Source organism: Phoca vitulina, unplaced genomic scaffold (genome assembly GCF_004348235.1).
Source record: "Phoca vitulina isolate PV1807 unplaced genomic scaffold, GSC_HSeal_1.0 scaffold20, whole genome shotgun sequence".
In the NCBI taxonomy this organism is placed as follows: domain Eukaryota; kingdom Metazoa; phylum Chordata; class Mammalia; order Carnivora; family Phocidae; genus Phoca; species Phoca vitulina.
Window position 1 is genome coordinate 39,796,488 of NW_022589723.1, and position 221,424 is coordinate 40,017,911.

General features: G+C 49.5%; 6 protein-coding genes across 10 annotated transcripts; 2 read left to right on the forward strand and 4 right to left on the reverse strand.

The window, feature by feature from the left end:
• Nucleotides 1–8,286: 8,286 nt before the first annotated feature.
• Nucleotides 8,287–84,136, reverse strand: PTPN9 (protein tyrosine phosphatase non-receptor type 9). Of its 2 annotated transcripts, XM_032418094.1 has the most exons (14): nucleotides 84,012–84,136; nucleotides 47,601–47,744; nucleotides 44,885–44,974; nucleotides 44,052–44,176; nucleotides 38,999–39,104; nucleotides 31,194–31,304; nucleotides 29,191–29,257; nucleotides 28,929–29,076; nucleotides 22,407–22,500; nucleotides 17,253–17,319; nucleotides 12,772–12,850; nucleotides 11,615–11,765; nucleotides 10,989–11,196; nucleotides 8,287–10,177 (listed from the first exon to the last, which is right to left on the reverse strand). In XM_032418094.1, exons 1-14 carry the CDS (start codon nucleotides 84,072–84,074, stop codon nucleotides 9,963–9,965), a joined length of 1,668 nt encoding a protein of 555 aa, XP_032273985.1. In that variant the 5' UTR covers nucleotides 84,075–84,136; the 3' UTR covers nucleotides 8,287–9,962. The 2 variants fall into 2 exon arrangements, with proteins under 2 accessions (XP_032273985.1, XP_032273984.1); XM_032418093.1 differs by having other exon boundaries at nucleotides 28,929–29,257; nucleotides 84,012–84,135.
• Nucleotides 84,137–89,915: 5,779 nt separating this feature from the next.
• SNUPN (snurportin 1) lies at nucleotides 89,916–119,008 on the reverse strand. 2 transcript variants are annotated; one of them, XR_004301021.1, is made up of 11 exons: nucleotides 118,831–119,008; nucleotides 117,360–117,413; nucleotides 115,635–115,797; nucleotides 112,097–112,244; nucleotides 106,112–106,216; nucleotides 105,042–105,138; nucleotides 103,309–103,406; nucleotides 100,903–100,980; nucleotides 99,327–99,407; nucleotides 94,818–97,413; nucleotides 89,916–90,966 (listed from the first exon to the last, which is right to left on the reverse strand). XR_004301021.1 is itself a non-coding variant. In XM_032417384.1 (10 exons), the coding sequence occupies exons 3-10, from the start codon at nucleotides 115,790–115,792 to the stop codon at nucleotides 97,093–97,095; spliced, it is 1,086 nt and encodes a 361-aa protein (XP_032273275.1). In that variant the 5' UTR covers nucleotides 115,793–115,797; nucleotides 117,360–117,413; nucleotides 118,831–119,008; the 3' UTR covers nucleotides 94,361–97,092. The 2 variants fall into 2 exon arrangements, 1 of the variants encoding a protein (XP_032273275.1); XM_032417384.1 differs by lacking the exon at nucleotides 89,916–90,966 and having other exon boundaries at nucleotides 94,361–97,413.
• Nucleotides 119,009–128,391: 9,383 nt separating this feature from the next.
• On the reverse strand, nucleotides 128,392–129,586 carry IMP3 (IMP U3 small nucleolar ribonucleoprotein 3). Its single transcript, XM_032417373.1, has one exon. It carries the CDS (start codon nucleotides 129,473–129,475, stop codon nucleotides 128,921–128,923), a length of 555 nt encoding a protein of 184 aa, XP_032273264.1. The 5' UTR covers nucleotides 129,476–129,586; the 3' UTR covers nucleotides 128,392–128,920.
• Nucleotides 129,587–136,081: 6,495 nt separating this feature from the next.
• Nucleotides 136,082–198,451, forward strand: SNX33 (sorting nexin 33). Of its 3 annotated transcripts, none has more exons than XM_032417200.1 (3): nucleotides 136,082–138,215; nucleotides 166,826–166,904; nucleotides 197,921–198,451. In XM_032417200.1, exons 1-3 carry the CDS (start codon nucleotides 136,757–136,759, stop codon nucleotides 197,970–197,972), a joined length of 1,590 nt encoding a protein of 529 aa, XP_032273091.1. In that variant the 5' UTR covers nucleotides 136,082–136,756; the 3' UTR covers nucleotides 197,973–198,451. The 3 variants fall into 3 exon arrangements, with proteins under 3 accessions (XP_032273091.1, XP_032273089.1, XP_032273090.1); XM_032417198.1 differs by lacking the exons at nucleotides 166,826–166,904; nucleotides 197,921–198,451 and adding exons at nucleotides 144,101–144,306; nucleotides 145,223–149,348; XM_032417199.1 differs by lacking the exons at nucleotides 166,826–166,904; nucleotides 197,921–198,451 and adding an exon at nucleotides 144,101–149,347.
• Nucleotides 157,261–195,979, reverse strand: CSPG4 (chondroitin sulfate proteoglycan 4). Its single transcript, XM_032417197.1, has 10 exons — nucleotides 195,797–195,979; nucleotides 177,263–177,426; nucleotides 172,290–175,829; nucleotides 170,491–170,973; nucleotides 169,935–170,111; nucleotides 168,086–168,284; nucleotides 167,871–168,005; nucleotides 167,575–167,741; nucleotides 163,576–163,759; nucleotides 157,261–163,265 (listed from the first exon to the last, which is right to left on the reverse strand). Exons 1-10 carry the CDS (start codon nucleotides 195,882–195,884, stop codon nucleotides 161,431–161,433), a joined length of 6,972 nt encoding a protein of 2,323 aa, XP_032273088.1. The 5' UTR covers nucleotides 195,885–195,979; the 3' UTR covers nucleotides 157,261–161,430.
• An 8,845-nt stretch (nucleotides 198,452–207,296) lies between the features above and the next one.
• Nucleotides 207,297–210,494, forward strand: ODF3L1 (outer dense fiber of sperm tails 3 like 1). Its single transcript, XM_032418011.1, has 4 exons — nucleotides 207,297–207,417; nucleotides 208,237–208,347; nucleotides 209,280–209,393; nucleotides 210,013–210,494. Exons 1-4 carry the CDS (start codon nucleotides 207,297–207,299, stop codon nucleotides 210,492–210,494), a joined length of 828 nt encoding a protein of 275 aa, XP_032273902.1.
• The last annotated feature ends 10,930 nt before the right edge of the window (nucleotides 210,495–221,424 follow it).

A 221,424-nucleotide genomic window follows, 5' to 3' on the forward strand; every position in this document is an offset into this window, starting at 1 on the left:
GTGGCTATAGTAATGAAAATCAGGGTTGGAAAGATGGAACCAAATAGCAGAAGACTTTGATACCTGGTTAAAATTCTTAGACTCGCACAACATAATGTGCTAGCAGCATAGTCACAGGCTACAGGCTCAGAATTATGGTTTAAGATGCTCAATATCCCAGTAGCTGGGTTGGTTCTGAGAGTGGTTAAGTGAGGGGTGCCTATAGGCAGCAAGGTGAGGCACAAAGGCTATTGTAATACTGGGTTTGGAGACAACAGAGATACATCTTCTGGTGGGAGGGGTACATGGTGGAGCCAAGGGAAAATTTATTTTCTCTCTCCCAGCCACCCAATCCAGAAAGTCTTCAGTAGCCCTCAAGTCAAAAACTCTGACTCAGATCCTTCCCTGAATCATTTGCTGTTTGTCCTAACTTTCAACCAGAAGTTGAAAGAGGCTACCCTACCTGTGTTCAACAGAACTGAGCCTAGGGCCAGAACACACGGAGTGAGCAAGAAAGACCTGTTGATTGAGGCATCCAGGAAAGGAAGTTCATGTGGCGGATGTGGGGTGTGCAGAATGTGAAGGGCCTTAGAGTCCTGTAAGCAGAGTGGGGCCTGATGCTAGTTAGGCTGTCCCAACAATTCAGGTGAGATGTAATGAGGACTTGACTAGAGCAATGGCAATGGGAAGCAAAAAGAACTAAAAAGGAGAGGGGCGCCTGGGTGGCTTAGATGGTTAAGCGTCTGCCTTCGGCTCAGGTGATGATCCCAGGATCCTGGGATCAAGCCCCGCATCGGGCTCCCTGCTTGGTGGTGAACCTGCTTCTCCCTCTCCCTCTACTGTTCCCCCTGCTTGTGCTCTCTCGCTCTGTCAAATAAATAAAATCTTTAAAAAAAAATTAAAAAGGAGAGATGTGTTTGAGAAAGACTCAAGGGGCCTGGGTGATTAATTCAGTTTGGGTGATGGAGGGAAAGAAGTCTGTGGCCTGGTATGTGAAGAGGTAGTGGAGTTCGAGGCTAAAGGTTGGGTAATCTGGGTTCTAGACTTAACCTGGCCAGTGACTGGTGATATATTTTTAGGCAAGTACTTCTTCCCCTGGGCCTGTTTCCCTCATGTGAAACGGGGGTGGGAATTGGAGTAGAAAGACAGGCTCTAAGGACCCTTCCCTCACTCAGGATCCATAGGAAAGGGGGTTTTCTAATAGGGAGGGAAGCTTGCCATTAAGGAGAGAGGACAGGTGGGAAGAAATACTGATTTGGGAAGGGCAGTGGGTCATCCCATGTGAAGTGGGGACTAGAATTTGGGAGGTAGCTTGGTTGATGGAATCATTGAAGGAGAGGGTGTGGAGTGGGAAAGGCCAGGAGATGGGGACTGTGTATTCAGTGGGAGGCCCACCACCTAGCAGGGCCATGGAGGTTGAGGTTCATATTCAGACTGGGGGGGGTCCCTAGGGTGAGAACCGAGTTTTTCTAATTCAGAACAGAGATCCTCTGATGTCTGGAGCCCCATCTCAGATTTCTACTCTATTTCCAAGAGGTTCTGCCCTAGATGAAGGCATAACAGATACTGTGTGAATATGAGATGAGGCATAGTAGTAGACCAGAAAACATTAGTCTGGAAGTTGAATCCTATGTTCTCACTTAGTCTCTTCTTATTGTCTATGGATCAGCATCCTGTCCTATACAAGAGTGTAACAGCAATCCTTGCCCTGTTTTGAAGATCAAATGTGATGATTAAATGTACTTTAATACACCTAGTAAAGTTCTGAGCTTCTGTGGAGGCCAAAGGCCCAAGCATTTGACTGTCCTAAACAGCAAGTGGTATACTGTGGATGAAATTATGGAACATTTGCAACCAGAGTAGTTATTCCCATTCAGAGAACCAGATTTTGCTGACACTCCCTACCCTCCAAAGTGCATCAGCCTGGTGGCAATACCCTCCTGAACAGAGCTCCTTGAGGATAGCCACTCTAATTCACTCTGAGCACCCAGTGCCCATAGCAATCAGGCACGGGAGCCCCTTGGAAGGGGTCCAGGGATTATTGTTTCTGACTCAGTACAGTGATGCCTACATAGGAGAACCAGTCCCGGACTCTTTGGGAAAGTGAGTATTTGTTTTGGTGACACTGACCCTCCAGCTGTATGGGTTACGTCCACCCTCCCCCTCCCCTACTCTATCAGGACAAAACAGTGAATGGGTACTGATGAGGGCCTTCCTTTGAGAAGTCACAATGGGAAGCCAGGTTCTGATTCCCAGGAGGCCTCTTTTGTATGAGTTAGGGATTATTATCCTAATTATAGTTGAGTAACCTGAGCAGTAGAATGACTTGCCCAAGTCAAGTCTGTCTGGACCCAAAGCCTGAGCTTTGTCCACTCCCCCCTGTGCTGTCTCTATACACACTAGGGCCCATGATCCTGTTGGGACTTGTGGAGAAAAACGGCCTCCCTCCTGCCCCACCCCGCTTACCTCCCTAATTCCAAGAGCAGTTTGTCCCCAGATAGTTCTAAATGGTTTCTGGCCCTTTCCAAAAAAATTATCTTCAAAGAAGCAAGATATTTCTCCCAACCACATACATACATACATCCTTACCTCACAACACCACTCAAAACTGTCACACCCACTGACACCCTGTCTCACAAGCATCATGCATGTGCATGCATGCACACACCGTCATTCACAAAAAGGACTCATTTAGTTCTTTAGGGTGTGTATGGTAGGTGGTGACTGAGACATTTAGGGCCTGCACTTTAGTGACTCTGCCAAAAAAGTGTCAGTGCCAGTACCCCGCTGACAGAACCTCTGCCAGCTATAGAAGACCATTGCCAGTTTAGGAATATGCAGGTGAGGGGCATCTGAGGCTTGTTCACTCCCAATCCAAACCGCCCTATAGGTTCAGGGGGGAAAAGCTCAAACTATTGGTCAGAATCCCAATTTAGTAACCTCCTAGCTGGAGGTCTTCTGCAAGTTATTTATCTTCTCAATTTCCTTTATCTATAAACTAAGAATAAGAATACCCACTTCAGAGGCACCTGGGTGGCTCAGTCCTTAAGCGTCTGCCTTTGGCTCAGGTCATGCTCCCAGGGTCCTGGGATCGAGACCCGCATCAGGCTCCCTGCTCAGCAGGAAGCCTGCTTCTCCCTCTCCCACTCCCCCTGCTTGTGTTCCCTCTCTAGCTGTCTCTCTGTCAAATAAATAAATAAAATCTTTAAAAAAAAAAAAAAGACGGGTGCCTGGGTGGCTCAGTTGGTTAAGCAACTGCCTTTGGCTCAGGTCATGATCCTGGAGTCCCGGGATCGAGTCCCACATCGGGCTCCCTGCTGAGCAGGGAGTCTGCTTCTCCCTCTGACCCTCTTCCCTCTCGTGCTCTCTATCTCTCATTTTCTCTCTCTCACAAATAAATAAATAAAATTAAAAAAATAAAAAATAAAAATAAATAAAAAATAAATAAAAAAAGAATACCCACTTCAGTGGGCTGTTGTGAAATTAAAAATAAAGTATGCCTGGGGTGTTTGGCTAGCTCAGTCTGTGGAGCATATGACTCTTGATCTTGGGGTTGTGAGATCGAGCCCTACACTGGGCATAGAGATTACTTAAAAAAAAAAAAGTATGCCTAGCATTTAGTCAGGGCTTCACAGACTTTTTTCTCCCTTAACTCCTCACCATTCCCTCTCTGCCTGGCCTTTCACATGCAAAGTCCCTGGTGTTGCAGTCTGAGAGAAGAGCCCAGGACTGGCCTAAAAGACCCAACAATCCCACTATATGAAGAAACCATTTCTCTGGCAACCAACTGGCTTAGGTTGTACATATTCCATATTCCTAATTTCTGGGTAGTTTGGAGGCTTGGAATTTTTTAGTGGGTTTTAAGATTGCTACTCACTGCCATGAAATGTCTTCCCTTCACTGAGCATTAATAAAAAATAAGTATAACAATATGTTCCCCAGTTTACCTGGCTTTACATTTTCAAAATGTTTTCTTCTGTATGTCAGTTATTTGGTGACTTTTTTTTTCAAAGCATCAGGTTACTTTGTCCTATTGCAATCTTACTCAGAGCCCTAATGTGGAAGAGATAAATGTGGGCCTTGCTGTGCTTGGAGACAGCCCAAGCACTGCAGTCTCTACTCTTTCACCTGCCATTCACACCACCTCCCTGTCAGCCCCTGCCCTGAGACCACCAGTAAACCTACATTTCCGAATCCTGTTCATTCATCCTAACTGCTCCCTTCCACTGACCAGGCTGGGAGAATACAGCCTGGCCACGTCCTCTGTTACTTCAGTCTATTAATCAGAATTGTTCACAGGCTTTTTATCCTCTCCCTAACGTTGGTAACTCCAAATCTCTCCTCTCTTCTTGCTCTCCTCCTTCTGTTCTCACCCACTTCCAAGGCCTCCAGTTTTTATCTAAACTAAGTTGACACCTCCAACCTAATATCTGTCCTCAACATCAGACTCCATATATCCACTGGCTGCTGGCCATAGAATAAGGTATTCATTCAAGGTCAAGGAAGCAAAGGAGACCCCACAGGATGAAATGGCTGACCTAGGCTCAGCTGAGCATCTGGCCAGTTTTGAGGCTTTAGACAACTACATTAGCATAGAGAAGTAGCCAGGTTCTGATGGGGGGGTGGGGGTGGTGGTAGAAGGAAGTGAGCCTGGAGTTGGGAGGGGCAATGTGCCTTTTTTGACTCCCTTCTATTTACATCTGTCTTGCTTTCCTACTTTCATCTCCATCTGAGTCCTAACCACCATCAGGAGCATATAACCCTGAACAGTTGAAAAGGGATCACTGCTCCCAATCTCCATCCAACACTCCTAGCTAGGATTCTGGTGTGGCTAGCTATGTCCATCTTGGCCTTAGCTGGAAAAAATATGGGTATTTAAGACTGCAGACTGCCAGCATAACTTACAGAGAAGTTGAATCACTGTTGTACACCTGAAACTAATGCAACATCATGTGTCTGCTACGCTCAAAAAAAAAAAAAAGAAAGAAAAAAAAAAGACTGCAGCACGCCAGATTTAGCTTAAATAGATTTTTATAAAAGTGATGGTAAGTGGTGGAGGGAGATTAAACACTTCAACAGGTTTCTGAGAGTGCTATCCTTCTTTTGTAGTGAAGACCCAGTCTTCTCTGTGGTCAGTTAAGAGTAGCAATCCACAACACTTAATATTCACAACTGTTGTGATGGTAACTATAGGGCAGATACCCCCCAAGAGAATATATGTTTCCCTCCCTAGTGGGAGCTTTAGCTCCTGCTCTTGGTAAGAGAATGGTGGTCTGTGGGTAGTGACCAAGCCCTGAGAGAAATCTAAGAACCTCAGCAGGGAACTCTGGGACCTTGGTTGGTTCATTCCTTGACTCTGACTCACCCTGTCAGCTCCACATGGAGTAGCACAGAAGCTTTAAAGGCCTAGGCCTTGGCCTGGGGATTACAGAGGAAACTTGACCTGCTTTCCAAGTTGTGGGCCAAGTGGGAAGGGACCTAAGACAATATAGGGAAGTGGCAGCAGCTTGAAAGAAGAGACTTTGAAAACAAGCTTAAAACTAGGGACTGGGAGTGGGAGCTGACCCAACCAGAGAAGGGCCTGATGGTTCCTCTACAAGAACTAGCCCCTTACGAGTTGGAAGGCCTGTGGTCGTATCATCTAATATAGCCCCTTCTTTCACAAAAGGAAGCTAGGAGTTGGCTTGAGTTGAGTGGTGAGACCTCAAAACTACCAAAGAGCTCAGTCACTCTAGGAAGGCTTTCTTCCTGGCCCACTTCCCCCCAGGTCTCTGATTTGTGAGTTTCCATATGCGTGTCTGCTTGTCCCTAGAGTTGGGAAGCTTTTAAGAGGAGTCTCATCTCCCTCAATCTACAATACTAAATAGTCCAGTCTCCCAAGAACTGGTCCCAATCTGTCATTTACCTGCACGTGGTGACATGGAGATTGGCAATGGTAGGCCTCCTAAGCTGAGGGTGTCAGGACACACTTTACCTCAGGAGTCCCATCCCAGCTGACAGGGACAGTCAGGATGAAGGACCAATGCTAGAGGCAGTAAGTTAGGTGAAAAAATAGCACTCAAATAGGAAGAAGCCTGAGTTGGCCCACAATGCTATCCCCCCACCCCGAACACTTTGTCTTATGTTCTCGACTGTACAGTCCAGCATTTGATAGTGGATTCTCTTGCTTCGTTCACCAACCTCCTGTGTAAGAGCCTTGACTTCCTGAACAGATCTAGGCTCCTTCTGTCTTCCCCTTTCTTTCCCTCTTTAAACACCTAGCACAGGGGCGCCTGGGTGGCTCAGTCATTAAGCGTCTGCCTTCGGCTCAGGTCATGGTCCCAGGGTCCTGGGATCGAGCCCCACATCGGGCTCCCTGCTCGGCGGGGTGCCTGCTTCTCCCTCTCCCACTCCCTCTGCTTGTGTTCCCTCTCTTGCTGTCTCTCTCTGTGAAACAAATAAATTAAATCTTTAAGAAAACAAAACAAATACCTAGCACAGGTAGGCTCACATTTTGGGAAGTCACTCTCTTCACAACGTAAAAGCTACAAGTAAACTATGGCAGTAGGGGAAAGCTATTGATCCCCTGCTCTCAGATTTAGTAAACATCAATTTGCTAAACTTCCTCAGAGTCAGGGACACAGATTAAGACAGTGCTTCTGACCTGCCTCATCCTGTCACTCACTTAACCACCTACCAGGCAGGACCCAGGAATCTGCACTTTTATGGAGCTCTTACAAGTCATAACCTCACCGAATCCTCAGATGTGCAACTCATGTATAACTTCTGAATTTGCAGAGCACTTTGGTTATAGCCTCTTCAAACAAAAGATAGTTTAAGGCTACCTCCTCCAGATCTCTTATCATTAATCCTGTTTCCTCCACATTTCACCAAACCCCTCTGATTTCCCAGATTTCCCTGTTCACCTCTTATGCTCGCTTGCCCCCAACAGAACACAGGCTCATTCAGGGAAAGGGTTGGCTTAAACTTTTGTTCTACACTTCAGCTCTTGATTGAAGTAAGAAACTCAAAACATCTGTTGGCAGATCAGGAGATGGATCCTTAGAGGAAGTCTAGTATAAGAGTTAACAACAGGTGGTTTCAAGTCAGATGATCTAGGTTCTTGATTGGCTAATTAAATTTTCCTGTGCCTCAGGTTTCTTTTTTATCAATACCTACCTCAAAAGACTGTTTTTTTTTTTGTTTTTTTAAAGATTTTATTTATTTGACAGAGAGAGAGACAGCAAGAGAGGGAACACAAGCAGGAGGAGTGGGAGAGGGAGAAGCAGGCTTCCCGCCGAGCAGGGAGCCCGATGCGGGGCTCGATCCCAGGACCCTGGGATCATGACCTGAGCGGAAGGCAGACGCTTAACGACTGAGCCACCCAGGCGCCCCTCAAAAGACTGTTTTTAGGGTGGTGAATAATATCTAGAAAGCACTTTGAACAGTTTGTGGAACAGAATTAAGGACCCAGTAGATGTTAGCTATCACTTTTATTAAAAAACACCCCAATATTTGCACACTCTCCAGGCCAGAACTGCCCCAACTGGGCAGGCTGTCACTGGTCAACAGGGAGTAGCTACATGGCATGGGGCATGGTGCTACACGGACAAAGCTTCTGGTTCCATTCTAAGAGAGAGATGCAAATGAACGACTCAAGATCTTCCCACAAAAACCAGTGTACCCCTATGTATGGTGTTTCCTAGGAGAATGATCCCTTTGGTACTCTGCAGACCTCAGGACCCTACACCAGGAGGTCCTACCTGGGAGCACCGGTCACCAACTCTGTCACCCTACATGCAGCATGGGCTCAGGATCAACTACCTGGAATCTAGAAACTGTTCATACTCTGAAAGGAGAGCTAAAAAATATTCCCTCTGGTTTCCAAGGACAAAACACTACCTTGATCTTTGAAAGAGAGCAACACAGTGAAGAGGCCAATGGCTTTGTGAGCAAACCAACCTGAGCTCCAGTTCTAGAGCAAATCACTATAATCTTCTGGACCTTACCTTCCTCATCTATATAGAAATAGAAGGGAGTGAGCATAATAACCTCACTGGATTATTGTTAGGTTTGAATGAGGTAATGGGGGAGGAAAGCAACCAAGCACAGAGATTGGCACCCAGCAAGCACTCGACTGGTGGTTCCCTTTGCCTGCCCACAGCTAGGGCTATGGCCTATGGATAAAGTAGATGGCTCTGAGAACTGAAAGTCTCAGATACCCAGGCCTTGGGTCCCACCCTGCCTCCCCATCCCTCCCAGACCAGCTCTTGGACCCCTTTCTCACCTTCCCAAGCCCAGACTGCTACTAAATTGATGAAGCTAAAAGGGTTTGATCATGTCGGTATATTTATATGTAAATACAAAACTGTATCGCTATAAGATATTGAATATGAACATTTACAATTATTTTCTGAATCTGACTCAGTCCATTGATGTTAAATACAAAATGAAAAGATTGTAAAAATAAGAATATATACATTCAAAGAGCTTATTACAGTATAAAAGTATTGAGGTCTGATCAGCTGCCAACCTCATCTGGGATGGGAGGTTTACGGGTTCCTAGGATTTTCTTGCGAATGTGGAGTGCTGGGGACTCTTTGATTCCATCCCTGGCACATCAGGCTGGGCAGGCTGGGAGCAGACAGGGACAGGATGGGTGAATAGGGGTAAACAGTGATTGCAGGCAACTGCCCTACCCAGCCAGGGGTTAAGCTTTTTATTGACACAGAGCCCACCCAGCCTGAGCTCCAGGGTCTGGCAGGCTGCTAGGAAGGAAGAGATGGGCATTTAAGTGGACAGGGCCAAGTTGCATAAGGAAAGGAACTTTCTAGCAAAAGAAAAAGGGGCCCCAGTTCATTCTCCCAAGGAGGGATTCTCATAGTAGTTTCCTTTCTCTCTCACACCTGGGCTCCCTCTCTTTTCTTCTAAGACTTCGTACCAATTGTTCTTGGCTCTGACTGCTCATCTTTACTCCCAGACCCCAAGCCCCAAGGGACAGAGAGAGGAAAGAGGGGTCTGGAATCACAGTGGAGGTCTATTCCCCAAATTGGCAAAGTAAACAGAGTAAAATCATTAGATAAGGGCAATTCATGCTAAGTTAAACCAGTGTCACCACAAATCAGAATTCTTGGCTCCAGTATTCTGGAAAGAGGTAAGTCCTTATGTAAGAATGAGGGCCTGTGGCAGGAGCATGAGGAGCGGATGTGTGTGTGTGTCCTCTTCCACCACTCTGCAGTCTGATAACAAGGGATGTGATCCCCAGCCCCAGCTAGTCCAGGATAAACAGTTGGGTCCAAGAAGCAAAGAGTCCTGAACTGCAACACGGAGCCCCAGGAAAGTCTACAAAGGAGTATCTCTGTGTATATGTATTTATAGAATACGACCATATTATCACATACAATATATATTATATACACACGTACATATGGACCCATACATGTAAGTGCGCGCGCACATGCGCGCATGCACACACACACACACACACACACACACAGAATGACAGAAAAGACTGGAATACACGCCCTAGGTATAAACGTGCTTGGCACTCGGGACGTTCTCTAGAGTATGTAACTTGGTCAAGCTCTCTGGGAAGGAAGGTGGATGCTCACCAAACCTCCCCATCAAATCCTAGCAAAGGGAAGGAATGGAAAAGAGACCTCAAGAAGGAGAATGGCATTGGGAAAGGGGGGAGGGAGTTTCCTTCCCCACTTACCTCGGGGCCCCTGGCAAAAACCGATAGCCACAATTTGGTTTTAATAAGGCACAGTTCGATAGCAGGTGCTAGGAATTAAGAACACATTGCTGCTGGCCCTTTCTAGTGGCAATTTCACCACATCTATCTAGCCAAAGGGAAAGGCTGCCTTGCGTGCACGAGTGCGCCAGGAGACATGAGGAAGAGGTTGGTCCATTGCTTCAGCATAACTGATGGCAACCTATAGGCTCAGCGGTGTCCAGGGTAGTTTAAGGAAGGCTGGCCAGCATGTGGGAGGATCGTGGGACAGTTACTGACCCTCCATGGCCAGGAGATTGTGACTGGAGGGCACCATGCCCTCCCTCTCTGCGAACTCCAGGATTGCCTTGTAGCAAAAATAGTACTGCTCAGGGGTCTGGATGCTGAAGGCCCTCTGGGTCCTCATGCGGGACACCGTCTGGAACACATTAAGGGTGCCAAGCTCCTCCAGCTGTGCCAGGCAGATGTCCAGTGAGCAGAAGGTACCTGAAGGAAGGAAAGAAGTAGTCATACCTGCTCTATCTCTCCTCTGTCCCTCCCTCTACCAAATGACCCAGGCAGGTTGGATGAATGAATTCAAAGGCAAGGTGCCTTATGGTAGGTGGCCAGGTGGCCTTAGGCCTGAAAGGATTCAAGGAGGAGGTCAATTTGGAGTGTTGGGAGTCCAGAGAAATGAGAAGGCCTCTTGTCTCCTAAGACAGTACTGGAGGTAACAGGAAGAGAAGGTGGGAAGGTGACATAGAAGAACTGCCTGTCTTAGACAAGACAGAATGACAGCATTCCCACACCTGGGCCCTAATTTTCAGAGACTCCACAATTCTTCCACAGAGACCTAACAGAAACTTATTCTTCCTGACTTTCTCCCAAAGGGAACTCTGAACTAAAAAGACCAGCAGTCCCTGCAATGCACATCCCTTAAGGTAAAAGCTGCTAACTAGCTCCAGAATGAGAGCACAGCTCAGGGTGGGGATCTCCTTAGGGAGGGGGATGAGAAGGAAGCAACAGCCCAGCTGAGCTCTCCGGAACATCCAGGTGACAGTGATGGGGTCAGAAGATAATCATGCTGATGGGATGTATAAAGCATCAACCCCCAGGGGCCCTGGCCCCTGAAGTGTATATTTTGGCCAGCGCAGCTGACGCTAGGGATACCAAAGGACATTAAAGAGGAATTTTTCATGGCAATTTGCTACCAATGAATCAAACTCTCCCAAACTGTCAACTAAGAGCTTTGTTATTTCTCCCCCATCCTTATTGTCTCTGGATGCTCTGAGGGCTGCTGCACCATCAGGTACATTACCTGTCCTGCCAATGCCCGCACTGCAGTGGACGACAATGGGTGGCTCAGGGCACTGCCCTTTGGAGCGCGCTCCCATACTGCTGACAGCCAGCCTCTGCTGGTTCCTGACCACTCTCAAGAAGTCGATGAGAGAAGCTGCCGAGGAAGGGACACCATAATCTGGCCAGCTCAGGAACTGAAAGTGGGTCACCTGGCGTTTCTGCCGCTCCTTGGATGAGAAAAGAAGCAAAAGTTAATGAGGTCATTTCTGCTTGCCCCTGACTACATTTGGCTTTTCTAGATTCTCAATCCCCTGGTATCCTCACCAAGGTTCCTGCCTACCACCCTCAACTTTCTCCACAGTTGCTTCTCTACAAACCCAAAGGACAGGTTAAATGTCTGGAGAGGATAGAATTCCCTACACAGGACCCAGATTTCTTGTAAGTTTTATTCCTAAGTAATATCACTGTTGCATTGAGACAATATGGCTATATTGGCTCTGAGCTGAATATCCACATCCTGTTCCCAGAAAAATGAAAGTAACTTATAAGCTACCTGGATTCCTGCCTATTCCATTTGGAGATTTTCTTTACAGTGAAAGTTCTCCCCCAGCTTAAAAACAGTGAGAAAATAAAATCAGGATTTACCTCTATGTTGTGAATTTCTAGCGTTGTTTTCTTATAATGGTTCATGTTCTCCACGCCTAGATTGGTCACCGTGAGGAAGCCAAATCTGATCCGAGAGTCTCTTTCTAATGGCCAGTACTGGCCACACTTTCTCCTGCCGCCTTCCTCAAAGCTGAAGACAGCAGAGAGCAAGGTAAGCCTTCCATCCTTCCTCTCCATAGTAGTAAGCTATGATCTGCTGTACCCCTAGCAGCAATGTCATCTCTTGCATTGCTTCTAACTTATACCTTTGTTTCTTGGCAGAAAAGGTGGGAAACCTTCATTCTAAACAGATGTAACAACAGCTAAAGTTTCTGCATGTACTCATTTAGCAGACATTTATTGGGTGCCTGTTACACCATTTGGCACCTATCCTGATACCTCTTGCTACTCCTCACATATCCAGGATAAACACTTGGTGAACAAAAAAAGACAGCAGAGAAACTATGGTGGGCCAGACTGAACTCTCTGCCCTATATCTCAGCCACTGTTCATTCTCTTCCCCAGTAAGGGCCCTCGGCTGAGAGGAGTGGGAAAGCCACACGTTTTTCTCCTCATCTGAAATAGGTTCTAATTATCATAATGATAACGATGATACTAATGAATTTGTAATTCCTCAAGTTTTGGCAGATATGTAGACCAAAATTTCAAAAGGACTCCTTTCATCCAGAGCTTCCTGCCTGACCAACTATGTTTCATCTCTCTTTTTGTAGTTCTCTTATAGGTGGAAATATGAATGAGCAGAAAAACTGTCCAAAGCGGTAGGGAAGGGGAGCTGGTAATTCAGAAGCCAAGAAGACAGCTGCCCTTTGGAAGTAGGGAGCAGATTAAAAGTGAATTGCCCCGCGTTCCCCACACTTCCTTAGTGGATAAGGCCAGGACCTCGGAGTAGCCTGTAACTGGCACAGGGTCACCAGAGCCAAGGATTAAAACTTTGACAAGTTAGATCTATCAATCTCCACCATATCCTGGCTATGTTAATTCTGGGTCAACTAAGAAAAAGCTAAAACATCTCAAACTCTTTGCCATGGCTTTCCTAATCCTCATTGTTCTATGACCTAAACTCCCATCTTGAATCCCCCCATGCTTGGGAACAGGGTGGGGGCAGAGTGCAGAGGGAGGAAAGGGGAAGAACTCACCGGGTAGTCATGACAATCACCAGGACTTTTTGCTCCCATACCATGAGCCAGAAATCACGGTAAGTATTCTCCAAAGGGCCTGGAATGGAAGGATAAGACAAGGAACATTACCCTGGGAAGCCCTTCTTTCCTCCTCAGGCATTTCTGGTTTTGTCCCCAGCTAATAACTCCAAAGCACAGATGCTGGCTCCCTGCTCTTCTCACTGCATCCCTGCTATTCAGGGTGGTCCTTGAACCACCAGCTCTAGCATTGTATGAGAGAGTATTAGAAATGTGCAATCTGCATTTTAAGAAGATCCCAGGTGAAGTTGTAGATAAGTTACCAGTTTGAGAAATACTGTTACGTACCTTCTCAAGAGCCTTACCATCAGGGCTTGAGCTGGCACATCCAGACAGTGTCAACTGTGTACACGCCTCTAGCTGTTTTCATCTCCCTAAAGCCTTATAATCATCAGTAGCCTACTAAACCACTCCCCTTCCATGTCCCATCATGGGTCTCCTCAGACCCAACATGCTTGCCATTCAATCTCTTCCTTCAAAATTAGCCTTCTCTCTCTACTTTCCCATCTCTGTTCAAAAAAGTATTGGCATTCTTAAAAAGTTGGAGTCAACTCTGACTTATCCATTTCCTTTATCTTCCAGAAGCAATCACCAAGTCCTAGAAATTTTTTTGCCTTTGGATTGTTTTTGGTTTTTATCATGCCCTCCCGACCCAACTTCACTGCCACAAGGACCACATCATCTTTTGTCTGAGTTACTGTAATACCATTTTGGTTTATTTTTCTGAATAGGACTCCTTCCCTTCCAGTCTATTCTGGACACCCCTGCCAGCTGAATCTTTCTAGAAACTTGCTTCATCACAGGGGCACCTGGGTGGCTCAGATGGTTAAGCATCGACTCTTGATTTTGGCTCAGGTCATGATCTCAGGGTTGTGAGATCAAGCCCTATTGGGCTCCACACTCATTGGGCTCCACACTGAGTGTGGAGCCGCTTAAGAGTCTCTCTTTCCCTCTCCTTCTGCCCCTCCCCTGCTCGCACTTTCTCCGTCTCTCTCTAAAAAAATAAATTAAATTAAATTAAAAAATAAAAACTTGCTTCATCACAATATAGACAGCTCTTGATGGCATAGCTGGATCAAAACAGCTTAACCATTTAATGTATGTGGTCTTACATCAGTCACTTTACTTTGTGAGAATGAATCATGTCTCAACAAACATGGTGCTGAGGGTAAGAGCCACATTGTCAAGTTCTCCTTTTAGAGTTAGAACCTTCACAGGGCTGGGCACTCAGGGGAAACTTTGAAGACACCTGTGGGCCACCAACTCCCTTTTAAGCAAGGAAGTAACAACTTGGGATAATTCCATGTACTTTCCCAGTCCTTTTTCCTCTGCTTTTAGGGAAGAAGGGCAGTATCAAGGGTTGATTTTGTCCTGGAAGTCTGCTGGTTTTACTACCGTTTTTGCTAAAGCCTTTTAGCAGCATTAATGTTTTATGATACCAGAATTCCCTCTTGGCAGAAGTGGACACTGCCAAAAGCATGTGAGGTCTTGGAAGCAAGCTAAATGTCTATCAAGAGAGAGTTGTTAAATTATGGCATATCCCCGATTTAAGTATTCCATAAAGGTGATGTTGTAAGATCTGTTATTTTTGCTCTGGAAAGGTATTCACGAGATACCATCAAATGAACAAAGGAGTAACATATAGAAAGAACCCATCTTGTTAGATATTTTATATGTCTGTATCTATTTGTTTGCACGGAAAACAGTTTGGAAGGAAATGCTACAGAATGTTAACATTATCTCTGGGTCTTAGGGTTATGAGTGAATTTCATTTCCATCTTCTAAATCTCCTACAATGCACTTACATTACCATAGTATGTATGTGAAGAAGATAGTAAGAACTCCCGTTCCCCATCTCTGACCCCAGCCTTGTCCACATCCTACGACCCTGCACCACAGCAGCAATCATATGCTTTATTTTCCACACTCAAATCACTGGCAAAAATGGTTTTCCCAATCAGAGCACCTGACCACCCAGGTACCACTCAGACTCAGGCTTCGCAAAGAGGGGTCATAATATCTTCCAAGGCATAAGAGAGATTTAGAAGGGAAAGCTGCACCTCCCAGATTACTCTTTAACAGTGAACTTTTCTGAAGAACTCAAGTCAGTGGTTTATGCTGACATGGGTGAAACAATCCTCTGACTTGGCTTGTGAGGACTTTTGAATCAAACAGACATACTTTCAAATCCTGGCTCTGCCACTTACTGTGTGATCCAACATCGCCTAACCTCTTCAGTTTGTTCATGGGTTAATAAACCTTCCTTGCAGAGTCTCTGTAATAATTAGATGAAGATTATATACCTGATATATAATAGATATTCTCAATAGATAACAGATATTATTAGTAGAAATAGTATTATTAATAAGAATCAAAATACTGAATATAGCCAAGAAAGTTAGCCAGGCAAATCAAATCAGCCTTCTCCACATCACAGAACCCCCATCTTCCAGTCCTAAGAGAGTACTGATGCTGTCTAAAGGTGATCTGTGCTTGACTCAAAATATCTCTTTCATACTCTTAGGGGAGTTTCTTCTGGATAGGGCCTTCAAAGCCACCCTAAAGAATCAAATTCCCGCAACTCTGAGTAGTAGCTTTGCCTTCTAAACCTGGAGAAGGAAGCATTCTGGGGTACCCTCGAGCCAATCCTTACCCTCCATAAGCCCAATCTGCCAACGCCATCCTCCTCAACAAAGCCCCTACTCTCAGGCAGATCATGTCATATTGTATATGCCAAAAATTTTTCCTGATAACTCTCATTTCTTCTTAGGGTCTTAAAAGGACTCTTCTAGGAGGGAGTGGTCCCTCCTAGGAGAAAAATATAAACCTGTGACCATCAGACCAATTAACAATATATCAACAATCCACTTTTTTCTCCTTCATTTTATTTTGAAAAATTTGAAACCAACGAAAAGTTGGAAGACTACTACTACATACTCATAAATTCTTTAGCTTGAAAGCTATCATTTTTAGCTATTATTTCAACATTTATTTCTATCTATAAATACACACACTTTTTATTTTGTAACTATTTAAAAGTTAGTTCCAGAAATTATGACATTTCGGGGCTCCTGGGTGGCTCAGTTGGTTAAGTGTCTGCCTTCAGCTCAGGTCATGATCTCAGGGTCCTGGGATCGAGCCCCACATCGGGCTCTCAGCTCAGCGGGGAGCCTGCTTTCCCCTCTCTCTCTGCCTACCTCTATGCCTACTTGTGATCTCTGTCAAATAAATAAATAAATAAATAAAATCTTAAAAAAAAAAAGAAAGAAATTATGACATCTATTCCTAAATACTTGGGCACATATTTAGAAGAACAAGGACTTTCTCCTACAGAACAATACCATTATCGCACTGAAACAATTAAACACTGATACAATAATATTATCTAATATACAGTCCCCAATTATCCCAAGTTTGTCATTAACAGTTTTCTTCTCTAAACTGAAGTTCCAATAATGGGCACATGCCTTTGGTTACCATGTCTCTTTAGTCTCCTTTAATCTGCAATAGTTCCCTGCTTTTGTTTTTCTTGGCATTAACTTTGAAGAGTCTAAGCCAGTTTTCTAATAGTATGTCCCACCATCTGGATTTGTCTGGTTTACTTTTCATGATTAGATTCAGACTTAAAAACTGGCAACAAACAATAAAGGTTATGTTATATAGTTCTCACTATATCACAACAGAGGCATGATATCTGTCTATTATTGGTGATACTAAGTTTGATCACTTGCTAAAGAGGTATTTGCCAGATCTCTTGCTGGCCATGCTCTGCAATGGTCAAAGGGCCTAAAGCCCATAGGGTGCCCTCTTATGTCCTCCTGTGTTCTGATCTCTCCCCACCCTCTTTGAAGGCAACTTGGTATTCTCCTTGAGATGGCCGAGGCCAGATCAGGAGGACTACTGGAACCCACAGGAACATTCGTAGAAACTCTTATCTGAAATCTTCACTGTCAGACCTAGTATAGACTATCCATATCAGAAGACTGCTGGGTACTCTCTGATGGTACAGGAACCAGCAAAAGTCCCTTAGGACAGCAACACCCTTTCATAGACTGGACTCAGTCTCTGAGAAGCTCCACTGCCACTTCTGGCCTCCTACTGGACATAAAGAGCATCTCACTGGCCAATGAGTTCTGATGTCCCATTCCCCTGGGTTGGCAATGCATAGTCCAAAAACTTGTAGTAGTGTTGTATGTTCAAATCTCCAGTTTATCTCCACGCAGCAAGTTTCCACGCATATCTGGTACAGAAACTCTATACCTCTCCTTTGCCTTCTCAATAACACCCAAGCTTTATGAAACGCCAGGATTTAGTGGCCACAACATCACCTCAAGTTACCTTCAAAAACTATGCAATCATCTGGTGCAAGAGATCATAGGTAGATGACATAAAACCAACTTGTAAGGAGCACCCTAACTTACCTTGTGTACCAATGTAAGCATTCTTCTGCTTGTAGCCATCCATGAAACTGGCATTGATGTAATCTGTCTAATGATAAAAAGGAAATATCATTGCAGCTGTGTGGAATACACCATTTGGGTGGGAAAATTATGTACTAGGTAAATAAAACCCAAGGTGTAGATATTCTTTTCCTGTCAGACAGACAGTGAGGAGCAAAAGCATCAGTTCAAAGCTTTGTTTCTACAAATGTTACTGGAACAACTGGATATCCACATGCAGGAAAAAAAAAATCAAGCTGGCCTGTTCTTCACACTAAACACAAAAACTGACTCAAAATGGATCAGAGACCTAATGTTAAGAATTAAAATTATAAAACTCCTAGAAGAAAATGTAGGATTAAATCTTTGTGACCTTGGGTTAGGTAAAGCCTTTTTAGATATGACACCAAAAGTACAAGCAGTAAAAGAAAAAACAGGTTCGTTGAACTACATTAAAATGAAAAACTTCTGTGCTTCAAAGGACACCATCAAGAAAGTAAAACCACCTACAGAATGCACATATTTGATAAGGGACTTATATCTAGAATATATAAAGAACTCTCACAATTCAACAGTAAAAAGAAAACCCAATTTTAAAATGGGCAAAGGGGGTCGCCTGGGTGGCTCTGTCATTTACTCGCCTGACTCTTGATCTCAGCTCAGGTCATGATCTCAGGGTCATGAGTTCAAGCCGTACGTTGAGCTCCATGCTGGGCATGAAGCCTACTTAAAAAATAATAATAATAACTAAAAATAAAACGGGCAAAGGATCAGAATAGACATTTCTCCAAAGAAGATATACAAATGGCCAATAAACTCATGAAAACACGCTCAACATCATTAGCCACCAGGGAATGCAAATTAAAACCATAATGAGGGGCGCCTGGGTCGAGCGTCTGACTCTTGTTCTTGGCTCAGGTCTTGCTCTCACTGTTGTGAGTTCGAGCCCCATGTTGAGCTCTGCTCTGGTCATGGAGCCTACTTAAAAAAAAAAAAAGTGAAAAGTCAAAACCATGATGAGATACAACTTCATACCCATTAGGATAGCTACAGGTACAAGATGGATAATAACAAATGTTGGCAAAGATGTGAAAAAACTGGAACCCTCATATACCCCTAGTGGGAATGTAAAATGGTGCACTCATGTTGGAAAACAGTCTGGCAGTTCTTCAAAAGGTTAAACACAAAGTTACCATATGACCCAGCAATTCCACTCCTGAGGGAAACGAAAACATATGTCCATAGAAAAACTTACACACAAATATTCATAACAGCATTTTTTATAATAGCCAAAAATGGATACAACTCAAATGGTATTCACCTGCTGAATGGGTAAGTAAAGGTGGCATATCCATACAATGGAATATTATTTAGCAATAAAATGGAGTGAAGTACTGACACATGCTACAACATGGATGAACCTTGCAAACATGCTAAGTGAAAGAAGCCAGACACAAAAGCTATATATTGTATGATTCCATTTATATGAAATGTCCAAAATAGGCAAATCCATAGAGACAGAAAGTACACAGACTGGGAGAAAATGGGGTGTGACTGCCAAGTGTATGGAGTTTCTTTTTCAGGTGATAAAAATGTTCTAAAGTTGATTGTAGTGGTGGTTGCCCAACTCTGTGAATATATTAAAAAACACTGAATTAGGGGCACTTGGGTGGCTCAGTCAGTTAAGCGTCCAACTCTTGCTTTCAGCTCAGGTCATGATCTCATAGGTCAAGAGATGAGCCCCACTTTGGGCTCCATGCTCAGGAAGGAATCTGTGGGAGAGTCTCTCCCTCTGCCCCTCCTCCCACTTGCAAGCGCCTGTGCTCTCTCTCAAAATCAATCAATCTTTTAAAAAAAGGACAAAAACCAGACCACTGAATTATATGCTTTATTTTTTTAAGATTTTATTTATTTATTAGAGAGAGAGAGAGAAAATGTGCATGTGAATGGGGGGAAAGGCAGAGGGAGAAGGAGAGACAGAATCTCAAGCAGAACCACCTCCTCCCCCCACCAAGTGCAAACCCAGATATGGGGCTCAATCCAAGGACCCTGAGATCATGACCTGAGCCGAAATCAAGAGTCAGACACTCAACCAACTAAGCCACCCAAGGCACCCCTATATACTTTAAATGGATAAATTGTATGATATGTGAATTACATCTCGATAAAGCTGTTATTTACCGAAAAAGGAGCCCATTAAGAGTTGCAGCACTGGTTCAAAACCAAATGGGAGGCAAGCCAAGCACCCTGAGCAGGAACATCCTGTCCATGCTGCCACACACAAAAGGCAAAGTGTGACTGGAGAAGGAAGAAAGCTATACCTCATATCTAGCACCATCAACAGCATGGGCCAAACACGCAGGCTCCTTTACTACCTGAATTAACACAAAGCAACAGCCAGACAAATTCAGAAAGGTCTCAATGAACAGCTCCTGACTCATTCTCTTCTGGGGTCCTTCTCTCATCTCCTCGTGTCCTCAGTCTTTTTTCAACATCATTAGCTATCAGGGAAATTAAACAGGATTTTAATTTTATTATTTTTATTATACCTTCTCACAAGATCTCTGCCAACATCCTTGCTGATAATCCAAGCTGGTAAGAGAGAAACACAGATGCAGCTACAGTGTCAAGTCATAGTATAACTAGCTGAGAGTACCTAGCAGGTACTATGAACAGCAGAGGGTGTGGAGGGGAATAGAAGGACAAAAGACAAAAAGTTTCCATGTCAGACTAGAGAAAACTCATACTTGACTCCACTCTAGGGAGGTCAGAGTGACTCAAACCTGCAGGACCCAGGCAAGAAGGCATAGAAAAATATAAAGGATTTACCTGGTACATGCCAGTCGACACTATTCTGTAAGTAATGTACAAGCTGTTACTCTTGGAACTACCTTCATGCTTTGAAAAGAAATACACTTCTTTAATGGAGACATACTATTTCTTTATAAATAAGGATACCAGCTTTCAGTATCCTTGTCTCTGAGAGCACTGGGAATTAAAATCAGCAATTTCAGAAGAATCATCAGAAATTAAAACTGAAAATGACCTCAGAGATAAAGTATAGATTTGGGGGCAAACTGAAATAGCAGAGAGAATCAAACCAAGTACACTATGTTATGGGCCATATTCAATAGAAACTGTGACTAATAGCTTTATAATTCCAGGAGCAAATCTGGTGAACAATTCACTAATAAACCTGAATCCACCATTTATTGTGGAAATAAAGCTTCTGCCAGTGTTTGCAGTAATGAAAGGAATTTAATTCAAGTGATGATCTTTAATTATAGGATGACTAGAATAGTCTGCTGGTACACTGGGATTCACTCATTCCTTCACAAATAATTTACTGAAGGTGTGATATGTACTGTTCTAGGTACTGGAGACACAGCAGTCAAGAAGACAGATAAATACAGCTGACTCCAGAGCCCCAACTTAACCATTATACACCACTCCTTAAGAGCGTATACTTGATGATCTCAGTAATAGTGATCAACTTACCTTAAGTCAGCCAGACTCTGAGCTAATGGTCCTGCAGGAACACCCTTTTTTTTTTTTTTTTTAAAGATTTTATTTATTTATTTGACAGAGAGAGAGAGACAGTGAGAGAGGGAACACAAACAGGAGGAGTGGGAGAGGCAGAAGCAGGCTCCCCGCTGAGCAGGCAGCCCTGGATCATGACCTGAGCCGAAGGCAGAAGCTTAACAACTGAGCCACCCAGATGCCCCAGGAAGACCCTTTTGTAAGGGTCCTGGACAGGGCTATAAATGCAGTTTACACATGATCTTAGCCAAAAGGCCGAGGGTCGATTGAATTCAGTTTATGTACTTGAAAAGGTAGGGTCAAAAGAGATTAAAACCATGATCCTAGGGTCCCGATCCACGTATCATATATACCCAAATACAAGGCAACAATTTTCTCAAAAATTATCCCCCAGAAAAAAGAGAGGGGATGTAACAAGTCCCTATAATGTGTGTCATGTTAAAGGGGCACTATTTAAATTCCTTTACTTTGAACAACAGCCTCAATCAATACTGTTTTTTTTTTAAGATTTTATTTATTTATTTGACAAAGAAAGCGAGAGAGCACAAGCAGGGGGCGGGGCAGAGGGAGAGAGAGAAAAGCAGACTTCCCACTGAGCAGGGAGCCCAATGCGGGGCTTGATCCCAGGACCCTGGGATCAAGACCTGAGCTGAAGGCAGATGCTCAACCGACTGAGCCACCCATGTGCCCCAATGCTATTTTTTTGATGCATATGGAGGGCACCAGACAAAACTGGTATATCCAAAGGAAAAAGAAGAAATGTAACACATACTTAGTTGTTGACCTCAAAATTCTAAGTGTTGGATGGTAAAGAGGACTTTAAAAAAGAATAAGTGAATGATTATGCTACAGAAAATGCATGAGATACAGGATGAAAGGAAAGAATAAGCTGTGTTAATGTTATGCTAATAGCTCTTTCTGGTTTAGGATAAACTTTTCAGTGACAATACCATATACTTAAAAAGAAGTAAAAATTGTGTGCTCTGGAAAACTGTTAGATTGACTCAGGAAGTGGCTCAAATGAGGGCAAAGACACTGATGTTAAAGGTGCATGTGAAGAGTTTCACTATAGTGTATATATATGTGATTTTTTAACATGAAGATATGATCAAATTAATACATTAAATAATATAATCATTTGAACATTTTAACTCTATCCCTAGATATTTATGTGTACACTAGTTGTCCAAAGGTATTTTAAGATCTTCTAGATGAAAAAAATCATAGGTCACTTATAATTAGAGTTGCCTTATATTGATACATATACACTCATTAATATGGTAGACAATAGGACTATAATTTTACAACCAAGGAGTAAATGGAGAAATAATTGACATTTATCAAGCACCTATGATATACCAGACCTTGCACTATCAGCATTTACATAAATTTTTCCATTTAATTTCCACTTCATACTGTGAGATGGGCTTAGAGGGACTTGCTTATGGTAACAGACTAACTCGTATATAGCAAAGTTAAAACTCCAATCTGATCTCTCTGGCTTAGAGTCCATGTTCTTTCTACTATGATATTAGTAAGCTTCACTTTGGAAAATTTCCCTCAGTGCTCCTGAAAATATAGCATTTATCTGTGTACCTGAGTGTGGCCACTTCGTTTGGTCAACTTCACTCTAGTTTGGTCCAGGCAGGGTACATCCCCATAGCGGTTCTTCTCTAGGTTTCCTGGAGACCTGAAGAAAATGAAACAGACAAACTAAAACAAAGACAAAGAAAAGGTGGAAGCAGCGTGTATGTGTACACACAAAGTCCAGCGGTGCAAAGGTGGGTATCCATTACTGTTGGTGTTGGAGACATGGAACAATGGTCTAGTCTATCCATATTCCGTATCATTTAACATTTTTAATATGTATGTATTCCTGTGAAAAGAAAGATTATTTCCATTCAAAAGAGAAAATGAGAGGGAAATAGGGATATTGCACCAAAAAAATCTGGCTGCTAAGAAACCTAAGTTCCAGTTGAACATGGTAGGTTGACAACATATGTTTGACTCCATTCTATCTTTTTTTTTTTTTTAAAGATTTTATTTATTTGACAGAGAGACACAGCGAGAGAGGGAACACAAGCAGGGGGAGGAGAGGGAAAGCAGGCTTCCCGCGGAGCAGGGAGCCCGATGCGGGGCTCGATCCCAGGACACTGGGATCATGACCTGAGCCGAAGGCAGACGCTTAACGACTGAGCCACCCAGGCCCCCTGACTCCACTCTATCTTGTAGCCTCAGTATAAAGGCACTAATCAGTACAAACCCCAAAAGTGATGGCAGAGACTTCAGCAGATAAAGAATGAAATCCATTTTGGCAGAGAGAAAACAGATGGAGGAATTTTGGCTGACTTGGCCAAATGCAGAAAACTAGGACCCACAGAGGTATCTACAGAGAGACACAATGACTCACTCTCCCCACTCCCACACCCTGGAAAGCAAGGCGAGTCACAGGGTTAAAAACAGGAATAAGTGAAAATCTGAATGACAGACAGTGAGAATTCCCAGCCCTCTTCTCCCTATTCTCTCCTATCCTATACTTACATCAAGCTTGGACCCTCCCAAGCAAAAGAGTGGAGAATTCCTCTATGGAGAAAGTGAATAGCCCTACATTAAAGAATTCTGTCACCTAGAGTACACCAACAACAAGCTAGCTGATCATTTAAATTTGAACATCACTCACACAAACAGCATTTCCAAGCAGCTTTTAAGGACCTCCCCCTCAACAGTGTAAACTAACAGCCAAAGATCTCCAGATAATTACAGAAGGCTCCAACACAAAAAAGAGACCAATCAAACACATGGCAGGGAAAAAGCACAAAAGAGTGTCAGTAAGAAAAAATAAGTTCTAAAAGGCTATAATTAATACCCTCAGAGAGAAAAAGGTACTGTATCTATGAAACAAAAATAGGATGCTATGAGAAAGGAACAGAGAAGAAAAGCTCTTGGAAAATAAATAGGATATCCAAAGTAAAAACTTTAATAGAAGAGATGAAAAAGAAAGTTGAAGAAATTTTCCAGAATAAAACAAAAAGTCAAAGTGATGAAAAATATAAGAAAAATTTAAGAAAACAAGACAATCATTCCAGAGTAGGAGTCAGCAACTATGGCATGGCCAACGTGTTTTTGTAAATAAGAATTTTATTGGAACACAACCAAGCCTGTCAGTTTAGTACTGTCTATGACTTTTTTCACACTATAATGGCAGAGTTGATTACACTTGCAATAGAGATTGTAAAGGCCCACAAGCCTAAAATATTTACTATTTTGCCCTTCAAGAGAAAGTTTGTCAATCTCTGATCTAGGAGATCCAACCAGACTGAGAGAAATAGTCCAGAAAGAGAGCACTGACATAATACAAGGAAAGAGAGAATGAAAAACAGCTAATGTAAAAAAAAAAAAAGTTCTAGAACTAAAAACACAAGCCTTCAGAGTGCAAGAACCTATCAAGAACCCAACAAAATGAATGAAAGAAAAAGGACCCACACCAAGCAAGAAATATCACTGTGAAATTTTTAAATGGAAAGACAGAGATTATCTAAAAATGTCCAAAATGTCTTGAGAAGGAATAAGAATAACATCAGACTGTTTAGTTGCATTGCTACTAATTAGAAAGGGATTGTTTTAAAAGTTCTGTGGTACAATTATTTCCAACCTAGAATTCTATACTCTAACAAAACTAAGTAAAGAAAGAAGATGGGGGAACCAGGAAACAAGAGCCAATAAAGGAAAGTGGGGGCGGAAATCAGGAAAAAGTCCAGACAACACCAACCTCAGTTTAGACTGGAGCAAAACCCCAAAAACTTCTGGAAGTGAGGTCTCCAAGGGAAAAAAAAAAAAACAATCAATTCATCATCTGATATATTTGACCACTTGGAAAATACTAATAATAGTGTAAAATAAATTTGATTAAGCATAGGGAAAAAAATAAAGATAGGAACATGGAAAACTAAAAACAGATGAAAAAATTAGGTAACTGGGGCGCCTGAGTGGCTCAGTCAGTTAAGTGTCTGCCTTCAGCTCAGATCATGATCTCAGGGTCTTGGGATTGAGCCCCGCATTGGGCTCCCGGCTTGGTGGGGAGTGCTTCTCCTCTCCCTCTGTACTTCCTCTCTCTCTAAAATAAATAAGTAAAATCTTAAAAAAAATTTTTTTTAAATTAGGTAATTAACTCCAGAAGAAACAAGAAATTGAATTGATAAAACTTAATATATTTGATTTCATAGAAGCCCATCTCTGCGTTAGAAAAATTTACATAACCATAATAATTTAAACAATGACTATTGATTTAATAAAAAAATATGACATAATTATATTGGAAAAACAGTGAAAAGTGAACTGGAGACAGGGTGTTAAGAACCAAATGCTTACCTACCATAAAAATCAATGAAGAGTATTTTAAGTATTTTATTTAGAATCATAGAAGAAATACCAGAAGAAAGAGCTATTAAGAGTTGAAAATGGGGGTGCCTGGGTGGCTCAGTCTTTAAGCGTCTGCCTTCAGCTCGGGTCATGATCCCAGGGTCCTGAGATCGAGCCCCCCATTGGGCTCCCTGCTCAGCGGGAAGCCTGCTTCTCCCTCTCCCACTCCCCCTGCTGTGTTCCCTCGCTCGCTGTGTCTCTCTGTCAAGTAAATAAATAAAATCTTAAAAAAAAAAAAAAAGAGTTGAAAATGGATACCTAGAGGAACCAAGGGTAAGGCAGGGGATTGCTATTAATTTTTTTTTTTAAAGATTTAATTTATTTATTTGACAGAGAGATAGCGAGAGAGGAAACACAAGCAGGGGGAGTGGGAGAGAGAGAAGCAGGCTTCCCGCTGAGCAGGGAGCCCGATGCCGGCTCGATCCCAGAACCCTGGGATCATGACCCGAGCCAAAGGCAGACGCTAAACGACTGAGCCACCCAGGCACCCAGGGATTGCCATTAATTTTAGCATTCCTATTCTTCGGTACTATTTTGTTTTTTAAAAAAAGTTGTACATATAATTGATCAAGAAGCAAAAAAAATTACTAAAATATAAATATTACTCTAATATAAAATAATATTCTATTGTTCATAGTTACCAACAAATATGTAATGGAATAAGCAAAATAGTCTGGAAGGAAATGTACCATATTCATACTAGTTGCTGCTTCTGGGGAAGAGGGGAGAACTGAGGGTGAGGATTAGAAGGGATTTACAATGAATTCTTTCTTTTATTTTTTATTTTTTATTTTTTTTAAGATTTTATTTATTTGACAGAGAGAGCACAAGCAGAGGGAGAGAGAGGGAGAAGCAGGCTCCCTGCTGAGCGAGGAGCCCGATGTGGGACTCGATCCCAGGGCCCTGGGACCATGACCCCGGCTGAAGGCAGCCGCTTAACCGACTGAGCCACCCAGGCGTCCCTGAATTCTTTCTTTTAATAACAAAAAAAGATGGAGCAAATATGACAAAATATTAAAAATTGTCAGTATTAATTCTGGTGACAGGAACATAGTTGTTTATCATGTTATATTCTGTACTTTTCCATATTTTAAAAAATTCCCTCTTCCCACACAAGTAAGTCCAGCTGATATTTTACAAAATCCCAAGAACAATTCAATGGAGGAAGGATTTTTCAGCAAATGGTGCTGGAGCAACTGGATATCCACAGACGCACGCAAATGTGTGTACACATACACACACTCAACATCAACCTAAACCTTACCTCTTAAACAAAAATTAATTCAAATGGATCACAGACTTAAATAAATGTGAAACATAACACTATAAAATGTTTAGAAAAAAAGGAGAAAATCTTTGGAATCTAGGGTTACATGTTCTTAGATTTGACATCAAGAGTGTGATCCATACAAGGGAAACTTGATTAAAGGACTTTATCAGAATAAAAACTTGTGCTTCACCAGGGACCATGTTAAGAGGATGAAAAGATAAGCTACAGACTAGAAGAAGATATCCGCAAACCATGTATCCAACTAAGAACATACATCTAGAATATATTAAAAAAACCTCAAATCTCAATAGTTTAAAAAAAAAGTCCAAATGGAAAATGGGAAAAAGGTATGACATTTTACAAAGAGGATATATAGATGGTAAATAAGCACATGAAAAGATGTTCAATATCATTAACTACTAGGGAAATGTAAATTACACTGACAATGGGACCTCATTGCACACCTATTAGGACAACTAAAACAGAAAATGGTGGTGGCAACAGCAACTGCTGGTGAGGATGCCAAGAAACTGGATCATTCAGACATTGCTGGGGGTACGTCAAATGGTACAGCCGCTCTGGAAAACAGCTGGGCAGTTTCTCATCAAACTGAGTATCTAATTACCACATGACCTAGCCATCACACTCTTGGACATTTATCCGAGAGCAATGCAAACTTGTGTTCATACAAAACCTAGACACAAACATTCATAGCAGCTTTACTTTAAATGCCAGAAACTCTAAATAACCTAGGTGAACAGTTAAACCATTCATACCATGGAATAGTACTTAGCAATAAAAAGGAATGAACTATCGATACATGTAACAACTTGGGTGAATCTCCAAGGAATTATACTGAGGGAAAAAAGCCAATCCCAAAAGGTTACTTATGGTATGATTCCATTTATATAAGAACATTCTTGAAATGAAAAACTACAGTAACAGAGACCAGATTAGTGGTCTAATCTAATCAGAATCTAGTCAGAACAAAGTTAGGAATCCCCAAGTCAAGTATGCATCCTCTTAGAGCAGCCCAGCACTCCTCTCTGTTCCATAATACTTCCTTGATTCAAAAGTACAGGGGGAGGGGCGTCTGGGTGGCTCAGTCATTAAGCGTCTGCCTTTGGCTCAGGTCATGATCTCGGGAGTTCTGGGATCGAGCCCCGCATCGGGCTCCCTGCTCCTCGGGAAGCCTGCTTCTCCCTCTCCCACTCCCCCTGCTTGTGTTCCCTCTCTTGCTGTCTCTCTCTCTCTCAAAAAATAAATAAAATCTAAAAAAAAAAAAAAGTACAGGGGAAAAACTGGTTGGGAGAAAGACTGGATGCATATAGAGGTTGTGAACTGGTAAGAAAGAAACAGCTGTGTGGGAGAAAAGGACACTCTCTCCACTTTGATACATGCTCTGCTTTTTTTTTTTCCCCTCTTTGCTTTGCATTCTTGCTCTGCCTATTGACTTTCTTCTCAAGTGTTTCTTCTCTCTTACCGGTTTCCTAACTCATTCTTTTCCCCCTTTCCTTTTGCTAAGTCTCTCTCTGCATCTTCTTTACAGTACACTGACTAAGCTGGACAGGAATTACAAGGGGGAAGACGTATTCACAGAATCATGGATACCTAAAACATTTAAGCTACACAAGCAGGTGGATATCAGAGTCTAACATCATATATTACACACAGGAAAACTGGGGTGCAGGCAAGGGAAATAACCTGCATAAATCACAGAGGGGATTTGGGGCTATGCTGGAACTTGAGCCTGGGACAGTTTCTCTAGTTTTCAACAGAGAGACAGAAATTTCTACTGCAGCCAATGAAAACAGGGTAAAACGAGAGCAGTAAGAAAAATGATCTATGCCCTATGGCCAACAATAGTTACAAAGTAATTATGAACCAGTTATAAACTAGCCAGGTAGTTCTGTAGTAAGATTTGGATAGAAAGAAAATCCTACAAGGCCAAATTCCTAAGAGTTAACTCTTTTCTCTTACTGACTGGATTATTTTAAATGCACCAACACCCCTCTTAAGAAAGTAATGTTATCCTATAAATGCTCTAGGGAGAAACTGCCCAAATGAAAGGTCCAGAGATCACACTGAAGACAGGAATAGAGAGCCTACATTTTTGAACCTACATTTTGAACCTATTTTCTTCCCCAAAACATTTGCATTCAGGAAAATCTTTTATGCGTCCATTATTACATGGTTCCCCTGTTGGTACTAAAGACCTTCAGAAATTCAGAATATAGGATATTGGCAATAGGCACCAAAGCAGGAGGTGCCTCTTTCTGGATGAGAGAACCATCATCTGAGTGAGACTGATGCTCCTTAACACAAGGAAGAGTCTCTGTTAAGGAAATGAGATGTGGATGGAGCTGTTGCCAGCATGCACCAGAAGCATGTTGGTAAACCCACTGTCGGCCCAAACTTTTCCTACTTACATAGAACAGTGGAAAGTGCCAACAGGGTTCTCACGGCGGATGTCTTCATACTCCTCATATATCCCCCGCTTTTGCCTGGTGCTAACATAGTCCATCAATTCTTGGATGGTCATGGCGTGGGGGCCTGGAACATGTACTGAGTCCCAGTCTAAGGCAGGAGGGAGGGAGAACAGGATGATCTCATCGAAGGGGTCTGGGTGGCCATTCATCTGGGGTAGGAACTGGAAATTCCAAGTCGCGAGGTCAATTTTGACGTACCCACCCAGGTTTTCTGGAAGGCACTCCCTGGGCAGGTGCTGGGTGACCTCAGATGTCTTTAATATCTGAATCTGGAAAGCCAGAAAGAACCATGTGAGTATGGACAGGAAAAAAAGACAGTGAAGATAAAGAACAAATGTGTTTATATTAGGTTTGAAGAATGGGATGAGATTTGCTTGAAATACTTGGTATACTTGTAAAAGGAGTAGACTGCATTTCATCTGCCTGGGATTAAAGTCCTATAATTTCCCCAAAGGTCTGACTTCCTAGAATGTATATCAAATTCACTCCCAGAATTTGCCCCTGCCTTTTTAAAGATTTTATTTTTAAGTAATCTCTACACCCAACATGGGGCTCAAACTCACGACCCTAAGATCAAGAGTCATGCACTCTACTGACTGAGCCAGTTAGTGCCCCGGGAGTCTCGTTATATACCTCAAAAGGAAGGTACAGTTAACAAAGCCTTTATACTATTAACAACGCTTCCCAGTGACATCTCATGCAGGTATTTGCCATTTTGATTATTAAGAATGCACAGGCAGTGATTTTTTTGGTCAACTCCATACTAAGGTAACCAACTCTAAGCCTGGTGCTTTACTCACAGCTCAGTATGGATGTTCTCAAAGGTAGCTTTCTAGGAAAATAACACTAGACCAGTCACCCAATACAGGGTAGCCCAGGAAAACTGCCCAAAAAGTAATCCTAATTCTGCTCTCTGCTTAGACACAGCCTTACTGGACAAAATTGGCCTAGTTAGTTTTTCATGAAATCTGTGTGAAATGGGAATGTTTGTCACTCTTGCTGTTGTCCCTTCTTGGAATGCCCTCTTTTCCTCCTCGGCCTCTTCATGGACAAGCTTATAAAGCTCACCTCTTCTGTGAAGCCCTCCCTGACTGCTCGATACAATATTCTCCTTTGTGCTCCTGTAGGGCCACAGTTCTCTGTACATGTCTACCTCTGTGTTCCCTATCAGGAACACGAGCTCTGTAAGGGTAAGGAAAATCTCACTCCATTTTTAATTCCCAGGGCCCAGAGCCTGGACTGTAAAGGTGCTCATATATTTTGAGTTTATACACACATTAATACTTCTATATAACAAGTGCAAGAATTTGCCTAAGGAGTCCTATCAAAGAGTACCTTGGAAAAGATTTCTCCTACTCTCAGTCACTAGATCCCTAAGTACTTCCACAGAGCCAAATGTCTTCAGTTTCCCCTCTCCAACACAAGTCTGCCCAGCTATAGAGATCTGCATTGTTGTTGATATAACCTCGTAATTCTATACTACAAAAATCTCTAATAATATTTCACAACAACTATAATTAGATTGTGTCAATGTTTCACGTGCCCTTTCTTTCAAGGGTGAGAAATGAAAGAATGAATAAAACCATAATCTTTCAGTCTTAGAATACTCAGGGGTAATAACAGAATTACGGTAACTTTAGACAACACTTTTGAAGTTAGGAAGCAGCAGGGTGTTTTAAGAGAAAATGCCAGTAATGGAAGTAGACATATAAAGAAATATAGTGAGAGATTCTCCTCCACCATGTTGGTGGTCAAAGGATAGATTAATATTTATACTTGAACAAATTCAAACACCAGTTCAACTAATGCAAGTCTATTAGAGATTGTTAAATATGCATGAAGAGCACTAGGCTAATTTTTGGAAGGAGTAGCTATCCCTAAGTTATCCATGGGACACACTCCTTCAGTGCTATCTCTATGTAAGGTGCTATGGAGGGAGAGTGCCAGACAAACTATGTCTAGCTCCTAACTTCAAAGAACTTGTAGTACAGTGAGAGAGGAAGCCTGTACTGACCTGAGTAAAGAATAAAGCAGAGAATATAAGTGGATACACTAACAGAAGCAGAAAGCACTTTAGGAGACAGGCCGGAAGAATTTTACTGAAGGTAAAAAATTAATTGGCAGGTGTCAACAGTAGAAATGGGAAGTTCACCACCTTCTTCAAATAACCACCTCCACCTACAAATAAAATAAAGCATGCCTTACCCTCTCCCGGACTTTGTCCTTCAGGAGGAGGCTGATGATGGAATAGGGCACTCGGAACCATATTGGTGCTCCCACAATCAGTACTTTTTTCAAACGAGCAGGAAATGCTCCCTGTGGAGAACACACATGAAAATTTAAAGATATCAATTAAGGCACTGGAATCTGTGACTGTTCAAACCCAGAGTGTAGGTTTTCTGCTCTTTTCCCCATCCTTACCCAGCAGGGGGAGTCTAAAGCCTAATTCAGGTTTCATTTCAGTAATTACAGAAGTGGTTAAAAATTTTTAAATTATACACCTGAAACTAATATAAAACTGTATGTTAACTATATTGGAATTAAAATTAAAAGCTCAATAAAAAAATTAAAAGGTGATTTACTTTTTAAAAAAAATTTGACAGAGAGAAAGAGAAAGAACACAAGCAGGGGGAGCAGCAGGCTGAGGGAGAAGGAATCAGAGGGAGAAGCAGACTCCCCGCTGAGCAGAGCCTGACACGGGGCTGGAACCCAGGACACTGGGATCATGACCTGAGCAAAAGGTAGATGCTTAACCAACTGAGCCACCCAGGCAACTTTTAAAAGTTCCAATGTTATGTTCTTGTCAACATAAGCTTTATGGATCAAAAATTGATACTGACTTTTGTCAGCATATTTTGTCAGCAGTGCGTCTTTAAGTTCTGCTTATTAAAACTTTAAGAAAGGGGCGCCTGGCTTGTCAGTCCACGGAGCATTGCAAACTCTTGATCTGGAGTTGGTGAGTTCAAGCTCCATGTTGGGTGTAGAGATTACTTAAAAGTAAAATAAAATCTTGGGGCACCTCTGTGGTGCAGCTGGTGAAGTGTCCAACTCTTGGTTTTGGCTCATGTTGGGATCTCAGGGTTGTGAGATCTAGCCTGGTGTCAGGCTCTGCTCTCAGAGCAGAGTCTGCTTAAGACCCTCTCTCCCTCTCCCAGGCGCTACCCTATGCACTCTCTCTCTCTCTCAAATAAATAAATAAACCTTTAAAACAATAAAATAAAATCTTTTAGAAACTTTAGGAAAAATTAGATCATGAATAAACAGAACATGAAAGAAACATCTCTCATAACCTTTTATTCTGACATCTGTGTGTTTATAATTCTTTTTTACCCATCTCTTCATCTAGTTATGTATTCATTTATTCAGTCAATAAATATAATCTAGTGGGCACAAGGGCAAATAAAATCTAAAGGGAAGGAGACACCCTGATCTGCACAAAGCATAAAAATAAAAAATTATTCATTCCTAATTCACAGCTCTAGGTTTCATTTAGTTTAATATCCCAGCCCTTCTCACAGGCAGGGATACCAAGTAACTGGGAAGAAATTATTCCCAAGGAATCAAAAAACAAAAAAAAAACAACAAAAAAGAGGAAATTGTAGTTAAGTATCTTCTACCACTTTCTCCCTATTCTTTTTCAAAAGACTGATTCTCAATTTGACATGTCACTCTCTGGCTACTCTTCCACTGATTTGGGGGGTCCACAAACATTCCCAATAGAGAATATAGAGTATCTAAAACAAAATGCTCCATATTCCTCTTCACTAAAGTCTGAGATACAACAATTTAAGGGAACCTGGATGGCTCAGTTGGTTAAGCATCTCTTGATTTGAGCTCAGGTCATGATCTCAGGGTCGTGAGATAGAGCCCCGCATTGGACTCTGTGCTCCATGCAGAGTCATGCAGAGTCAGCTTGAGATCCTCTCTCTACCTCTCTCTGCCCCCCCCCCGCTTGCACGCATGTGCTCACATGCACTCTCTCTCTCTAAAATAAATAAATAAATAAACTCTTCAAACAGCAACAATTTATTTCAGAATCTAAATAGCCAAGGCCCCTGCCAAGTCAAAAAGCAGTCTGGAAAAATACCTATATTTCCACAAAATGATAACTAAAAAGCAGAAGCCATTATATCTACTTTTTCAGAGCAAAGAACTACACACTCAGGCCTGTTCCATTTAAATGACTGTATAGCATCCACATACACTGTTGATGGGACAGTAAATAGTTACATCTTCTAGAAGGCATCTAGCATTGTATATCCTTAAAAACGTGCATATTTGGGGCACCTGGGTGGCTCAATCGTTAAGTCGCTGCCTTCGGCTCAGGTCATGATCCCAGGGTCCTAGGATCGAGCCCCGCATCAGGCTCCCTGCTCAGCGGGAAGCCTGCTTCTCCCTCTCTCACTCCCCCTGCTTGTGTTCCCTCTCTCGCTGTCTCTCTGTCAAATAAATGAATGAAATCTTTAAAAAAAAAATGTGCATATCCTCTGATCAAGTAATTCCATTTCTGAGACTCTATCCTAAGGAAATAACCAGAAACACAAAGATTTATGAACAGAAATGTTTACTGCATCTTTATTTTTGATAGTTAAAAATAGTACTTTAAAACTGGAAAGAATATATATGTCTGAAAATGGGTAGGGGTTAACAAAAATGGTATTATCCTATAATAAGATTATATAACCTTTAAAATGAAGATTTCAAAGATTTTTTTGCCACTATGGAAAATGCTCACAATATAATCTTAATTAAACTAAAGAGGATCAAAACTATAAGCTTAATTTTGTTTTAAAAATGACACACACATTTATACTTTCACAGAGAAAAAAGATTTTATCTTTTATCTCTGAAAAGATTATGAGTTGTTTTAATTTTATTCTTTTATTGTATTTTCTATAATACTTTGTATTACTTTTATTTTTTACAACCTTATATAAAATGTTAATATCCTGGGGCACCTGGGTGGCTCAGTTGATTAAGCGTCGCCTTCTGCTCAGGTCATGATCCCAGGGTCCTGGGATCAAGCCCCATGTCGGGCTCCCTGCTCAGGGGGAGCCTGCTTCTCTCTCTCTCCGCTGCTTGTGCTCTCTCTCTCGCTATCTCTCTCTCTCTCTCTCAAATAAGTAAATAAAATCTTAAAAAAAAAAGATATGAATATAAAAGTGTTTGTTGAAAAAACTTTATTAAAAAAATGGGAAAAAATATCCAACAACATAGAAATGGTTAAATAAATTATAGTAAATACAGGATAGACTATTATTCAGCAATTACAAATATTCATAAAATAAACTTTTTGGAGCTTATTGTATATTGAAATTGTATGAACATAATTAAGATCATATTGAAAAACATCTAGAAGAAAGTGCCATACACCAAAATGTCAACAGTGTTTATTTCTGCATAATATAAATCTTAATGTCTGAGTTGTCCAAATTTTTCTACAATGAAAATTTTTTTCTGATTATAACAGTATTTTAAGTATAAAAGATAAATTATGAAAAAAATTAGCCACCCTATAAATAATAATCAGCATAAAATTATAATGGTAAAAACATCTGATTTATAATAATTCTTAGGCACACATACGCTATTTCTATCCCTCTCTTTTTCTCCCTGTAAGTTACTGGTCTTACAAAAAAGATAATTTATCCTTGGTGTCTGCTGTGTTTTTAAATACATGAATATATTTTTTTAGCCTAGGAATAAACTACATAAGACACATGTAACATAGATAAAGTAATTTTAAAACTTTGTTGAAAGACCTAACAAGGAGCACCTGGGTGGCTTTAGTAGGTTGAGGGTCAGACTCTTGGTTTTAGCTCAGGTCATGATCTCAGGGCCATAGGCTCTAAGCTCAGCAGGAAGTCTGCCAGGGATTCTCTCTCTCCCTCTCCCTCTGCCCCTTCCCACCCCCCCCAAAAATTTTTTTAAAATCTTAAAAAAAAAAGACATAACAAAAGACTTTTTAAAAAGTATAGCATTGTTTTTTAAAATTAATTAATTACTTGAGAGAGAGAACATGAGCTCGAGGGGCAGAGGGACCCGGAGAGACAATCTCAAGCAGGCTCAGCATTGAGCACGGAGCCCTAAGTGGGCCCCATCTCAAGACGTGAGCTGAAACCAAGAGTCTGACGCTTAACTGACTGTGCCACCCTCGCACCCCAAAAAGTATAGCTATTCTTGGATGGGAGATAATAAATTATAAAGATGTCAATTCTCCCTAAATTAATTTAATTCATTATAGCCAAATGAAATCCAGAGTCTTTCATTTCCCCAAACTTGACTGAATGACTCTAAAGTTCATCTAATCAAAAGATGATGATTTTTTAAAAAAATTTTCTCAGAGGCGCCTGGGTGGCTCAGTCATGAAGCATCGGCCTTCGGCTCAGGTCATGATCCCAGGATCCTGGGATCGAGCCGCTCAGCCCCTCCCCAGCTCGTTCTCCCTCTCTCTTAAATAAGTAAATCTTTAAAAAGAATTTTTTTTCTCATCAAATTTAGATCTAAAACTTGGAAAAAGTGGGTACCCTCTGTGCAATGGCACTGGGATGTCTGAGGGAGGGGGTCAGAGACATTTCCTTGAATTGCTTTTTAATTGCTTTTATAATAAAAAAAAGAACGAGGGGGTGTCTGGCTGGCTCAGTCAGTAGAGCATGCAGCTTTTTTTTTTTTTTTTTTAAGTAATCACTACACTCTACATGGGACTCAAACTCACAACCCTAAGATACGGAATCACACTCCCCACCTACTGAGCCAGCCAGGCACCCATGAGCATGTGACTCTTGATCTCAGGGTTGTGAGTTCAAGCCCCATGTTGGGTGTAGAGATTACTTAAAAGTAAAATAAGGGGAGCCCAGGTAGCTCAGTGGGCTAAGCGTCTGCCTTCAACTCAGGTTATGATCCCAGGGTCTTGGGATCCAGCCCCGCAAAGGGCTCCCTGTTCAGTGGGGAGTCTGCTTCTCTCTCTCCCTTTGCCTCTCACCCCACCTTGTGCTCTCTCTCTCTCGCTTGCTCTCTCTCAAATAAATAAAATCTTAAATTTAAATAAAAGCAAACAAAAGTACATGTAAAAAGAATAAATATGCAAAAAATATAGTCAAAACACCTTTTAGAAATAAGAGTGTGACAGGAAGCTTGACCTATGAGATATTAAACTTTATTTAAGACTATAATAAATAAAACAGTGCGTATGTTGGTCTAGATGGCTAGATCAATAGAAGAGAGTGTCAGAATAGACATGCCTACCATGGGAATTTAGTGTAATATAAAAGTATTATCTCAAATGAGTAGAAAAAAAATGTTTTAGTTAGTAAATGTTGCCTGGATAGCTATTTGAAAGCAAATTATTTTATCTATAATATTATGTATCATATATGATATATATTATTAAATAAAGTATATATAGTATACGAAAATTACAATGAAAAAATAAAGAAAACATGGCAGTATGAGAAAAGACACCATAAAATTGAGTAAGAAACTATAAAAAATGCTGGTAACACATACTTAGTGATATATTTTTTTTTACTTAATAGTATTTTTAGTAACAACTCTTATAAACTAATAAGAGATAAACACTTTTGTAAAAAATTGGGTAAAGTATATGAGGGGGGCCTGGGTGGCTCAGTAGGTTGAGCAACTGACTCTTGGTTTTGGCTCAGGTCATGATCTCAGGGTGGTGCCCCAGGCTCTGCGCTTAGCGGGGAGTCTGAGATTCTGTCTCTCCCTCTACCTCTGCCCTTCCCCCAACTTGTGTGTGCTCGCTCTTGTGCACCCTCTTCTCTCTCTAAAATAAATAAATATTTTTTAAAAATTGAGTAAAGTAGGGGCACCTGGGTGGCTCAGCTGGTTGAGCGACTGCCTTCGGCTCAGGTCATGATCCTGGAGTGCCGGGATCGAGTCCCGCATCGGGCTCCCTGATCAGCAGGGGGTCTGCTTCTCCCTCTGACCCTCCCCCTCTCATGCTCTCTCTCTCTCAAATAAATAAATAAAATCTTAAAAAAAAAAAAAATTGAGTAAAGTATATAAAAAGAAAAAATATTTAAATAGCTCTTGGCAATAAACATGAAAATACACTGAAGCTCATCAGTAATAAGAGAAACACCACAAAAACGTGAATATGATTAAAATCCAAATAACAAATCAATGTTGATAAAACTGGTGAAAAAGGATGTTGATGGGAGTGTAAATCTGAGCTAAGTTTTTAGAGGGCTATTTGGCAGTATTTATCAAAATTTAAATGTGTGAACTCTTTGACCCTACAAATCTGCTTATAGCAATTTATCCTGAGGAAATGATTGGTCAAACAGACAAATATGTATGTAAAACAATACTCACTGAAGCCTTTATAGTAACACACAAAAAATGGCATGAACTTCATTTTTTCTGCTTGATATATCCATAAAAAGAATACTCTGCTGCCATTAAAAAAAGTGAGGAAAGGGGTGCCTGACCCGCTTAGCTGCTAGAGCATGCAGCCCTTGATCTCAGGGTTGTGAATTCAAGCTCCACGCGGGGTGCAGAGCTTACTTTAAAAAAAAAAAAAAAGTGAGAGAGAAAAGAAATGAGTAATAGCTATATGTACTGACATAGAAGGATGACGAAGACACAACTGTTAAGTAAAAAATGGCAAGTTATAACCATTGGATATAGTATTACTCCATATTTGTAAAGAAAAAAAAATCATGTATCATCCTCATCAATAAAAAGAACTGGGGGCGCCTGGGTGGCTCAGTCGTTAAGCGTCTGCCTTCGGCTCAGGTCATGATCCCAGGGTCCTGGGATCGAGCCCCACATCGGGCTCTCTGCTCAGCGGGGAGCCTGCTTCTCCCTCTCCCACTCCCCCTGCTTGTGTTCCCTCTCTTGCTGTTTCTGTCAAATAAATAAATAAAATCTAAAAAAAAAAAAAAAAAAAAATTAAAAGAACTGAATCACAGCTAAATGCCATAATAGGGATTTTAGTAATATGATGATGAGTGACCAATGGAAGTACCAGAAAAAAACATGCAATAATAATACCCTCTTTATATACTCTGTTATAAAGCTGTAACAGCACTTCTAAAAAATCTACTTCCACAGTAATCCCAAGTTAGATCCTAGAACAAAGGCTGCATAGACTCCTAGATCAATGATTTTCAAACTGCAAGTTGTCACTCAATGGGTCCTCAAATTAATTTAGTAACTCACGACTAACTTTTTAAAAATATGAAATAGAATAATTAAAGTGACTGCACATAGTAAGGGGTAAAGCTTGTTTTGTGAAACTTTTTTGTTCTGTGTATAAATATGTACACAAAGATCTACACACCTTCCTCATCCTGGGACTCTGAAATCTAAACAGCTCTGAAAACCTCAAGTTTCTTTTGAAGTCTGGTGCAAGAATTCATGGAGCAACAAAATCTGACCTGAAATGCCACAGGCTATTTATAGCCTTTATTGTTCTCCACTCATTATGAATAATACATTTCACTGCAAAAATATTAATGTGTTTGATTATAAAGTGGCACATACACCATATTATCTTTTAAAGTTCGAAAGATTACAAAATACCTCTGGACTTACGAGTTTGGGATAAGAGAGTAAGAACTTATCTATATACAGAACTCCACACGTATGTGTATAGGTTAGTGTACATATACTTTTGTGTATGAAGTCAACATGTAAAACCTATTTCTGACTAGATGGAGACAAAAAGTCTGAAAATCATTGGCTATGTGACATTTTTCAGACACTGGACATACCTAGGCCTTCATTCTTATTCTACACAACTCCAGGAAAGGGGCAATGCTCCTTTATGACTCAGAATGTTCCTGTGCATTTTCTTTTTTAATTCCTCCTACTTCACTTTTAAGACCATTTTGTATTCTGAGGAAGCACATATTAGTCATCATTTACAGGTGACCTTTACACTGAACATAATGTCTGAAGTTTACATCATTCCCAAGTCTCCCAAAGAACAAAAAAAAGTATCCCAACCAGTGAAGAATTCAGGGGTCCTCTCATAGCCTTACCTTCAGCAGGTTTAGGACTTTCTTGCCAAGATCCAGCTCAAAGTTGGTATAATTAGAACCACACATGTCATAGATAAACACCAGTCCGTTCCTCTGAGTTTCAAAGCTGTAAACCAACCATTGAACAAAAACATTTATAAGTAATAAGATAGATGAGGGTTGAAAGCCTAGGGCAAAAAACTGAGTTATGGGACACATGTGGGACCAAAATATAACTGGTCTTACAAAAATATGATTTATCTTTGGTATCTGCTATACTTATGATATTATGATTTTATAATAAAAAATATATATTTGGTTGCTGGCACAGAGCTCCTTTAAAACTCTTGGAATTTTGTAAGTGAAGAGTTAAAGGTATCTTTTGTGATGTTAATGAGACAACTGGAATGCCCTTGGGTCACATAAGGATGGGGGTGGTTGCCAGGGGAACCAATCTTGTGATTACAGAGGGTTGGTACTTTCATCCCACACCCCCACCCCGCCCACCTCCAGGGAAGAGAAAGGGATGAGAGATTGAGTTCAATCTCAAATGGCCAATGATTTAATCAGTCATGCTCATGTAATGAAGCCTCCATAAAAACCTAAAAGGATTAGGGTTTGGAGCTTCCAGATGGAGGTACTGAAAAGAGTGGCCCTCTCAGAGAGGGCATGGAAGCTCTAAGCCCCTTTCACCATACCTTTCCCTATGCATGCATCCCTTCCATCTAGCTATTTTGAGTTATGTCCTTTTATAATAAATTGGTAACCTAGTAAGTAAAATGTTCCTCTGAGTTCTGTGAGCCACTCTAGTAAATTCACTGAACCCAAGAAGGGGGTTGTTGGAAACTTCAATCTATATAGCCTGTTGATAAAAAGCTTAGGTGACAACCTGAACTTGCCACTGGCATCTGTGTGTGGGAATTGGGGTTGGGGGACTAGTCTTATAGGATTGAAAACCTTTAACCTGTGGGATCTGATCTATCAGGCAGACTGTCAGAATTGAGTTGAATTGTAAAACACTGAGTTGGTGTCACAGAACTGCTTGGATGGCAGAAAACCCCCACATGTTGGAACTGGAATTATGCTTACTGATGTATATTTATCAAGTACCAAACTCCTAGGTTGAGAATGTCCCAGAACATCTAGGTTATCAAAATTTAAACTGTTTCCTCCCAGGTTTCTGAATCTGTCTATCCAAATTTCATAACATTCCATGTTCAACTCAAAAGCTTCCTCTTCGTGAAGACCTCCCTGATAACCGTGATCAAAATGCACTGCTGTCCTTCACCCCCTTGTAGCCCCATAAATCTTCCTGTAGGATTTTCTTGTGGTTCTTAAAGCATTTCAAGTTTGTTTTGTTTTTTGTTTTATTTATTTATTTATTTATTTATTTATTTATTTAAGATTTTATTTATTTATTTGACAGCGAGAGAGACAGCGAGAGAGGGAATACAAGCAGGGCGAGTGGGAGAGGGAGAAGCAGGCTTCCCATAGAGCAGGGAGCCCAACGTGGGACTCGATCCCAGGACCCTGGGATCATGACCTGAGCCGAAGGCAGACGCTTAATGACTGAGCCACCTAGGTGCCCCTGTTGTTGTTTTAAAGATTTTATTTATTTATTTGAGAAAGAGACAGAGAAAGCACAAGCAGAGGGAGGGGCAGAGGGAGAAGGAGAAGCGGACTCCACACTGAGCAGGAGCCCACGTCTGGGGGCTCGATCCCAGGATCCTGATTGAGCCAAGTCAGATGTTTAACCAATTGAGCCACCCAGGTGCCCCAAAGCACTTTAACTTTGTATAGCCATCTGATTCTCTCCTGGGAGCAAAAACATGTTTTGTTCACCTCATTACTCCCAACAGTCCCTAGCACAGTCCTTGCAAATAGGTACATGATAAATGGTCACTGAATTAGAATTCAGTGGAACTGGAAGCCTACTGCTAAGAAAATACTTCAGACCTGTGGGAAACTGTGAAACAAAACTCTAAGCTCAGTGATGGTAAATGTAACTCTTAGGACTTGGAGGAAGAAAACAAACCCATACATAGTCTTAGGAAAGCATCTTGAAAAGTAAGAGCTTATTACCACACTGAGGTTAAGAACATGTGAGGAGGGGCACCTAGGTGGCTCAGGGTCACGAGATTGAGCCTTGTGTTGAGCTCCCTGCTGGGTATGGAGCCTGCTTAAGATTCTCTCTCCCTCTCCCTCTGCCCCTCTCTGGCTGCATGCACTTGGGCTCTCTCTAAAAACAACAACAACAACAAAAAACAAAAAACATGTGAAGATATGAAAAGTGTTCTTCAGTTCAATCTCCTTACTGCCTAAAGACTTCTCAAAGTTGTATTCTTCCACTAAGCCAGATCCTTACCTATTTCAATTGGCATGCCTAAAAGATCATTAGGAATAAATTTTTTGTTTGATTACTCATAGATGATAGCATAGCAATAGCTTTCCTCCCTACTTAAAATTAAGAAAATTTTTGGGCACAAAAGAATCCTGAAATCAGAGATCTCAATGTTATTTTGTATCCTAAATTTTTGGCATGGTGGAAGTACCCACCCATGAAGTAGCATTTCAAAAATCTCAGTTCAAAAATCTCTAATTCTGAGGTACACCCAAGTACGCCCAAGTTTTACCAGCAGTTTCTGAGTTTTGAACGGTCTCGACAGGTTACAGTTAATACTAAATCTTGACTCCTTTTTTCATGATTCCAGAGAGACTATGATTCACCAAGATCAAAGATGGCGTTACAAGAGTAGCACAATTACTGAGTAGACTATCCAGGTCTAGAGACTTCCCATTTCTCCACAAGCTCATCAACGGCCAAATTCAAAGAACTATAGAGGTTTTCCCCTCACAGCACCAGCCTGTTGCAGAGGACTGAAACAAAGAGAAGTCAGTGCCAGGGGAAACAGAATTTAATAAAAAGAAGCTATGGTTCATAATGATGCAGGTTCTATATTCCTAAAAATTATTCATCCTATAAAGGCACATGAAATAAATATAAATGTGGTAGGATCTTTGTTTTTCTGTGTACAGAATATGAGGTTTACAACGATAGCTAATTCCTTACTAAGAATAAATGTTTTCCTACTGAGTTTGATTCCTGAGCTGGAAGCTACCTGAGAACACCAAGATGTTTAAAACACAGTCCCTGACATTTGTTTCAAAATAATTGAGGGTAGGGGGTGGGTGAGAGGCTATCAGTGAAATAAGATTGGTTATAGATCAGTCTGAAAACAGATGATGTGTGGAAGTTTATGATACCATTTCCATGCCACCCATAGAGATCTGAGGATTTTCTATTATATAATGTGAAAAAGAAGGTTCCCCGCCCTCACAGAGCTTACAGTCTAGTGGTAAATATAGAAAACAACAGTATAAGATAAATTACATCATAAGGCTGTGTAAAGTTCAATACAAAATAATTGGTATTATCAATAACTGCTGCTGGGGCACCTAGGTGGTTCAGTCAGTTAAGCATCTGCCTTTGGCTCAGGTCATGATCTCAGGGTCCTGAGATGGAGCCCTGTGTCGGGCTCCCTGCTCAGTGGGGAATTTGCTTCTCCCTCTCCCTCTCCTCCTCCCCACCCTACTCCTGCTCTCAGTGAAAGTTAACATAGGAAAACAAGAATTTCTACTCACTAGTGAGAATATTTTGCTTGGAGAAAAGGTTTCACATTTATTTATTTTATATGCACCTTCTGAATAATGAGGAGTCACTAAGCGTTTTTAAGAAAAGGGTAGACATCATGAACAGTTTTAAGTATGTTTACCTGTGTGGTCTTCTGTGGGATCCAATCAATACAAGAAAGCTTTGGCCACTGCCATGCCTATAGGAATGCTCTGACTATAAGCTGCCCACAATGGAAGGCCAGTGAATTTTCTGACAAAGGAGTCTTTCATTTATTTCTCCTGAGCTAAAGCATTTCAAAGGAACCTATATTCTGGAAATAATGCCTGAAGACCAATCACAGGAAAGAAGAACTGAGAAATTTCACACTTCTGATTGGGCAGTACAGGGGCCCTGAGACCACTGGTCCTCTCTCCTTACCTTAGTAAACTTCTCTTTTTCAGAATAATGCTATGTGTGGCTTGGATATATCTCCCTATTGAGCATCAAAAGCAGAAGATAAATACTATGGAAATAACATTAACAAGGCAGTAACAAGTGAATTAGACAGAGAGACCCACTTCAGACAATCATTTGGCTATCCACATCCTCTAAGTCCACGGTATGACTGAAGTTGTGCATAGATGTCGTTCACTATCTTAGGTTTTAGCCCTTGATACATCACTTCTAAGCCAGAGGATTAGCCAATGACATCCAGCACAATATTAAACTGTAAATTTTCACGAGGGAAAAATTCACCAGGGTTAAGGAAGTACGGCAAGAGGACAACATAATAGGGTACAAATAGCTCTGGCCAAGAGCAAAGAAACTAGGATCCTAGGCCTAACTGGACTGGTATGACTGTAAAAGAGTCACGTAACTTCTTGGGGCTTCAGTTTCTTTGCCTAAGATAGTCATAATACCATTTACCTTGGAAACAGAAGGAGAAATGACCTAAGCGGATTCTTTCTGCTCATGCACCTGTTTATAAAGATGATTTTGCCTAACTTTGTACTTTTGGACTCTTCTCTCCTGAATGTTGATTCTCAAAATCCTGAGCTAAATGGCATTATTCCTATTTTACAAAGAAAGTGAGGCCCCAGAGTGCTTTGAAAATCAATATTCAGGGCAAATGAGCAAAAGGTCAGCACAAGTCATTTCCCCTTCATAGTCTCTCAATAAGTGATTCTTAATACAATGAGGATAATTAGTTAATTGGCTTTCTCAGCTTCTGTGATCCTAAAATAGAGCCAAGCAGGTAAAGATACAAAGAATACCCTCTATCTTGATAGTACCTGGAAACCTGCCAAGCCCTTAAAGACATGGAATGTTTTCTATTCACAGCACTTCCCAGGGCACATTCTAGGAGCATGGTGAAGGCACTGCTGAGTTAATCAACTTAGTCAAGGACTATCACTTCCCCATCTGGATGTAGACCAACTAAAAGATAATCTTTATGCTCACCTATCCACAGCTCTGTCTAGCAAGTAAAACAGAGCCTGAAGTACCACATGTTGGACTGACTTGTGGGGGTGATGCAATCTGGCAGTGAAGAGGGCAATGGAGGCTCCTGTTGGGTCCCGAACATTCTAGAAGCAAATAAAACAAGAAATATTTAGAAACTAAATAGAAAATCACAACAATCACTTAGGCTTCTATATCCTAGACAAAAATTTCATATCAAGAGAAGAGATGCTGGCAATACTTTTCTGACTTGCATCAGTTACTCCAGGAAGAGAAGAATGTTTATTTCATCCCATGCCTGATTCTTAGCAGCCCCTGGATCATATTTGTGTGGTAGGGAAAAACTACATTCCCTTAACTTGTCAATGGCAGAGAGATTAAAGGATGGTCTACACTGGCTGCCTAGCTAATTTCCCAGATAGGATGGCAAAAGAAACACACATCAGGGGAAAACCACAGAATACAACCATGGTTTCCATGCTCTGCCTTAAAAGTACCATCGTACACTTATTCAAAAGGCTGTGATCTCTAGGTGGAGAGAGCTTGAATCCAGTAAGAATGGGCCTCTGAGCCATTGTATACCCACCCAAAGACCTTGACTAACCTTAATAGACCAATGAAGAACTCTGCTTGACCTATGGTATAACTGATTCTTAATAATTTCACTTGTTACTAGAATTATTTTGTGTAAACTACACAGCTGCTTCATGTCTGCTCCGCAATGTTGAGACTCTCTAGATTCAGGATAAGGTATCTAGGAACAAAATCCAAAGAGGACAACAGCTACAAAAGGAAGTAACGAGACACTACAAGAAGGGTTCATAAAGACTCACTAAGATGGTGAATTTCCCACTAAGGATCTCAGAACGGAGAGGTTCCTCATGAGGTTTCAGCTTCACAATGCCTTCCTTCCTTCGTGTTTCCTAAGAATAAAGCACAGCAAGATAAATTAATATGGAAATACTGTATAGCCAGGACAGCTTTATGTAACCAACAAATCTCAGAGATAAGGGACTTCAGAAGTCAATGAATTGAATCATGAATTCCTTTGTAACATCCTACAGGCCAAGTGAGTGTTATCTGAATTTTCGTCCAATGCCACCTTATCAGCCTCTTAGGTATGATACTTTCCTTTTAAATCAGTGAGAATCCTAACCCTGAAGATCAACTAATACGTATTGTTAGAGTGCAGGGTCAAAGTTCTTAAGCATACATCAGCAGTGATATTGCAACAAGATATTAAATATGCACCAAAAAAATGTCTGGAAGCAGACATCCTTACACATCCGAGGCTGAGGCCTCCCGCATCTTAAAAAGGAGCCATCCGTCCCCTCGATATGTTCTCCAACAAGACCTACCATGACCTCATTTTTCTTATCTCCACAGCAAGATTCTCTAAGCTCATCCTCAGTTCCCTCATACTCAGTCTACTGCATTCTCATTCCCCCCAATCTAACTACCGCCTGTAGCTCACCTGTCAGTGAACCCAGTAGGCATTTTCATCTCTCCTTTTATAGGACAAGGTTGACCACTCACCTTCCCTTTCCCCTGAGACATTCTCTATCAGAGAAAGAGAATACTCTCTCAGTTTTCTTATTTCTTCAACTACTGCTCCTAAGTCTCCTTTTTTTGGTGTTTTTTTTTTTTTTTTTTTTTTTTGAGAGAGAGAGTGAGGAGGGGAGGGGCAAAGTGAGAGGGAGAGTGACACGGGGCTAGATCTCACGACCCTGAGATCATGACCTGAGTTGGACACTTAACCCACTGAGCCACCTAGGTGGCCCTTGTGGGTTTTTTTTTTTGTTTATTTGCAATCATTTGCTCACTCAATTAATTCACTGGCTCATTCATTTATTCTGCAAATATTTGTAGAGCAATTATTATATGCCAGGCACTGAGCTAAGTGCTAGGAACACATTGGTGAATGAAACACACTAGGTCTTTGTTTATATTCTTGCCCAATTCATCCTTAAAATCAAATTCAAATGCCTTCAGAGGCAGGGCAGCAAGTGAAGACAGTATTTGTGCTAGGATTACAGGAGAGTGCATGCCCTACCTAAAGCATTCAAATTCAACTCTTAAGACATTACTGAACCAAAGATAGCAAAAAGTCTGAGGTGATATTCAGCCCTACATATCTTCTCATATTCTCCTGGAATGACCTCACTCTTTCTCATGGCTCTAATATTCAGCTCTACTTTGGTCACTTGAAATCTCTATTTCTGGTCCAGATTTCTTTCCTGAACCTCATTCCAACTTCTTAGAGAACATATCTATTTGGATATCCCAATGGCACTTCAGACTTAACACGACCAAACTGAACTCATGACCTATTTCAGTGTTTCCTAAAATTAGTGAATGCTACTACCATTTACCCTGCCACCCAAGTCAGACCTGGAACGCTTGACTCTTCTTTCCTTACACACCAGTTTAAGCAACACTGTTTTACCAATTTCACTTCTAGAATCTGCCCATTTTTTCTCTATCTCCCCTGACACTACACTTAATGACACCACAATCTTCTCTCTCTCTATAAGTACAATGGCCTTCTAATAGGTCTGTCTCCAGTAGAGCCCTTCTGATCCATTCTCTTTTTTTTTTTTTAAGATTTTATTTATTTATTTATTTGAGAGAGAGAATGAGAGAGAGAGAGCACATGAGAGGGGGGAGGGTCAGAGGGAGAAGCAGACTCCCCGCTGAGCAGGGAGCCCGATGCGGGACTCGATCCTGGGACTCCAGGATGATGACCTGAGCTGAAGGCAGTCGCCTAACCAACTGAGCCACCCAGGCGCCCCTGATCCATTCTCTAAAGCACAGTGAGATAATCGTTCCAGAATGCAAATCTGATCAAGTTATTCTGCTGTTTTTACCTTCAGTGAATTTCTCTGCCCTTGAGAAAAAAATAGATACTCTATGATCTGGCCTTGTTTACTTTTGCTGCTCACTCTCTTGACATGCTGCCACTCCCAATGAGCATTTCTGCTCAGCTCAATTTCTCTATTGTCACTAGGAATCTGAACTTGCTATTCTCTCTGCCATACTCCCCTATCTGTCCAATTCCTACTCCATTCTTCAGATCTTAATTTAGAAATCATTTCCTTCAAGAAGGCTTCCTTGACCCTTCTAAGTAAATGTGCTTCCGTAGAACCAAGTAGTGCCCTATCATAACTTTCTATAATTGTGTGTCTTTCTCTTTCTAAATAGTAATCTCTGCACCTGGAACATAGTACATATGCAATAAACATCTGTTGAAAAAATGAGTGAATATTGTTGGAGATGACCCACAAGATAGGCATAAGTGAGCTTTTTAGTCTTGCACTAAAGGCATGCCTTGTCCTCCTTTTTTAATTTAGAGAGATTCTACATGTCTTCAGAAGGATTTTCTGACTTCAAGGTAGGGCTCCTAGATACTGACCTGCTTTTTTTTAAATGAGAGTGGGGAGAACACTCAAAGAACCACTTCGTGTAGTGTGTGGCACAGAAAACAGCAACACAGAGAGCCCAACTGCCACAGATCTGCCCCGCCGCCCCCCCGCCCCGCAAGCTACATACTCTGTAGGAGTGGAACAACTCTATGGCACGGAGCACATCAAACTTCCGGGCCATGAGGAACTTGACAGCCACATTCCAAGAGAGGGGGGAAACATTGTACTGAACTGTCCACTTGTTAATCTCTTCAAGAAACTGCTTGGTGGCCTGTTTGACAAAGAAAATAAAGAAAATTTAGTTAGTAGAGAACATATTTATGGAAACAACAAACAAACAAGAAAAAAAGATCATCCTCTCCTCAAGCAAGTCTGAACCCAAAGTTTCCTACGGGGAGCAGGGAAAGACAAAAGCTGGAAAACAGGTCTGAAAGCAGAAATAGTTAAAATTCATACTACGCAATGAGGCCAGAAGCCAGAGCTAGGTTCAGAGAGCAGGGCTTAGCACAGGGATGCATGAAGAAAAACTGAGGGGGGAGACCAAGGCACCCAAATGGGATGCAAATTACTGGCCCCAAAGCAAAAAAACAGCAGTCTGGGGTTTTATTTTTTAAGATAAAAAAAGGGGTTATTGCATAATGTGCATCACGGTACAGCAGTCTCAGCTGCTGTTTTGGTCCCAACAAGCCAACTGGATATACAGCAAAACCATCAGAAAATGGTTTCGGCTTTGGAATTAGCAACACTATTTGAGAGCAGCAAAGCTATTAAGAAGAATTTAACAAATCAAAAGGCCAACTGTTCTTTGCCTGACTGACCCCACAGGACCTCTTCATGCTTCACATGGCATCCCAAAAACCAGACACTAGTGCCCAGAGTCATTAACAGCCCCTCTGGATAGTGGTTGCTGGGAGAGGGGTGGAAAGCCTCATATTGGGGGAGGAGGAGTAGGAAATTTTCATTTTCACTGTCTGATCCCAAGCGGGCAAGATGCCTGTTTCTAGAATTGTTCCTACCCCATGTCCTTCTATCCTCTCTCAACCTATTTCTCCTTACATTTATAACCCAGTTTCTGCTCTAGCCAAACTACTCTTCTGTTTCTTGAGTTTTTTAATACGATTTACATCAGGATATTTAAGACTTTATTTTTTTAAGTAATCTCTACACCCAATGTGGGGCTCGAACTCACAACCCCAAGACCAAGAATCACAAGCTCCACCAACTGAGCCAGCCAAGCACCCTACATTGGGATTTTTTGCATGCGTGTTCTCAATTGCTAAACACTTTCTGCATGGCTATCTGGTCCCTTCCACCCAGAAACTTTTCTCACATGTTGGTCCAAAATGTGACCAACTCGATGAGAATTCTGAAATTTAATTGATCATCCAATCAACCCACAGTTAAGATGCATTTATTTATTTAAAGATTTTATTTTTTTATTTGACAGAGAGAGAGCGCGAGCATAAGCAGGGGGAGTGGCAGGCTCCCCGCTAAGCAGGGAGCCCAATGTGATGCAGGGGCTTGATCCCAGGACCCCAGGATCATGACCTGAGCCTAAGGCAGATGTTTAACTGGGTGAGCCACCCAGGTGCCCCATTATGATGTATTGATTTTTTTTTAGGATTTTATTTACTTATTTGACAGAGAGAGAGAGAGACAACAAGCAGGGGGTGCGGCAAGCAGAGAGAGAGGGAGAAGCAGGCTCCTGCTGAGCAAGGAGCCCAATGCGGGGCTTGATCCCAGGACTCTGGGATCATGACCTGGGCCGAAGGCAGGCACTTAACTGGCTGAGCCACCCAGGTGCCCCAATTAAGATGTATTTATTAAACTATTACATATTTATTAACTACTTATTAATATCTGTGCTAAGAAATACAAGGAATGCAAAATAAAGTTTGCTTTAAAAGGTGTAATACTAACCTACTATGTGGCCATGGACAAGGTAATATTCTCTTCATCTCTAATTTTTCAATTGAAAAACAAGGGAAGGGGCACCTGGGTGGCTTACTTGGTTAAGCATCTGCCTTCAGCTCAGGTCATGATCTCAGGGTCCTGGGATCGAGCCCCAAATCACGCTCCCTGCTCAGGGGGAGTGTGCTTCTCCCTCTCCCTTTGCCACTCCCCCACCACTCATGCTCTCTCTCTCTCTCTCTCAAATGAATAAAAATCTTAAGAAAGAAAGAAAAAAGAAAGAAAGAAAGACAATGGGAGAAAGGGTAACAAGCAATTGACCTACTTCAGAATCTCGGCAGTAAGTGCTACCTTGCAAATACAATTTGAATTGCTACATAGTATTTTTTTTTAATTTTTAAAAAGATTTTATTTGTGGGCGCCTGGGTGGCTCAGTCCGTTAAGCGGCTGCCTTCGGCTCAGGTCATGATCCCAGGGTCCTGGGATTGAGTCCTGCATCGGGCTCCCTGCTCTGTGGGGAGCCTGCTTCTCCCTCTCCCTCTGCCTGCTTCTCTGCCTGCTTGTATTCTCTCTCTATCTCTCTGTCAAATAAATAAATAAAATCTTTAAAAAAAAAAAAAGATTTTGTTTATTTGACAGAGAGAGACAGCGAGAGAGGGAACACAGCAGGGGGAGTGTGAGAGGGAGAAGCAGGCTTCCCGCTGAGCAGGAAGCCCGATGCGGGAGGGGGGGGGGGTCGTCGCGCTCGGGGCTCGATCCCAGGACTCTGGGATCATGACCTGAGCCAAAGGCAGACGCTTTAACGACTGAGCCACTCAGGTGCCCCGCTACATAGTATTTAAACAACTAGCAAATTAGAGTCCCAGGAAAGTCAGCAATACCTCGTAAGAGAGCACCTGATTCATTGCCCAATTTCTAGGAAAGTAAAAAGACACTTTATAAATCAGAGTAAAATCTAAGAGGACAAAGGCTGCACCTGAGCTTTAGAACCTTTCAACGGAGGCAATATAACTTACACCACTGGAAAAGGAGAGAACCAGAAAAACTAATCAGGAAAAGTACATAAAAAGAGCCAAGAAATAAAGGCCACGAAGAAAAGCTTTCAGATGATCACTTTGGCCCAGAACCAGTTTAAGTGGGACCAGAGAAATGAGTCCCGGAGAAGACAACAGGACAAACTTAGAATGCTCCACCAGAAAACAGTTTGAGTTGCCTCTGTGGGGTGAGTGGCCAGCATCAGAATGAGGAAAGACGGAAGGGAAAAGAAGAGAAGTGGGCACAGAAAGATCCCAGAAACAAAACCTCAGCCAGCCCGGAAGGTCCCCAGGAGATTTTGTAAAGGGTTGTTTTTTAATTAACATATCATCTTTAAATCCAGCCCTCTCCTGGGCTTGGCTGAAGCTGCCTATAGAATAAAACACCAGAGTAATAATAAACAGACAAATCAATATGCAGGTAGGAGGGGGAAATATATAGCTAGGGGGTGATATGAACTCCTAACACATCCAATTACTAAGATGGTTTTTCATTTTTCATAAATAAGCCACGTCTCAGTAAGAGACATGCAGGTTTCACACACTTCCTTCTAAGTTCGTACATATTGTCTTCCTTCTTATTAAACTCAGTTCCTTCAAAGTTCTTAATGTCCTGTAGCTCCCAAGAGCTACTGCCTTGAGCTGACCTCTGTCCCCTGCTGGTCAGGATGTTATTCTTGGCTTTAAGCACGGGAACAATTCCTCCTGATTTGGCCTGACTAGGCCTTGCATGAACAGAGTCCAGTGTACTGTAAACAGTGATGTGATATTTACAGATACAAATACACATACACACACACCATCTGTTACGTTCAGCCTCAGATTCACCATCCTGCATCCCTATCCCTCTTGTGGAAGAGACAAACCTCTTAAAGAAGTCAGAAAAGATGGCCTCAGCTTCAACAGTTCTTCTCTAGAAAGTTAATAAGTTATCTTCCTCTGTTTACACATGAATTCAGCACAACCACTAAGTATAGACCAATTTGTGGTCCTATTGGTACCAGAGAAACAAGTCCCAGCAATTTTAATGAGCAACACACTCTTCATAAGGGATAATCAAAATTCCTGAAATTAATATTGTGTTATTTCCTGGTGAACAGAAGAATGAGCCAAAAGATGAGTCACGGCTTATAAAATACTTCAACTCAAGGTCAATGGTTTGAATCTATCTAGGTTTATGAGTTAACTGTAAGTTGTTAACACCTGGCAACTAAGGCATGGGTCACAGTTCAAACAGCTTTGGTCTTCCTTTGGGAAAAAGGTCTGAACTGAAGTACAGAAAAACTAACATTACCACTTATAACCTTCCTCAACCCACTTTTTAGGTAAGATTGGTTTCAGCACTGTCAAAAGCTTACTGTAATTATATACTATTCCCACAATCATGTTTAAATAGATAAAAACAAGTTTCTGGACTACAGCCATGAGGATAAAGATACTAGGGAACCTGCTATAAGATGGCTGAGATATCTGTCAATTAAATGGATTACACCCTAGACACTATCCACTGGTGTTAAATATGTTACTGGAGAGAATAAAATCAAAAGTCTTCATGTTACTTCAAATTCTCAAGAGCAGCTATGATTTTGAGATGAGCTCTAGGCAAAGGGCTAGCCAACCAAAAGATCAAGAAAAAAGGTGCTGGCATGCTCAGTTCCACAGTATCTTAAATCCTGTGTTCCAACACAAATGGGAGAGAATGAAGAGCCAGACCTATAACAAACGTCATTTGAAAGAAACAGAAAACTTCTGCCTCCTGGGATATCAGCCACTGAACCACCAAAGAACAAATCTACTAGTCTAGTGGGTTTGGGAGTCAGAAAGAACCTATCCTCTCACTCTCTGCTGTGTGGTATTTGGGCAAGTCATTTAACCTCTCTCAGCCTCAATGCCCTCTGTAAAGATAAGGCATGAATGAGACAACTGATAGAAAAGCACCACAATATCTGCCAAGTAGGAGGGAGTCTCTGAATGGATGTTCATTCTTTTTCTTTACTCCAGTCATTTCACATTAAAACTTATTTCAATAGAGTTCCTCAGAATCAAGTGATCTATTTCTCTTTAGCCTTTAGCAATTCAATCTCTCTAATCCACTTTACCCAAAAGCATAAATTTAAATTAGAAACCTCCAATATGTGTTCAACTGCAAGACAAAAGTCTCTAAAGGAGCAACTTCTCATTCAGGGCTCTGCACAATACAGAAGAAGCTGGGTTGGGAAGTATTTATACCACCCCACCCCCCATCTCTAAATCCTTTTGTCCCTACTTTCAGACTACACTGGCAGCTCTGGGGATTAACACTGCCATCCTGAGCATTAAACTGACTAGAGAATATTTCTCATTAAAATAAAGGAACAACTTTTTGCAGGACACACACCATGCAAAAAAATGCAGTTACTCTGCACTGAATACCTAAATAAGGAAAGTGATTCAATAGAAGTCTGCGACTGCCTGTTACCTCTAACATGTTTTTGATGTTACCTCTGTATTTTATCAAATATGCTTTTTCCTCATCAGTTTCAGTGACAGACGCATTAGTAAACTATCTTTCTCTTATGCCTGTTTTCCTATCTTTCCTTCATTGCAAATAGTTGTTTCTTCTTTAAAGATTTTATTTATTTATTTGACAGAGAGAGAGAGCACAAGCAGGGGGAGTGGCAGGCAGAGGTAGAGGGAGAAGCAGGCTCCCCACTGAGCAGGGAGCCTGATGTGGGGCTCAATTCCAGGACTCTGGATCATGACCCCAGCTAAAGGGCACATGCTTAACTGACTGAGCCATCCAGGCGCCCCACGAACTGTTGTATTGTTAAGCCTAAACTCTTCAATTCATATCAATCTGCAAGGAAACAGAATCTAAGCTAAGGCACACTAGCTTGCTACCATGCAGCGAGGTGCTATTTGTTCCATTTCTAAACTGAAAACTATCATCTTTCCATTAGCCCTTTGTTATTGTGCCAGATACGGAAATAAACCTAGTTCCTTTGAATTAATATTTACTCGTTTATCTCAAATATCTTCACTTTATCCGGAAAAATTTGCCTTTCTTTAAAATGTAATTTTGGGGCACCTAGTTGGCCCAGTTGGTTAAGTGTCTGCCTTCGGGGGTGCCTGGGTGGCTCAGCTGGTTAAGCATCTGCCTTTGGCTCAGGTCATGATCCTGGGGCCGCATCGGGCTCCTTGCTCGGCGGGGAGCCTGCTTCTCCCTCTTCCCCTGCTCGTGCTCTCTCTTTTGCTATCACTCTCTCTCTCTCTCTTTCAAATAAATAAATAAATAAATACATAAATAAAATCTTTAAAAAAAGGGGGGGGTCTGCTTTCGGCTTGGGTAGTGATCTCAGGGTCCTGGGATCCAGCCCCACATGGGGCTCCCGAGCAGGGAGCCCGCTTCTCCCTCTCCTCCCCATTTGTGTGGGGGAGAAAATTACATTTTCTTTTTTTTTTTTTTAAGATTTTATTTATTCATTTGAGAGAGAAACAAGCAGTGGGGAGGGACAGAGAGAAAGAGAAGCAGACTCCCCAATGAGCAGGAAGCCCAACGTGGGGTTGGATCCAAGGACCCAGAGATCATGACCCAAACTGAAGGCAAACACTCAACCAACGGAGCCATCCAGGCACCCCAAGAAAATGTAATTTTAAAAGAGCCAATGCTTTCTTTTTTCTAAATTTTAATTCCAGTATAGTTAACATAGTGTTATGTTAGTTTCAAGTGTACGGTAGAGTGATTCAACACTTCTATAATATTACTCAGTGCTCATCAAGATAAGTGTACTCTGAGCCAATGCTTTCTTTTAAAAATTATTTATTTATTTTAGAGAGAGCACGCCCAAGTTGGGGGAGGGGCAGAGGGAGAGAATCTTCAAGCGGACTCCCTGCTGAGCTCGGAGCCCACACCAACACAGGGTGCTAAATCTCACAACCCATGAGATCATGACCTGAGCCAAAACCAAGAGTCCAATGCTTAACCGACTGAGCCACCCAGGCACCCGGAGCCAATGCTTTCTTAAATAGGATTTTACTGCATCTGGGAAGGAAAAAGTTTTAAGAAAAATTTCTCATTTTATCATATTTTAAAACAAAGTAATAAAGGAAATCTGCAAAAAAGAAAATGTTATCCAGGATCCAATCATCCTATATAGTTGTTTTCATATTTTTAATAATTTAAAAATTAAAGTCAACGGAAAAATACCAATAAATATATAATTATCTAAATATACATCCCACAACCTCCCCCCCCACAACTCTTGTGGGGTGTGAAGAAGAAAGAGGGACTATTCAAGTGTATATTGTTCTAGTTGAGGGAATCCTGGCCTCTCTGGGAACCTGCCATAACTAGCAGCAGTAGTATTCCCTTCAAGGTGACCAAATAGTAGAGTTCTTTCAGGCAGGCGGTCATGTAGTCAGGCAAACATTCACAAGTATTTGCTGAGGGCCTACTCTGTGCTAAGCAGTATAGTAGCTGTACAGGAGACACAATTTAGAGAGATAAAGACTCTACTCTGAGCACTTTACAGTCATTTAAATATGGAGACAGAAATATAGTCATTATCATATAATTTTATACATTCTAGGACATATCTACACAGAGTGCTATGGAATTCAAACTATCTCTAGGACAATTTTTTTTTTAACCTTTTTAGAGGAATGCCTTGAAGGATGCGTAGGAAATTGCCAGGCAGACACAAGCATTCTAGATGGAGAAAACAAAATGTGTAGAGACAGAGTCGGGAAAGAACAGGAATTATTGGGGACACAGTATAGCTGGTGTGTCCAGTTTGTATCACAGAGAATGGAGGGAATGACCTGACTTGGAGATTAAGCCACAATTGGAAGGCCCTTGTATACTGTGCTCTAGATTCCAGGCATGATCCTATAGACATGAAGGAGTCAATAGAGATCTTTAAGCAAAGGGCTGAGATGATCACTTTGGTCCTCCTGTCCGCCCCCAAAATTATTAACAGTAGGGAAGCCAAACTGGAAAAGGAAAATTTAGCAGCAGGAAGGCAAGTTCTGTGAAGGCAGGGATCACTGTATTTTATTCACTAGTTCCTAGCACTATGCCTGGCACAAATAAAAATCTCTAATAGGGGCGCCTGGGTGGCTCAGTTGGTTAAGCGACTGCCTTCGGCTCAGGTCATGATCCTGGAGTCCCGGGATCGAGTCCCGCATCGGGCTCCCTGCTTGGCAGGGAGTCTGCTTCTCCCTCTGACCCTCCTCCCTCTCATGCTCTCTGTCTCTCATTCTCTCTCTCTCAAATAAATAAATAAAATCTTAAAAAAAAAAAAAAAAAAAAAAAAAATCTCTAATAATATCTCCTAACAAATATATATGACAAGTGAATGAACAATAGAACTCTGAAGAACATTAACATTTAGACAGAAGAAAGAGGAAGAGCCAAGAAACTTTTAAGATTTACTTTTAAAAATGCCAGTGATTACTTCTGAAACCAATATATTATATGTTAATTGAATTTAAATAAAAATTTTAAAAAATAAAAAATAAAAATACCAGTGACCACTGAGTATCAAAGAAATGTAAATTAAAAAACAAGAGTTGTCAAATATCCCTTATTTAAAAAAAAATACCAACAGACTCAGATTAATTTTATATAATGTTCTCTTAAACCTTCATGGGACAAATAGCTCTCATGTTACATAAATTGCAGTATAACAGAGGAAATACACATCATAACCAAAGAGGGCTTATCCCAGGAATGAAAAGGCAATTTAACATCAAGAGATCTATCAAAGCAATTTTTATATTAACAGATACTAAAGGAGAAAGAGTATATAACCTTCTCAATAGGTGATGAAAATGATGGGATAAAATTCAACACCTATTTATGATTTTTTTTTTTAATGTAGCAAACTAGGAATAGAGGGAATTACCTTAATTTGGTAAGGGTTATTTAACAGAAACCTAAGCAATAATCACATTAAATAATGAAACATTAGAAGTTTTTTTTTTTTTTTTTTTCTGTTAAAGATTGAATGGCCAGGAGGCCGTTTACTACCCCTCCTATGCAACATTATACTGCAACTAAGACAAAAAGAAACCTGGTGCATAAATAGAGGAACTTCAAAGAACAGAATAAAATCCAGACATAATCCTATGTATACAGGATTTTTGTATCCATTCCTTTGTATATGTATGATAAAGTGATATGCCAATTAATTGAAAAAGCATATTTTAAAAAAGCACATTATATGAATTTGTTCATTTATATGCATAAAATACTTATAGAAGGATACACAAAAACCAGAGAATATTGATCACCTCTGGAGAGAGGAACTGAATTGGGAAACAGGCTAGGAAAATATAAACTTTCATGTCTTTACAATTTTAAGTCATGTCCATGGCATAACCAAGTCAAAAGCTAAATAAAATGTATAGATTTAAAAAGATAAATGTTAAAAAGATGCCATTTGTCTGCCAATTAACAAAATTAAAAAGACTGAAACCATACAGGATAGGCAATAATATGGGAAATAGGTGCATACAATGTGGCAACTATATATAATTCATGCTACTTCTTTCTATCAATTTGACACTGACCAAGCACAGTTTTAAAAGTACAAACCCTATGACCCACACCACCCCTCCCAGGAATCTAGTGTACAGAAATATAAGCATGAAGGTACAAAGCAGACAAACATATATATATATATATATACACACACATATGGGCTCATGTTGTTTCTAGTATTTTGCCATTAGAAACAATATTGCAGTGAATACTGGATATGTGGATATTCACTGTAGAGTTCTTTTTTTTTTTTTTTTTAAAGATTTTTTTTATTTATTTGAGACAGAGAGAATGAGAGAGAGAGAGCACATGAGAAGGGGGAGGGTCAGAGGGAGAAGCAGGCTCCCTGCCGAGCAGGGAGCCCGATGCGGGACTCGATCAAGGGACTCCAGGATCATGACCTGAGCCGAAGGCAGTCGCTTAACCAACTGAGCCACCCAGGCGCCCTTTTTTTTTTTTTAAGATTTATTTATAAGAGAGCAAGAGAGCATGAGTGGAGGGGAAGGAGAGAGAGAGAATCCTCAAGCAGACCCTGATGAGCATGGAGCCTGATCTGAACAGAAATCAAGAGTCGGCCCCCTAGGGGTGCTGGGTGGCTCAGTTGTTAAGCGGCTGCCTTCAGCTCAGGTCATGATCCCAGGGTCCTGGGATCGAGCACCGCATCGGGCTCTCTGCTCCGTGGGAAGCCTGCTTCTCCCTCTCCCACTCCCCCTGCTTGTGTTCCCCTCTCTCACTGTGTCTCTCTGTCAAATAAATAAATAAAAATCTTAAAAAAAAAAAAAAAGCGTCGGCCACCCAATGGACTGAGCAACCCAGGTGCCTCTGTAGCATTGTTTCTAATGACAAAATGTTAGAAATAACCTAAATGTCCAACAATAAATAAGAAAATGTCCATATAATAGGCCACTATCCAGCCAAAACACGTTACATTTTTCTGTTAAAAACACTAAGACACCCCAAATATGGTATTAATCTGTAAAACACTGAATCAAAACCTTTTGTTTCCACATTTTTAAATTTTCTTCTAGAAGAAATAAAATGGAAAAATGTACATGAATTTCAAATTAAATCCAAATTAGCTCCATTTGCTTACTTAAATTACTATCAATATACTTAAATTAGGGGCGCCTGGGTGGCTCAGTCGGTTAAGCGTCTGCCTTCAGCTCAGGTCATGATCCCAGCATTCCTGGGATCGAGCCCCACATCGGGCTCTGTGCTCAGCAGGGAGTGTGCTTCTCCCTTTCCCTCTGCCTGCCTGCCTGCCTACTTGTGATCTCTCTTTCTCTCTGTCAAATAAATAAATAAAATAAAATAAATATATATATATACACTTAAATTATACTATAATTACTACTACCACTAAAAACTTTCTAAAAATGAAAAAAAAATCAAAACCTCCATGGACATTTGGACCTCCAAATTTCTAATAAAAAAAAGCTGGAAATTAAAACCAAATCTGTACAGCCATTTCTAACTGTAAATGGTCCTCATTTTAATGGCAATAACTTTTTCATTTATTTTCCTTTTTAAAAAAATTTAATTCCACTTAACATAGTTATATTAGTTTCAGGTGTATCATATAGTGATTTAACAATTCCATATCTTAGTTAGTGCTCATGATGATAAGTGTACTCTTAATCCCCATCACCTATTTCACCCATCCCCTCACCCACCACCCCCCTGGTAACCATCTATTTGTTCTCTACAGTTCTGAGTCTGTTTTTTGGCTTGTCTCTTTTTTTTTTTTTTTTTTTTTCCTTTGTTCATTTCTTTCTTAAATTCCAAATATGAGTGAAATCATATGGTATTTGTCTTTCTCTGACTGGCTTATTTCACTTAGCACAATACTCTCTAGATCCATTCATGTTGTTGCAAATGCCAAGATTTCATTCTTTTTTATGGCTGAATAATATTCCTCTATGTGTGTGTGTATGTGTGTATACACACACACATCTTTATCCATTCATCAACTGATGGACACTTTGGGCTGATTCCATATACTGGCTATTGTAAATAATGCTGCAATAAACATAGGGGTGGCATGTATGCCTTTGAATTAGTGTTTTTATATTCTCTGGGTAAATACCCAGTAGTGGAATTACTGGATCACTGGGTAATTCTATTTTATTTTTTTTTAAAGATTTTCTTGGGGCGCCTTGGTGGCTCAGTTGTTAAGCATCTGCCTTCAGCTCAGGTCATGATCCCAGGGTCCTGGGATCCAGCCCCGCATCGGGCTTCCTGCTCGGTGGGGTGCCTGCTTCTCCCTTTCCCACTCCCCCTGCTTAGGTTCCCTCTCTGGCTTTCTCTCTCTGTCAAATAAATAAATAAAATCTTAAAAAAAAAAAAGAAAAGATTTTCTTTATTTGAGTGAGCAAGCAAGCAAGCACAGCAGGGGGGCAGAGAACAGAAGAAGATGGAGAAGCAGGCTCCCTGCTGAGCAGGGAGCTCAACTCTGGGCTAGATCCCAGAGCTCTGGGATCATGACCTGAGCCAAAGGCAGATGCTTAACAGACTGAACCACCCAGGCGCCTGGGTAGCTCTATTTTTAGTTTTTTAAGGAGCCTCCAATAGTATTTTCCACAGTGGCTGCACCAGTTTGCATTCCCACCAACAGTGCAGGAGGGTTGCTAGTTCCCCACATCCTCGCCAACACTTGTTGTTTCTTGTGTTTTTCATATTAGCCACTCTGACAGGTGTGTTTTTCATTTATTTCTTAAAAAGAAAAAACAATTTTTTCATTAAAAAAATGAATATACCATAGATCAATTAACCAAGTAAAAAACTGTTAACCTTCCAGTGGTTTATCATGTGCATTTCTAGTCTACCTCCAGCTAGGGTCAGTTCCTGGATCATTCGTAGAGCTGCCAAAAAATATATACAGGAAGGCAGGTAGTGCTTTCAATCAGACCTGCTTCACATCACTTTTTTTAAAAAGTATTTATAGTGTGCTCAAGTTTAATCTATTCTACTCATGTAAAGGAGGGCAGGGGCGCAAGAACACCTTGCTCCAGGGGACCTAAACAGACCAGGTTCCGCCACTAGCCACTGACAGAATCCAGAGGCACAGAGACAAGCGGTAATGAAACAAGAAAGGAGGTTATTGCAGCGAGGCTGACCCCGGGAAGACCGTGGACTAGAGTCTCAAAGACTGTCTCCGAAGTGTCGAAAATACTTCAGGTTTACATCAGCGAAGTGTGGGACAAAGGTGGGTGGGTACACACAGGTAGGAAGTAAACGTCAAGTTGAAAATTGTCTTGAAGTCAATCACATTGTCTTGCTGCTCAGGGGAGTCCTTATTCCTTGAGGGAGTCCTTTCGGTTCCTAATACAGGATGCTTTGCCCCCAGGGTCTTTTGCCTGAGTTAAGAGATAAGCTGGAAAGAATTTAGTCAATTAAAAAGTTTGAGGTCAGGGGCGCCTGGGTGGCTCAGTTGGTTGGGCGACTGCCTTCGGCTCAGGTCATGATCCTGGAGTCCCGGGATCGAGTCCCACATCGGGCTCCCTGCTCGGCAGGGAGTCTGCTTCTCCCTCTGACCCTCCTCCCTCTCATGCTCTCTGTCTCTCATTCTCTCTCTTTCTCAAATAAATAAATAAAATCTTTAAAAAAAAAAATAAAATAAAAAGTTTGAGGTCAGAATGGAGGTAGCTGAAGTCCTCTTTCACTCACTTTTCCTTCATTGTCTCTATTTGACTGCTCTATTTCCAAGGACCAAACTTTTTTTTTTTTTTTTACATGGATAGAAGTTTTTTTTTTAGGTGGGGAGGGGCAGAGGGAGAGGGAGAGAAAGAATCTTAAGCAGGCTCCACACCCAGCATGGAGCCCGACTCAGGGCTCAAACTCGCAACGTGGAAAACATAACCCAAGCAGAAATCAAGAGTCTGACACTTAACCAACTGAGCCACCCAGATGCCTCCCATGGATAAAACTTTTTAAAAAATTATTTTCATCTTCATTTTCTTTTTTATTTTTTTAGAGATTTTATTTATTTGACAGAGAGAGACACAGCGAGAGAGGGAACACAAGCAGGGGGAGTGGGAGAGGGAGATGCAGGCTTCCTGCTGAGCAGGGAGCCAGATGTGGGGCTCAATCCCAGGACCCTGGAATCATGACCCGAGCCGAAGGCAGATGCTTAATGCCTGAGCCACCCAGGCGCCATTTTTTTAAAAAAATATTTTATGTGTGTGTGTTTGTGTGTGTGTGTGTGTGTGAGAGAGAGAGAGAGAGAGAGAGAGAGAGAGAGAGCATGCAAGCGAGCAGGGGGAGGGGCAGAGGGAGAGAATCCCAAGCAGACTCCCTGCTGGGTGAGGAGCCCACTGCAGGGCTTGATCCCACAACCCCAAGATCATGACCTGAGTCAAAATCAACAGTTGGATGCTCAACTGACTGAGCCACCCAGGAGCCCCTCTTTCTTTCTTTCTTTCTTTTTTTTTTTTTAAGATTTTATTTATTTGACAGAGAGACAGTGAGAGAGGGAACACAAGCAGGGGGAATGGGAGAGGGAGAAGCAGGTTTCCCGCTGAGCAGGGAGCTTGATGCGGGGCTTGATCCCAGGACGTTGGGATCATGACCTTAGCCGAAGGCAGATGCTTAACAACTGAGCGACCCACGCGCCCCTCCTCTTTCTTTTTTTAATGCTATCCTTCAAAAAGTTAGAGAAACTACAGGATATTTTAATGTTTCCAAAATTTTTTCTTCTTTGTGCAGGCCCTAGCTGTAATAAATTCTGTATCTCACACTTTCTAATAAATAAGACATGACATACAATTCCTAGGCCCATATATTATAATGGGTAAACATTTCTATCTTCCAGTGGTTCCCCAATTAGGTTCTCTTTACCAATATTTCAAATACCAAGTCCCTTCAGAAGATACAGTAAATGTATCTATTTATGAAAGATAAATCATTAGTAAGACTACTCCCAGCAATCTGGATAACTCAGAACCAGTGGCTTTGGGAACTAACAACCAGCGGCTTAAAATATCTAGCATAGAACACTACACGGTGGGTATTCAAAAATTCTCTTACTTTAAAAAATAACCCCACATTATCAAGTCTCTTTATTCTGGTATCCATGTGTTTTTTTTTTAAGATTTTATTTATTTATTTGACAAAGAGAGAGAGAGAGATCACAAGTAGGCAGAAAGGCAGGCAGAGGGAGAGGGAGAAGCAGACTCCCCGCTGAGCAGGGGCTTAATCTCAGGACCCCGGATCATGACCTGAGCCTAAGGCAGATGCTTAACCTTCTGAGCCACCCAGGTACCCCTCTGGTATCCATGTATTGCGAGATATAAAATCTCTTTTACACATGAAGAGACCAAGCGAACTTCAAACATAAAGCCCTACAAATCCCATCAAAAATACTAAGGCCAGGGATGCCTGGCTGGCTCAGTAGGTAGAGCATGTGACTCTGGATCTTAGGGTCGAGTTCAAGCTCCACGCTGGATGCAGAGATTACTTAAAAACAAACAAATAAATAAAATGAAATTACAGTTTACTTTAAAAAATGCTAAAGCAAGATAACCATGGAGAAAGACCTAACACCAACCTCCTGATGAAATAAAATGGGAATGGTACTAAACCCCAGACTCTTCCATCTATTACATCGAGCACTGTGTAAGAACCAAAAAGAAAAAAGAGCTAACTGCTATTAAAAGGGTTAACATCAGGGGCGCCTGGGTGGCTCAATTGTTAAGCATCTGCCTTCGGTGATCCTGGGGTCCTGGGATCCAGTCCCGCATTGGGCTCCCTGCTCCACGGGAAGCCTGCTTCTCCCTCTCCCACTCCCCCTGCTTGTGTTCCCTCTCTCTGTCAAATAAATAAATAAAATCTTCAAAAAAAAAAAAGGATTAACATCACACCAGGAACTGGACAGCAGGAAACTCAAAGTAGGGCTGACCAAGTTTGAAGCTTCCCACAAGAGTCCAAAGCTTCAGGCAATACAGAAGGGCCAGAGTTAATTGAGCTATTAAACGTGAAAATCTCCCCAGTGTTAAAAACTTCCTACCCAGTGGAGTGAAGAGCTAGGGTTTATCAAGCACTCCAACAGTCAAATGTGAAGGCCCCAGATCAGGAATAGCCAGTCTTCAATTGAGGAGCAAAAGACGTTCTATTCCTTTCACAACGCATAGTACTAACCACTGTATGATCACGGTGCGCCACCCTCTTGGCGGCCTATTCCTTTCAAAATGCTATTTCGGTCTCTGCTGGCTCATGATTCCCATCCATATGTAAGAGAGCATTTATCGCATATTACAGTAAAGAAAGCAATTTAAATCCATTCACTTCTTGCTTCTCCCAGTTCACATAGGCCAATGAGTATGGTGCAGCAAGAAATAGCAAAGGTACCACCCAGGTGTGAAGCATTTAACATGCACCAAAGAAGGATATGTACCACAACATACTCAAGAGCCTTGGCAAGCTAAGTATTATTAACCACATGAAGAAAGCACACAGAGCTTATTAATAAGCAAGTTGCCCAAAGTCACTCAACTAATAAATGACAGAGCTAAGGTTTTTAGGTTTGAATTTAAGTCTTTTCAAATCCTATAGTCTTTCCACTCCCTAAGTGGCCTTGAGAAATACAAGACACTTACCATTCATCTTGTCAGATAATATATATGTCATGTGTTTGCCTAAACACAAAATTACTCTGGAAGAATATATAAGAACTGGTAACATTGGTCGTCTCTGTCGGGAAAAAAAGACCTTACTCTGCCCTTCAAGGTCCTTCTAGATGGACTTAGTATCAAATTGACATCAGACAGATTAATAGGAGAAAATAAAATTTAATAGAGTATATATGGGGAATCCACACAGACAAGAAATTCCAAAGGCAATGAGACAACATGAAGTTTACAGGAGCTAAGGAGAGGGGTAGGTTTGAGGATACAAAGGGGAAGAAAGCCAACAGCAGGAAGGTGAAAAGAGATATTTTGAAAAACAAAGGTTGCCCTATTATGCAGATAAGTTTCTTAGGCAAAGGGGAGCCTGTGTTAATAGCTCTCTTCCTTGTATAGGCTCTCCTTTCCAATGTAAATTTAGGCAGCTGAGGACCCGGAAGATAGCTTCTCCTGCATCCGTTGGGTTTTGATTACTTTTAACCCAAAATAATGTTCTTGCCAAAGTGGCCTCTCTTGGGGCAGTCTACCTCTCAGAGAAGAGCTAGGTGGCTCACAGACATGGCAAGAGAAGGGAATATTTACCATTTTCTCTTCTGTACCTTTTTAAGTTTAAATCATGTGGCTACATTTACTCAAAAAAAATGTATTAATTTTATATAGCTTTCAACTAAAATATATATAATAGGGATATTTGAACATAATGCTTTATAAAGTATTTTAAACTATGCCACCAAATGATTGTTGACAGTCTTCATATCAGGGCAAAATGGAATGAGTTAGGGAGCTCTACAAAGGGACAAACGATTATAGCTGCTTTTAGGAACTCCTAGCCCTAGGGGCGCCTGGGTGGCTCAGCAGTTAAGCATCTGCCTTTGGCTCAGGTCATGATCTCAACATCCTGGGATCAAGCCCCGCATCGGGCTCCCTGCTTGGCGAGAAGCCTGCGTCTCCCACTCCCACTCCCACTCCCCCTGCTTGTGTTCCTGCTCTGGCTGTCTCTATCTCTGTCAAAAAAATAATTTGAAAAAAAAAAAAAAAAAAAAAGGAACTCCTAGCCCTAAACAGGGGATGCGCCAAGGCACTGCAGAAATTGTGCCACACTCACTTTCTTGCTGGAGGCATTTGTGAAAAACCTGTTTAGTAAACACAAGCTGGCATCTCTCCTCTCCGGCTTAAAAACCTGACTCTCCAGATAAAATTTATCAAAGAGGATGAAGAACACTCAGAGACCATGGAGGAAATGATTCAACAAGAAAGCAAGGAAGTAAACATTTCTAAATTGTTGTAAGAGAAAATTCATGTCAAGAGATGGGGGTAGGGGTGCCTGGGTGGCTCAGTTGTTAAGCGGCTGCCTTCAGCTCAGGTCATGATCCCAGGGTCCTAGGATCGAGTCCCACATTGGGTTCCCTGCTCGGTGGGAAGCCTGCTTCTCCCTCCCCCACTCTCCCTGCTTGTGTTCCCTCTCTCGCTGTGCCTTTCTCTGTCAAATAAATAATCTTAAAAAAAAAGAGAGAGAGAGAAATGGGGGTAGAAGACTATAATACAGAGGAGAAAAAGAAGAAAACAGAAATCTGGAGAATAAACAGAAAGCTCCTCACCATCAGCAAGAGCACAATCATCCAGGTTCCCAGATGGAGTCAAGGGGAATGGGGTGGGGGTGGGGGGGGGACAGGAGGGATAGTTGGTCACTCTCCATAAAGAAAAACCTGAAGGCATTTTCCCAGCTGCTACCCACTCCAGTTGGTAAATGAAGGGGTGAACTAAATAACCAGAAGAGGGGCGCCTGGTGGCTCAGTCTGCCTTCAGCTCAGGTCGTGATCTCAGGCTCCCTGCTCAGTGGGGAGCCTGCTTCTCCCACTCCCCCGCCCCTCCCATGTGCCCATGCGCCTGCTCTCTCTCAAATAAATAAATAAAATCTTTAAAAAATAAACAACCAGAAGAAGCCTGAAACGTCGTTCTAGGGGGAAAAAAAGTCTAAAAAATCTAAAGGACATGGAGGACCTGCTGGGTTAGGGAGGCCTTTGCTAACAACATTTATCTCTTTTTCCAATGGATAGCTGAGACCTTAGAAAAGAAAGGAGACATGTGAGTGTCTGTCAATAAATTGGAGTTGACTTTCCAGATCATACTAGAACATTCTTCTTCCCCTACACCCAAACCTGGTTTACTCCTTATCACTCTTTAGGTGTCAGTTTTAAATCCTACGTCTTTTTTTTTTAAGATTTTATTTATTTGTCAGAGTGAGCACAAGCAGGGAGAGCGGCAGGCAGAGGGAGAAGCAAGCTCCCCGCTGAGCAGGGAGCCCGATGTGGGACTCGATCCCAGTACCCTGGGATCATGACCTGAGCCAAAGGCAGACGCTTAACCAACTGAGCCACCCAGGCGCCCCTAAATCCTACTTCTTTATCCTGGAAGTTTTTACTGCCTTCCAGCCAGGCACACAGTATTATAAAAGCTTATGCTACTATCTAAGCTCCCATTAGACTATAAGTTTAGGGAAGTGCAGGGGCCACATCTTCCAGGCTCACAATTGCATGCTCAACACCAAGCACAGTGCTTGGCACCATTCAGATGAGTAAATGTATAAAAGATTATGGGCTCTCAGAGTGCTGTTCACAGGGAGTAGGAAGAACATGTTTGCCTGAACACTTGCCAAGCTGATTATGAGAGCTCAAAATTGATAATAGAGGAAAAGAGAAAAATCCCAAGATCAATAGGATTGCAGTGGGAGGATGGATTTTTAAAGGATATAAAAAAGATTATATATATATATATATATATATATTTTTTTTTTTTTTTTTTTTTTTTTTTTTTTTTTCTTTTTGAGAGAGAAAGGGAGAGGGAGAGAGAGATCCTGCGGGGGAGAGGCAGAGGGAGAAGGAGAAAAACAATCTTTTTTTTTTTTAAAGATTTTATTTATGTATTTGACAGAGAGAGAGAACACAAGAAGGGGGAGTGGGAGAGGGAGAAGCAGGCTTCCCGATGAGCAGGGAGCCCGATGCGGGGCTCGATCCCAGGACCCTGGGATCATGACCTGAGCGGAAGGCAGACGCTTAACGACTGAGCCACCCAGGCGCCCTGGAGAGAAACAATCTTAAGCAGGCTCCACCCCCAGCCTGGAGCCCAACTCAGGGCTTGATCCAATGACCCTGAGATCATGACCTGAGCCCAAATCAAGAGTTGGACGCTTGACCAACTGAGCCACCCAGGCACCCCCAAAATAAAAAGATTTTAAAGGAATTCCCTGAAAGGAGGGAGATAAGTAGACTAATGTTTATTGAAAGCTTACAGTATGCTAGGATGTCCATGTCCTTTAGATTTTTTCGATTTTTTTTTTCCCTAGAAGGACTTTTCAGGCTTCTTCTGGTTGTTTATTTTTTATTTTATTTATTTATTTGAGAGAGAGCGGGCACACGGGCACGTGAGGGGGGGCGGGGGAGTAGGAGCAGGTTCCCCGCTGAGCAGGGAGCCCGAGATCACAACCTGAGCTGAAGGCAGACTGAGCCACCAGGCGCCCCTCTTCTGGTTGTTTAGTTTGCCCCTTCCTTAACCAACTGGAGTGGGTAGCAGCTGGGAAAATGCGAAAGCACTATGCATCCATGTTTTATTCACAGGCCCATTTGTAGGTATTAAGGCATTTTACATATAAGGAAACAGAGGCCTAGACAAGTTAAGGACCTTGCCATGTCACACAGCACTTGGGATGATACAACCAAGATTCCAAAACCAAATCTGACTCTAAAGCCGTGCTCTTTTCCTTGATTTGCTCTGCATCCATCTCTGGCCTGGTCCCACTGTTATAAATGACTTAGGTAACAGCAGTGGGTCATGCTGACCATATGAGAGGGCCTTTAGCTAAGAGAACAAATATATTTAAAATAGAACACAGATCTCAAAGATCAAAACAGGATCGAACAATGGCTGAGGATGATATTCAAAAGCAAGAGGCTTTGGAGTCAGTCAGATGGGTTTGAATACCAGATTCTATCAATTCATTGTTTTGAATGCAAGCAAATTACGTAACTTCTTTGAGCCTTAATTTCTATTCTATAAAAGTGGAATTATACCTCACAGAATTGTTGAAGATGGGAGAAACGGTAATATTTGTAAAGTTCTTGGCACATAAGGCTTAACAAAAATGTTCACAAAATGTTCAGTGAACATTCAATCTAACAAAATGAAATTTATATAGGATAAGTGCAAGAAAATCAATTTTAGAAGCACCAGAAGAAATTTAACAGAAACACATAAGAAAAGACTTAGAGGGGGCACCTGGATGGCTCAGTCATTAAGCATCTGCCTTCGGCTCAGGTCATGATCCCAGGGTCCTGGGGGGTCTTGGGATCGAGCCCCACATCGGGCTCCCTGCTCAGCGGGAAGCCTGCTTCTCCCTCTCACTCCCCCTTGCTTGTGTTCCCTCTCTGTCTCTCTCTCTGTGAAATAAATAAATAAAATCTTAAAAAAAAAAAAGACTTAGGGATCTCAGTTGACTTGAACCTATGAGTCAACAGTTTGCTAAGACTGCCAAAAATTATTGCAAATTTGGAACACATTACAGAAGCACAGTGTCCAAAACAAGTAAGCCCAAAACAAGGAGGCCTATCAGACTTTACTTGTAAGACCGTCTTCAATCCTGAAGTGCTAAATTTTAAGAGGGTCACTGGCAAATTACAATCAATTCAGGAAAAGATCAGAATGTTGAGAAGCTTTGAAAACATAGTAACTAGGGAAAAAAGAAAACATAGCAACTAGTTTCTTCCTTGCTGGTTCTCTATTTCCTCCACTTCACACAACTGAAATAACCATTCAACTGCTTCTGTTTCTCAATAACTAAAACACTTCTCCCTTCATCTTCATCTCCTTTTTCTCCATCTTTCTCTCCCCCTTCCCCTCTAACCTCTCCCCCTTCTCCTCTAACCTCTCACATGCACCTCAAATTCAATTTTGCCAATGTCACATGGATCTGACAGGAGTGACCTGATGACTTCTAGCTTAAAACTCTAGGACCTGGCATGTCAGACCTGTTGCTAATCTGGCCCTGGCCTGTAGATTAGACCTGCTACTGCTAATCTACACCAAATTTAACTAGCCCCTCTTTTTTTTCCTGAGATAAGCCCCACAGCTTGTGCCTTAGGTAACTGAATGCTAAGTCTTCATCACATACTCAAGAAACTGGGGCTGTTCCTACATGTCTCTGTACCCTGCAGCTCCATTACCCCTGAAGGGTACAGCTGGCCGGAAGACTATAGTAGGCAACATCAGCCATCGCAGAGCTCAGCCATTTCAAACTTACTGGATCAATACTTCCCAACCTAAGGAAGCTATCAGATCAACTCAGGGGCAAACCTATGCATGCTCATAAAATAGTACAAGTAGAACAGTTTACTGTACCTAAGGGGCCACTTGCAAACCTACAAAGAAGGAAGCCTGGAAAAGCTAACTGCAATCTGGTTGTCCTCACTGCAGCGCCCCATTTTCAATTCCAATTAGAACTGGGCTCAGCTCCCTGGCAGGACCCAGAAAATAAAATCTGGTAACTCCTACGTCCAGATTATCAGGGCAACTGACATTGCAGTAACACGAGCTTCCCTGTGGAATAGCCTTGTCAAAGTTGGCAGGTTTTCCTGGCTGAATCAGAACAGCCTGTGTCTCCTTTCATTCAGTACTCCCTTGGAAGCCAAGCATCTCTCTAGGGAATGCCATCTGCAATGGACATCAGGTGTCTCAATGCCCTTTGTTTTAACCATGTAGACATTGTGGTTCCATTTCTATTTCTCAAGTAGACAGAGGCTCTGCTCTTTCTATGGATGAGAGAAACCACGGTAAATGCTAGTCTTTTGAGAGCTTTGTCTTACTGTTCCTTTACCATGGAACAGTACAGTTCTAATTTAGAATCAGATAATTCTTGGAGTTTCATCCAGTTCAAACTAGTTCTATACCTACAGTTCTAGACTCAATTTGTAAATCCAGGTCTTCTCTTCCTGAAGTGAGCCTAGGTATCTAAACTTTTAGATGGTTCCCCCACTAATGCAATAGCACTCTACTTATTCTCTAGATCACTAGTTCTCAAACTTGAGTGAGGCCTGTTAAAATGCAGATTGTTGTACCTTACTGATTCAGTAGGTATGGGGTGAGACTTGAATATCTGCATTTTTAACAAGCTCCCAGGGCATGCTCATGTTGCTAGTCTGGAGACCACTCTTTGAGAACCATGTCATTCCCAGAACTATATTAGGAGTGGGGCAGGGGAAAGGAAGATGCTATAAAATCAGGTCCGTTTGCATCATAACATTCAGTGCTTTGTCCTACAAAGAAAACTCCTTCTTCTGCTACACAGGAGACCTCAACTGGATCTCACAGGTGAAATATTCAGGAGTTTAAAACATTACAATTTACATCCTAACAAATTATTAACATAGATACATTCTGTAACCAAGAAATGGCACTTACATAAGTGATTCTAGGTTCAAAATCAGCAGCCAAACCAGAAGCGGAATGAACACCTATTCTCCTTCCTATGCCTCACGTTATTCATTAAATGAATTAACACCTGTAAAACACTTAGACTAGTGCTTAGCCATTATTTCACTGTGGTAAAATATATACATAACATTTATTATTTTTGCCATTCATAAGTATACAAATCAATGGCATTAAATACAGTCACAATGTTGGGTAACCATCACCACTATATATGCCCAAACATTTTCATCAACGCCAACAAAACTCTGTACCCATTAAACAATAATCCTCTTTCCCATCTCCCCCGCAGCCCCTACTGCTCTATTTTCTCTCTATAAATTTACCAATTCTAGTTTCCTCATGTAAATAGAATTATACTTTCTGTGTCCAGGTTATTTCAATAAGCATAGTGGGTTTGGGTTTGTTTGTTTTTAAGATTTTATTTTATTTTTTTAAAAGATTTTATTTATTGTCCCTCATCGGGCTCCTTGCTCAGCAGGGAGCCTGCTTCTCCCTCTGCCTGCAGCTCCCCCTGCTTGTGCTCTGACAAATAAAATCTTAAAAAATATATTTTATTTATTTGCCAGAGGGAGAGAGAGAGAAAGAAAGCAAGCACAAGCAGGGGGAATGGCAGGCAGAGGGAGAAGCAGGCTCCCTGCCAAGCAAGGAGCCGGATATGGGACTTGATCCCAGGAACCTGGGATCATGACCTGAGCCCAAGGCAGACGCTTAACTGTCTGAGCCACCCAGGCATCCCCAAGATTTTATTCTTAAGTATACTCTACACCCAATGTGGGGCTTGAACTCACAACCCAGAGACAAGAGTCAACATGCTGCACCAGCTGAGCCAGCCAGGTGCCCCAATAAGCATAGTGTTTCTGAGGTTCATCTACATCGTAACATATATCAAAATTTCATTCCTTTTTAAGGCTAAATAATATGCCATTGTATGTACATACCCCATTTTGTTTATCCATCTGTCGATGGAGTCTCAAGTTGCTTCTACCTTTGTCATAATGTTGCTATGACATGGACACATAGCTAGCAGTAAAATTGCTGGGTCATATGGTAGTTGTTATGTTTAATCTTTTGAGAAACCACCAAACTGTTTTCTACAGTGCTGCACCATTCTATATTCCCACCAAGAGTGCCAATTCTTGTTATTTTCTTTCTTTAAAAAAAAAAAATTATAGCCATCCTAGTAGGTAATGCTTAGCCACTGTTATTATCACAAGTTTTGATGTGGACTTTTACCAGTATTTGAAGCACTGTAAGGACAGCACCACAACAATTAGAGGTTCTGACTAGAGTTCCAAGCATTTTCATTCAAAACACAAATTTCCAGTTGCTTCTAATTTTCTAAAAAATCACCTCCAAAGCTAGCATTTCCTTAGTTTGACATCAACCAAGAAAGAAAATGATGCTTTGGGGGGCAAGCCTGGGTGGCTCAGTCAGTTAAGCGTCTGCCTTTGGCTCAGGTCATGATCCCAGGGTCATGGGATTGAACCCCACATCAGGCTCCTTGCTCAGTGGGGAGCCTGCTTCTCCTCTCCCTCTGCCTGCCCTTCCCCCTGCTTATGCTCTCTCTCTGTCAAATAAATAAATAAAATCTTAAAAATAAATAAAAATTAAAACATTTTTTTTTAATTTGAAAAAAAGAAAATGATGCTTTGGGTAGCTAAAGAAAAAAAAGATGGATGGTTATGTTTTTGAAAACAAAAGTATGCTGGAAATCCTGGATATTTTAATCTTGCTAGCTATATCACTTTTAAGTCCTTGACCTCATCAGAAATACCATTTTCTCTTCACTTTTGGGGTTTTCCTGGCATGGAAGAGCTAAACTCTCAGTCAAACAACAACTTTTCCCAAATAAAACTGTTTTCTTGTGCTCATGTATTATGTTCAATGTTTTAGGACTTCCTCTCAGTAACTCTTTTTTTTTCCTTTATGAATTTAAGAAGGAGAAAATCTGTGAGTACAGAAAGTAAAAACAAGGGGCACCTGTCTGGCTCAGTCGATTAAGCGTCTGGCTTCAGCTCAGGTCATGATCCCGGAGTTCTGGGATTGAGCCCCACATTGGGCTACCTGCTCAGCAGAGTTGGCTTCTCCTTCTGCGCCTCACCCCACTTGTGTTCTCTCTCTCTCTCTCTCTCTCTCAAATAAATGAAATCTTTTTTAAAAAAAAGTGAGTAAAAACAAGGAGAAAAAAATCCTTTTTTTTTTTCTGGAAAAATTTTCCTCTACTTTTACACTTGGCAAGAATTGAGAAATAAACTCTAGTAGGAGCTTAAGTACAGCCAAAAAAAATGGGCAATGTGTAGGTATCATGGGAAAAACAATCTAAAAAGCTGTAGTTTCATCCTAGTTATTAGTAGGCAAGTATACTATATATGCTTCCCCATTATGCTGATGTTTATATATGAAAGATTAAACTTTACATATAGAAAAAGACTGGATTTATAAAGGCAAAGAAGAGACTTATGACATTGTGAGAGGTACAGCCAGAGGCCTACGTGAACCCCCAAGTTCACTAACCCCATTAAAGCATATAATTTCTTTCATAAATAAATGTACAATAAGGGGTGCCTGGGTGGCTCAGTCGGTTGGGTGTCTGCCTTCAGCTCAGGTCGTGATCTCAGGGTCCTGGGATTGAGCCCGGCATTGGGCTCTCTGCTCAGCAGGGAGCCTGCTTCTCCCTCTCCCTCTCCCTGCCTCTCTGCCTACTTGTGATCTCTCTCTAATAAAGAAATAAAATCTTTAAAAAAAATCAATGTACAATAAGCAGCTAGTAACAATGTAGCCCCATCTCTGTAGGAAAACTTGTGAATGGCAGAAACCAAGAATGTTCAAACCCCAAAAGCCAAGAGAGCTATTTTTGGTGTATATGTATATAGGTATGTCATACACAGAAACATGTAGGTAAAACAGATGAAGTTTACTAGAAAGAGCACTGCATTTAGTCAGAGTTTGAGTCCCAGTGCTGCCTTCTTGGTAAATTACTGAAAGCTTTTGAACATCATCTCAATTATCACAAAGACAATCATCCTGAGCAAAACAATACCAGCTTCATAGGTTGTGTGAAGAATTTCAATATAGTTTCACTCATTCTTCAGTAAATGTATTTTGAACTCTCACAATGTACACTAAGGATGCAGAGAAGACTGAGACCCCGCCCTCACTATGTATAAGAAAGAGGTTCTCTTCCTTGGTGGGTACCCCACAATTCAAGAACTGCTTAGAGAGAACTAGAGGGCAATTCCTCAGACAGAGAGCCCCTCAACCGTGTTCAAGAACTTGGTACACAGTGGACAATAAATGATTGTTGAATGAACAAATTGTATTTTGTTTATAATCTTCCTCTCAGTGAACGTTAACATGAAAAGGAGGAGACCAATACATAATAATCACCTCACTCACCTGGGAAACAGAAACTCAGAAACATTAAGAGGGGAAAGCAAAAATGACACTTCCCATTATTATCATTACATGACAGGGCTCAGTAGTGTTCTGCTAGTCCTATAAACCGCCCCCCCATCTCTGAAAACCCATGCAAATGGCTCATTTTATCCTGTGGGATAGTTATGCTATAAAATAATAGACTAGAGTTTTTCATTTTTTCAGTAGGTAAAGTTAATGCCCAAAATCATTATCTGGGGATACATATCTGAATAAATACTAAATGTGTTAGCCAAAAACCTATCTTTAACTAAAAAGTAGGAACTTGTATCTCTGTTCCTAAGAACTACAAAGTCCTTCAGATATAAACTAGAGTTTCTTAACCTTGGCACTATTGCCAGTTTGGGTCAGTAATTCTCGGTTGTGGTGGGCTGTAGTATACATTATAGGATGTTTAGCAGCATTCCTGGCCTCTACCCACTAGATGCCAGTAGTAGCCTCCAAATGTGACAATCAAATGTATCTCTAGACATAGACATTTGTTTGGGGGTCGGGGGTGTTTGAAATCATGGTAGTTGAGAACCACTGAGATAAACAATGGAATGAGAATGTTTTCACAAAGGCTGTAAGGCTGTTTAAGAAAGATATGGAAGATAAGTTGTTATTCTTTGCACTCCACGTATGAGTCATTTTTAGATCAGACAACCTTTTAAAGTTTTATCTGGAAAAAAAAAAAAAGACAACGATGACCAATGCACCTAAAGGTAATCTATAACCTAGAAAGAAGAAATTAATCAGTGAACCAATGGATGGTACAGAAAGTGTTAACAGCATAAAATGAGTTACAGGCAGCCCTGCTACCATCTTGTAGATACATTACTCATGCATGGTAACTGTCAGAAGTCAGACAATCTTGGAATCATCCAGCTCATTGCTACAAAGTCAGAGTCTTAATTTTTCTTCCTATTCTTAGCTGAAAAAAAATTTGTTGTTTCCTGTAGCACAGGGAACAAGAATACCATTATCACAACTATTTATTGAGCATTTTGTAACTCTAAGGGATTTTACTTATATAAAATAAAACTCCTGAGCCACAAAGGAAGCTGGGGATTCCTGATGTTTACTTAAGACTCATAGGCATCACCTCCCCAAAGGCCCAGGTTTTACTTGCAAATAGTTCTGTTTAGAAAAAGGTCAGGGGCGCCTGGGTGGCTCAGCCATTAAGCATCTGCCTTCGGCTCAGGTCATGATCCCAGGGTCCTGGGATGGAGCCCCACATCGGGCTGCCTGCTCGGCAGGAAGCCTCCTTCTCCCTCTCCCACTCCCCCTGCTTGTGTTCCCTCTCTCGCTGTCTCTCTCTCTCTGTCAAATAAATAAATAAATAAATCTTTAAAAAAAAAAAAGGTCAGATTTGCATTAATTTTAGATACTGGGATCTCAGCACTTAATAACATAACCCCAAACTTGTATAGAGCCTGCAGCACCTTTTACAAGATGTTACTGATTTTATTTTATTTTATTTTTTTAAAGATTTTATTTATTTATTTGACAGAGAGAGAGAGGGAACACAAGCAGGGGGAGCAGCAGAGGGAGAGGGAGAAGGAGAAGCAGGCTTCCTGCAGAGCAAGGAGCCTGATGCGGGGCTCGATCCCAGGACCCCGGGATCATGACCTGAGCCGAAGGCAGACGCTTAACCGACTGAGCCACCCAGGCGCCCCGATGTTACTGATTTTAATTATAAAAGAAACAAATGGTCATTGCAGAGAATCTAAAAAGACTATTTTTAAAGGATTATTTTAATAATGATGTATATCATGTAATAATGACGTATATCATGTAATAATGACGTATATGAAAGCAAATGCAAAGGTAAAGATCAGCCAGTTGTTCAAGGAATGAACAAGTAATTCATAGATTAATGTCCCTAGAAACCTCAGTACTAAAGTCATAGATGGCTCTCTTTAAAATCTGCCTACCAATTCTGAGAATAAATTCTGGTTTCATAATAATTCCATGAGCCTAGTCAGATCTGTGGCACCCGTGCTGGATAAAAAGGCAAGAACTATGCATGTGTGTTTTGAATGGGTTTGGTATTTCAGAGGAAACCAATACATAAAAGAGAAACTGTCTTTCCTAGAGAAAAATGGAATGCTTTTCTTAGAAGGAGAAACTAAAAAAAAAGTCACTTCTAATCTACTGTTTTGGTCTATTTTATAATGTGGATCTAAGAGATAACCAATCTTTAACAAAAACTCTTCCCATGGGCTCTAGAGCTTCTCAGACTCTCACCCCTATTCTGCTGCCTATCCCATGCCATCTCAGTTAGGTACTCAGGAGATATTTTCAAAGTCAGATATGAAAGTGCTCATTCCAGAAGGTACCAGCCCTCCAGCTCTGAAGAGTGCAGGCTAAATGACCGGTTTGAGGAACATCTGCCCCTACTCCGGAGGAAGAGGAATAGAAAACAGTGACTATTCCAGGGGCGCCTGGGTGGCGCAGGTTGTTAAGCATCCAGCTCTTAGTTTCCACTCAGGCCATGATTTCAGAGTCATGATCTCAGGGTCGTGGGATCAAGCCCCATGTGGAGCCCTGCATGAAGCCCTCCCACTCAGTGTAGAGTCTGCTTGAGATTTTCTCCCTTTGCCCTTCCCCCTGCTCAGTCGTGTGCACTCATAACCCCCCCTCGCAAATAAAATCTTAAAAAACAAAACAAAACAGTGACTATTCCAGTGGCCAGAAAGAGCAACCAAGGAGCTCTTATACAGAAGTATGCGTAGGGGGCAAATGTGATAATGATTGATTTGGAAAAAGAAAATACCCCCAGTTATGTGAGACATCAAGGCAGGATGGAAGGACAAGTATGAAATGGCTGAAATTGCACTGCAGATTTTAGTATCTGAACAAATAATCAGAGTTAGGGTAATGGCGTCTAATCTTGACACTGCTGTGGACCAGCCATTCTGCTATGAGGCTTAAATGAGGAACCTGGCTGGCTCAGTCGGTAGAGCATGTGACTCTTGATCTCTGAGTTGTGAGTTCAAGCCCCACGTTGGGAGTAGAGTTTACTTAATAAATATAAATTAAAAATAAAATAAAATGAGGCTTAATATTTAGAAGACAAAATTGGAGTATCCCAACATTACTATGTCTTTTCCAATATAATAAAGGTATATAAGTCAGAGAATGAGACTCAAATGTACTGACCTACGAGGAGTTTTAACTATTACCTCTGTGAGACAGTTCAGCTCCTTTCCAAAGCATGGTCTTACATTTCAATTCATTAATAAGTACTAAAGGTCACGTTCCTTTGAGAAAACTTCCAGGTTGCTTAACATTCACAAAAGTGAAGTCAAAGACCCTTGATATGCTCAGAAATTTTAACAGAGTAAAATTCTAACATCCAGATGAGATTTTACCTGATTGTTAATTACAACATCAGTAGTTACTGGCAATAACAAAAATAATGAGAATTCTTCACCTTTCCCTCATCTTCTTTCCCTTTCTGGAAGGCCTCTACTTAACGTTATGAATCATCTGGTCCTTGACGTATGGTTACTTCTGGGGGGACAGATGACATTTAGCACAGGACATGTGAGGCTGTGGGAAAAGGGAAGTTCTTGGCCACAAGAACCAGCACAAAATCCTTGCCCTTGGGAAAAATGCCAAAAATCTCTGAAGTCCACTGCAAGGCAGTTAAAATTTTAACTTTAGATGATCCCTGTTATAAGAACACAAACCACAGCACAGAATTAGACTAGGTTTTTGAAACTACATTATAAAGTTGCAAGATAACTTTTTTTTATTTTACTTTTTTTTTTTTAAGATTTTATTTGACAGAGAGAGAGCACAAGCAGGGGGAGCGGCAGGCAGAGGGAGAGGGAGAGGGAGAAGCAGACTCCCCTCAGAGCAGGGAGCCTGATGTGGGACTTGATCCCAGGACCCCGGGATCGTGACCTGAGCTGAAGGCAGACACTTAACCGACTGAGCCACCCAGGCAGCCCTATTCACTTATTTTTTTAAGTAGCCTCCATGCTGGGCCTCGGGACCCTGAGCTGAGATCAAGACCTGAGCTGAAATCAAGAGTGGGCCACCCAACAGACTGAGCCACCCAGGGCCCCACAAGATAACTATTTCCTGACATTCATATGAATCTATGCTAAGTGATGGTCCCCAGGGTGAATACAAATATTTTCCCCCTTGGGATTAGTTTAACCTAACTTGGCTCTAAAATCTTTCACTATTCAAAAACGGAGAATACCATGATAATGGCTAACTTTCCAGAGTGCTTACTAGGTAAGTGTTCTACGTGCACCAGCTTATTATCCTTACAATAACGCTCTAAACAACGTTAACTCTAAAATAGGAATTTTCTTGGGGCGCCTGGGTGGCTCAGTCGTTAAGTGTCTGTCTTCAGCTCAGGTCATGATCCCAGGGTCCTGGGATCGAGCCCCGCATCGGGCTCCCTGCTCCGTGGGAAGCCTGCTTCTCCTTCTCCCACTCTGCTTGTGTTCCCTCTCTCGCTGTGTCTCTCTCTGTCAAATAAATAAATAAAATCTTTAAAAAAATAAAAATAAATAAATTAGGAATTTTCTTTAGAGGTTTTGAAAATAAATATTATTTGTTACAGCAACTTTAAAGAAATTCATGAATTATTTTTAATGTGAGAGAAGCACTATACAAGTTATTAAAACCATCTTTGGTCTAAAATGAAAATATGTATAAATGCGTAAGTATTTTAGAAAACTATTCTATCAATCACTACTGGGAAATCCATGCAAAATCAAAAGACCCTAAAAAACTATTGCAGAATTCGAATATCCTTAGAATCCTAGTTGAATCTTTATTTTATGGCTTATTATGAAGAGGGAGTTCTCCTCACAACTTATGCCCAAACAGATGTAACCCAGGGAGCCCCACTTAACTTTCTGAAGGTTTTAGACCTAGAACAGACGAGGAAATCCTTAATAATCCGTGATGGTCAAGTTAATTATAATTACATAGAAAATTCAATAAAATTACCAACTTCAGGTCCACTTACAAATGTTAAGTATATGCTCTGAGAAAGTAAAATTAAGACAGTAACATAATAAGAATGGAGGTCGAAAATAGCGGCAGCGGCGGCAGCTGTGTCCCACTGTCCACGCTGCTAGGTCTGTCCGGGGCATAGCCACGTCGAGTGGCGCCCACGGCGAGGAGGGCTCAGCTCGCATGTGCAAGGCCCTCATCTACTTCGCAGGTGCTTCGTAGAGCTCCCCGGCGTGGGAGTGAGCATGCTGAATGTCTTCCTCAAGTCACATCAGAGAGCACAATCGCCCACCCTCATCTCTGCACCAGGGCCCAGCCCTTTCCCTGGGGAGATGGTACTCATACTCTATTCCATAACTCTCACGTGAATCCACTTCCAACCGGCTATGAAGATGAATAAAGAGAACCTGGACCACCACCCAGTGGGGACCACAGCACTGGTTTGGACCATGACTCTGTACACGGACCGAAAAAGTCTATGGGACCATGGGACCGGGGCGCCTGGGTGGCTCAGTCGTTAAACGTGTGCCTTCGGCCCAGGTCATGATATCCCAGGGTCCTGAGATCAAGCCCCGCATCAGGCTCCCTGCTCAGCGGGGAGCCTGCTTTTCCCTCTCCCACTCCCACTGCTTGTGTTCCCTCTCTGTCAAATAAATAAATAAAATTTTTTTTAAAAAAGAAAAGTCTATGGGACCTTAAGCTCACCTTCCTTACTTGATCAAATGATGACCAGTATACTGATCTTCCATCCCTTTGCTTATGGCAGGAGATGGCTTAAAAAAATAACTTAGATTGGTCCATGGAAAAGAAAAAAAAAAAAATTAAGAATGAAGATGAGTACTGATATGCAGAAATTACCCTTCATACAGCCAGATTTACAATTTTGCCAGCCCATTAAGAAAGTCTTTTATATTTACACATAAACACAAAGAATGCATTCCTGACACAAAACACTTGGCTTTTTAAAGTTTAGAGAGATAATATTCTTCATATTTGGCCCCGTGAATAGTTATTTCTCTTGTACAAAAGATAAAGAAGATATCAAAAAATTAAATTTTTATTGTGACCACCTCAAAATGGAGAGCTGTCAACTCTATCTTAAGCAACACATTTTGGGGGGGGGGGCACCTGGGTGGCTCAGTCAGTTAAGCATCTGCCTTCAGCTCAGGTCATGATCCCAGGGGCCTGGGATGGAGCCCTGCACGAGGCTCCCTGCTTAGCAGGGAGCCTGCTTCTCCCTCTCCCTCTGCTGCTCCTCCTGCTCATGCGCTCTCTCACTCTGTCTGAAATAAATAAAAATCTTAAAAAAAAAAAAAAAAAAAAAGGAACACATTTTTTCCCCCGGAGTACTTTCATCACAATTTCTTGCATAGACTGGATGATATGTCTCTGTTGACGATACATAGGTCTGAATAAAGATTTTCAAAATTTTTCTTCTGTGCATTTAAAAAAAATTTATTTATTTATTTGAGAGTGAGCAAGAGACGGAGAGCACAAGCAGGGGCAGAGGGAGAGGGAGAAGCAGACTTCCCGCTGAGCAGGGAGCCAGACACCAGGCTCTACCCCAGGACCCCGAGATCATGACCGGAATTGAAGGCAGATGCTTAACTGACTGAGCCACCCAGGCACCCCTCTTCTGTGCATTTTTCAAACCATATTTTAAGAAGCATCATCAAAACCAAATATACACATATCCATTCCAAAACCAACAAAACTGGCTAGTATATGTCCATGTAGACATTTTAGTAAGTTGACTGACTGCTTCATGAAAGGTTACGTAGTATAATAGAGGGAACCTTTGCAGTGGAGGCAGAATAACCCAGGTCTGAGTGGAAATCATGGTTCCATCACTTGCTAGCTATGTGACTGACCTTGGACAACTTCCTTCTCTTAGTCTGAGTTTTTTTATTTGCAAAATGAGATAATAATTCCAATCTTGTGAGGATTAATTGTACGTGAAATGCCCAGCACAGAGCCGGACTCAAAGCAGGAGCTCAGTAAACAGTTAGTTATTACCCTGCTGTTATTCATGTAAGCCCCTTAAAGGCAAACCACACTTAGTCTTGTAACTCAATTGTAGGCTCTGTAATTACTGAGAACTGAGAAAATAAAGGCAAGGAACATCAAAGTTACAAATAAGGATGTGGGGGGCGCCTGGGTGGCTCAGTCAGTTAAGCATCTGCCTTCAGCTCAGGTCATGATCCCAGGGTCCACAGATGAAGCCCCGCATTGCATTGCATCGGGCTCCCTGCTCAGTGGGGAGTCTCTTTCTCCTTCTCCCTCTGATCCTCCCTCCCCCAGCTTGTGCTCTCTCTTCTCTCGCTCACTCTCTCAAATAAATAAAATCTTTAAAAAAAAAATGAGGATTTGGTATAATATCAGTTCAACACATGCCTAGATAGGAAAGGAGACTATGAAGCAATAATGATGACCTTTAGACATATATATCAAAATGAACAATATCCTTAGCATATCAAAATAAACCATGCCCTTATTTTTATAAGCCCCTCTGAAAGGAGATGCTGCTGCCTGTGTACAATTCACGTACAGAACCACTCTTCGTTCCACAAGTATTTCCAGAATGTCCATACACTAACTGCCAGTCATTATGCTAGGCAATGTACATATGATAGTGAGCAAAAGCAGACACAGTTCCGATCCTCATGAAGATTCCAGTCATGCAATCCCACAAATGGTGTAAACTTGTGATAAGTGATATAAAGGACAGTACATGGTACTCTAAGAGCCAGTAACACAGATCTAAACTAATTGGGGAGATCAAGGAAGGCCTTCCTGAGGAAGCAAAAGCTAAGAGCTGAAGGCTGAAGAGGGAGTTAACAGTGGAGGGTGTTTCCAGACAGGGGAAAGCAGTTTGTGCAAAGACCCGGTAGCAGGAGAAAACAGCAAGAATAAGGGACCAAAGGGCCAGGGTGTTGGGAGGAAAGATGAGTTGTGAGAATTAGCCAGGGCTCTAGACCACACAGGGGCTGAGGCATTGTAGATCATGTTCAAGAGCTGTAACATTCCAAGAGAAGTGAAAAGCCACTGAAGGGTTTTATAAATGCTTATTTTAGGGGCAGAGAGGCTAAAGGGAAGATGCAATTCGATTTGCAATTTGCCTTTGCCTTCTGGAATAAGAGCAAAGGAATGCAAATAGATCACGTAGGAAACAAAAGTTCTGTCAGGATATGACAATAGCTTGGGGAGTAGGGTGATGGTGGTAGTGGAAGAAGTAGATAAATTCAAGAGATATTCAGGAAAGTCTGATGATGTGTTGTGTACAGGGGCTGAGGGAGAGCAAACTGTCCAAGAAAACTTCTGGGTTTCTGATTCACATGACTGTAGAGAAGGATACCTATATTCAGGAGAGATCTGCTCCAGAAACATCTTTAAGGTAGTTAGTTACTTACCCTCAAAAGGACCAAAAAGCATAAATGCATTTTACTTTTGCCTGAACCTGTGTTAACCCAGTGTGATCTGCTACTTTACTTATGATACAGGGTTCCAAAAGACTTTTTGCTATTTCTGAAAATCAAATTGATCTCAAAAGTGCAAAATGTTTCCAACACTGAAGATATTTCAAAGATTCTGCCATAAGCTTTGAAATCAACTCCAAATGAGTTCTAAAACTGGTTTGAGCAATGGGGCAGCATTATGGAATGAATGTGTCATTTCCCATGATGACTACTTAGATAAGACTAACACGAATTTGCTGCTGCTTAAGGTAAACATTTTAAATAAATCTTAACAGTGAAGAGTGCTCTTATGTGATATTAAACTAAAATATGACACTTTATCAGGCATTACTATTGGAATTATGCTACTTTTGTTTCAACATTTTGAAATGCCTGTAGAAAATTTGACATTTTGTAGGAAAAGGTATGATTTTAAAAACCCCACATTCCTTGTTGATCTTAATATGTATTTTACTGTTCCCATCCAGTTCTTGTTAATGCCCATCACATTATTCACTGTAAAAGATTTTTACTAAACACACTGGTATATGTATATATTCTATGCAGAGTAAAGCACCGACTTTATCAATACTTCACTACTTAAATATTTACTTTCCTTAGTTTTAATTTTTTTTAATGTGCACCCTACTGCCACTTTCATAGTGGAATACTAATGCCTTGAAGTATTAGAAACATAGAAACTCTAAATCTAACTAATCCAAGGAAAAGAACTGAACGAGTTTTGCCTCTTTAAAATCAATCTAAAACATCACACCATAGTACTGAAGTATTTCCCTAATTCTGAAACGAGAGGGGCTCCTTGGCCACCTGCTTGCACTAGGCCCTGACAAGCATTTTATTAACACTCAACTGCAATTACCAGGATGTTACCACTGCTTGTACAGAGCAGAATTCTTTTTTTTCTCCCATGCTGATTTTATCTCAAGGCGTGAAAAGGCAAGACAGTGGTCTGAGGCCAAATGTGAAAAATGTCATCTCCACAAATGAGGAGAAAAGTCAAGAGCTTTTTAAAAAGTAGTTTGTAAAACCAGACTGTCTCCACCCTAGAGACTGTGCTACCAAAAGTGGTCCTTAGGAGTAAGGGCTGAAGAGCTTGAAATGAGTTACCAGTATGGTTCATCTTTTTTATTTCAGGGTTTTTGTTGTTGTTGTTGTTGTTTTAATATGAAATCAGACTATGGCTATATTTGAGCATAGCTAAGGCCGGGTATGGGCAGTGCCAAGGAAGAGACAGTGAAAAGGCTTTAAGGTTCCCAATCTCAGCCTGCAGACTTTCCGATCTTCCTCTGAAGGAGCGGTCCGTGCCTCCCCAGAAGGAATGTGGGGGAGGGAAAGTTACAACGCCCCTGGGCTTTTCCCTTACCCAAACCCCCAGAATGACACCGCAAACCACTTCCTTCTGGGAACTGAAGGTCATAAGCTTTAAGGGACAATGGAGCTCAATGTAGGCTCCAGAAAGATAGAGACAGCGAGATGAGATGGGAGGCAGGGAAGTGGGGGTGAAGGGATGCGCCCAGTCTGAGAGAGCTGAATAGGGCGGTCCAGGCCAGGGACTTCGGGAACATGAAAGGGCCTGGATCTTCCAGAATCTGCCTAAGTAGGCCTGCCACAGCCAAATCTAGGGCATCTATGTACCCAGTGCCTATCACCACTCTCCTCGGGAGGGGGGATGGTACCCGCAAGGGCCCTCCCCCCAAACTGGGGCTTTGCCTGTCCTTAAAAAAACCACAAACCCTCAAGTAAAGAAGCTGAACACTTAGAGGGGTGGAGGGGCCAGAGGACAAGTAGGTGTTCAGCAAATATCGCGGGCTGGGGGTGGTCAGAGGGACAGGGAGGCTCCCCAGTCCGAGGAACTTTAATTACCACCGGAATGGGGGGAGGGGGCGATGTGAGGCCCGCAAGCCTCAAGAACAGAAGAGGCCGGGAGCCGCGTCCAGCGGCGTCCCCCGGCTCGGGGGCTGACGGCCTGGGGCGCGGTCGCCGGGGGAAGGGGCACCGGGGGCCGTGGAGCGCGCCGCCTCGGTGAGCAGAGGCCGGCCTAGGCCTCGGGGGTCCGGACACACCCACCGCCGCGGCCAGGGCCCCGCTTACCTGCTCCTCCTCCGGGGTCAGCTCCGGCGCCATGTCGGGCTGGGGCGCGGTCGCGGGCTCCATCCCGCCGCCGCCGCCGCCGCCACCACCCGCCCGGCCGACCGAACGCGCCTAGGAGCGCGGGGAGCCGGGTGCCGCCGGCCGCCGCTTCCGCGTCTCCGCGCCTCAGCAGCGCGAGGCCGGCTCGCGCATGGTGGGGCCGGCGGGGCCGGGCGGCCGCGGCGGCCGCGAACGCCGCTTCTGTCTCCTGAAGGAAAAGCTCTCACAACTGTCGCTCTCTTCGGAGCGGAAATCCTTTTTTATTTCCTTCGCTCCTTTCCCCGCACTCCCCCTCCTCTCCCGGAAAAAACAAAACAAAACAAAACCAAAGTGCCGACGAGGAGCTAATAGTCGAGCGGGATTTAAAAAGGAAATAGGAACTCAAGAACTTTCTACGCCCGGAGCGGGGGGTCGCGGCGGAAATTTCCCGAAGGCCGCCGGCCTCCTCGGCGTCCTGCCTTCCCCCGCCGCGCTCCTGCTCCTCCAGAGCGTGAGGAGTCGTCCTCGGGGATGCGGGCCCCGGCGACCTGCGCAGCGGCCTCTCAGCCCCGTTCCTCAAAAGCCGCGGCGGCGAGAGGGAGGGAAGGGGAGAGGGAGCGAGGAAGAGGCGCCCCCCTCCGGGCTCAGGGCCAGCGCTGCGGCCGCGCCGCGTCCGCCCGAGCCCCCCGCGGCTCCATTGAGAAACCGAGCGCCTCATTCACAAACAGGCGGCGGAGAGGGCCGGCCGCGCGCGGACGCTGTCCGGGAGGGGGAGACAGAGAGGAGCCCGGGCGGGGGAAGCAGGGGGCGGGGGAGGGGAGACCGGAGGGACCCGCGCGGGGAGGGGCTTCGGCGTCTCCGGGCTGCGGGGACGCAGAACGAGCGAGAAAGGGGCGTGAGTTTTACGGTTCAGCTCCGTGGAGGAGGAAGAGAATACATTCGTTTGCAAACGAACTGCTGACGGGCACCTCGCCGGGGTTATTTGCTGCTACCCCCGACGTGTGAGGGGCCCACAATCCTCGTCTAGCTCCATGTCACATGTGACTGGAAGACCCTGGAAATGTTGCCTGCGAGGTCCAGGATGTCTGGTGAGGGAACAGACCCTGCTCATCGAGGCGCGCGCGCTCTCGTTCTCTTTGCTGGCCGTATCCTGTAATCCTTCGCCAGTACAGCTGATTTTAGTACCTCACAAGAACAGCAACCGATTTCAAACCTCATTCAGGAATCACGCAACCTTTGCAAACCTTGGATTTTCACTCTGGCAATCGCAGCAAAGAGCTTGGGGGTGTTACAGGATACAGTCTTGGAGTCAGTTTGAGAGGCACAGGGAAGGCAGGGCTGGTCTGCTATGTTGTTGTTGCATCATTTCAGACCAAAAAGAAATATTCCAAAAGGGATCCAGCTAACAAGCAACAGGTAGTCCCAAGGGCTGAAGCCCTGGAGAGCTAGGGGAGAGACCCAAGGGAGAGATCTGCAGACAACTGAGGAAGGTGCTCTGGTTTCTGATGCTCCTTCTAGGACTTCAGAAGCAACCTCTGACTTCACCTCATTTCTGCATCATAGCAATAGGAACTTCAGGTTGCCCTTGGTTAGAAAAGTATTGTATTGTGCACTGACTTGTCACGATTTCAAATCTATGTTTTGAAAGCTTGTTTTGGACAAAGTTATTTGTGGTTTGAATTTGTTTTGATGAAATTGTTTTGAAGTTGGGTATTAGGACTTTCTTATCGAACTCTTGCACCCTGAATGCAGAGGACCATTACGTCACTGACACGGTAGTAACAGCAGTGGTGTCCATCATGTGATGGACTTTTAAACTTTAAAAACCAGGAGGTTTGACCGGTAACTCTAGAGTGTTCAGTTTGGGCAAGGCTATTCACTGACCTAAATGGCTCTCCAAAGATCTTGAGACACTTTGTTCCTACTGTGGCCAGGCTACTCATGGTTAGCAGTGGTGTTAAGCTGTACAGCAGTCTGAGGAAGAGAAGGGATATCTGTTCCAGCTGTGGCCAGGCTACTCCTTATGGACAGTGGCACAAGACTTGTAAATATTCCTGGAGTGATAACCTTCGGAGCAGCCCACTCTGCCTGCCAACACTAGTGCCGTAGCCTGCTAGCCACATGCCCCAAGCAGAGAGGGACCAAACCTGGCAGCTGATAGCTCGCTTTTATTTGGAAGGGCTAACTCTACCAAGAACCAACTGGTAGAAATGTACACATCATCTAAATTTGGACTTTATTTCTTTCATTGTCCCTTTGCCTGAAACAATAGTGTAATTAATCTATCATTGGTTTAGAGTATGTTATTTCTTTATTGACTTATTAAGAGACATTATCCTGTATGCTACTGGCTTGTGAAATATTATTATAAGTTATAATTCCTGCAGTGAACCTGTGTTAAATTATTGGCAAAGATTATCTCCGTCTCTGAGCATAATTTGCTATGAATAAAATAATAACCCCTGGTACTTGGATCTGTTTCTATCTCAGGTAGGTCATCACCCCATACAAGAGTTACAGTTTCAGTATTGCAACCAGATACTCCTCTGGATGACAGTCTATTTATTAAACAAGTATATTTTTATGCCATGCACTGGGATATCCACTGGGGTTACTACAATGAAGAAGACATGGTCTCTTCCACATGTAAGGATATGGAATGATCCTTGAGTTATACTGTAAAGTGGAAACAGCAAGACTCAAATAGTATACATAATGATGTCATTTGTACAAAGGAAAAAAAAGAACAAATAAACTTATTTATACATAGGAAAGGTTTGGCAGGATACACAAGAAAGGTCACTGTGTCTTTCAAGAGGGGAAAGAAGGGAGAGAGAGACTTTTCCCTATATGGTGTTTTGTACATTTTTTTTTTCAAAGATTTTATTCATTCATCTGAGAGGGAGAGAGTGAGAGAGAGCATGAGAGGGGAGAGGGTCAGAGGGAGAAGCAGACTCCCCACCAAGCGGGGAGCCCGATGCGGGACTCAATCCCGGGACTCCAGGATCATGACCCGAGCAGAAGGCAGTCGCTCAACCAACTGAGCCACCCAGGCACCCTTTTGTACATTTTAAATTGTTTGTTTGGTTTTTTTTTTTAACTTTTTATTGAAATATAATATACATACAGAAAGAAGAAAATGTAAGTATACAACATGATGACTTTTCACCCATGTAACCAGCACACAGATCAAGAAAGAGAACATTCCCGACTTGCCAAAGTCCCCCTTATGTCCCCTCCTAGTCCCTACTCTCCTCAAGACTAACCACTATTTTGGCTTCTAATGGCATAGTGTGTCTGTGTTTAAATTTTGCATGTGGATCTATAACCTTTCCCCCAAAATTTTAATAATAACTTAAATATAGTTTTTCTCCCAGAGCAGGCAAATGGCTCTAGGACTAAGCTGGAGTGGGGCGCCTGGGTGGCTCAGTCAGTTAAGTGTCTGCCTTGGGCTCAGGTTCGTGATCCCGGGGTCCCAGGATGGAGCACCACTTCTCCCTCTCCTATACTCCACCCCCGCTTGTGCTCTCTCTCTCTCTCAAATAAATAAATAAAATCTTTAAAAAAAAAAAAGGATGAAGCTGGAGTAGGAAATGGCAGGACCTGAGCAGTGCACACCACTGAGTGGACACAGGAGAGGTTTTGCCTAGTGATCCTCAGGACACCAGGGGTCAGTGATTTATCCAAAGTCACAGCTAATTGATTAGTATTGAGCTAGAACTTGGATCCAGGCATTCAAACTCCTAGTACAGGGATCTGGTGAAGAGAGTTAATAAAGGGAAAGGTTTCACAGAGTGAGCTAGGAAAGAGAACTCAGCAGTGTTCTTGGAGGCACAGCTGTGTGTGTGGGCGTATGGGTGTGTAAGGGAACAGTTCTCCAGAACTGCTTGCCTATCACAGTCCTAACAGGACAATGTTCGGAAGTTTCTGAGCAGACACATGGGTAACAAAACTAAGTGCAAGGGAGCTGCTGGATTTGCTCTGAGTGGTCATCTCAGGAGAACCAGAGTACAAAGTCTTGCCTTTAACCACAGGCTCGAACCAACAAAATCAAGTATGGTACTGTCATCCTGCTCAGTCAAATCTTAGAGAGGCCAAATGGTTTCTAATAGCAAAAGACTGGAAACAATAAAGCAGCCCATCAGTAGAAAACTCAATAAATAAATTATAGTACACATATACACTGAAATATTAAGTTCGTATTTATTCATTATGTCCCTATCATGTGCCAGGCACTGTTCTACATGACTTTCATTCATCTAATCTCACCATCTCAGTTTGAGATAGCTGAAATTATCCTCATTTAAAAAAAACATCAAGGTAGATCCACATGTATTGACATAGCCTCCTCAGATTTTTTAATGCTTGGCTACAGGGCCTTGGGAGGAAGGTGAGGGTAGGGTTGGGGGAGTGTAGGTGACAGACAAAATGAAATTTTTTTTTAAGATTTTATTTATCCATTTGACACAGAGAGAGAGAGAGTGCAGCAGGCAGAGGGAGAGGGAGAAGCAGGCTCCCTGCTGAGGAAGGAGGCCAATATGGGGCTCAATCCCAGGACCCCAGGATCATGACTGGAGCCGAAGGCAGACGCTCAAATGACTGACCTAACCGGGCGCCCCTCAAATCACATTTTTATTAAATTAACATGAACTGAAATCTGAAAGTAGAAAATAAATGACAAAGAGGGAACCTTGAATTGCACTTTTGTCTTTTGCTTTTTTTTTTTAAAGATTTATTTATTTATTTGAGAGAAAGAGAATGAGAGACAGAGAGCATGAGAGGGAAGAGGGTCAGAGGGAGAAGCAGACTCCCTGCCAAGCAGGGAGCCCGATGCGGGACTCGATCCCGGGACTCCAGGATCATGACTTGAGCCGAAGGCAGTCGCTTAACCAACTGAGCTACCCAGACGCCCTGTCTTTTGCTTTTAAAGCAAAGGTTTCAGGTCTCTGTCTAGAAAGCTTTTCCTCCCCTTCCTCCCACCTTCTTCACCAGACAAATGTGACTCATCCTTAAGGTCTCAGCTCAAAAGTCACTTCCTCAGCAAGATCTTCCTTGGCTACTCCCTAAACTGAATTAGACACCCTGTTGCTCTCTCTCTTCCTCTTATTATTATTTTTTTTTATCAGAGAGCCGATCACAGTTTCTAACTGTGCCCTTGTTTCCATGTCCATCAGCCTAGTCTCTGCCTGTATTACTAGACTATAAGCTCCAGGAAGGCAGGAACCACCTCTGTCTTGTTGGCCCCTGACCCCTCAGAATCTACAGCCTGGTACCTAGTAGGCAGGCCCTTCATAAATGTGTTAAATGACTGAATCAGTGAAGGCAGCCACCTTATAAAAATAAATAAATGAAATAAAATTTAAAAAGATAGCCACCTTAACTCTGAGACCTCTAGCTTGCCATTTTCTCCTGCCTTTCTTATACTTGCTCAGGTATATTTGTTTGGAAAAGAGATATTTCCAAAACTGTGATTGGAATTTTACAACACCTTCCCCCAAAACACCTTTACTTCTAAAATCCAAAGCTTGGGGTGCCTGGGTGGCTCAGTCGTTAAGCGTCTGCCTTCGGCTCAGGTCATGATCCCAGGGTCCTGGGATTGAGCCCCGCATCGGGCTCTCTGCTCAGCGGGAAGCCTGCTTCTCCCTCTCCCACTCCCCCTGCTTGTGTTCCCTCTCTCGCTGTCTCTCTGTCAAATAAATAAAATCTTAAAAAAAAAAAAAAAGTAAAATAAATAAAATAAAATAAAATCCAAAGCTCATGTGGTGCCCGGGTGGCTCAGCCAATTAATTGTCTGCCTTTGGCTCAGGCCCTGATCCCAGGGTCCTGTGATCAAGCCCCATATCGGGCTCCCTGCTCAGCGGGGTGTCTGCTTCTCCCTCTCCCTCTGCCTCTCTCTCTCTCTCTGTCAAATAAATAAATAAAATCTTAAAATAAAATAAAATAAAATCCAAAGCTCCTCTCAAACATTGCTCCAAAATGTCTACTGCCTATGGAAAAGATATGTTGTGTTATACACACATACTTTGGCTATAAAAGATCCCCCCAAAATTCTTACTGCCTTTTTTCTAAAAGGGAAACAGATACAGGCTAAATAAGGTCATACTGCTAACCAATGTCTAGGGGGGACTTTTTTTCTTATTTACTCATAGGCTAAATCTATCACCACTAGAATGGCGGAAGGTGTGCTTTGCAAGGAAGGTGAAAAACCCTATCCCATGTAGATTACATTCCCCCATTACCCAAAATGCTCCAGGGACCATCCTTCCCTGTTGCTGATCTTGACCGTTTTTGCTTTTGTCTTCTTTTTAAACTAGAACATGAGCTGTCTCTTTCCACATTCAATTTTCTCATCTGACATCCTATGCACCACTCCTAAATCACGGGTTAATCAGTCACTATTCTATGTTACTTTTGTATCTGACACCTGTGTCTAGAGTTTATCTAACACTCTGAGGACAATTATTTGCTTCCTTGCCCATTTCTCCCACTAGACCACGAGCTCCTTGAGGGCAGGGACCATGTCTTAGTCACTCCTCTTTCTTCAGAACCTAGTGCGATACACTGTACACAGCAGGTGGTGCTCAGTCAATGTTTGCTGAAAGAATGGATCTGTCCTTTCCTAGCCAACAGGTCCAATTTTTATCAAAGAATACCAAACTGTTTTGGTTACCCCGGATACTTTGTTGCTTATGAAAAAACATTCAATGTAAGAGGGAGGTACCATCTGAGTTACACTGCTTTCACTCACTTTGACTTAATCTGTGTTAACGGGAGTCCAGAACAGAAGGGATAAGTTAAGTCCACAAATAGACAGAACCTTGTCTGAACCAGTTTCAACTTCCTCCCTTACAAAAGCTTTTGTTAACGTTGCCAGCGAGAAGCAGAACTGACAGACGAGTTCCATCTTTTATTTCCCCAGTTTGACAGCGGAGAAAACCTGCAGGGCAAAAGCAGAGGGAGAGGCTTGAAGGGACCGCCAGCCAGCTGGAAAGAAGCTTGCTATAAATGCTAGTGGTCTGTGCCAAGTCTTGGCCAGAAGAACTCTCTAGGTTTCAAATTTTGTCTCTTCTGGTTCCATACTGTCTCTGAGGATGAGGAGAATGCCTCTGGGCTGGGCCCCATAGTGAGGCCTACCCCCCAGTTTCCCAGGCTGCCTCTGGCCACTTCTCTGCCTCCTCAAAACAGACACAAAAATCCACTTTTCAAAATAATCACTATCACTGGGAATGGATGTGAGAAACAAATGCACACATCCTAGATTAGGGACTCTGTCTCTTCCCTCAGATATTTCCTGCCTGAGGCCACTCTTTGATTCATCTTCACTACCGCCAACCTCCCAGCTCTCCCAGGCCCCTCCTCCTTGCCTCTGCCTTGCAGTAGACCCACTGGGGAGGGGCGTAGAGGGTGAGTCACAATCAAAGCAACACCCAAGACCAAACCTCTCAAGACTTGGTGGGGAAACAAAAATTTTAAATTAATTCGGTTCTCAGGGTGCCTGGGTGGTGCAGTTGTTTAAGCGCTGGACTCTTGGTTTCGGCTCGGGTTGTGATCTCAAGGTCGTGAGATCTAGCCCTGCAATGGGCTCCATGCTCGGTGCAGGGTCTGCTTAAGACTCTCCCTCTCCCTCTGCCCTTCCCCCCTGTACGCGCACGCACTCTCTCTAAAATAAATAAATAGAATCTTTAAAAAAAATAAATTTTCTTCTTTTTTGACATAAGCACTGGGTGTAATCACAGAATCCTAAGACAGGGTAGGAACTCAGAAATCAGCCCATCTTACCAAAACAAGCAGTCATACTCTTGCCAAGATCTCAAGGCTTTTGTCCACTTTTCCTGCCCTACATATCAGAATGCATAAAACAAATGGCCACATCTGCTTAAAAATATGTATTGTGAGGTTTTTGCTCACTTCCTTACTAGAGAGGAAATCTGTAGCTGTGAACATCATTTCTTTCCCTCCTCCAATGTATGAGAAGTTTTTAGGTTGTCCTTTTAAGCACATTCAGAGCACTAAATATAGTTCTTGTTTTTAGAACTCTGCAGCATATCCATCCACCCATTAGCAGCCCACCACACACTTCCACTCAGCCTCCTCTCCAGGGTCACTGCTCTGTGCAGAAGAGAAGAGGGACTGCCTTCTCATTCCAGCTCATCATCTCATTCACCCAAGCAACATTTTTTTTAAAAGATTTTTTATTTTATTTATTTGACAGAGAGAGACACAGCGAGAAAGGGAAAACAAGCAGGGGGAGTGGGAGAGGGAGAAGCAGGCTTCCCGCTGAGCAGGGAGCCCGATGCGGGGCTCGATCCCAGGACCCTGGGATCATGACCTGAGCTGAAGGCAGACGCTTAATGACTGAGCCACCCAGGCAGACCCACCCAACCAACATTTTAATAAATGCCAGGCACTGGGGAGCTAAAGATGAATAAGACCAGGTCTCTGACCTGAAAGAGTTTGCAATCTAGGGGCGCCTGGGTGGCTCAGTCAGTTAAGCGTCTGCCTTTGGCTCAGGTCATGTTCCTGGGGTCTTGGGATTGAGCTCCGAGTTGGGCTCTCTGCTCAGCCGGGAGCCTGCTTCTCCCTCTCCCTCTCCCTCTGCCTACTGCTCTGCCTACTTGTGTACACACGCTCTCACTCTCTCTGTCAAATAAATAAATAAAAATCTTTGAAAAAAAAAAAAGCTTGCCATTTAATAGAGGGAGTGTGTAGTAAGGAATTTAACCTTGCTCAAAGAGAAGTTGGCCTTTGCCCTTGGCTCCTAGGAAATAACCTCTAAGCCTTTGAAATGTCCTAAGAAAGTTTGTTTGCCTGGGGGTCTTTGGCCACACCAGATAGTCTAGCACTGTGACTGGGGGAAAGGAGGACTTTGGATCCTGTGTTATCAGCTAGACCTCTGGAGAGGCTGGAGACTGAGGTCAGCCAACCAGGTCCAAATGACCAAGCTCCAATAAAAACTTGGGACACCAAGGCTCAGGTGAAATTCTCTGGTTGGCAGTTCTCCCTGAGTACTATCACAGGTCCCAGGGAAGTTAATGCTATTCATGATTCCACTGGGAGAGGAAAACTGGAAGATTCACATTTGGAACTTTCAGGACTCTGCCCCATGCATTTCTTCCCTCGACTGACTAATCTGTTTCCTAACACTGTGACAAACTCTATCCGTGAGTATAACAGCTTTCAGTGAGTTCTTCTGGTGAATTATCAAACCTAAGTGTGGTCTTGAGGACTATCCCTAAATTTGGGAGAGAGAGATATATGCAGTGGGATGGGGAGGGCACAAACATGAGAATGGCTAATTCTACCTGCAGAGGTAAAGGTTCAACCAGGTATCTGTTAAATGGAGTTTTCCAAAGATGAGTAGATATATTTACCAGATGAATGAAGTCCGAGTGAAGAGGGACATGGTGGTGGGGGTGGGAGGATGTGGTATGAAACACATGTTTTTGTACAAGGAACTGTAAAGCAGCATCACTGGAGAGGAGGCAGCAAAGGAAGGAAGGTAATTTATGAGGCTGGACAGATATGCTAAGGCCAGGTCATGAAGAAACTTGCATGGCAGGCTGAGAAGCTTGTAGGCAATGGGAAATCCTTGAAGCAATGCATTTTTAGAAAGGATCACTCTGCCAGTTATGGCAGGAGTGGATGGCAGCGGGGGGAGAATTGGTGGCAGGGAAACTAGGTAAGAAACTCTGGCAGTACTCCAGGATGATGAAGACTTGAATTAAGGCTTTAGGTCATAGAGGAAATGGAGAAGAGAAAGGTGGAGTTTAAAGGATGTGGTGACTCACTAGCTGTGAAAGGTAAGAAATGTACAGGAATCATCAGAATAATACCTAGGTTCCTAGCTGGGGTGACTAAATGCTATTAACAAAGACAAGGATCGCAGGAAGAGAGCATGATTGAGAGGGACTGTGGGGGAGAGATAATGAGTTCAGTTTGGGACATGCCGAGTTTGAAGTGACTGGGAGATTGACTGGTAAGGAGTTAGATACATAGACAGGGCTGGAGCGCAGGGCAGGCATCAGCACATACACAGCAGTGAAGCCAGGGAAGAGAAAGGCTGGGAAATGCCCCTCACATTTGGAAAAGAGGAGACCACCAGTCCCTTGATGAGAGCACCCAAAAGTGGTAGGAACAGAAGTCAGATTTCTGACACAAGTAAGTGTGAAGTGAACTAGTGAAAAAACAGTGATTATAGGGGCGTCTGGGTGGCTCAGTCGTTAAGCGTCTGCCTTCGGCTCAGGTCATGATCCCAGGGTCCTGGGATCGGGCCCCACATTGGGATCCCTGCTCGGCTGGAAGCCTGCTTCTCCCTCTCCCACTCCCCCTGCTTGTGTTCCCTCTTTTGCTGTCTCTATCTCTCAAATAAATAAATAAAATCTTTAAAAGAAAAAAACAGAGATTATAGACAAACTAATATCAAACACCAGTGAATCAGGATGACCCCAACTTTTGATGTAGGCATTAGAACCCAGCGTGGCTTTCTGAGTTAACAGTAAAACCACCAAGACTGCTTACTTTATATCAACTGTTTGAAGAGCCTACTCTTTTCCAGGTGTGTGGGTTCCAATGGCGCTTGAGATGAAATAGGTGATCTCAACTAGTAGTCCTTAGTTAACTCAGGCCAAGCTGGCCCTCTAGCCAAGGCGAGCAGGATAGGCCACAGGCAATAGTATCAGCTAGGATTCTTTGGTTGCAAGTCCAGAAATCAGCTCTGGCTAATTTAAGCAAGACTGAATTTACTGGGTGCTCGTTGATTTAATAGCAAGAACAAGCAACACCCCCTACCTTTCCGAGGGCAAAATAAATGAATTCCAACAGATTCACTTTCTTTGTTCCTCTGCTCAGGATACAGATTCCTGGTGAGGAGCAGGTGATTGGTCCATCTTGAGTCATGAGCCTGATGTTTGGCTAAAGGAGCGCAGTTCCCCCAGATTACAGTCCCATCAGATCACACTGCATAAGGAAGAGATAATTCCACAAAAAAAGAAACTGGTCGCTATTCGGAAGGGTGGCCAGAAAACTAATATCCAATCACAACAACTTATTTACACAGCCATCTTTGAAACAGGTGGCAGGAGGTGGTTTTACAATTTACAAGAAATATGACCAGAGGACATGCTATTCAGTGATTAATAATATTGGCTCCTCGGTTAAAAATAGAAGGGGCACTCCTGTGAAATACATCCTTCAAGCTATCATTCAACAATATCAAGTTGTGCTTGGTGATAAGTTTGCCTGGTATGTTCTGTGACTTGCGCATCTGTCTCCCAAGAGTGTCCTTTTGTGGAAGTAGTCTCTCCAGACATGCTTATTTCTGAGCAGGGCCCAGCCAAGTCTCTACTGATACTAGCTAGCATGCACAGCTCCTGAAATGATACAGTTGGCTTGCTAAGAGCACAGACTAGTGCATTCTCCTTGGGAAGATCATGTAGCATCTAGGCAGCTGACAACATGCTCCTTGGCAAGAGGAATACAATGTTCCTATTGCAGCATTGACCCAAATTCAGAAAAGAGCTTATTGATGTAGGCATGCTTAAATCTGCAGCCAGCAGGATCATTATTGGGGCGGGGGGGTGTTGTCTTCCTTCTCCGATTTTACAGAGTCAGCTTGAGCAGCTCTGTAAAAGCCCAACACTGAGGCTAGTTCCACTGATGTGCTGAATTTGTGTAATCAGGCTCCACTTAACCACAACTTCTGCCCAGATCTGTTCCCAGAATTAATCAACCCAAAGGAACCAACTGCAAGTCAGACAAGATCCGACCTGCATGCCTCCAAAATTTTGCCACAGGACACTAGCTAGTATTGTGGGAGTAAAATAGTGAACTCTTTTTGTCCAATAAAAGAAATCCTAGAAAGGTGGAAAGCAGTGAGAGCAGCAAATTGAGGCCACAGGAAATGGGACACATTTCCTGAACACAGAGCAGAAATGAATTGGTTAGTTTTAGACACTATCTTCCACTGCCACAGCTGCCAAAGAGCCCTAGTTTACAGATCTAAATGGATCTGGCCTGCTCAAAGCTCTTCCATGACATAAAATCTAAAACCTCTGCAGAATACCCAGGCCCACCTCTCTCTCCAGCCTCCTCCTGGGCAGCTCCCCAACCCTCATTTAAGCCTGAGGCATGCTGAACCTGCTTCAGGTCCCAGAGCGAGTCTGACCCCGCTCCAGAGGGGGCGACTGCATACCCTCCTGCCTCTGTGAGAAACTCCTGCTCTCCTCCTCTGCAGAGCCCTTTCTGTCCTGCTCTGAGCCTCAGTCTAGCTCCAACCTCCTCTACGGAGCCTCCCTCTGCTTTCCTGCCCAGGGTTCTCTGCATCTTTCAGCCCGAAAGCAATCTTCTCACCACCATGCCGGTGGGTTTCTTTCCTCAACTGGACTGTTAATCCTCAAGGGCAGGGTCTGAGTCCTATCTATCCCCATAACCCCCTCTACATCACTGGGGCCTAGCACAAGGCTTATCTTCTGAAAGGCGCAATGTTTGTCGAAGTTGTGAATGAACTCCATTTGCATTTTATCTCTGGCATTGTCTAAACCAAAGAGAATCACACTTCTCAGAAGAGGGAACATATTCAAATACCAAGAACTGCAGTTCCTGGTAAGACCTTTTAGAAAATGACGTTACTAACAGCAGCGACTGGAAACTCAGCAGAATGCTTAAGTGCTAAAAACAGTGAAATGGGCCAAGACTTGAACAGTCATGGTTTAGGTAGCCTTGGGGGGCGGGGGGGAAGGGAGGGAGGTGGGGGAGGGTCACAACCATCTAAAGTTTAAGAACCACAAACAACTTCTTTCGTAAGAATTACATATATTTACATTGTGGATATCTGGGATATACTTTTCACAGGAATTACTGCTCAAATCCAAAGACCACCCAATCTGGGAACCTCTCTCAACGGTCTGAGCCAGCATTTCAGATAGGAGATAAGCTGTATCCAACTGGAGTGGCTTTGGAAAGGCCACTCTTAAAACGAAATAACCTGTTGTTGTCACTGTCTTCCTCCCCAGACTTCTTTTTGGGATGAAGCACCATCCTGTGACTCCCCAAGGAGCCACCCTGTTCAGTTCTCCATGAGGCTCCCAGGGGGGTCCAGGCTATGGGGAGGGCTCTTCAGCTTGGGGGTAGACAGGTGTTCCAACTCATAGCGTCCGTTCTCAGACGCCTTGTGTGTGACATTCTCCTTCATGCCTTCCTGGCTCCTCTTGTGCTCAATAATCTGCTGGAGCTGGTGCCCAGCATATTCTGGCTTGGCAGTCAGAGGGCCGGCTGGCACGGCTACGCCAAGAACATCGGACACCATGTAGGGGCGCAGCCAGCCCACCAGAGGAGTGCTTCCAGGGCTATAGTGGGTCTGCTTGTGGTAGAAGAGAAGTCCATCTACCTATAAAAGGGGAAACCAGGGACCAAAATGACTTCTGGGGCCCCATGTTCCAGGAGAGTCTATGCACACCGGGGCAGCTCTAGGGTGCCAACTCCCTTTCCTGGATCACTGCCAGGGGAAAAAGAATCCTTGTTTCTCACACATGCAATTTCTCTAAATGAAGAAATGGCCTAGAAAACTAAATTTTAGAAAATAAAAACATAAATAGCACTTCTTGTTTGCAGGGTGCTTGCTACCCACTACTTTATCCTCTTACCCACCGCTGAGGGTGTTTAAGAAAAGGGGCTAGGGCTAGTTCTGGGGTCCTCCCTAAAAACACAGTATGGGGGAGTCTGGGTGGCAGAGTCGGTTGAGTGTCCGACTCTTGGTTTCAGCTCAGGTCGTGATCTCAGAGTTGTGAGATCGAGCCCCGCATTGGGCTCCACGCTCAGCACAATGTCTGCTTGAGATTCTCTCTTCCTCTACCTCTGCCCCTTCTGCTTGGGCTCTCTCTCTCTCTTTCAAATAAATAAATCTTAAAAAAAAAAAAAAAATAGGGGTACCTGGGTGACTCAGTTGGTTAAGCGTCTATCTTTGGCTCAGGTCATGATCCTAGGGTCCTGGGATCAAGCCCCGCACTGGGCTCCCTACTTGGTGGGGATTCTGCTTCTCCCTCTCCCTCTGCCTCTTCCTTGGCGTGTGCTCTCTTTCTTTCTCTTGCTCACTCTCTCAAGTAAATAAATAAAAATCTTCTTAAAATAAAATAAATAAATAAATAAAAAATAAAAACACAGTATGAAGCAGAAATTCAACTTGAACCCAGGTTTTCTGTCCCCAGATCCCATGCACTTTTCATCACTCAGATGTCTTTGTAATAGGGAATGTGCTCCACACAGGGAACAAAGCAGGGGAATTGGACAGGCCCCTCCAAGATGCTGGACTGCTGAGCACAGGGGAAACAGGCTGTCAGGAAGCCCTGTTCCCCATGCCATTGTTGGCTGCCTAACCTTCCCCTAAATTATCTGCAAGCTATGTTCTGGGAAACTCAGTTTTTCTCAACGGGAAGACCTCCTACGGTCCCACATTTTCTTTTCCATGATTCAGTGACTCATCTCTAAAAAGCATTTATTGTCACTGGGGCATAAGGATTATAAATAAAGATGGTGTTTTTACCACCTTCTTAATTGACTCCCAGAAATGAAGGCAACTCGGCCTTTGCCATTTCCTCATTTGGGAAGCTATGATCCTTTTAGCGAAATTATATCGAGTTCAAGCAAATACTTGTGGGTGACTAGGCAGAATTTTAAAGGATGTGAGGGGCAAAGGAAAGTTTGTGTGCTGAGCCTGGAGAGGGTAACTGCAGGTTCTGAGGATGACAAAAGACTGCCCAGGACTGAGGAACTTCTAGGGACATGAGACTTTCAGTGCTAAACTGGGACAGTTTTGGACAAAGCAGGGCAGGTTGGTCACCCTGCTCCCGTGCCACTGCTCAGCAAGCGGCACCACCCCCAGGGACCATCTCCTCTTGGGAGGGAGGATAAGGAGTTCGTGCCCCCTTGGTCTGTCAGTCACAGGAGCCCCCAACTTTACCATCGGCTATGGCAGTCAAACAAGGGGCCTGGCTATCAGGCTCGTAGCAGAAAACAGGCACCCAAGAAGGACCTGGGAATGGAAGCCTTGGCCCTCCCTGAGCCCCTGCCTCTCCATCTGTACAATGAGGGGTGTAGATGAGCTGTCCTTGCAGGGTCCTTCCAGCCCTGGCATTCTGACTTCTCTAGCAGGGTGGAGCTGAGGCTCTGAAGGGCAGTGGCACATCCTTTCCCAGGAATCAGCTTTTAGCCCTTCTCTGATGCAAAGTCAGAGGATATCCTAAGACTCTGTGTAGCCAAGCATCCCTGCATCCTGCAATTGGGTTTAAAGACAATGGTTGTTACCTCAAAAGGGAAATCCATAGACAGCACCTTACACAGGCTCTCAGGAGTACAAGGGAAATTCTTTAGCCCCACAAATTTAAACTAAAATATAAATTAGAGCAAAGAATTAGTACATGTTACAAATAATATTGGTTCCAGCAAGTGAAAAACTGTATCAAAGAAGAAAAGTTCAGTCTCATCCTTCCTTACCCTCCTCAACCCTATGAATTACTGGGTTGGTAGTCCTCAACCTTGCTTTATCCACAAGAATCACCAGGGGAACTCTTAAAAATCACTGAAGCCCAGGCCCCACCCCGAGATTCTGACTGAATTGGCCTGGGTCCCAGGCATTTTTTTTTTTAAAGCTATCCAGTTGATTTTGACACACAACCAGGACTGAGAACCACTGTCCTGTGCTAGGTTTAGGGACCGTATGTTATTCTCGAAGCCATATGACAGTGCGAAAGGACTAGTGCAGCCCCTTTCACATCAGCAAGAATTTTTAGACTGAACAGTGTAACAAAGTGATTAGGACTAAAATTCTAAAGTCAGATTGCTTGGGTTTGACTCCCAACTCTGCCAATCATTTCATCTGTATATGCCTCTGCTGTCCCATCTATAAAATAGGATAATAAAAGTATCTCCCTCATAGGGTTGTTGCATGGGTTCAGTGAGATAATACATGCAGAGCACTCAGAACATTTCAGACCCAGCTGCTCCCATGTTCCCTTCCTCAATACATGTTCTTCCAGGACCTCCTGGTAACATCACTGGATACTGACCCCATTTACTGTCCTGTAATTGGTTATCCGAATGCCTTTAAAAGTGTTGTAAGCAATCCAAGCAAATGCCAATCTATGGGGCTTTGCTAATAAAATGCCCTGAACACAGCTGTCACATATTTCATCGCTGAGTGGGTAGCAAAGACACATGGGCTGTCATCCTGGGCTGTGGGACCTTGGGGAAGGCAGTCCCCTCTCTGAGCTTACATCCTCATGTGTAAAATGAGGCAGCTGACTAGATGAGGTCACTCTCAGCTCAGATACAAGAACAGAGGTTCTCAAAGTGTGGTCCGCGGACTAGCAGTACTGGCAACACTGGGGAACTTCTTAGAAATGCAAATCCTCAGGCTCACCCTGACCTACTGAATCAGAAACTTGGGCGAGCAGGCCTAGGCATCTATGTTTACCAAGCCTCCAGATACTGCTGACGCATGCTACAGTTTGAGAACCACTGTACGAGAGCTATTAGCATTTTATATCAACCACTACTTATTGAGTGACTACTGTAAGTATCATGTTAGGAGAACTGGCACATTTGTATCACTTGGTTCTTAGAACAACCCTGTAAAGTAGGTGTTATTAACCCTACAACAGAGATGAAGAAACTAAGGCCAAATGAGGTTATTAACTTTAGCTAGTAATTGTTAAAGCCAAAACTAGTTCAGATCTGGATGACTGTTAAGTCCACATCCTTCTCATTGTGCCACGCTGCCTCAACAACAAGATAATTTCATTCATAATGATTATATTTAGATAATAGAACAATCCAAACCAATCCACCTAAAGAATCCTACAGTCCTAACACCAGGCCTTACAGGATTGAGCTTGGTTTTCTCTCCCAGTCCTTGTTCTTCTGGTAACTTTGAATGCATCCAGTAGAATCGGAAATCAGTCTGCCACAGAAAAGGGAAACAGAAAGATGAAATGCTGCTCATTTCAAACAATAATATGAACAAAAACACCCCATTCTAAATAGCCACCTAATTTATAGAGACCTAAGCTCCTCTATCATTACCCTCATTGTCCCTTCAAACACTGCCATAAGGTCAGGAAAATGTTTATAAAATCTTTGAAGATTTTTTCTTAAAACCCAATTAAGACTTTTTTAAATTTTTTTAAAAGATTTATTTATTTATTTATTTGAGAGAGAGAGAGAGTACATGAGAGGGGGGAGGGTCAGAGGGAGAAGCAGACTCCCCGCCGAGCAGGGAGCCCGATGCGGGACGCGATCCAGGGACTCCAGGACCATGACCTCAGCCGAAGGCAGTTGCTCAACCAACTGAGCCACCCAGGCGCGCCCCCCAATTAAGATTTTTAATAGCAGTCCAGTCAACATATATTGTTGGTACTTACCATTAAAATAAAACAACCTTTGTTTTATTTTAATTCTGAGGATAAGAAACTACTATATAGTTGTAACTTCTCATAAACTACTTTATTCCCTGAATTACGGATATGCACACTTCTGTAGCTATTAAGTGCCTTTTGTTTCTTGTACATTATTTTGCTTTTAAAAATAAAAAAAATGTCAGGGGCGCCTGGGTGGCTCAGTCGTTAAACGTCTGCCTTTGGCTCAGGTCATGATCCCAGGGCCTTGGGTTCGAGCCTCGCATCGGGCTCCCTGCTTGGCAGGAAGCCTGCTTCTCCCTCTCCCACTCCCCCTGCTTGTGTTCCCTCTCTCACGGTGTCTCTCTCTGTCAAATAAATAAATAAAATCTTTAAAAAATAAATAAAAATAAAGTCTATTCTATATATTATAGAAACACAGGTAATTTTATTTATTTATTTTTAAAGATTTTATTTATTTATTTGAGAGAGAGAGAGAGAGAGCGTGTGTGCATAAGCAGGGGGAGGGGCAGAGGGAGAAGCAGACTCCTCGCTGAACAGGGAGCCCGACGTGAGGCTCCATCCCAGGACTCCAGGATCATGACCTGAGCCGAAGGCAGACGCTTAACCCACTGAACCACCCAGGCACCCGAAATACAGGTAATTTTAGTATCCAAATTTACAAGTTGTGAATACATGTTATAAAACATCCTTCAGCAGAATTAAAGAAAAATATGTCCTAGATTGAATTTATGAGATCTGAGTTTTAGGTGTGGCTCTGCACTGGAGCAAGGTACTTACCACCTGTGGCTCTCAGCTTCCATACCTATATGATGAGGAAGGACAACAGTACTCACCTTATAGAGTTGTTGTAAGGGCTTCAATGAGATAGTGCTCGGAAAGTGCTTGGCAATGCAAGTCTTAGCTATATTGTTAGAACGAGGCGTGTATTCGAATTCTGCAGCACCACCACCTAACATAATGCTTTGGAAAATCATGCTTCGGCTAATGGCTACAGAAAGCAGCAGCCTATAGTGACAACCAGTGAGTCTCACACTTGGGCCTACATGAGGATCGCCTGGAGGCTTGTTAAAACATGAGTTGACCCCAGAGTTTCTGATTCAGTAGGTCTGGAAATTTGCATTTCTAACCACATTGAGAACTGTGATAAACTAATTGAAAGGGAGGACAAAAAATCACCACTAGAAAACTGAGACAATGATGGGGGAGTGTGGGGAACACAAGTGGAGTCTGAGGGGCTGACCCAGCCTCACTCCAATGACTGCCACTGTCACTCATAGGAATCACCAATCTCAGAAAAACCTTGGGGGAAGGTGAAACTTGAGGGGAGAATATTGGGGCATCTCCTCACTTGGAAAATCTCCTTCCAGAGCTGGCCCCTCAGAGATTCGCGCCATTGTGTCATACGAAGGAGGCCCTGCTGTTTTCAGGGTCAGGATGTGGTTGGTGAGGCAGCAGAGCTGGCTGGAGACTCTCGGTGGTGACTTAACTCCACCTTCTCTTCCTTGTGCTGCCTGTACAAGGTGGCATCCTTGTTGCCCACAATCTCCCCTGCCAGCAATCCTCCCCAACTCTGGAGAGGCAGGGGGGTGGCGGCAGCTTCTACAAAGTCCCAGCCTACCCCTCTGCTCTGTTTCACTCTTTCCTCCCCTCAAGAATTGCTGTACTTCCCTTAGTTCCTCCTACTTCTTTTTTTTTAAATGAAGCTAATTTAAACACACTCAAAGATGCAAGGAACATTAGATAATGTTCTTGATATACCACATCCTGTGCACACCAAGAAGCTGGTCACGTACCAAACCGACATGCTGAGCCACATTCCCGGGAGGAGAGGAGAAAACAGGAGAAGACATGAGGAGAGCATTAATCCTTACCTGGCAGTCATAAAAAGGGTGTCCCCGCCAGCACATCACATCCAGAACATAGTACGTCTGGTTCACCTCGCTGTAAATGCAGTCCAGAATGGTGTAGTCTGGGGATACAGAGGAGAAAGTCAGTACAGGGTACCCCTTCCAATCAGAGTTCATTAGGGAGAAAGTTCTTCATGGCCCTTTCTTGCTCCTGGTGCGCTTAAGGGTGACGTGAGTAGGACAGCATGAGAGAGATCAAGGTAACCCTTAAGCCAGGTGGGAATTCTAAACTTTTAGATAAACTGGGACATTTACTCACCTTAGAAAAGCTCCAGTCCAAAAGCAAGTAATCCATTTTAATTTACATGCACTTTTTTTTTTTTTTAAGATTTTATTTATTTATTTGACAGAGAGAGACACAGCAAGAGAGGGAACGCAAGCAGGGGGAGTGGGAGAGGGAGAAGCAGGCTTCCCGCAGAGTGGGGAGCCCGACACAGGGCTTGATCCCAGAACCCTGGGATCATGACCTGAGCCGAAGGCAGATGCCTAACGACTGAGCCACCCAGGCGCCCCTTACATGCACTTTTGAGTTCCTATCATAGGTGGTGTGCTCTGTGTGGAATATTAACCATAAGTAGTCCCTGCCTTTAAGGAAGTGACAATCCAGTTAAGGAGATAAGATGATCATAGAGAAAAGAACCAAGAGCTGAACTGTACAACACAAACTAAGAGCAACAGGAATTCCAGAAGAGGGAGATTGGCATAGCAGGGAATGCTTCACAGAAGAGATGGTACGTGAACATAGTCTTCTGGGATCAGAGGATTAAAACAACAGAGCAGAGGGGAGGTGGAACGGCATTTCAGGCCAGAATACTGATGTGGCGTGAGCAAAGACCTACAGGTAGAACGAACTGGGCACATGTAGGCAACAAGCAGGCAAGCGAGCTGAATAGAGCTAGGAGTGGGTATAAGGAGTAGGGGAAAGACATGAGGATGGGTGAGCCAAAGTTCACGTGTGAAGTGCTCTAAAAGCGAACAGAAAAGTCTAGGCTCAGTACCAAGCACACAAGGAACCACCAAGGGAGCCTGAGCAGGCAGGGAAGAGAACAGGGTTCAGGCCCAGCTTTGCCACTTCAATGAATGGCTGTTGGCAAGTGATTTAACCTCTGTGATCTTAGTCTCCTCAGCTGAGCCTAGGTTGGAAGGAGAGGCTAAGGTTAGAACAATGATAAAGGAGAAAAGGGAATTTGGCAGGAAGCCCCAGCAACAGCTCACTGTACTTTACACTCGGCATTCTGAGGAACCTACCCCCCCAAAACTGCACATGTCACCTTGTAATGGATGTCCACGGGGAAGGTGTGTCGACTTTAATTCAGGGATTTGTTGCCCAGCAGGCCTCACAGGGCTGCATCTATTCTGCAACTGAGGAGGCCTGACCTTGAAGAAGATGGCCTGAATCCAGTGGACAGGACTTGCTTGACCTTGAAGGAGATGGCCCGAATCCAGATGTACAGTTTCAAAGGTATGCTTTCAAAGTGAGTCTTTAAAGCAAGTAACCAAGGACCTTCCACTGTCTTTTACTAATTACAAAACTTAATAAATAGGGGCACCTGGCAGGCTCAGTTGGTAGAGCATGTGACTCTTGATCTTGGGATGGTGTGTTTGAACCCCTGTTGGGTGTAAAGATTACGTAAAAATATATGTATATTTCTAAACAAACAAACAAACTTAATAAATAGACAATTTTATGTAGGTACCTTTTGCTGTTGTTGAGTTTTGCCTGTTGCCTCCTGGCAGAAGGGAAGAAAACCTGTTGACACAGTAACCACTCTTGGTGTAGGCACTGGTAGAACCCTGTGTGGAAAGTTACCATTCCCATTAGGCATCAAGGTCTCCTTAACCTCTTGCTTCCACAATCTGCAGAGGTGTCATCAGCCCAAAGATGGCTCTCAACAAATCCCTCCTGAAGGAAAGTATTTCAACCCCCACGCCAGGCAAGCTGCTGCAGCAGATATGGAACGCAAAGTGTGGGCAACCATCCCAGGCACCCTCCCTCCTCGGGAGCTTTGTACTATCACTTTGCTATCACTCAATAAATCTTGCTTTGTTGCCCACTACTCTGTCTGGTCTACCTCTTCATTTTTCGAAGTGATGTGACCAAGAACCATGGGCACCGATGGAGAAAAAAATCCTGAAACATTTATGGGGGCTCATCCGGGATCTCTACCATCGTTAAGGACAACTAACCAATAAAGGTCATCAAACTCCAAATGGTGGTTCAGATGGAGCCTCACATGGTTGTCAAACTAGACATCCACAGGGGACCTCTTGATAGATCAGGATGAGACGCCCCTGACCAGCAGAAGGTAGCTATGAACAGTCGTCATCCTTCTTCCCTAACAGCAGTTAGGATTACCTCTTCAGAGGGGGGAATGATGAAGGATAGTTGGAGGGCAGACAGGTAGGGACAAGGGGCCCCCACCCTAAGAGAAACCACCCTTGAAAGGATCTTACATCAGCCTGGAAGGAGCCCTCCACCCTTTCCCATGTGATAGGTAGATGACAAAAACCTGATTGGATGACAGGTGCAGGGAGGGTTCATCAGATGAAAACAGCCCGCTAACAAGCCCATAAAACCCCCCAGACTTAGAAACTCCCTGGTGGCAACCCCCTCGGGGCCCCTTCCTCCTTGGGAGCTTTTACTATCATTTTGCTATCACTCAATAAACCTCGCTTTGCTGCCCACCAAAAAAAAAGGAACACGAAGTGCAAAGAATTCCTCCTGCTATAGCCAGCATGCTGGGATAGGGAGGAGGAAGCGACTCACCCTGGAGGCCACAATCAGGGCTCTTTTTCCAACAGGGCACACGACCACAATCCATTCCTGCCCCAAATCTGAAGGGACGTCAATTAACCACTCAGACAGCATCAACTGGGAACACAAAAAAAATGGCATTAAAAATCAACAGGGGTGGGGGGTGCCCAGCTTGATCAGTTGGTAGAGCGTGCAACTCTTGATCTCTCAGGGTTGTGAATTCAAGCCCCACTTGGGTGGAGAGATTACTTAGAAAAATGAAATATTAAAAAAAGACCAAAAGGGGTGTGCTGCTGCAATGTTTGCAGTGACAAAGAATTCACATCCTATATATATATATATATATATATAATGAAAATACATATAAGGCTGATGGTAGACCTCTGCCCCACTTGCTCTTAGTCGACTTGTCTCAGCTGACGGCATGGAGGCCGCTCACTGTGAGCTTCAACTTCTCTCCTCATCTTCATTTCCTACATCCATAGTACATTCTTACTACCTCGCCTCCTGTATCTGGGTGACGGGACCTCCTTCCTCCTCTTACTTTGTCCATTCACTTGCTGTTCTCATAACTATTACGTTCCAGGGGCTATACCTCAGAGATGAATAAGGTCCCTGACCTTGAGATGCTCTTAATCTAGATCACCATTTCCCAAACTGGTGACCCCAAATACTGTACAAAGGATGTTAGGAAATCTGCCTCAAGAAAGGGGGGATGAAGAATGAAATCTTGTGGGGTGCCTGGGTGGCTCAGTTGGTTAAGCGACTGGCTTCGGCTCAGGTCATGATCCTGGAGTCCCAGGATCGAGTCCCGCATGGGGCTTCCTGCTCAGCAAGGAGTCTGCTTCTCCCTCTGCCCCTCTCTCATGCTCTCTCTCTCTCATTCTCTCTCTCTCTCTCTCAAATAAATAAAATCTTAAAAAAAAGAATGAAATCTTGCCATTTGCAATGACGTGGATGGAACTAGAGTGTATTATGCTAAGTGAAATAAATCAGTTAGAGAAAGACAAATACCATATGATCTCACTCCTATGTGGAATTTAAGAAAGAAAACAGATGAACATATGGGAAGGGGGAAAATAAAAAAAGGAGAGAGGGAAATAAGCCATAAGTGACTCTTAATGATAGAGAACAAACTGAGGGGTGATGGAGGGAGGTGGGTGGGGGATGGGCTAGATGGCTGATGGGTATTAAGGAGGGCACTTGTGATGAGCACTGGGTGCTGTATGGAAGTGACGAATCACTGAATTCTACTCCAGAAACCAATATTGCACTGTATGGTAACTAACAAAATTTAAACTAAAAAAAAGGGGTGGGGGTTGGTGGTGGTGGTGGTGAAATGAATTTTGCAAAGAATAACTCTTCCACTCTTGGCTCACAATTCCTCGCATTACACAGAGACTGGCCTATCAACGAATAGCCCCCACGGAATCTTTCATCTCTCCTTCCCTTAGCCCACAAAATGCTCACGCCCTAATCTTCAAAAACAAAACAAAAATGAAAACCTTTTATCACTCTGCATTTCTGTTAAAGTATCCCACTTCGTCCTTCTTAAAACGACTTCCTATTTCTAGATGCTGCCCTCTGCCCACTCTGACACCTTCAGTCCAGAACTGCTACCCCGCAGCCCAGTCAGAGGCCGTCAGGGACCCGCTCCCTGCCACGTGTCTCTCTTCCCTCTCCTCCCCCTTATCCCCCTTGCTCCACTGCTCATGTCACCACCTCCTCATCCTCCTTGACACATGTTCCCTGTGACCATGTGCCACCCGTGTGAGCCAGTGCTATTCTTTTTTTTCCTCCAAAAGCTCCTCCACACACTCCCCCAAAACATGTAGAGAATCTTCAGGAGGCTGTTTTAGGTTCCCCTTTTCTTTTCTCTCAGAGGCTGTCCGCTCAGGGCTAGGCCGCATCTACTTCTGCAGCTTCACCTGCCGCTTCTGAGAGGACACCCCCCAATTCTCCTTCTGTTTCTTTTCTGTCCTCTTTTTTTCTCTTAAGTAAGCTCTACACCCAACACAGGGCACAAACTCACAACCCCGAGATCAAGAGTCACATGCTCCACTGACTGAGCCAGCCAGGTGCCCCAATTCTCCTGCCTTTTCATCTCCAGACTGCTTTCCTTTTCTCCAGACCTATATTTCCAGCCATCCACGTGGTATCTCCTTCTCTGCTTGCTCTCTCTGTACCTTAAACTCAGGGTCCCCAAAACAGGATTCATGGTCTTTGGTTGCCCAAGTAGCTTCCATCCCAGAAACCCCCCTACTTCCCCTTCTGCACCCTGTAGCCCTGTTAATGGCAACACCGTTCTCTGTTACCAAATCTTAAACCAAGCATAATCAACACATCCTTAAAGAAATTTTAGTGTTACAACACCAAAAGCACAAGTGACAACACAAAGGATAGATAAATAAGACTACATCAAAATTTAAAACTTTAGTGCTGCCTGTAATACCATCAAGAAAGTAAAAAGACAACCCACAGAATGGGAGAAAATATTGCAAATTATGTATCTGGTAAGAGATTGTTGTGTTGTGTTTTTTTTAGATTTTATTTATTTATTTGACAGGGAGAGAGAGAGAGCACAAGCAGGGGGAGTGACAGGCAGAGGGAGAGGGAGAAGCAGGCTCCCCACTGAGCAGGGAGCCCAATGGGGGCTTGATCCGAGGCCCTTGGGATCATGACCTTAGCTGAAGGCAGATGCTTAACTGACTGAGCCACCCAGGTGCCCCCTGATAAGAGACTTGTATGTAGAATATATAAAGAACTCTTACCACTTAATAATAAAAGACAACCCAATTAAATGGGCATAGAGGGGTGTCTGAGTAGCTTAGTCAGTTAAGCATCCAACTCTTGATTTTGGCTCAGGTCATGATCAGGGTCGTGAGATTGAGCCCTTGTCAGGCTCTGTGCCGGGCGTGGAGCCTGCTTGAGATTCTCTCTCTCCCTCTTCCTCTGCCCCTCATCTTTCTCTCTTTCTTTCTCTCTCTCTGTCTCTCTCTCTCCCCCCTTCCAAAAGAAAAAAATGGGCATAGACATTTCTCCAAAGAAGATATACAAATGGTTAATAAGCACATAAAAAGATGCTCGATATCATCAGTCCTTAAGGAAATGCAAATCAAAACCATGAGACACCACTTCATACCCTCTAGGATGGCTATACTCAAAAGGATGGACAATAAAAAGCATTGGCAAAGATGTGGAGACACTGGAGCCCTCATACACTGCTGGTGGGAATGTAAAATGCTCTAGTCACTTTGGAAAACAGTCTGGTAGTCCCTCAAAACGTCAAACATAGAATGATCATAGGCCCTAGTAATTCCATTCCCAGGTATATACCAAAGAGAAATAAAAACATATCCACACAAAAACTTGTTCATGACTATCCACAGCAGCATTATTATTCACAACAGCCAGAAAGTGGGAGCAACTCAAATGCCACCACCTGATGGGTAGACCAGCCAAATGCGGGGTATCCGGACAACAGAACATTGTCTGGGAATAAAAAGAAATGAAGTTCTAATGCACACTCCAACACAGATGAACTTAAAAAACCTTATGCTGAGTGAAAGAAACCAGACACAAAGAGCACATGTCATATGATTCCACTTACAGCACATGTCCCGAAGAGGCAAATCCAGAGAGACAGAAAGTAGATTCCTGACTGTTAAGGGCTGGGGGAAAGAAAGAATGGGAGTTGACTGCTGATGGGTATGAGGGTCCTTTTGGAGGTGATGAAAATATTCTGGAATTAGAGAGTGGTAATGGCTGCACAGCCCTGTGACTATACTAAAAAACACTGAATTGTACCCTGTAAATGTGTGAATTGTATGGTATGTGAATTTATCTCAACACGGCTGTTTAAAAAAAATAGTAGTTAATATTTGTGGGGCATCTATTACGGGCTCCGTGCTAGGTATTTAGGGTACACTATCTGCTTCAATCCTTCTAACAATCCTGTGAAATAGTACTGTAACTATCCCCATTCTATAGATAAGAAACCAGAGACTTAGAGCCGTGAAATAACCTGCTCAAGGTCAACAAAGAGCCTGACTTTGATGTCAGGTCAACATGACTTCAGAGCTTAAACACTTAACCACTTCTCACACTGCCTCTTCTATCCGGTCCACTGTTAAATTCTGTCCATTCATCCTGGCGACACTTCTCACACTCATGACCTCATTTCCTTTGCACCCTCACTGTCCTCAGCACCGGCAGCAGAGTGTTTTAGCAAAGCCAAGCTCCCTACTCCAGCTTCTCTCTTCCAGGTCCTTCTATACACAGACGTGCATGCCATACAAAGTCCCAACTCTGTCCCTGGCTCAAAAATTCTCGATGGTTCACCACAATCTAGAACACAGTCTACACTCCCGCAGATGTTTCTGCCGTATTCCTCCTTCCAGCCCTATGTTGCTCCAACCTCACTGGCCTGCACACTGCTCTCAACACACATAGGGCTCTTGTTCAGCCTCTTCCTGCTGCCTGGAAGGCCCTGGAATGCTCTGCACCTCTGCCTGTCAATGTCCTACCTCCTCTTGGGGCACCTGGGTGGCTCAGTGGGTTAAGTGACTGCCTTTGGCTCAGGTTATGATTCCGGGGTCCTGGGGTGAGCCCTGCCCCAGTCAGGCTTCCTTGCTCAGCGGGGAGTCTGCTTCTCCCTCTGCCCCTCCCCCTGCTCAAGCACATACTCTCTCCCTCTCGCAAATAAATAAATAAAATCTTTAAAAAAGAAACAAGCTGCCTCCTCTTTCATTAACCTTTTCCTGATTTCACAATCCTACTTCCTTCCTCGCTATTAGCTAATCTCACTTTCTTACAGCAAAAACTATCATCTCCAACTATTCCAGGAGTACAAGGGCCATTTCTGACCCTTGTCCATCTTCCCACACATAGCCTAGCTTACTACAGAGCAGGGTCTTCAAGAATGCTTGCTGAACAGAACTGAACTACACTTTGTCATAGAAGATGTTATCTGTGCTGTACTGGGGGCACAGAAAGAAGATGGGAGTGTGTATACCCAGAAACCATTTTTTTTTTTTAAGATTTTATTTATTTATTTGGCAGAGAAAGAGAGAACAAGCAGGGGGAGTGGAAGGCAGAGGGAGAGGGAGAAGCAGGCTCCCTGCTGAGCAGAGAGCCTGATGCAGGGCTTGATCCCAGGACTCTGGGATCATGACGTGAGCTGAAGGCAGACGCTTAACCGACTGAGCCACCCAGGCACCCCCAGAAACCATATCCTAAGGTGGGACAGGATTCTGAGGTGACAAGACACTTGGGTTATAGAGAGAATATAATAGCCAGGTAGAGCCCTGGCCCCACTTGAACCCATACCCTGCCTCTGGAATACCCGGGCTGCCTGAAGCACTGGCAGTCTTCATGCCTGCTTCCCCTATAGCTCCACAAACCACACTGGTTTCTTCCTGCAACCAATAGGCCACTTAGTCAAGTTTGTTATAGTCATCTATTGTTTCATAGCCTCAACCGCATGTAGGCCAATGGGCTGGCCTGGAGTGGCTGGCCAGGCGCCCCATATTCAAGGGCAGCTGTCCTCCCCACCTTCCACCATCTGAATGTGAAGATCCAAGGCTGACATGTTAGTCTACTGCTCAGGAAAGACTACCAACCTAGGAGGTAGGGTGGGGGCAGTGCTAGCCTGGGCAGGCCCAATCTAGAGTTGCCCTACAATGACCACTAAGAAATGACAAGTGCAGGGACTCTCTTAGTGTAGCAATAGCTCAGGGGCTTTCTGTAGAAGGCTGGTGACCTTTGGTTATAGTATGGGGAAAAGATTCTCAAACCCAGCACCCACAGCCTCCCTCAGTGACCCCGCCTTCAGTACATGACACCGTAAGCCATTTCTTCTCTAAGTCCATACACTTTATGCATGTAAAGCAGCTTCTCTGAAGTCCCCCATTCCTTCCTCCTGTCTCCTTCTCTCTTTACGGCAACACTTACTTCAGTGGGGCTGGACCTGGGCCTCACCTTCCCTGGACTACTCACTTGATTAGCATAGCGTTTTGGTAACTTCTTGCCAGTGTCAACGTCCATCTCTTCATCATCTTTCTTATCTTCCTCTTCCTCACTCTCCATTCCTGTCCAGTCATCTTCAGCCAGTCTTCTGGCATGATTCACGTAATCCAGCCGCTTGCTGGAAAAAAGAAGGCACAAGGACAGGCCTTTATGTCTCCTAGGAAGACCCCCACAATGTGACAAGTTTACTTTAACTCAGATACTTCCAGTTCAGGAGTACCCTAGGGATTCTAGTGGAAGAGATGGTAGAATTTCCTATGTAAGGCTAACATAGTGATGGCCCCCTCACTGGTCCTAGGTAGGAAGCCTCCTCTGAACACACTCAGCCTTCCTCAGTTTCCTAAAAACAGGCAGATTAACATATTGAAAGGAATCTTCAAGGTTCACTAGCTGGAAAGGCTGACCCCGCTCCTGCCACCCCATTCCAGATTCGCATCTCTACCCGCTCTTAGAGCTGACACTTTCCTGCCTGGCAGGCATCTCATCCAAAGGCCCCCAGTGATTGAAGAGAGGAATCACTGAGATGTGGTGAGGAGTTTAAAACAAGGACCACTTCTGGGACTTTCCAATTTATACAGCTTTCTTTATTTTTAAAAATATTTAATTAATTAATTTATTTGACAGAGAGAGAGAGAGCACAAGCAGGGGGAGCAGCAGATGGAGAGAGAAGCAGGCTCTCTGCTGAGCAGGGAACCTGATGCGGGGCTTGATCCCAGGACCCTGGGATCATGACCTGAGCAGAAGGCAGACACTTAACTGACTGAGCCACCCAGGCGCCCCTCTTTCTTTCTTTTTTTAAAGATGTATTTATTTATTTGAGAGAGAGAGAGAGAGAGCATGTGTGGACATGTGGGGTGGGAGGGGCAGAGGAAGAGAGAATCTCAAGTAGACCCCCCACTGAGCGTGGAGCCCAACCATTAGATCATGACCGGAGCCGAAATCAAGAGTGGGATGCTTAACTGCCTGAGTCACCCAGGTGCCCCTAATTTATAAAGCTTTCTGAGGAGCAGCCAGGCCTTCTTCCATTTCTTTTTTCTTTCTTTCTTTCTTTTTTTTAAGATTTTCTTTATTTGGGGCACCTGGGTGGCTCAGTCGGTTAAGCGTCTGCCCTCAGCTCAGGTCATGATCTCAGGGTCCTGGTATCGAGCCCCAAGTTGGGCTCTCTCCTCAGCAGGGAGTCTGCTTCTCCCTCTCCCTCTGTGCTCTCCCTCTCTCTCAAATAAATAAATAAAATCTTTGAAAAAAAATGTTATTTATTTGAGAGAGAGAGAGAAAGCTGGAACAAGTGGGGGAGGGGCCCCCACGCGCCCCTCAATTTAATATATCTTTTTACTTATTTCCCTTTATTTTTACCCTCCTTAAAAAAAAAAAAACAAAACTACATATTCTAGAAAGCTTGGGCAATTGATTAAAAAAGAATAAGAACTGGGGTGCTTGGGTGGCTCAGTTTGTTGAGCGTCTGACTCTTGGTTTTGGCTCAGGTTGTGGTCTCGAGGTCGTTGGATTGAATGCTCAATGTGGAGTCTGGTTTGGATTCTCTCTCTCCCTCTCCCTCCCACTCCATCCTCCCCAAGCTCATGCTCTCTCTCATAAATAAGTAAAATCTTAAAAAAAAAAAAAAAAAAGAAAGAATAAGAACTGTTTGGAATCTGATTGTTCCAAAGTGATTTGTAGATACCATGTAACCTCCTGCACTTGGTTTCCTCAATGCTAAGGCAAGATCCACCACTGAGGCAATGAGACCAGCTCAGTGGTTTCCTCTCAAACACACACACGAGCTCATGCACATTCCCATGACGGTGCACACCACAGAGAGCACATGCGAGCACAGTGGTCTTTTATTTCAAGAATGAGGAAGAGCTGGTGTACTTGTACATGTGCACAGGGTGCATATCCATGGTTCTTTCCCATGTACTGTTTGTATTCACAAGAGAAGAAACTACCCAGATGCCCATCAGTAGGGGATTGGTTAGATTACATTATGAAATACCCATTCAATAGAATACCTGGCACCATAATAAAGGAATGAGATGGTACTGATATAGAATCTCTCCAAAATCTGCTGTTAAATAAAATGTGCATAACAGTGTTTGTACACTAATTGTTTAAAAAAATGGTATACATACGTACAACCACACACTTGCTCATATCTGCACAGAATATCTTTGGAAAGATACAAAAGAAACTAATAATATGGGAGAGGAACTGAACGGCCAGAGGACAGAATTGAGAGGGAGACTTTATTTCCTTTAAAAAAAATTTTTTTTTTTTTTAGTATAGCTGACACACAATGTTACATTAGTTTCAGGTGTACATACACTGATGCAACTTCTCTGTTACCCTGTGCTCATCATAAGTGTAGCTACTACAACACTATTAAATATCACTGACTGTATTCCCCACACTGTGCCTTTTATTCCCGTGACTCATTCATTCCGTAACTGGAGGCCTGCATCTCCCACTCCCCTTCGCCCATTTTGCCCATTCTCCTACCCCTGCCCCTCTGGCAACCACCAATTTGTTCTCTGTATTTATGGTCCAATTCTACTTTTTGTTTGTTTATTTATTTGTTTTATTATTCAGAGTCCACATATGAGTGAAATCATGGTATTTCTTTTTCAGTCTGACTTATTTCACTTAGCATTATACTGGGATGGAGACTTTTCACCATATATTCTTACAAATTTTGAATTTTGAATGTGAATACATACAATTAATGTGTTACCTATTCCAAAATAACTTTTAAACAACAGAGGTGGGGGTGTGGAGTGGGGGAGGTGATCTGAGAATGTAATCTGCAAGCAACCCAGAGGCCACAGGGAACCATTTCTGCTAAACACATCCAATGATGGAGCACTGGGCAGAATGCAGACCGTAGAGAAACTGTGTAGCTGTTAATAGTTCCTTCGAATCCTCAATTCCTATGACCAAGAAGAGGCCCATGTTGTACTCAGGATAAATGGACAGGCCCTGCCTTCAGAGCAGCCCAGCCTCAAACACTCCTATCCTGCCCTCTCCCCCTGCTTGCTCATCTTGGCATTGAGAATTCAGTGTATGGAAGACATTTCCTCAGATTCCCTGTGGAATTATTTGTATTGAGCTCTCAAGGGCTCCACAGAAACATTTGGGCTGAAGGCAGACAGGAAGACCACACCAATGCCAGGATTCAGAGTGCAGAAGCCACACAGGGAATGTGGGGAGTGGAAGCCTGGGCGTGGCTTTCACAAGTCCCTAAATCGCAAAGCTCAGTACTGCTGCCAGGAAAAAAAGAAAAATTTAACCAAATAACAGCTTTTGCTTTCAAACTTCAGTCTCTCCCTACGTTTCCATCTTTTCCTAAGCTTTCGGTGTAAAGGATGTCTACCTCTGCCAGGATTTACCCCTCCCAATCTCATGGGCAAGATGTACCTATAAAGGGTCTACTTTGAAGAGACAGACCTAGAGCCTCCTGATTGGTTCACAGCTCCCAGCCTGAAGAAAGAGGCCAAAGAGTTAAAGCATCCCTTACGATTTCTGCAGTTCCAATAACCGGCGGCGCCGCTCACTCTGCTCCAAGGAACTGTGCTTGGACTTGTACTGGGACAGGCGGGGGTGTGGGGCAGCTGTGCTGTTCAGATCTTGAGACACAGAAAAGCTACTAGCCAGGGCTTGACTCAGCTCTTCCATCTTCCCTACAAAGGAAAACATAAGAAAACAGTTCATTGATTTCATATCACCTCCTGTGTACAGGCAGTTATGATGGAACATGATGGCTACATTCCTAACAAAAACTCACTTAATCCAAAATCACAACTGTTTCTATGGGGAAAAAGGAAGTTAAAGGTAAATGAGTTATGTATGAGCAACAGCATTATTTCCTGCAGATATTTTAATAATGATCATCTTAAGAGCTCTCAGTGAACAGATATAAATGTACACATCGTACACTAAGCAAGTTCACCCTGTGACTGAATCTAGCTTTTGCTCTGTCATTCATTACCAGCAGCCCTGTCACTAATTCCTTCTTTCCATCATTAACATCTAGTGATGTGATCAAGCGCCTGATTTTTTCCTGAATAGTTCTAAATAGCCATTACTCAATAATATTACTTATTTTTAATGCATACATTTTATTTTATTTATTTAATTGTTTTTAAAGATTTTATTTATTTATTTGTTAGAGAGGAAGAGAGAGAGAGCGAGCACAAGCAGAAGGAGAGGCAAGCAGAGGGAGAAGCAGGCTCCCCACCAACCAAGGAGCCCGTTGCGGGACTCGATCCCAGGACCCTGGGATCATGACCTGAGCCAAAGGCAGACACCTAACTGACTGAGCCACCCAGGCATCCCTTCTTTTCTTTTTTTTTTTTTTTTAAGATTTTATTTATTTATTTGTTAGAGAAGGAGAGAGAGAGAGTACAAGCTGAGGGAGGGGCAGGCAGAGGGAGAAACAGGCTCCTTATTTTATTTTTTAAAAGATTTTATGTATGAGTGCCTGGGTGGCTCAGTCATTGGGTGTCTGCCTTCAGCTCGGGTCATGATCTCGGGGTCCTGGGATCGAGCCCCGCATCGGGCTCCCTGCTCCACGGGGGGCCTGCTTCTCCCTCTCCCACTCCCCCTGCTTGTGTTCCCTCTCTCGCTGTGTCTCTCTCTGTCAAATAAATAAATAAAATCTTTAAAAAATAAATAAAAGATTTTATGTATTTGACACAGAGAGAGAGAGAACACAAGTATGGGGAGTGGCAGGCAGAGATAGAGGGAGAGAGAGAAGCAGGCTTCCTGCTGAGCAGGGAACCTAATATGGGGCTCGATCCCAGGACCCTGGGATCATGACCTGAGCTGAAGGCAGACGCTCAACTGAGCCACCCAGGTGACTGTATTTTATTTTTTAAAGCTCTGTACCTAATGTGGGGCTTGAACTCACAACCCTGAGATCAAGAGTCACATGCTCCACCAACTGAGCCAGCCAGGCGACCCTCTAATATAACTTTCTGATGCAAATTTTATCCAATTGTTGTTTGACTAAGAAAAGCCAACTTACAGTAAGAAAATTTAGCTGGTCCTGGGGCCCCAGAGCAAAACAAGGGGAGCCCAAAACCCAAACCTGGCAGTTGCTTTCTCAATTTATAGTTTGTTTTATTTGTTTGGGGTGGACAAAAGGAAGGTTACAGGGCTATCCATGCAGGACTCACTTGGAAAAGAGCTAGAATGTAGAAGGCTGCCTACCAGTTAACACCAAGGAGTGTGAAAGACTGACCTGTGGTACATTTGGGAGATGGAGTAGATTGGAGACAGAGTATCCAGGTGTGCCCTAAAGAATGAGAATGGAGAGAAAAAGGTGAATTCACACTTCACTCAGCCTCCTGTGAATGAAGGTACGAAGTGGCATAGGAGCTTAGCTAAGGGTTAAAGGTGTGCCTCAGAGTGTAAGAAACAGGAACATATGGGAGAAATCCAACTGGCAAAGCCAGGCTGGCCTAACCCTTCAGGTCTAGAATAAACCAGAAGGCACCACCAAGGCTTAAACTCCACCCCAGGCCTGGTCCCCCTGCTTTGAGCACCAAAACCAACAGGTTCATTGCAGAGCCTCCACAGTTAAAAACAATTCTATGGGCCTCTCCTTGGCAATGAGTTACTTTCCACTGCACGTTTGAAGTCAGATTTTTTCCCTAATTTGCAGCATTTTTTTTTTAATTTGAAAGGAATTTTTAAAAAATTGTGGTTAAAACCCATGACATAAAATTTACCATCTTAACCATTTTAAGTTACAGTTCAGTAGTTGCTGTGCAACCAATTTCCAGAACTCTTTTCATCTTGCAAAACTGAACCTCTATACCCATTAAAATGAGAGGAACTTTTTTTTCTTTTAAAGATTTTATTTATTTATTTGACAGAGAGATAGCGAGAGCAGGAACATAAGCAGGGGGAGTGGGAGAGGGAGAAGCAGGCTTTCCACCGAGCAGGGAGCCCAAGGCGGGGCTCGATCCCAGGACCCTGGGATCATGACCTGAGCCGAAGGCAGACGCTTAAAGACTGAGCCACCCAGGCGCCCCAAAAGGAACTTTTTTTTTAAACTTAAGATTGACATATTATCGGTATGGATTTGAGGCGAATCTTAACATATTTGTAACGCAACCAGGGTGGCCATTTGTGATTGAGGCTGGGTGATGAGTACTTGGGATCCATAATGGTATGCTATTTCCCGTGTTTTACTGACTTTTGTATACGTCTAAACACTTCCATAATACACTCTTTTAAAAAATTAATTATGTCTTCGGCTTACCAAAGTAATGCCCCAAAATAAAATACACTTATTAGGTCGTATCACGCTTTATCTCGGTGTGGCCTCCGTTCTGCCAAGAATCACAAAATCAATAAACACGCCTTGGATACTGGGGCGGCCCTCTGTACCTTTACGGCTGTTCTTGGCTGGCTCCTGAGCTTTCAATCAATTCCTCGGATGGTCCTGCTTCCAACGGTTCGGACCTTATCCTGGGTGGTCTCGTCCAGACCCACGCGCGTCCCCTGCCGCCTCTGCCACCGCCTCCTCCCCCTCCCACCCCTCAGTCCGGGATCGAGGCCTCCCCTGCGGCTTCCGCCGGGCTTCAGCCTCCTGGCCTCTACCTGCTCCACTCGGTCTTCCTCCCCGCCACAGCGCCGCATTACCTTTCTCTAGGGACGAGGTCCCGTAGGCCACTCATGATTTGCCCCTCCCCCACAAAAACTACCTGAGGGGTCCTGGCCCGATAGTCCGGATCCGAAAAGCCGGCTGGATCAGAGCTAGCCGGCCAGAGGGAGTCACAGCCGGGCGCCGAGGAGCAATTCGGGAGCCAGCAGGGCCCAGGCTCGAACCCAGGACTCACAGGCGGAGATGACAGTTCCAGGAGCCGCGGCCTCCGCTGCCGGGGGCCGACCAATCAGTGGCCCAGGGAGAGCCGGGCCCGCCCCCTGGGCCGCAGCCGCGCCGCCGGGCCCACCCGCCACGCGCCCGGAGTTTCCGGTTCCGCCCACCGTCGTGAATGCCGGTAGCGCAGTCGCTGTCCGGTAGTTCGCGGGCCGTTATTTCCGCCTTCAATGGCTGGCGTTTTATCTGTCGGCCGGAGCAGGGGTCCTGGCTCTTGTGATGCACTGTCCGGAACCATTCCTGCAAGGTGACTTGGCCGCACCGAGGCTTCACTCCTGAGCACAAGCTCCTCGGGGCTTCTTTTGCCAGTGGGAGGAACCCCGATCTCGGGGCCGAGCATTCAAAGCCCTCCGGGCCCCGGGTCCTGAAGCTTGCGCCAGATCCACCGGGCTTTAGGGGTACACCAGCCGTCCGCCCCCTCTCCTGTGCTTGTGCTTTTTGTACGGACAGTGCCAGTTACCTGAATGACATCCCCCTCTCCATCGACTCCTCGCACCCCTAAGTCTCAATTAGACATTCCCGCCGCATTCGCTCTGACTACACTGGCGACATACCTCGATTACAGGCCATTTGCTCCGTTTGGGAGTCTCTTTCTTACTCGGCTGTGGGCTTGGCAATGGCGGGGACCTGGCTTGATTCCTGCTTACGTAGGCAGCGTCCAGCACAAAACATGGCACTCAGTAGATCTTGGTAAAGCAATGACTGAATAACTGCAAGGGGTCGAGGGGAAGCAGCCGAGAGAGTTAGTTAGGAGAGCTAATCAAATTAGAGTGCAGCCTCTTCGACAGAGGGGACTGATGAGATGCAAACTAAAAATATGACAGCCATTTATTGAATGCCACTGCTTCACATGCATTATCTCCTTTAATCTTCAAATAACACAAGGAAGTAGACTGAAGCTCAGAGAGAGTAAGTACTTGGCCAAAGTCACACAGCTTTCAAGCCAAACATTTGAATTTGCTGAATGTTTGACTTAGAAGTTGGATATTAGTATACTACAGAAAATACACGAAGCTGGCACATTTTGAGTCCAAGGAATGCCAAGATGTATACTTGCTGCATATTTTAAATACCTAACACCATCCGTTTGGACTAAAAAGAACAGGAGATCTGACTGACACAGAGGGTAAAAGGTGTTTAGGGCCCTGGAAGGTCCAATTTTTTGGACCTCAGAATTTATGTAGCTGAGTTCTATCTTTCAATAGTTGGGTTGAGCAAAGCTGTGCACTAGGTTATTTATTTGGTGCATCCACAAATAATAGCTCATGTTTGCCTGGTTTATATGATGGACAAAGAAAAGCCCAGGGCCTGTCTTCACTAGGGAACTTTGACATCAGGATATTAAGTATTTTGTGTCCCAGAGCCACCATTCTCTACTCATGACCATGGAGGTCATACCAAGTGGTCAGAACTGCACAGAAAAGAACAGAGGCCCTACACATTAAAGCAAAATAGACTGAGATTGACAAAGAGGTCCCCCAAATTAATGCACTGAGGTCCAGGGAAAAAAGTTCATTCATATTCAGCTGAATAACTTCTCATATCAATGAACAAACTAAATGGCACTTGGCCCAGGGGCTCTTTGGAGCCCTGTGTTCCAAAAGAGCCTGCTCTGCCTGGAACAGTGAGAGGTCCCCCAACTATCACCAATGGCACCCCACCTTCACAATACTGGCCACAGACACATACACCTGTGTTTGAAGTCTTTAAATCAATTTGCTATTTAAAAAAACCTAAATACATTTATTTAAAAGAGGTACGCCATACCATTACCTTAAATCACTTCCCACTTGGGCGCCTGGGTGGCTCAGTTGGTTAAGCGACTGCCTTCGGCTCAGGTCATGATCCTGGAGTCCCTGGATCGAGTCCCGCATCGGGCTCCCTGCTCGGCGGGGAGTCTGCTTCTCTCTCTGACCCTAACCCCTCTCATGTGCTCTCTCTCATTCTCTCTCTCTCAAATAAATAAATAAAAAAAATCAAAAAAAAAAAAATCACTTCCCACTTTAACAAAGTATCTATAAAATATATACACAGTGAAAATAGTATAATGTTATAATCTAGCTAAATACCAGTATGTGCAGAAAACTGTGAAACTGAGGACTTTGTAAGAATCTGAGATTAGCAAGTGTTGGAGAAGTGATAAAGAGTAACACTAACAGAATTTTTCTCTTGTATAATCAGGAAAATTCAAAGAAAACAGAAGAGGGAAGTTCCCCTTTCTCCATGATTCAATGTTATTTAAGGTGGAATCTGTGCACCCCCTAAAATCATCTGGTAAGTGCCCACTGGTGGGAGAATCCCTGCCTAAAAAAGAGGACCTCAAGAGCAGGAAGGTTGCCAGGCATTTCCAAAAGAAGAGGCTCTCAGGAGGACCCCCGAGTGTCACTCTGTCATCGGTCAATTAACAGATATGTGTTTAATGTCTGCTGTTGGTTAGGTACTGAGCCAAGCACAGAAAATACCAAGATGACCAAGACTGACCTAGTCCCCACCCTCCAGGACCTTACAGCCCAGTTGTGCGGTAGAGAAAGCCAAGAGATAGGTGCTATAGGTGGGTGCAGACCAGTGTTAAGGAGCTCAGGTGGCTGGGTTGAGAGGGAGTGGGGTGGGGCTGCTGGGGCCAGTATTCAGGGAACTCTTCTCAGGAGGTGACATTTGCGTCAAGACCTGAATAATGGAAAGGAGCCATCCCTGAGGACAGGAAGATTGAATGCATTTCCAGAGAGGCTTTGTGTGAAGGGGTGGGCAGGAGGCGTAGGAGGAAGGGGAGGCAGTGGGGAGATGAGGTCACAGAGGCAGGTGGGATGCAGAAGCCTGTAGGCCGTAGCCAGGAGTTTGGATTTTATCTGCATTGCAGATGGAGGTTTTTAAAGTTATGAGATAACGAAATTTGAGCTTGAAAGAGCTCATCCTGGCTACTCAATGGAGAACTGAAGTCCCCGTGGTGATCAGGAGGCCAGTGAGCGGGGCTTGCACTCAAGTTGTGGTAGGCAGGGCTGCCTTTGGGATATATCCAGAAAAAAAACTGAGAGGGCTTACTGTTCTCAAAGCAGGGGAGGAGGTAGCAAGAATTATACAGTGTTCAAGTCTAGCCCCCTAGCCAAGACCTTCCCCTGAGGTTACTGGAACTGAAAGAGAATTGAAAAGGGAACAGCTTTCTCCCCATGTAATTTAATATGATTTAAGGCCTAGGCCCTGTACCATCTAAGCCATCTTGAGGACCAGTGCTTCTCACCACCCACTTGGTGACCATGTAAGAGGCTTTCTTCAGCCAGTTGTGGGAGGAGGGAGACTCTGACATGAGAGGGTGGCAAAGTCATGTATTAACAGGTGTTGTGTGAGCCAGGGTGCAGAAACTGCAGGCACAGGAGACCCTAAAGCTCAGAGGGGCCAAACCTTTTCTCCCCCACTCCCACAAGGTCCCTAGGGCCCAGCTCTGGGTGAGAGGAAGCATGTCAGAGTGGTTCAGGTCTTGTGTTCTGGAGCTGGATGGCTTGGGTCCAAATCCAGACTCACCTACCGGCTGGCTCTGTGGCCTCTGTGACTTATTTCACCTACATTTGCCTCAGTTTCCTCCCCCATGTGGCTAATAATAGCACCTACCTCCCAAGATGGTTATAGTTAAGTGACATAATCCAGGTAAGGTGATTAGGATAGTACCTGGCACAGAGTAAATCCTCAAAAATCTTGTTTTATTAGTACATAACTTCTTGTTATAAGATAACCTTTCCCTTACTGATTCACTTAATCATAAGTATGTCAATTTCTAATTAGGTAAGCCCAAGAGTCTCTTCCTTGTAGATAAAAGTGCTTGCCCAGGTCACGTACAGTCAGAAGGTGATGGGCCATGATTTTAATCCAGGCCTAGTGAGTCCAAAGTTCCTTATCTTTAGCCCATGAGACATTGCCTGCTCTGTATTTTAAGGGGGTCTCGTTTTGCTCCTGATTTTCAGCTGGTGAACTGAATGGGTGACTTGGTTCATCTCCACGTTGCCCTCTCACCTCCCAGGCTGGGAAGAGTCCCAGCCCTGGATGGTGTTGGGGTGGGGGTGGGGGAAGATATCCCCTAGAAACTTCCCCGGGGCCAGACAGTGGGGGCCCATTCTCAGATTTGTCCTGAAGCTAGCACAGCTTTCAACTTGAGTCAGGACTGGGGATTACTGGGCCAGACAGAGCCTCTAATTTCTTCTCTGCCTCTTTTTAAATGTTGACTGCACTCTTTCATATCCTCTCCTCCCAATCAAAAACTTTCAGAGCAGAAACTAGGGGCCACCTGGTTCCGCCTCCTTCTATTACAGACAGGAGAGGGAGTGAGGTCCAGCCCAGGAGGATATGCCCCAAGTCATGCTTTAAGTCATCAGCAGAGCCGGCCCCTGCTTCTCTTGCTTTCTGCCCATGCTTGCGGGCAGCCAGTCCAGCCTCTGCCCCCTCAGTTTTTGGGAGATGATCTCACATTGTCCCAGTGCTTGCTGTATGCCAAGCATTGGACTAGGCACAAGGCTCGTGCTTCTCAAAATGTGACCAACAGCACCATACGATCCAGCAAGTACACTACTGGGTATTTACCCCAAAGATACAAATGTAGGGATCCAGAGTGGTACGTGCACCCCGATGTTTATAGCAGCAATGTCCACAATAGCCAAATTGTGGAAAGAGCCAAGATGTCCATCGACAGATGAATGGATAAAGAAGATGTGGTATATATATACACAATGGAATATTATGCAGCCATCAAAAGGAATGAGATTTTTGCCATTTGCAACGACGTGGATGGAACTGGAGGGTGTTATGCTGAGCGAAATAAGTCAATCAGAAAAAGACATGTATCATATGACCTCACTGATATGAGGAATTCTTAATCTCAGGAAACAAACTGAGGGTTGCTGGAGTGGTGGGGGTTGGGAGGGCTGGGGTGGCTGGGTGATAGACATTGGGGAGGGTATGTGCTATGGTGAGTGCTGTGAATTGTGCAAGACTGTTGAATCACAGATCTGTACCTCTGAAACAAATAATACAATATATATGTTTAAAAAAAAAAAGATAGCAGGAGGGGAAGAATGAAGGGGGGAATCAGAGGGGGAGATGAACCATGAGAGACGATGGACTCTGAAAAACAAACTGAGGGTTCTAGAGGGGAGGGGGGTGGGGGGATGGGTTAGCCTGGTGATGGGTATTAAAGAGGGCACGTCCTGCATGGAGCACTGGGTGTTATACACAAACAATGAATCATGGAACACTACATCAAAAACTAATGGTGTAATGTATGGTGGTTAACATAACAATAAAAAATTTAAAAAAAAATGTGACCAGCAGCACCTCAGGCCCACTCCAGACTTGAGTCAGAAATCTGGAGGGGATGGGCTATCTTGCTATAATAATATTATTTTTTTAAGACTTATTTGAGAGAGAGAGAGTGTGTGTGTGTGCACATGTGTGCGTGCACACACGTGCGTGAGGTGGGGGAGGGCTAGAGGGAGAGAAAGGGAGAGAGAGAGGGGAATCTCAGACTCCCCATTGAGTGCAGAGCTCCACTCAGGGCTCCATCTCACGACCCTGAGATCATGACCTGAGCCAAAACCAAGAGTCTGACACTTAACCGACAGCGCCACCCAGACGCCCCTACAATTTTTAATAGTTGTGTTTCCTCATAAGGCTATCCAATAATTTAACCAGTCCACTTGGGACACATTTTCAATTTTTCCCTATTATTCTGTATTAAAAATACTGTGATGAAGATCCCCATAGTTAATTTTCTGCAAAGACCAATAATTATGCTAAACTCTTAAAAGTGACATTTCTATGTCAGAGGGTATATAAATGTTTTTTTTTTTAAGATTTTATCCATTTATTTGACAGAGAGACAGAGAGAGAGGGAACACAAGCAGGGAGAGTGGGAGAGGGAGAAGCAGGCTCCCCAGCGAGCAAGGAGCCCGATGCGGGGCTCGATCCCAGGACCCTGGGATCATGACCTGAGCCGAAGGCAGACGCTTAACGACTGAGCCACCCAGGCGCCCCAATGTATTTTTTTTTAAAAGATTTTATTTATTTATTTGAGAGAGAGAGAGAGAGAGCACGAGCAGGAGGGGCAGAGGGACAAGCAGACTCCCTGATGAGCAGAGAGCACGAAACAGGGCTCCATCTCAGGATGCTGGGATCATGACCTGACTGAGCCACCCAGGTGCCCCATATATAATGTATGTTTTTAGGGTTCTTTTATTTTTATTTTTATTTATTTGAGAGGGTGTGTGGGGAGAGCACAGAGGGAGAGTGAGAGGGAGAAGCAGACTCCTGCTGAGCAGAGAGCCCGATGCGGGGCTCAATCCCAGGACACCGAGATCATGACCTGAGTGGAAGGCAGACACTCAACTGACTGAGCCACCCAGGCGCCCCTAAGGTTCTTGATACACATTGTAAAATTGCTCTGAGAGGTCACACCAATTTTCTTTCTTGCCCGTGTATATACATTTTTTTCATATTAGGCTTTTTTGTTGTAACATGTCTAGCTCCCTGACTTTCTTTTGTGGCCTGAGGAGGGAGGGGAAGGAGGAGCTAAGCTTTAAGGTTTTAATACATGCCGGGAGCTCCTCTAAGCACTTTGTAGGAATTAAACCATTTAATCCTTTTCTTAATTTTTAATGTCAGTACTGTTATTACCCACCCCCATTTTTTTCACTTTTTAAAAATTGTGGGGGCACCAGGCCAGCTCAGTCAGTAGGGCGTGTGACTCTTGATCTCAAGAGTTGTGAGTTTGAGCCCCACGCTGGGTGTAGAGATTACTTAAATCACTAAATAAAACTTAAAAAAAAATTGTGGTAAAATATGTGTAACAGGGGCGCCTGGGTGGCTCAGTCGTTGGGCATCTGCCTTGGGGATCCCTGCTCTACGGGAGGCCTGCTTCTCCCTCTCCCACTCCCCCTGCTTGTGTTCCCTCTCTTGCTGTCTCTCTGTCAAATACATAAATAAAATCTTAAAAAAAAAATGTATAACATAAAATTTGCGATTTTAGCTGTTTAAAAAAATAATTTATTTTTAAGATTTTATCTATTTGAGAGACAGAGAGAGCACAAGCACAAGCAGGGGGAGCGGGAGAGGGAGAGGGAGAAGCAGACTCCCCCGTGGGCAGGGAGCCCAATGTGGGTCTTGATCCCAGGACTCTGGGATCATGACCTGAGCCAAAGGCAGCTGCCCAGCTGACTGAGCCACCCAGGCACCCCCATTTTAGCCATTTTTAAGTGCACAACTCAGTGGTGTTAATTACATTCACAACGTTGTACAACCATTACCATAATCTATTTCCAAAATTTTTTCTCGCCCCAAATGGAAATTCTGTACCTGTTGAGCAATAGTTCCCCATTCTTTTCCCCTACTCTGTATTACCACATATTTGTAATATAGAAAATGGAGGCACATAAGAGGCTAAGAAAAATGGTCAATATTACACAGCTAGTTAAGCCTAGAAGTCCTGATTCAGAGCACATAGTCTGGTTCTAGAACTTGCCTTCTGAATCTTGCATAGGTTTTGTTTTTGTTTTTTAAGTTTTTAAAAAAGTTTTTTTAAAGATTTTCAGAGTGCAGAGCGTTCATGCAAGAGACAGTGAGAGTGAGTGGGAGGGGAGGCAGAGGGAGAGAGAAGCAGACTCCCCACTAAGCAGGGAGCCAGATGTGGGGCTCAATCCCAGGATCATGACCTGAGCCAAAGGCAGACGCTTAACTGACTGAGCCACCGAGGCGCCCCAGTTTTTAAATAACTTTTGGTAAGTTATTTCTTTCATACCTTACTCCCAAAGAAAGAAAGACTTTTCTAAGGAATCTTGGATTTTACTCCCAAGTTCCTAAACCCAGTTTCCTTCAAGAGAACTTTGAAGTTGTATGTTTGGTCTACCGATGCAGGCTCCAACTACTCCAAAGGGCCAATCTACCTGCCTTGCCCTGTGCGATCTGGGTAGGAGCCAGAGGTGGCTTTTAGAACACCAACTTCTCCATGAAATCCCCAATCCTGGGAGCGCTGAGGACATTCCTCAAATGGGCAGAGAATGTGCCCAGCCACCAGAGCTGAGGAGTAGAATTTTCTCTCCTTCCACTTCTAAAGGAACGGCATTGAAAAGAACATGGCCTTGGGGCGCCTGGGTGGCTCAGTCGTTAAGCGCCTGCCTTCGGCTCAGGTCATGATCCCAGGGTCCTAGGATCGAGCCCCACATCGGGCTCCCTGCTTGGCAGGAAGCCTGCTTCTCCCTCTCCCACTCCCCTGCTTGTGTTCCCTCTCTCACTGTGTCTGTCAAATAAATAAAAAATCTTTAAAAAAAAAAAAAAAGAAAAGAAAAGAACATGGCCTTTAGAGCCACATAAGCCTGGACTTGAACCTCAACCTTGGACAAAGTTCTTGTTTCAGTTATTTCCCAAACTGAAAAGACAGGGATAACACCACCTACCTTGCAGAGTTGTTGGGAAGAGCAAATGGCAGCCTAACACGTAGGGTCTCAGTGAGTGTTAAGCCTTGGCAGCTCAAAGCCTGCTCCTTGCTCAACCTTTATATAGCATCTTGCTGGGGACCAATGCCGTTGCTTGGTGCTACTTCTCTGCTGGGTTAGAAACTCAAATTCAGGGATTCTCTCTAAAGCCCTACATATCTCAAGGGCTGGCTGTGCCAATGCTGACAGTCTCTTAAAGGGAGCATGATACCAGCTCCGCCGCTTATTGGCTATGCAATCTCGGGCAGTTTGATCCATCTCTGCCTCAGTTCCCTCATCTGAAAAGCAGAGGATAATTGGATTCCCCACTTCTTAGCATTGTTGGGAGGATTAAACAGATTAATGCACTTATAACTGTGCCTGACATATAGTGGAGGCATTTGCTATTACCATCCACAGTGTCCCCTTCCCTTGTTTCTCTACCAGATGCTGCCTTTCACCTCCATTGAGAAGGCATATATAAAAGCCAATCCATTGGTCTTGGCATCCTACTTTTTCTCCTTGTGTAAAAAGAGGTAGTCTCCCTATTCTCCCAATTGCCTACCACGAACATGTTTCCAGGAACCCCCTGGGCCACTTCCAACCGCTAGATGGCCAAGCTACAGGGTGATTATTTCCTTAGGCAAGCAAACAGCAAACACTTCAGCCCTCTAATATGGTATTTCCTGGGGCTGGAATGTCAACAGGAAGTCCTGTGGGGAAGAGCTCTGCCAAAACACTCATTCCGAGGAAGGGATTGGTAAACTGACTAATTTGCCCAGCCCTGTACAACATCCTGCAACCTCCACATGCCCCCCTGTGGCAGGCCTCACCCACAGGCAGGTCGCTCCTGACCTTATTCTTTTCTACTGGGTTCTTGGGCCAAGGAGCCCAGATGTGAACCTATATGAGAAAACCAGACAGACAAAAATTTGCACATACAAAGCAGCTTGACCATTTATTGGCATTAGGAAGTCTTCCTTTAGGCAAGGGAGGGCACCCACAACACTACAGTCTCACCCATTTTATGAAAACTTGAGACCAAATTCTCCATCGTCTGTACACAGCGTAATCACAAAACCAGAGCAAGTATTCGAATTAAACACACTGACCCAAACCATCCTGCTATAAAATAAAGAGAAAGCTAAGGGGAAGGGGTGGGGAGCAAAGTTCCTTCACACTACCATGTTTCAGGCACATAATCTAACAATTCCGTAGTGCAGCACAAAACTGCTTCCCAGTGTCTCTTAAATAAGTCATTTAATTATCAATAGTCCAAGGACTAACAAAAGTTCATGGAAAACGGCCGTACCCTTTGGCTCTGTGCGTGGCCTGCGGCTGAGGGGCCAAGTTCTTAAGAACCAAAGCCTGGCTGACACACTCTCGGGGAGAGCGCCCTCTCAGAATCTCAAACACCAAGTCTCAGCTTTCCCATCTATGAAATACAGCCGCGGCTGGGACGACCCGCTAGGCCTCCAGATCGAAGTCATCGCGCTCCTCATTGTACTCCAGCACGTGGCGCTTGATCTTGGACGAGTCAACCCAGGTGACGAAGTCCTCCATGCTGCGCGTGACAAGGAAGGCGGGGTCGGTGACCACGTCGGGGCCCACGCGCACGTGGCCCTGCTCCACGAAGGCCACGGCGGCCTGGAGGTGCTGCGCCATACGCAGCTTCAGGAGCACGGTGGGCAGTCGGCGGCGGCAGAAGGACGAGGCCGTGACGAAGTCGCAGAGCTCGAGTGAGCCGCGCGTGGGCACCAGGCCGAGAGCGTACAACTTGTCCAGCAGTGCGGCCGAGGCGCGCACGCGAAACGGGTCGCGCTCGGGTAGGTCGCGCAGGCGCCGCGCCAGCTCGCGCACGGCCCGGCTCAGCTGGTTGTAGCGCGTGTAGTCCTCCCGCCGCTGCAGCCGATAACGCCGCAACACGCGCAGCTCGTGCAGGTTGTGATCAGTGACCTCCCAGTTCAGGAAATCCACCTGCTTCAGCAGCTTCTGCTCGTGAAACTTAAGCTTCCGCACCATGATGGTGGCTCCCGGGGCGGCAAAACCCCAGGCTAAGAGCGCGTACAAGCGGCTGGGCGACTTCCGTCGTCTCCGAGCGCGAAGATCAGGCCGGGGGACCCTGGGCCAATGAGAGAAAGGCTCAGGGCCACGCCCTCGATTTCCATTGGTCAGAGTGGAGCCACGCCCCACATCTCTTCTCGCGTTTCCTTTCGCGTTGGCGGAAGGAACCGGGAAGAAGTAGCGAAGAAAGGCTGGAGGTGGGGCGGCGGGCGGGGACATGACACTGGGAGGTGTTTTTGTTTTCGTTTTTTTGTTTTAAATTTTCGCGAGGTCTTCAGTTACCAAAAATATATCCTCTAGTGCGGTAATCGTTTCCTCTCATTCAGACTTACGTCTTTTAGGGACTTCCAGGTGAGTCTGCTCGGAGAAGCTGAGGACAATCCTGGGGAAGACGGGTGACCGCCGTCCGTGCTTGTTTGATGGGGTTTACCGTGCTAACCTCTCGTCGGGTTCCTCCCACCTGGTGGGGAGCTTACCGAAGCCAGCGGGCCGGGGGCTGACCGGGTAGTCCCGGTCGCTCGCTACCGCGAGGCCCTTCACCAGGCGGGCGAGTGGTCCCTGTTTAGTGGGGCTGGACGCCGGCGAACATATAAAATATTGATTTCCCGGCTGTTTCCTTACACGCACAGAATCGAGATTTACACGGGAGCCTCCTGGAAATCAGTATTGTTAGCAGGAATGCTAGGCGGTTCATAAAACCCAGCAAGTCTGAGAAATTTGGATATTAAATATGAAACTTAACTCCTTAGTTGAGCTCATATAAATTAGCCCGACTGGGTGGACTTCTGGTCAGCCAGTACTGAGTTTAATAAATTAAACGCTGTTAGGCTAGTTATATCTGTAAGTTATATAGACTAACCACTTTATTTGCCCAGGCCTTTGACGCCACCTAGCTTCTTCGCTGATCATTTTGTCTTATTTTTGTATGGTTTTCATGTCCTTTTAAGTATAATACTTGATATGTGGAAAATAATATATGTAATATACGTAAGTTACAAAGTATAATGAATACTTATGAACCGGACACCCAGTTTAAGAAAATGTCACCAGGACCATTTCATCTACTTCTTCCAGCCACTCCTCCAGCCAGAGGTAATGGTATCTATACTGAGTTTTGTGTTTATTTTTCCTTTTCGCTTAAAAAGAAAAAAATAGTTTTATCATTACACATGAATCTCTAAATACATTGAGAACCTTCTTATTCAAAGTGGAGCCAGTGGACCAGCAAAGAGCTTGTTGGAAATGCAGTATTTTAGGCCCATTCCTGACCTACAGAATCAGAGTCTGCATTTAACAAGGTCCCCAGGTAATTTGTATACACACTGATTTTGCAGATGTGGTTAAATGAAAGATTTTTAGATGGTGAGAATATTCTCAATTACCTGAGTGGGTCCCATGATATCATAAGGGTCCTTATAAGTGAAAGAGGGAGGCAGAAGAGTCAGGACATAGGATGATGAAAGCAGAAGTCTGAGTGACGTGCTAGCAGGCTTTGAAGATGAAAGGGATCCAAGAGCAGGGGACTATGGGCAGCCTCTAGAAGCTGGAAAGGCAAGGAAACAAATTTTTCCTTAGAGCTTCCAGAAGGAACACAGCCCTGCTGACACTTTAATTTTAGCCCAGTGAGATCCCAGTTTGGATTTCTGTAAAAGAATAAAACTGGGTTGCTTTAAGCCACCAAGTCTGTGGTAACTTGTAGTAGCTGCAATAGAAAACTAATACAGTTTGCTTTTTTTTCTTTTTTTCTAATTGATTTGAAGATGTTCTTTATGTATTATGGCTATTAAGCCTTAACCAGTTATATATGGAACAAATATCTTCTCCCAGTTTGCACTGCATCCTTGCCCTTCATATTCCCCCAACCTTACTCCCATCCTCAGCCCTTGCTCAGCATGTCTGCAGTAGGACTCTTGGTTAACTTCCTTCTCCCCAGACAATAAACATAGTAAAAACTAAACTATATGTGTTAGCAAGTGATAAGCATTATGAAACAAAACTGAGCAGGATATAGGAGAACTTGGGGTGAGGAAGGGCTGTAATTTTATATAGGGCATGTCAGGGTAGGTCTTATTGAGAAGGTGATATTTTATAGGGATTTAGCCATATGGATATCTAGGGGAAGAGTATTTGAGGAAGAGGACACAGTCTGCAAATGCCTTAAGACAGGAATGCACCTGGCATGCCAGAAGAGGAGTAATAGCCATCCTCGAAGGAGCAGTGGGCTAGGAGGGGAGGAAAGAGGGTTCAGATGACAGGCTCATAGGCCTTCGAGTAAGTAAGGACTTTGGTTTTTATGTTTGTGAGATGAGGACACTGAATGGTTTTGAGCAGAGGATTGACATCTAACTTATGTTTTAAATGGATCACTCCAACTGCCGTGTTGAGAACAGACTGTCAGAAGGCAAGGATGGAAACAGATCATTAGGAAGCTATTGCAGTGATCTGGGTGAGAAAGATGGTGGCTGGGACCAGGAGAGCAGTAGTGAGACTCTGATGTGAAAGGAATCCCAGGATGATGAGGAGAGTCAAGGATGGCTCCAGTTTTTCTCCTGAGCAAGTGGAAGAAACTACTCATCACTTGAGATCGGGAAGGCTGCCAAGTAGAACAGGTTTAGGGTGCAATGCCTGATACTGTTTGGGACATGTTGGGTTGGAGGTGTCTATTAGACATCCCAGGGGAGATGTCAAGGTGAAAGACTTTTGAGTCTGGAATTCTAGAGAAAGGCCTAGGCTGGAGATTAAAAAATTGAGATGTTATTGGCAGATAGATGATGTATCAAGCCATGAGCCTGGACGAGGTCATCAAAGGAGTGAATATGATAGAAAAGACAAGAGGACTGCTTTCTGTAGTCACTCTAGTATTAAGAATTATTGGAGAGAGGAGGATGAACCAGTGAGGTAGAAGGGAAACCAGGAGAGTATGGTCTTCCCGATGCAAGTGAAGAAAGTGTATCAACCCGGTCAAATGCTATGGAGAGGTTGAGTAAGAGGGGAGTAAGAGGGGAACTGAGAATAACCATTAGGTCATTGATGACTTTGACCTTGACAAGAATAGTTTCAGTGGAATCTGCCGGTGAAAGACTGGCTAGAGGTGTTTAAGAAGAGGAAAGAAATTGCAGGCAGCTAGTATAGATGGCTATTTTGAGGAATTTTGCTCATGCGTGCAGAGAAATGGGACAGTAGCTGGTGGGGGAAGTAGAGTGGAGAATCTATTTTTTAAAGATGTGGGTTGACTCTTTCTTCAATACCCACAGCTTGTTGGATGCCATTCCAGTCCATTCTACTTGCATAAACTCCCAGATTTACTTCTCCCTAGCCCGGTACCCTTGCATTATCTCAGGCTGTTGTCCTCTTGTGTGCGTTGTTACAGTGTAGTCCAGTGTACCCACACTGCCACCAGGGGGGTCAGCCTGGAAACCACTGGCTGCACTTCTCCCTTGCTGACTCCTTTCCTAAAGGAGGAAAGTTGGGTGCTTGGATGGGGAATGGATGTTATTTGTCAAGCATGAGTCAGGGCCCCAGCAGGAAAGAGAGAACACACTCCAATTAGAATAATGTGAAGAGAATTGAATAAAGGGACTTTGTCTCAAGGGAATGGGCAGGGTGTAGGGAAACCACAAAGGTTAGTGCAGTTTTCTGAGACTAGCACCTGGCGGTGGGTGTGTGTGTGTGTGCGCGCGCGCGCGCGCTGTGTTATCCCTAGGCTTGAAGAGGGTCACTGAAAGGGAGGGAATGGAAGATATCAGTACTGGATGGAAATCTCTGTGAGGCTCAAGAGAATTTTCCCCAAGAACCTGGAAATAAGGGTGGCCCCTGAGAGTTAGAAAAACCCACCCAGAACAGATGTGGGAGTAAGTCTAAGATGCTTGGTCTATGACTGTGTCTGAGGTGTTTGGGAACCAACTAAAAGCCATAGGGTGGTAGCTGGACTAGGATCCTGCTTGGGTGAGCAGAAATCCCATCGATTGTATTAAGGGAGCTAATAAAGGTAAAATGTTTATCACAGTATGTGGCACTAATGAAGTAATTGCTGTTGTTAGGCTCAGCTTGGAGAGAGGCTATGTGAACTGAAGCGAGATCCCAGAGAAGGGGTGTCCCAAAAGTAGCTGGAGGAAACATACTCCAGCTCTGGTTGTAGCAAGAGTAGGATGACCCGAATCCTTAGAATCAAGGGCTGGCCCTATTGTGGGGGACAAGATCTCAAGGCTTTTTGGCTGAAAGACTTGTCACACCATCTCTTCCTATCATGGGGTTTCCAGGTTCTGAGCTAACCTGATAACTGGGCTTCCTAAGGAGCAGCTCAGACTGCCTTGCGCTGTTGATGCAAAAATTCAGGTCTGCCTGACCAGTTGTATTTCTCTGTGCAATTTAATCCCTGGGCTGGTAACTACACTTACCACCGTGAGCATTTGGTAATGTATATAATTGTTGAATCACTATGTTGTACACCCAAAACTAATGTAATATTATATGTCAACTACAGTGACAAATAAAAATTAAAAAAAAAAAATACCTGGCCTTCTGGGGTTTGTATATAAGCCTTTATTCAGGTCATATGCCAGCCCTGTATAGGGAATTGGATCTACTCACTGCACCGATGAAATTGGGTTTTGGAGCCAGAGGCCTGCGCCCTACACCCCTCAAAACATCAAAGGTGCCCACCTTTAGCAGATCTACTTTGGGCCAATTAATCTGCAGCAAGTAGGAAGAGTCAGAATGAGGAGGAAGGAAGTTCTAGCTAGAAGGGGTAGGCAAGGCTCCAGGGCATAGCTAGAAGAGGAGTTGTGCTAAAGTCTTGGTCCCACCTTAGGCCCCTCCTCCTCCAGGAAGCCTGCCTTGATCCTTACTCCACCCATGGGATAGATAGGTGCCCCCCCATGCACATTTCATGGCCCTGGTGACACTGGGTAGGGAGTTACCGGTCTACTTCTGACATACCTGAGCTTCTGGAGGGTTAGGACAATGTCTTATTTATCTTTGTAGCCCAGGGGGCCTGATAACAGAATGATTACTCAGTTAATGTTTCCTTGATTGCATGATTGAATGAGTGAGACAGACACAGTATGATAGATGAATTAAGGACAAGATGGTGGACTGTAAACCCAAGAGGGCACAACACCTACTGCCTGTTGTGATGTCATCCCCAGTGCCTGGCACAGTGCCTGGCAGTCGGTGCCCAGAGTGTCCCGGATGGGGTGACCAAGGGTCAGATCCCCCTTGCCTGTTCGTGCAAGCCTAAGCAGACCACCCCTCTCTCCTTGCCGCTGACTGCCGGCCGATTAAAATCTAGTCCCCGAGGCCGCGCCGGGTCGTGCCTAAGCTTTGTTCCCTGTTGCTACATATGTAGGGTCTTGTCTTTCCCTCTGAAGGAAGTCTCCCAGGGCAGGGGTGCTTCTGGCCCTGTCTGGCTAAGGTACCAGGACCTGCAGCGGCCAGTATCCCAGACCTCTCAGGCTTCTTCCCAGAGGGCGCTGCTGGCACTGGGGCCCGCCCTGGGGCCCCCTCCGGAGAACAATCCCCAGGCTGCGCCACGGCCCAGTTTCATCCAGTCTCGCCAGAGTGGGGTGGAGGGGCACGGGAATGGGAAGCGGCTGTCTGCGGCTCTCCCAGCACCCTTCTTCAACCCCCTGCCCCGGGTCTCGGCTCTGGCGCCCCCGTCACAAGCCCTCACTTTGCGAACTTTCCGAGTTTTCCTCCACTTGCGTCATGGGAAAGGCAGGAGGGTGACAGAACCCAGGAGGCGAGGCGGCGGCGGCGCTCAAGCCCCTCGGGTAAGAGGTGTCTCCCCGCGAGGGTGGACGGGCGGGGGGTCCCGGCGCCTTCCCTCAAGCCCGTCCCGGAGCGCCAGAAGGAAAGCGGGCGAGGAGTGGGCGGGGGCGCGGGCTGCAGCGCCCCAGGCCGCGGGAGGGCGGAGCTGGGCCATCCCTGCCGAGCCAGGACGCACGGAAGTGCTGTGGAGTTTGCCCAATTCCCCAGCCTGCTTTTCCTCCCTCCCTCCCTCTCCCCACCCCTCACCTCCCCCTCGGCTCTTCCCTCCTTTCTCCGGACGCCACCTCCCGGAATCCCTTTTTTCTGTTGTTTTGGAGCTAGCTTCTCGCTGGCGGCGCGGAGGGGCTGCGAGTGCTGGACGAGGGCCCGCCGCCCACCGGCCGGACACCGCGGGGCCGAGTGGACGACGGACCGCCAGCCGGCCGGGCGCGCCATCTGCTTGCCGGAGCGCACTCTCCAAACTCCTGTTGAGTGTGTGCGGGCACGCCAGGGCTGGGGGTCTGTACGACCTGCGCGCCGGGACCGGGGACCGCGGAGGTTACCTTTGGATGGGGTCCTTGGACTCAGAGCAGGGTTAGCTTCAGGCTCAGAAGCTGCTGAGGAGCTAGGCAAACAAAAGAGGCCACTCAGCTAGTGGCCAGAAGTCGCCAGAGCGGCTCGTCGCACCCCCTCCTTCCCTAGGGTGGGGGCTGGCCACTCGGGAGGCGGGGTGGGGGAAGCCTCCTGAGCCGGCTGAGGGCTTGGGGGCCGGGGGGCCCCGGGGGCCCGGGGGCTGGGGGCTGGGGGCCAGGCCAGACCGGGCTGGGCCGCTGGGGTCGACGGAGTTGGCGGCCTGTTGTGTAAGCCTCAGTCCTTGTTTTCCCCGGCCTGGCTGGTTGGGAAGCCGGACACATCCACCCTTGGACTGGATTCAAGAGGCTGCTGCTTTTCTCCATGCCCCTCTTGGATTTTCTGGATTTTTGAAAACCCAGTGGCCCAGGAGGAGGAGGAAGGAGCAGATCTGCAGAGGAATGTGAGAGAAGCCAGAAGGAGCTGGGAGCCAGAGCTGCCCGGATTTCTGGAACGGTGGTTTCTGAGTGATTCTCTTCTATTTCAGAACATTGTTCCAGTGGAAAGTGTCAAACAAATTCTTGCCCTTTCAGAGCTGATTTCTCCAAGTCACTTGACTTTTCTTCTGGGAGTGGAAGGAAGGAGAGACTACCCATTCTGGGGCTGCCAGGGGAAGGGAGGCAGATTATGGACATGATCCCTTCCTGCTCACAGCAGTGTGCTGGAGACCTAATAATAATAGGGCAGTTAATGGGCCGAGGACATTGCTTTGAGTAGTGGGAGGCTGGATAGCATCTGTGGGTGCTTATACCCCAGTTTAGGGGCTGAGAGACTGAGTTGCTGTGACAGGCCTTGAGCTGCTAGTGCATTCTCAGTTCTGGGTAGGACCCTGTCTCATCTCTCTCTACGACTGGCCCAGCCATGGCGCTGAAAGGCCGAGCCCTCTATGACTTCCGCAGCGAGAACAAGGAGGAGATCAGCATCCATCAGGATGAGGACCTGGTCATCTTCAGTGAGACCTCGCTGGATGGCTGGCTGCAGGGCCAGAACAGCCGAGGTGAGACAGGGCTCTTCCCTGCCTCTTACGTGGAGATCATCCGGGTTGGTCCCAGCTCCAACCATGCCGACTACTCCAGCAGCCCAGGCTCTCTGGGCACCCAGGTGAGCTCATATGACGTGGCCAGCCCTTCCAGGAGTGGTGGGGGCAGTGGCTTCCTCTCACACCAGGGCAGCTTCGAGGAGGACGATGACGATGACTGGGATGACTGGGACGATGGATGCACAGTGGTGGAGGAGCCTCGGGCTGGTGGGCTGGGCACCAACGGGCACCCCCCTCTCAACCTCTCCTACCCTGGTGCCTACCCCAGCCAGCACATGGCTTTTCGGCCCAAGCCAGCCCTGGAGCGGCAGGACAGCCTGGCATCTGCCAAGCGTGGCAGTGTGGTGGGGCGCAACCTCAACCGTTTCTCGTGCTTCGTGCGCTCTGGAGTGGAGGCCTTTATCTTGGGTGATGTGCCCATGATGGCCAAGATCGCTGAGACGTACTCCATCGAAATGGGCCCTCGTGGCCCCCAGTGGAAGGCCAACCCCCACCCGTTTGCCTGTTCAGTGGAGGACCCCACCAAACAGACCAAATTCAAGGGCATCAAAAGCTATATCTCCTACAAGCTCACACCTACCCACGCTGGCTCGCCAGTCTACCGGCGCTACAAACACTTTGACTGGCTCTATAACCGCCTGCTGCACAAGTTCACTGTCATCTCGGTGCCCCACCTGCCAGAGAAGCAGGCCACAGGTCGCTTCGAGGAAGACTTTATTGAGAAGCGGAAGCGTCGGCTCATCCTCTGGATGGACCACATGACCAGCCACCCTGTGCTGTCCCAGTACGAGGGCTTCCAGCATTTCCTCAGCTGCCTGGATGACAAGCAGTGGAAGATGGGCAAACGCAGGGCAGAGAAGGATGAGATGGTGGGTGCCAGCTTCCTGCTCACCTTCCAGATCCCCACGGAGCACCAGGACCTGCAGGATGTGGAGGACCGTGTGGACACCTTCAAGGCCTTCAGCAAGAAGATGGACGACAGCGTCCTGCAGCTCAGCACCGTAGCATCCGAGCTGGTGCGCAAGCATGTGGGAGGCTTCCGCAAGGAGTTCCAGAAGCTGGGCAATGCCTTCCAGGCCATCAGTCATGCTTTCCAGATGGACCCCCCCTTTAGCTCCGAGGCTCTCAACAGTGCCATTTCTCACACGGGCCGTACCTATGAAGCTGTTGGTGAGATGTTCGCTGAGCAGCCCAAGAACGACCTCTTCCAGATGCTCGACACGCTGTCTCTCTACCAGGGCCTGCTCTCAAACTTCCCTGACATCATCCACCTGCAGAAAGGTAAGAGCCAGAGTGGGCAGGAGACCCCTGCTGAGTCTGCGCTCTGCTGGGAACTGGGGATCTGAGGATGGCCTAGGGGAATGGAGCAGGCCATCTAGTCTTTCAGTCTCATTCATTTATTCCACAGTGTGTCGAGCACCTGCTATGGGGCAGGTGCTAGTCTAGGTGCAGGGATATTATTGTAGACAGCTCTGGTCTCTGACCTCACGGAGCTCGCTGTTTACCTTGTGTTGTCCAATTGTTTGCTCGTGCATTCCATTTTTTCTGTTTCTGTCTCATTTGCTCATCTATCCATTTTGTGCTGAGCCTAGGTATCAGGTATCAGGCTGATCAAGGTATCAGGCTGAGTCTGGGAACACGGAGATGACTGGGGCCCAGGCCTTGCCCTTGAGGAGCCCACAGGCTCGTGGGGGACAGGGACACAGATAACAAGAGCACAGAGTGTGGCCTGTCTTCCCACTCCTCTCAAGCTCCACTCCCTGCCCCTGTGGCTTCAGAGCCTGTTCTTTCCACCGCATACCCTATCTGTGAGCTCCCTGTCTGTGTGCGGGAGGCTCGCTGTCCCCATTTTGCAGATGAAGAAGCTGGTGTCCACAGAAGGCTGGTTGCACAGGGAGTCCGTGGCCCAGCTGAGACTGTCCCTTCCTTCTGCGCCTCCCCAAGGACACGTCCATGTTGGCCAGTTCCCAAGCCCAGCTGTGTTTTCAGTTCTCATGGCCCCCACTCCGTGGGGGAGGGACAGGATGGGCCCCTGTCTGTTACTGTTGGGCCGTCAAGGAACTGCCAGGGAAGTGACTCATCCCAGGTCACCTAGGGGCACCCGGGCTGGTCCAGGGGAGCAACAGGGGTTCAGGGCACTACCCACAAGGCCCATCCAACTCCCTCTTCCTTAACCTGGCTTCTCTTGCCTGAACAGTGAGTCAGGGGCTGACCTGGCAGGTGGCTGAGTCCTGGGACAACAGGCAGGGCAGATGTCAGGAGAGAGGTGTGGTCCTCCCTGGGGCTGCTTGGTAACTCAGGAAGAACGTCTGCAGGGCGTGGGGCTGGCTCCCTGGCCCCTAGGCCCTGAGGTCAGGCCTGGCTTGGTGCAGAGTTTTCCTCTGGGCGGGGCCCCGAGGCAGACCTCTGGACTGAGCCTCGGGGACAGCAAACACCACCCTCTGCCTCAGTATCCTGGAGAGTCGGGAGTAAGCCAGCCCTGCTCTACTTTACCAGGAGATAGACTTCTAGAACTTCTCCATCTCCCAGGCTCCTTTCTCTCCTCACTTTCTCATCCTCCTTCCTTTCCCTGCCCTTTTTTCTCACCTTCACATTCCTGTCCTTCTCCTTCCCTCTTCTTTCAGCCTCAGGAGACATGAGCCCTGAGTTCTCGTTTTGGCTGTGTTGCCACTTTGCTGGGTATTCCTGGGACGTGCCTCCTGCTCTCTGGACCTTAGTTTCCTGATCTAGAAAACAAGGGAGGGTCGAGCCACTGAGCTCTCAGGAGGGGAGACTCCTGGGGAGGATCTGGCTGAGAACAGAGTGATGCCTTAGAGCGGATCTCTGAGCTCTGGGGCAGGGATGTGGCAGAGGGGGCCGGCCGGGGCCCTGTGGGGCAGGTGTCTCCCTGGGCGGAAGTGGAGGCATGGTCACTGCTGCGCTCGGGCCTGGGCAAGCTGGTTCAACCAGCTCCTTGGTGAGCATGTTTCTGTGTGGGCAGTGGCTGCGGTCAGTCCCCCAGGGCAGAGCTGGGGGCAGGCAGGGAGGCAGCCCCTTACCCAGCCAGGGCTGCCAGGCTGCACTGAAGCAGGAAGAGGTGAAGCCACACTGGCCTTTCTGACTCCGGGGCAGAGACACAGAGCTGAGAGAGGACATTTCTGAGTTTTTCTACTTGAGGCTTTTCTGAGAGTGGGGGCCCGGCAGTCCTCTGGGCTGGTGCTTTCAACCTTAGGCAGAGGCTCACCCGCCTTCCCTCACCCTGAGGAGCCCTCCCCAGTGGACCAACCCATTTGGGCCTACTCTTCCTCCTTCTGGGCTGTGGTCGGGCAAGTTAGGGAGGGGGGCTTGGGATCTGGCTGAGACGGAATTGGACAGGTTTGGGGGATGATGGGGGGAGGAGGAGTTCCATGCTGGCCCTGTGGCTGGGACCCTTTTTCAGAGAAAGGAGCAGGAAAGTTGGGCCTCAGGTCTCCAGAATTCTGTCTAGTCCACCCGGACATCTGAAAGATGGCAAGCATGTGGCAGAGGCCATGGAAGGAAGGAGACAGGAGGCTTAGGTGGGGTCAGGAGGCCAGGGTCTGGACAAATATTGCTTCTGAGATGACTGTGAGGGTGTTTTTCTCCCCTCAGTGTCCCCCTTAGTAAAATGGATCGCGGAACCTGCTTGGCACTGAGTTGAAGCCACCAGTCTGTCTGCCCCCTGGCCCAGCCCCTGGAGCTCAGTCCAGGGGTCTTCTAAGAGAAGAGGAACCATATAACTAACCATCTAAACCCCGGGCAGTCTGGGGGGTGAAGGGGTCCCCGGTCATAGTTAGGCTGGGACAAGGGGAAATAGTACCTGTGCAGGGCCCCTCCCTGCGAGCCAGCCAGGGCAGGGAAGTTACTGTGGTCCCCTGCATTTTCCAGATGAGGCGTAGCAAGGTGGGATGATACGCAGAGCAGGAATTGGGCCCAGGGGTGTCACCGCACAGCCCAGGCTGTTTCCCCTGTGCCAGACAGATGGGGTGAAGGAGCTCCCCAAGGGATGGGTGCTTGGGTAGATGAGCCAGAGGCGGAGGGACGAGGGAGGCTGGGTGCTCTAGTACCACGAACTCAGCTGCATGCTTAGTGGGCTGGAAGCAGGCCCAGGACCGCAGAGCGAACGTGGCCATGGGACTCAGGTTGGCCAAGGCAGCATGTCCCCTGCAGGACCTAGTGCTTGTCTGGGGGATGGGTGAGTCCAACCTCTGTGTTCCAGGCCATCATCACCTGGCCACCTCTAAACCCTCCCCTCCTAGGGTTCCGTAAACGAAGAGAAGCCTCTTGCTACCAGCTACCACCAACTGGTTCTTGCTGTGACTGAAAAGCAGTCTGCACACAGTTGCACGTAGCGTCCTGAGCTCTGACTCTGTCGGGTGCTGGCCTAAGTACTTGGTACAGACGAGTTCAGTTAAACCTTAACTACGCTATAGGGCAGGCACAGATATTATCCCATTTTTCAGATCTGGAAACTCAAAATCACTGTGCTGCTGAGAACAGTTGTCAGCAGCATCAGACCTGGTCCAGCCTGTCCCGTTTGACAGCTGGGAGACCTCCAGCCCAGGCAAGAGCAGTGGCTTGCTGGAGGTGACACAGCTGGGATTAGGACTCAGACCTCCTTCCCTGACCTGGGCGGGGGGGGGGGGGGGGAATTACCTCGGAGAGGTGGGGACAGGATGCATTAAGGTGGGAGCTTAAGGAGTATGCCTGGGACCCTGGGGCTCTGAAGCTTCCACCCCCTTTCCTGGTTCCTGGGATCCAGCCCACAGGACACCTGCCAGGGCAGGAGGCTCCCCTAGGTCCTGAGCTCTAGGGTTGAGGCCTACACAGAATGTAGTGGGGATGCTGGACAGGCCTGAGCCCCAACTCCCAGCCTGTCTCTGGGGTATGTTAGTGTTAGCTGGGCAGCCCCAGATCTGAGTCACAGGGTGGAGAGGTGACAGAGAGCAGGGTGGGACCTCTGCCTGCCCCCCCCCCCCCCACAGCTTTTGTCCCCCGTCCCTGGCCCCCTCCCTGTCTGTGGATACCTAGCAATTTCAATAGATGCGTTTCTATTACTTGGGCCTCTGTCTTCTCATCAACAAAAGGAGGCTTTCCTTCCTCCAAGGCCAGAAAAGCCCTCTGGAATACAGGTCCACCCTCACTGCACCCAGATTTTTTCAGGCATCTGGAATCCAGGCTAGTTAGTGTCTCGTCTTCAAGTAGGTTCCTTGTCTGTTATCTGGGTCCCCACATAGATGGGGTGACTTGGGTGACTTGGCATGGGCTCTCTGAAGGAGACGTGGTGTCCACCCCCCCAGCCATGGAGGGATACCCCTGGGCCCCCTTATATGGGGAACGAAGGAGGCTGGGAGCCCCTAGGCAAGTCCTCCCCGGCAGGGCCTCAGTTTCCTCTGTACAAGGTGGGGGGTGGGAAGCTGGCCTCTAGGATCTCTTTCACTCTGAAGTGTCTTATTGGGTCCTCATGCTGGGCCTTGGGCTGAGCCCTCTTCCGTTGCCCACACCTGGGCAGTTGGGATGGAATAGGAGGCAGGAGAGGCTCAGGGAGGGTGGCAGAAAGACTGAGTGGGTTGGGAGCTGGTGACTGCGGAGTTCTTTTGAGTGCTGTGTGAGTGGCCCTGGAGATTCTCCAAACTCGTGTCTGTCCACCCCAGATGCCCCCGTTAGCCAGTTAGCCATGCACTTGCCAGCTTATATGGGTGCTGCTCCTTCTAAAGCCTTCTGCAATTACTTCCAGCATGTAGAGCCTTGGGCCTGACATAGAGTAAATGACCGAAAAAAGGATCTTGAATGCACCAGACATCTTGAGTGAAGAGTCAAAAGAACACATCTTGGAGGCCCCCAGCATGCTGTTGGTGCGCACTGGATGCTTCTGAAGTGCTCGGGGGTGGGGGGTGGGGTGCTGTCCTGCATGCCAAGCCTTCCTACACCCTTCCTCTGCCTCGCACAGTGGATTCCCTGCAGCCCTGCGAGGGCTGAGGGCCAGGCACAGGCAAACTGCCTCCTCCTTCCGGCAACTGGCCCCACGGTGCACACGGTTCAAGTGCACAATTAGTCAAGTGTCTGTTAATTCAGAACTGGAATTCATTCACCAACTGCTTGCTGATTCATTCAGATTCTTCTAAATTGGGTCCCCTGCCCAGGTTCGTCCCCCGTCCCCCATCTGTCACCTGGTTATTACAGGGCCTCCTCTGGTCCCTCTAGGCTGGTGTGAGGAGGGGCAGGGCCTGTTTGTGGGGAGACACACACAAAGGAAAATACCAGGTGGCTTTCGAGGTGCTGTTTTAGAATCAACATTGTGATGGGGGTGGGGAGCGCCCTGGAATGTCAGGAGGCATTGCACCTGGGGGCACTGTGGGAGGCTCTGGTGTGGAGGTGGTGACTGAGCCTGATCAGGGGCCTTAAATTATGCAGAAAGATCTAGCAGGCAGAGATGTGGAGGTAGGGAAGAGCAGGGTGAGTTTGATGAACATGGGGTCAGTGTGGAATGGGTGCCTCCCGGCTAGGCAAATGGGCAGGGACCTTCGTGTGCAGGCAGAGGGGAGCTGGGAGAGGTCTGGAGCTTTGGGTGCCCATCTTGGCTGTTCTTCAGGTACTGTGGAGAACCTCTCAGACACTGGGCCCGAGGTGGGAGCCCCTTAGGGGCCTGTTGTAGTAGTTCAGCGAGGAACAGATTGAATCAGCTCAGCAGACATGTACCAAGCTTTCCTGGGGGCCAGACCTGGCCCCGGTGCTGGAGACATTGAGCTCACAGACCAGAGGGAGGCAGGCAGAGTGAGCACAGGGTGGTCAGAGCTGTGGCTGATGGAAGACCCGGGAACTTTGGGAGGCACCTGATGCCGTGGGGGCGCAGGGAAGGCTTTCTGGAGGAGGTGATGTCTGAGCTGATTAGGAGCCAGTGTGAGAGGCGATCGGTGCCTGTGTTGGGTAAGGACAGCCCTGTCCTGGAACTCGATACAGCCAGCAGGGTTGTGACAGGCTGAGTGCCGTGGGCTACTGACAGTGCCCCAGGTTCGGAGGGAAGATGTGCCAATGGTGAGGGCTTGGGGACGGTCCTGGGGGAGACACCCAGGTGGCTGTCCCTGAGGGGGCTCGTGGAGGGCATAGGGAGCAAAGGGGGGAGACCAGAGCCCTAATTCCCTTGTCCTCCTCCACTGTGCCCGTGCCAGGCGCCTTCGCCAAGGTGAAGGAGAGCCAACGCATGAGTGACGAGGGCCGCATGGCGCAGGACGAGGCAGATGGCATTCGTAGGCGCTGCCGCGTGGTGGGCTTCGCCCTGCAGGCCGAAATGAACCACTTCCACCAGCGCCGCGAACTCGACTTCAAGCACATGATGCAGAACTACCTGCGCCAGCAGATCCTCTTCTACCAGCGGGTAGGCCAGCAGCTGGAGAAGACGCTGCGCATGTATGACAGCCTCTGATCATGTGTCCCCGGCCCCCACCTTGTGCCTGGGTCTGGTCGCTGCAGTGCGCTCTGCTCTCTAGACCTACCTGCACCAGTAGTGGCTGGGAGGGTTGGGGTGGGCTTTGGAGGAGTCATGGGTCCCCCTGGGGAAGACCCCCAGCTCTTAGAGGTAGGGGTACAGCAGGGGTGAGATTTGGGGTCAGGAATCTTCTAGGCCGAGGCCTGGGCTCTGGGTCAGTCGCTTGAGGTCAGGCCATGGTCTTAGCCTCCGCTAGAACCTACAGAACTCGCTCACCTGGCCACCACCCCCGCGTTCATTCAGCAGGCACCGGGGCCTCCTGTGGCCCCGTGTCAGATGCTGGCTGGGTCCCAGGGCTGCGACATGCCTGCCCTCAGGGAGTCCCCAGTTGAAGTGGGGTCAGACACAGAAACAGACAAGGGCACCAGAGGGTGACTGATGGTAAATAAGGACTTCCTGGAAGCTTAAAGAAAGAACCACTCATTCTGCTGGTCAGGGAAGGCTCCATAGAGTAGGTGACATTTGAGTAGTGTTTTGGAGAATGACAAGGACCTGCCAGACAGTAGATGGGGCCAGGGGTGGGGGGCACATTCAGAAGAGACGAATAGCATGGGCAAAGGTGAGAAGACATGAAAACGCCCATCTTCTCTCCCTTACTTTTCCCAAGTAAGTTGGTGCCCCCTTGGTGGGGATTTTGGCCTGTGTGACAGAGGGGAGGGCTCTTCCTCCCATGTCCCTGTCCCTGCCTCACCTTGTTCCCTTAGGAGGAGTTGCAGGCCAACTCCCTCCTGACTCCCCTCCACCTGCTGAGCCTCCATTACCCCTTGGTTAGGGGACCATGCCGCATCTTTTCCCTGGGCTCAAGGTGCTGAGACAAGCCACTGACCCCAGGACCTTGGTGGCACCTTCCTGGAGAGGACACCCAGAAGTTACCAGATATTTGAGTTCACCAGCAACGGCTCTCCACATTTCGAGCAGGCTCGGGCCCCAGTGAATCTCGGAATCCTTCCTATTGCACAGAGGGAAGGCCAAGGGGAAGAAAGACGGGGGCGGGCTTGCCCACTGCCCCAGAAGTCCTGGGCCCACATGCCCATGGCCAGCCTCACTGTGATGCCAGCCCCGGCTCCCTCCCCAGCCAGGTTGTGCTGTCTCCCACCCATGTTTACATCCTCAGGGGGGCTACTCCCTCCGCCCAGGCCAGGGTGTGGGCCGGCGGGTTGGGGGAACTGACAGTTCCCACTGCTGGCCTCCCCAGGAGGTCATGGCCACTCCTGGCTCCTGCTGCCTGAGTCTTTTTTCTTTCTTATTTTCTTGATAAACCTTTTGCAATGAAGACAACAAAAGCATGGCTTTTTTTTTTTGTTTGGATCCCAAAGGGATTGAGGGTGGGGGAAGGATGAAACCCTAAGTGTCCCTGGGAGGTCTTAGACTGTGAGGTCATGGTGGGCACAAAACCTCTAAAGCTGGGGGGAGGACTGTGCTGATGGCAGGTGCTAGCTGGGAGCTAGAGGTGGCCGTGGACCCCAGCTGGACACACATCCTTCCCAGACCTCACTCTCCCCATCTCTCAAACGGGTGGAGTCCTGCTGGGCTTAGGCTGTGCTGCTCAGTGATCTAGGGCTGAGCTTGCATGAGTGAGGGAGAGGAGACCTGCTCCAGGACAGTCTAATTGACGGGGTTCTTCTCCCCAGGGAGGCATGCCCCAGCCTGGCCCCCAGGAAAGCCCTGGTCCAGGAGAGGTGGGGCAAGCAGTCCAGAGCACCCAGTCCTGTAGCGGCTTCTGTGTTGGGAACTGAGGAGAACTGCACCCCCCCCCCCCCCAGCCGGGCCCTCAGCGGTGTCCCAGTTAGGATGAGCAGGAATCAGTTTCCATGTGGGAAGGAGGGGTGCTAGTCAAACCACGGTTCTCTTTCGGGGCAAGGGGGACTTGGTGGGAGAATAGGGCTGGCAGGGTCTGGGCCTCGGGGGGCTTTGACCAGGCCAGGGACCCAGGGAGCTTATAGCAGTGAGAGGGGTAAGGAATGGCGGGTGCAGTGGGGAGGGGGCAGCAAAGGCTCTCCGTTCAGGGCAGAGCTTCCTCAGAGGAACTTCTGGAATGGGCCCCTGGCCCTGGGTCAAAATTAGGTCAGATTTGGGACTTTCTGTGGAATTTTCCCCTCCCTCCTCCCTGCCCTCCTTCCTTCATTTTCCAACCCACCCAAGGACCTTCCTGCCTTAACCTCTTCGCAGCTTTGACCTCCAGGCCGCCTCTGTAGACAGTACTCTTGAGCACAGTGGGGGAGGCTCCTTACTGAGGTCAGTCTGGGGAGGGGTGGTGGAAACGCCTTTCTTAACCCACAGTGCCTGGAAAGTCCCCTGCTTATGCTTCCTGCCCTGGGAATAGTATTACCCTCTTGTGTCCCATCCTCAGCGTGAGGGCGGTGGTCTGAGACTTTACTCAGGAGGGCTTGGACCTGGGAGAAGAGTCCAGAAGTGAAGTGTTGGGATGGGCCAGGTCTACTGTGGGCATCCTGAGATATCTAGGCTGGGGCAGACTTCTATGTAATGGGGAGTGAGGATGTCACAGCCATTCCCTCAGGTTTCTTTCTCTCTGTGGGTTGGGGTATTGGGGGGAGCAGTTTGAGATTGGTCTGGGTTGACCGGAGCCCCTCGAAGGAGGGCCCTGGGGGACCAGTTGGGGAAGGCGTGGGAGCATCCTGGTGGTGGCAGGGCCTGCTGCTGGCCTCAGTCACTTGCCAGGCAGATGTTCCAGACAGAGCTGGGCCCGGCTATCTCCAATACCCTCCCTCACTTTGCTCTGAGGGGGTGGAAAACAAGGCCCCTCTTTCTGCCCTGGGCAACTGTCAGGACCTGGGGGTAGGGGGGATCTGAATCTCTGATCCCCAGTCGTGGTCCAGCCCACGAAAGGAGTCGGCTTTGTGGCCACATGTGGGGGTTGGGGATGGAGGCAGCCCTCAGATCCTGCATCTGTTGCCTCCCGGACACACAGGAGGGCCACGAACTGCCATGCCACAGCTCTGCCACAACTGTGCCACGCCTGGAGGGGAGGCAGGCAGATGGGTGGCTCCAGAGCCCGCTCAGCACCTCTCCTCCATCCCGTGGCACAGCCGCGCTGTCATCCACACGTCCACGAAGTCACAGGTAGAGCTGCCCAAGCCCAAGCAGCCACAGCCACGTGCAGCCAACACACCCTGCCCACGGGGACATGGGCCAGCCCTGGCCGTCCGCACACAGATGCACAGTCACGTGCTCGCCCAGGGGCACTCCCAGCCACGGCGCCACCCACGGCACATGTTCACGGCCATGGCTGCACACGCATCATCTCTTCCCAGCACTGGTCACATTGTGTCCCCACGCATAGCCGTACCGCAGTCCTACCCGCACAGAGCGACACACTCAGACACACGGCCACAAGTCACACATGCTCAGAGCAAAGGTGTCACGCGTGTCGCTGCTTCTAGACTGCACCCGCGCTACCTCCTGGGGGAGCCAGTGGCATCACCTGTCATCTGACACCGGCGCTGTCCAGATGGGGAACTCGAGGTCTGGTGAGGGGTGGCAGCTGGCTGTGTCACCCCGTGCCACTGGCCCGAGGGTGTTCAAGGGCTTGAGCCCAGCCCCAGGTAGCTCTGCGGCCGGTCCCCAGGGCCAATCCCTCCTGCCTCACAGGCCCCTGGCTGAACCCACCCAACAAAGCTCCAGGCCTCTCCTATCTGTCCAGCCAGAGCTGAGGCCGCAGCGTGCATGTGAGCCAGGGCAGGGACGCAGTGGGCAGGGCCCAGGCCTGGGCGGGAGGAACATTCCTGCACCATCTCCTCCCCAAGCATGTGAGGACTGGGCCCGCCCTGCCTGCCTGCCTGCTGACTCAGGCCTCCAGGAGCCAAGCCCGCTTGTCCTCCCCGCCCCCCCCCCACCCTCAACCTGCTTCCCTTCCAGTTCAGCTCCAGTAGGGCTCCGTGGGCTGGGGTAGGAGACGAGGAGCCCTGGCAAAAACCACGGAGAGAAATGAAAATTCACCTCCCCCAGATGGCACTCAGCAGAGCGCTCTGATTGTGAAACCCAGTCCCGGGTTTCAGGATAGTTTAGCGCAAACCTTTTTTCCTTTGGTTTTGTTTTGTTAGTCAAACCCCAGTGCAGTCCGGGCTGTTGAAAAAGCGAGTCTCACATAGCTGTGGCCTCCTTGGTCCTCACAGCAGCCCAGGTAGGCGGCGTTGTTCCATTTCACAGACGAAGGGACTGAGGCTTGGCTAGAGCGAAGATGGGCCCAGCCTGGGATCACACAGTGAGACCCAGGTGGAGCTGGACTCGAACCCAGTTCCCTGACGTCTTTCCTCAAAGTCTTGATTGACTCACTTAGGTCTGAAGGAAAAGGGTCTGGCAGAGCTCCACTCCAGAGGTGAAAGAACGGGAGGCTGGCAGACCCAACTGCTGAAATGTGAAGGGGCTGGTGGGTAGGGTGAGTCCCGCCAGCTCCCAGGGACGAAGAGGCTGACCACAGCCCTGCACAGTGGCCACGGCCTTGCCCCAGGATCTCCCCTTACACATGAACGTGTGTGAGGAGCATCGCCTCATTTCTCTGCAACTGACCAGAATTTCTTTGTTGCATTCTCATTCCCTCACATGGTAGAAAAGGAATCTCAAATCAATTTGCGGACCCCTCCTTTCAAAGATTTGGGGATGGCACATTGGAAGACGGTGGGCAGGCCTCTGGCACTTTGAATTTTAGAGGCTGAATCCCACACCCTATCACACATATGAAAGTTTGCCTGCCTTCCACATTAAAGATCGTTCATATACACCTGTTGCAGTTGGGTTCAGTTTATTACTTGGCAATGCCTTGTCTTACAGATACTTATTTAAACTTTATTAATTTTGATTTTGTCTTTTTCTTTTCTTTTTGTGTCCTGCTACTTTTTTTTTTTCTTTCCCTGCTCACGTTGTTGTGGGTTCTTGCAGACTCCTGGACCATGGCGCTGGGCCTGTAGTGCCCACTGTGGTCCTAGGTTAGCATTGGATCCTCTGGTCATCGGCCCCCCCCCCCCCCCGCCCCGTCTTCCCACCACCTGCTCCTTTGATCCCCATCCTGAGGCCTCTGTGGGTCTGGCCTTTGGCCTGTTTTGAGCACTTAGGGCTCCCTCCCTCCCTTGTATACCTGTGGACCTCAAGGGACCTCAGGGGGCTGGCAAAAGTCCCTTCTGTGGCCTGTGGTCCCCTCTGGGGCTCCTGGTCAGCATTCCACAGCTCCCCAGCACACACTCAAGCACAAGAAGCTCTGGGAGGCACTAGAGATCCTATGCAACCCTTTGTCATCTGGGGTCTGGCTGCCACCTTGGGGCTCTACCTGGGAAGGGGCCAAGTCTCTGCTGCTCCTGGATCGCCCAACTTCGGGGCCCCTACCCCCCCCCCCCCCCCAGCGCAGGCAGCACCACAGCAGATGCTGGCTGGCCAGTATTTCCCAACCACCCTGCGTGCAAGAGATTGCCGGCATCATTCTACAGACCAGGAAGGGGGGCCCAGTGAGGGAGGTGCTGGAGTAGCCGAGCGGGTGTGAGATGGTCCCCAGGTCTGGGTCACCTGTGCTGGGAGGCAAATTGTTGGTGCCTGAGGTGGGAGTTGGCCTCCTGGAGGTGCCTGGAGCCTCTTCCGGGCTGACCTGGTCCCCCTTGCTGCTATTTCGGCAGGAATGTAACGGGCGGGGTAGTATGAAGCTCCGCTGGACAGCCCTGCTGCCCCCAGATAGCCACAAGCCCCCTGTTTCCTCTCTCTCCACCTCCCAGGGGCAGGGCCCTGGGATTGGCTGCAGTGGCTGAGCCCTGTGCGAATCCTACCCTACATGGACTTGTTCTGGGGATGTTTCTTCATTGCTTCATGCTTCCATTTCTCTATTTATAACGGGAGTTCCAGATGGCTGTTAGGAGGATTACATGAGCAAAACGCACCAACTGGACAGGCCTGCACATAGCGGGTGTTCAGTAAGGGTAGCTGGGATAACCGGCCTCTGAGCAGAGCCTTAGAGCAGCCCTAGAGAGAGGCTGGGCCAGGAATATTGTCACCCCACTTCATAAGTGAGAAAACTGACTGAGCGAGCCCTCTAAGGCCACACAGTAGGTAGATGGCAGGGCTGGGCCTGAGACTAGGCCCCTGACCACCTCCAGACCTTGAGCCTTGCCCCGTGTTGCCGCCATGTCTTCATGGGGAGCAGACTCCTTGGGGCTTCCTGGCTGTCACAGTACTCGTCAGCCCAGGGCAGGAGGTGTCCCCTGGGCCATTCATTGGCTGTCACACACACCGTCACACACAGGAGAGTGGGGCCCAAGAGTTAAGAGATGCAGGCTCATGTCAGGCCTTCCCTGGGTAGACTCGGGGGACCTCAGGCAAAGCCACTACTCAGTCTCGGTTTGTCACAGTTACACCCGGGCATGCGTTCACGAGTGTGGGCATGTCACTGCTTCGTTGTGCCGCAGCCTCAGGGCCGCACAGGCCGGCCAGGCAGGGGGTCGGGGGGGTGGCCCAAGTGCACAGCGACTCACGCTGAATGGCTGCTGCGTGCTGGGCACCGGGCTCAGTGCCTCCCTTGAGTTACCTCGTTGTCCGCAACTGCCCGGAAGGTGAGAATGATTGCCAACGTGTCCCAGCAGACCGGGGCTCAGAGGCACGGCGTCAGCTGTGCCAGGTCGTGCTGCTCTTCAGTGCATCCCACTGAGGCTGAGGGCTGTCCGGGCACAGAGCTGTGCCCTTCCCAGGCGGGCAGGCCGGGCGGCCCAGGGACAGCTGTCCTGCTGTGGAGTGAATGCACGCGTGCTGGGAATCGAGGGGAGCAGGGAGGCGGGCGGCGAGTGGCTGCGTGCCTTCAAGGTAGCAGGCAGAAGGGCAGAAGGCTGGGCCCACAGAGAGCACCAAGCAAATATTTGTCGACTGATAATTTTCTGTGGGGCCTCAGGCTGGAGTGTGGGAGCAGGACCTGGCCATGGAAGAGTGGGCTGGGCAGATGAAGGCAGGGTAGGGGTCAGGGGCAAGACGCAGGTGGAAGGAACTGGGTCGGGAGCCTCCTTACCTGAGGGGCCCACATGGGGGGTGAGAGTGAGGCTTGGTAGGGAATGCTAGGACTGGGTTCTTGTGAGTGCCGAGGCTGAGCTGGAGAGGGTGGAGGGAGGGGCTCTGGCCCTGGGGCTTCCGTGGGGGGTAGGGTAGGCAGGCGGAGGGGAATGGGGTGTGTGTCTGCGCCTGGCACCCGGAGTGTGTGTGTCCACCCGTGTGGTCGCTGAGTACCCGTCAGTGTGTGCACCCGTGCTTGTGTGAGGGTCCCCTGCTGGCACTCTGCCTGTAGTCATTTGGCCACACATGCTTTCCCCTGTGCTCCCCAGCCTGGAAGAGGCAACACCTCTCACCCTGAAGCTCAGGCCCAGACACGCAGGCAGGCTTAGCTCCTCTCTTTCTTGCACACTCCACATCCATCCATGAGCAAAGCCTTGTTAGCTCCTCAGAAGAGATCCCAAATCTGACCCGTGTCACCATCTCACTGCCTGTCCCAAGCCACCACCTGCGTAGACAATTGCAGTAGCCTCCAAGCTGTTCTGCTTTCTCGACTACTTCCTGATGGTCCAACTCGAGTCAGAGTGATCTCTTAAGAAGTTGGAGTGATCTCTTAAGACCGTACTCTAGGGGCGCCGGGTGGCTCAGTCGGTTAAGTGGTTAAGTGTCTGCCTTCGACTTAGGTCATGATCTCAGAGTCCTGGGATCCAGCCCCACGTGCGGCTCCCTGCTCAGCAGGGAGCCTGCTTCTCCCTCTGCCCCTCCCCCCAACTCATGCATGTACACACACATTCTCTCTCTCAAATAAATAAACAGAATCTTAAAAAAAAAAAAAATCCAATCATATCTGACCCTGCTTTCAACCTCTAGGGCTTCCTGCCATTCTGACTCCAGCTTCCAAGCTGCTACCACAGTCCACAAGGCTCCTTTCTGATGGCGCCTTGGACCCCTGTCCTTTGGTCACAGAATTCCAGACCCACTGTACTCTTGGCTGTTCCTCACATAAGCCCAGCATGCTTGTACCCCAGGGCCTTTGCATTTGCTGGCCCCCTCTGTTTGGAATGTTCTTCCTCTCAGATGTTTGTGTGGTTTGAACCTCAGTTAATTCAAGTCGTTGCTTAAAATGTTACCTCTTTGGAGAAGCCTTTTCTGATCATCTAAAGAGTCTTCCTAGTCCTAGTCCTCTGTCCCCTTGCCCTGCCTTACTGTTCTTCATTTTATTTATCAACAGCCAACTATATACACGTATGTCTCAAACATATACAAAAAAGAGAAACTAATATAATAGATCCCTATGTGCCCATATGTCAGCTTCAGCCATGATCACCCTGGGCCAAGATTTTACTCCCCCACATCCCTTGCTTCCAGCGAACTCCAGACATTACACATTCTCATCTGCAAATAAATACTTCTATGCAAAAGTTAGACTTTAAATATATCTGTTTGTTAGAAGGCAGCCTTGGGGGGAGCTGGGTTCGTCTTGCTCACTGCCATAGCCCCAGTGCCTAGCGCAGTGCCCCGCTCACAGCAGGCGACTTGGGTTGTCTGCAGGGCTGTGCCTCAGATCTCTGGGGAGGGTAGGTGTGTGGCTTGTGGTTTGCACAGGTCGGCTGCTGTCAGGGAGTGCATCTGCACATGCCTGTGTGCGCTGCCACGTGGGGCAGTCCTGTGAACATGTGTGGGCGTGCGTGGGTGTGCGTGGGCGTGCGTGGGTGTGTGTTGCTGTAGCAGCTGGTGGCTGAAAGCGGGCTTCCTCCTGACATCATCCCCCACATCCCCCAGAATCCAGGGACTTGCTCTGGGGAGTATCTCCCCCTTTCTCAGCAAGGCATGGCATGTGAAAGGGTGGGAAGGATGTACGCACCAGTCCCTGCTCGTTCCTCTGGAGGGCTGGGTCTGAGGCAAGGGTGGCCCGGAGAGCCACTCCTTGTCCTTCTCTGACTAGTAGGAGGCTGTGCCATCCCAGGTGGCCGAGCAGACAGCCTCCTCCCTCCCTGGGCTGGGCTGGCATCAGCTGGGTGGGGGGTGGCTAGCTATGTAGGAGGGGTGGTGGTATTCCAACCTGGCTGACTCCTAAGGCTCCCAGGGTGACCCCTGGGAAGTTGGGCAGCCGAGGTCACTCAAACTGGGTGGGGGGGGAACTGGGTGCAGAGTTCTGGCCCAGGGGCCCAGCAGTCCCCTGCTCCCCACCCCAGTTCTGCATCTTAAAGGGTCAGCCCTGGCAGGAGGGCAGTGGGAAAGAACAAGCTTCCAGCCCAGCACCACCTTGACTCCGGGGGGCTACTCCCTATCAGACTGGGAGTTCCACAGGAGCTTCTCTAAGCCTGATCCCCAGAGCCCCTGTCTGTTCCGGGGCCGGTCTTCTCGGCCATCTGGCTCCACATCATCTGGCCCCTGTCCTTGTGTTCCGCTTTAAGCTTGGCACTCTGTCCCTCAGGCATAGCCCAGTCTCCCCTCTCCGGGAAGCCCTTGTGTTCTGGCCTTCCCTGGGCCCACCCTCTCTCCCACCCTGCCCTCCTCCACCGGCCAGGCAGGTTCAGGTGCAACTCCTCCCTCTTGGGTCCTTGGGGTCAAACCTCCTCCGAGGTCTTCTGGATCAATGGGGTGGGATGGAGGAAGGGAGGTCAGCGTGGCTGCCAGCTTCTAGGCAGAACTTGACCCCTTCGGCACACCTCACTCTCCCTGCCTTGATGTCCCTCTTTTCCAAATGGGGAATTTCCAAATGCTCCAGGACTGAGCATTTGTTTAGCACTTACTCTGCGCCAGGCACTGTGATGGCTGTAATAAATTATAGTAATAACAATAATGTCAATTTGACCATTTGTTAAACTTCTACAATATGCCAGACCCATATGCTAGGCGATTCAGGAATAACTACCATCACAGCACTGATAATAATAGTCAACATTTATTGAGCATTTTCTCTGTGCCTGGTGCTGTTCTAAGAGCTTTGCCACAACACTTGGAAAAGCAGCCTTGGTCAGTTGCACTGCTTCGAGAGGTTCTAATTCAGGCAGGGGGTGGGGCCTCTGGCTAATCACGTACCATTCCTGGCAGTAGGAACTGGGAACTGGGCAGAAATGAAGACAGGAGGCAGGGCCGTAGGCAGAAAGCAGGTAGCAAACTCTCCCAGGCCTGGGTCCGTACTTGCTAGGGTCGCACATCCCATCCACAGGTGGGTGGACTTGTACAAGTTCACTGGGCAGGCACAGTCACCATCGCTGCCCTCCCTCCTTTAGTTCATGGCTTCTATCCCCAGACTGAGCTTCTCAGGCAGCTCATGGGGCAGAGGGGCTGAATTCCCAGGGCCTGGAACCTTCTTGGGTCCACCGGTCACGCCCCAGTTGCCTAGCTCAGGAGCCACGCCCACAGGGCAACCTTTTAGCAGGGCTGACTCAGGAGGAGCCCTTCTGCCCTGACTCACAGCCTTCCAGGAGTGCCCAGGCTCTGCCAGCCTCACCCACCTGCCTGCTTGCTCAACCAACAGCCCTTTAGAAAAGGCTCCACCTTCCCCAGCAAGACCCAGCAGGGTTCTCCCTGCTGCTCTCTGGTGCTTGGAGGTCTCTGCCCTGGCCAGCATGTCCAGCATCCCTGGCTCACCCACACTTGCCCTGAGGCGTCTCTAGGTGCTGGGAATCCCACTGCTGAAAGATGCATCTTTGGCATCTGGAAGGGTTTTGAGCCTCCAGGAAGTAGGCTGGGACTCTGAGACCTGAACTGAATGCAGGGTCCTCTGGGTCAGGTAAAGGTGGGGGCACCCTTGGCTGGTCTCTGAAGGTTGGGATCAGGTGAGCCCTACAGTGGTTAGAACAGCGGGCACAGTGGCCAGTGGCTTCTGGAGCTCTGAGGAGGACGTGTAGCGGCAAGGGAAGGCGAGTGTAAGGCGGTTCTGGGTTGTCTCCTCCTCCTGTCCCATTTAATCAGTTTGAGTCCATTAGTGGTAGGCTCCCATATATGATTTGGTCAAAGTGTTCTGCCCATGTGCTTCTGAGCAGCTAGACCCCAGGTATCTGGTAGGAGGGAGCCGCTGGTGCGTATGGAGGAAGAGAGAAGTGAGTGCTCAAGAGTCTGGCAGGGACAGATTAAACCTGTTCCTTAGAAACTTAGGACCTGGGGCCAGGTCTGCCTGGGCTCTGGGGGCCAGAGCAGTGGTTGGGAGCCCTGCTAGCACTCCTAGGGATGAGGGAAGCCGGGGGAACCAGATGGGAAGTCAGGATATGGGGTCTGGGTGGGATCATGGTTAGAGACCTTTTGGACGGTGGGAAAGGAGGGGCTATATGCTGGCAGTAGATGTTTACCAAGCATCAGCTATGTACCTAGCCCCGGGCCCGGCTGGACATTGCCCCCCGGTGGGCACACAGCCTTGACCTATGTTTACTGCAAGGACAGGGGGCTGGGGGCCTCAGCAGCCTCTGGGGGGAGGGCAGTTGGGGGCCCCAAAGGCACGCACAGCACCAACACAGCACGCTGGCTGGGGGGCCACAGCATTTGTTCTGGGGTCCAGAAGGGACAGGTAGTGGTCCAGCCTCCCTCGCTCCCCACCTCTGCAGGACAGGACAGAGTGCTGTGGGAGGCCCATGCCCTCCTTCTTGACCGGGCCCATGCAGTGGCCTGACAGGTAGCTTCTTCGTCCTTCCTCTGCTGCCTGCTGCTGCTCTACTGTGGGGGAGACCCAGTATACTGACTGGGGGCCTTGGCCAGACCCCTCCTTCTGTCCCTCCCTCTGCAGGTGGAATCTGGACAGGTGGGGAGGGAGGGACTAGCTGGACTGCAGAAGGCAGGGTGGTAGGGGGCTGCTGCACTTTCCAGGGAACCTGTCTTTGGGAGGTGAGGGTGGAAGTGGGCTTCTTCTGCAGACCCTCCCCACTGGGTCAGGCCTGGCTACCAGCCTCGTCCTCCTCTGCTTCCCTCTTGTCCTCAGTGGAGGCCCCTGAGCAGGAATCCCCACAACAGAACCCTGTCCGCCCAAATCTGCAGGGGACATAGGGACTTCAGAAGAGTGTGGGGAAGAAGGATGGACAGCTTGAGTTGAAAGACAAAACTCTGGAACTGGATCATGGGGTCTGACTTCTTTCTAGCTCTGTCATTGACTTACTATGATCTTGGCCTGGTCCCTGCCTCTCTCAGCTCTGTTTCTCCATTTGGAGGTAGAGGACCTAAGTCAAAGTGTCTTAAACTTTACTATTTGTTAAAATGCAGAGTCTGTTTCAGCTGATCTGGGGTGAGGCCTTAGAGTCCTCATTTTTTTTTCTTTTTTGAAGATTTTATTTTTAAGTAATCTCTCCACTCAACGTGGGGCTTGAACTCAGAACCCTGAGATCAAGAGTCGCACGCTTGCTCTTCTGACTGAGCCAGCCAGGCGTCCCAGGAGTTCTTATTTCTAACAAGCTCCCACATGCTTCTGGTGCTCCCGGTCCATGGACCGCACTTTGAGCAACAAAGACTTAGTCCATGCAGCTTGGGCCCTCAGGACCCAGGGTCACTTGAGCCCTCTGTGACCTCACAAGGCATCCAAGGGAAGCCTTGGGATTAGCTCTAGGCTTTGGGCTAACAGAGCTGGCAGTGCTCAGGTTGAGGGGCATGGGAGCTCCTTGAGCCCCCAGCTGAGGCTGTGTTTGGGTAGAAAAGTCCCTTCTTGGCCATAGGATGATTTGACCAAGGGTTACTTTTGTCTTCGGGGGGTCTTAGGACATCTGCATTGTGAAGGAACACAGCACAACAACCTACCAGTTATCCTGACGGCCCTCTGAGGAGGTGGCATTTTTTTTTTTTAAGAGAGCATGTGTGTAAGGAGGGGAGGGGCAAAGAGGCAGAGGGAGAGAGTATTTTAAGCAGGCTCCACACCCAGCACAGGACTCAGTCTCACCACCCTGAGATCATGACCTGAGCCAAAATCAAGAGTTGGACGCTTAACCGGCTGAGCCCCCCGGGCGCCCTGAGGAGCTGGTATCCTTAATGAGGACAGCAGCTATCATAAGTACTGTACCTCACGACACCGAGAAGGGCAATGAGACCACGAGGTAGCTGGGTATGCTCAGCTTTAGCAGCCGCATGGCTGTCCCTTCCGTGGGAAGACCCCACACTCTCTCAGGAAAGAGGGAAGCAGGCAGAGCCAGCTGCCTTCCCATGCTGGGCTTCCCTCAGCAGCCTGTTGACACGCCTTGGGTTAGGGCACACGTCATGGTGTGGTAGTTACTCACTGGCATGTCTGGGACTCTTCGGAAGGGCTGGGTGGACTCCTATGGGCATCTCCCACAGCATTTTTGGCACAAAATGCCCTTGCCAATGCCCCATAATCCTAGTGGTTTAGTGACAGGGATGGTGTTAACTCCAAGGGAACCTCGGGTAGGAGAGGGGCTGTGACAGGCGGGGATACTCACCACTATACTAACGAGGAAGGAGAGGGGCTGTGGAGAGAGGCCTCCAGCAGGTCTGGTTCCCATCCTGGCTCCAATCCTTTGCCAGGGCTTCCTCACCTGTTCTGGCAAGGAACGGGAGACCTAACCGGAGCATTCTGGGAGCTGCTGAAGTACCTCCATTCCTTTAAGATCCTGAATCTTCGGGGCCCAGAAGAAGATGCCAGCATCCCTGGCAGTTCCCACCCCCATCGGGAGAGGTGGAGTTGGGGGGGGGGGCAGATCCATGCCTCGTGCTTCCTCTTGGGGGATGATGGTTCCAGCTCTGTGGGGTCCACAGCTGCCATAGCAGCTCCACTTGAAGGGCCAGCTCCTAGCATGAGGAGAGGGGCTTAAGGGAGCCCCTTCTTTAGCATCTAAGAGGCTGAAGCATTTTGGGTGGTGGGCAGGACTTCCAAGCTGGGGACCCCAAGAACTGGGCCCTCTGGCCATTCCCCTGTTCCCCACACCCCCTCCTGCTGTGGTTCCACTTCCTGGCTCTGCTGATATCAGTTTGGGTCTCTGGATGGTCAGGGAGTCCTAGCCCTTGGCTCCACATGGCCGGCTCTGAGGACTGTGGGGGGCCCGCAGGTGAGGAGTACTTAGCTCCGAAGCTTGTGCGTGCATCTGTGTCTCTGTGTGGGTGGATGTATTACATAGGCAGGTGTGTGCTGTGTGTCTGAAGGTCTAAAGGTACACAGCTGTGTGCGTAAGTGCAGTGTGTGTGTGTGTGTGTGCATGTGTGTGCGAAGAAGAGGTCAGAGTGCTCCCAGATATTCCTAAACTCTTGTGCACAGGTTCACTCCTATCTCAGTGCCTGGGAGGAGCTAGCTTCTTAAGTAAGGGGATAGTGAGTTATTTTGCAAAGTGGATAGCAATCCCCTTAAGCCTTGGGTGCCTATCTGAAATCTGCAAGGGATTTACATAAATCGAGGCCCCACATTTAGAGTGGGTTCCAAGTTTGGCGTTCCAGTGGAAGACCCTCTCCCAGGTCCTCATGGCGTTGTGTGCACAATGCCCTGGGTACTAGCCCACTGTCCAGCATGGGCTGAAAGGAGCTGGAGCAGTGTCAGCCTGTGCCAGCTCCCTGGGGGGGTGGGGGGTGGGCAGGGCAGGCTGGGCTGAGTGAACGGAGAGGGTGTCATCAGTCCTGGGGGCGGGGGGAGGGAAATAGGAGATGAGGCCAGATCCTGCCTGGCGGGTCTGTCACCCTTGTCTCAGCTTACACTCCCAGGGAAACTGGTCGCCCTGGGTGGAGACTGGCGCCAGATATTAGGGCCCTGAGGATCCGGCCCCGAGCTCCAGGAAGAGGCAGGGCAGAGCGCGTGGGATGTGGTGTGGAGACACCCTTGGCAGGGCCCCTTGTGTGAGGCTGGCCTGAAGGGTGCCAGAGAGACTAGGCTGTAGCAGGAAGCCAGGCCAGGATTTTGAGCTTCTGGTGTAGAGGGATCTCTGTGGGGGTCCCCATCTATGGGCCCTGGTGACGGGCCTTGGGTGCAGGCTCTTCAGTGTGGTAAGAAGAGCTGGCTGGGCCTTGGGGTCTGGTCTATTCTAATGCTGCCTGGCTGTGTGTGACTGGACAGCACCCTCTCTGATTCTCAGCCGGCCCTTGGTCCCCTGGGGGCCCTTTCAGCAGTGATATGCCAGGATTCCAGGTGACCTGCCCCAATCTTGTGAGTGGAGGAGGATCTGGGGGATGCCGGGATGGGAAGGGGCTGCTGAGAGGTGTCCTGGCAGGTACTCTAGGGGCAGCACAGTGGGGAGGAGGGAGTTTCCTCTCTTGCCCTAGTTCCTGGTTCAGATGTTACCGATATGGAGACACAGGGAAGAGGTGATTCTACTCCCCAGACACCGGTCAGCTGTCAAAGGCTGGCTGGGGCTCTCCACCCCCAATCTAGCTGTGCTCAGGCCCCGGGCTCTGACACCCCAGAGCTCGCACACCTCCCACGCTGCGTTTCCTCTGAGGACTTCAGCTTACTGCCAGGCAGTATCACCTGGGACCCAGAATCTGTCCTCATTGCCCATAACCCTCAAAAGGGAGAGGGGCAGAAGGTGGTGACTCCTTAGTAGCTCATAGAGGGTCTTCTGGAGACCCTGTATCTCAAATCCCTCTCTAACCAGAGGACAGCCTTTCGGGACAGCTGGCTTTTCAGAATCCTTGCTGCTTACCCTGCCATCGAGGAGGAGCACCCTTTCTTGGTCTTCTTGTTGGGGGGTGGAGACCAATAGAAATCTTCCTTGTGAAAATCTCCAGGAGCCAAGGGAAGGCACCAGTGGTGGTCCCCTCGTCTCCCCCGAAGCACCAGGTCCCAGCCTTGGGATCCCTACGTCCCCCTGTCTCCTGACCTTTGCCACTCCAACTGCTTGAGAGGTAGGTGCAGAGGGATGAGGCTGTGGAGGCCAAAACTCAGGCTAAGAAATCTATGGCTGGGACATTGAATACATCTCCTGATTTCATTGTTTCCTTGAGCTCCTTGGAGGGGCCTAGCCTATCTCTACTAAACTAAAGGACTTTGGTCCCATCCCACAAAGACTGGCCCACCTGCCTACACAGGTGGGGACAGAGGAGATTTGAAAGGCCCCTGGAGGTGGAAATTTAGGGCTCATGTGGCCCTGTCCAGCGTGCAGGCTGGGGCCTGGTGGGACAGCCTGCCCCTGGGGAGTGCAGGCCGGTGTGGACAAGGGCCCAGTGCATGGTCAGACAAATAACACACAGCTGTCCAGAACCTCCACAGCACCATTTATCCAGGCCCCATGGAGTTGAGTGCCCCCAGCTGCTCACCCCCCAGTCCTTGGGCGAGCACAGACATTGCAGCGTCCCCCGGCCTGAGACCCTGCCCCCTCCACAGCCCAGCCTGGTCTGGGGCCACAGACCCATACTGCCTACCTAGCCCTCAGCCTGTCAAGGTGGGGCTCTGGGTATGAACTGGACTCAGACCTTCCTCCATCCCACACTCTCAGGGGCTCCATCAGTCTGGGCTAGCTCGACACTGTGTTAAATAGCTTCCTCGCAATCCCCCTTAAATAAACCCATCCCCAGAGCAACCCACCCCATCTCGCACCCTGAATATATTATTCTACTGGCTTATGTCTCCTAGAGAGTGGAGGGGCTCCCTCCTCCTGCCCTCTACTCTAGGGAATACCATCTCCCTAAAAAACCAGGGGAAAAAGTTTTCCCATCAACTCTGGGACAGAGACAAAGGGAGGTCTGGCTTGGAGTGGAAAAGCCAGGAATCCCCGTCTATCTCCCCGACCCTCTCCTCTCCTTGCCCTTTTAGCAGCCTGGGTCAGCTGTGACTTACCCAAGATTACAGACCCAGGATCCAGAATCCTGACGTATCTAGGAGGTCACTCTGGTTTTGACAGCCCAAACTAGCTCCAGGGCAGGGGGACTGACTCCAAGCATGCCTCTGACCTTGGCCCGCCCCCTTGCAGTTCTCCAGGCATGGAGAAAGCTGGGGAGATTCCAGCTCTTGACTCTATTTGGTCCCGGACCCCTGGGACTTCCTCCCAGCACCCTCCACTGCACATGTCCCCAGGTATCTCTGGCTCTCGGGATACTCAGCGCCAGGGCATGGGAGCAATGGGGCCGGGGCCTGAGCAAGCCTGTCCCCGGCCTGATCAGCATCTGGGCCCAGGCCAGGCCTCACACCCAGTACTGGCCGTTCTTGAGAGCAGGGTTGGGTGTCCGGCAGAACTGCAGCAACTCTGGGTCGGGCTGGCCCCCTGCGGGGGGCCCCTGGCTGGGCACCGCTGTGAGCGGGATGGCTTGGCCCGGCTCTACCTTGCGGAAGGTCTCGGTGTCGCCGGCTAGGCCATTGCGGGGCTTGGCAGTCAGGACCTGGACATCGTGCTTGCCCGTCTTGTTGCGTTTGCGGAGGTAGAAGAGCAGGGGCAGAATGAGTGCCAGGAGCAGGAGGACCAGGCACACGGGAATGATGACACTGAACATATTGGCCTCCAGGAAGCCCAGGAAGCCCCCACTGGCCACGGTGGGCACGGGGCTGGAGGCGAATGGGCCTGGCTCCCCCGTGGGGGTACTGCTCTCTGGTTTCCTTGCTTCTGTCTGAGCAGGCTCGGGGAGACTGAGCAGGGCCACGCTGTAGGGTCGGGCCGCATTGTAAGGCTCAGTGTCAAAGTCCAGCGAGGCCACGGCAGGGGGGACACCCTGCGCCCAGAGCTCCAGAGTGAGACTGTCGCGCATGGGGCCGGGGGACCGACCTTCTGGCCTGCCTACCTCCAGCCCCAGCCTTCCATCCTCAAGGTCCCGCTGGGTGAATTGCTCCACAAGCTGGCTGTCCCTGGGCTCCGTCCTGGCCCGGGGCACGCGGACCACGTAGCCATGCCGGGGTCCTGCCAGGAGCCGGAAACGGGGCACACTACCTGTGCGGTTGGCCAGCTCGCCAGCATCGAGGACAGTGGAGTCCAGGCGCAGGGTGGCCCCCTGGGGCCACGGCCCACCCGCTCCCATGCGCAGCAGAGCCCTGACGGTGACGTTCACTGTGGCTGACGCGTTGGCACCTCGGGCCAGTGCCAGGATGCTGAAGTGGTCGCGAGAGGAGGAGAAGTTGGTGAAGGCGAAGACCACCTCCCCCTGGTCTACCTGGAGCTGGCTGAAGGTGGCGGCGGGCTGCCCGGCCACCAGGAGCTGCCCGAACCGGGGCCCCTGGGAGAGGTGGTAGGCAGCATCCGGCTCGTCCTGGTCTGACACCACCCGCAGCTGCTGCCGGCTCAGTGAGGAGCGCCCCAGGGCCTGTGGCACCTCTAGGGGCGCACGCAGCTGCACCTCGATGGCCGACGGCAAGACATCCACGGCCAGGGACACGAGCACGGGAGGGCTGGCCCCGTCGGATGCGCTCAGCTGCAAGATGCCGGCCACACTGCTCCCGTTGGCCACGAAGGCCAGCCGCCCGGCGTCCACGTCGGCCTGCGTGAAGCGGGTCACGGGCCCTGGGCCGGCCCCCGCCAGACTCAGGAAGCCGTTGAGGGGGGCGCGCTGCACCTCGTACTCGATCTCCCCGGGCGCCGAGTCCGGGTCCACCACGCTGAGCTGGGCCCGCGAGACGGGCGCGTGGGAGCCCCGGGTGAGCCGGAGCGGCACGGACGCCTGTGGCCGAGGTGGCCGCTCGTTCACGTCCCGCACGGTGATGGCGAAGGCCTCTGAGGTTTGGGGTCCCGCCACGGAGGCCCCCGCCGGCCCCTGGAGGTGGACACGGAATCGGAAGCCATCCTGCTGGGTGCCCCCGCCGCCGTGGGCGTAGGCCAGCTGCCCTGCAGCCAGCTCGGACTGCAGGAAGTGGGGCCGGCCGGCGTGGAGGGGCTCCTCAGACACCAACAGCTGTCCCCGGGTGGGGAACTGTGTGATTTGGAAGAGTACGTCATGCTCTGGGCGCTGGGGTGACGGAACGCTGGCCAGGAGGTTGGAGGCATCGAGGGCGGCCGTGGTGATCTCGGCCCGCTGGCCTTCGGGGACCCAGAGACCTGGGGGTGGGACGGAGGCTATGAAGGTCCTGTCCACTGAAGAAAGGCCTCAGAGCCTCAGACCAGGACCCCCACGGCAAGGTTGTGCCTTTTCCCTCAGACCAGGTACCCCAGGGTGGGGTTCAGGGTCCCCTGGAGGATGAGGATCATGTCTCCTCTCTGACCTCAAAGTGTCCCCACCTTCTCACCCTCCCTTAACTTCCCAGGTCCTGGGGACTGACATGGGAGCTGTTGACCCCGGTCTTGTGTCCCCTCCTCTCTGGACCCGCCCAGGGTCCCCCCAACTGTGCCAGCCCATCATGCGGTTCACCTTGGTTCCTCCAGAGGCGGCTGGGGTGCCGGGGACAGGCAGCCTCAAAAGACACAGCCACAACAAGGGTGGTGGCCACATCGGGGGCAGGGGGTGACGACAGCTGGAGCTGCAGGGTATCGTGGACCTCCCAGAAGGGCTCAGGAGGCATCGCGTGCTCATATAGAACATTCCCAGCATACACCTGTGGGGGCACCCCATTTTGGGATGAGAGGCAGGTTGAGCCCGTGGCGCCCGGGAGCCCCTTCCAGGCTCCTTGATGAGCCCTCCGTGCCCAGCCTCACTCTCGGCTCTCCTGGCTCTCCCCGGCCCATGTCTGTAACCCCTGCTCTCCCTTACCAGTGGGTCACATGGGCAGTCATGTGGCAGTGAGGAGACTGGCCCTGGAGCCCGATGCCTTATCTGGGCTCTGCCACCTCAGGCAAATCACCTCACCTCTCTGAGCCCCCAGGGAAAGCAGTATTCTATCGCTTCTGTCAACAGCTGGTCCTTCCGCTTCTGCCCTGGGTCCCTGCCCCTCTTCCCCACTGAAGACACCAGTTTACCATCTTCCTTCTTTCTCCTATGGCAACAATTTCCCCCCAAAAGGGAACATTCCCATCATTACTCAACCATGTTATTCTCTCTTCCACTTCCATTTTTTTTTCTTTTAAAGATGTATTTATTTATTTTTTGAGAGAGAGAGAGAGCAAGAGCCTGTGCGCGTGCAGGGGAGAGGGGCAGAGAGAGAAACTCCAGCAAGCTCTGCGCTAAGCACAGAGCCCAACGCAGGGCTCGATCCCACGACCCTGAGATCACAACCCTGAGATCATGACCCTGAGATCGTGACCTGAGCCGAAACTGACTCAGATGCTTAACCGACCACGCCTGCCAGGCGCCCCCTTTCTTCCCTCTTAAAGAAAAGACTCGTGACTTCACTTTTTCCACCAAATTTGTCACCCCTCTCCTCCATTTTGCTCTCCATTACAGCAAAACTCCAAAAAGAATAGTCTATAATGTCCCGCATGCTGTCCTGAGTGCAGTCTACCCAGGCCTTTCCTCCTGTTCTCACCCAAAGGTGCCCACAGCGTCTGCATTGTTAGATCCAATGGTGGGTTCATGGGCCTCGTGTTACTCACCTGCTTGGCAGCATTGGACATAATTGTGCATTCCTTCCTCTACCATCCGCTGGCTTCCAGCGTGTCCCACTCTCATGTTTTCCTCCTGCCTCGTTAATTGCTCCTTCACAGACTCCGTTCTCCCCCCTCTTCTCTCCAATGTCTATAGCTTGGCCTTTAGAGTCTTCTCCATCTACAGGCACATCCCACGTGTCCTCCTAGGTCAGCTCTGCAGATGACCCCCTTACTTCTATCTCCATCCCAGACTGCTCTCTGCCGAACTCCAGACTCACATTTCCACTTGCTTTCCGGCAGCTCGGTGTGGATGTCTAAGGGCCGGCTCAAAGGTGGCCTGCAGCAGACCCACTCCTGACCTGTGTACCCCTGCTAGTCCTTCCGCTTCACGTGATGGCAGCTCTGTTCTTGCAGTGGCTCGGGCCCAAACCCCTGGAGTCATCCCTGACTCCTCCCTCTCTCCCATGCCATCACTTCTGGCCTGGATTATTGCCATGGCCTCCTGTGTCCCAGCTTTGGCCCCTGATCCCTCCCCTACAGTTGTTCTTAACATTGAAGCCAGAGTGAGACTTTTAAAATGTAAGTAAGGTTACTGTCCTTCTTGCTCAGATAGTACAGCGACTCCTCCTTTGACCACAAAGATCCCACTCTGACCCCTTACCCTGCGACCTCGCCTCCTACCCACTGCCACAATCCCTGCTGTTCTCCAGGGCTGTATGCCTGGTAAACACCTGGGGATATTCCTCACTTATGCTCCCTCCCCCTGCTAATCCAAATGTGTCCTCGTGGCTTATCTATTTCTTCTTCTCAGAAAAACAGGGCTTGCGCAATACTGAGATGGAACCCAGGGTCCCAGCGTGTGGGAGACTCTAGGACCGCAGGGTAGTGATGACCTGGTGAGCAGTTCCCCATCTAACAGGGGAGCCACCCACATGCTGAAGGGGGATCACCTTGGTTCTAAAGGGGGAGCAGAGCCTGGGTGAAAGGGGTGGCTACTCCTCAGCTGATTGCTGTAGGAGGGAACAGAGCCTTTTAAAAAACTGGAAATCACAGGCGCCTGGGTGGCTCAGATGGTTAAGCATCTGCCTGCAGCTCAGGTCATGATCCCAGGGTCCTGGGATCGAGCCCCATGTTGGGCTCCCTGATCAGCGGGGAGTCTGCTTCTCCCTCTGCTCCTCCCCCCTACTTGCACTCATTCTCTCAAATGAATAAATAAAATCTTAAAAAAAAAAAAAGAAACTGGAAATCAGGCTTTTGTGTGTGTGTGTGTCTGTGTGTGTGTCTATGTGTAAAATCCCCCAAAGGTTATATGTTGACCATTAATTTAAAAATATTAAATGCCTTGTGTAGGCCAAATAAAACACATCTGTGGGCCAGATGTGGCCCGCAGGGACTGTCAGCTGTAACCTCTGGCCCAGGCTGAAGGGTGGCAGGAAGTGGAGACCCCCAGGAGTGGGGTGGGAGGATGGATGCCTGCAGGAACTTCTGTGGATGGGAGGTGTCTGATTGGGGGTGAGGCAAATCACAGGCAAGATGGGGAGGGGTCTCTGAGCTCTGGGAGCAAGCGCTGTCCTCTGGTGAGAGAAATCTTGGACTAGCAGTCAGAAGCCATAATCCTGGTTTTGCCTCTTACTAGCCGTGTGCTCTGAATAGTCACCCGATCTCAGGAAGCCTCAGTTTCCTTGTCTGCAAAACGGGACACCTGATCCCTGCCCCACCCAACTCAGTATTGCAGGACAATGGTGCTGTCAAGACACGACCCAGTCCTGCCCTGCCCCTGCCCCAAAGCCAGGACAAAGTCTCTGCCACGAAGCCTCTTCCCAGCTTCCCAGGGTGGCACTGCCATCCTGCCCCCCTGGTGGCCATTCACGTTCATCCCACGTATTGCTGGGGTGTGGGGAAAGCACTGTGGGTGGGGGCGGGACCCTGAGGGCCTGGTCCTCTTCCCTCCCCCTTCCTGGGCATCCGATGACAGTGGCTCCCAGGGACTCAGGGTGCTTAGCTGCTGCAGCCGCCACCCTCCTGAATCTCTTATTGTGGGAAGGAGACCTGGGCAGAAGCCAGGGGTTCATGAGAACAGAAAACCTGGGCCCGGGGGGATGCCGACGTGAGACCTTTTGCCGTGTACCCCTTGTTAGAGCCACCTCTTTCACTGATGCCTGAAAGTTCCCCACCTGCGCTACCTTTGGAGAGAGCCAAGGCTGCCAGGCACTCACAGTAAGTACCTCCTGCACTTGGAAGGGGTGTTGATTTTAGCGATGGCTGCCCGCCCCCCCGCGCCCCCACCCCTGCACAGTGGGTGCAGAGGCTCCCAGCAACCTAGCAGTATACCTCTTCCCATGGCTAAGAGTTCTAGTGTTTAACCGGTGGCCTCTGGCATGCTCTGGACAGCTAGGCCCTGAAGAGAGATGGCAGCTTCACTTCTACTTCAACCTCTTCGGCTGCCTTCTGTCCACTCATCTGCTCCCAGGATCCGCTCAACTTCTTGCAGGCTTCTGACCTGAGCCCTAGGCTCACATCTCTCACAAGCCCAACAGCTGCCTTCATGTCAAATTCCACCCCTGAACCAAGTACGGCCCCTCACTAGCCACGGGGGTATCCTAGTGTCCCTGACTCAGAGCACCCTCTCCAGCTCCTAAGGTCCACCTGCGGCTTCTGGAAGCCATGCCCCAGGACCCTATCCCTGCTCTGGGCCGGGATCTCTCGCACCCTCTGCCTACTGGACTGGTGGCTCCCGCAGGGCAAGGCAGGCACAGCCTGGGCCATGGTGGGGCCAGGGAGTGTCTGCTACCCACGATGTGGGAGCGGTGTCCACGTCCACAGGCAGAGTGGGCCACCCGGGGATGAATGGAGTCTACGTGGTGGCTATAGAGAGCTGGGCCCTTACCTCGGCTTGAGTGAAGCTCACCAGGGCCTCCCCAGTGCTGCCCTGCTGGGCATGGAACAGCCGGCCCAGCCGGGGGCCCTGCACCACATGGAAGAGCAGGTGTCGGGGGTCGGTGCCTGCACTGGAGCTGGCTCTCAGGCTCTGGCTGCTGAGCGGCTGGACCGACCCTGTGAGAGGCAGAAGGGGCCTGTTGGCCTTGGACCAGGAGCCAGGGCGAGGTCTGCGACTGCTGGCGAAGCAGCGTGACCCTGGCGTGTCACCTGGCCTACAAGGCATGCCGTGCTCGGCAGACCCACCTGGGCACACGGTCAGCGTCCGGCTGCCCTCCAGGGAGAGAAGCAGCTGCTTCTGGGCCGTCACTCGGAAGAAGTGTCCGGGGGAAGTGTGCTCCCCATCGGAGAGGCTGAAGCGGAAGCCACCGTCCAGGGCGCCTGCAGATGGGGGTGGAGTTGGGTCTCGCTGGCCCATGGTGGCTCCCTATCCTCAGGGCACCGCACCTCTGAGTACCCACCTCTGTGCGAGAACAGCACGAGCCCGCCGTCTAGCTGGGCCTGGGTGAAGCTGTGGACCTCGGTGCCTGGCGCCGCCCGCAGCACCACCCGCCCGTTGCTGGGCTGCTCGATGGTGTAGACCAGGTCCTCCGGTCCTGAGTCGCTGTCTGTGCCCCTAAGGGCCTCTGGAAGGAAGGGCACCGTGGCCCCCTCCCACATCTGGGGACACAGGCCTGTGAAGTTTCTGTCCCCAGCACGCTCTCCCACCTTGCTCCTCCCTGGCCCTGAGGCCATCACCATCACACTGCAGCTCAGGCCCGGGCCATGCTGGCCTCCCCCTCACAAAGGGCCCTCCACCCCATTCACCTTCCTCTGTCACCCCAGGGCCCAGGCTCCCTTCTCTCCGCCCTAATCCTGCTTGTCCTGCAAGGCCAGCTCATGTCCCCGACGTCAGGAAGCCCCCAGCTCTTACCCTCACCAAGTTCTCTCCCTTCAGAGAACTCCCCCCGCCCCAGCCCCTACTGACTGTGCCGCTATCATTGAGTGGCTCTGTCTCACTGGCAGGGCAGGGGTCTCCATTTAGACCCTCCATAGTGAGTCTGGGCATGGGCTGGGCACACTCCGGGAATGGTGAGTTTGCCTCTCCAGGATGCTTATGAATGGGCTCCCCTTCCAGGTGAGGGAGGGCATGGGAGGCACAGAGGCTGGAGGGGCTGAGGGTTGGCCCCTGTCCCTTGGCATGGAAGCAGCATTGCCATGAGGGTTCAGGTGTTTTCAGTGCAGTCCCGAGGCCCAACCAGGTGGGGGAGGGGTGTGGGCAGCCCCTCCCCATGCTCAGAGCGAAGAGCAGCCCCCCTCGGCCTCCCGCCTGCCAGCAGGGCAGGATCCCATTTCTGGGATCCTGTTACCTGACTCTGGCTGGGTCAGCAACTTGGGCAGCCTCGGGGAGGGGCTCCCATACAGGGAAAACCGAGCCCTCTGGGATTCCAGGGCACCTTCTCCCAGCCCCAGACTACCCCCAGGCCGAGCTCCGGAGGGGGGCCACCGCGTGGAGCGCCGGGCTCCTGGCACAAACACGGTGGACAGCATCACCTGCTGGCCAAGATGCCACACAGCACCATCTGCCTGTGGTTCCAGGGCAGCCGTTAGCCGGTTTGCCCACCACTCTGCTGCCCTCCCCACCGCTGCACTGCTCCCTCTACATCCTCTACCATCGAAGGTGTCCAGTGCCTCATATCACAGACAGCCCAAGTCAGCTCTCTTCTGAATCCTTCCATGGCTCCTGTTGACCCTAGAAGCTGGCATCAAGGCCCTGCCCATCCACTATGTTGTGTGATCTTGGTCAAGCCATGCCCTTTCTGTTCCACCAGTAACTACCTCTGTGATCGTGGAGAAATGTTGTGACCTGCCTGGGCCCCAGCTTTGACCTCTGCTGAGTGAGGGCACTGCTGTTCTGTGGGGATGTAAGGGGCAGGAGCTCGGGAAGCCAAGGTGTGGCCTTCACCGGCTGTGGGTGCAAGTGAGGAGCTTAACCACTCTCTACCTGGAGTCCACCCTTAAGGGCTTGAAAGAACTTTCTTCAAGAGTTCTGGTCCTGAGCCATAGAAAAAGCCTCCTGCTGAGGGCGAGTCCAGGGAACAGCAGGGCCAAGGATGGCCATTCACAAGGCTGCCTGCTGCACTTATAAGTCTTCAATAACAAAGTCTCATACCTGTGTTCTATTTTCAGTGCAATAACTCTTCTCTCTTCCCAACAACCTAGTGAGGCATGTTTCCTTCAGAGAAGGAAACTGAGGCTCAGAGAGGGGAAGCTATGTGCTGGGCCTCTCTTTGGGAAGAGAGGTAGGAGGTAACCCCAGGCTGCTCTCACCTTCAGGCCTGTGTTTTTGGTGAGGATGGGGGGTTGGTCGTTGACGGGCAGGATGGTGACGGTGAAGGCCACAGGATGGCTCTGGCGGTCCATCTCTGAGGCATTAGCCACCAGGACGAAGCTGTCTGTCAGCGTCTCACTCCCATCGTGCACATAGCGGATCAGCTGCTGTTCCACCTACAGGCAGGCCCAAGGCTGAAGGTCAGGCCCCAGCAGGCCCGAGAGCGGGGTGAGTCTCAAGCCGAGCACCTTTCTTGCTCTGCCTTTGGGTGTGGGGGGAGCCTGACTCCTTCAGAGCTTCCGTTCCTGCAGGTGGAAATGGGGACAGCCATTTCTCCCAGAGTGAAGGACCGAAGGAGTCAGGGAGATGGGACAGTCATTTCCAGTTGCCCAGAGAGGAGGGAGTGACGTAAGGGATCTAAAGCAGAGGCCTTCCCTCCGTGGGAACGCCCTGCCTCCTGTGGGCGGCTCGCCCAGATGGGGAGTGCCCACGGCTTCCCCCCAGCCCTGCGCCCAGAGCCAGGCTGCACGCCCAGGGCCTCCCTGAGAGCTGTACCTCTTTCCAGGAGAAAGCGCTGAGGGTCCCGTCTCGGGGACCGTCCTCTCTCCGCAGGGCCCCGTGCTGGGGCGGCTCTAGCACCTGCAGCTCCAGGCCTGGCAGCGCGGGGAAGTAAGGCCCGGTGACTCGGAGCAGTGGAGGGGCCAGCGTGCGGGCGCCGCCCTCAGGGACGCTGAAGTTCTGCGTCTGCAGGGGGATGGCGGCAGGCAGCACCTCCAGCTCCACGCGGACACCCTCCAGGGGCGCACCCAGGCCTGAGGCCACATCCAGGGAGAAGGCGTCCCTCCAGGCCTCCGGGCGGGAGTGCAGGTACAGGACCCTGCCGGCATCCACCGCCTCCTGAGAGAAGCTCTGCACCGGGTCCAAGCTGGGCGGCCCGGCCGCCGAGGCGCTGTGGGACAGCATCACCAGGTAGCCGGCCCGCGGGGGGGTCTTCACCGAGAACACAATGTCAGCGGGAGCCACTGCCTCCTGGGCTGCCTGGGTAATGGAGGGTCACAGAGGGAGGCTGTCATGGTCCCTAGGTGGCCAGAACAGGCTCGGTCTCCCGGGGAGGGCCGCAGACACCACCGCTTGCTTAGACGCACAGAGGCGCTCTCAGGCTCACACACACACCACCCAGACATGCAGCTGGTCGTGGGGGTGGGGGGTGGGGGCTGCACCCTCGTGCCGGCCCCACCCCGTCACATGCCCCCAGATTCAGTGACACAGAGTGCAATATCAGCACACACTGATGTGTGGACACAGACACACACGTACATCTCACACATAACACGCCCTTGTAACACGCATGCACGCGCACATACACAGAGGGAGCCCCTGCCCCCGCTATTGCTACTCTTCACCACCAGAGGGCGGGCCACCCTTCTGAGAGGGACGGGCGCCACACACTACAGGCTTTACGGGGCGAGAAGACCCAGGTCCCGCCCAAGGGCCACTGCGGGCTCCCTCACCTGATGCGCCAGCTACAGAAGGCCACACGTCACCCCCAACTCACACTCCTGATCCGGTGCCTTTGCCTGGAATACTGTCTGTATTCCAGAATTCTGTTCTCTCTGCCTGGAATACTGTTCCCTCATTCCCTGCCACTGAAACCCCAGACTCTTCAAAGCCTGGCTCAAATGATGCCTCCTTCAGGGCAAAGCCTTTCTGATGCCAGACATGTTTAGTCACAGTCTGCCCCCAAATCCGAACAGCCGGAACCACTCAGAAGGGCTCAGAAATAGGCAGTGTGGCAGAGAGGGCAAGGACTGGCCTGAGGTCACACACTGGGTCAGTAGGCCTGCTGGAAGGCCTGCGGTTGCTCTGTGAGGTCCCTGGATGGTCAGCAGCTCTCCAGGTCCTGAGCCTGGCCTGGGGTCTGGGAAAAGAGCTGAGGACACGGGAGCCTGGAGATCAAACAAGTCTGTCTCCAAGGCCTCTGGTCCTCAAAGTCTGTACCCATGAAAATCTCCCAGGGAACTTATTATTAGAATGCAGATTCTCGGGCTCCACTTCAGAGATTCCTCAGTCTGGGTGGGGCCCAGGAACCCGCACGGTCAGCACAGCATGTGCGTGTGTGCACCTGACGTGTGGAGGCACACATAGCTCGTGGGCAGACGCGCAAACGCCCCCAGAGACTCTCAGGCACGCCCCAGTGCACGTGTGCAGGTGCAAACCCAGGGCGCGGACAGACGCCTGACCTGGCAGTCACCTCAGGCTCATCCCCAGACAGCCAAGCACACCTGGCAGGAGGGCTCACCACAAGGGCCCCCTTCATCAGGCCTATCACCTCTGCCCGTCCCCCGGCCCTTTACCTCCAGCTGATCCTTTCTGATCTCAGCCGCCTCCCCCTGGAAGACGTAGATCTTCTTATGCTGGACCAGATGCAGTGGGGCCAATGGCCCCTCTAGGGCAATGGTCACTTGCAGGGTGGCGTCTGTGTGCACAGGCCCTGCCTCCACAGAGAAGCCCAGGGTGTCCCGAGGGCTGAGGCTGCCGTCGTGGCTGTAGAGAATGGCCCCGTCCAGCAGGTCCTGTTGGGAGAAGGCCGTGGCTGGCTGGCCGGCCCGGAGCAGCTGCCCCCAGTGTGGGCCGGCTGTGACACGGTAGCGGACCTCATCCCCACTGCGGATGTCGAGGTTGGTGTCCAGGTGGAGCACAGCGGTGTCGATGGTGCCCTGGCCTCCTTGAGGGACCACAAGGCTGGAGCCATTGGCCACGTGGAGGTAGGGCTCTGAGGCCTGCACCTCGAGCAGCGCGGTGGCCTGGTGCTGCCCATCAGACACCTGCAGCTGGATCCAGCCGCGGTCGGCCCCCGAGTGCACAAACAGGACTCGCCTCTTCCTGAGGTCCTCCTGGGTGAAGCGGTAGATGGGCCGCGTCGGCTCATCCACGGCCACGATACTGCCAAAGAGGAGGTCCTTGCGGGTCAGTACCAGCTGAGCATCAGCAAAGCCGGAGTCGGCATCAGTGAAGGCCACGTCGTCTGTCGTCAGCAGCCGCTGCCCAGCCCGGGCCACGTGGAAGACGCGGCTGATGGTCTGCACGGGAGCATGGTCGTTTATGGGCTGGATGGCCACGCGGAAGACGCCCCGCACCTCCTCCCACGCCATGCCACCGCTGCCCTCACTCTGGCGGGTCGCCACAAAGGGGATATCGTCTTCTGTGGTCTCGGAGTTGTCGTGCTGGTAGACCAGCCGGCCCCGCAGCAGGTCCTCGTTGGTGAAGGATGTCACCGCGGTGGCCTTGTCTTGTGCCCCCCTCCAAACCAGCCTCCCATGGCGGGGCCGCTCCATGACCTCGTAGAGGTAGTTGGCACTGTTGAGACTCTTGACGAAGAGGTGGTCAGCAGAGAGGGTGCCCTCGCCACCCTCCGGCACCGAGAGGAGGATGTTGGTGAGGACGGGAGCGTCCGGGTCACCACCAATGTGGATGGGGAAGGTGTAGAGTGGGGAGAAGTGCGGCGGGGCTGTGACACGGAAGCGGAAGTTGTCCTCGACTGTCTCTGAGGTGCGGGCCGTGGCCCCATAGGTCACCCGGCCGGCCTGCAGGTCATCCTGGGTGAAGCCCTGCCCGTCAGAGAGCCGTGTGCCCTGTAGCCGAAGATTGCCCTTCCTGGGGGCCTGGACCACCTCATAGTGGAAGGTGGTGGGGCTGGGGCTTGCCTCCTCCTCCAGGGTGGCCTCCAGGTGGGCTGTGGTGAGCGCCTCCTGCTGGGTGTTCTGAGTGTGCAGCGGCTCTAGCCGCAGCAGCTGCACTGTGGCTCTCTGGATTGTCACTGGGAAGGACAGATTGCTCAGGGTCTCCTGGCCCACCTGCACCTCCAGGGCCAGCTTCTCCGTGGTGTCCTCGGTGCGATGCCGCGGGTCAGTGCTCAGGTATCTCACACGGCCCTGCTCCACATCCCGCTGCTGGAATGCCTGTGTGGCCCGCCACTCGGCACCCTCGGCCCCACCTGCCCCCTGCTTCTGCAGCTCCCCGAACTGCAGGGCCTCGGTGACTCGGAACAGCACGCTCACATCCTGCCCCACGGCGTTGGTCTCCACTGACAGGTTGGCGGGCAAGACAGGGGCAGCGGAGCCCTGGGCCAGGCGCAGCCCTGTGTTGTGGCGGATCTGAATGGTGGGCCGGACAGCCACCACCTTCAGTGTGGCGGGAGGGCTGGCCTGCAGCCCGTCGCTGACCCGGAACGTCAGGTCCTGGGCTGGCCCACTTCGGTGGACATAGACGAGGCTGCCTGCCTCCAGCTCCCGGCAGGAGAACTCAGTTGCTGGCTCCCCAGGCTGGTCTCGGCGCTCCACGGGGTGGCCGGTGGGGGTGCCAAGGAGCTGGAAGGTGAGGCCCTCGCAGGCAGAGTCTGGGTCGTAAGCCTGGAAAACGTCGGGCCCCAGTGGCTTCTGTGTGTGCTCCAGGATCACCATGAGGCTGCCGTGTGGGAAGATGATACGGGGTGGGTCATTGACGGGGTTTATCTGGATGGGCAGGATGTAAGTTTGGCCCCTCCGAAGGCAGGAGGGCACGGGCGCCCTGGCTGTCACGGACACCTCCAGCATCACCTGGTCGGAGGTGTCCTCAGAGCCATCGTGGACGAAGCGGGCCTTGCGGTTCACCACGTCCAGGAGGGTGAACATTTTCCGTACCTGGGCACCGGGGATGTCTAGCTCGAGCTCACCGTGGCGTGCCCTGCGGCTCACGCTGAACAGCACCTGAGATTTGCGCAGCTCGGCCTCGCTCAGGTCCAGCGTGGGCTGCACGTGCCGCCATTCGAGCCAGGCCGTGCCACCCTCGGTCACCACCAGTGGGCTGACGGTCAGCAGCTGGGTGAAATTGGCAAAGATAGGAGGCAGCCCTGGTTCAGGGACGCAGGGCTCAGGCAGCTCCACGGCCAGCCAAGCGTCAGGTGCCAAGGTGGAGAAAGCTTCATACGGGCCATAGGGGTCCTCCTCATACTCGTCTTCCTCCAGCCTGCAGCCTGCCGCCATGCCGCGCGTCAGCAAGGCTTCCCGGAGTCCCTGCCTCTGGCCATTGATGCTGAGGTCCTCCATGCAACCCAGCAGTGAGGCATTGACGGCCCCCGGGGCCAGGCCCAGGCGGTGTTCCTGGAGATGGCGAGAGGAGTCAGTGTCCAGCCCCCCCAGGAGGAGACTGCCACGTGGGTCCAGATAGCTGAAGACCCCACGGTTGGAAGTCCGTGTGGGGTACTGGTCCACGGAGATTTCCAGCTGGTGAGCATCCACGTGGACGCTGACCTCATGGGGTTGCCCATCGGCCACGGGCACGCTGTTGTGGAGCAATACCGTGCCCTGGCCCTTCTCCACCACAGCCCGCAGGTGGCCCTCAAATATGTCCACGTAGATGAAATCCCCATGCCGGCCCCCTGCCTGGAAGGCCAGGGGCGCCTGTTGGCTCCGAGTGGTGAGTATAAACTCCAGGGTGCCTTCCTCCCGAGTGCTCCAGGCAGGGAAGGCAGCCAGTGAGTGGGGCCCAGAGAAGCCCAGGGCCACACTGTCATCAGCAGAAAACTCTTCAGCGCAGCCCTCGTGCACGCCTGGGGTCAGTGGTCGCAGCAGGTTGCGGCCATTGAGGGTGGCAGCGTGGAGACAACCCCTCAGGGGCCTGCTAGCTCCCTTCAGGTAGGACAGGCTAAGGCTCCCAGGGCCCCCCAGGAAGATCCCATAGGGGACCTCCAGGGGAGCCCCCAGGATGGGGGCTGAGGTGTTCAGGAGCCCATCGACGGACACCAAGGCCTCGCTGTCTGAAACGGTCAGCTCCACGGTGTGGAGGGCGGAGTTGCTCAGCAGAGTCTCAGCTGGGGTCTGCAGCCTCAGCTCCTCCTGGCCCAGGGTGAGTCTGACCTGGGGAAAGATGGAGGAATGGGAGTGGGGGCAGCACTTTGAGTTCTTCTGCTTCTACTGTTAGAACATAGCGGGTCTGCCACAGCAAAGTGCCCAGAGTGGAGGTCCTGGGACAGGGGCTTCTCAGGCCACCACTGTCTCCTTCCTGCCACCTCTACTTATCCCCCAAACACTCACCAAAGTGATCTCTGAGTCAGGTCTAGATGGGCTCTGGGGTTCCTGATGGGAATCAGAGAACTGGCATATAGCATGATGCTTTCCTAGAGATTCAGTCTGCATTTTTTACTCTCCCCAACTTTCCTATGGGGGAGATCCACCAGAAAATCACCTTGGCATCCAGAAGATTCACCCCTGGAATAATGAGCACCTGGGAATCCCCTGAACACCTTGGGGCCACAGGGGCAGCCAGGCTCACTGCTCAGGGATGGAAAGCCCAATTCCAGGTGCTCTCTGTGTTGAAGGTTATGTAAAGAAAAGCTCCTGGATCTGGGATGAGGGATCCTTGGGGAGAGGAGAACGCAGTTCTGTCTCTACAACGTTGGCACCAGAACTGGCTCTGGTGTGGTGTTCCCACGACCGTATGGTAGAATGGGTGGTGGCAGAGTATGGGAACTGGAAGAGCAGAGCACTAAGAACTGTGGCCTTGGGAGTCCAAGTACGGAGCACCTCCACAGGGCTGAGGCATCCCGGTACCTGGCCGAGAGCGAGAGCATCAGGCCTGGGCTGTACCTGGCCTTCGCTCAACAGTGACACCTTGTGGCAGTGAGAAGCAATGGCAGCAGCAGGTGCTCTGACCGTCCTAGTCCTCTCCCCACTGGGGTGTGGAAGCTGATGGCTTTCCCAAATTTGGACTAAGACCTCAGGTTCTCAAACTCTTCATGGTTAGGGGGGAGCCTCAAGAGAGAGATCCAGAGGACTCTTTGCTACTAAAGCTTGTGGTGACTGGCAGGACGAAACGGGAAAACGGAGAAGCTTTGGCAGTACTGGTTGTTTCCCCTGTCACGGACAGACAGCGGCACGGCGGGGTGACTGGTGCTCGGCAGGGGCGCTCACAGGGTTGCTGAGTCCCAGGAGAGGGCACCCAGCCCAGGGCAGTGCTAGGGGACGCGCTGAGACGGGGGTGGGGCAGGGCCAGGCCCAGGGCGTGTGGTGAGTGAGGGCCTGGCAGCGAGAGGTCAGAGACGGCCATCTGGCCTGGACCACAGGCCCGCAGCGAGGGAAAGGGCTGGCCGGGGGCTGCGGTGGGAGTGTGGGGGGGAAGGCTGCAGGGCGCAGCCAGGTCACGAGGGAGCCACGCTTTTGGCTGTGCTGTTGTTCACCTCACAGTGGAGACCTAGAGACCCCGGGGCGAAAGTGGCTCACACAGGGTCACCCAGCTGGTTGGGGGACCATTCAGGGCTGGAGGAGGAGGCCAGCAGGGAGGCATCACTGACCTCTAGGTATCCAGAGTGGAGCTGCAGGAGGAGGTGGTCCGCCTGGCCCGCTGCGAGGAGAAGCAGGGCTTCGGGCTGGGACGTGGAGAATTGTAGCTGGAGGTCTATGTCGGTCAGAACCGTGGCCACAGGCACCTCCAGGTGGTTCTCTCCGAAGAAGGAGGCTGTGTGAGAGAGGGGGCTGGGGTCAAAGTACGGACTCGTGCCTGGAGGAGGAGAGGGGCTGCAGAGGATGAGTAGGCTGCAGGAGGGAGTTCATGCTGGTGCAGGTTCGTGGTTCTGTGTGGCCCATCACCTGCTTGGTCCTGGCGCCAGAAGGCACAGCCTCACCTTGTGTCCAGCCCAGACCTTGGCTCCAAAGGAGGCCAGACCCATTCCAAGCAACTCACGTTTCCTCCTCAGAGGTTCCTGGGGCCAGGGGCCTCGGCCAGCTCTAACTCTCCTCCCCTGGGCCCTAGAGGATTCTCCATCCTGGGTCTAGTCCCTCTCGGGCCTAAAGGAAAACCATCCTTGACTGGGTAACCTGGCCTGATGATCGTAGCCCCCGAAATGGAGTTCCAGGAGAACCATCCCTACCCCACACTGATCCCTGCTCAAATTCCTTCTCCTAAATGCCCTATGCTTTGGTTCTTGGGCAATGCTTTCCATGCCATGCCCTCCCACTGTGGTGCTCAGACAGGCAGCCCACCCATCCCGGCTTCTCTCTTGGGCCATGCTCCCAGATGTCTTTGGGGGTGGGGGTGGCAACTCGTCGGACTGAGTCCACCAGGGAGCAAAGGCTCTGAGGCCAGATGGAGACCACGTGCAGTGCTGGACCCCAAATGGGCTAAAACTTCCTGCATCACCCCATATTGCTTCCTGCTGCAGAGCTATTGATAGTCCCTGGTGAGTGGTCAGATCCGGCCCTATTGTTTCCACCATGGCTGGGGAGCCGTTGATGACTACAGCTGACTTTTCTGAGCCTGGGTCTGTGGCTAAAGACAGGGCTTGGGAAGGCTGAAGGTTTGCTGAGCAGGCCAGAGGGCCCAAGTCCAGATGGCCTGAGCAGGCCATATCTGGGGTTTCCCAAGGCTGGTGGTCACTGTGCAGGGCCCCTTTGGTCCCACACTGAGATACCTCCTCTTTTTAAGTTGCCACCTTCTCCAGACTGTTTCCCAAAATTAGCCTCCCTTGACCTCCAACCAGTTGCAATGATTTCCGGTTTATTCTTTTTGCAGAGATTAAGGCCAAGTATAACTTTGACTCTGTCCCCCAGAGGTCCAGGGCTAGGGAAGGCGGGGTGGCGGCAGAGGGGGCGGCGGGGACAGGAATGGTTTAAAAAGGTGATTCATCTCTCTGGGGCTTCTGATGGCCTTGATAGGGATGATGTGGCATCAGCCACATACATGCTGGTTCCTGACCTGAGGAGGTGGCATCAGCCACTGGAGGAGTCCACAGGGATGTCCAAGAAAGATAACGTTCTTCCTCTTGGGCGGAGCTGAAATCCCTCCAGGGATCCCCTCTTGCGAGCACTTGTGGGCAACGCCAGAACCTTGTCTGAGGAGCTAAAGGGATCAGCTGAGGGCTACAAAACCATCTGCGTGGCTATGGCCCAGCGGAGTCAGCACACCCTGGTGCTGGTGAGGGGCAGACCCTCCCTGGGAGAACTGACAGGGGGCGGGCACCTCATCCGCAAGGACATCGAATCTTTTTTTTTTTTTTAACATTTTATTTATTTATTTGAGAGAGAGAGAGAGAGAGAAAATGAGTGCGGAAGAGGGGCAGAGGGAGAGGGAGAAGCAGACTCCCCACTGAGCAGGGAGCCCAATGTGGGGCTAGACCCTGGGACCCCGAGATCACGACCTGAGCCTAAGGCAGGCGCCCAAAGACTGAGCCACCCAGGCGCCTCAAGGGCATTGATTCTTAAGAACAAAAGGCAGCACACAGAACTGAGGGCAGCCCCTGCACAGAAGGTGGGGCCCCCGCAGGTTGGAGCTCACAGTAGCTGGTAAGAGCTGGCTGTTAAGTTTGTAGGAATTCTGCCAGCCAGGTGATGTTACACCACGGAAGAGGCAAAGGCTACAGATCTTCGTTCCCTCTCCCCCAGAAAGGCTGTTGCTCAACATTTACCTGTTTAGCATGCATGGGGAAGGGGCCAGCTCCTGGGGGGGGGGGGAGGGGGGAATAAGCTCACACCCATTCACACTCCCTTTTGTCAAAGGTGGATGTGGGGATGGTCGGGTCCAGCGCCCAGCAGGAAGGGAAGGAGATGGCTGGCTCTGCCCACCTAACCACCTGCCTCTAGCCCCCTCCCACAAGAGGAGGGGGCAGCCCATTTAGCCTCGTTCTCCAGGCCAGAGTGGGAGGGCGGCAGGAAGTAGAGGTACTTTCCATAGAGCTGGGGTCTGAATGAGCCTATTGAGGGGCTGGGCCCTGCTGCTTCCTGTAGGGCTGGGTAGGGAAGCGCTCACACAAGCTGCCTTGTGCGGCTGGAAGTGTGCGGGCTGGGCAGCCCCCTCGTCCCAACAGAGGCCTCGGAGGCTTTGCTGGCCAGCGTTTTGGAAACTCTGACAGCGCCAGTCCCCCCACCTCCTGGTCTCCTTCTGCTGCCCCTTATCGGCTCTGATGGGCCGCAGTTGCAAGGACCCAGCATCCCTGTCCTGGGAGACAGTGGGAGAGGCTGCAAATGGGGAGGCAGTGCAGGAAAAGAAGTGAGTTAGGAGTCAGTTCCAGAAGGTTTCCTGGAGGAGGTGAGGGTGGTATAGAGGAGAGAGGGAGGGAACTGGGTAGTTTCAAAGGGCAGCAAGGCTCTGGGAAAGTTGAAGATAGAGGAGGAGAGGGAAAAGTAGCAGGAACCAAGCCAGCCTCAGTGGCCTGACTGGGATCCCAGGGCAGTGGGGGGGTGGAGAGAAGGCATCATCAGGGCTTGGAGACTTGCCCTTGACTCTCCTGGGTCAAGAAGACCCATGATTCATCCAAACACCAGCTCAGGCCTGTAGCAGCTTTGTGGGCTGCCCTTTGGGCCAGGAGAAGGGGCCCTGTCTGGCCTCCCAGTCAGCATTTTGTAAAATGGGCACTCCTTCCCAGTCTCTCCCCCTCCTGTCTGTGGGGATTAGTCCCAAAGGTCCCTTTCTGGTGCTGGAGTCTGCTCTCAGATAGGGGTATGCAGAGGGTTAATGGTGTGGGCTGTCTGGGTGGTGCCAAGCGTTCAGTGTGGGGGGGCAGGTGCCACAAGGGGTCTGGGGTGAGTGGGAGGGCTGAAAGAATGCCGAATGTCTGGGTTTCTCTACCTGCAAGACAGTTCGTGGGTGGGTGTCCAGGACTACGTAGATGCCTATTTGCGTGTGTGTTGAAGTGTGTGGGTGGCTGCTCGGGGGTGTGTTTTGGGTTTGCGTAAGGCTGTGTGTTTGTGCATGTGTGTGCGTGTGGGCTGGAAGCCGCCGGGACAGAGCCGTGATTGTGCCCAGGCCTGTCCTGCCCCTCGGTGCCGCCCGCCGTGACTCGGCTGGGCCAGGCTCCATGAAAGGGGCCATGTGTTCCTGGAGGGCACCCACCCCTCCTGCCCGGCGCCCATCCATCCCAGAGGTTTGCCGAAGGTGGAGCATCCCTCAGCTTCCCGCCCTTCCTGACCACGGACTGGGCGTTCTGTCTGGGCCAAGGCAGAGTGGCTCCATCCCTCTTCCTGAGATGAGGCTTGGGGGCACAGAAAGAGCCTATGTCCTTCCCCGCCAAGCCTCTTCTCAGACGGGAGACGAAGCTTAGCGAAGTGTCCTTAGCAAGCCACCGTCTGGCCGGTCACAGGTTGTGCTGGCATCTCTGGTCTCCCTGGGGCACTCCTAGCGTGTGTATGAATGGGGACCTGAAGCCTGCCCCTGGGGGGCCCCAAGCGTGAGGCTTACTTGCCCCACGATGCTCTACTTTTATCTGTCAGTGGCTTGGGACAAGGGGTCTCCTTGTAGGGAGTATCTCTGCCCATCAGGCCCCCACCATGCTCTCCCGGGCTGACCAGGGGCAGGTTCTCAAGCATGGGTCCCTTTTCTAGTCACCGGGGGTGGGGGTCGCTGCAGACCCTGATCCTTCTGAGTCCTCACAATGCCTAGGGCTAGCCACACTGTCTCTCTCTGTCTCTGTCCCTTATCTCCTCTGTCTCTGTCTTGGCCACTTGGCCACCTTGCTGCCTTATCTCTGCCTCTCCCTGTCTTGCTTTGCCTTTGGCTCCCCCCTTCCCCCTGCCCTATCCTGGCTGTCACTGGGAGCACCACCCTTGCCCCAGAACAGTCTAGAGAGCTAGGCCTGGGGCCTCTTGCCTCCCCAGCCCTGGGCGCCCCCATCCTTGGGTGATGGGTTCCACGATATCAAAGTTCTCTGCAGCTTTAGCATTCAGTAGGGTTTCCAGACAAACTGAGTCTCCAGAGGAGAAAACAATTTGACAGAGAAGCAGAAAGCCGGCAGGTCTTGGCCCAGCCACCCGACTGAGCCCCGCCCACACAGGCACCCCCAGCCCACCCTACTCCCAGGCAATCAATCCCTGTGTGCCCCGCTCCGGCCACATTCCTGGTTGCCTGAGGGCAGCCAGGCAGCCCCACAGCCAGCATGCGTCACAGGCAGCAGGATTCCTGGGTGTCTGCTGCCGCCTGACTTTATAAGGGAGGAAGTTTGGGAGTCAGAGCTGCTGGGCAGGATGGCCCAGGGGCACGCCCAGGTCCCAGGGGCAAAGGGGGGCAGTGGGAGACTTGGACATGCGTATGCTGGGGAGGTGTACCCAGCGGTACTGAGATGGAGCAGGAGGTGAGAGAAGGGGGATCCATATTCGTTCATTCATTCACTCACTCACTCATTCATTCATAAGCACAGTAACACAGTCACGGAAAAGAAGAACCCACCTGGGGGAGAAAGCCTGAGAAAGATGTTAAAACCGAGAATGAGAAATGAAGACCTCCCTCCTCCACAGAAACTGCACGCAGGGGTCCAGAGGCCTGATGAAGGAGATGAAGGAGGAGAAACCAAGAGAGACCCGGAGATCCTGTTCCAGATCCACATCCTAGGCAGGCAGGGGTGAGGCTGGGAGAGCCCTTCTCCTGAGAAGTCTGAGGGGGGCCGTGAGGGCATGTTCTAGGACGGCTAAGGCAGGGATGAAGGGCTTTCTGTTTCCCTTGTGGGTGCGTATGTGGGTATGTATGTGGGTGGCCCTGCGTGAGGGCAGGCATGGGCCGGGTGCCCTGCTCCTGCAGCCAGGCCCTCCCTGAGGTCACCCAGGCTCTCCAGAACTCAGGCCAGACCCCCTCCCCTCGGGCCTCCAAGGGATGTGCTTTTTCTTTACCAGCTTTCTGCCCCCAAGCCAGGGAACTTCTGAGAAGGCTGGGAGGGGTGGAAACTTCTTTAGAACCAGAGCGACAGACCCCAAGGCCAATGGGGCTGAAGCTCCCCACAGTGCCCACTCCCTTTTTCAAGCTGGGAAAGCAGTGCCAGGAGCTGGTGTGGGAACTCAGTCACACAAAGCCCCGAAGACCCGTGCACGGCCACCGTGGGTGGCACATAGCCATGAGTGTGGCGGAGTGCAGGTCCGTGTCACTGCGTTCTGAGGTGAGTGCGGGGCAGGTGACGATGTGGTGTGGGGGGTCCAGTCTGGCTCTAGATACTGGACACGACCTGCCCTGGCCGTGCCTGACGCTGTGCCTACTCTGGTGTCAGGCCCCCCAGCACGTCCCAAGGCTCATCCCTGTCCACTGAGCTGTCACCTTCCCCCTAGCCTGTTACCTCCGAAGGTAACAAGGGGGAAGGTTACAGGGATAGACTTTAGGTCAGACCAAAGGGACAACATACCCTGCTCATGGTGGTGACAGCAGGATCCCAAGCGCCAAGCCTAGATGCTTACCACCTGCTGGGGCTAGCTGCCTGGGAGATGCTCACATCTGCACACCCTGACTCTCCTACCTCCCCGACCCCAGTCTGAGAGTCCGTAACCCAGGGCCGTCCCAGAGACCCTCTGACGACCTGCTCCTCTCTTGCCCCACAAGCCACGGCCACAGGAACAACAGTAGTTTAGTTCAAAGTCACACAGAACTTAAAAAGGGAGCCGTTCCTCTTGGCAGACAGTAGCTTCCCAGTGCGGGATGTCAGGCTCTGTGCTCACGGCAGCCGGTCTCCCTGTCTCAGCACTAGGGAGACCTCAGCTGGGGTTGAGGTGGGCCCGTCTCTCTTCACTCCAGCAACTCTTGAGCCATAAGACTCACTCTCAGGGCCCTGAGAGGGTTTGGTTGCCTTTCTGGTTCTTGCGAGACCAAGGAGGCCAGGATGGTACAAGTTTCCTCAGCTATTGGCTGAATCCTGACCCTTGTCACTGGCCTCAGCTACCGGTTCTCTAACCCGGAGCTTGGAGGCCACCCAAGCCGAGGGACATATACTGGGGAACATTTCCAATTTAGGGACCTCCTCTAAAAGGTGATTACCTAAAAGGATTGGTACCCTGGGCTCTCAGCCATGTGTGCCGACCTTGGGGCCATGTGTGGTACAGAGGAAGCAGGAGGGAAAATGAGAGGTTTGCTCCAGAAGCAGCTCAGAGTCCACCCAGGCTGGAGGGCTGGGGCGGGGAGGAAGCAGGGCCTCAATGGAGTCTTTGTGGGGGCCTGCTGCTCCCCAGCCCCGGGCGCAGAGGGGCGGGGCTGCTGTGTGTGGAGCAATCCTGAGAGGCTTTTCCTCGCCTTATAATTTTCCTCCTTGTGCAGGAAGATGGCTGGATTTCCAGGCCCTTCTCCACATCCCCTCTTCCTGGCTTTCCTGGCCCTGGGCGGGGGGGTGGGGGGGACCCTTGTCTTAGCGGGCCCAGGTTGAGGTAGGGGATCTGGCAGAGAAGAAACAGAGCGGGAGACCCTCCTCGCTCCGCGCTGGGCCTGCTCAGCAGCCCCTTCCCCCAATAGGGTCTCTGGGACCTAGCTCCCCTGCTACCGGTGAGGCGACGAGGGTCAAAGAAGACACTGCCTGTGCTGAGGCCTCAAGAGGAGCAGCAGGGCTGGATCGGAGCCCCTGGGCTGAGCTCTGAGCTGGTGTTGTGGTTTCCGGGAGGGACGGGTGCACACAGAAGCAGTGGGGGGTTGTTGTTGCGTGCGTGCGTGCGTGTGCGTGTGTGTGTGTGTGTGTGAGACTCGGAGTGTGTGTGTGTGTGTGTGTGTGACTCGGAAGTGGGGCATCTGTCACTGGCTCCAGCAGGAGGAGGGTGTGAGAGCTGGCCCCGTGCCCTGAAGACACACTTTTTCCCTTCCTGTCCTCAGGGGCTCCCTGGGGGGCGGGGGGATGGGAGTGAGGAGGGGAGGGGAGAGCATCTGCTTTCTGCGGCTGGTTTGGCAGCTGGCCTCTGCTGGTGTGGCCGGACGGGTCTGGTTCTGGGGCTGGCTCGATCCAGGAGGGACCTTCTTCGGGGCTGGCTAAGGATGGCACGTTCCTACAGCCAGTGATAAATGCTGGTCGTGCCCACTGGGGTCTTGGAGATCAGGGAAGAGGGCGGAGGGGCAAGGGGCCTGGGTGAGAAGCTTGCCCCGGGGATGGGGACGCTGTGGGGCCACTCCCTCTCTGGGGCTGAATCCAGAGCCAGGAAGCAGACGGAAGCGTTGCTCATCTCTGAGCTCCCCTTCAGCTCTGGGATGAGAAACCGCTAAGGGCAGGGCCCTTGGGGAGGTGTCTTGGGGCTTCCCCCAGCCTGGCAGACTGGGCTTGGAGACAGTGAGTGTGTGAGCTGGGATGGGGGGTTGGCGGAAGCCATGACTGTTGATCTGGACACAGGCCTGGACAATTTGGCCCAGCTTGTGCTCAAGAGTTTGTGCGCCTTGCGGAAGCCACCGTTACTCTGCCTTAGTTCCTCCTCTGAAATACAGGGAAGAGAGGCGGGATAACCTCACAGATGGCAGGCCCCTGTCCAGGAGGCTGGGGGAAGCAGGGGCTTGGGCCAGCCCCCCCGCCCCCCAACCACATGCTGCTGTGCTCTCTTTGGCTTCGGTTTTCCCATCTGTGCAAAGGGGACCTGGCTGGGGAGACTAACGCAGACCTGGCTTGCCCAGCCCAGCTCCTCAGGAAGTGGCTGGTGGAGGGCTGTGGTCACCACAGGGGCTACCGTGGAGCCAGACTGGAGGCTCCTGAGGACGGGACGGAGGGCCCATATCCCCTGCGCAGGGCATCTGCCATCCAGGAGGCCCATACACGTGTGCTGATGTCGGAAACATGAGCACGTAAGGGAATACAGGGATCAAATGCATGTGGCCCTTGGCCCCTGTGAGGCGTTTTCTATCAGCCGACCATAGACAGGCCGAGAAGCAAGCTTCCAGCGTGAGTGGGATGCCTGCAGGAGCCATGGCCTGGCAGGGGGGACCAGGAAAACCCAGAGTCCTTGCTAGTAGCCTCCGTGCTACCCAGGTCCCCCAGAGATCCCTAGCCTGAGACCTCTCCCCATGGGCAGGCCCCTATTTCTCTTGGAATAGGTTCCTGCCTACCACTCCCCACCTTCCAGGCCTGCGGATGCCCCAGACGCCCAGCACCGCCGAGCTGTGCCCACCGCTGTGCTCTCTGCAGGCCACCTCTTCTCGCCTGGCCTCAGGCACCGGCTCTTTACCGTGGCACCCACATCTCTGTCTCCAGCACCAACGCTCCGGGGCTCTGGGCCCACCTGCCAATGCCTCCTGAGACATCTGCACCAGGAACACCCAGAGGGACCTCCAAACCCCAGCCCACCCATGTCAAGCCAGACTTAGTGTCATTTCTCGCCAAACCTGCTTGCCTTCCAGAGAAGGCCTCCCCATCCACTCATGGCTGGGTAGAAATCTGAAAGTCATTTTGGACATTCTCCCTCCTCCCTCCCCATGTTCCAGCCATCCTGCCCCTAAATTCTCTTTCAAATTCATCTCCCCCTCTTGCTCCTCTGTGCCATCCCACAAGGCAGATGGTCACCATCCCCTGCTTGGCTTAATGAATTTCCCGCCTTGTTTTGCTAATAGCAACCACTGTTAACCCAAACTGAAAGTCGCTCTGTCATCCTCCCTTGTCTGAAAGCCTTCGATGGCTCCCCATTGCCCCTCTATTCAGCCCCAACCCTAGTGTGGCACCGAAGGTGTTGGGTCACCCTGTCACAGCCCTGCCAGGCTTTCCTGTTCACCTCCCGTGAACACCCCACATGTCAGCCTCACTAGACCTTGGGCTGTTTTCCATCTGCACCTGATGGGTCCCCACTCCCAGCCTTTTGCTCAGGCCAGCTCTTCTTTCTTTCCTGCCTGCAGAATGCCCTCCTGCTCCTTCAGGAAGGAAGTCTTCCCCCACCCTTCTCCACAGCCCAAAGTTCCTTCTCTGCGTTTGGGGTGCCAAGACACTCAACCGTGGCTTGGGGAGTTGAGCTACTGTCACCTCTCTGTTAACACTGGTGTCTCAGGAACAAGACCGGCGCGGCTTGGTGAAGGGAGACCGGAGGCAGGGAGGGCGAGGGGGGCGGCTGCATTCTCTAGCTGACCCAGTGGGCAGGGGCCGCATCTGGAAGCTGGCCCCCGCTCTCCCCCACCTAGTCTCACCTCCAGGCTTCTCTTCAGTCCTTCTCTCCCTTCAGGACTCCAGTGCCCAGGCGGGTGGGGGGAGGGGGGAGCTGGGCCATGGCTGGGGTGGGGTGGGACACTGCCCCAGCCAGGGAATGCTTTTCTGGGTCTATGGTGACTGAGTCTGGTGCTTGTTTTTAAAGAAAATAGCATCAGAGCCCTTATTTATAGCTGGAGGCCATGGCCACAGACAGGAGATGGCTGGGGCTGAGGCTGTGCGGGCTCCCACTCAGGCAGGGGCTGGGGGTGGGGCCATTCCCAGGCCCCCTGCCCCTCTGTCTCAGCCTCCAAGGAAGTGCCTGTGGGATCTTGACATCCCCTACGACAGGATGACAGGATGTAGCTTGTGCTTCAGGGCAGGGGAAGGAGGGGACTTGGGTGAGGGGATGGAAAATTTCTCTCAGGATTGGTCCCTGGGGCCCGGAGCCCCTTCTGGGAATGGGCGGAGGTGAGGGTGTGTTGTGTCTGCTGGGATGGCCGGGGAAGGACCTGCGCGTGTGAAGTGCCGGATGGAGAGGCACCACAGGGACTGGGTGGAGGAAAAGGAACAGAGCAGGACCAGAGACACGGGGCCACCAGAGACAGAGACAGCCATGGGGAAGAGACGGAGGGATGGGGCAAGAGAGACTGGAGCTTGGTTGACCCTGTGAGGAGAGCGGATAGAGGAAGCCGGGAGAGACCTGAGGTGGAGGCCTCCGTGCCATAGAAAGTCTTCATGGAGCTCTGGGCAGAGGGGTCAGAGTCTAAGTTGGAGCCAGTGAGGAGGGGCAGGAATCAGGTATCTCTGTGGCCTGGCCCACTCCCATCATGGTAGGGCCCAGGGCCTGGAGACCCTGCGTCCCAGGGTGGGAGGCCCAGACCTCTTTGGAGGCAAAGAAATGCTGTGGGGTCAGCGCCGACACAGATGGGCTTTGTCACCAAGATCCCTGAAAAACTTCCCCGGGCAGATGAGGCGAGGGGGTGCCAGGGCCGCTGGGGACAGGTGTGGGCTCTGGCTTGCCGGGGGGGCGGGTGCCCCCGGCCTGGAGGTGTTGCAGGGGGAGGCTGTGGCCTGGGCTCACGCCTGCTGCCAGCCTCTAGCCAGGCCCCCCTTGGGTGAGCCGTTGGAGGCTGTGGCGTGGCTGGAGCCGGGGGCATGTGTCCTGAAGCCCTAGCCACAGCCTGTGACTCAGACAGTTAAAAAAAGGAGCAGCTTGGAGCGGTGACTCAACTGGCTCTGGAGGAGCTGGGTGGGTCCGGCTGGTACAAGATGGGGTGGTCTGGGTTTATTTTTGGTAGGGTGAGGCTAGAGCAAGGGGGTGGAGGGTGGGAACCGGGGGTGGAGTGGAGCCACTACTCTCATCCGGGGAGAGCCCCGGGGCTTCGTGCCCACTGGGAAAGTGGTGTCTAGGTGCCAGGGAGCTCAGGCAGGTTGGGCTGCCTCTTCGCCCCCATCCAGGCCCAGGCCGCTTTGCTGTTTGGCCCCAGACAGGCAGCTGGCTCTCTCTGGATAGAGGCAGAGCCCCCTGTCCTATTCTCAAGGGGCTTGAGCTCACAATTTTACAGCTGACCTCGGGGACTGAATATCCTACCCAGAGGCCCAGAGAGGGAGAGTCTGCCCGAGGCCACACAGCAGGGCCAGGTATCCCAAGGCTGTGGTTGCACAGCTGGCTCCAGTCCCTACAACATTTCACCTGCCTCAGGGCTGTCAACAGTTGGAGGGACAGGCTCTCATCTGAGTATCTGGCCCTGGAAGAGCTCAGCTGGGCCTCAGCTGGGCACCAGCTGCCGAGACACGGAGCCTCAGCCGGGGGCAGGCGCCTGGATGCGCTTAGCACACATCCGGGGAGATGGTTGAGCTCTGCCCAGTGGTCTGCTGAGGCGAGTTACTTCTATGGGGGTGAAGGCAGAAGATGGGGGCCCAGACTCTGCCCAGCCTCTCACCCAGAGAGCCCATCCAGCAGTCATGGCCCCTGCTGCTCGTCCCGCTCTGCAGCCCGTTCCCAAGACTCACTTGCCCTCGCCTCCCCCAGCTCTGATCTCTCACACACACGGACTCGGGCATCACCAACATCCCCGATGGGTCCAAGCAGCTCGGGACGGAGAGGGTGCTTCACTCCCTCCGTCTGGATTCTGCTCGTCGTGATGCAGGTCCTCCTGCTTAAGGAGTCACCACTCCTTAACAGCCTCATGGGAGCCCTGGAGGGCATTTCGCATCACAGGCCCTGCCTCCCACCCCCACCTCCAGAGGGGCCCCAGGTGTGGGCAGTGGGCAGGGCAAAGATGGGTGTCTAGGCTCCCCATCCTACAAAAGTTCCCGGTGCCTGTTCATTCTCTTCGTCCCCACCCATCTGCTCTCTGGACAGGGTCTGAGTTTCATTTGGTGATTCTTTCAACACATAGTGATTGTGTTGTACCCAGGACCAATGATCTCCGTCCAAGGGGCCATTAGGCTTTGGGGTGGGGCTGGGGAGGGCTGTCCTGCTTCTCCTCATGGTGGGAGAGGTGTGTGGACCTCAGCCCAGCGAGTCAGTCAGATGCAGGACCCCCTCCCCCTTTCTGAAGTGTCCTGGGCTGCAGCTGGCTGCTCGCTCCCTTAGGGACCCACCTCCCCTTTTCCGTGTCTCTGAGTCCCACGCAGACACGCTCACAGGACCCCCTCATCCACTCCCCCATCTTGGAACTTTCCTCAAAGTTCCCCTTATTGCTGGGTCTGCCCCCGGTCCAGAAAACAATGGGAACAACAGAAAGACAGCAAACTCAGGAGCAGGCACCTGCTGAGTGTTTACTCTGGCAAAGGGCTTTGATCCTTGACAGCACGGGAGGTAGGAATTATTTATCCCCATTTTAGAGAGAAGACTGAGGCTCAGAAAGGTCACACATCAAGGGGTAGGGCTGGAATGAAATCCTGGGCTCTCTAACGCCATGTTCCTTACCACGGCGTGCCTGACCTCCCGCCTCCCCCAGCCCTGCAGAAGTTCCCGGAGCTGAGGACTCAGAAGAGGGAGAGGTGGGGCCTGAGTCAGGACTGAGGAGCGGGAGGGGGCTCGCTCTTAGCTGCTCCAAGGCACCCAAAAAGGGTGATTTGTTCCTTCCCTGACCATGGTGGGAAGTGTGTGTGTGTGTTTCTGGGCCTGAGGCCTGCCTGGCTAGCCTCCAGCTGCAGGAGAGGGGGGATGGCCCCAGCTGCTGTGCGCAGGGAAGAGGCAGGGAGGGGCTGGAGTCGTGGGAACCAGCATCCTGGGCCCACTGATATTTATAGCTGGCCCCTCCTGAAATGTGGGTGGGGGAGGGCTGCTCTTAGGTGGGAAAGGAAATTGGTCTCCTCTCTCCAGCCCCCTCCATCTCCCCAGAGAGGAGGCTGGTCCCAGCCAGAGGCCCTGCTTCGCCTGTGGAGCTGGGGGCTGTGAATCCTGACTCGGGGGTTTCTCCCAGGACTGCCGGCTGAGGGGCTGGACACTCCTTGCTAGGCCCTGAGCCAGGCTGCTGAGCAACACTGTATGTGTGTGTACACGTGTGCACGCATGCGTGTACACGTACCTCCTGGGCATCATACAGATGGAGGTCGTGGAGCAGGGGGCAAAAAGGCCTGTAGCCCCACAGAGAAGGAGGGCAGGCCCCAGGAAGGGGGAAGACAGGCTGTGGGCCTCAGCAATCAAGGGTTGGGAAAGACCCACAGGGGTGGTGGTGGTGGAGCTGGAGCTGGGCCTTGAACAATGAGAAGACCAGTTGCAGGGAACAGCTTGAAGAAAGGTGGAAGGGCCCCAGGGATCATGGATTATCATCTGATGGCTGGGCTCATCAGCCACCCATTGGGACACAGGATCACCTTGAATGTAGAGGCTGATAGATCAGAGGGGGAGAGAGGGCCCAGCATAGTCACGGTGTCTTTGGGCCTGCAGGCAGGTGGCCCCCGTGCGGCTCCTGCCTACCTGGATGCTCGGGAATGTCCCGTTTGGTTCCAAGAGTGGCAGGAATGGGATGCTGGGGCAGGAGGGGCTAGGTCCCCAGGCTTGGCTGGGAGGAAGCTGGGATTGTGTGCTGTTCCCTGCCTTCAGGCCCCCGGACCTTGCTCCACCTGGGAAAGGATACCTTCCAGGGGCTCTTGGTATCAGTCTTGATTTGGATTCTTTGAAAGCCAAGAAGTTCTTCCTTGTATCTGACCTGAGTCTTCGCTGCTCTATGTTTCAACTCAAAGCAATTGCTTGGTTTTCACGTCTTTTTTCTTTTTTTTCAAGTCGCAAAACATGTTACCCAAACCACATCTTACACAAAACCCAAATCTATAAGCCTGCTCGTGGAGCTGCTATGTGTGGCTGAGGGTGGGGCTGGCCTCCCACACTGCCAGGCTCAGCCCCCTTTGGATATAAAGCCCTGGGGCATCCCGGGCACAGTCTGAAAAACACTGGTTGACTCAGGGATCAATATGCCCCTCTGTGGGCTCAGCCCTGTGTGGAGCAAGACGGTGGAGACCCCCGAGGAAAGCAGATGGGAGGTCTGCCTGCAGGGAGCTGCTGGTCCTGTGGGCAAGGCCACCACCCGAGGCAGGATACAAGGACAAAGAGCAGGGAGGCTTTGCCCCCACCTGCTAAGGACTTGGTCTGTGATGCTGAGAAAGTAGCTACCCCTCTCTGGGCCCCAGTTTCCCTACGAACCATGGGGAGACGGGTCTGGGGTGCGGAGCCTCTGCAGTAAGGTCTGGGACGGGAGGCAGCCTCACTGACCCAGCGCGTGGCTAAAGCCATGAGAGAGACACACACTGACGTGGGTAGGCGCGAGCAGGGGCGGAGGCCTGGCTAAGGGGCCTCAGAGCCGGCACAGCTGGCTTGTCTGCAGGCTGGGAGCGGCTGGGGGCCGGCAGGAGCGGAGCGGGAGGAAGGAAAGGTCAACAGGATAGGCACTGTCCGTAGCTCGGGGAGCCGTGCCACCAGGCCACCTCAATGGCAGCCTTCAGTGCCACTGCCCTGCATCTAGGACGAACGTGGCTTCATTTGTTACCCCAGCCGTCGAAGGGGGTGGGGGACTTTCCTGAAGAGGATTTGCTTCTGCTGTGACAAAGGAGGGAGGGTCGGAGAGGTGGGGTATGGGGACACAGGAGCAGAGTTCTGGGGTCCTCGGGGAGCTGTCTTGCCCCTGAAGACCTGTCTCTCTCCCCTGCTGCGGGGCCTGGGCCCACCTAGCCCCATCTGGGCTGTTGTTGAGGGGAGTGACAACACTGTGGCCTGTGTGCCCGGAGAGGGACCCGAGCCCAGTCCCTGCATTTCTCTGAGCCTCAGTTTCCTCATCTCTAAAATGGGAACGTTCCCTGACTTGCAGGGCTGCTGTGAGGCTGTGCAGGACACGGGTAGCCCACCGCCCCCACCGTGGGATGTCTCTGGAGGTGAGGGCCCAATTAGAAGACAGCTCCACCCTCTCCCCTGTTTGGAATGATGCGCCCCTCTGAGAAGCGAGAGATAGGCGCCTCTACCCCAGAAAGAATCCAACGAAACTGTTCAAACTCTGTTTGTTCCAAAATCACTCATTTACATTCAGTAATAATGATAACGTGGCACTTTTGAAACCCACCCGAAGCTTGCACCTGGAGAGAGTCTTAACTCTAGAAAGCTCTACAGAACTGGGCACATGCCGGGGCAGGGGGCATGTTGGGGGCCAGCAGGGAGCTGGGTGGGGTCCGGAGTTGGGGGAGAGGTTATGAAGGAGCAGAGGGACCAGGAGGGGAGCAGGCTCAAGTCTGAAGGCCCCTTGTTTGATTGCTCCTGGTACTGAACAGGAGCCGCAGAACAGCCGGGTAGCCCCTGCCCCCATCCTGCCCTCACCTCCTTATCCTGGGCCCCACCCAGCCCAGGTCTGTGAGCGCGGCCGGCTGTGGACAGAGCTGTTCATACTCGTGTGCACACCCACATCTGTGTGCGCCAGTGAGTGTGTACGTCAGGGCTATTTCCAACTCCCCCTCCCCTGCCTGCCCCCTCCTGGGCAGCACGCCCAGTTCCCAGAAGCAGCCTATACACTTCCTCTGAGAGCTCCATGCACAGCCCGCTCCCCTCCTGCCATCACCGCCCGCTGCCTGGCCCACCTGGCAGCCCCCTCCACAGCCCCCAGGCGGACAGCACTGAAAGACCCTCCTTGTCCTGCCCCGGAGGGCAGGCGGACCTCGGGTGGGGGCGGGCTCAGTTATACTTGGTTTTTGAACAACTTTTCCAGAGCCTGGGTGGGCTGGGCCAAGGTGCTGGCCTCTGCCCTGCCCCAGAGGCCCCGGGGCAGTGCGCACGGGCGCAAACACACACGTCTCCAGCACCATTGTTCCCCAGAGGATCCCTAGAGGCAGAAGAATCTACTCCGACTCAACTCCTTGCACTTGATGGCTCCATGGTCCTGTTCTCTAAAACACCCCGTCAGGTCAGAGTCCTCACCTGGGTAATGCAGGAGCCCTCCCTTCGGGGTACTCCTGCCCCACCCTCAGTCCTACTTCAACCACCCACCCTTAGCAGGTGCCAGGCCAGGTAAGAGGTATGGGAGCCACTGGTCCCGCAGGCTCTGTGCTCACTCTGACCTCTCAGTTTTACTCATGCTGTTCCCCTGACTGGAATGCCAAGTCCACATCAGCTCAAACCCAGTCTCCCCCGCTGCCGAACGCCTCCCACAGGGCTCAGAAGGAGCTAGACCCCGCACTGGCAGAGTGGCCCTAGCCTAAGCTCCCACACAGGCGGGGCGCTCCCTCAAAGCAGGGCTGGGGGCTCTTCCTGCGCTGCTGCACTTCTCTGTGGGACCTAGAGCACTTTGCTTCCTCCTTGGGGTCTCAGTTTCCCAGTCTGTACGACTACAAGCTTGGCCCAGATGGTCTCCAAGGGTGCTTGACTCCCAGGCCTCATGACCTAGATGTCCCGGAATGTTGATGAATGCAGGGAAAGTGTCCCAGGGCGCCTCACTCTGGTACCTGAGACCTCGAGGGCCTTTGGGGCTCAGGGTGTCCAGGAGGGATGGGAATGATGCCTTCCTCAGGTATGGGCTGACCCTCTGCAGAGACCAGGAGAGGGTGCTGAGCCAGGTTTGGTGACAGAGATGGATTGTTGAAGGGGAACTCTGCCTGGGAGGGGGAGAAGATTCTAGCTCTCCATCCCCCTCCCATTTCCAAATTCTTCCTACAGGCAGAGATTGGCTTAACATTATAAAACCCCACCGCTGCCATGCTACGCTCCTGCCTTAAAATCATCGTTGGCTCCCCATTGCCAACAGGGCATAGGCTGTGGGCTGTATTCTGCCATTTAAGGATTCTGTGCCCCAGCCCAATGGCTCTTCCTGGCTGGTGCTCAAAATATGCCTTCTAACCAGGCTGCTGGTCTTCCTGTCTCAAAATGCTTTTCTCACATCCACCTCAGTGCCTTTGCTCAGGCTGAGCTCCTGCCTAGAGTACTGACCCCCTTCCCATCCTCCACAGCTTGGCTCCAGGATCACCTCTGGCCTGCCCCAGCTTGCCTGGCAATTTCTCTTCACCATATTCTTCATCTGGATCTTTGCAGACATGATAGGAATTGCTGTTTGAGTTTTAATTTACTTTTCTGCCTCCTGAATGAGTTCAAGTTCAGCCCATCCATTTCTGTGTACTCCTTATTGCCCAGCACAATGCTTGCACATTGTTGATGCTGAGAAGGTATTTGAGAATGGCTCTCAGTTGAAGCCCAAGGAGATGGGGGTGCTAGACTCTCTTGGCTGGAGGCTTCAGGCTGGATAAGCCGCCCACTCCAGTCACCCCAGATGGCCCTTTCACACCTCTCCAGAGGCCCAGCCCATCACCCGGGCCCTGAGACTTTGAAGGAGGGGGTCCCTGGGATTAGGAGCAGAGAGCCTGGGGATCCAGCTCTGACTCACCCCAGTGGGGGGTCCTCCCCTGACTCATTTCCCTCTGGGTGCCTCGTGATGCTGTCCATTAGAGCTGGCTTCCCCATCTGATGGGGAGGAGGGTGTGGCCTGGGCCCCTGGAAGGGAGAATCAGCCTCTTCCACTGCTCAGAGCTGCTCTTGGGAATGGTCCCGAAAGATGTAGGCTGAAGCACTGATTCATACATGGGTAGTAATGACTGATGGGCCCTGAGGCCATGGTTCTTATGGCATAACTAGACCATGCCTTGACTCAAGGAAGAATGCCGTCATGGCGGGATTTCTGGCATGTAACAGAGAGGAGATGCATCCTAGTGCCCCTCAGAAGGTGAACTGTCACAGTCTCTGCTGGGGTCAAGCACCAAAGCCCGGGACAGGGAAATGTGGCGGGGTTGCCCAGGGTTGTCTGGGGGACAGGCCCCTGTGGGGGTGTGGGATATCTGAAGGGAGGCTGAGGAGTGGGTGGTCCCATCTGTCACTAACCAGGCCTTCTGAGTTAGGAGAGGGGGGTGAGGAGATAGGAGCTAGAGAGGAAGGCAGGAGGCAGGTGGTGGTGAAGAGGCCGTACAAGTTTACCTGGGGGCAAGGAAGGGGGCCGGAGCCGTTGGAGGAGGCCAGAGGAGGCTGCAGGCTGTGGAGGCTGAGGCACATGTGGGGCCCCATACAGGGTGGGGCAGGGCGGCCCCCTCCCCATTTCTCGCCTTGCAGCGCAAGCCCCGTTCCTGGCCTGGGCCGCGGAGGCCGGGGTACTGGCTTCTGGCTGTCACGGAGTGTCCTTTGGGACCAGTGCAGTCACCAAAAGCCTGCTGGGCTCAGGGGGCCCAGACAGCATTGGGTGGCCCCACTGGTTTAGCGGACAGTCCTGCACAAAGCCACACCCTAGACAGTCCGACTGGGGCCAACCTCAAATAGCCAGAGCCCACAGAAGCCCCAAGCTGGAGAGCTCTCACTGGGGATCCTGCTTCGACCCCAGAGTGGAACTCCCAGAGAGCCCAGCCTGGAGCAGAAGTGCAGCCCCCTTGTCTCCCAGTCTGGGGGTGACTTCTGGGCCCTCCTGTCCCATTTTTCTACCCCAGGAGCCCCCCCCCCCCCCCCACAGCTCCAGCCAGGCCGGTGGTCTCAGGCACCTTACTCACCTGCGGATGAGAGTCTGGCCAACATAGCCAAGGTCAAAGCCAGGGCCAGGGCAGGGGCCGGAGGCACAGGCTGCTGGCCCGAGCGCATCACGGCGGGGCTGTGCTGCGGGATTTTCGAGGAGCCAAGCAGAGTCCGGAGCCTGGACACCAGAGGAAAGGCGGGAGCTGAGAGAAGCCTGGAAGGCTGGCTCAACTGCCTCTGGCTGGGGCTCTGGAGCCGCCTTACTTAGCTCTGGGGGCGGGGCAGGCGCCAGCCCTCTCCGGTTTCAGGACAGGGCTCCCCCGTTGGCCCCCCTCACCCCCAACTTCCTTAAAGGGCCCGTGCTGGGCTGCTCCTCCCCGTGCAGGGCTGAGGAGACCCTTACAGCTCTGTTAGATCCAGGCCCCGCCCTGCAGATTTGGGACAAAGTCCCAGAGGAGCCTAGACCCCCAGAGCTTTGACCCAAGGGCTCCAGGAGACCTCCTCTGGGAGGAGACCTGAGCTGGGCTAGCCCCCTCACTTCTCTTTCTCCTGCCCTTGCAAGGATTGGTGTGTGGGGTGTGTGTGTGTGTGTGTGTGTGTGTGTGTGCGCGCGCGCGCGCGCCTGCGTGTGTGTAAGCTCCAGGCCTAGGAGGACAGACGCCTACCCCCACCCAGACAGCTTTTGGGCTGCTTTCCTCTCAGGTCTCCTCGGGACTCCATTTGGACAGAGAGGCACCGGCCTGAGGTTCTGCTCTGTGTCCCCTGGCATTGTGACCTTGGCCTTCTCTGCCCTGCATAGCCTCCGTTTTCCAGTCTATAAAGGAGAGATGTTCTAGACGCTCCCACAAGGCAGTATCATTTGCCTCAAAATAACCCTACAAGGTGGGTGAGAACCACTCCCTCCCTACCTCCCCACCCCATTTTATGGAGGAGAAAACTGGCTCAGAACTGGAAGTGGTTCTTACAAGGCCCCAGGTGGAGTGTAGGTCCCTGGCCCTTTGGGACAAGGACCCCAGGCCTCCTAACTCCTGAATCTGGGTGTTTCAACTTCCTGGGGCTGCCTGCGGGAAATCTGGCCCTGCATTAACTCCTACCTAACAGCTTCAGGCTGCGGTCCTGCTCCTCTTGACTCCCTCCGAGGCAACATCAGCCTCGCCCCAAACAGGAGGAGAAAGGGCGATAACTACTGCAGAACTTCCAGCCCGTAGAGGCTCTGCCTGCTCTGTGCCGAGCCCCAGCATCGGCACTGCCTGGCCTCGGCTTCTCCACCCAGCAAATGGGTAGAAGATCACCCCACAGGGCTTTTCCCCTCCCTTCTTTCCTCAGAATCCCTCTTTCAGGGACGCCTGGGTGGCTCAGTCATTAAGCATCTGCCTTTGTCTCAGGTCATGATCCCAGGGTCCTGGGATGGAGCCCTGCATCGGGCTCCCTGCTCAGTGGGGAGTCTGCTTCTCCCTCTCCCTCTGCTCCCCCTCCCCCAGCTCATGCTCTCTCTCTCAAATAAATAAAATCTTAAAAAAAGAAAAAAAGAATCCCTCTTTCACACCTGCCTGCTTCGGCCCACCCCCAACCCACCCCTGGGAAGCACTCTCTTCCCAGACCCTCCTCACCTTAAAATTTTTTTTATAATTAATTACAGTGTAATATTAATTTCAGGTGTACAATCTAGTGAGGCAACACTTCGATACACAGCTGGTGCTCATCACAGCACACACGTTCCTTAATCCCCATCACATGTTTAACTCATTCCCCACCCACCTCCTCGCTGGTGACCTTCAGTTTGTTCTCTATAGTTAAGAGTCTGTTTCTTGGTTTGCCTTTCTCTCTTTCCCTTTGCTCAATTGTTTCTTAAATGTGTTTCTGTTCCTTAAATTCCACATATGAGTGAAATCGTATGGTATTTGTCTTTCTCAGACTGATTTCATTTAGCATAATACCCTCTAGCTCCATCCATGTTGCTGCAAATGGCAAGATTTTGTTCCTTTTGATGGCTGAGTGTTATTCCACTGTATGTATATACCACATCTTCATCCACTCATCAGTAGTCGGGCATCCAGGCTGCCTCCGTATCTTGCAGCTACAGTGCAGCAGTAAACACTGTGTTCTGCTGGTGGTGCATGTATCCTTTTGAATTCATGTTTCTGTTTTCTTCTTTCTGGCAGTGGAAAGACTGGATCTCAGAGGTTCTGTGGTTCTGCACAGCTGAATACCTAGAAGTGGAAATACTGGATCATATGGTACTTCTATTTGGAGTTTTTTGAGGAGACCACACTGTTTTCCAGAGCATTCAGGCCCTCTCCTTGACTAGCGACTATCCCACCATGTGTACAACACTTCATAGTTTGCCACAAAATTGAGCCCCATTTTGCAGATGAAGAAACTGAGGCTGAGAAAGATCGAGGGCCTTGAGCAAGTCTACACAGCTGCAAAGAGGTGGAACGAGGTCTTTGACGGCAAACCTGGTGCTCTTACCACACAGCACAATGTGCTGGCTCCGTGTCTGTGTGCTGGTTGTGAGTGCTGATCTTGAACCCGGCCCTGAGTTCGAATCCTAGCTCTCCTACTTGGCTGTCCAACTTTGAACAAGTTGCTTCACCTCTCCTGTGGCTCAGTTTTCTCATTTGTAGAACTGGGTTAGTGACAATTAAATGCATTCATGCACCTCCCGTGCCTAGCCCGGGGGCTAGCATGCAGCAGGCGCTCCACAAACACTTGTCTCTTCCTTCTCTGTAGCCCTCACATGCTCCTGCCCTTCACAGTTTGTACACAGCTCCACACTCATCACCTCCCCTGATGAAAAGTCAGCCCCTTGAGGGCTGAACTTTCCCTACCAGAGGCAGCTGCATACAGTAGGTGCTCAATAAGTGTGCACTGACGTTGACTAAGAAGCCAGTGCTGCTGTTATGTGGGGACTTTGGCAAACGGAAGAACTCTCATCGGTTCACCCTAGGAGGCCTGGGGCGGGGCTGTGGTCAGCTGGTCTCCAGTGGCAATAAAGCCATTGATTCCACAACTTGTCCCTGTCCCCACCCCCCAGTCAGCAAGGCACCTGGTCCTTGTTAGGGGTTAATTACTGGCCAAGTGTGGGCCTAGGGTTGGGGGCGCTGCTGGGAACACTGTGTTTGGAGGAAAAGAGCTTTCTTTTTAGGAATGAAAACAGAAGAGGTGCCTTCTGCTTCTTGAAGAATCAAAAACTTGGGTGAAGATTTCTACCCACCCCATCGCCCTCCCCTCCCTTCTCCTCCTTCCCTCTTCTCATCTTCTCTCTCTCCCCAATCCCTGCCGCCCCCCCACCCCACCCCATGCAGATTTACCCACCACTACCAGGAGCCATTTGTCTGTGGAGCCTCCGGACGGAGTTCCCGCCCGCAGCCCGCAGCCCGCAGCCCGCAGCCGAGGTTCAAGTCAGGACCAGCTCGCAGCGCCCCTCTGCCTGCTGCCACCCAGGGAGAGAGACAGGGGCCCGGGCAAATAGTGGCAACCAGCGCAGCAGTCGTAACCTGCGCTTGCTTCTCTGCTGGGGCTTCGCAGTTACAGAACCCGCACCTGGTCTCTTGACAACGCTGGGAATTGTGCGTGATGGGGGCTAGCCTTCCCTTTGCACTGATGAGAACACTGAGGCCCCAGTGGACACGGGCACTGGGGCTCCGGCATACGCAGGTTGGCCTTTGTCCAGCCGGTACCCAGGGCCGGAACCCGGGTCGCGCTGAGTGACGTCATGCCAGCAGACTGGCAGAAAGTTGAGGCCCCATGTGGCCTTGGAGCTGCTCCCTGACCACCTCCTACTGTCTCAAGAGCAAAGGTTGTTGGACCTGGCAGTGTCTCCTCCCCGGCCTCCTCAGCATGCCCGCCTGGGTCCCCGAAGGCCGGGTCCCGAGCAGAGCGGACCAGGGCCTCCCTGGCATCCTCCCTGGCTCAGGCCTTCTCCCTCTGCCTTCCAACCTTTGCCATGAAGTCCTCTGGCTTGGGCTGGCCAGCTGCCCTTGGTGGCCATCCCTGACTGCCCCTGCCTCCGGGGCCATATCTCACCCTCCTCCAGGAAGCCCTCCCAGTCCTTCCTGCTTTTCCACGGACTCCCTGGAATAATGATCCCTGAATACTCCTAGTGCCTCCCAGGGCAAGCCTAGCCAGGTCAGGAGGTGGGCCACAATGTCTCCCCTGCCCCTCGACTACCTCCTTCTCAGCAAGGCATGGGGATAGCACTCGGAGCAGGGTTGAGGGAAACTCAGAATACACTTGAAGGATGAAGAAGGATTCAGAGTGTTCTGAAGCTTCAGGGACCTGTGGTATGTGCTGCCTCAGTTTCTCTAAGTGATCGGCCTCTGTGAGAACAAGACAACAGCAAACCCAGCATCACCCGCTTGCCTGCCCCCAGAGTTCAGCTACGATGCTGGCCAGGCACGCCTGGTCCCTCTTACCCTCCACGCTTCCTGGACTCAGTGCCGGCTCTGGCAGCAGCTACGGCTTGGTCCTGCCCCTGGCCAACGCCGGGCCCTCTGGGTGCCTCTGTGTTTTGCACTCTGACCACATGGGCTCCACCCAGGGAACCCGTGGCCAAAGCCAGCTTGCTGGTAAATGGTGGGTGCTTCTGCCCAAGATGGGGTGCTGTCTGCATTGGGGTGTACTCTAGCTGCCCAGGTTCTGCCCTTAGGGAATTGGCCTTCTGCTGTGAGGGACACAGAACCCAGGCCGCTACTGTGCAAGGGTCACAGGTTTTTGGCCCCAGTTCCATGGCCCTGTAGTCTCATGGCCAGGGGCTCCCAGGCCTGGGCTTCCAACCAGCAGCCTCTGCTAGGAGTGGTCTTGCTTCTGTTCCTGGCTGGAGGTGTCTGTGGGGCTCCTGTAAGTGCAGGCAGCCAGGCCTAGGAGGGGCGGAGGCAGCCATTCCCAACAATTACACAATTCGGGAGCCGAAAAGTTGTGTTTGCTGTCCCCAGGAGCCAGCCCTGGATGGGAGGCTAGTGGTGGGGCTTGGCGCTGATTGGGAGTGGGAGCAGGCTCTGTGCCACGCCCAAGCTGGATCGGGGAGACAGGGCTGAGGGGTGGTGTAGGACCCCCTCAGTCTCTGGTCCCCGGGACAGGCCACACCATGTCCACAAAAGCCTGTGGCTTCAGTGGCTATGGGCAGCTGGCCGCAGCTGACGCCCCTGGGGTTGTGCTGTTTCTAAATACTGGTTCATGCTATTAACCCTCCTGTGCCCTGCAGTAGACCTGGCTGCCTGCAGAGAGCGCGTCTGGGAGGGGGATGAAGAGTTCCTGTTCGGATGGAAAATTTGTGAACATACGTGCTCAGAGTCTGGCCTTTGGGGGCTAGGGCAGGGCTCCTGAAAGAGGGAGGAGAAGTACCTGCTCAGGATGGAAACGAGGCTTGTGACGGGCGTTAGGAGATGTGGGTCTGAGCTGGCAGCTGGGCAGGGCGGTGGAAAGACTGTCGGGTTAGGAGCCAGAGCTCCGGTTCTGCCAAGCCTCTCCTGTGTGGCCTCAGGCGAGTCCCTTCAGGTCTCTGCACCTCTTCTCTCACCTGTAAATTGTAGAACCACCATGGTGTCTGATGAGGTTTTCCGACAGAGGGGCTGGAGGGGCAGTGCCTGGTGGTTATGATGATGACAATTGTTGATGCCAGGGTCCTGCCCTCTGCATGACTCCCAGGAGTCCCTTGAAGGAAAGGCAAGACTGACACCCAAGAGACATCCGGAGGGAGCTTGCAGGGTGTCTTCAGCTTGTGTGGGGCTCAGTGCGTGCGCCACCTTACACGAGAACAGACAGCTTGGAGTTCAGCCTCTTCGGGCCCCATTGGCTTGTTGTCCTGCTGTAGTGAAAAACCCGCGGTAGCCAGCCTCCAAGATGGCCCTCCACGGTCCCCACCTTCTGGCATTCAACCCCCCTTTAGCCACCTCCCACACGGAACAGGGCTGGGCTGTGAGGCCACTAAGAACTGCGGCGGTGACTGAGGGGACCTCCAAGGCGAGGTCATAAAAGATATGGCAGCTTCCGGGGCGCCTGGGTGGCTCAGTCGGTTCAGCGTCTGCCTTCGGCTCAGGTCATGATCCCAGGGTCCTGGAATCGAGCCCCACATCGGGCTCCCTGCTCCGCGGGAGCCTGCTTCTCCCTCTCCCACTCCCCCTGCTTGTGTTCCCTCTCCTGCTGTGTCTCTCTCTGACAAATAAATAAAATCTTTAAAAGCTACGGCAGCTTCTGACGGCTTGCTTTGGGGCAAGCCGGCCACCATGCCTGAGGGGCCCCTGGAGGCCCTATAAGGGAGAAACTGAGGCCTCCTGCCCACAGCCAGCCCCAGCTCACCGCTCATCTTGGAAGTGGGTCTGCCAGCACCCGTCAAAGCTTCAGATGACCTCGGCCCTCACTGACCTCTCGACTACTGTCTCTTGAGAGACTGGGAGCCCACACTGTCCGCTGAGCTGCTTGTGAACTCTCGACCCATAGAAACTATGTGCGATAGTAAAGGTTTATTGCTATGTTAAGCTCTTAGGTTTGGGGGATAATTTGTTATGCAGCAGCAGATAACTGATGCAAATCTGGGCAAGTGTAAGTGATAGTCCAGAGAGCCTGGCTGGGACTCTGAAAGTAGGACTCTGCTCCCGCGAAGAGAGACCTTTCCTTGATCAATCAATGGATCGACTCATTTATTCATTCAACAAATCTTTTTTTTTTTAAGATTTATTTATTTATTTTAGAGAGAGAGCGAGAGAGAGAGCAAATGGGAGGAGGGGCAGAGGGAGAGAGAGACAAGCAGACGCCCTGCTGAGTGCGGAGCCCGATGCGGGGCTTGATTCCAGGACCCTGAGATCATGACCTGAACTGAAATCAAGAGTTGGACACTTCACTGACTGGGCCACCCAGGAGCCCCTCAACAAATACTTCTTAAGTACTTACCGTATATGTCAGGCGCTATGCTGGGCACTGGGGACACAAGACTCAATGGCAGGGGCCTGCCTGGGGGAGCTCACAGGCTCCCCACAGTGATGCAGTGCCTGTTGGATATGGAGATGGGAGGACAAGGGAGATGTCCGTGACAAGCCCAGTTTTCCAGTCTGGGCACACGGATGGCTGGTGGCGTCGTTCATTGAGATAAATGGGGGACAGGCGACATCTCAGGAGAGAAGTTTTGGGTATGTTGATTTTGAGGTGTTTGTGAGAAATCCAGTGACACTGTGTGGGCCGTCGGGTATGAGGGCTGAAAGCCCCTGGGAAGGCCCCGCCAGAGCCACGTCTGTTTGGGAACCACGGCAGTACAGACATTGGGACTGAAGCACAGAGAGGGCAGGCCGCCCAGGCAAGAGGAGGGGTGGGGTAAAATGACAGAAGGCCCAGGACTGAACCCTGAGACACTAACGGGTTTTCTTTCAACTTTTTGTTTTGACATAATTTCAGACTTACAGAAAAGCAGTGAGGCCATTACAAATATTTCCCACATACTCTTCACCTAGATTTCCCAAATGTTAATATTTTATCAGATCTTAAATTCTTTTCTATGTATATACATATTTTTTCCTGAGCTAATCCAGAGTGAGCTGCAGACATGGCTCTCCTTCATCCTTATACACTCCAGTGGCTCTTTCTTTCTTTTTTTTTTAAGATTTTATTTATTTATTTGAGAGTGACAGTGAGAGAGAGCACAAGCAGGAGAGAGGAGCAAGCTCCCTGCTAAGCAGGGAACCCGATATGGGGCTCGATTCCAGGACCTGAGATCATGACCCGAGCAGAAAGGCGGAGGCTGAACCGACTGAGCCACCCAGGTGCCCCATCTGGTAGCTCTTTCCTAAGAACAAGGACCTTCTCTTTCATAACCAGACAGCAATGATCAAAATCAGGAAGTTAACATTGCTACCCTATTTTTAACCAGCTACAGACCTTCGTTCTGTTTTGCTAATTTCCCCAGTAATATTCTTGATAGCAAAGGAGAATCCCAGTTGCTGTATTGCGTTGAGTTGTCCTCCCTCTCGATTTCTATTGATCTGGGAAAGTTCTTTCCTTAAGTGTTTCTTTGTCTTTCATGACATTGCCCTTTTCAGCAAGTACAGACCAGTTTTTGGTGAAGTGAATCTTGATTTGAGTTTATGTGGTTTCTTTATAATTGGGCTCGGGTCACGCATCTGTGGCCGGAACAGCCCAGAAGTGATGCTGTGCTCTCTCAGTGCATCCTCTTGGAGGTATACCGCGTTTCTCTGGCCCACTGTTGGTGATGTTAATTTACATCACTTGGTTGAGGTGATGCCTGCCAGGATCCTCCCTGTAAAGTTACTGTTTTCCCCTTTGCAATGAATAAACTTAAGCCAACGTTGAAAGGTCAGGTTGAGGAGGAAGAGCCAGGAGGAAAGCTTGTGAAGGGCAGTGGGGACATGGGAACAAGACCAAAACAGCTGGGAGCTGGGAAGAGGCGCCGAAGGAAGGGAGTGGTCGGTTATTGGGTCCGGGGCAGGCGGGAGGCCAGTCCGGCCGGGGTGAAGTGTCCCCTGGCTGCAGCTTCCCCAGGCAGGTCGTCATCTAGGGGGAGCGATGGCCTGAAGCCAGCCTGCAGAGAATAGAGACAACAGGGAAAACGCTTCTCAGGGGAGGTTGGTCTGGATGGGGCAGAGAGATACAGGCCCTGGAGGCGACGTGTGTGTGTGTGTGTGTGTGTGTGTGTGTGTGTGTGTTGGGGGGGTCAAGTAGATGGTTTCTAATACATGGAAGGGACGTAGGGTATGGAGAGCGTGAGGGGAGGGGACCATGTGAAAGGTCAACCATCTTTGATTAGGCAGAGGGAATGGAAGAAGGTGTTGGTGGGTCCTCCTGGGCCGCAGGAGGCAGTGGGAGCCGGGGGTCCCGATGGTGTGGTGGGGCGGGTTTGGGTCAGAGTCCGGTCTGCTGGCCTGTTTCCACTGTTGGGAAGGAGGGGATGCAGGGGGCTGACAGGACATGCAGAGGGGAATGAGCCACGCTGGAAACGACCTCTGGGGGAGGGCGAGAGCAAGCTGACCAGCGTGGGCATGGATAGTTGGCGGCATGGTGACAAGTCCAGGGTTCGGAGGCCGTGATACTAATCCCAACAGCTTTTCACTGCCTGGTGCAGGCAGACAAGTCGGACCTGGGGACTCAGCAGCCGGACAAAGAGGGCAGTGAAAGCAGGAGGGGACCGAGGGAGCGGGAGAAGGAGCGCAGTGAGCGATGGGGTCTCGGCGCTAGCAGGCGATTTGTGCATCCAGACTAGCAGAGTGACAGAATGTCAGCCGAGGTGGTGTTCCAAAGGGCGGCATAAGGTCAGTGCCGTGGGCCGTGGTGAGCAGCTCAGGATGTGCTGGGGAGAGGGGGCTGTGAGGGAGCGGAGGGGAGGTACTTGGAGAGGGGGAGGTACTTGGAGAGGAGGAGGTCTGGGAACTGGGAGGCCGAGGGATGGGTGGTCCCCGGGAAAGCCTCAGTCCCCCGGGTGATGGCAGGGGCGGGGCGGGTGGGGAAGAAGGTCATGAGCCAGGGCCGCCAGGTTTATGAGTCAGGACAGATGGCCACCCTGAGCAGATGAGGGGGGCACCCTGGACGCTGAAGCCCTTGAGGGGTGGTACTTTTTAAAGGGAGGGGACACTGCCCCCGGGTGAGTACCAAGGAGACCAGGGATCTGCTCCACCTTGGACTCTGAGGGGCAGGAGTGTGAGAGACAGAACAAGGAGCTTTGGAGAGGACCAAGGCTGTCTCCAGGGGTGAGCTAGGTTTCTGTTAAAGCTGGAAAGAAGGGAGCATTTGGAGCAGAAGTAGGGTGGCTTGTGATGGGCTGGGGTGTAGGGTGGCTCAGCTGCCCCCAGAGAGCCAGGCACACAGGCGACAGACGGGAGCAGTCCGGGGGCCGGGGGGGGCGTATTGTAGACAGGCTCCCTAGGTCTGAAATACTTGGAAACTCCACCCCGCCTGCCGCCCCAGATCAGGAAGGTAGAGGTCTCAGCCCCACATCTGGCCCCTGTCAGCATGAGGGCACCATCAGGGCTTGGGCCCAGCAGGCCTGCAGCTTCCTCCAGGAAAAGCTGACAAGGATGGGGGTGAGGAGGCGGCACTGCCCGTGGCCCAAGGCCAGTTGAGGCCAGGCCAATCCTAGCCTCGTGCAGCCCTCTCTCTCCAGAAATCAGAGGAATCAGAGGCTTGGCGGCCCCCTGGGTGATGTGAGGGGCAAAGGGGGGTGTCTGCGGCCACTGGGTGGGACCCTGCCCTCTGTTCTGAGCCATTCAGTCCTGCAAGGGCTTCTGGAGTGCCCAGCACGTCTGGCCTGTCTGCTCCGAGTCCTCATCTGCCTGCTGGCTGGAATGAGCTCAGAGCGGGGTTTGGTTTCCATTAGATTAGAGGCTGTGAGCCAAAGAGAGCCCTGGGTTTGTGTCCTGGTTCTGTCTCTGCTACTGATATAATGGGAGACTTTGGGTCAGTCCTTGCCCCTTTGGGGGACTCAGTTTCTTTATTTATGTACCAGGGCTGTGACAGACACCCTCTCTAAAGCCAGGAGTCATTTGTTCCCAAGACAGAAACCCCTCTTAGCTGGTTTGGATCAAATCCCCAGTCTGAGCTATGAACTGGTGGGTGCAGGCAGGCCCTAGGGCCCCAAAACCTCCTGGGTTTTAGGGGGTGAAGGCGTCCCCAGCATTTCCTCTGCCCTGGGGCTCATCAATCAATCATTTGGCAGTTGGGTGTCTTCTCTACCCCTCAATGTTCCCTCTCACACTGCCCCTACCCCAGGGGGTACTCTGGACCACAGGCACAGGAAGTGCCTTGCTTCTTAAGGCTTCAATGCCTTCCCTCCATCCTCCCTATTTGCTCCCCATTCCCTGCCTGAAATGCCAGCAGCAGGCAAGCAAGCATTCCCTGAGCTAGACATGGATCTCTAAAGACACTGTGCCCTGGGATAGGAGTCTGGGAAGCTATCAGACAGTTACACCTTAGTGTGAAATAATCGGTTTGATCATTTTCCAAGGGGAAACAGACAGAAGGGAGGGCGTGTCCAGAACCTGGGGGGATAGATGGGAGGGGCAGGGGATAGAGGGCCACCCCAGGGGACTTTCCAGGTTGCGGGAACATTTCCCCCAGGATCCACCCACACTTTCCATTCCTTTCTCTGACTTCAGGGCACCCACCAGTAGAGAAGAGCTGGCTCTGTCACTCCCCCTCTCCCTTTTCCTTCCTTGACTCGGGGTTCTGGGCACCCTCAGGCCATGTAGCCTGGTTGGGAGTAGGGGGCGGTGGGGCCTAGTTTTCAGGGTTCTATAGCTGAGCTGCCATGGTAACTGGGGGAAATAAACACTCTGAGTTTCACGGCCCAAGTTCTGCGGTGATGTCATCCCTAGCTCTAGCCTGCTAGGTCCTGTGGCTGGCTGCACCCCAGGCGGCCTCAGCTGCTCAAGCCAGAGGATTGACTTCCTTCCCAACCCCCAAGCAGCTTCTCGAGTTGGGGAGAGAGTGGACACAGGGGCTTGAGCAGGGGCATCTGGAACAGGCTCCACACAGGCCTAGCCCCTCGCCCACCACTTGGATCTCTCAGTAGCTATTGCCCCCTCCTGGGCCCCAGCCATGAAACTGCCCAAGGGGGCCAGGAACTCTGTGTTCAATGGGCAGGGCCCAGAGGAGAAAGTTCAGGTGCCCTCATGGCGGGAGGTAAAGCAGACCCCTGTGATCATGGCAATGATCAAAGGTGAGAGCAGGTCCCTGTCCTGAGCTTGGATTCCTCTCTCTACAGGGCTGCGGAAGGTGCCCCAGCCTTCCAGCCCTGCCTCCCGCAAAGCTCTTGAGGATTCTCCTCCAAGCCCACAGAAGATCTGCACCTTCAAGCTGAACCCCAGAGGCAGCATTAGCTGCTGGGACGTTTCATGGGGGTAGGAGTGGAAGGGAGCATGGTGTATGATTTTCCAGTTTTGGAAAAAAGCTAGGGATTCGAAGGAGGTTTTAGCCCACCCTTAGCTTTCCTCACTTCCCTTGAATCTTACCCTCCACTGAAAGCAGACAAACTAATTCTTACTACATTGTTAATGACTGATTGTTGGTCTATGTGGGTGGTGGTTTAGTATGTGATTATATGATTGCAGTCTCTTGGCTGATTGTCTCAGAATTTTCACATTACCAGGCTTGTGTGACTTTGAGCAAACTGATATTTCTAAGTCTCATTTTTCTCATCTGTAAGATGGGAAACACAATAGTATCAATTTTATGGAGTTGTTGGGAGGCTTAGCTGAAATAATCCGTGTTAATACTTAGTGTAGTGCTTGGTGCAGAATAAGTTCTTGGTTAATTGTAACTATTATCTTTCATATTACCTGTTCCCTGTCTAAGACAGATTGCATTTTATCTGGGAACATTGTCTTTCCCCCAAAGGAAGCTCGATGGTGGGATTTGCGGCAGTGTGACGTCAGCAGAAGCAAAGATCCCAATGTTCTCATGGCACACTGCGTTCGGGGCTTGCCCTGCCTCTGATTCCATGTGCCGAGGCTGAGGGCTGCCCTGTCCATCCTCGCAGGTCCCGGCCCAGCCAAGTACCTCCGGCCATCTTGCACCGGCTACTTCCAGCACGACATCTCCGTGTTCCAGGAGCCAGCCTATACTCTGCACACCAGACACTCGGAGAAGCGTGAGTGCTCGTCACGCCCGTCATCCCCTCGGGCTCAGGATTACTATTGTTGGATGTTTGGGGTGGCAGTGAGAAGTAGGGAGCCATTACCTGTAGCCACGGGACCCTGGGAACCCAGGCCTGCCCTGCAGAGGACACCCAGGTGGCTCACTGGGTCCTGAAGGAAGCCAGCAGGGATGCCCAGGTGACCCACACCTCCAAAGGCCGCCCTGTGGGGAGCTCCCAGCTGGACCTCCTGCGGGAGCTCTGAAGGGTGGCTGGGGCTGTCCAGTGGGCAGGGGAGTCTCCTCTGTCTCGTCTTGGGCCAGGGCCCCTCAGCTCTGGCTGCTGTGGGTTCACTTGTCACAGAAGTTGGGCAGAAATAGCTGGGGAGGGGGGACTCTGGTGGGAATGGTGGCCCCCCCAAGCTTCGCAGTTGGCTTAGAACCCCCTGGAAGGGCAAGAGCAGAAAGCCGCAGAAGAACTCTGGCTGCTGGTCAAGGCCAGCGAGAGGAGAGGGTGGGCAGGGGTGTCGAGCAGTATCTCTGGGGCTCTGAGATCGAGAGGCCTGCTGGGTCCCTCCCTGGCGTGACATGGCCTCCTCAGCAGGGGAACCGCCTGTCCAGGGCTGGACCCCGTCTTAGTACTAACAATAGCCACTGTGCCTATTATTACCCCTTGGCACCAATCCCCGATGGGAGCTGACCAAGCTGCTACACAGCTGTTATTTTATCTGCTTCTCTGAGCAAGTTCTCAAGACTGGTAGGTCATGCATTAAAAGCCCCATTTTGCAGACGAGGAAATCAAGGGTCGGGAAACACCCAAGAGCCCAAGGAATCAGATGCGAGCCCTCACTTCTCTACTGGGCAGAGGGGATCTTCACCTGGTGGCAGGCCAGGCTCACCCTAGGGCGTCCTCTGGGGCTGACTGGGCCTCTCTGTGGCTGCCTGCAGGGGTCATGGACGTTTGCAGCCCTGGGCCTTGCTATTTCTTGGATCCCAAAATAACCCGGTTTGGAATGTCCAGCTGCCCGCAGGTTCCCATGGAGGAACGCATCTCTAACCTGCGTAAGATGGGACGGGAGAGGGGTGTGGGGGTTGGGAGGATGGGGAGCGGGGGTCCACCCTTAGGACCTGAGCAGGGACAAAGGGTCATGACTCCCCTTTGCCAGGTGTGTCTTTGGATCCTGGCATCTCCCTGCAAGCTTATATCAAGACACTGATGTCACCATGTCGGTGTCACAATACTTAGGTCTTGAAGCCAATGTTATGCATGTGTGGCAGCAGGCAAGGTTATGATAAAAATGTCATGGGGGCTCACGGTGCATCAGGGATATTGCCATGCTAATGAGCTCACAGACTGTAGTGATTTCAGGATGTTTTCTGGGTGCTGTCACGGGGATATCAGGATGCCGACATCCCAAGGGTGACGTTCTGATGAGACTTGTGATTTTTATCTTATGATAACAGTGTCAATCCTGATGTCACTGTGACCTAAGTCCCTCCCCCTGCCCATAGCCCTGTGCAGGGGTGGTGATGCCCCTGCCCGACGACAAAGTGGTTATAGTAACATCAATCAGGCTCACCAAGACCTCTTACCTCTCTACCTGGACCCATCAGTTGGACACCAGGAGATGTGGCCTGGCTCCCACCCTGAGACCCTTCCCCTCCATTTATCCACTTTCAGGCCTGAGCCCCAACCCAGCCCCCTGCCATTACTACTTGGAGAAGACCCACCCACCTGGGGAACGCAGGGCTCCCCAGTGTGCTTTTGGCTACCGGTGCCCGTACAGAGTGATGGACCCCAATCCAGCCCCCAACCAGTACCAGCTGCCACTCTTGCTGGGGCCCAGCAACCCTGTCAGCCAAGCGACTCCTTGCTATAGTTTCGCCTCGGGGCACAAGAACTGGTTCTACAAGGAGAATGTGGCAGGAGGCCCTGGGCCCGCCGTGCATGCTCGGCCTGAGCCCTCCGTTTACCAGAACCGCAGCCCCGTCTACAACATGGCCAAGCGATTCGCCTACCCGATGGACCACACACCTCGGCCTGGCCCAGGCTCGCACGACGTCCAGCAGGTCACAGTGCACAAGCCCCGCCCACCTGCTTTCACCATGGGCATCAAGCACTCACCCCACCTGTGCCCACTGGTCATCGACATTCCCGACTAAGCCCCTCCTGGGGCACTCCCCCCCCCCCCCCCGGAAGTTATTTTTCTATACTGAACTGAGCAATTTACCAAGGTTTCAAGTAGTAGGGCTGGGGCCTCGTGTGTCTAGCGCACAGAAGGCATTAGATAAATATTTTCACTTATTTAGTTTTTTGTTTTGGAAACATGGTTGCTTCCTTTGGGGCCTGCCCTGGGTGAGGGGCTGGGATCCTGGGAGGCATTGTAGGGGTCCCTGTCTGGAAGAAGGTCTGTCCCGGCTCAGCAGGGGAGACAGCCAGGAGCCCTGGGCAGAGACTCTGGCCAGCTATGTTCTAGTCTGAACTCTGCCACTAACGTGCAATGTGGCCTTGTGCAGCTCCTGTCCTCTGGGCCCCTCAGGGCTGCCCTTGGGACAGTGAGGGGGGAAGCGTAGGCCTGGAGCATGTCCAAGTTCCCTCCAGCTCCACAACGGTGTGACTGTGGTCCCTGACAGGGGTCAGCATGCGCGAGGGGCAGGGCAGAGGAGGGAGGGGCCGTCTGGTCAGGGACGGGGGTCCAGGGGGTTTTTCCTGGCAGAAGGACACAAGAGGACAAGTGGAGATGGTGTGTAGCGGGGGGTACTCTTGGTGTCTGTAAAGATGAGAGCAAAGACAGGCACATGGGACCGAAGTGCGCAGGACAGGACCCTGGGGCAAGCTCTGAGGGCAGGAGCCTGGGCTGCAGCAGGTTGGCCAATAAGAGGACCAGGTCGTGGGCCACTGGAGGGCACTCAGGCTTTGTCCTCAGCGTGATAGGGCTAGTTAAGATGTGTGATTTTCAGGATTCTTTGGGCAGTGAGAGAAGGTTGGACAGAATGGGCAGAGCCTGGAGGCCGCAGTCAGCCTAGGAGGAGGAGGCAAAGGAGGCCAAGCAGACTGCTGAGAGAAGGGACTGCTTGCCGCATGTTGTCTTTGGAGAGCTGCTTGTCTGTCCCCCGACTCAGCAACCTCGCCCTGGCCCTGCAGTGCGGGTTAGAGGAGGAGAGGAGGAGCCCCCCACTAGCCAGGAGGGGGCAGTATTGCCTTACTCATGAGCCCAGGCCTGGCGCACCTGCCCCACCCCACCCCTTCCAGCTCTGCCGCTTTGGGGGAGGTAGGTGCCCGCTCTCCTGCGGGTCTCTGTGGAGGCTGGGGCCGAGTTGGAGCAATATTCAGGTTTTAATTGAAAATGAAAGTTGAACTGAAGACCTAACTTCGGATAGAATCAGAGAATATCTTTGGAATATTAAAACAACAGTCACAAAAAGGGACTTGTAGGAAAGCCCACTGGGATCATACCTGACTCTGGGCCCCGAAATCCCCTGCCCCCTCCCCCACCGCGCTAGCCCCCAGGCCTGGGGTATATGTCTGTCCTGTCCTCCCCACTCCTCAGCGAGGCTGGTCTGGGCAGGCTCGAGAGAGAGCCAGTGAGCTTGGGGACCCATCTGTCTTGCAGCAGATTAGAAAGATGTCATTTTGCCGACAATGCCATTTATCACGGTGGCTGCAAAAATTAGGGATGCTTGGCCGAGAGTACTGGGTCGGGGTGGGGGCTGGCGGGTGGCAGCACCTACTGCTGTCCTGTGTCGCCGGGTCAGGGAAGCTATAGGCCAGCCTCTGAATTGTGTTTTTTGGATTTAGTGCCTATCCCATTCCAAGGCCCTCCATTGGAAAAATGAGGAAACTAAGGCCCAGAGCCAGGGAAATAATGAATGGCCTGTCTCTAAATAAAGATCTAGGCTCAGTGTGTGACCCGCTCAGTGTGCAGCTAGGTTGGGGTCAGTCTGTGACTAGAGTCAGGGCTCAGTCTGGGACAGACCCTCAGCTTGACAGGCTCCAGCTGCCGCCAGATATGGGTAGGGACTGGGTATTAGCCCCAAAGCTAGAACTAACCCTTGGTTTGTGATCCCAAGGGAAGGAGAGGAGGCTGGAGGACTCAGAATGAGTCTTTGGGGGATGAAGATGTTTGGAAGAGAGATGGCCCCGCCAAGAAGGGGATGCGGCCTCTGTGGAAGATGAATGGGACTTCCCTTGTGCCTCAGCCCACAGAATGACAGGGTCATTTAGCTTGGGATTGACCTTTTGGCAAAGCAGTCCCCCTCTCTTGGCCTTGCCTCCTTTGTGGTGGTGACTGGGTAGGTGACCTGCAGAAGAGTGGTGGGTACGGCCTCCCAGGCCTGGCTGAGTGCTGACCCCATCCCTTCTGACTTGGAGTGGGGCCGGGGCACCCTTGACCTGGTGGGAAGCCCTGCTCTGAATTCTCGGAGGACTTAAACCTGTGCCCTCAGGTACTTGGGCCCTGGAGCCTGGCTCATGACTCACACAGGCATGATGGTTCATTCATTCAGTAGACTTCTGCTGAGCTCCTGCCCTATGCCAGCCTCTGGCTGCACCTGGGAGCACCAAAAGACGGTGAAGGCCGGCCGTACCTCCAGGTGTTCAGAGAGTGGCTCATGGGAGGATGAGAAGCAGCTCTCTCCAGCCATGAGCAGACATCGGAGGGTTGCTGAGGGTCCAGCGAATGGCAGGGTGCCCACCAGAGCTCCCTCCCTTCTCTCCGGGGGAAGGGAGAAGCCTGGCCTCCATGGGTCACCCCTGCCAGGGTGTGGTGGTAAAACTACAGTCACATGACTCTCCCGGACCCTGGCTGGGGGTCTCGTTCTCTATTACTCTGTTGTTGCTGGAGAGACCCTGAGTGCCAATTGTCTCTCTGCCTCCCAGGAGCTGGGAGGATGGTGGGTGGCCCTGGGCCAGGAGCAACAGGGGCCCTGCCTGAGAGACACACTGACCCAACATACACGGGCACACAGGTAGGGCTTGTGCAGAAACCCACGTCCCTTACCCACGTATACACGGAGACAAGACTCACACTTCTTGCAGTACGTGCTCACACGTGCATGCACGCATGCGCAGACACCACACCTCACTCTTCACACGTATACCCCTGATACCAGACCCACCCAAACACGGCTTTATATTGCACTCACATGGAAAGACAGACAGACAGACATACACACACATGCACGCACGCATGACACATCCACACAGACCCATAGCATACACTAGGGCCGCCTTTTCCTGCCACACCCCCTCTCCAGGTGCCTCTTTATCCCTACAGCCGCTCAGGCTCCCTCATGCCTCCCACTGCCCTGGAGAAGTAAATAATGAGAACACCCCCCTCCTCTCTGCAGCCCCATGCACAGGTGCAAGAGAGCGTGGGGTGGGCTGTGGAGGGGAGGTTGGGACAGTCTCCATTCTCAAGAAGGAGCTGGGACTCGAGCTGGAGGTCAGCCATCCAATCTGGGCCAGGTCATCCTGCCTCTGGATGGGGTGCATTTGGTTATGAGCCCTTGTCCATGAAGACAAGCCAGATCCCTTCTCTCGGCCTTCAGCACTCAGGGATGCCCACTCCAGGGGCCACCCAAGGACAGGAGGCCTGGCATAGGCACTCCTGCCACCTGACAACCCTGTTCCTGGTCCTTGGCTGGGGTGCGGCTGGGGGGCTGGTTGGAGAGCATATCCCCTTGGATTCCTGGGGCGGGTCAGAAGCTACATGTCCAAGCTCACCCGAGGCAGAGTGTCTGTTGGGTCCTGATCCTTCTGGCTTCTATCCCTCTGTGTCCAGCTCTCCCCACCTGGGTCTTCCCCCTCTAAGTCTTTCTACCTCCCTCTGGCTCCCCTTTCTCTTCTCTCACTCTCCCTCTTGCTCTCCCAGTCCCTCGGCCCTGTTTGTCCTCGAGAATAAAGACCGACATTTTCAATTACCCCCAAAACACCAGAGCAGTTCCAGAAGGCCCTGACGAGGAGGATTGTGTGCTTGTGCGTGGCCTGTGGGTAGGTGTGGGTGCGGGCCACTGTCCTTTGTTCGCTTTTTCTCTTCTGGAGCCTTCATTTTTTCCTGGGGGAGGGGAAGCACGGTTCTCTTCATGGAAGGAAGGGAGACAAAAGAGAGAAATAAAAAACTGTCATCATTGTCTTGTAAACACGGTACGGAATGCAGAGCGGGGCTCGCAGGAGAGATGTGACGGACTGAGGGAGAGTCAGGGAAGGAGAAAAGGGGGCTGAGAGAGAACAGCCACCACTACCTCCAGGCCTGGGACGTGTGGGTACCAGGCAGGGCTGCGAGGGGTGGAGGAGAATGAAAAGGTTGACCTGGGACGGTGGGAGGCACTCCAGGAGGGAGACCCTTAGACTGGGGAGGGGGGCAGGCCGGAGGGGGCCTCCAGGAGGCAATTCTCCTCTTGAACGTCCACCCCCGTGCCAGGCTCTGGGGACACCGAGGGCTGTCTGCTCTTGGGGGGTGTGAAATCTACCTGCAACAAAGCAGTTCAGCACCTAAGAACCTGAGAGTCCGAGAGTGTGGGCGACCGGTCCAGTAATGCACAGCCAGGGGTGGGAGTACCAGGATTCCAGCCCCAATCTGTCCCTTCACACAGCCTCCTCAGGGGGCTGGTGGCTGGGAAAGAGGGTCGGAGACTTGGCTCTGCCACGATTGGTGTGTGACCTAGAACAAGTCCTCCCCTCTCTGGACCTCAGTTTCCCCATCTGAAAAGTGCAGAGAACTCTGGCTGCTCTGTGGGGCTGGGGGGAGGATCAAATGTTTGGATGTGGGTGGTTTCCCAGCTCTGGTTCCCTGGAGGAACCGAGGGTGTGGAGGGGCAAAGAACTCCCGGTCCTGGGGGTGGGCCTGGCCGGCAGCAGCTGCGGCCTCAGCAGCAGGAAGGAGGCAGAACCCCAGCTTCCCTCCCTGCTGCCGCCAAGTGGCAAGATTTGGGTACTGCCGGGGACGGGCTTGAAGGTGTCTCTGGTGAGTGTCCTCTGGTCTTCTCCGGCCCAGTTTGCAGATGCTGAGAGAGGGAAGGGACTTGGCCTCAGGTCACTGAGGGAAGAAGCTTGGGCTGGTATTGGCTTTCAGGGCAGAGTGCTTCCCCTCAGCCCTGTGGTGCTCAGGAAGCCCCCAAGTGGCCTTAGGGCAAGAGTGGTAGAGCTCTGAATCCTCTGCTTGAAGCCACCTCCTCCAGGGATCCTTCAGGATTTCTTCCAGCAGGAAGTGGCCTCACTCCCACCCTGCGGTCCTGTATACATCCTCTCCTTGTTTTTTCTGCTCCACCTGCCCTAAACGGCTCCCTCTTCTCGTAGCAAATCAGGCAGTGGGACCCCTTAAATCATCAGGGGTGATGGAGGGCTGTCTTCACCACCTAGGGAGCACTTGCTAGGGGCCCAGCTCTGTCCTGGGACTTCTTCTGCATCATATCACTTGAACCTCATAACGACCCGATAAGGTCAGGATTACTTTTGAGCCCATTTTTCAGGTAAGGAAGCACAGAGAGGTTGTGACTCTCAGACACATAGTGGTGGAGGAGGGTTTCAAATCCAAGTCCACCCATTCTCTAGAGAGGAGCCCTTGTTTGGAGATGAAAATTATCCCCATGGTACCACGAAAATTCAGCTATGACCACACACTGAAACGACTAGTCCAGGGTGTTGTGGGCTTAGGTCTCAGCCATACGACTGTTGTTGCTGTGTGACTTTGGGCAAGGTCCATCCCTCTCTGGACCTCTGGCTCATCTGAAACGTGTGTGTGTGTGTGTGTGCGTGTGCGTGTACACATGTGCGCACACTAGATTCCCTCAGAGATCCATTCTGGCATTTGGCATGGACAGCCTTGGGCCCTGGAACGGATTTATCTTGAAGGGCGCTGGGAAGGGATGAGTAAGTGGCAGGTCTAGGAAGGTCGAGCTCTGACTGGGGAGGCAGGCCCCTCAGGTGCGTGTCCACCTTGGGTGTCCGTGGTGGAGCTGGATCATGAGACAGTAGGGCCGTGAGAGCAGGAGAGGGGTCCAGATCTGGGACAGGTGTGGGGTGATGGGCTGGCCCTTGGGCCTGGGAGCCCTTCCCTCTGCGGCCTGCCACAGAGGGGAGTTTTTCTTGGCAGGAAACAGCCTCATCAATCAGAGGCAATGGGGGGCCGACAGGCGGCCACTCCCCACTGCCCGGGCTTGAGGCGGACTCATAAATCCCGCTCCAGGCTGGGCTGTAAATTCCCGTGATTCACACCCGGCCTCTTGGAGGACAGAGACATTTGGGGCTGTGGGACCGGCTGTTCTTCCCTGGGCAGAACAGGTGGAATCCCTTAGTCACTGGCCTGGGGGGTGCAGACAGCCCCTCCCCAGGCTCCACCCCGAACACCTCAGGCCCAGCCTGAGCCATCTCTGCTCGGACCCCGGCTACCTCCGCCTTCAATCTGGGCCATTTCTGTGCCCTGGCCTGATCTGGCCTGAATTGCCTTAGGAGTCGCATGCGTGGACACTCTGTGTCCTCTAGATCTTGTGGGGGCCTGTGGCCAGGAGGGACCATCCCACGTACCCCACAGCAGCGTCTCCTGCAGCTCCATGTGATGGTCTGTTGCGGTGATGATGAGGACAAAAGTGGGAGCCAGGGATCAGTCTGAGTATTTCTCGTTCCAGGGGTTTGGGGCCTTGAACCCACTGCCTCACGGAGATGGCAGGGTCTCAGAGACCCTCTGCCCCAGGGCTGCAGTCATTGGCCAGCTTCTGCCGGGACGTTCGTCATACTCAGATGCCCGTCTTTACTCTCACTTACGTAGCATTTTTCTTTAAACTGGCTCACTTTTAAAATGTATGTGTGTGTTTTAGCCTTGTCTTAAGCAATGTTTGTGAAATCAGGGGTCCGATGTGCTAGTTAAATACACACATACACACATATGTGAGAATGTATACATGAAAATACATAATGAAAATAGCAGATGCACATTTCTATGTGCTATCAAAAATAGTCCTGCGTCTCACCAATGATGCACACGCCATTCTTTGAGAAAAGTGGCTCTAGTCCTCTTCTCCTATTTTTCAGACAAGGACACCGGGACCCAGAGAGGTATAGGAACTTGCCCAAGGTCACACAGCGCTGGGATTATCATCCAGCCCACTTGACTCCCAGCCTGGTGCTCATTCTTCAGAAGTATGCTTGTTGTCTGTGGAGGGAATGACTGGTCAGGGTGCGCAGTTCTTCTCTTCCCCAGAAGCACACTTGCATTCCCAGAGGCCTGACCCAGACGAGTACGCTGAAAGGTGGGCTTCCTGGCAGCAGGCTTGTGGGGAGGCAGGCTGTCATCCTGGGTGTCCTGGTGGGACTAGGTACTGGCTCCCCTCTCTGTTTGCCTCTCTTCTTGGTGCCCAGGGCTCCTGCCGTGTCTTCAGGACTGGGGAGGAGGTGGAGACCGGGGTCCCAGGGGAGGGAGAGAGCGGGGCTCTGGCAGCAGTCCTTCCCTGGGGAGCTGCTTACTGAGGCGATAGCTCGTGGCACCAGCCCCCCGGGCCCGGCAAGGAAGGTGGCCTCATTAGCAAGTGCCTTCCCCTGCACCACCTCCACCTTCCTACCTTCGGGCTCCTGCCACCCATCCTGCCACACCACCGTTGTCACCCCAGAGACGTGGCACAACAGCTCTTGCTGGGGACCAGGCTGCTGGCGCCCAGGGAGACAGGAAGGAGATGTGTGCAAGGCGGCCAGGGTGCATGTACACTGTGCACACACACACACTCGTGTACACACCCATCACATAGCCACTGTCTCCACCGGGGCACGCATGCCGTCAGACGCGCGTGCATAGGTGCGTGCCCACACACGCACGCCGCGCGCAGACCTAGATGTCCATACCCAGACAGACTTGCATGGTGATGTGTACTACCCAGACATGTCGTACAAGCACACAGCTTCGATAGAGACGCGTGCACACGGCGGTGGGCTGAAGTGCCAAAGACACACAGCGCATGCGTGCAGATGCTCATCCAGAACGTAGACACTCACCCACACCGAGAGACTCGAGCATATGTTCACACAAGCATCCTGACGTGTCTCCAGACCCAGGAGTGCCTGTGGGGTTGCACACAGACCTATACGTGTTCATGAACCAGCAGAGCAGACCTACAGAACATGCGAGAGCAGACGGCCGGCCCCTGCGGGCACTACGTAGGCGCGACGTGTGCGGGGGCGCTTACCTGCACACATACGTGCAACAGAGCGTGCCAGCGTGATGTCGCTCTTGGAATCTAACAAGGCCCGAGGTGCTGGGGCTGCTGAATTCCCTGGGGGAAGGGAGGAGGCAGGAGCTGAGGACACATTTAATTAATTCTTATCATTCCTGACGGAAAGAGAGGGAGAAGAGGGAGGGAGGAATGGGTGGATGGAGAGAGAGACAGAGACAGAGAGACAGAGACAGAGAGGGAGAGAGAAGGAGAGAGAAAAGAAAAGGGGCAGCTGGGGAGGTGAAGCTAAAGGAGTAGGAGTAGGTTCAAGAAGCTTTCAGGGCCCAGGCGTTAACCCTTTCAGCTCAGGGCGGGCCCAGGGACCCCATCACTCAGCCTCAACCCCAAAACCAGATGGGCCCTTCGAGGTCAGAGAGTTGGACTGATGCAGAAATCTCCTTGCAGGGCCCCCTGCACAGCTCTGGGGATGGGGGACTCGCCCCATCTCTCACTGGCTTCTGCTGAGTGGAAATCTGCTCCCAGAACCTCCCGACTTTGGCCCCACCTGCGCCCTGTGGGTCCGTGGCTCAGGGTCCGTGGGGGCTCTCCTTTCTCAGGGCCGGCATGGGGGGAGACGTGACCCGCAATGGGGCCCCTCCTGGGCACCAGGACAACCTCCCCCACCCCACCTCTGATCTAGGCCCCAAGGACAAAGTCAGGGAGACAGGGGTGGACAAAGACAGGGACTCTGAGAGCGAGAAAGGATATGAGTCAGGAGAGGGGGTAGGGGCAAAGGAGTGAGACAGAGACACAGAGACCAGGGGTGAAAGAGACAGAACAGATGTGAGAGACTGAGACTGAGCCAGTGAGAGCCATACGCAGAGAGGAATTTAGAGATCAGAGCCAGGATGAGGGAGACCTTCAGCAAAGACATACAAAGAAAGATCTGGATATTGGGAGTGATAGCCCAACTCTGCCACTTTCCTTGGTCAGGAGGGAGTCACCCCATGTGGGGACGTGGAGGGGGAACTCCTGGCCTGAAGAGGATGCTGTGACCCTGCCCTGGACCCCCAACCTCTCCGAGCCTTGGCTCCTGGTCTGTAAACTGGGGGTGGGGGGTGGGGACTGACCCTGTCTCTGAGTTGGTCCTGAGGCTCCAAGGGGAGGCTGGCCTGGTCTTTTGTTCCCTCCACTTTCCCCTGGGGCTTGTGGGCCTGCAGATGGAGGGAGGGGCTGGGGGGGGGGGGGGGGGGGGGGTGGTGGTGGCTCTGGGTCCAGGCTTCACTTGGAAGCCCCCAAATTGGCAAACCAGGTGGAAGAGAAATGTCTCCGCGGGGCTGGTGTGATGTGCGGCAGCCACGCAGCGCTGAGTGATGGAGCGTTTGCCCTGAATATTGAAAATGCATAAATATCCATTTTCAGGCACCAAGGCGGATATAAATACAGAGTAGGGGGGTGTGCAGCCCTCGGCGGTAATTTACCAGCTCTGCTACTCCCGGTGGCACGGGCACTTATGTTTGGCCATCAGGAGCCTTTCCGAGGTGGCTTTATGACCGCCGGCTGCCACCTGGGTCCCTTCTCCTGGAGAAATGGCTCTTCGGGGATGGCTGCCTGTGGTGGGGGTGGGGCAAGGCAGGGATGGTCATTCCTGGGCCTGCTCCATCCTAAGCCTTCGGGGCTTCTCCCACCTTCCCCTTGCCCAGAATCTTCTGACTCAGGAGGGAGGGAGCAAACACATTTGTGTCAGGCATGGTGTGCACCCAGCCCTGCTGAGCTAAATAGAATCAGAGGAACTCCAACCCCGCCTGGGGAAGCTTCCCCACTGGGAAACAGAGAAGCCACCCTAGGTCCTGCCCGCAGGAACTCACACGAGGGGGAAGAATCACATGGCCAGGGGTGGCCTCTGCATGTCCTGCCTCAACCTAGCATGTTATGGCCCCCAGCCTGGGAGGTTAAGCAATGGGGTGTTTGCATCAGGTTGGACCGCGGAGGCCATCGCTCTGAGGTGGGTGTCTTGCTCCGTGCTAGCGGATCGGGCCCCTACTCTGTGGGCTGGCACGTGGAGGCCCTGAGGAAACTCCCCGTCTCTCCCAGAGCGGAGGCATGGATTCAAGGTACCCTGGTCCCTGCGGCCTGGACTCCTGCGGGGTGTCTTCTCCCGTGGCCGGGATGTAGGGCCCACGGCTGTGTTCAGGGGGCCCCCATTCCCACAGCGAAGAAGAGCATGGGAGAGCACAGTGTTCTCTATGCCATGGTCCTTTTAGGGTCCCGGAGGCCCCCTTCCCAGGGGGCGAGGTTGGGCTTCCCTGCCCCAAGGTGGGCGGTCACCTGCGCTGCCTGGGGGCCGTTGGTGCTGCATCAGCATCAGGGACATGCCAGGCCCAGGGCCTGGATGCAGTGCCGGGGGGGGGGGGGGGGGGGCCCGGGGGGGGGGCCCCCCCCGGGCGGGGGGGGGGGGGGGGGGGGGGGGGGGGGGGGGGCAGGTGGCCCTGGACGGGTTCCCTCCCTGTGCAGGCAAGGCTTTGGCTGAGCCCGGGCGGCAGAACCATTCCTTCGGTCCTTGTCTGCTCATCTTCGTCTCCTACATCTCCACCATGGTGCGGCCTCTGCATCCTGGCTGCCCCAGACACATGCTCTTGGCTTCTGCCTCCGTCATGACCTGACTACATCACGTGGAAGGTCTCAGGTCAAGCTACTTAGTGGGACAGTTTGGCCCGAGTCATTTCCCACCAGGCCAGAGATCAGCAAATGTCCTCTGGGGTCAGACATTCATGCCCACTCCAGGGTGCCCCAGAGGGAGCCACGGGGCCTGGGAGTGGGCAGTCTTCTCCCAATAGATTGGGAGTGGGGGCAGGTCACCCTCACCACAGGACAAACTAGTGGCAGACATCGGCAGCCTCTTCCTCTCTTAGAGGCCACACTCACCTCTGCCCTCTCTACACCCCAGCAGGGC

Excerpts from the sequence above, each read along its gene's own strand:
- PTPN9 (XM_032418093.1), bottom strand. The coding sequence starts at position 84,074 with ATGGAGCCCGCGACCGCGCCCCAGCCCGACATGGCGCCGGAGCTGACC. Across the intron at positions 44,177-44,884 it reads GTGGGAAATTCACCATCTTA|AATGTTCGGGACCCAACAGG; the intron begins GTGAGTCTTTAT and ends ATTTGCTTCTAG. Across the intron at positions 11,197-11,614 it reads TAGAAATTCACAACATAGAG|GAGCGGCAGAAACGCCAGGT; the intron begins GTAAATCCTGAT and ends TTCTCATCCAAG.
- SNUPN (XM_032417384.1), bottom strand. The coding sequence starts at position 115,792 with ATGGAAGAGCTGAGTCAAGCCCTGGCTAGTAGCTTTTCTGTGTCTCAA. Across the intron at positions 106,217-112,096 it reads CAAAACGCTATGCTAATCAA|TTGATGCTGTCTGAGTGGTT; the intron begins GTGAGTAGTCCA and ends TTGTGTTCCCAG. Across the intron at positions 100,981-103,308 it reads ACCCTTTTTATGACTGCCAG|ACTGATTTCCGATTCTACTG; the intron begins GTAAGGATTAAT and ends TTTCTGTGGCAG.
- IMP3 (XM_032417373.1), bottom strand. The coding sequence starts at position 129,475 with ATGGTGCGGAAGCTTAAGTTTCACGAGCAGAAGCTGCTGAAGCAGGTG.
- ODF3L1 (XM_032418011.1), top strand. The coding sequence starts at position 207,297 with ATGAAACTGCCCAAGGGGGCCAGGAACTCTGTGTTCAATGGGCAGGGC. Across the intron at positions 207,418-208,236 it reads GATCATGGCAATGATCAAAG|GTCCCGGCCCAGCCAAGTAC; the intron begins GTGAGAGCAGGT and ends CCATCCTCGCAG. Across the intron at positions 209,394-210,012 it reads GGAACGCATCTCTAACCTGC|GCCTGAGCCCCAACCCAGCC; the intron begins GTAAGATGGGAC and ends ATCCACTTTCAG.
- SNX33 (XM_032417198.1), top strand. The coding sequence starts at position 136,757 with ATGGCGCTGAAAGGCCGAGCCCTCTATGACTTCCGCAGCGAGAACAAG. Across the intron at positions 138,216-144,100 it reads CATCATCCACCTGCAGAAAG|GCGCCTTCGCCAAGGTGAAG; the intron begins GTAAGAGCCAGA and ends TGCCCGTGCCAG. Across the intron at positions 144,307-145,222 it reads AGATCCTCTTCTACCAGCGG|GTGCTGAGACAAGCCACTGA; the intron begins GTAGGCCAGCAG and ends CCTGGGCTCAAG.
- CSPG4 (XM_032417197.1), bottom strand. The coding sequence starts at position 195,884 with ATGCGCTCGGGCCAGCAGCCTGTGCCTCCGGCCCCTGCCCTGGCCCTG. Across the intron at positions 168,285-169,934 it reads CCAAAAACACAGGCCTGAAG|ATGTGGGAGGGGGCCACGGT; the intron begins GTGAGAGCAGCC and ends CTGTGTCCCCAG. Across the intron at positions 163,760-167,574 it reads TGAGCTTCACTCAAGCCGAG|GTGTATGCTGGGAATGTTCT; the intron begins GTAAGGGCCCAG and ends GTGCCCCCACAG.